The sequence below is a fragment of the Eumetopias jubatus genome, unplaced genomic scaffold, assembly GCF_037043125.1.
Source record: "Eumetopias jubatus isolate StellerSeaLion01/CBP00866 unplaced genomic scaffold, mEumJub1_p1.0 scaffold_8, whole genome shotgun sequence".
Classification (NCBI taxonomy): domain Eukaryota; kingdom Metazoa; phylum Chordata; class Mammalia; order Carnivora; family Otariidae; genus Eumetopias; species Eumetopias jubatus.
The window spans coordinates 80097097-80381408 of record NW_028274814.1 but is presented as its reverse complement, the minus strand read 5'-3'; the positions used below and the strand labels follow the sequence as shown (position 1 = coordinate 80381408).

Sequence of the window (284312 nt, the reverse complement as noted above, 5' to 3'; positions counted from 1 at the left end):
ACTCTTGACCATCAGGCTTCTCTGGGGCTCACTCCCTCCGTATCCCCTGACTTTGGCATTCTCTGTGTCTTGTGGTCTACGTTGTTTCTGCATAAAATGACTTGGGTTCTTTTTAACTACATTCTGTAGCTCAGTGTTTTCTAACTAGATACAAACTGCTTCTGTCTCCTGAAGGGCTGTACGTGTTTCTCTCCCTTCTGACCATTTTTCGGGGGAGGGCTTCTAGTAGTTTCCTCACAATTATGGGTTTTGAGAAGGGGATTCGAGGGCACCTGAGTGGCTCACTCAGCTGGGCATCTGACTCTTGATTTCAGTTCAGATTGTGGTCTCAGGGTCATGAGATAGAGCCCCCCTGTCGGGCTCCTCGCTCAGCAGGGAGTCTGCTTAAGATTCTCTCTCTCCCTCCCTCCCTACCTCCCCCCCTCTACTTCTCCCCACTTTCTAAAATAAATAAATAAATCTTTTTTTAAAAGAGGAGATTCAACTGTTAAGTTAAAAGGACAAGGAACATGGCGGTGTAAGAAATTAATAGCTATGTAAAAGGGGAAGGTGGAGAATATGTATTCAGTTTTTGTTTGTAAATGCACAAGAGACTTGGGAAATATATGTAAGAAATTGATAACACTTGGGAACAAGAAAATGTTTCAGTTATCTATTCCAAGCATTTAATCACTCAGTTAGTTGTAAGGGATGGGCCCATGCAGGTGGACAAGAAGGTAAATTTGCCTTTCAGAGAAGGAAGCAGCTTGTCCTTGGCGGGTGAAGCCTGTGATGTCATTGGGAGGGAAACTGAAGGGATGAATGAAATTGATCTTTGATAGGGCCGTTTAAAAACTTTGTAAGCCCCAGGGACCCCTAGTTTTATTATGTCAAATATATTAAAATGTGCTCACGTCCTACAATAAATACAATTTTGCCCTGGGAATTTGAGAGGAGATTTTATGATTTTGTTTTGGAAATTATTTGGCTATGAGTAATATTTAATTTGCAACTGGCGACAATTTCTCAGGAGTCACTGTCTCTACTCGGGAATCCTACTCAGGAAGTGAGAAAATCTAACCCACAAATCTTTTTCAAAGAGAATGAATATTAGAAGGTTAAATTTAGCAATTAATGAGGTTGGCATAATGTTATGTTTTACTGACGTAATTAAGTACTTATTAATTCTGTTTTACTGTTTTCTTTTTGCGTTTTGAGTCAATAATTTCATGTTACAATGATATAATGGCCCCGTTGATATGTGTCCCACACCTATCTTGCTGGAACCTCTCACTTCAGGGTGAGTGCCTGGTAGTACCTTTCTGCTTCCCTCCAATGCCCCGACGTCTCCCCAGCCTTATCCAGGCAACTGTCTTCAGAAGTACCCCACGCTCAACCCTCTCCTCCTTTATTCATTACCCTCTTTCTGCACCTCTCTGCCATCGACAAACATCCCCCATAACACCATGGCTGGAGCTCTAGGCTCTGTTAATGTGCTACAGCCATAAGTGGTTAATGACTCACAGAGCAGGCAACATGTTTACATTTTTTCAGTTATATTTTAATTGGGTCTTTTTGGAGATGCATTTGAATTCAAATGACTGTCTTTTTTATTTTTTAATTTTTTAAAGATTCTATTTATTTGACAGAGAGAGAGAGACAGCGAGAGAGGGAACACAAGCAGAGGGAGTGGGAGAGGAAGAAGCAGGCTTCCCGCGGAGCAGGGAGCCTGATGTGGGGCTCGATCCCACGACCCTGGGATCATGACCTGAGCTGAAGGCAGACGCTTAACGACTGAGCCACCCAGGCGCCCCTCAAATGACTGTCTTTTTTTAAAAGATTTTATTTATTTGTCAGAGAGAGAGAGAGAGAGAGCACAAGCAGGGGGAGCGGCAGGCAGAGGGAGAGGGAGAAGCAAGCTCCCTGCCGAGCAAGGAGTCCAATGCGGGACTCCATCCCAGGACCCCAGGATCATGACCTGAGCGGAAGGCAGACGCTTAACCGACTGAGCCACTCAGGCGCCCCTCAAGGGACTGTCTTTAATGGTGTAAATTTAGGGCTTAGTTGTAGGGGACATTTCTGGGCAGGTACAAAATCCTTTGGGAGTAAACTTCAAAAAAAAGAAAATCCTTTGCCCCTGGGAGCTCACAAATTAATCAGGGAGATAACATATAAACTACATAACCATGACGTAAGGCAGCACCTTACGTAACACCTGTCTATATAAGGTAGGCAGGTAGAGAAGTGTAAATGAAGGGCTGGCAAGAGCTCACAGGACAGAACTTGCTTCCAGCTGCAAGAACCAGGGGAGGCTTCCCAGAGGAGATGACATTTAAGTTGGACCCTGAAGGATGAGTAGAATTTGAGTAGAATTCTGGAACCTCCTTTGGCTCCACCCCTCCTGACTAGCCGCTGTTCATGAGTCACTCCAGCAGAGGGCAGGCTGAGCAAAGATGGGACAGATAGTCTGTTTGGACAAGTCTTCCTGTTGGTATCAGCGCCTCCCAACTGTCTGGACAGCTTTCTAGGCTTGCTAAAAAGAGTGAGTCCTCTCTGTGTGAGTTTTGAAGTTATTTGCCCCAGGTCTGGGCTCCAGATTTAGCCCTTTGGTTTTGCCTGGAATTGATACTGAGTTTGCATTTTCTATCAGTTTCCCAGAGTTTGGGGCAATTTGAAGCCTGGTGCCACTTCTCCTTAGGCACTGGCAATGTCCTTTCTAGAGAACCCAGACCAGGCAGGCTTGGGAGGTCCAGGCTGGGGGCGGGGAGAGGAATGCTTCTCCGGGCTGCCACGGGAACAGGTTCAGCTTTGCCTCCCCGCTCCTCACTTTGTCCCTTCTTCTGAAGCACTGTGAGCCAGGGTACAGGTTGCTCTGGTGCTTGAATTGTCTCTCTGTCTTCGGTCAGATGGGACAAAGCTTCATGTGCGGGTGGTTTACTAAGCACATATTCCCACTCCAGTATGGAGATGGGGAGAGCAGACTAGGGAAGGAGAAGCCAGTGTTTGATTCCGGGTGAGGTCCTTGCCTCAGCCTGATCCTATGGGGAGCTCCGGAGTAGAAGCTGGAGCAGAGTTTGTCCCAGCTCGGGGCAAAGGGACCATTCTTGCATATCCTGCACCAGGATCACTGCCCTGGGGATTTGAACTCAAGGGCACATGCGGGTCTTGGTGCCTTTGGGTGAAGCAACTCCAGAGCTCACCCATGTTTTAGCCTCTGAAGACAGCAGTTGACCGCAGCCTCTGGGACTGAACACTGAAGCTGGGGGATGGGCACAGAGCGGCGGAGGCGACCTGAGGGCACCCGGGGCAGTGCCAACAGTGTTCGCCACTTTCTCCAAAGGCCCTTCCTTCTCTTTATCCAGTCTCCCCCCACCAGAGGCCTTGTCCCTTCAGGCAGAGCCACCTCTAAGAAAACCTAGGAAGATTCAGAGCCCTCTCGCCTTCCTGGTATCTCGGCACCTCCTTTGTTGCTCTTGGGAGCCCAGATTTTCGTGACAGTTCTCAGCGCCATCCCCTAATCCCTCCTACCCTGGTTCCCCAGATGTGCCCCTCCTGAGTGCTCCATGCTCAGCAACTCTGACTTCAGAAATGGACATATGAAAGGCAGAGAAATGCTCCAAAATGCATTACGCTCATCCAGATACCCCCCCCTATGTCACCGAAGAGTAAGCTCTTGAAGGGCAAGGGCTTGTCTAACTCACCTTCAGGCCGCCCACCAGCCCTGTCTCTTCCTGCAGTTCCCAGATCTCCAGCGCTCATTAAATAATGACAACAGCTCGAGGGACAGGGCCAGTCCTCCGGAGAACTGGCGTGGCAGTCACCCCCACAGCCAGCTCCCTCATCTCTGTCAAGCCACACAGCACCTTCCCAAGGGGCCCCACCTTCACCCCAGCACCCCTGTCTTGGCTTGACTTTTTCTCTCTACCATAGCATCTGTTACCTTATTTATTCCTCACTGCTCACAGGGTCTCGGCCTGCTCCCACGAGAACCAGAGCTCTGTGAGGGCGAAGGGCTCTGTCTCACTGCCTGGGGTCCTCCAGGCACAGAATGCAACATGGGCACATTGCAGGGGTTCAGGACATGTTTGTTGCGTGAATGAATGAAGTATGTCTGTGCAGAGGTGTCCCTGCAGCTGAAGACAAAGATGATTCTCCTTCCAGGCTTCTTTCGTCACAGACATTGTGTTGGGATCCCCAAGACCACCACAGGGTTCAATGGTTCGCCGGAAGGATTCCCAGGACTCAGAAAAGCTTGCCTACTCCCAGCTACAGCTTAGCAAAGCCACACAATACAGATTAAAGGCAGCAAAGAGAAAACTCACATGGGGTGAAGTCCTGTAGAAATGAGGCTCAACTTCCCAGGGGTCCCCCTCCCAGTGGAGCTGCACAGGGGTGTGCTTCATTCCACTGGAAACTCCTCAAAGTGTTGTCAACCAGAGAGGCACATCCAAGCCTTGCTGTCCAGTGGCTTTACTGGGGACCCATCAGCAGGCATAAACTGAGCATGTGACCGATTTTAGCTCCTCGGTTTCTGGCTTCCGGCCCTGCTAGAGGTCAAACTGGGCTTCCAGGGCCTCACGTGCACAACAACAGGCATTCCCCATAGGTCACTTTGTTAGCATAAACTATCTGGTCACCTGATGCAATATGGCCCAAGGCCTCAAGCAGGGGAAAAATACCCTCCTATCAAGCAGGGTATTCCAAGGGCTCAAATGTTACATCCAGGAGCCGGGTCAAGGACAGTCCTGAAGATGGGCCTTTCTCGGGAGTGTGCAGGGTTGGAGCATCAGGCCTATTGAGTTGACCCTTTTCCACACAGACACCAGGAAGCAGACCCTTGACATGGACCCAGCTGAGCCTGTTCTATAATTTGTCTATTTAGCGTAGATCTGACTTCTCCTTAAATGTCGTTGTACCCAATTAGCATAGAGTTGCGGGTTAATGCTACCTCCGAGTCGGGCCACGCGTTCATTTAACAAAGCTAATGAGCATCTTCTGTGTGCTTTCCTGGGAATAGGAAAATGGACATGATAGACCTGGGTTCTGTCTTCAAGGCGTTTATGGTCCAGTCTCATTACGGAGCAGTTTGGGGACTTTGGCGTGTATAGGATTCTTCTGGGACAACAACCCATTCCACAGGGAGGCAGGGAAAAGAGAGGACCATGGAGTAAAGATAACAGAGGTGTGGGTGAGAAGCTCCTATATATAGGGTCAGCTCTGCCCTTTGAACCCGCTGCTGCAGACCCCGAGGGACCTCCTGTGGCTTGTTTGAGGCACTGGAGATTTGCTCGGAGCAAGGCTGCCTTCTGAGAGAAAGGGCAGCCAGGGAATGTCAATGCTGAGTCCGCATTTATGCATCCAACATGTATGTGGCAGCTACTGTGAGCCAGCCATGGCTTCGGGCACTTTCTAAATATTAGCTTACCACTACCCCTCAACCCAGCTTGCAGCTCCCAGCATGCCCGTGATGCCCTGCACACTGTGTGTCCTGGGGAAAGCAGCAGACTGCACTTGCTGTCCCCCCGAAGCCCCTTCTGGATCTAGATTTCTTATTCTCACATGCCCATCAGCTTGGCCCTCCGTGCCAGGCTCACGTCGTCCTTGGCTTCTCCCTAACCGGTCCCTTTGCTTCTGTCCTTAGGGAGCCCCTCTGTTTTGGGAACATACTTCCCTATATTATTGAACTTTTCTACTAATGCTTCTGGCACTTTGCCCCCACGGAAGCCGGGCTTTCCCCAGATACCCTGATTCCCAGCTCAGGTAATCAGTGAGCCAGTGACAGAATCAGTCTGAAGTCTGAGGCAGTAGTAACTCAGACAGAATCGGTCTGAAGTGTGAAGCTAGGGCAGTAATGAGGGGGGAAACAGGGATTCAGGGGCGAGTCACAAGGTCCCAGAGTCATATTTCTGTGGGTGAGAAGAGGTGAGGACCTCTAAGCCACGTGCCAAGGGATGATGGACCAAGGGGGTGACAGGCGGAATTGCAGGCACTTGGGAAACCCAGAGCCACCATCAGCCCGTAGGCTATCTGTGTGCAAATCTGAAAAAGGTGTTCTTTCTTCCGCCCAAACACAGCCGTGTTAGGGCACAGTTGTGTGTGTGAACTTGGCGAGTGGAGTTCCAGCTTGCATTCCGCCTTTCAGCTGAGCCCCTGCCAGAGCAACAGAGTGGCACTGGGAAGCCCCGGGGCAGGAGGGGCAGCCCCGTCTCTGTTCTCCTCCCCGGGAGAGACCAGCAGACCCTGCGAAGCAGGCGGGGGGGCGGGGGGGGGCGGTGCTGGCAAACTTGTCCGCTCCCAGCATCCCAGCATCCCATTCCAAGGGGTGGGGCAGACACAGCGGGTGGGATTTTGGCTGCAGTTGTTTTCAGAGTCTGGTGCCCTGGGAGGGTTCTCCCACGAAAGAAGGACCTTGGGACCACGTCCCAGGACGAGCAGGAATGAGGAAGGTATAGGGCTCCAGCCTAACGCTGGGGTCCCATGGCTGCTGGGAGCCAAGAACAAGGGAACTAGACAAATCTCGAAGCCATTACTCTCGGTCCCCCCGCCCTACTCAGCCCACCCTCCTTGGGACCCAAGTCCCACAATGCCAGCCCCTCAGATTCTCTTACTCTCCATCATTTCTGTCTCTCTCAGCTCAGCATCAGCTCCGCTTGCACCCAGTAAGTGCCTGTGGATTAAATGCACAGACCCATTCTCTCTGTGAATGGCATTGCGTGGTATTTATGTACCACAAAATAAACTATAAATACATATCATGTACTTTGTGTTGTAGCAGAGTAATTTCAAATATATTATAAAGCGATGGGGACGGAGGTGACCTTAAACTCATTGAAATGCAACATCTCTTTCCAGAGAAGGAAACTGATAACGATGTAGGGAAATGTCTTAGCCAGGGTCAGGCAGCTGGTGAGAGGTAGAGCTTGGACTGAGAGCTGGGGTGACAGCCGGACAGGGAGTGGAGTCTGGGCCTGGCATGCAGGGAGAAGGCTCACGAATGCTCCAGGCCTTGCCCTTGCCCTCTCTTGGGGGACTGAAGCACAGAAGCACAAAGGGCGACCCTGAGTATGAAATAATAGGAAATATATATTGGTTTCTGCTCCCGGTTCCTGACACAGAGCTCTTAAAATGTTTATCATTTCCTGAGTGATAGAAGCATCTGACACACATCTCCTAAATCCCTTAGAATTCCCCAGGTGATTGGAGCATGTTTTGTTTCTAATGAGGTGACTCTGGTGGGTCCTGGAAGGCTCCTGGATGGGGGGTGGTCACCAGAGAGAAGCCATGATTTGAAGCTTGGATCTTTCAGCCCCAACCCCCACCCCCATTCTCTAGAACGGGGAGTGGGCCTGGAAATGGAGTTAATAATTGATCACGGCTAAGTGATGAAGCCTCCATAAAAATCCCCAAAGTACAGGTTCATAGAGCTTCCAGGTTGTGAACACATTCACCTCCTGGGAGGGGGGCACACCTCAAATCCATGGGGACAGAAGCTCCTGTGCTCAAGGCCCTTCCAGACCTCGCCCTATGTATCTCTTCATCTGGCTGTTCATTTGTATCCTTCAAAATATCCTTCAAAATAAGTTGGCAATAGTAAGTAAACTGCTTTCCTGGGTTCTAGGAGCCACTTAAACCTGAAAGAGGGGGTCAGGGGAACCTCTGGTTTGTAGCCAAGTTGGACAGAAGTTGTGGGTAACCTGGGGTCTTATCAAACCTGAAAGAGGGGGGTCAGGGGAACCTCTGGTTTGTAGCCAAGTTGGACAGAAGTTGTGGGTAACCTGGGGACCTACTACTTGGCAAGTGGCACCTGAGGTGTGTGTTGGGGACCAGGGGGGGAGCAGTCCTGTGGGACTGAGCCCTAAACCGTGGTGTCTGTCCTAACTCCAGGTGTGTGGAAAACCCACACGTCTAGCAACAGGAGCATTGTGACTTTGACTAGAAAAATAGAAGAGTTTTCCCTACTCACCGACATGCTTCGTACTGGCACAGAAAATAGCCTCTCTTCTCCATCATGTGAACCTCAACAGAGAAGGGGAGTGTTGCTTTCCAATAAACTGGTAGGTAGGGGGGCTTTCCCTGAAACGTAAAGAAATCCCCCAGAATCTGGACACAGATTTTCCAAATTTCAAAATGTCTCTTGAACTTGCTGTTGACATGCACCTGCACTGTGCTCAAACGGCAGGTAAAACGCTGACAGCTATCAGTTTCTCCAGACTGGAGAAAAGTTGGGAGAGGTTCTGTTCAAGCCCTGGGGGCTGCTGAAGATTCTGGGCTACCCCTGCCTGTTTTGGAGGAGGTGCTCTGTCCAGTGGGGACACTGAGCCGGAGATCTCGTGGTCCTGCCCAGAGAGGCTCAACCATCTCAACTCGACCAAAACCAAGAGGTGCCAAACCATGATCCATGCAGCAAAGGGGCATGCGCCTCCCCGGCTGGGGGCTTATCTGTTGGTACACTTGGGGAAAGCACTTGGTTGTATCAAGAGTCTTGCAAATTGTTATGTTCTTTAAGCTAATAATTTCCTTTGTCAAATCTATTCTAAACAAATAATGTGACATACAGAAAAAAATTATGCACAAAGATGTTTGTCACAGTACTGATAATAGTAGGTAAAAAATTAACAACATATTGGTCCAGCAGTAGGGAATTGGTTACATAAATCATAATATAATCCGTGGTAGGGTATTATCCAGTCATTAATGATGTTTGCGGTGACTTTCTCATGACGTGATAGTGGTAAAAAACAACAACAACAACAACAACAGATTCAAATTGTACATACAGCATGATTTTAGTAGTATAAAAAGAAATATGATCAGAAAAGACTGGAAGGAGATATAACAATGTTAGCAATGGTCCCCTTCAGTGGTAGAATTATAGATTTATTGAGTTTTGTCTTTTTGCACTCTTTCGTGCTATTTGTCTTTTCATACTATTATAGTGGGTTGTAGTGAGCAGAATCATCAGATGGCCCCTGTGATTCCTGCCCCCGGTGTCCACACCTTTGTATAATCCCCTCTCCTTGAGTGTGGGTGGAAGCCATGAGACTAGGGGCAAGTGATTCTGACCAACAGACTACAGCAAAGGTGAGCGATGTCACTCTGTGATTATGTGACATTATACGGCAAAGGTTAGGAATTGCTCAGATGTAATTTAAAGTTGACTAGTCTACTTGGCTCTAAGGTAATCAGAAGGGAGGTAATCCTGGGTGGGCCTGACCTAATCAGGTGAGCCCTGAAGAGCAGCTCTAGAGGTTCAAGGTGCTCTCCTGCTGGCCGTGAAGTTGCAGTCTTGTCATGTTGTAAAGTGCCTGTGGAGATGAGTAGCCTCTGGGAGCTAAGGGCCACAGTCGACGGCACGGGACTCAATTCTCCCAACCAGTTGAATGATCTTGGCGGAGGAGGATCTTGGAAGAGGAGCTGAGCCTCAGATGAGACAGAGACCTTGGCGGACACCCCGGTTACAGCCTGTGGAGGCCCTGAGCCGAGGACCAGACGGCCATGCCCAGGAAACTGGGAGTTAAGAAGTGTGTCATTTAAAAGGTTGTAGTAACTCGTTACACAGCAATGAAACATGAGTACATTTATACTCCTATGTGACTTTATAATTTTCTGTACCTTCTAAATATTTGGTACGAGCACAGTCCAATGGAACTGCCTGCAAGGATGGAAATGCTCTCCTCTGTGTTGTCCAGTGCACTCGCTGCTAGCTGCATATGGCCACGGAGCTCCTGAAAAGCGGGCGGTGTGACTGAGGGACTCAATTTTTAAATTTTTAATTTTAATTACGTTTAAATAGCTGCACATGGCTAGTGGACAGCAGCTTTGACAATACAGTTCTGTGATTTCCTTTTATGGTAAATTTTTAAGCTCTGACCCGTGAAACAAACTGCAGGTAAATGTCCACTCTGAAAAGAGAGGGTGTAAAATGCACAAAGCTGGGCAGGAGGCAGCAAGGACAGCACTAATGGGCCCCAGGGCCCTGAATGTTCCCACCTCTAAAAAGGAAATGAGGATAATTGCTCTCAGGCAGCTTGGAGGATCAAATAAGATGCCGTCTGCAAAAAGGCTGCTGGGAAGAAGGAAGCCGGGCCGATCGGTTCCCTCCAGCGCAGGACAAGCCAGTGGAAGAAGAGCTGCTCTCTGGGGACCTCGGGCTCTTTCTGACCCAGATGGTCTAAGCAAAGGGGAAGGAAGGACAGGCTCTGCTCCTGCTGTGGGGTCCCCAGGGCCTGTGTCCTTGTGTGCGTCCACTCATTCCTGCTCAGAGACACCCGTGCTTCCCATTCTAAGGCACTGGCAGAAACCTTTCTTTCTGGATTCACTCTTCTGGCTGAGTTTAGGGGAATCAGGGCCTTTCCCCAAATGGAATCAGACCACTCCAAGGTAGCTCATGGCCCTCAGAAGCCGGGGTGAGGGTGGTAAGAATGTCTTCCTCTGAATGTCTTCCTTCTGTGAATATACACAGCCTCCCTGGGGGGCAGGCAGGGAGCAGAATGCAGAGTAGGAAAAAGCATGTTTCGTATTATGAAATAATTTCACATCTTCATATCTGAATAACAAGCGTTAGTTTAAAAGGCTTTCTTAAGCCTCTTCCGGAGGTTCTGGGAGATAAGAGTAATGAAGGAGAAAGAGGAAAGTGCTTCAGAGTCGTATCTGCTGCCTAATAGCTGGGTGATCTTGGGGAAATTACTAAGCATCTCGGAGCTTCAGTTTCTTTATCTATAAAATAGGAATAATTCCACCTACTCTACAGTGCCCCATGGAAGGTATGTCTTATTTGAAACTGCGTACAGCCCAGCAGCATCTGTCTACCTCATGCGATTCTGAGTCTGTGGTGAGGCTGAGAGCAGGAGGTAGATGGGAGAGAAGCTGGAGATGGGGGAGGGCCCTGCTGGGCATGCACCGTGAGGGCCCGTGTGAGCAGGAACCAGGTGAGCCCTGGAGCCGGGGGTTGAAGAGGACAAGGCCCCATGCTGTTCTCGGAGACACGACAGCCCTTGTTGGCATGTTTGCCCTATGCGAGGGGAGAATGAGGCTGGAGAGGTGGGGAGGCACTGTGCCAGAGGGGCAGTGGGTGGACAGGACGAGACGGGAGGCAGGTGGACGATCAGCTCCCGGCACCTGCGCAGAGAGGCAGCAGTGAGAGATTTGTCATGTCGATGGTGGCAGCCTGATCAGAGGGCTAGACGGGTCCCTCCTTCCTCTGAGGGTGTGCTGGTGCGACGAAGACTCCAGTTGCAGGGACTGATCTGCAAGGTCACAGTGTTGTCTGGGGCTGTGGCCATCACGCCAGCAACATAACGCAGGTTCTCTCTGGTTGGATTTTTCCAATAACTCATTACAGGCTGCACAAAGCAGAGTCCGTGACCTAGTGATGATATGAATGGATCTGTGTTCTCTTCTCCGGGCAGGGGATCCGAGGCCACAAACCCCAGCTTTGCACTTTCATCAATGTCAATATGGCAGATCCAGGAGACCACCGATAAACATGGGCACCAGTCTGCCCCGGGAGGGTCCCTGAATGTCTAGGTCCTGTGAGGGACTCCTTTCCCCTGGTGCCACTATCTAAAGCTTTCACTCATTGGATTCCAGACTCCAACCTGCTTAGAGCCTCCTAGATGTCTCTGGTCCTCAAACCATGATTCCCCTGCCTCAGAGCTGTCCAATTTCTGTGGCTCCTGGTTCACCACACCTAAAGCCCAGGGTTGATCCTGCTGAGCAATTCCTGCCCTGATTACGGACTCAGGGGACATCAAACTCAGAAGAGAGCTAAGAAACTATCTAAACATGAACCCGTGATTATACTGGTGAAGAACCCAGAGACCGAGAAGGAAACTAAAACTAGTCAAGAGCAGAGTCAGGACTCAAACCGCATCTCCTGACTTCCCCTTTCCCAGGCCATGTGACAACCATGAGACTGAGGTCCCTTCCAGTAGTTTTTCCAGTTGCTCATCCTGTTGGGGAGATCAGCCTCCTCCTCAGTGGCATGTGCTCACCTATGTCACCCCCTTCTGGACTGGAAGCTCCATGAGTTTGTCCACCACTGTGTCCTAAGCACAGGGGACAGTGCTCGGCACCACCAATATTTGTTGAACCAGTAAGCGAGTTGTTGTAGATATGGCCAAACCAAATTAGTTGACCCTCAGAAAAGTGGTCATTTGGGCCTAGAAGACTGGACAGGCTGAGCCAGTGTGGTCAGAACAATGCACAATGATGTGGTTTTGAGCATGAATGTGCTTTGGACTCAGAAAGACCTAGGTCTGAATCTTAGCTCTGCCATCTACGGCTATACATCATCAGGCAAATCACTTAACTTTCTTAACCTCAGTTTCCAGACCTGTTAAAAAGGAGTAACAATGCTTACCTCAAAGAACTGTTATGATAATTCATTGAATTGTACATTTAAAGCACTCGGCCCAGAGTCTGACATATGCTGAGCACTCAAGGTACGGTAGCTTTTTATGTTAGGGATGCTTCATGAGCAGAGATGCCGGCTCTACCCATACCTCCTGCGATGAGTGAGCAACCTCCCGCTCATCGCCTCTGCTGTCTGCATGACCCTGACATTGGACACCACTGGTTGGACCAAGGCAGGGAATTGGTAGTAGAGGTCAACCTGTTCCATCCTGTTCTGTGGGGGACATGGGCCCCCAGGCAATTGCCTCCTTGTAATGAGCTCTCTTCCTCTTGCACACTGGAGGGGCCAAGGCAACTAGTCAGCTTTGGGAATCCATCGGCACAGGGGAGGGTGCCTTGACGCCGGGAGAAAAGGCTCCTTAGCCCCGATCAGGATGGACGGCTCAGCATTGCTGCCTAGAGGGCCCCGGTGGGCCAAGACCACCAGCACGTGGGGTGTCGGCCCAGTGCAGCATGGATGGGCACAGCAGGTCGGCAGTGGCTGATGGGGGCAGCAGTGTGGGCAGGGTCTCGCTCGGCGGTGGCCATGGCACAGAGTGCTGGAACTGGGGCCTGGGTTGCAGAGGTTGTCACTGAGGTCACCCTGTTCACGAGCGGACAGGAGTCGGCTCTGGGGTCTTTTAAGAGAGTCCGGAGGTCCTATAATAGCAGGTGGGGGGCAAGGGACTGTCAGGAAGGTACCCTCTTATGTCATTCTGGAACCCTATTTTTTTAACCCAGACCCACGTAACCCGGGACCCACGTAACCCAGAGACGCAGCCCCGAGCAGCGGGGACTCCCAGGGCTGAGGCCCCATCCTCATGCTCGGCCTCAGGAGCAGACAACCGCAGCCCACTCATTCTCTTCCCCGCACCGTGTGCTCCGTCTCCTTGACTCAGACATCTGTTCTCCACCCACTCCTTCATCACCACCCTCCCTTCTCTCATCCCCCTCCCAGGTAACGTCGTCTGTCTGCAGCCCGCGCCCTGTCCCTGCGGCAGAGTCGTGGGCCCTGGTGTCCACCCTCCCACACCTGCAGCTCTCCCGACACATGGCCCCCCTCCACCCAGGGGGCGGCTCCCGCGCTGGGCACCCCCTCCCCCGGCTCCTGGGGCAGCGAGTTCCAGTCTGGGACACCTTTCGCTCTAAGTCCTATCACTGAGCCCAAATCGGCCTCCTTGGAAGAGAGGTTGTCCTGCTTGTGTCCTCTGAAGCTCGGTCAGACAAGTCTCTGATGACAGCTTTTCTCTCAGACATGTGACATTAGAGAGATGTTCCCTCGACCTGAGCACCCCCCGCCCCCGAGTCAGTGACTTTTGTTCCTTCAGGTCATCTCCCTGGTCTGCCCTTCGTCTGTCAGCACTGCCTTGGCCCTGGTCCGGAGCCTCCCCGCCTCGGGCCCAGAGCCCCTCCTCGCTGGCACAGGACGAAGCTCTCCACACCACAGCAAACATACAGCTCCCTCCTGGTAGTGGCTCGGAGCCTATAGGAACTCCTCGCTCCTTATCCCGGGCATTTAAGGTCTTCTTTCCTGTGTGTCCAATTTCATGTACAATTGCTTCCTTACACAAAACCCTTAACTGCAAGCAAACCAGCCAGATTCACCGTCCGCAGCACATGCCATCAGTACCCCTGCCTCTGGGACCCGGTCTGCACCCGCCTCTTTCCCCCCCTCCAACACCGTCTTGTCTTTGGAGGCCTCCCTGACTTCTGAGGCTCTGCAAGGGCCCTCCTACGTCCCACAGAATCCACGGTCCTCACCACTGTGCTTTACATATGCTGTCTGATTTTCTAGACGAGTCCAATCCTAGGTTCTCTGAGGACTCTCATTCCCACACAGCCTTCCTAGGACAATGACGAGATAAACCCAGCTGCCAGGGCTCCCCGAGCCTCTTCCCCGTTTTCTTCGAATGCCCCTCTTAAGGGCACGCCTTGGGCATCTCTGTTTTCCAGCAGCGTCTGAAAAGGGCACAGTCCTCTCCTTGGGACCGGGTACACGGGAACCACAGCCCCCCTGTGCCACACGTGGGGAGAGGGATGCAGTGAATTCCAACGAAACAATTTGATGGCCAACAGTTATTTACCCTGGTTCCCAGCAGAGAGATCAGTTTAGGTTCTTCGCATCTTCACAATGCACCCTGAAGCGCTTCTTGTGGGGAAACTCTCCCAGGATTGCCCCGGAGTGGTTGCAATTGCCCTTGGTCATCCATTTAAAAAAAAACCTTGTGTCCCTGGCCACAATTTAGGCACTCTTGCCGGAACACTAATTTCATTTTCTCAACTTCTGCCATTTACAAGCAATGTAACTGTTATGTCCTCTAATTTCCTATTTCTCGAATGCTTTTGTTTTTCGGTAAGCCTTCTTACTTTTCTTTACTCGTGGACGTGTGTGTTTTAGATGCAGAGCCCATGGACAGGAGCCTTATGCATCTGGCAGAGTGCAAACTGAGGGCACAGGGCTCAAAATCAGTGCTAGACTCATATAGCCCGAAGTTACTAGAAAGCTTACGATTTTGCCTGGAGAGTCGAGGCCTGGGCATTTTCTCTTTATCCACTGTGTCTATTAAGGAAATCAGGTGATTATAACTCATTCTGTAATTTCTGAGAGTGGGGAGAGGCATTGGGGACTATGGTAATAATAAAAGACATGGTCGTTACCCTTACGGGCTTAGGAACACCCTGGTCACTCTGCCTCTCCTCTCTGGACCTAGGGAGTATACACCCGAACAAGGACTGATAAATATCTTACACTGGGCAAGCACTCCAAAACCCCAAATGAAAGGCTCAGGTGGAAGCTGGGTTGGAGAACATGGCTTAGGCCAGGAAGCCCAAGGGAAGCCTCGTTCTTCCTAGAAGTTAATACCTATAAAGACCCCAGACAAAGGTTACAGTGCTGGGACTCCTTTATGCTTGGCTCCAGGGCCCCATTCTACCACCTAGTGCAGAGCCAAGGGTTGGAGGAGCAAGCAAAGCGAGGGCAGCTGCTGCGAGAGGGGGCACGGAGGGCACACAGGACCCGCCTCCCCATGCTTGGGAATTCATTTAGCCCTCCCCACTGGCCCTATAAGGTGGGTGGCGCTATCGCTGCCATTCTGCAGTGAAGAAACTGAGGCACAGACGAGGCAGGTTGCCCAAGGTCACACAGCTGTCGAGGCAGAGCTGGGACTTGAACCCAGACAGGCTCGTTCCTGGTTTAGCTGTTATGAACACGGCTGCTTGCGAAGAGCCTTGGTCGCACCCCCTTAGCCTCCTGTCAGCAGCTCTGCGCCTCCCTCTGTCAGTGAGCCCCGGGCCAGTGACACTGGGGAGTGTGCTTGGCTAGGGACATTTGGGGCAGTGGCTGAAGAAGGGAGCAGTGCACTAGCTTGCACTTTTTTCTCGCAAGTGTGTGCCTGTGTGTCCCTGTAATGAAACACAACCACGAGGTAAAAGGGGTGAATTTGTGGCCAGGTCTGTAACCTGGGGATCAACCTTTGGACATCACTAAGATGTCCAGACATGTCAATTACTGTGTCTCTGGGGCCCTTGCCTCCTTCTCAGAGGGACTGACAAGTCACAGCCTCTGCTGAAGGAGCACCCCTTGACTGCCATACTTTTTAACTGCTTGCATTTCACGCTCTCCTCGTTGGCCCAGACGCGGCTCCAGACCGAGAGGCCCCTGAACCATAGGCCGGTCAGGGACCTACAGTGTGGCCCGCCAAGACACCAATCACATTCTCGATCTTGGGACCCTGGTTTTGGAAATGGCGAGGCAGGGAGGGTGAACGAATGTGGAGGTGGCTAAGGCTGTGACAGGTCAGGCTTTAACGCTGCAGAAGGGCTACTGTGTGGAAGGACATTTACACGGTCAAGGCTGAGGAGGAGCTGGCCAGGAGCGAATGAGACGCCGAAGAGCAGTGTCAGACCACGGGGACGCACCGTAGCAGGGGAGGCTGAACCCTGCCTGTGTGTAAGGATGGTCCAGAGAGAAATTAACAAATATTAGTGCCCACACTTGTCGCCAGAGCCTCAGTTTAATTGGTGTAGAGTAGGGACCAGGCACCAGTAGGTTCAAAATCTCCGATGAGTCTCCGGACAAGGTGGGTGGAGAACCAGTGACCTTTGGCAAGGTTCCCGCTGCGAGCAGAATCCTAATTCTGTGCAAGTATTGGAGCTGGGCCCCACCCCCGAGAATAAAGCCTCATTGGCCCGAGCTGAACGAGGTCACCCCAGCCCTGTTTTCCCGTCCTAGAGTCAGGGAGGTGGCTCAGTTCTGACCACTGACATGGCGGCAGCCGGGGCCGGGGGGAGGGGGTCCTCTGGGAATAATCTTCCCCTTTAAAAGAGAGAAGCTGGAGAAATGCCTTTCTCTCTTCCTGCATTTGGCTGATGTGATGCCTGGAGCTTCCGGAGCCATCTTGTGACGACTAGGAGGGGAAAACCCAGGGAGCAGCAGAGACTGTGACCAGAGTCCTGATGTGATGGCTGCTGAATTTACCACCCCACCCCCAGGAACCACCTCCCTCCAGATTTCTCATTCCTTACCTGTGTGCTCACTGCACGCCAGGTGCCATTCTAAGTACTTTCCATGTACTACTTAATGGGATCCTTCAAAGCCCCGAGGCCAGTCCTCTGGACGTGAGAGTGCTCCATGCTCCCCGACATGAGAACCGGCCCGTGCCCTGCACCAGCGGCCTTCCCATCCACTACCCCAACTCAATGCCACTTAAGCATGTTTTTCTGAGACAAAGTGGAATATCGTGTATACTGTCAGGATATTTAAAAAATAGCCCAGAGATAGCAAAAGGCCTCAGAGCTAGTGAGTTCTAGGTCTACAGCCCAACTCGGCTTGGTTCCCTTGATAAAATATCCACACTGCGCTCCATGTTCGGGGTGCTTTCGGGTGATGCCTTTCTAGGAACTCCGTGAGGCTTGCTGCTGCCTCTCCGTGCCCCTGCCTCTCCCCCCTCACCGGCCTCCCCACTCTTACCCCATTGCCTCCCTCTTCCCCTTTTCTCCAAGCTTCCAACAGATGGATTTAGGAAGAAGATAAATAGGGCACCTCTCTCTCTCCCCAAAACCCAAAACACTCCTGAGTGACAGCAATTTTTAAAATCTGGATTTTTTTTAAAGGGAGGAATAACTTTTAAACAAATTTTATTTATCTTTAAGTAATCTCTACATCCAGCGTGGGGCTTGAACTCATGACCCCGAGATTAAGAGTCACACGCTCTCCCAACCAAGCCAGCCAGGTGCCCCTGAAATCTGGATTTCTAGGCAGCAGAGAGTCCTTCAATATTAGCAGTTGCTCTCAACAGTCTGGTTGTTATCTCCAAAATGGGCTGTCTTTTCCTGCTGACTTGTCCGCCCACCCAAACAGACGTCTAGGCAGTCCCTTTCTTCGCCAAGGACTGTGCAGAGTCTGCACCAGGAGGGTACACAGGCCCCTGTCAAGGCACGCCCAGCAGGCAGCCCGTCCTTTCTCCCAACTGTCTTCAGGACTCTCTTCTTCCACGCTCCGACACCGGTCCGCATCGGCCCGGCCCCTCGGTTCAGGCTCAAAAAAATACCACAGGTGTGAAGAGTTTACACAGACTTTATTTTCCCCCCATTGAGCACAGGAAGGCCTGGGCAGAGGTGCCGCGGTCGCCTGCCCTGGTTCACAGACGCAGACCGTGGGCGGGACTCGGGGGCAAGGGACAGGGTCCCGTTCCTACCACAGATTGCTACGGGATTATCACAACACGTTTGTTCTCGGCTCTATTTACACCGTGGAGTGTGGAGAGGGTACATTTCTTACACTAAAAATATAGATTCTGGAATCTCTAAAACAAAAATATCTCTATCTCTACATGAGACCTACTAGAAAGAAGAACATAGAAAACCAGGGGAAATGTACCAGCACCTCAAGCTGTCCCCTTCTGTGGGAAGGGTGTTCTGCTCTCCACCTGACGCCATTAGCTCCGGGCAGCCATATCTAACCAATCACACAGACAGACACGGATACACATGAGGGAGGCTTATCATCTTGGAGGAGTGAATATGGGAGACAGGAGTGGGGAAGATTTTGGCCTCTTTTGCAAAAGGAGTAATCGCACATTCAGTTTGGTACTTCAGTTTCCAACATTGTTGCCTGTGTGAGAACCTGCCTGCTGGAGTCATTCACGAACCCGCTAAGAGAAGCCTAAGCTCTGCTGATGTCTGAGGGGCTTGGAAGAGTGCTGGCGGGGCGGGGGGGGGGGGTGTCTCTCTCTCAGGAAATATTAATGCCATCAGCTAGAAGAAGAAGTTCTGTGTTCTCCAATGCTGAAAGTAGGTTAGGTTTAATACAAAGGCTATTCCTTTTCTTTTCAGAAGGATCAGAAACCATTCCATTCCCTTTTGAGCACAGAACCTCCTAAAGGAATTATGCCTATGGATGAATCATTCTACTTTCTGACTTTTCCTGTTGAAGAGATCCACATAACGCTCCTTTCCTCTTCTCATGCTTCAAGCAGTGATATGGTTCCTTCACACCTCTTTTGGTTATGAAAATTAGCCTCCTTTCCAGTAAAGAAGTGTTAACTGAGTCAAATGCCCATTCTCTACAATTAAGGTACGAGAACAAGGACACCAAGAATCAAAAAGAATAGGTTTGGTAGAAAAACCACTCTGGTTTGCTTTTGGGGTGTCTTTTCTTGTTTACCCTGAAATATGGCTGAGCTTGAGGGTTTGAGAATCCTTAGTCCCTCACACCAGGTAAGGAAAATAATCATAAAATCCCCTTTCCGAGGAGCCCCAGAACCATCCAACCTCCTGACCTCTGTCACCACCCCCGACTGGTGGTGGCCTTGAGGACCCCTGACCGAGAATGTCAGCCCTCCGAGGAGAACTTGAAAGACCAGGCAGAAAGGAGAAGAAAGGCTGCCAGAGAAAGTTGAGTCAGTAAAAGGGGCGGAACTTGGAGGATGCCTCATTTGGCTGGTCAGGGCCCGCAGGAAGGATTTATACGTCATGGAGGCCTGACAGCTGCAACCAAAAGAAAGTCAGGAAGGCTGAGAACATGCAGTGCAGGGCTCCTGAATGTCCTGCCAGGATGTGGCTCGGGAACCTGAGAAGTCCGAGGAAAATGCAGTGACAAACTAGAAAGACTGCTTAGAAGTCCTAGGAGGAGGTGCTAACACTCTTGCAGAAGAAATTTAGAGAGGCTGATATAGTAGCAGAGAGAACAGAGTGGATGGGACTTCTGATGCTAGTTAAAAGGAAAGCCAAGGGCCCTGGGGTCACACCTTCTCCTATGCTTCAGGAAAACACAGAGACTCAGAACATAGACAGTGAAGTTGATAGAGAAGATGCAGGGAGAACAGCTGATTTCTCCACTGAGACGGAAGTCCAGAGAGCTGAGTAAGTAGAAAATTAAGTAAAACTGGGAATTGTCTTTTCTGGATGACCAGAAAGCACAGATTCCTAAAATCAGAGACTTCTTGAAGGTCACCATTGTCATAGCCTGAGATGTCAACCCCGCCTGAGACTTAGCATTTACCAGACTTTTATCAAACATTTATGACTAGTTTAAAAGCCAGTTACATCCCAGACAAAGAGAAAGAACAGCTATTCATGCCACCTTTTGGAATAAATGGTTCACTACCTCTCTATCCCAAAGGCAAATTTATATGACTAAGGAGGTGAGGACAGGAGCTGTATGTGTAAAGACCGGATCTCCTGATGACCCCATCATCAGAAGTTGGAAATCATAAATAGTCACAAAGAGCTAGCCTGTGTTCTATGCAACCGAACAGATTTGGCAAGTTCACGGCATATTGCTGGTCTTCCCCTTCTCTCTAGACCAACCCTTCCCCTCAAAGTCATAAGCTAGGACCACTCCTCAACACCCGTTCTTACCACTAGAACCAAGATTTCACCTACCATCACTTTCTTAACCCCCTGGCCTCCCTCCCTTCCTACCTCAACACGACCAGCCCATCAGGGCACTGGCCTGCCAATACTCAAACCATTCCTGAAATCTCCCTTGTCATAAAAGAGGTGGACTGCCTCTCTGGCCCAAGCAAACTACCTGCCTTGCTTTCTACCCCTAAGTCAGTTTCTCCTTAACGTTGAGTTTAAACACCTTTCCTATAGACTAATCTGCCTGTGTTTGTCGTCAAGCTATTCTATCAGAGAACTCTGAGAAACCCTAGATAGGAGAATGATCATATTTTTTTATGTGCCCCCCCCCCCAGCTTAGGTACATAGAGCTATTTAATAGCAGCAAGGACATCTTATGGGCACACCACTTGCATTTGCCGATGAACATACATGAACACACACACATACTCACCTCCACTCCCATTTCCCTACCCCAAACACTGCCCAGCTTGCCTCTGCCACCATGGCCACCAGCCACAGACATAAGTGAGGAAGCATTCGGGTAGGACTGGGGCTGGGCGTTTGGTGGGAGTTGGGAAAAGAGAGACAATAAGAGTAGGGAATGGTTTCTACCACTGAGATGCAGCAGAAATGAGGCTGGCTATTGCTTGAGAAAGATGTAATGGCCTAAAAGGATAGGCACAGGCTTCCAAAGTAACTAATGTTCCTAAGGCACAGGAACCTGGGAGGGTCTGGCTCCGGAAGGACTGGAGATACACACATGGTCCTGTGACTGCCCTGCACACAGTTAACGAAGACAGGTTTTCTGCTCTCGAGAGGCCTAGCGTATACAAGGCATCGTGAGACATCGACCATTAGGAGAGAGGTTTTTCGGAGTGGTAGTGTCACCTAACTTGTTGTATGAAAGGCTTTCCCCCACCACATTCCTTACAGCTGTGCTGAGGCTCAGGGAACAGGAGAAGCAGTCACCAACCTGCCCCCACAGGGGTGGCAGGAAAAGACAGGAGGGGCAGGAGGGAGGGGGAAAGTGGGAGTGCTCTCAGGGAACAAGGAAGAGGAAGAAAGAGGCAAGCCCAAGGAAGCAGCCAGAGAGAGAAAGGGGCAAGTCAGCGGGAGAGCTCTTCCTATTGACAGGTTGCCTTTTGATTTTTCTCCATTAGGTAGGTAAATGGGTACAATCATTATATTTCTCCCAAAGTGATAAAAGGTGAAGCTTTGGCTCGCAGAGATTTTAATGCCCATATGGTTCAAAGATGTATGCCTGGATGCATATAAAGGGAAGCCAAGGCTGTCCCTAAAACGGCCTTGGGAGCAGAAATCCGACAAACCAGGAACAATACCCACAATTCAAAGGGATATGGTTTTGACGTTTGAAAGCAGCGTGGCGCCCAGCCCACAGGCAGTGGTATGGCCACGCATAGCTGCCTGTTTATAGCCGGCATCCGTTCTGAGTGGTTGGCGTCCATCCTGTACCAGTTGTTCAATAGTCTGAAAATCATCTGTGTATTAAAATAGGTGTGGTTCTGGGGATGGGGAAATGTTCAAGAAATGCAGGGTTCCTTCAATTTCAAAGGTCCTCAGAGTAAGACTAGACTACACGGATATATTTTAAGAGTCCAAGGAATGCGAAATTCAATAAAGTTTTGTCACCAACTCTTCACCTATAAAAGGAGAGCAACCCGTGGGAACATCCCACTGTACAAAGGTTTTCCGGGACGGAAAACGGATGTGATCCAATTCCCTGGGTACTGACACACTTGTCACATTCTGTTCACAAAAGAAGGGAAGACCTAGACACACTGGAGCCCAAATCCTTGATACTCATCACAACGGAGAAGAGAAGAGAAAAACTATAAATACAGTTTTCAACCAAATACCAAAATTGATTTCACCACTTACAGTTCATTTCCCAGTGTGGCTTTTTACATCTGAGAGCCAAAACATTTGTCAACCAAAAGAAACTCATGATGATGGAGAAACCACATGGCTGAAGGTGGTTTTGGTCCATTGAGTTGATGATGGTTCGCTACTAAGGCAGCTAAGGAGACATTACGTAAGCACTTGGATCTCTCCTGGAGTGGAATCAGAATGTATCCTCAAGAGACAGCAGCAAAACATGGATGTTTCCACAACATGGCCGATAAAAACACCTTATCTCCCTTTCTACTCACAAACAACTATTATCAAACCTTTCCCAGATGTCTAGAAAGCAGATACTATGACAAATCTTCGGGCCAGGAAGCCCTTCCTGGTGTCTAAACCAACTCCTTCTGTAGCAACTGAAGTTAATTCTCTTAGCCCATCCTCAGTGAAACCAAGAGAAGCTGCTCATCCTCACTTATCATTACTGATTTTCCCCCGAGCTTTTTCCTGTCTGAGCTACACAACTCCAGGGTCCCTCGTGGCCCTGTCATCATCCAAGGTTCTTGCCAAGTTATGCAGGCTGCTATGCTAGCGAGCGATACAGACGCGCCTGGGGCAGAGGCATCTTCTGGCCGCGGTGGTGGGCCCTGCCAATGCCCAGGTCCCTGACCTCCTAGTGGCAGACCCTCCTGACAGCCTCTGGGTCTGATCAGCCTCCCCCAGAGGAGGCATCAAACCAAGGCCTGCCTCGGCGCCTGCAGGTTCTCCGGGACTGGAGAGTCTTCCCTTTTCTCTCTGCTCTCCTCCTACTCCCCCGCCCCATCCTTTAGGAAGAGGGAGCTCACTGAAGGAATCGTCGGTGGCAGAATGGATCCATATGGCTCTGTACGCCAGCAGAGAGTTTCAGAGAAAATGTCTGGAAGATGGGAAGCTGGGTCTTCACGGGTGGCAGTTCTGAAGAGAGAGAGAAAAGAAGAAGAGAAGTACCAACACGAGGTGGTCTTCTGCTTCCACGTGCACATCTGGTGACTGGCTGCTGGTATGGGGATGGCTGGCTGCCCTCCAATGCACAGCACGGATAACTGAATGCTTCGGCATGGCTTTGACATGACCGTGGACAGGGCCAGACTTGGTCTTGCTTTTTCTCTGAGAGACTCAACATCCTCTCTGTAACCAGAACTTCCCTGAGGCACCTCACGGCCCAAATCTTCCTTCCCAGCAAAGACTTTTAGTTGAAGAGACTGAATAAAAGTGTTACAATTAGACAAAAAGGGAACACATGATTCATTCCTGCTTTTAACACAATACTTTGAAGATGTCACCACAATTTGGATCTGGCTATATTTTAAGTTCATTTACAAGTAGACTAGTTCTCGACTAAAAATAACCATGTGCGTTATACATTTCGACAGCTGCCTGGATTTTCCTCTGAAGGAAACAAGATTCTTTATTTCACTCACATTCAGCACAGACTTATTTTAACCCATTCGATGAAGAAAGAGCCTACCAATACCACCCACCGGTGGCTGCGACTTTTCAAAGAACTTAGCACTTCAGCTTCTCCTCAGAACATTCTTGTAAGTGAGGCAGATAGTCATTGTCATCCCCATTTTACTGCTGAATAAACTGAGTCCCAGAAACAACAGCCTGCCAGGTTATACACGGAGTGATGCCTAGACCAGGTCCCCTAAACCCCTAAATCCTGGCCTACTGCTTTTATTTTTTCCTTAACTAGAAAAGTTGCCTTTCATACAGACCTAAGATTTTGCCTTTAGTTAACTGACTTCTTAAATTAAAATGGTGTTTGGACTAAATTATTCAAGTGATTTGGGACATAGCCTACCTCAGTGAAGGCAAAGATGCCTCAAGTCCTTCCATTTTCTTCAGTAAGCTGATGAAAATTGATCTGTCTACTGGCAAATGATATACAGAATTTCGTTTCCCAAATAAGAAAACTGTGATAATATTTCAAAATCTTTTCTTGGCAATAATTCTCATTATGGAATGAGTTAAATGTCTGTATCAATACTATCGACACTCTCTGCACATTTTAGCCACTTTCCAGTTTGTGCAGTTACAGTAACCAGGGAGATTTTGAAATGAGAACTTTGAATGGTTATTTTTTTCTTTCTTTTCTTTTTCTTTTTTTTGAGTGAGAGAGAGCACATGCACGAGTTGGGAGAGGGGCAAAGGGAGAGGGAGAGAGAGAATCTTAAACAGGCTCTCCGCCCAGTGCAGAGCCCGACCTCATGACCCTGAGATCATGACCTGAGCTGAAACCGAGAGTCGGACACTTTAACCGACTGAGCCACCCAGGCGCCCCTGAAATGGGAACTTTTAGAAAGAGGATTAAGGTGACTAAATAAATAAAGTAAATTTACATCCCCAAATAATCCCCTCCTCACTTCGGGGCTGTGTAAATGGGCAGCTCCAAAGAGCACATCTGTTCAAATAGTGAGAAAACATGTTTCCTTTTCTTAGGCTTCTAGCAAGTCCTGTGGGGTTAGCAGCAGTCCCAGAAGTGATATTTTTTAGACAATTCAATTTTGCAACTAAGATATATTTCACTTTCAACATAATTGTTATTTTTAAAAGCCAGAAATAAATAAAAACCAACAATTATAGTTCTCTTTACCTCTTTTCCTTTGTATTTCCAGAGTTCATACTGAGAGCTTTCCAGACTGTAGTTTTAGGCATTTCGTCAGATATATTAATCTCAGAGGGGTCACATCTGAAATCAATGTTTGGGACAGTAAATGTAGGACATACAAATATAAGACATATCTCAGTCTGTCACGATTACCACGCCACCGGATGGGAGAGAGTAGATCTGACGGAGCTCAGCTGACAGCTCTCAGCAGCACCAGGAGCCAGGTGGTTGGAATGTAGAGGGGCAAGGTGGCCCACTCGGTGCCGCTGAGGACTGGGCTAGGGTGCCAAGTGGAGGGCAGCTCTGCCCCCACAATCATGCCCTCCTTCAAAGGGCCCCTCTGGGGGTGCTGAGGACAACTTCAGTAGCTACCACCTACTGAATGTTCGCTGGTGCCAGGCTCGCCAGGTGCCCGGCATGGTCCTAATAAGCATTCCTCATACGCTTTCTCTCTTACGTGGCCTAAAGTTTTCCATTTGTAGTTTACAAAGGATTCTTACAATCTATGATCTTAACTATCCGATCAGAAATTATTCACATCCTCATTTTGAAAGCACAGGAACCAAAGCTCCCGGAGCTAAGTGATCATCCAAGGTCAAACGTCAGTAAGTGGAGAGTCAAGGCCTTGAATCCAGCCCTTGGTCTCCCAGCACCCTGGAGGACTGGGAAATTTTCTACAGACTGGACAGCAGTCTCATTTTAAAAGGCCAGAAGAGGAGGCAGCATCCCAGTAGAGAGGGAACATTGCTCCTACTTTGCTGCCAGAGAATTCAAAGTCTATGGCGACTTCCTTCACAACTTGTAGAAAGCTTATTAAGGTCCAAAGATTCCGTTTCTTTGGGGTCAGTCACACACAAAAAGTCAAACTCATAGGAACAGACAGTAGAATGGTGGTTACCAGAGGCTGGGGAGTGGAGGAAAAGGGAAGATGTGGATCAAAGGGTACAAACTTGTAGTTATAAGATGATCACTGACAGAAATAAGGAATTTGGGAGACCCCAGGTTAGTTCTCCCTTGGCTCCTAGGACCCCAGATGCCATGAGTCACACCGGAGGGGCTGCCTTTGCCCCTCACCGAAGGCTGGCCAAACATGTGAATTTCACGCCCCGCCCCCCCCTCCCCCCCCCCCCCCCCCGCAAGCTGAGAACTCTCTGGAAACAAAAGCCATATCCTATTCATCTCTGGAAAATGGCAAGAGAAAGGAGAGGGAGCAGTGACCTGAAGAATACAAAGACTAGGGTTTGACTCTTAAACTTGCTGCTTAGCAGTGTTGTGACCTTGGGCAAATTACCCCAAACCCTCCAAGCCTCAGTTTCCTCATTGTACAAACATGGATAACGAGGCTTACATCAGAGAATTGTTGTAAAGATTAAAGGAGAATACGTAAGTCAAGCTTCTAGCACATTCCTAACACGGAGAAGGTGCTCAGTACATGGGCTCCCTTACCTCTGTTCTGGTGACTCCTAGCACCTGGTGTGATGCCTGGCACATAGCAGGTGCTCAGGAAACCATGAAAGGAACAGCTACTTTCCCAGGTTGGCGCTGGGAGGCTGAACTTTAGCTCTTTATACCAGCAACTGCATGTGTGACCACCCCCATCACAACGCCACGTGTTTACAGAATAACCAAAACAGTGATCTCCCTGGTGTTTGGGGAGTTTTTTTACCTGAAACTGTTGTTCTTTCCAGGACTACTTAGTAACTTCCTGCTCTCTAAGGGGAATTTGTCTCCCCCCATTTCTAACATTTTCTCAGCCTCCTGCAAGAGAAGAAGACATTATTCTATCTTAGACCAAGTAAGACCATGAGTCTACACCACCCATATTTCTCTCACCACAATTTCTACCTAATTTCTCTCACATTTATTTTGAAAGAGTATACTTATGTTCTTTCATAGATTTGGCTCATCACCAAAAAAGACACAACCAGATCTTTGTACCTATGGAATAGTATTTTTTTAAAAGAAGAAAGAAAATGAATCTGAATAAGCCTCTAGAGCCAGCTACCAAGTTATTAGAAATATAGGGGACAGAAGAACATGCTGTTAAATGACACCAAGGGACACAGTAAAATCTAAATGGTGGAAAATCCTACAGGTCACAAACCTAGTTTCTTCAACAAAAAGAAAAAAAAAAAGATACAAAGGGCCCCCTAAAGAGATTGAGGAAACATATGAACCATTGTAATATATAGGTCTTATCTGGATCCTGATTCAAATAGATTGTTAAAAAAACAATACGGCAATTGGGGAAATATGAATACTGACTGTTCTTTCTACCTTTGGGTATGTTTGAATATTCCATAACAAAATGTTTTTTTAAAAAAATAATCCCATCAATTTAAAGAAAACCATTACAGAGGAAAAAATATGTACAAAGATGTTTAAAGTAGTATGATTAGTAGTAAGTCCTAAAACAACTATAAATTTTAACAAAGGAAGAAAGTTTAAAATAATTATGAGAAAAAATTATAGAATATTATGCAGTCATTAAAATAATAAATATGATTGTTGTTTATATAGACATATAGAAACATGAAAGTGTCTTATGAAATCAAGTTGAGGGGGAAAATAAAAAAAAATTACCTTCCCCCCAAATAAACAATTATTACAGTTACATGAAAACTATGTTAAGGACTTAGGGGCGCCTGGGTGGCTCAGTGGTTAAGCATCTGCCTTCGGCTCAGATCATGGTCCCAGGGACCTGGGATCGAGCCCCGCATCGGGCTCCCTGCTCAGCGGGAAGCCTGCTTCTCCCTCTCCCACTCCCCCTTTTGTGGGGGGGAGCTGTGTTCCCTCTCTCGCTGTGTCTCTCTCTGTCAAATAAATAAAATCTTTAAAAAAAGAAAAAAGAAAAATAATAAAAAGAAAAGAAAAGAAAACTATGTTAAGAACTTACAGAGAACATAAAGTAATGAACATAAATATTGGATGCTGATATGAAATTTTGGGGTGAAGTCTTCATCATTTTTCTTTCATTTAGTTTTCAAAATGACTTTATGAAGTAAAACATGTATTAACAAATACGTGTTTACTTTAGACATTTTGGAAAATAAGGAGTATAATGTTTACTGCCCACCCCAAAATTAACATCCAAAAGAGATGCTTTGATTCTCCTCCCAAAACTGCTTAATAAACAGCACAACCACTCATCCAACTGTTCACTCCAAAAATCTAAGACTTGTCCTTGATTCTTCTCTTTCACCCATGCTCACTACACGTTAGCAAAACCTGTCAGCTCTCTCTTCAAAGGCAGTCCCCAACCCAGCTGCTTCAGCACCTCTCCCTTAGCCTCACCACCTTCACCTCTTGCCTGAGCCATTGCCACAGACTTCTAGCTAGTCTCCCGCTACCTCTCTTCCCTCCAGGCTCTTTGGTTTTCTCATGTTCTTTAACCACACCAAACTCATTCCTGCTTCAGAACCTTTGCATTTGCTGTCCCCCTGGCCTGGAATGTTCCTACTCCCAGATATTCTCACAACTTGCCCTCACTTTATTCAGATTTCAGATGAGATGTCTCCTTACAGTCATCCCTGATCACCCTAAATAAAGTAACTCCCTCACTCATGTTCTTCTTCAAACATATCACTACCTAAAATTTTATATAAATCAGTAAATAAACGTATGTATGTATGTATCTATGTATGTATGTATGTACGTAAAGGCATACCTCAGAGATATTATGGGTTTGGTTCCAGACTACTACAATAAAGCAAGTCAAATGAATTTTTTGGCTTCCCAGTGCATATAAAAGTTATGTTTATACTATACTGTAGTCTATTTGGTATCTAAAAACAACGTACATGCCTTAATTAAAACATACTTTATTGCTAGAAAATGCTAATCATCACCTGAGCCTTCAATGAATCATAAACTCTAATCACAAATCAGCATAACAAATATAATAATAATGAAAAAGCTCGAAATATTGCAAGAATTGCCAAAGGATGACACAGAGACACAAAGCAAGCAGTTGCTGCTGGGAAAGGGTGCTGACAGATTCACTTGACACAAGGGTGCCACAAATCTTCACTTTGTAAAGAACATAATATTTATGAGGTGCAATAAAGTGAAGCACAATAAAATGAGGTATGCCTCTGTCCACGCGTGTGCACGCACGTGTATATATAATTTTTAAATTTTGTTTATAGAGTTTTGGGACACTTGAAAGCTTCACATTTTATGTAGTGATTTCTATCAATCTTTTTTTTTAAGATTTTATTTATTAGAGAGAGAGAGAGCATGAGAGTGGGGAGGGTCAGAGGGAGAAGCAGACTCCCCGCCGAGCATGGAGCCCGATGTGGGACTTGATCCCGAGACTCCAGGATCATGACCCGAGCCGAAGGCGGTTGTCTAACCAGCTGAGCCACCCAGGCGCCCCTCTACCAATCTTCTATTTAAAGTTTTCCTCCATTGCTTCTGTGCTTATAATTGTTAAAATTCATTTAATAATAGAAAACAGACACATGTAATAGACTTGGGAGCCCAAAAATATGCCCAAGCATATATGGTCAACTGATATTTGACAAGAGAGCCAAGAATATTCAGTGGAGAAAGGATAGTCTCTTCAATAAATGTCGCTGGGGAAACTGGGTATTCATGAGCAAAAGAATGAAAGTGGATCTCCATCTTACACCATTCACAAAAATCACCCCAAAACGTTATTAAAGATTTAAATGTAAAACCTGAAACACTAAAACTCCTAGAAGAAAATAGAGGGAAAAAGTCCTTTGACATTGTTCTTGGCAATGATTTTGTGGATATGACACCAAAAGCACAGGCAACAAAAGCAAAAATAAACAAGTGGACCAATATCAAACTAAAAAGCTTCTGTGCAGCAAAAGAAATGAGCAACAAAATGAAAAGGGAAACCATGGAATGGGAGGAAACATCTGCAAACCACGTTTCTGGTAAGGAGTTAATATCCAAAATATACAAGGGATCCATAGAACTCAATGGCAATAATAATAATAGTAATAATAATAATAATAATAATAATAATAATCCAATTTAAAAATAGCCATTTTTCCAAAGAAGATATACAAAAGGCCGGAAAGTACATGAAAAGGTGTTCCACATCACTAATAATAAGTGAAATTAAAAAAAAACCCACAATGATATAACACCCCACACCTGTCAGAGTGGCTATTACCAAAAAGAGAAGAGGTAAGTACTGGCGAGGATGTGGAGAAAGGGGAACCCTCTTGTACTGTTGGTAGGAATGCAAGCTGGTGCAGCCACCCTGGAAAACAGCATGGAGGCTCCTCAAAAAGTTAAAAATAGAACTACTGTAAGATCCAGCATTTGCACTACTGGGTATATATCTAACGGAAATGAAATTACTACCTCAAAGAGATCTCTATATCCCCATGCTCATTGCAGCATTAATTACAACAGCCAAGACATGGAAACAACCTAAGTTGTTTAGGTTGGATCCATTAGTGGATGGATGGACAAAGAAAAGGTAATATATATTGTGTATATATATACACAATTGAATATCATTCGGCCATAAAAAAGAAAGAAATCCAAGGCGCCTGGGTGGCTCAGTCATTAAGCGTCTGCCTTCGGCTCAGGTCATGATCCCAGGGTCCGGGGATCGAGCCCCACATCGGGCTCCCTGCTCTGTGGGGAAGCCTGCTTCTCCCTCTCCCACTCCCCCTGCTTGTGTTCCCTCTCTCGCTGTGTCTCTCTGTCAGATAAATAAATAAAATCTCAAAAAAAAAAAAAAAAAGAAGGAAATCCTGCCATTTGCAGCAACATGAATGAAACTTGACGGCATTATGCTAAGTGAAATAAGTCAGACAGAGAAAGACAAATACTATATGATCTCACTTATTTGTGGAACCTGAAAAAAAAACTGAAGTCACAGAAACAGAGAACAGATGCGGTTGCTGGGGGTGGGGGAAATGGGTGAAGGTGGTCAAAGGGTACAAGCTTCCAGTTATAAGATGCATAAGTCCTGGGGATGGAATGCACAGCATGGTGACCAGAGGTAACAATGCTGTACTGTATATTTGAAAGTTGCTGAGGGAGTAATTTTAAAAGTTCTCACCACAAAAAAAAGGGACTATGTGAGGTGATGAATGTGTTAACAAACCCTATTGTGGTGATCATTTCACAATAGATACATACAGTGAATCATTATGTTGTACACAGTGTTATATGTCAATTATATCTCAGTAGAGCTGGGAAAGAAATAATACAAGATTTTAAAAATTCAAGATATTAGAGGAAAATGTCATTTAAAATGCATTTCAAAGGACACTATTTCAGGCACTAACTGTATTTGGAAACACTTTCTGGCTCATTCATTTCTTGGTCTGATATTTTCATCTGTTACACATCCATTCTTGGCATGTATAGACCATTGATTGAGGATCCATTGTGTGGACAGCAGATGCCAAGTGCTGAGGGAAATGAGGAAAGACAGAAAGTCCTATGCAAGTTATCTGTGCACGGTGCCAACCACGACACCATCTGCAATTAGGTACATAACAAATAATAGGTTTTGTATAGTTGTCAAATTAGGACTTTTGGGAGAACACGAACCATGAGATCTGATAATAAGAGCAGAATCTATGTTCATATTCTAAGTATGAACCTGGTGAGGAGACTGGAGACAAACGAAGGGGAAGAAAACTGATTATTGGGACCAAAAATAAAGGACAGATAAGGACAAGAATCCTTCATCCATTCTCGGCTAAGAACATCTTTGGCGTAATCTTCCCAGCTCCTAAATAAACCCTTGGGATTCCAGACATGCTGCCTTCTCATGTGGCCCTTCCTTTGTTCTGTAATTTGAGGCTGCCCCGAAGTGTACAGTTGGTGCAAGAGCCATGACCTCTTCCTCCTTGGCCTTCTTTTTGGCATCATCCAACTTCTTCTTTTTACTTTCAGGCATGAGATCATCTAACCAGCTCAGCTCTCGTTTAGAGAAACAGAGATCCATGACTTTCCTGACGAAGACCAATGCCAAAACCTGAAGAAAAATAAAGAAAGGGAATTAAAGGAGTTCATTTCCTTCCTGGAGTTAAACACTACGGCATTTCAAGGAAAAGCAAACTCATAGTAATCATAATAGTTGCCTATTATGGAGTGCCCTCTTTGTACCAGATACTAAGGCGAGTGTTTTCTATGTAGTATTTTATTTAACTATCATCATAACAACCCTACAACTTAGAGAGCACCCAATTTAATGTCCTCATTGAAAAGAGACACCCCTCATCCTCAGAGGGCCTGAAGAGTTGCCTTTTCCTGTGGTGGGACCTGCAGGAAGGGCTGCAGGGCAGTCCTGGGGGAGAGAGCATTTGCCAGAACACAGCTATGGCTGACGCCAGCCACGCCCAGCCCACGCATGCCTCACCATGGCAGGAAGGGACTCTGAAGGACCGTCACAATTCCCTCTGATCCTTTGCCTTGACATTTCCCCACAAAATCCTTGCTTCATGCCTGCATCATGAATCGCTAGCGTTTTGTGTCTCTGCCCTCAGGACTGGCCTGACATTCCTTTTGCAAATGAGGAAACCGAGGCCCAGGGAGAGAAAGTAACTTGCCTAAAATCCGACAGCTAATTTCCTCAACTGTCCATAGGACAGGGTGCCTCAACTGCTCCTCCACCTTTTTCCCATAAAAGGCCATTTTTGCCAAAGGGGAATTAATAATAACCCAGAATGACCGGCCTGGAGTGACTGGTGTTCACCAGCTACATCAGGTGGCTGGACAGGAATGAGGCAAATCAGGCTTCTTACGTTCAACCACGTTTCTCCCTTGTGTCCACAACTACTCTCTCAATGAAGCCAACATCAATAGTATCCCTTCCAAGGGGTTGTCAGGCATTTGCTGTTTCTTTAACCAAACAGTCAACCCCTGAATATAACATCCCAATGCAGAAACCTACATGAACTCTGACAAAATTGAGAGACCCATCAGGAGGTACATATGTAGGAGACAAGGGGAGAAGAACCCCCCCGACCCCCGTTTTCCTCACCCTTGAATATTCTCCCAGTAAGAGTTCAGAAGTCCCCAAACAAGCACCAAACATTACCCCTATTGCCTTTTCTCTCTAGAGGCCCACCCTTTGGGTCATTTTCAAACAGCCCACAGAATGCTCCGCAGCCTCATGGCCCAGGGTAAGCCAGAGAGGGGAAGGTAACAAGAGGAAACGAGACCGTGAGGACGTCAGGTGGCAAGGATTTCATCCTCACCCTAGTGGCAGGAAACGGCTTGCCGTCTGTGGTACCACACACAGTTCAGCTTCCCTAGTCCCTTTTCCAAAGCCTCTGCTTCAGTTCGAGAGGAGGTAAGGCTGTCCCAATCACTTCTCAGTGCTGGGCCAACTTCTTCCTAAATTCCAGTGGCTTAAAACAGTGCATTTCCACCACTTCAGGCACTTCTGATTGCAATGAATTCTAAACTGGAACTATGTTGCTCTGAAGTAACAGGCAAATTATCAAATTATTGCAAACATGAAGAACCCTCTCCATGTAAGAGTGATGAGAGACAGAGAAGAGAAGAGAAAGGGAGGAACGGAGGAAGACAGACTGATGGACCTGAAAGTAAAGATGGCAAGCTGCCTCACACGTGCATCCACACCTCAAGGTCCCAAAATAATGCTGCTCCTGCAAAAGCCAACCAGAAAACTCGCCACCAATAAGGGATTAATATCCAGAATAGATAGAGAACTCCTAGAACAACAACAAAAAAACAATCTGATTAAAAAATGGGCAAAGGACTTGAATAGACTTGTCTCCAAAGAAGATATACAAGTAGTCAATAAGCACATGAAAGGGTGACATGAAACGGTGCCTGGGTGGCTCAGTCGTTAAGCTGCCTTCAGCTCAGGTCATGATCCTGGAGTCCTGGAATCAAGCCCCGCATCGGGCTCCCTGCTCCGCGGGAAGCCTGCTTCTCCCTCTCCCACTCCCCCTGCTTGTGTTCCCTCTCTCGCTGTGTTTCTGTCAAATAAATAAATAAAATCTTAAAAAAAAAAAGCACATGAAAAGGGGCTCAACCTCACTAGTCATTAGGGAAATGCAAATCGAAACCACAATGAGATAGCACTTCACACACATTAGGATGGCTGATATCCAAAAAACAAAACTAAAACCCCCAAAGCAGAAAGTAAGTGTTGGCAAAGATGTGGACCAACTGGAACCCCATGTACTTATAAAATCGTGCAGCCGTTCCTCAAAAAATTAAAAATGGAATCACCATATGATCCAGGAATCCACTTTTAGGTATATACCACAAAGAACTGAAAGTGGGAACACAAACAGATATTTGTACAATTCACAATAATAGCAGCATTATTCACAATAGCGAAAAAGTGGGAGCAATCCAAGTGTCTATCAATGAATGTACAGATAACCAAAAGATGGTATATATATATATACACACACACAAATATACACACATATACACACACACACACACACAGAGGAATATTATTCAGCCTTTCACAAGGAAATTCTGACACATGTTACAACATGGAAGAACCCCTTGAAGACATTATGCTAATAAGTAAAATAAGCCAGATATAAAAACACAAATACTTTATGATTCCAGTCACATGAGGTACCTAAAGTAGTCAAGTTCATGAAGACCGAAAGTAGAATAGTGGTTGCTAGGGGTGGGGGGGGAGGGGGAATGGGGAGTCATTGTTTAATGGGTACAGAGTTTCAGTTTTGCAAGATAAAATAGTTCTGGAAATGTATGGTGGCAATAGTTGTACCACAACGTAAATGTACTTAATGCCACTGAACTGTACCCTTACAAATGGTTAAGATGATATGTTTCCTGTTGTGTATATTTCATCACGATTTTTTAAAATAAATAATAACGTTGTTAAACTCACCATCATTGGAAAGACAATGGCAGCTGGAGATGCCTTAATGACCCAGAGCAGGACCAGGCAGGTGAGCTGGATGAGGGTGAAGAGGTGCACTTTGCGCAGGGGCACGTGTCGAAGGTAGATAAAATCTGGCTGGTGCTTTGCAGGCATCCCAAAGAGCTTCAGACGGTCAAAGAACTGAAAGGAGGGAACTGGCATTTATTTTCAGGAGGTTTCTTTGAGTCAGAAGCCTTGTGAGGCCCATTCATGTCTCTTATATCACCTGCTTTGAAAGGTTACCTACCACCGGACAAAAATGGAAACTGAGTCTCAGAGAGTATAGGTAATTTGGCTGAGGGTGGGATGTGACAGAGTCAAAATTTAAATCCATCTCTTTTTTAAAGATTTTATTTATTTGAGAGAGAGAAAAACAGAGACAGAGAGAGCGAGCACAAGCAGAGGGAAGTGACAGGCAGAGGGAGAGGGAGAAGCAGGCTTCCCGCGGAGCAGGGAGCCCGATGCGGGGCTCAATCCCAGGGCTCTGGGATCACGACCTGAGCCGAAGGCAGACACTTAACCAACTGAGCCACCGAGGTGCTCCTCTTTTCTTTTCTTTTTTTTTTTTAAGTAATCTCTATACCTAGCACGGGGGTTGAATTCACAACTCTGAGACCAAGAGTCACATGCTCTATAATACTGAGCAAGCCAGGTGTCCCTAAATCCATCTTTTCTAATTCTAGGTTAAAATTTCTTTCTTCTATCCCACACTGGATCCTGACAGATCTTTCTCAGGGAGTGTTGAAAATAAAATAAGCCAGTTCCATCTTTCTGCTTATTATCAAAACCAAATGTCTTACTTGTTCTTTGAGGAGTTTGAAGGTTTTCATTGATTATTTATAATAAAAAGATAAAAAAACCTTCGTAACATTCTGGATATAGAACATATGACCATCCTTATATTATAAAAAGGAAAACAGGGGCACCTGCATGGCTCAGCCAGTGAAGCGTCTGCCTTCTGCTCAGGTCATGATCCCCGGGTCCTAGAATGGAGCCCCATGTCAGGATTCCTGCTCAGCAGGAAGTCTGCTTCTCCCTCTCCCTCTGCCTCTCCCCTACATTTGTGCTCTCTCTCTCTTTCACTCCCTCTCTCTCTCAGATAAAGAAATAAAAACCTCTATAAATAAATAAATTAATTAAATTAAAAATGAATAAAAAGGAAAACAGAGACCCAGAGGGATTCAATAACCTGCCCAAGGTCACATTAAAACTCAGTGGGTAAGAATTACCGTTGGACATTCCATAAAAACAAAGAGGAACCAGCCACCAATAGAAGAAACTAAGTTATCGAATCTTCTGGGGTGCCCACGTTATCTGTGACCAGCTCCTGACTTTCTACGTTCAAATGACTCAGAGGAATGAGCTGACAGATGGGCAAAGACAGAGCATGACAGGATGTGGTACCCGCTTACCTGGAGCAGCCCCCACTGCTACCAGTCCCGTCTCCCTCGCTCACACTGCAGCCCTGGCCCAACAACTAGCGCCATCCATGCGTGGAAGCCTAATATCTGTCTGTTAAATAGCTAACGAATGACTGGCACCATGAATGACATCAAGCCAGGCCATCCTGAAAGTCTCTGTACCCTTATGCCAGCTTGACTGTCCAAATGACTTGCCCAATGCCCAAAGAAACGTCTAAAACAGCTTTAACTGGCAAGCCTAGGAAAGGGGTTCTCAGGAACGGGTTTGTGTGTCCCTGGGAGAGCCCTCCCTCCCCAGTCAGGATGGATGAGCTCGCAGTGCGAAGCCGTTGCCCTAGCTGAACCACGCAATACCTGAATTCCTTGTAGTGAGGAAACTCCCATGTAGAGGAAAACTCCATAGAGTACTGGCATTGGGATAAACTGAAGACAAAAGGGCAAAAAGACCAGAAATTAAACTAGGTATCATAAACTTTTAAATCTCCAAGAAGGAAACAAAGTTCCCAAACCACTGCATAAACATTGCATTAGTTTCTGCTACCTTTGCATGATTTAGAAGGAGAAGCAAAATCAGAAGCTGACAATGATAAAAAAAAAAAAAAAAAAATCATTTTGTTCTGAGATGAAATGATTACACATAAGAGTAATCCAGTCCTGGTTAAATCATAGGCCTCACATTTTACCCCTACCTGGCTCTTCCACCTCCGTGGGGATGGGCAGACACACACACACACACACACACACACACACACACACACACACACACTTCCCTCTTTTACAGAACTGATAACTTTTAAAACTAATTACATAATCAATCATCTCAGGGATTTGGCATGTTTTAACATGGACTAAAAAGTTTACTTTCTGCTAACCAGAGACTTAGAGGCAGGAATAGGGAGGTATCAGAGAGGGAATGATTTGGGGAGAAATATCAACATCATTAACTGCCCTTGAATATACATACACACCTATCACATTTCATCAGTAATCTTCAGGGCAACTCGATGAGGTAGGGAAATGAGGCCTTTGGAATGAAGGCAAGGGAAGTCTTACAGCTAAAGACTAAACTTGACTTGCTTTTATTCTGAAGCTAAAGAACATTCCCAAACATAATTCCTCTCAGAACTAGAAAAATCCCCACTGGATTTTATGCTGTTTCAACTGTAGCGTGAGTAGACATCTTAGTTTGGTGTTAACCTTGCTCGTAGAACTACAGAATGGCTTCCTGAAAGAAGCCTTCTGAGCCAGTTCTAGGAAGGCCCGGTGATGCCCACAGGCCATGCCTTTGTGGTTACCTTCCTGGACGAGCAGCAACCTTTGGGCTCCTCCAAATGGCAGCTAGACCAGAGGTGGGAGTGGGGACCAGGCTGGGGACAGAGAGTAGAAGGGGGGGAGGGGGCATGAGGAGAGGTGGACTGGGTGGAAAGTAAGGGGCCAGGAAGATGGTTTCAAATCTTTTACCATTTCTCTCAACTGTCACCCTTAAATAGCACTCACAATGCAAGCTGGGGTGATTGAAGATTCACCAAAAGAAGGAGAAAGGAGGCAAGGGAGCCAAGTAATGGGGCTTGGCGATACAGCCATAGAGCTTTCCTTTTCACCCCATTTTTCCCAGATGCAAACCTTACACCTACAAAACCAAATATCTTTTTCTCACATTCAAGGTATCTTCCATCTTTCCAAAAATCCTCTTTTAACCCCACATCTCACACCAGCCACTGCCCATTTTCCGTTCCATTTCACAGAAAAATCTCTTGAAAGAGCTGTCTGCTCACGATCTCTTTTACTTCTCACCTCCTATTTGCTCTTCACTTCCCTGTAATTCAACTTCAGCCCTATCGTTCCATGGAATCTGTTCTTGTTGAGTCCCGTTAGGCCCCCATGTTGCCAAATCCAATGGCTTGGTTTAGTCTTTATCTTTCTAGACAGATTCTAACCAATCCCTCTTTCTGAAAACATTCCCCTCACGTGGCTTTCCTGATACCACACCCTCCTGGTTTCCCTCCTACCTCTCTGGCAGCTCCTTCTGGGTCTCTGTTGCTATCTCCTCCTCTACCCGACTTCTAAATATTGGAGCTCCTTAGACTCCGCTCTTGCCTCTGGGCCTACTTCTCTTTTATATCTACCCTTCTCCCTGAGTGATCTTATCTACTCCCATGGCTGTACCACTAAGTGCTGTTGACTCCCACATTTATATTTTTAATCCAGAACCTTCCTCTAGCTTCTTCACACAGTTGCCTCCTGGATATCTCACCCAAAATCTGACCATAGCCCTACCACCTCTCACAAAATCACTTCCTCCTTCAAGCAGTCTTCTCCATCTTAAATGTCAGTACTCTCCACCCAGATGGTCAAATCAGAAACCTAGCAGGCATTTTGATTTTTCCATTTTCCACACTCCATTCCACGTCCAGTCAATCAGCAAGACTTTGGGTCTGCCTCCAAGATATACAGAAGTCATGCCTTTTCTCCATCCCTTCCCTACCCAAGTCACCAGCATCTCCTACTTATAATAGCCTCACTAGCAACTCTGCCTCTATTTTTCCCAACCCTAAAAACTTATTCTCTAGACATTGGCCAGAGTGGTCTTTAAAAAAATACTAAATGGAGGGGCGCCTGGGTGGCTAGGTCGGTTGAGCGTCTGCCTTCGGCTCGGGTCATGGTCTCTAGGTCCTGGGATCGAGCCCCGCATCCGGCTTCCTGCTCAGCAGGGAGTCTGCTTCTCCCTCTCTCTCTCTCTCCCCCTCTGCCCCTCCCCACTGCTTGTTCTCTCTCTCTCTCAAATAATCTTTAAAAAAATAAGTAAAAATAAAAATATTAAATGGATCATGTCCCTTGCCTGAAAGTTAACCCTTCAAAGGTTAACTTTACCAGAGTCAACAAGGCCCTGCATGATCTGCCCCTACGTGCTCTTGCCTTGACACAATACCCTTGAGCCACATGGCCCTCATACTTCTTAGAACACATATCACTCTTTCCCATCTCAGGGCCTGACTAGATTGCTATTCTCCCTTTCCCCATGCTGGCTCCCTCCATCCGTGGCATGGCTGGCTCCATCTCATCTTAAATACCATCTCTGTAGAAGCCTTCTCTGACCACACTAACTAAAACAGCACTCTCTTAATTCTCTAAGGCACCATAGAATACTATATATTTCCTTTCATCATTTTCATATTCTATAATTATCATGTTTGTTTCTTTTTTTTTTTTTTTTTTTGCCCTTCCCTCCCTCCTCCTCTTTCTTTCTTTTTTTTTTTTTTTAAGTAGGCTCCATGCCCAGAGTGGAGCCCAACGTGGGGCCTGAATCCAAGATCCCAAGCTGAGATCAAGAGCCAAAAGCTTAACCAACTAAGCCACCTAGGCACCCCTCTTTTTCTTTTTTTAAGATTATATTTTTAAGTAATCTCTACACCTATCTCTTTGGTGTATCACTATATTCCCAGTACCTAACAGAATTCCTGACACAAATCAGGCACTAAATATTTATCTAATGTGTGAATGAATGGTTACCTTTAATATGGCTGTCATGAAGACTGAGCAGCCCATCAGCACAAAGATCATAAGGCCTGTCACTCTCTGTTCTCGGATGCCCAAGAACTTGGGTTGTTCTCCAGGAGCAGAGCACTCAGATTCTAGTTTGAGGCTGTTCACGTGTGTGATGGACAGGACAGTTGCAGCCACAAACCAGGGCAGGCCCATGACGGAGCAGACACCCAGCATGATGGCCACCATCAGCAGGTCCAGGTGGTAACCACAACCTTTCTGTGGGGAAACAGAGTATCTGTCACCACCCGTGGGCTGGCTGTAGTGGGGCATAGAACAGTGAGCTAAGAGTCTCAGTCCCAAAGCAGGAAGGGGTATATGGGTAAGGAAGAAGGGGTCCAGGGATCCCAGACGAGTCTTCCAGCCCCTCCTGGTTTGGAGGGAACAGAGAAAGAGGAAAAAAAAAAAACAAAGAAAAGAACCCTTAGCCTATCCCATACGTGCCATATCCATTTTTTATTCAAGTGCCCTCAGATCTCACCCGGAATCTCATACATTCAAAGATTCATCTTTTCTTGGCCGAGTAACCAGAGGCCAAGCCACATCTTGATCGTCCTAGTGTCTAGATGGTAGACAATACAGGAGTTGGAGATAAATGGCTTCTTACAAACACTCCCAGATCCTTGACAAAATGGATTTGCCTACTCTATATAAGGAAAGAGCAGAGATGAAGGCATGAAGCCTCTCACTAGGAAATGTGCTGGAATCAACCCAATCTCCTTAGAATCCTTGGGCCCAAGGTTCAGTCTGGAAACCCCAGTAATGGACACCAGTGGGAGAATATCGGACTCTTGGAAACAGTGGCCCAAGCCCTGAACTGAATCTCAGAAAGATAAGCCTGTGTAGGGACCACAAGGAACTGTGCCCACCCACCTTCCCCACAGGTTTGCAAGGACGGTAATGGAGTACAAGCTCCCTTCATTCACATCATTCCATCATGCTTTACTCTGGTTTCATCTCCAAACCAATCTTTGTCACTAATGGAGGGATTGGAAACCCCTGAAAACCCTTTATGAGCTCCTTCCATGACTGTTTTTAATCCAGGTTCTATCGTTCCTGGTCCAAAAGGGCTTACCTTAAAAAAAAAAAAAAAAAAAAAAAAAAAAAGTAACAGGCTGCCATTTGTCCTTCTAGGTCAGAACTTTTGTTACCTTGAGCTTGTGTTCCTTCCTGTTAATGATGACAGCTGTGATCTGCTGGTCCATGAATATTAAGATAGTGCAGAGAAGAGCTGGGATAATTGCAGCTATCACAGTCCACCAGGGATTGGGGCCAATGGGACTAATAATCCACCCTCGGTCATCCCTTGTTGGCTACAGGGGGAAAAAGCAAAGTTTTATTTTTGTATTTTAACTATAGTCATTAGGGCAAAATAGATCAAACTGAATCACAATATCCACATTATTTTTATTCTTAAATGAGAATCCTTTAAAAAAGAAAAAGTCATGCGAGGTGCCTGGGTGGCTCAGTCGGTTAAGCATCTGCCTTCAGTTCAGGTCATGGTCCCGGGGTCCTCGGATCGAGCCCCACTTTGGGCTCCCTGCTCAGCAGGGAGTCTGCTTCTCCCTCTCCCTCTGCCTGCCGCTCTCCCTGCTCGTGTTCTCTGTCTCACTTGCTTTCTCTTTCTCAAGGAAATAAAATCTTAAAAAAAAAAAAAAGTCATGAAATAGAGCAACTCCTTAAGAAATCTATGCCCTTATTCCACATTCCCTTTGAGTCGATCCTCGATTATCAACTTCCTGTGAAATATTCATTAATCCTTCACTTCCTTCCCCTACTCTCCAAACCCACATACAGAGAAAAAAATTTATCTGAACATTAGCCCAAGTAAAATAACAAAATCTGTTGTCAAAAAAGAATTTTAATACAATTATAATTAAGGCAAATATAAATAATTTTGACTAGCCTCCTCCAGATTTTGGACTGCTCCCCTCCAGAAGCCTAAAATGTATGTCTACAGCACGAATAAAAGCAGAGTAGAGCCAGTTGCTTGGAATCTCATGGGCTTAGATTGTATTAGTCCAGGGATGAAAGCATGTGAAACAGGAGCCCAGGTACTAGAGACTTGAGAGAAGAGCCCAAGACTACTGAACTTGGGGCCTTGTTAGGTCTAGGACCCTCTCCAATACCACTGTAAGACCACTACTGTTCATAAATCTTGTCTGAGTGTTAATGACATACCTAAACTCTCCTAGATCCTCAAACCCCCTCCAGGATACTCTGGGGAAGAAAAGCTCCCCTTGTTTGGCAAGTAGTAATGGAAGATAAAAGGCCAGGGATACAAAGTGGCCCAGAATTAACCCAAACTCAATGAACAAAGCAAAGACTGTTACATCCAAAGTAGTTGGGTCCATATTGGTCACAACTCTAGGATTCAAAGACTGATCAATAATGCCAACAAATCCCAAATTATGAATGGGTTAAGTTCTGAAAGTTTATAGAATCCATGTCTCCTTAGGAACAATGTTTTAAGTGATAGTTAAATTCTCAGGTCAACACAAAAATTTACTAAACTCTGACCTACATGGGGCGCCTGGGTGGCTCAGTCGATCAAGCGTCTGCCTTCAGCTCAGGTCACGGTCCCGGGGTCCTGGGATCAAGCTCCCTGCTCCCCCTCCCCTCTGACCACCACCCCCTGCTAGTGCTCTCACTCCCTCACACTCTCTCGCTCAAATGAGTAAATTTTTTTTAAATCTTAAAAAAAAAAAAAAAACCTCCAACTGACATTAACACACTAGTAATAGTACCGGCCTTCGGACTGGGTCTTAATCACCAGGGACCATGTGACATAATAGGGAAGGAAAGAAGGAAGAAAATTTCTTCTCTGCTTCCTGAAGGCGAGGCCTGCCAATGAGCAACATTTTCCTTGACATTCTCCCATTTTCCCTTATCCCCCTCCCACCTCCCAGAGGCCTTCTTCCCAGATGTCCCAGAAATTCAGTACCTTCTGACTATCTTAAGCCTACCCATCAGGGAACCTTTCCAAGGACTACTTAATGTTCTCAAATTACTTATTTTTACACAAAATCCATTCCTCCTGGAGGGTTGACCTCAGCCAGGTATTAGAGAAAAAGCTGACTGCACTCATTCAAACAAAGGTGAAAATGACATATTCTTGGAGGAATTATATTTTTAAAGAGGGTGTTTTTTAATCCACAAATTTCTAACTGATGGCATTGCAGTGCATTTAACAAAATAAAATTAAAATTTTTCAGGCAATATGGAAAAAGATATTTTTAACCAGGCCTATTTCAGGGAGGGAGAGAAAAAGAAAGGGAAGACAAAGGCGCATGGTACAGGGATGTTTATAAGTCAAGGACTGCCTTTATTCCCATCTTCCTTCTCCTCCCCAGACTCTCCTGCCTTCTCGTTGTAGGATTCTTCTCAGGGCACTGAGGACCCCCAGGCTTTCCCTCCCCTCTGCTCTTGTGGGGCCTGTGGAACCGAGCTCAGCTTCCCATCCTCTGTGTTACTCAGTGCCCCTCAAATGAAACAGATCTAGAGTCCCCCATATGATCATTTGTTTGACTTTTTTGTATATATTTTGGACAAAAATTTTTTTTAATTTTTTTATTAACATATAATGTATTATTTGTTTCAGGGGTACAGGTCTGTGATTCATCAGTCTTACACAATTCAAAGCGCTCACCACAGTACCTACCCTCCCTAATGTCCATCACCCAGCCACCCCATCCCTTCGTCTCCCCTCCACTCCAACAACCCTCAGTTTGTTTACTGAGATTAAAGAGTCTCTTATGGTTCGTCTCCCTCTCCGGTTTTGTCTTGTTTCATTTTCCCCTGCTCTCCCCTATGATCCTCTGTCTTGTTTCTCAAATTCCTCATGTTAGTGAGATCATATGATACTTGCCTTTCTCTGACTGACCTATTTCACTTAGCATAACACCGTCTAGTTCTATCCACGTCATTGCAAATGGCAAGATTTCATTTTTTGATGGCTGCATAATATTCCACTGTGTATATATACCACATCTTCTTTATCCATTCATCTGTTGATGGACATCTAGGCTCTTTCCATAGTTTGGCTATTGTGGACATCGCTGCTATAAACATTGGGGTGCATGTGCCCCTTCAGATCACTACATTTGTATCTTTGGGGTAAATGTATTTTGGGCAATATATTAACAGATTATAGAGAGTTACACAAAAACAATGAAATAGGGCTGAGGAGCTGTCCTGATTACTCTGGCAGGAACGCTACACTGTGGGTAAAGCCCCCTGGCCCACTCACCGCTTCACATGGCAAGATCCTTGAGGACAGGGGCCAAGTCCTAATCCAGCTTCTTTATCCCTTCCGGTGCCCTTAGAGAGTTGATGCTCCATGAAAGAGCTGTTAACCATACTTGTTCCAGGGACCCCACATTTCCACCAAATGTGGTATGTATTTAAGTAAACATGGGCATTCCATTGTTTTAAATTGTAACTTTTCATTCATTAAACCACTTTAGGGTTCTGTTCTCGGACTTTTCGGGCTTGAATTCAGCCAAGCCTGAAGAGTTTGCTCTTCTAAAAGGTAAGGAATGAGGAGCAAAGTGCAGATGGAGGGCACTGCAGAACACAGGATTCGGGTATGGTAAGGCCTTTGAGATTAACTTGGGGGCAGATTCTAGGAAACCACGTGAGGGCACCATGTGCCCTGAAAGTTGTTTACCTTGAACACACTGGGAACTTGAAGTTTTGGTGATGGGACTCCAATCAAAAAGTCAATGATCACCATTGTGAAGATAGTGAGGAAGACAGCAAAGTCACTCACCATGGAGCGTACCTGGCATGAGAAAGGATTGGAAAAGTGTTTTATTAGGTTAAATGCAGTAGAAAAGAATTTAGTATTATAAAAGTTTTAAAAGTCCTCAGAAGCATGCTTTCATTTTATAATTGAATTAATATAAGCATATTTCAACAACAGGAATATGTTAACATGCCCAAGTTAATACCCCAAAAGTGTGGATATGATGGGGGAGAAGGATCTATCCAACAAACTCTCATGTCACCATCCTGACTGTGAAGAGTTCTGTTTGGAGCACTCATGCCCAGGTATAGGCAAGAGTTCTGAGAACTTGGAATGAGATTTTCTGGGACCAGCCAAGGTCCATTTGTGCCAGCCAAGAACCTTGGCAGCAGCATCAACTCCTCTTCTCCCTCATGTCCAACACCTCATCTACCTGCACACGAGTCCTGTTGGCTCCACCTTCATAATCCATCCCGGATCTGAGCACCTGTCACCACCTCCACTGTTTCTATCCTGATCAAGTTCACCATCAGCTCTTGTCCTGGTAAGTACAGCAGACCCTTAACCTTGCTCTGCCCTTGGGGAGCCTGGGTGGCTCAGTCAGTTAAGTGGCTGCCTTCGGCTCAGGTCACAATCCCGGAGTCCCGGGATCGAGCCCTGCATCAGGCTCCCCACTCAATGGGGAGTCTGCTTTTTTTTTTTTTAATTTTTTTATTGTTACGTTAATCACCATACATTACATCATTAGTTCTTGATGTAGTGTTCCATGATTCATTGTTTGTGCATAACACCCAGTGCTCCACGCAGAACGCGCCCTCCTTAATACCCATCACCAGGCTAACCCATCCCCCCACCCCCCTCCCCTCTGGGAGTTTGCTTCTTATGCTCTCTCTCTCTCTCTCAAATAAATAAATTTAAAAAAAAATAAAAAAATAAAGACCTTGCTCTGACCTTCTTGAAAGTTGCCAGACTGGTCATTGAAAACAGAAGTTGGATCAGGTCACTCCTCCATGAAAACCCTGAAATGGTGCCTCATTTCACTGAGGTGAACACCCAAAAGGCCTTGGCCTCTGAGGCCCCCACACTGCAGTCATCACCTCCCTGAACCCAGCTTCTAGGGCTTCTCTGCTCACTCACTCTGCTCCAGCCACACAGACCACTGTCTTGTTTCTTACATGTGCCAAACTCACTCCCACCTCAGGGTCTCTGTGCTTGCTCAGAGACCTGGAAAGCTTTTTCTCCAGGTAACCTCTCGGGTAGTTCCCTCACCCCCTTTATGTTCACGCATGTATCACCTTCTCCTTGAGGTCATCTCTGATGACACCACCCTCCACTCCGGCACCTCCTCTACTCCTTCCCTGCTTCATTTTCTCTATAGCACTTCTCACCATTTTGTGCCCCAGAGGGCTTTATAGTTTAGTGTGGCTTTAATAAAATACAATGCCTCTAAAATGCCCAGTGCCTGCCTTAATCTGAACTTCCAACAGAGATCGAGCAAAATATATCTAAGCCAAAATATATCTTAACCTGACTTTGCTTTCCTTTGAAACCTGAGGTTTCCGGCTCCCTGAACCTGGTTTTATTAGTTTTATTCTGAATGTTACACAAATTCTCTGCACCTGTACCTGCTCCCACCACCATGAGCCATTTTGGGTTCATCTGGGGGGACCAGCCTGGGGTCCAGTGGCCCTCTCCCCTCTGAACTTCTATGGCCCTGACACCCAACTCTATACTGCCGTCTTATATGGACCTGTATGCTTCATATGTTTCCCCTTCCTAAATGATGGCAGAAACCATATTCTAAACTTCCTTTGGGGTGCCTGGATGACTCAGTCGGTTAAATGTCTGCCTTTGGCTCAGGTCATGATCCCAGGGTCCTGGGATCGAGCCCCAGGTCAGGCTGCCTGCTCAGCTGGGAGTCTGCTTCTCCCTCTGCCCCTCCCCCTGCTCCTGTGCTCGCTTTTTCTCTCAAATGAATAAATAAAATCTTTAAAAAAAAAAAAAACTTCTTTTAGGGGCGCCTGGGTGGCTCAGTTGTTAAGTGTCTGCCTTCAGCTCAGGTCATGATCCCAGGGTCCTGGGATCAAGCCCCACATTGGGCTCCCTGCTCAGCGGGAAGCCTGCTTCTCCCTCTCCCACTCCCCCTGCTTGTGTTCCCTCTCTCACTGTGTCTCTCTCTGTCAAATAAATAAATAAAATCTTTAAAAAAATAAAATAAAATAAAAATTAAAAAAAAAACTTCTTTTATATCCCCACTAGCACTTAACCTAGGCCTGGGCAAATAGCTCGTAGAGAACCACCACTTATTAACTATTTGTCCAGACCAGAAACAATGACCCAGAACTTATTTGATACGTGTTTCCCTTAACTACCATGTAGTCTCACTGAAATCTAAGAATGTGTTTTAGTCATGCGTAAATATCTAATCAACTGAGCTCCCCACCCATTCGGACTTCCTGCTCTGCAAACGCACCTGATTGAACCCTCAGTTACAGAAAAACCACCATTTCTCCTCATTTGAACCCCCTTTCAAAGCAAAAGTGGCCCCTTTTAGCCACTCTACACCCAGCCTCTAATTCTGCCCTGCTAAAACAGGGCATCTGCCATCTGCATCAGGAAAGATCGTTGAGGCTTCAAACAGTCACGCAAACCAACTCAGGCCGCTGCTGTCAATGTGACCGGTGATTTCACAAGCTGCCACAAGAGCCATCCCTGGGAAGAGACTTTGGGGTCCCCTATGCATCCAAAGTGATCATCCCAATTTACTATATCTAGGAGCCAGCTCTAGCTATTGTATGCTACAAGTCCCAGTATTCTGGAAATGAAACTTAACAGCATTCTGGAAATGAGAGTTAATAGCTTTTAGAGAACCACCTTAAACCACCTGAACTTTTTTTTTAAGTAATCTCTACCCCTAATGTGGCTAGAGTTAGTTAGGTATCTGACTCTTGATCTTAGCTCAGGTCTTGATCTCAGGGTTGTGAGTTCAAGCCCTTGGTTGCGCTCCAGTGGAACCTAGTTAAAAAAAAAAAAAAAAAGAGTCGCATGCTCTATTGAATGAGCCAGCAAGGCACCCATCACCTGGCACTTTTAAACAAAATTTTTAAGTATTAATGCCTCATCCCACACCACACATTGATGAAAGGTTGCCAGACACTGGAAGAAGAGAATGCCATAGTGTGGCTTACCGGGACATGTGGAGCTTTTGCCACCTGCCACTCCACCCAGCAGGCAGCGTGGAGGCTGAGAATCAACTCTGTTACGTTAGAAATCTAATGCAAAAGCAATGTGTGAGCATGCTACCTACTCTGGTTGGGAAGTAGCGGCTTGTCTTAAATGTCTTTAAGGTGCTCGAGAGGATGAAGGTGGTGAAGAAGAGAATGCAGGACCAAAAGAGCACGTCAGGAGTATAGGGCCCATGATGGCCACACGCAGATCCCGTGAACTCTCCATGCATCTCCTGGCATTCCTGGAGGAACAAGCATTCTGGGTGACAGGAGGCAGGCACAAGGGAATCGACAGCTCTGGCCTTTGAAGCCCACCGCTCGCTGTCACCCGGCAGTGGCCGGGGGTGCGCGGGGAGTGCAGGCCGCCAGCCGCGTCCGCCCGACCTCCATGCAGCGCGGTGCTCCCGCTTACACCGGCCCCTTCCAAGCATGGCAACGACTTCTCATCCCTAGGCACTTTTGGAAATGAAGCCAGGATGGTCCCAAGCAAGCATGCAGTTCTGGGAGGGCCCTGGCAATGTGTAGTGTTTATATGACAGAGCACTTCCCAGTCTGAATGTTCTTCAAGCCTCACTGCATCTGGGCGTGCCCCCCGCCCTGCCTGGTGTCATGCCCACATATCCCTAGCACGGGGTCGCCGGCGAGAGAAGAGGAAAGCAATCTTCTTTTCCCTTTATATACAAGACAACTTCTGAAGGGGGGCGGAAAGGGTCAGTAAGAACCGTTTAAATAAAAAAGAACTTTCTTTTTGAAAATGCCAGACCTTGCAGAAGGGCTACCGAGCTTCCCCCTGGCAGTCACAGTGCCATAACGCAGCTCCCAGACTTACACTAACGGTCAGGTTGGCCCAGTGGACTTCTGTCGTCACGATATTGTGGTCCTTCCAGTACTGTAGGGTATGATTGTTGGGGTTTTCTGGGAGAGTACACCTGCAGCTAAGGGGAAAAGGAAAAAGATTCCTGAAGAAAGCAGCCAAGTACTCCATTAATGCTTTTAGCCATGGGACGCCTGGGTGGCTCAGTCGGTTAAGCATCTGCCTTCGGCCCAGGTCACGGTCCCAGGGTCCTGAGATCCAGTCCCACATCAGGGAGCCTGCTTCTCCCTCTGCCTGCCGCTACCCCCTGCTTGTGTGCGTGCTCTCTCTCTCTTTCTGGCAAATAAGTAATAAATAAAATCTTTAAATACTTTTAGCCATGACTGGGCTAAAGGCTCTGTCAGAGCCTGCCTTGTTGCTCCTTTGCCTGCTTCAGATCCCTGAGATTGGTCCTGTTGCTTGAGGCCCATGCGTAAACCGAACCACATCCTTATTTTTCAGTCAGCCATTACTAAAGACAGACACAAATCAGCATGTGGGCCTTGAATTAAGTTGTGCCGACAACCAAGCTCGGTGCCTCATGTGCCCACAATGAGCCCTGGTGGTTTCCTGCTTAGTTTCTTTCTCTCAGGCCCGTCCCTCGAAATTCAATCTACAGAGCAAGGAGGACCTGATACCCTAGTCGGCTCTCAACAGTCTCCTCCAAGCCTGGCTATCTCCCTCTTGCTCCCTATATCCCGTCACATTCTTGCTCTAAAAATCAGAGTCTCGAGATGCTTGGGTGGCTCAGTCGGGTGAGTGTTTGCCTTCGGCTCAGATCATGATCCCTGGGTATGGGGCTCCTCACTCAGTGGGGAGCCTGCTTCTCTCCCCCTGCCTGCCACTCCCCCGGCTTGTGCTCTTTCTCTGTCAAATAAATAAACGCTTTAAAAAAATAAAAAATAAAAATCAGAGTCTCCTGGAATTGTGATGCAAGCTCTGCACTGCATTATTCCTGGTAATATCCCACCACAGTAGCCTCCTCTTTCATCTAACCAGACCAGATCAGACTTGTCCTACTGGCCACCATGTTACCTCCCAGTCCCAAAATGCTTCATGCTTGAACTGGCTTCCAGTATACACAACTACATAGCCATTCCCACCAACTTTGTATCATCTGTAAATTTAATAAGCATGCCTTCTAACCATCTAGTATCACAAAATTAAAATACAAAAAGATCTCAACAGATTGTAATAGGAGGAAACCGACAAAATGAAAAGTAATTGGGAAAGCTATAAAGTCCTATATTTAAGTATAAAAAATCAATTCCAGGTGTGCCTGGATGGCGCAGCTGGTTGAACGTCAGACTCTTGGTTTCTGCTCAGGTTGTGATCTCGGGGTCATGGATCCACACTCAGCACAGAGTCTACTTGGGACTCTCTCTCTCCCTCTCCCTTTGCTCCCCCACCCCAACCCATGCTCTCTTTCTCTCTCTCTCTCTCTCTAAAATAAATAAATAAACCTTAAAAAAAATCAATTCCAAACTTGGAAGCAAGATGTCCTTTAGTAGGTGAATGGATGAGCTACAGAATACCTAGACAATGGACTATTATTCAGCACTAAAAAGAAACAAACTATCAAGGCATTAAAAGACATAAAAGACCTTTAAGGAGATAATTCTACGTGAACAAAACCAGTCTGAAAAGCCTATATACTGCATGATTACAACTATATGACATTGGGGGAAAGGCACAACTATGTAGATGCTAAAAAAGATCAGTGGTTGCCAGGGGTTGGAGTGTTAGCAAGGGATGAGTAGGCAGAGCACAGAGGATTTTTAAGGCAGTGAAACTATTCTGTATGATACTATAATAGTGGATATGTCATTATAGATTCATCAAAACCCACAGAATGTATAATACCGAGTGAACCCTAACATAAACTATGGACTTTGGGTGATAATGATGTATCAATGTAAATTCAATGGTTGCAACAAACTTACCACTCTGGTATATGGGATGGTGACAGCAGAGGAGACTGCACATGTGTGGGAGCAGAGGGTAGATGGGAACTCTCTGCATCTTCTGCTCAATTTTGCTGTGAACCTAAACTGCTCTTAAAAAATCAGTTCCAGGGGCGCCTGGGTGGCTCAGTCAGTTAAGCGTCTGCCTTCAGCTCAGGTCATGATCCCCGGGTCTTCAGATGGAGCCCCAGGTAAGGGAGGCGTCTGCTTCTCCCTCTCCCTCTGCCCTTCCCCCAACTTGTGTTTTCTCTCTCCCTCCCACCCTCTCTCTCTCAAATAAATAAAATCTTTTTAAAAATTAAGTAATTAATTAAAAAATTTAAAAATGAGTTCAACACATACTAACATAAAATCATTTAAAGAGTTGGAGAGTTCTAGCTTCACAGCTCCAACAGTGGAATGCAACTAAGAAAAATACCATCTTGAGCTTTATTAACACAGAATTCCAGTGTCCTGATCCAAAGTCTACTCAGTCCAGGGCTGCTTACGTTTGTCTGTCTTCTCCCACTGGGATATAAGCCTCAGGAAGGTAGATCCTTCGTTTGTCATGCCTTATGTTTCAAGGGCCTAAAACAGTGCCTGGCACATAGTAGGTTCTCAACAAATATTTTTAAATGACTATATGATTTTTTTAAAAGATTTTATTTGTTTATTTGACAGAGACACAGTGAAAGAGGGAACACAAGCAGGGGCAGTGGGAGAGGGAGAAGCAGGCTTCCCGCAGAGCAGGGATCATGACCTGAGCCGAAAGCAGACGCCCAATGACTGAGCCACCCAGGCGCCCCTGAATATATTTTTAAAAAGGTCAAAGAATGAACCTTACCCCAATACCCATCGGCAATCCACAAGGCTTTAAAAATCATACCTCCTAATGGTCGTTATTTTGTAATAAAATAATTTCAAAATTCTAACAAATTTTCTATGAATTCGGACCTTCAAAAGGTTAATAAATGGATAAGCAAAATCTACAGAAGTGTGTCTGTGGCTAGGTGACAGACACCTCCATGCAGTCTGCTCTCTCTGTTCAGACAGTTTCAGGTTGAAATTGTTCGCTTCACAACCAGACCCTCCTCATCAGAAATGTACAGCCAGCAGGGAGGGAACTTGATGGATAGAGCTAAAGGTTGAGGATCTTTAGCCATAATTTGGAGAATACAATTCCAGAGAAGAAATGTTTTATAGGGCCAGACTCTCCTAGATGGTTGAAAACACAGCCAAATACTGGGTTTCATTTCCAGCTGATCCAAACTGTATTAAACGTGTGAAGAAAATGGTCTCTTGGGTTGAAATCCCTAGGTAAGTAAATAGATTATTAGATTGTTAGGAAACAAAGTAAGAGGCCCATGGAACTCTAAGGAATTACTATTATATCTCTACCTAATGATACCTAAGAGTAGCCTATACATACTTGCAGAGAATCTTCATAACATGGTCCAGGGACTCACAAATCCTTGCAAAAAGAAGTCCCTCCCAACAACTCACTTGAACTCTTCCCGCTCCCTTTGCAGCCTATTTTTGTCTCATGGCTGAACCAAAAGCCATGCTCTGGAAAGCAGTTCTCATATGCCCTGAGTTTCACTCTTAATCCATCCTCTCCATCATCACTCCTAACTGTTCTCCTCTCGGGCATCTCCCCCAGGTCTCCACATCCCCACCTGAGCCCTATTTCCCAGTGAGAGGGGCCAAGACCCTTCCTTATTCCTTAACACAAACTACAAGTACTGCCTGGTACACTGTATCCAGCCAATAAACTCAGGCCTTCTGCTCAATTAAAAAAAAAAAAAAAAAAGACAAAGCAGAAAGCATACTTACTAATACAGGCTAAGGTGGTCCAGCTGGCTGTGCATGTGGATGGGGTAGGTCTCTGCCAGGTGAATCAGCTTTTCTATGGCTTCATAGATGAAAATAATGCAAATCAGGGAGGCAAACGCTTCTTCTGTGAAGCGGGTAATGTAACAGACAAGGGAACTGGCATCAGTCGCCACAAGGACAATACACAGGAAGGCGGTCCACAGTCCAATACAAGCTCGCAGGGAGAGGTATGAAAGAGCGTAGTCTCTGAAACAAGACCAAGGTTCATCAGAAAGTATGGATGGATGAATTACAAGACAAAGGGTCAGAAATGTGGTTAGTTCATCTCATAGTACCCATTCAAGTATTGTGACCTAGTTTATCCCTAATTCTAACAGTCCTTCCCTCCTAAATGTTGCCCAGGGACAGCTGTGACAAAAGATCTGCTCCGCAGCTGGTATTTGCCACAGCAAGGACGTGGGAAGCGGAGAAGGAAGGAATTGCCCGTCACCCATTTCTGCCGTTACCGGCCAACGTGATTCGGATCTTATTCTTGCAGCAAGGAAAAAGGAGCTCGCCCTTGTTCCACATGTTCCTACTCCTAATGCAAAATGAAGAAAAGATTTTATAGGAAAAGTAGGGAAACAAGGGCACTGCCAAGTCCCTACCGTCACTAGCAACCAGAATATGAAGGGGGCATATTAGGCCAAATTAAAAATGGACTTGAAATAAAAATAGAGGAATCTGAATTGGCTAGGGAACTTTTTTTTTAAAAGATAAAAAGTCAAGACTTCAATAATGGCTGAGGGACATTAATAAAGCTCTTTAAGACTTTATTTTAGGTACGGTACTACCCGGGGGGCAGGACAACAGACCAAATGATGTTCTTCTTTCGGGTTTTACAATCCAGAGTAACATTTGCCTGCTTATACTCGCCTAGGATCCGGGCATTCAATCCTAACAACACAATAACACATCCAGTAAGAGTTTTCAGAAAACCAAATGTCTTACTTGCAGAATTTGAACAAAATCTTTTCAAATACAAGCACTGGCCCCGTACTTCCCAGGATGGTGAGAGCCTGTCCCGCAAACAAGGAATAGGCAATCCCAGTCATGGAGGCTCCAAACAAGGATTCAATTGCACTCTGAGGGGAGAAAAGAAATCATCAGAGTCCATAGCCCATCTGTAACCAGTAATGTGGGCTTCTGTACATTCCTGACTTAGGTCTCTTGTGTGCCCCGACAAGCCATTTGCTTGTATTTCATCTTAGCAAGAGTGAAGAATACACACTATCTAATACTCCTGTAAATGGATACCACTTTGATAATTCAGGTGCCCAAATCCAACCACATATGATTTCTTAACTAAGTCCTGTTCTTCAGCGATTCCATTCAGTACTGAAATATACATAGAAAGCACAATGATACCATTCACACTACGAGCCGTCAGTCAGAGTCACCTTAAATATCGAAAGACATTGATATATCATTTTCCATCTTTTGAGCACCAGGTAATCCAACTGGGCAATCAACTACTGAAATTGATATCAAGCAGAAGAGAGTCTGTTCTAAAGGGAAAACTGTTGCTGTCTGGTATGAAGTCGGAAGACCACAGTAACTCAGTAGAGAGAATCCAATCTCCTCAGTCCTAGCCCAGGGGATTTTCCCCTCAGCGGACTTGGCAGGCAGCACAATATTTTCAGTCTTGTTTGGGACCAAGAGAAGTGGTTAAAAGTCCTTACTATGCGCCCCTCAGTGGCTTCTCCGAGCAATCCCCCAAAGGTGATGACAGGTGACATGCAGGCACAGTACAGGAACAGAAAGGAGGCCAAACACTGTAAGCTGAGTGCGTCCCGGTAGTCGCTCCAGTACCAGGGGGCCTTCCGCTTGATGTCCAATATCAAGCCCCCAAAGAGCCTGTGGAAACATGGCAGACAGGCCTCTGACATTGTCCCTCTTCTGTGTAAGTATCTGAACAGCACCCATTTGAAAAGCATTTCAAATGTGTTCTGTACTGAAGACATAATTCGCCTGCAATTTGACCCCAAGTACAAGAGCTCTCTCGGGGGTCAGCACAGATTCTATTTGCAGCTAAGGGCGTGAATTTGAATGATTATCCCAAGCATGAAAAGAATGAATTTGGGTGTGCATATCACCCATTCAATAAGAAGTTCCGAAAAAATTAACGTGACATTAAGTAATAGCTTCAAACTTCAAATCCTGAGCTGTTAGGAGGAAATGTGCAAAACCAATTCAAGGTATTAAAGTTGTTAGTTTTAGTATAATATGTAATCTAGATTAAAAAAAACCCCATCACATGCACTTTCCTACTCTGAACAGCTACCCACCTTCCTGTTGAGAAATTAGCATAATAATTCATTCATGCAGTTGACAAGTAGTAGCAGATACTTGTGTCAGGCATTGTGCCAGATACTGGAGATGCAGCAGTGAGCAAGACAACACAGCTCTTCTCTCCAGGACCTGCAGTCTAGTGCAGGAGATAGGCAGTGCTGTGAGGGTGCCCCAGGCGGCATAGGACGAGGGACATTTCCGCAGGGACTCAGAGAAAGGACCAGGAGTCGGCCAGATGAGGCAGAGGGGCTAGCACGGGCGCCACCTAGAGGCGAGAGCGCATGGCTGATGGAGATACGGCTGGAAGACAGTGTGAGGAGCCAATGCCAATAGAGGAGGATGGAGAAGCTGGAGAAGCCAAGTCCCGAAGAGTCTTGTAAACTGTTTTACGGAATTAGAACTTTATGCTAATGGCATGTCATATCACTGAAGGATTGTAAACAGGAGAACAACATAAACATGCATTCTGGAAGGATCACTCTGGCAGGGGTGTAATGAATGGAATGTGGGGCGAGACTGGAGGCAGTGGGTTGGGATGAGGAGAAGTGGATGGACTCAAGGGCTTAACAAGGAAGTAGAATCAACAGGACTTGGTGGCAGGACTTCGGGGACCCTTCTCCACTTCCCAAGGATGAGACGGATCAAGAGCAAGATATCCCACACCAAGGAGGAGGAGTGTTCTCAAACGGGGTCACTTTCTCTAAGACTGGAGTCACTGCACCAGAGTGAAAGTTGGTAGGTGAGTCACAAAAAGAGTCACTCAGCATTCTACAGGACAAATGGCCTGGTCTCTTCTACAAGTCAGTGGCACAGGAAAAAAAAATGAAGGAGAGTTGTCATAGAATGGGATCATAATAACCAAATGCAATCCCTGATTGGACCCTATGTCAAACAAATGAACTCTAAAAGGATGTTGCTAAGAAAATCACAAAAAGTTGAATATGAACAGAACATTAGATAATTTAAAGAATCAGTGTTAATTGTGTTAGATTTCTTAATGGCATGATAGTTGTTTCTTAAAATGTCCTCATCAAACAGAGATACGTACTGAAGTAGTTACAGGTAAAATGACATGATACTGGTGATTTGGTTTTAAATAATCTAGAAAACATAAAAATAAAACAATTTAGTGGGGAGAAATAGATGAAACATAATTGGCAAAGTGTTGATCACTGTTGATGGGCACATGGGGGTTCATTATACCATTCTCTCTTCTCTCTTATGTGTTTGAAATGTTCTACAATAAAAAGCTGAAAACAAAAAACGAGCTTCATGAAAGGAGGCTTGGCCAGCCCTTCCTCTCTGCCTGGGAGCCCGGAGGAGAACCAGGAGGCCTGGAACCTGGGTGCCAGGGGAGAAGGCGGAGCCAGCTCACGTGCTCTCTCTCTCTCTCTCTCCATTTGAATGGCCTCTCTCCCCTAGCCAGGTGCAATGAGGGTGCAGGTGGACACAGGGCAGATACTGTTCTATCTTACCCATTTGCTCTTTTCCTCTGGTTTGGGTGGGTATAGTTGGGATTCACCGTTCTTTAATTTACAGCAGTAACATCACAATCTGGGTCTTGGCTTAGGGAAGAGAGGCAAAGCTAGCTTTGTTTTTAGTCTATCTGGCAAACCTAGCTTAGGTAAGGAGCTATGTATAGGGTCTAACCTAGAGTGTGAGAATTCCACCTCAGGGTTTGTAACCAAGGCTCCAATTTGTAATAAAGTGTCACTATGTTTTGCTTTCTCCTCTAGGTAAATAGGACCTTATAGGCAGTTGTGACTAGTCTAGGGTGCAATATGAGTGTTTCTGGGTCTTTACCAACACAGAACCTTGGTACCATGTGAATGGTACCTCTTAATCATTGATGACCTTCCTCTGGAGGGTATTATTCTGGGAAAATAATCTCCTACTGCAGTAATGAGCCTCACCCCACTAGGCAACCGGAGACACTGCCATGATAGCTCAGCCCCCTGGATGCAGGAGACACCTTCAGGGAGGAGTGTCTGTGAGTAACAGACAAAAGATTTATGTGAAATGGATTCATGGGACGCCAATAGAAAGGGAGGACATCTGTTTGTCTAGCAGTGATTAAAAGGGGAAGGAAGGGGTGCCTGGGTGGCTCAGTTGGTTAAGTGTCTGCCTTTGGCTAAGGTCATGATCCCGGGGTCCTGGGATCGGGCCCTGCGTGGGACTCCCTGCTCCGCGGGGAGCCTGCTTTTCCCTCTCCCTCTGCCCCTCCTCCCCTGCTTGTGCTCTCTCTCTCTCAAATAGATAAATAAAATCTTTTTTAAAAAAATAAATAAAAGCAGAAAGAAAAGATTTGAGGGTCTTATTGATAATGTAACTATAAATTAATAAAATAATTTCTGAATACTGTTTAGAGAGTCAGACTTAATATCTCACTCATGCATAAAATCAGATCATAATTGCACATCTACCACAAGACCAGGCATGGATGCTTCTCTTCACATTTGAGACTTCCTTTCCCTTTCAACACTATCCTTGATGTTCAAGTTTCTTGGGGGGTAGGAGGCACACAGGGATATGAATTTAAGCTTGATGCAAGACAGGACTTACCCGTGTAGAGGGTCACTAGGCTCTGGAGCACTGACTTAGGGAGCCCCTCTCTGGAGGGCTTTAGGGCCAGGACAGCCATCCTCTGTCTGGTGTGCTTTGAAAGAAACCTGTGTGAAGTGTGGGGGGGATCATCGCGATAGCAGCTCCTGATTCCTTTTTTCATTAACCCTTCCCAAAAGCGGCGTCCCCAATAAGGTACATAAATATACCTTGGAAAAACCCTTTCCAGAGTAGCCTCCCTGTGGTGAAGCTTCTGGCCTAGGAACACGCTAGTCAGATTTTCCTCTTTGTTAGGTATGGGAATGCGTCAGCATCACTGCTTGCATCAACATCCGGGAGGTCCAAGACGATGTGTTAGCCCTGGCATGGTGGGTCACGTAATACAGAACTCGGAGTACTGCTTTCCACCTGTCTCTTTCCCACCTTCTTAGAATCTACACTCCCCCATCTTCATATACCTCACCGTCCAACAAGTAGAACATCCCCTAGGTCTCCAAGTTTTGCCCCAGGCTATACAACATCATATGCATAAAGCAGGTCTTCCACCTCAAAGAAATACAGCTAATGGTGTGAAGAACTACAAAGCCCAGGCTGCTAATATATTTTTGGTCTGTGCAGTCCAGGCACGTCCAGAAATGTCTAGGATGTCCATCTGCACGGGCAGGAAAATGTTCACTCTTTGAGAGTGATCTCAATACTTTGAGATTAGGAAAGGGGCAAGAGTGGGCACAGAATCATAATGTCTGATGCAGGCAATAAGTCAGCTTGTAGTAGTCACTACAAGGCTACAATGGGAGAAAGGCCACGTGTCTTGAGGTCTTCTACTAGGGCTCTGAGGAAAACTTTAGGAGCTCAGGAAGAGGAAGTATCTCCTCACCAAGCCGACTTAGGCTCTGAGCCTAGATAACCCTTCCTGTCAGCCTTATCACCTCCATAACTTCCTGACAAGACACGAAGGGAGAGCCTCCTCACACCCTATGTGAATTTGTGAGTAAGGGTACTTTGATACTATGAGTAAGCATGTGATGATTCTGGCTGTATGAGATTCTCTTTTGGGATGTCAGGCACCATTGCTGAGAATCTATAGTTGTTGAGATACAATCTAATGATCTCCCAAACCCCCTGTGGAATTGATTATAAATGACCCCCTCAAAAGGCTTGAGATTCTAGTTTATTCTCATCTGACATCAAAGGAAACCTGAAACCTCTCTTCTGCATGGATATCATTTGGAGGAAATCCTGCTGCACTCATTTCCACTACCTCCAAATTCTAAGTCCTGGGGTGTGGACACAATTTATATTCAAAAGATAAATCCCAAGTCTGAAATACTATCAAAGGTATACCCAAGACTCTTCCCCTAAAAAAAACACGACCTCTTCCAGGACAGTCTCAATCCTAGAACCTAGTCTAAGGACAGATGGTTCCCTTGAACTGCTTCTCAATACCAGGCCTCCCACCCAATTCAGACCTCTCCCAACTTTAAAGAAAATGTTAAACTCACATTTGGAGTTTGCTCCCTCATTTCAGTGGCCTCCTTCCATCAAAGGACGGTTCCTTTCCTCCATGATCGCTCCCCAGAACCCAGTTATCTTTCCCCATCCTCAAATACCTTCCTCCAGCCAGGAAACAAACACATTCCCCCCTCTGGACACTGCTAGTTAAGTGCCTTTTCTCCTGTTTCTCAGTCTCCTTTCCTGGCTCCTCCCTGAATTTTCAAGAGTAGAAAAATAGATGACTATCTAAAATTCTAAAAAAAAACCCTGAGTTTCCACTGCGTAGAGTACTGAGGATAGAAAAGGAGAGCAACTTCAAGCAAAGAGGAAAAAAATAAGGCGAAAGCAAGGAAGTAGAAGATGTAACAGAGCTTCTCTCCATGACCACTGTCCTATCCTGAGAATCTCCACTCTTCTTCGACACCAGCACAGTTCATAGGCCAGAACGATGGTCTCAACCTTCTTCCACAATCTGGGGAGACCCTAGATGTCACTCCAACCCAAAATATCACCCTCTTTTACTACCTTCCTACCTGGCAAATAAAAGTGAGTCTAGAGACCTGCTTCCCTAACCTCCCATAGAGAACCTTCTCCTTGGGCATCTGTCCATAGAATCTTGGCCCAGAAGAGTAGACTGACTATCCTGAGATACACACACCTAAAATACTACTTATGTGCCTACCCAAAGGGTGTTTCTTAACTTCAAATAATCACTCGATATTTATCTATATTTACTCCACTCATGCTACAGAACAGGGATCATTCTAAAAGTATTCATTCACAAGTTCATCAGATATTGAGTGCCTACTCTGTGCAGGGCACGGTGCTGGGTGCTGGGAATATAATGGGCACCCCACCCATATGGAGCAAACTTTCTAGCAGGAAGACAACAAATCAAGCAATAATCATTAAGTATGAGAAGGGCTATAACCAGGGGGGTAGGAGGAGGCTGGCAGACAAGTGAGGACAGAGCTCAAAGCTGTGACACCACATAGCAGGAACACCTAACCTCATCTACAGAGTCTTACCAGGCTTTCCAAAGGAAGTGACACCTAAGCTGAGACAAAGGATAAGTGGCAGTTAGGAGATAAGGAAGGGGATGAGTGTTCAAATCAGGGAACAGTGTGTGGAAAGGACTGGAGGGGAGACAGACTGTGGTAGGTGGTTTGAGAAACTTGAATGAATGAATATGATACCTGATATATTTGCAATACTTATTATAGTCAGTGGTTCCATTTGGAAAGTCATTCCCAGCCAATATACTACAGAGAAGAAGGCTGAAAGCAAAGAGTATGACTCATTCCTTTACACACCTTCAGCCCAGTAAGGAGCATGAGCTGTGAAGCATCCCCGAACTTACCGCCCGGTGCGCTGAAGTTCTGGCCCGCTGTGGCCCCCATGTGGTTCTGGTTCTATGTGGCAAACATTTCCATTTGGAACTCCGGGCATTTTCCTTTTCTCCTTTTAACAAAGGACCCCAAAATTAGTAAAGTCAGCCATCTCTTCTGTCCTTCCTGCTAACAGGGGGGAGTGGTAATGAGATAATCCAAAAGCAGCCCCCAAATACCCAAGTGTTTGTAGTTTTCAAATGCATTTACTGATTTGGGGCAGTTTAGAAAAACAACACCACCATATAATTTCTCCCCCTCTCTACTAGTACCTGACTCCTAACTCTGCCTTTTCCAGAGACAAAAATATGGAGGCTTCAGCATCAGCTATGACCTAAGTTCCAGTTTCAAATCTCCCTCTGTGTAATCTTACTTTCCCTTAAAACTTTGAAGATAGTTTTATTTCTTTAAAAAATTAAGGATAAAAATACCTACTTGGGGATGTTGCTGGCAAGGCTGAGTTAGTATTTGTAAAGCGCCAGGCTTATTGGCTAGTGTACAAGAGCTCCTTTCCCACCTTTAACCTGGCCGAAGCATGGGCGACTCTACTCGCTCTCTCTCCGCAACTTGCTCTTTTCATTGCATGGCTTCATCCACAATCTACTCCCAAGAAATGTCCTTCCCTCCCCTCTCTGCCATTCCACATCAAACCAGCAAAAGCCACTCGAAATTTCTCTAGAGTAATCCTGACTGATCACATCACCTGAGCCTACCTATGTTACTGTATACTTATTTTTTATAACTGTTCTGTTCATTCTACATGTCCCAAAAAGGGCCATGTCTTGATTTATTTAGTATATATCCACATGGTCTTTGCTTTGTCCACGGTGGGTACTCAGTAAGTGGCACTAAGCCACCACTGGCTAATGTGCATACATTACCTGGGAAGGGACATTTTTCGGTGGTTCAATTCTAATGGAGGGGTCCCACTCCCCTGGAGGCAAAACCGTGACCTGATCCAGGAACTCATCAATCCCCGCCAGGAGATCATCTCGCTCTTTCGCCTTATATGCCACATCATGAAAAATCTACAGGGAAGAAAAAATCCTCAGGAAATTTGAAAATAACTTTACTTAAAACAATCACCAGTGAATATGGTGAAGGACAGATACAACCTCATGATTTTTATCTCTGTCATGTGGATCTGAAATGTGGAAAACTTTAGCATTTAAAAAAATGCAAAGATGAAAGGATAAAAAACATAAACCTGAAGATGAGATGGGTCAAAAAGAACTGGCCATATGTATGTTAGTACAAGAAAAGATAAGACTCTAACATTGTATCATTGCCATCGCTCCAAAGAATGGAACAAAAGGCAAAATGCATGGGAAAATTTCCAGATCACAATAGTTGGAAAAACTGGATGGAATTACTAACGAAGGTCCCTCCATGAAATAAGTTTCCCAATCAAAGAGAAATGATAAAACACAATCCCCATCTGCCTCTACCCGCTATGACACAAGCCTTAAAAACTTTACATTGTAGCTTACGTGAGCAGTGCACGCCTCACTAGGGTATGTGGTGGGGATTCAGCACCATGGTGGCCAAAATACCCAGTTGTCTTGGGACATTCACATTACAGTGCCCAAGCTCACACCCCTGACCCTTATGCAAACTGGTCTCATTTACATGGAATAAGAGTGAGGTTTCTTTATGTAAATGGCTTTTATGCAGGTAATTAACCATCCTCTCCAGAGTGTTGTCAGCCTTAGTATCTTTCTCTGTAGGTATCCTAATTGGCAATAATAACTTTCCCAGAAAAGGATTTCTCTGCATCCTTGATTACTCAAAAAGGGAGAGATGACATAGGAAGAAATACCCCCAGAAGGTTTGGTCCTCCCACAAAAGGCATTTAGAGAAGTGACCTGAACTGCTTCCCAGAAGATAATTACCCAGAATGGTAATTACTTTATCTCCAACAAATAGCACAGGACCTGGCACAGAGTAAAGACTCAATAAATATCTGTGGCATGAATGGAAAGCAGGAAGTGATACATACCTCATCAGTCATGATGGTAGCCATGGATCTGCCAATCTCATGGTACTGCTGACCTTTCCCTACTGGACCCAATAGGATAAACAAAAATCTGGCAACACATACAGAGGAAGAAATTATAAATTATGTCAGTAAACATAAGGAAGTGACACCTTATTCCTCTCCAAACAACAAAACATTTCTCTTTCCTATTAAACAGAAATCACTGTTGTAACTTCAATAAAAGGAGACAGGCTAATGATGGAGCAGTAGAAGTTGCCCTGACCTAAGAGCTCCAGTATGCATTGGAGGCTATTTGTAGGACTCCATTCAATAACGTGGTTATCATCCTTAGGGTTTCCAAAGACACAATTCCTTGCTATAGAAAAAATGCTTTTTTCAAAACATGCCATTGTAGTTCAAATTCAAAGTTTTCTGAATCTCATTCATTGCTCTAATAAGAAAATGATGGGGAAAGGCGAGGGATAAGGAAGTTGAAATGATCAAGCCCAGTAGAGGAGTCTAAATAGTGTTCTGGACATCTGAATACTCTGTAATTAATGGGGCTCTGAATCACCTGAGTCACCATCTTCAGAGCGCATGAATAGCGTTTTGAACAAATGCGGACATATTTGCAAACCTACAAATCCTGCCAGAACCGTGGAAAAAGACATCAATACCTTTGCTCAGAGACACTTTCCTGGGACACGGCTCTGTAAAACTGGGAGACTAAGACTCAGGCTTCCCATCCTAACAAGTGATTAGCCCGTGATATGCTCTTTGGATGCTCTGCAATTCTCCATTCCCAAGCCTGTAGGTACTGTATAGTACCTACTGTATAGCCTTGCAAGTCTTAGAATCCTTCTGCATGGAGGTTAATCAAATATAACCCCAGTGAGAGTACTGCTGAATTTTAAATAGCATTCTCCAATTAATCCTAAATTTTGGCATTAGCTGGTTTCTTCCACCAGAGCTCACACAAATCTGTACTTGAGACAGAATGCACTGAGTTTTCCAGTCCTTGTCTTTACCTGGTTGGGATGGGCACTTCGGTCAGGCCCGAGAGAAGAACAGCTGGAGATAGCCTCACAAAGGCAACAATGGGGCGGTCCAGAGTATCCACCTCTCCAACCAGGACATTTGAGGCCTCTGCCCCAGTGGGAATTTTTTTCATGAAATGAAGATCCACCTGAAAGTCCAAAAGAATCCTCTGACACCCTAGGAGCGTCACCTCAAACATCAATCAACACTCTCGCACCTTACATTCATCTGTCATTTTATGATTTAACAAATGTTTTCTCACACTATTTCATGTAATCCTTACAATAACTCTGTAAAGTGGATAAAACAGAGCTCATCAGCCCCACTTTTTTATTTTAAAACATGAAGCAGCTGAGACCCAGGGAGGTGAAGTTGACTGCTCAATGGAGCTTTGAAGAGAGAGAATTTAAATCCCGGTGTTCTGATTTGAATTCCATTACACCACCCTTTCTCAGAGACTGTTTTTGAAGCTCTAGGTCATATTTTTTCCATTTTAAAATACCTGAATGCTTTGTCAGAAGTTTCAGCTTTTCTAAATAAAACAGGGAGCCTTCCAGGCAGAGAAGTGCCATGACACCATGTGTGTATTCTAGCTAGAGTCAAGGATAGACCAGGGCAGCCAGAGGCTGGGGGCGGGGAGATCGGGGCTTACACCAGCAGCTGCAGGGAGGCACTGTTGCTGCAGCAGGCCTCGGACACCCAAGTCACAGTCCCGAAGAAGAGTTTCAACCGCCATGTAGTTTTAGGACACAGGAGCAAAAATATTGTTTCAGCAAAACCCTTGGAGGTAAGAAGGAGATGCTGAAGAGCAAATGCCAAAAAAAAAAAAAAAAAAAAAAGTGGAAAAATCAGGAGGTCTGTGTCAGTGAGGATTAGCAGGGGCTACTCTCAGTTCTAGCACGTTGAACCTGGTGGGCCCCATCCAGGCTGGAGTGGAAGGGAGAAGACCTGAGCAGAGGGGCCTCCTTTCCCACAGAGGGGGTTCTGGTCTTAGACAAAGGCTGCAGAAATACCAAAGCTTACCCAGCTTCCAGCAACTGGACTCCCGGTTCCACTAGGGATGCGCTTAGGCCTCTAAGCCAAGTTCCCATGTCTGTGCTCACCTTGCTTAAATCCACAGGACTGTGTTCACAATTCACTCCATTTTTTACTTCAAGACTTGTAGTGGGAACAGACTGAGGAGACACAGTTTGACCTATTCAGAGAAAACAATTCCCTGAGTCTCTGCCCTATCCCCCTTTCGACACACCCTATCCATCATTGGTTGGCTATGGCCATGTCTCCTGCAAAGCCCATATAGAGAAGAGGTTCAGATGACATGAAGCTAAGACCCACACATACATATCTCCTTACCCACTAGTTAGTGGTAAAGGGAGGACAGAAGTCTTACTACTTCTGCACCTTCTTCCTGAACATATTTGTGATCCTCTTTTCTTCCTCTATTAAGGTAGTAATTCTCAACCAGGAGTGCACATCAGAGACTCCTTTGGAAAACTTTTCAAATATGTAGATTCCCAGGCACATCCCCTGCACATTGTGATTCAGTGAATGTGGGGACAGGGAGACATGTAGATTAGGCCCTGCCTGGCCACAGAAAAGGAAACCAAACAGCAGCTGAAATTCATTGAGTGTTTACAACCCATCATGCACCTGGTTAAGGGATTTACGTGGATTACCGTACTGAAGCCTCACAATAAATTTATGGGGTAGATGCTATTATTACCCTTATTTTCCAGAGGGGAAAGTGAGACTTCAAGAGATTTAGGAGGTTGCCCAAGGTCACACACTTTGCAAGGAGTGAAGCCTGAATCTCAAACCTCGAAGTCTGACTCAAGAACCTACACTACTGTATTTTGCCTCCTTAATCTAAGATCTATCCGAGATCTATCTGAGGCATGCATCCCTAGTGCCACAAGAGATGGATGGTCATCAGTCCCAGCCCCCGCATCTTGCCTGTGACCAGAGTACTGTGTGTAAGTGAGTGCGAAGCATATTAGACAAATAACAGCCTGTACCCTCCAGTAACTTAGCATCTCCGACTAGTTCCTAAATGTCTAATTAATAAGAAGAGAAAACAGTCACTCCTAATAATCTTACCATTTTTATCCATCGAATGTGGATCAGACTGCTTCTTGCCAACCTCAGCAAAAGAGCGAACAATGGGAATGAGGTTATTTCTCTTTTTTTCATTCTGATGGTGATGCTTTTTGAGCAGGGCTTCTCGTACTTTAACCCTCATGCTGTCATTCAGGTCACTGAACAGTTCTTGCTGGTCCAGGATCAGGTCTGGAAAGCAGGCACTAACATGAATACTCCAACTGACTGTCAAAGAACTCGAAGAGGCCAGCGTCAGGTGGGGTGAGGGGCACGGAGTAAGGGGAAGCAGTTCCATTAGGTACAACTTATGCTCCCGTGCCCAAAAGAGTTATCTGTTGACAGCAACTGTGGCAAGTTACACTTGATTTGTGTGACAAATCATTATTAGAAACTATCGAGCACTTAATATGTGCCAGAACTGTACTGAGAACTTTACATAGATTATGCAATTGAATCCAAATAAAAACTCTGAGAAGTGGGTGGCACTGTAGCAATTTGTACAGATTGGGAAACTGAGGCCCAAACATTACAAAATTCCCCAAGACCTCACATCTAGTAAGTTGCAGGGACGGGATTCAAACCCAAGACCGTCTGACTCCAAAGCCCACATTAATACCCACTTTGTTCTGTCATCTGCCAAAGTTCCTCTATATTCCCTTCCTCCAAGATTTCAACATCGCTATGATTGTCAAGACAAACTATAACTGTAGAATACTCCAAATGACAATTTGAAGGAGGAACCTACATGTATGATTAAGCTAACTAAGTACCCCAGACAATTGCCACCAAGCATCAACCTTTAACCTGTCAAGCCCAGCACAGTTGAGGGGGGGAAGAATCCCAAAATACAGGCTATTGAGTATGAGTTCTAGAGCTAAAGGCCCACATTCTTTCCCACTTCTACCGCTTTCCATGCGATCTTGGGCAAGTTACATAACCTTTCCATACCTCAGTTTCCTCATCTGTAATATGGACCTAATATCATCAACCATCCTCAAAGCCTGTTAAGGAAAATTAATGAGATAATAAATACAAAGTGCTGATTCACAGGTGATACTTGATCCAGTTTACCTAACCTTATCACTAACACGAGTACATCAGGTATCTAACGGAAAGAACTGTAACAGTTATACTTCAATCCTGCATACCTATCCCCAAGCCTACCCAAAACTTCAACCTATTCTTAACCCCAACTCCATCCATTACTATCAAAGTACTAGAAGCAATAAATAAAGAAAATCTATTTTGAATATTCAAGCTGAAGATCCATGGTTTCTCTATCTTTAATCTTCATATTGATTGGTTCATTGCCCCCATATTGTGAACATGCTTCAGGATCCTACATCTTGAAAAGAAATTTAAAGTAAGAAAAAGAATGTTCACCCCAGGTCCCCCTTTATTTATAAACCTCTCTCTCTCTCTCTCTCTCTCTCTCTCTCTCTCTCCCCTATCATTTAAAGTTCTCAAAGAAATATTTCTCAGTCCCCTGCAATTTGGCTACCTCAATGAAATTATTTTTGATAAAATCATCAATAACTTTCTAGTTGCTAAATCTGATGGATGTTTACCTTACCTCTCTGCAGCATTTAACACTGATGAGTTGAAACTCTCTCTCCTCTTAGCTTTTGTAATAAGGGGTTGAATGGTACCCTCCCTAAAAGATACATCTATGTACTAATCTCCCAGAACCTGTGACTGTGATCTTATTTGTAAAAAGTGTCTTTGCATATGTAAGTAAGCTAAGGATCTCAAGATAAGATCATCTTGGATGATACTGACAAATAGCCTTACAAGAGTAGTACACAAATGAGAAGTCCGCATGAAGACAGAAGCAGAATGGAGTTAGGCATTCATGAGAAGGAACACCCAGAGCCACTAGAAGCTGAAGAAGCAGGGAATAGCTCTCCCCTAGAGCCTTCAGAGGGGACACAGGATCTCATCAGGGCTGACCCCTCCTCTGCTTCCCCAAGTGACCCCAGAGAGGCAGAATAACTTGGATACTTGAAGAAAAGTTTGAAGAAATCTCTATTTAACCAGCCAAATGGATCCGAGCTGAGGGAATAACCCTCACATGCACCCAGGTGTTTCTCAAACGCCGTTCCCAGAACATGGTAGCAACACTCAACTGCGTCAGGAAATCCCATCAGACATAGCCCTTCACACCCTGCTGAAGCCATGGGGGGACTTTGGCTCCATTTCTTACATGTCTTCCCTAGCAGCCATGTTTAAAAATCTTTCCTTCACACCTTTTTCTCTGCACAATTCACAGGTGCCCCTTTCTCTGATTATTACCAAGACATATCTCTGTGGTTGCACTTATTCCAATTGTCCCATGGCTATTTCCCCGAAGGTGAGTTTCTTGAGGGTAGGAATTGTATCTTATCTTTATTCCCCTGTGTTTAGCACATTATCAAGCATAAATAGATACAAAACAAATGTGTGCTAAATGAACAGGCAAATGGAAGACTGAATACCCTATTGTTTGAATCCTATAAGAAGGCTGTGAAATAGGTAGTTTCTTAGTTTAAAACCCATCCCCCCCAGCTGAAGACATTGAGGTTCGGAAGGTTCAGTGACTGACCTGAGGACACACAGCTACTTTATTCTTTCCTCCACACCACATTTCTTAACTTACACAAACATTCCTCTGTTTTCCCGCACCTAAACTTACCTGAAATTTCTTCTATGCTATTTGCACGCATATCCAGAAGGACTGTTCCATTAATAAGGCAGCTCCTTAGCTCAAAGAGACTGTGCAGTGACAGGGTTGCCACATAAGGCTTGCTCCAGCGTTCACCCCCATCCTCAACATCCTCTTCAAACTTCAGCCACCTGAAAGCATTACAAACAACTGGATGCCAAAGGTAGAAAATGAGGAATTTTCACAAGAGAGAGTCTTTAATGTAAGCCACAATGAAAGATACCTGAATAATCATATTGAACATTATAATTTCATCTACACTTTCAGGGTACACTGATAAGTGAAAAAAGCAGGTTATAAAACAGTGCAAAGTTGAGTACAGTTTGATCCCGTTTCTATTTAAAGAAAATTTTAAAACTGCAAACACACATGTATAAGACACCAAATGGTGTCTTCCTCGTTATCCTTGAGGTAGTAGATTTAGACATAATTTTCATCTTCTTTTTGCTTATCTTTCTTTTCTGATTTCATATAAGGAGCCCATATTACTTGTGTAATCAAAAAGATAGATCTAATTGATATCATTTGGATAGATTAACAAAATGGTAATTTTTTCTTTTTTAAAAAGTCTCTATGTGACATTTACAAGTTGGCAAAGACTAATTGCCTTTTCACTTGGTATCAGGGTGATTGGCTTGCCTAATCCTCTCCACCCATGGCAAACATTCAAGGATATAGCAAGGATCCAGGAAGAGCTGTTCCAGTGAAAGCTAGCTAGAGTCACACTTTGCTAGTTACCCACCTTGCCTTCCTCCCTGAAGCTCAGGTATGCTGGCTTTCTATCACCCATAAGGTTCACTGGTCAATTACTAGAGGAGCCCAGACATGGTCCTGGTTAATCTGAGGGCTCTTCTGGGGTTTGAGCCTCAGGCAAGCATTGTCACTCTACAGCTACCCCCAGGAAGCCTACCATCAGGCTAGCTATAATCCCACTGGTCTCCATGAGGTTGGGCTGTCCCATAGGACATCTCAAAAATTATGAAACATCGAGCGAATCAAAACCCAAATGAATCAAGACACTATGGTTCACCTTCAGAAAAGTCTTCACCTATCCTGTGTTCACCTAAGCTTGGTTGCTTGGGTCCAAACCAAGGTGGCCCCATCAGGCATCTTCTAAGCCAGACCTATAATATCAAGATAGCCCATGAGCAACTCTGGGCCCTAAATAAATGAGAGGACTCCCTAAAGTTTCTGTGTTTCTGTCACCAATCCCAGGATCAAGGTCAATTGGTATAGGTGTCACCAGAGACAACACAAAGAGGCCGAAATCAAGACTTCCCATAGAAGACTCTGGAACATCAGTCCCCATGTCAGTCATCACTTCTCCCATGAAGAAATAAAAGGCAAGCAGACCTGTCACACTTGCCGAAAGGAACACGTTTGCCTACCCAAGCAAATCGTGACCCAGGATATTTTAGGGCCTTACCTAGCTGTCTCCTTCCACTCAGCATCTTCTCCCTCTTTCATACAGATCTCATCCAGCTCTGTGAACAGCTCATGAGGCACATGCTCTTCATCCTCCTCAGTGCCAAGAATGAACTGAACACGCTGAGATGGTGTATCTAGAAAATCAACCACAGAGAAAGGTCTGCTCCCAGCCCCAACTTAGAACAGAAACAGCATTCTGCTGTACTTAGCACATCTGGGGGCCTTATAACTTTAGGGACATAGAGAAAACAATCCTGAATGTAGAGCAAAAAGATTTCTTTATTTTCCTCCCCCCCCCGCAAAAAAAATTGCTCTTCTATGGAAGCAATTAATGGGAGGAAAAAATTATGAACTAAGACCACTTGAAGCAAGCCCATAACAAACTGGAAATCAGATTAATCTGATCAAAAAGAATGGTTAATTTTCTGCCAAATGATTTCAGCCTACATGGTAATTGATTTGGGAAGCCCGAACTATGAGTTTTTCAGAAAGATACTTTTGATTCTTAGAGGCATTTCTTCTTCTTGGAAGCAAGCCCTGAGAACTCTACAAAAGGGCTAGAGAATCAAGACCACCTACTTGATGTCCATCACACACATTCCCTCAGCCTCACCAAGGTCCCAGCCATGGACCTCCGCCCTGCCTCCCAAGAATGTTACCGTGGGCCAGGGCCTCTGGGCCTTCCTCCCCCTGGCTGGCTCCTTTGCCCCGCCCTCGCCTCCGGTGCTTCTGGCCATGCGTTCGGTGATGGCGATGGCTCTGCCGGCCCAGCGGCATCCGAACCCCAACATACAGAGTTCTATGACCTGGAACGAAGCAGAAGGTCTGTGCAGAGAATGCCTTTATTTTTCATTTTATTTTATTTTAAAAGTTTTTATTGATTTTAAGTAATCTCTACATTCAATTTGGGGCTCAAATTCAGGATCCCGAGATCAAGAGTCTCATGCCATACTCTTCCGACTGAGCCAGCCAGGTACCCCAGAGAATGCCTTTAATAAAAGGAATCGAGCATATTTAAGAGAGAAAAAAATCGTAGCTCTCTGGCCGGGTCACAACTCTGTAATGGCAAAACTTCAAAGACTAAAGACATAGAGGTCTTGGAGCTGACGCACTCCTTCCCCCCTGCACGTGGCTGCAAACCTCACAGGAGTGTTAAGATCAAAAAAAAAATAATGTGCGTGAACTTGATTTGCAAACCATAAAGACCAGCAAGGATTCTAGTTGTTGTTGCGACAATTTGAGCAATTGAAAAAAAGCAATACGGTCACTGTGCCAACTGTATGTAACAAGTCCTGGCAGGGAGGCAGTTTAGAGAAGTGGCTAAATGGTCAGGTCAACCTGTCCGGGTCCGAAACTTGACCTCACCATTCACTAACCACGTGACCTTGAACAAGTTAGCTAATCTCTGTGTCTTTAAAAAATAATAGCAAAAGCTTATTATTTAAACTCAGAGGGTTTTCATGAGCAGTACATAAGGTAATGTATGTAAAATGCTTAACACAATGCCCGGAATAACTTTTAGCAGCCACTGCATTCTAGGACCAGTTTCCGCTACTTTTCCTTCTGCACTGTAGAATACGCAATCTAGAATAGTAGTGAGACACTAGTTACAAATCATAAGAAACATGAGTCTGGGGTTACAGGGAGAGATAGTAAATGTACAAAAAGAGGAAGAATGTGGGAAAATAAGTGATCCCAGAGCGTTCTGTCCAATTCCGCTTTTTCTACTCATTTGTTCCTTTTAGAAGCCTTATTTTGTGCTGCTCATGACCACCAGGCTTCTCTCTCACCTCCACCTGGCTTCCCTTGCCTTGCTGCCAGCCTGAAGCCCAGAATCAGTACCTTTGGGGCTGCTACCACCCTGATGCACAGAGCCTTAGTCTTCTCCCACTGCTGCCCAGTTCCTGCTGCTAGCGCTCTAGGTCTCAGGCTGACTCCCCACTTCTTCCACCATAGATGTGTTCCGGTCTTCAGTCACTGTCCTAAAATCCACAACCCTGAGCCACACTTCCTCCCTCTGAGCAGGTGACCTCACTTTATATTTTACTAAGAAGACTTAGGCAGTCTCATGTGACCTCCCTGCCTCTCAGCCTGGCTTGCTTTCCTCCCCCAGCTGCTCCTCTTTGCCAGGCTAATGAGTATGGCTTCCCAGACCTCTGGAGTCCTCTTCCATCAGCTAGCCTCAGTCTCTCCTTTCCATCCATCCCTTCCACACTTTCTCCTGATTACAAATCTCTCTTACCTTTTTTTTTTTTTTAAGTAAGCTCTAGGCCCAACGTGGGGCTCGAACTCATGACCCTGAGATCAAAGATTCACGTGCTCTACCAACTGAGCCAGCCAGGTGCCCCACATCTCTCTTAAGAAGAAACTTTCCGATATAGTGCTCTAAGCTTCTACCTGTCCATTCTCCTTCTCCACCAAACCACTTTCAAGAACAATCTACCCACCTAGCTTCTGTTCCTCACCATCTCCTTGTTTCATAGCCTCTGCGTGTGGCTACTTCCCACTGAAAGTGTCCTCATTAGGAACCACTTAGTAACCAAATCTCTATCATCTTATGTCCCTCAGTTCAACTCCAAAGCCTTTCCTGAGAGCCCACCAAGTGCCAGGCAGTGTCCAAATCCCTGGACTACTTCCTCCCATTGGTGGTCCAGGGTCCCTTAGCTCCTATATCCCTGCCCTCCCTTGGTCATCTACACTCCTCTGACTTGGCTTCTCCATCCCTTCCACAATCCACCAAAGGAACGCTCCCAGTGTTTTGGTCCTGGGCCCTTCTCTTTTTTTTATTGGTATCTACTCTCATGATTTGAAAGTTTACTTCTACAAATGACCCCCAAATCTTTATCTACAGTGATTCAGCACCTCCCAAAGCAAAGTCATCATCCTCCATCTCAGATCCAGTTCATACCCATTTCTGTCATGTTTCTGTTCATGACATCACCATTCTCTCAACTTTCCAGGCCTGAAAACTCAGAGTTACCTTAGATTTCCACCTCTCCCGATGCCCCTCAGTGCTACATCCTACAAATTAGGGATGTCAAGGATTTCTCTCCCCTCACTTTGACAACAGCAGGAGCCTCTTTCCTGCCTCCCACACCAGCTCAGTCCTACAAACGAATCCTCCTGAAGCACTGCTCTGATCACAGCTCACGTCTGTGCAGTCAGGACCCTTCATGCTCCAGCATGCTCAGGCCTCAGCCTCCTCTCTAGTCTTTTCTTTGCTAGGACAAATTGCACATTCAATAGGAAAATTAAGGGAAGGGCCTCTAAAAGGACTGAGCACTCAGCTCGAGCAAGACTGAAGTGGAAATCTCACACGTGCTCACACCTATTAAACATTCTGGGGGCAGAGGGAAATCTGGAGATGTACACCTTCTGTGTCCACCCCAGCAACTCTGTCTCCTCCCCACAGCCTCAGCTGCTGCACCCACCGTCATCTCACGTTCTTTCCTCTACATGAACCAACCCGCCATTCCACAAATGTGCCAGTGCCTTCCAGACACGGACTTGGCTCGCTCCCACAAGATTCACCGCAATGCACATTCCTTCTTGGTATGATCTCTGATCTCCCCAATCAGATGTGTTGCCTTCCTAGCTCTAAATCCCTAGAGCCCTTGCTAGCTTTCTCTTACGCACTTATTTTATGCCTTGCACTAGAATTAATACCTCCCACTATTCACCTGCAAGCTTCTCAAGGTCCCAGGTCATCTCTCTTGGAATTCCCTCACATAACAAAGCAGTGTTTTACATATGGTCGTTGTTCCACAAATGTTCAGAAAATGGAACATCCCCTAAGAGCCTCCCTCAGGAACATAACCCCTTCAAACCTCCTCAGGAGTCCACAATCTGACCTAAGGGAGACTGTAGCTAAGATGATTAGAGGCAACATCTGAGTGATGAGGAGAGGCCATGAGAAGAGCATTCCAGGACAAGGCAAGATCAACGCGTAGGTTTTACAGTGGGGATGTGCGTGTTCCAAAGCAAAAGGACAGCCAGAGGGCCAGAGCAAAGTAAAAGAGGAAAGAACAGGAGGGGGGGAATGTCAAAAAGACAGGCAGGGGCAGATCATGAAGAACCCACGGACAGTGAAAAGCATAATCAGATCCCACAGAACACTTCAACCAGCCCCTAAAAGAGAGACCTAGGTGTTGTAAAATCGATGCGTCTAGGTAGAGCTTAGACTTAGGTGAAGAAAAGCCTCACCGAGGGGTGACTTTCCGTCCTTCAATAGAGCCATGAGCTTCCTCTTCCCAACAAATCCTCCAGAGGGTTATTGGCCAGGCTATGGCCTCTACTTCTTCTTAAGTACATTTCATATACTTCCACTGGGCTTTTGTCGGTATATTGCTAATATTATGTAATTTTAAGTATATCCTAAATAGAAATTGAGGGGTAGTGATTAAGTATTAGAACCTGTGTTGTTAGATCTCATTTTCTTAGTTAATTTGCTCGCTGTCACCGTTAAAGTAAAACAAGGAGTTTGAACCAAATGACTTCTCACATCTAGTCCAGGTTCTATGTACAAACTTCGGAAGGGCTCAGGCAAGGTCATTCTTCGGAGAAGACAAGACGGTTGGATTGTTCCCACTCTTCTTACTTATTGCTGCAAAAAGGGACTATAGCAAGGGCTCAGTAAATATTTGTTGAGCAAATGATGTATGATTTCGCCTGGTATCTAAAATTCCCACTAGGCAAGTTTGAGGATAATGGGGAAGACATCCTTCAGGAGCCTCTGCAGGAAGTAAGGTAAAGCTTAAATCTTAGGGAAGGAAGACTCTTTTACTTTAAGAATTTTTTTGGTCCAATCAGTTCTCCCAAACACTAACCAACCACAGTGCCTGCCTTTTGAAAATGTTGAAGACAGGCAGAAATGAAAACAAGCCCCAGCAGGGGTCAGAGCTAAGAAGGACCAAAGTGGCTGTCAGCAAATTAGACCTCAGTTTCTAAGCTGAGGACTCTGAAGCAGGGACTTGGATTTTCTGAGTGAAATCAGCAGAAAAGATGACAAACAAATGGACACCAGGAAATGAATATGGCATCAATAAAATCTAGTCCATTTAACTGGACTGTGGCAGTCCGTGACTCCACTAAACTCATCCTGTGGTCACTTAGCCGCTCTCCCACCCGGAGTCTTCTTCCCCCCTCATCTACTTACCAACTCACCCGGACTCCGCCTTCTCCCCATCTAATTCCCCATTCTTTCTTTCCAGTCATTCTTTCCAGTCTATGCTTTGGGTGCTATCTGTGTGCAAATACAAGTATTCATTCAGTCAAACCCAATGGGAGAGATGTAATGTTAGTATATATTTTTAAAAATAAGTAAGTATACACATACGGAGAGCAACCATTTAGTGAACTGGGGCTGAGTTCTTGCGGAGCAGGACAGAAATCACAGCTGTGACCTACCTTGCAGATGGAGACTGGGCCTCCCAACACAGAGTGCATGTCATAAACACTGTTTACCCAGCACACGCGCAGAACTCATTAGCACATACTGAAAATTATTCCACCCCCCTGGGCTACAGGTCGAACTCAAAGTCAATAACCGGAGGGGGGAATCTAATATGCAGAGCAGATGCAAGCCTTTTTTTTATAACTTAAAAATAGGATCAAAAGGCTCTTACCTCTGTTAAAAACTTATTAGAAGGCACTAAACCTAGTCCAGGATTTTTAAGTCTAATAGTTAATCAGGAATAAGGATCTGCCAGAAAAAAATGGAAAAAAACAGTTCTGTAACTAAAACAACTGTTCCATGTCCTTCTGGGAGTGGGAGAGTCCACTGAAGCACATCATGGACTCTTGCTCTTTGTGATTTTATCTTTGGAAATCTGTTCTAATACTTGCTTTGGACTCCTCTCATACATAAAAAGAAGCAATGTCATGGTTTAATGCACCTTCTCCTACTGATGGAATTAACTTACGCAAAAAGACCCACGTTTACAAAAGTCTGTAACAATGTTCAGAGACTAAATCCCTGAAGTAGTTCTGAAAGGGGGGATGGGTTATGTTATGTGGAGCAGAGGGTATGGAATAAAGGGGAAGGAAGACCCAGAGATTTATCCACAGCCATAGAACCCTGTATCATGGCATACACTTTGAATCAGAATATAATTTACTTCTGTCTTCTATCAAAGTGGGACTGACTTTATTTCATGCCTTCAAGAAATGACACTACCCTAGGTGCAGCCTGAGTCCTAGGGCCTCCCTCACAGTGAGTCAGGGTAGAGCCCCCAGCATGACTAAGCCTACAGCAAATCCCAACTCCCTCTTCTCTTCTCCGGTGCTGCTCTAGAACCACATCAGGCCTGAGAAGTGGGCACCATTTGCCCTCCATGTGCCAAAGGTGCTTTATTTAAAAAGTGCTAACCTAAATGAGATTCTGGTTTTCAAAAAGCTCTCTGTATAAAGGACCACTTCTCAAGACACTGTCCCCTATAGATGACATCATATATAGCTTTCTTTTATAGCAAAATGGTGAGTGCATGAAGAATAGGTGATATCATCTTGAAAAGATGACTGCCAATTACTCAGCTGACCTCTGTGGATGGAACCCAGTCCTCAGGATCCGAGTTTGCCCGGGTTTATGATTCTGCTCCCAAGCAGACAAGAGCGTTCATAGGTGGTTACCTCCTTGCTGAGGGCAAAGGTCTAGTGGGCCCAGACAACTAAACTGAGCACAACAGTGCCCTCAGGGTGCAGTGAGAGAATAGAGAGGCGACAGGATTATCAGGGCAGAAGGAGGGGTAGGGCAACATGATAAATATTCCTATGATGTTTATATCATATACAAATGTTTATGTGATGGAGCCAGAAGTTGAGGTTGGGTGGTTAATGCCGAGGACTGTCCTCCCTTGCAGGCAGTGTGGTTGAATAGAAAGAGCAGAATTCCATCCCAGTCTTACCTGCTGTTAGGCTGAATGACCCTATTTCTCCCCATGTGAAATACAGATGATACCTACCGCCCAGGCTGCTAGGAAGATGAAAAAGACAACTTGTCCATTAAAAAAAAAAAAAAAAGACAACTTGTCCGATATGCCTAATCCCAATGCCTAACGCACAGAGGGCAGTCAACAAATGTTAGCCTCCCACCTCCACACCCTTTCCTTCTCCACTTTCTCCCAGTTGCCGAAACCCACACTGGCTCTTCTTGCATCTGGTCAGAATAACTTGGAAAACTTGACCTTGATATATCCAAACTCTGCTGACCTCCAGAAGCCACCCACATAAGTTCTCATGGTAACAGACCCAGAGGCTGAGTCAGCCCCTACAGCTTTCACTCTCCCCAACCAAAGGACAAGTTTTCTCTGAGGATTATACAACTTTGATGAAACCAACGTCACGGGAACAAGCAGTACAGGGAGAGCGTTGTACATGATGTCTCAGTCATTAGAAAGTTGCTGTATCATAGCGTTCAACATTGCAGGGGTTGTTGCAGAGATTTCACAAAGGTTTCTGAGCCAAACGTGGGTTCTCATTAAAGCTATACTGGACACGAGCCTTTCTCTCATAAAACTGAGCATCACCACTTATCAGGAAACCACCCTACAAAGAAAGGAAAGCCGAAGGACACCACCAATGGTCACGTGGGGACCCAGGGGTGGGACAGGGGAAAAAGAAGGTTAAGGGAACCTAGACAGAGCAGATCAATAAAAATGACTCTTCTCTCCCTTCCACTTTAGCTGGGTGGTTTTTGGGGGGGTTTTTTTGTTTTGTTTTGTTGTTGTTGTTGTTTAAAGATTTTATTTATTTGACAGAGAGAGAGACAACGAGAGAGGGAGCAGAAGCAGGGGGAGTGGGAGAGGGAGAAGCAGAGTCCCCGCAGAGCCGGGAGCCCGATGCCGGGCTCGATCCCAGGACCCTGGGATCATGACCTGAGCCGAAGGCAGACGCTTAACGACTGAGCCCCCCAGGCGCCCCTAGCTGGGTGTTTTTTAAATACAACCGTGTGCTATGAATTCTTAAAGAATATGTTACAGGGGTGTATGTTTTCTCTTGTCTTGTTTAGATGAAAACACCAGGCAGAAATGGGTATAATTAGAATGGGAAGAGCAAATACTGGAGATGGGGCAAACTGAGTAATATAACCAAACAACTGAATAATATAACCAAACTAAATTTTAAAAACTATTTGTATTTTATTTTCTTTTAAAATTGTGTAAATATTTACATTTATATTTGTAGGCAGTTGCCAAGGATTGACAAACTGATCTGAGTACTTTACATTCTCAAGGAATAGATCATTTATCAATATTTATATTGGACTTTACAGTGCTCAGCGCACTGTCTCACATGTTATTGGATCCTAATATTAAGGTATTAATGTCCCTACTTTTTAAATTGAATTGTAATTAACATCAATGCCGTGTTCAGTTCAGGTGTACAACATGATGGTTTAACAATTCTATGCATTACTCAGTGCTCGTCATGCTAAGTGTACTCACCATCTGTCACCAAACAACATTATTACAATATTATTGACTCTATTCCCTATGCCGCACTTTTCATCTCCATGACTTACTTATTTTAAAACTGCAAGTTTGTACGTCTTGATCCCCCTTGATCCCCCTATTTCACCCATGCCCCCCCTCCCTCCCCTCTGGCAACCACCAGTTTGTTCTCTGTATTAATATCCCTACTTTTATTTAACAGATGAGGACATAGAGCTTAAGGGAAATGAAGGGACTTTTTCCCCCAAGGTCTTGCAGCTAGTGAGAAAGAGTTGGAGGACTTAAACCCAGGCTTCCTATGGCAAAGCTCTCCTCCCACACCAGGCTGCCTCTCATTAATTCTCCCCGCCCCCCCAACACACACACAAAAGCACAATTCTTACCTTCCAACTCCTCTTTCTCATAGTGAATGTTGAGGATTGTACTGGTCCCACCCTGATCCACCACAGCCTCTTCATCTGGTCTCTGTTGAGACATAAAGAAGTAGCCATAGTAATATGCATACATTCATTCAAACGTTCATTTAAGTCCCATGTATATGCCCGACCCTTTTTGCAACCCTTGGGGGAGAAAGCCCGATGGTTTACATATGTTTTTCACTTGAACCTCACAATAACTTTGAGACACAAACATGACAGTCATTCTCTTTCTCATTTTATAAAAGAGCAGCCTGAGCATCAGAGAAAATGAAGTAATTATTGGTCAAGGGCACAAATGTGGTAAAAGGCAGAGGGGGTACTGAACTCAGGTCTTGTGACTGCAGACCTCATGCCTTTTCCAACTCCCCACTCCCCCTGTACAAGTGGATAATAGGCCTGCATTGTGTAAGTGGTGTCAACCCCATCGTTTCACTTATCGTAAATCGGTCTGCTTGACCTCTCCACAGTGCTTGAGCCTCTTGTCCTGGAAATTCTCCATCCTGCTTCTCTGATCAAGTCTCCTCCCTCTCAACCTAAGGCTCAGCCTCTTCCTCTAACCATAATTGCCAAGCAGGAGGCACTCTACCTTCTGTGTCCCTCCCTTGAGTCTTACAATCTCAACAGTAGCCTGGAACTGCTGGCTCAGTATTTGACAAACCATTGGGATGTCGACCACAAGATCCACATGTCTAAAACCAAACTCATCTTTCCAAACCAGCACCCTGTGCTCATTTACTTACACTCACCCATGGCACCATTGTTTCTTAGTCCACGTTTGAAATTTCAGATGTATTGACTTATCCATTCCATGTACATTGAGTGTCATAATATGTCTTCAGGGAAATCGTTTTCTCCCTTTTCTTATCAAGTGTCCTCCTTTGCAATTTTTCTTGAATCCACTCTCATGTCTCATCTACTCTAGGCCACACTCTCCAGCCCTTTAGGTCATACTGGACAAGCTTTCAGTTTTGGAACCACACTTACTTTCTTCCTTGAGTGTTTCTCCCTGCCTGAACTATAAGTTTCTCCCTGCTATCCACACCTCCACCACCAACAGCCAATACTTATTCATCATCCCGCAGATCTCAGCCTCAATGCACTTCCTTGAAAGGCTGCCCTGACTACCCCTCCTCTGAACTAAGCTAGGTCCCCCCATTAATATGCCCTCACAGCACACTGTACTTCTCCTTCGAAATGAAATGTCTCTGCTCAAGGGAGGGACCCTGTGTGTCTTCCTCACCACTGTTTCCCCAGCATCCTACACAAACTTTTCACATAGTAGGTACTCAATAATTCTTTGGTAAAATAATGACTATAATGGCACCTACCTTATGAAGACCCTGAATTATTTCCAAAAAAATCTGAACTGATTTTCCTGCCAATCTATTTCTCTTATCAAATCTGCAGCTCCAGCCAAGTTCACTGATCCCATGGGCATTGTGCACGTTCCCACTTTCACGCTTTTGCTCACATGTCCTGTCGTCTAATGTGCCCCATTCCCAACTCTCTGCCAAGTCCTGACTATCTTCTAGATCCTGCTCAAATTTCCAGCTTACTGTCCTAATTTTACTCTTTTCCTTTCCAGTTATCATCCATGTCCCCGAATAAGGCAACCCTGAACTGCATTTTCCTAATGAGAAGATTCAAGAAAAAAAAATTTTTTAAAGATTTTATTTTATTTATTTGAGAGAGAAAGAGAAAGAGAGCGAGCACAAACAGGGGGAGTGGCAGGCAGAGGGAGACGGAGAAGCAGGCTCCCCGCTGAGCAGGGAGCCCGATGACCCTGACGTCATGCGGCTCTATCCCAGGACCCCAGGATCATGACCTGAGCTGAAGGCAGACGCTCAACCGACTGAGCCACCCAGGCGCCCCTCAGAAAAGTGTTTGAGGACAACTTGAATAAATCAATTTTTAGGGAAGTAGATGAAAGTCAAATGTCTATCTATCTATCTATCAATGCTATTCTTTTTTCTATTCATTTCTGCTATTTCTTTTTTTACTCAAGTATAATTAACATATGTGTTAAATTAGTTTCAAGTGTATAATATAATGATTCAACACTTCCATACATATTCAGTGCTCATCAAGGTAAGTGTATTCTTAATCCCCTTTACCTTTCTCACCCATCCCCCTGGCAACCACCAATTTGTTCTCTGTATTTAAGAGTCCGGGGGTTTTGTGGTGCCTGGGTGGCTCAGTCAGTTAAGCAGCTGCCTTCAGCTCGGGTCATGATCCCAGGATCCCATATATATGTACATATATATGTAAAAGAAAAAGTGTTGAAACATAAGCATCTGCTTATACTTAAAAGCATACAAAGGAAGAATAAGCCATGAACCTTTTTTTTTTTTTAGTAGTTACCTAAGGAGTTAGGAGACAAGGCCAGAACACCGGAATTCTTTGAATATACCTGATTTTATAAATATCTTACATAATTTTAAAACAAAACTAAAAATTTTATTTATTTATTTATTTTAAAGATTTTATTTATTTATTTGACAGAGAGAGACACAGCGAGAGAAGGAACACAAGCAGGGGGAGTGGGAGAGGGAGAAGCAGGCTTCCCGCCGAGCAGGGGGCCCGATGCGGGACTCGATCCCAGGACCCTGAGATCATGACCTGAGCCAAAGGCCGACGCCTAACAACTGAGCCACCCAGGAGCCCCACAAAACTAAACATTTTAAAAGCAATTCCCAGAAATGAGAAACAAAATGAAAACAAAGGTCAAATTGATGGCATAACTATTCCAAGAGAAATTCTTCCACATAACTTTAAGATATAATAAATTGACTGAACATCCTCAGTGGCACATACCCTAAAGACAAAAAGAGTTTAAGATCTTAAACTGCTTTTTCATTATCTATTGGTGGTAGTGTTGGTGCTATCCCTCCGAGACTGTTGTGCATTGTGAGACAGACACGTGAGTGATTATGTAAACTTGTTCCGTCATTCTCAATGTCACTGAGAACTGGCATTCTCAGCAGGGGTAAGAGGAAATACAGTCTTAATATAGAAGTTAAGTAAAAACCATGTAGTCCTGAATTTGAATCGGATGCATCAACAAGAACATATATTTTTATCTTTTAATGTTTTTAAATTTACAAATTTACATTTCCTAGCTCTGTCCACTCAAAAGTCCTAGAAAAAAATGAACAGCCAGAAGCAATGAGTATCCTTAGGGCCTAGATTGTGGTCTCTTAAGTATCATTTTCTACTAAAAGCTACCCACAGACAACTAGGATGGTGTCAAAAGGACTCAGGAGTCAACTTAATGAGATCCCTTGCTTTTTAGGACAATTTGAGCATCAGTAAGAGTAATAACTATAACAGATTAACTACATCACATATGTTAAAATCCATGAGTTCACAATGTCACTCTAAAAATTAATTGGTTACCATTGGAGGATAATGCTAACAAACCAGCTCATTATCTTGAAAACTGTTAAAAATTTATCTTGGCTTTCCTATATAAATTGTACCATAGAGTGATATCATAGAAGAGATGAAAGAAGTTTCTTATTATAGAGAAAAATAAACGAAACAGGAATGTTAGAATTAGGACATCACCATTTTGCAATCTCTAATGGATTACATTGATTTTCAACAGCCACTAACATCACAAAGAGAGAAAACCAGACATTATATGTCTCCTAATGGGAGGCCGTACCACCACCCATTAGGTAATCTTAACAAATAAATTGTCCCTGAATCTGACCAAGCCTCCAAATCCAAATACCAGTTTACTGGACATACAGTGAAGCACAATTCCATGGAAAAACACCAGCATGAGAACACAATCAACAGAATCCAGACTGTGGGAAACTACAGAACTACAGAACAAATCCTCTCCCTCCCCCTACCCCTTTTTTAAAATAAATAATTGCAAGAAGAGAGAGGCAGAAACAGAGACAGGGAGAGAAGAAGGTGAAAGCAGTAGTTTAAAAGAGACGACAAACCAATCTCAATGTGTGGACTTTATTTGAATCCTGATTCAAACAAACCAAAATAATATTTTTAGTTATTTTTTTAAATAATTTTTTGAGACAGTTGGAAATTTGAATATTGACTAGATCTTTTATCATATTAAAGAAATTGCTGTTTTTTCTTTAGGTGATACTATGCTCATTTTCTAAAGAATTCTTATCTTTTTTTGTATGGGATTGTTGAATCACTCTCTTATACACCTGAAACTAATACAACACTGTATGTTAACTATGCTGAAATTAAAATAAAATAAAATTTCCAATTAAAAAAAGAATTCTTATCTTTTAGTGATACATACAGAAATATTTACAGATAAAACTGAAAGATTACAGATATGGAAAATAATATATTAACTTAGAAATACTACTTTTTTCACATTTTATAATTATTTAAAATTATTCAAAATCTTCAAATACACCTTTAACATCAATGTAAAGACTCACATAAAGTAAAGGAATAACTTTTAGGCAGAAAAACTTGCTTTTACTTTAGATTTGTTATTCATTTATCTAGCTCATCTTTTCGATCATGGATTTCCTGATGGCAACAGCCACAATTTGTCATCTTTATGTTCATAGAGCCCAATACAGTAGGTTACCACTGTAAGTACTTTGCACTCTTATAAGTCCCAGAAAGGGAGGTGCTGTGCCTATGTTCACCACTCTGTACCTAGCAGCTAGTATAATGTCCAGTATGTGGTAAGTATCCAAAAACTCTGATGAATAAATATTTATTAGGGTTCTGAACTCTTTATCATATGATCATTATATTTTCCCATAAAACTTCATATATATGTGAATAATTTTTCATGTTGGCTTCCCCACAGGTTTATAATATCCAAAGGACAGGGACCGATTAGTTATAATGTTTAGCACTGTCCAAAGATACCTGGCACAGCATAGAACACAGCAGGAATCTGGAGGAAGGGGGCAGGGGGGGTGGCGGGATAATTGATTTTATGATTCTAAGAACCATGAAAATACAATATGGAGAGCAAGGTCAAACATCTGAAATATTCAGGATGAAAAATCAACCTGTTTCCTTAATTTAGATTAGTTAACCACAGCCTAAGTTCACTGAATAATTGTTCATCCACTTTCTTTGTCTTGCCAAAGAAAACAGAGCCACTGTCAAACACCATTAGCCAAAGCATTTGAAATGTCAGGCTTGGATGTGAATGTGCAGACCTCGTGTGGATCCCTGTTCAAATAAACCAACTATTGAAAAAATTATAAGGCACTCACATCAACTTACACAGCTAAATGGATATTTATTAAGGAGTTATTGTTAATTTTAAAAAATAGTAATCTTGTGATTTGGTAGTTATGTCATTAAAAAAACTTCTTAATCTTTAGTGGTACATCCTGAAGTGTTTACTGATGAAATGATATGATGTCTGGGACTTGGAGAATGGGTGGGGACATAATGAAACAAAATAGATATGTGTTCATTGTTGAAGCCAGGTCATGGGTACATGACACGTCACTTTTACAAGTCTTTCTACTTTGTTCTTTTTTTTTTTTCTTTTTAAGATTTTATTTATTTATTTGACAGAGAGAGAGTTAGTGAGAGCAGGAACGCAAGCAGGGGGAGTGGGAGAGGGAGAAGCAGGCTTCCCGCTGAGCAGGGAGCCTGATGCGGGTCTCGATCCCAGGACCCTGGGATCGTGACCTGAGCCGAAGGCAGACGCTTGACGACTGAGCCACCCAGGTGCCCCTAGTCTTTCTACTTTGTTATCTGCTTGAAATGTTCCATAAATTTCAAGTATATACAAAGTTTGTTTAAAATCATAAAAAAACGAAAATAAAAGAATATCAAGTCTCGTTGGTCTGTGCTTGTTGCAGATTCCTCACCAGCTGGCTGTTATATTTCCTCTGATACCATCATTATTTCTGGCAGAGAGGATTTCTTATCCATAGATTTCTAGGGTTCCCATGAATGGGCTTCAGGATTATGTGTGAGTACACATTTTTCCTGAGAAGGTCCATAACTCAGATTCTCAGGGAAGCTTGTGACTCAGAAAAGATTGGAATCATGAGAACCACATTATATAAGTCTAGGAGAAAAAGGAAAGAAAGGAGGGAGGGAAAGAAAGGAGGGAGGGAAAGAAGAGTGAACTAGAGAAAAGGTGGTGTTTCTAAGTCTCCTCTTTTCTGTACTTCCGCCTAGCTCACAGACAATGACCCGCTATGTAAATGTGAACTGATTTGGGTGCCTACCTCAAGGACTAGAGAAGATAAAAAGAACTAAGGAGGTTAAATACACATTAAAACACTGACATTGCAAGGCACATCTTGTTATGAGTCTTGAAAAATGAATGAATTATACCTGAGTAGCAGACCAGATTCTGACTTACAGTTAATGGACAAATGAAAATGCAGGGGCAGGGCTGAGCCTTGCATAATGGCTCCAGCTCCTGGAAGCAGCCCCCAGAGGGTGCAGGGGAGGGGGAGGGCAGCAGACAGTGGAGCGCACCTTGAGCCCTCTCCCTGACTCATGCCCCCTGCGGCACCTCTCTGGACCTGTGGGGTGGTGGACCTGCCAAACTCAACTCCCCCTCCTTTCCTGCAGTTAGTCTCAGACCTTTCACCTCCAAAGACCCCTTTCATCTTTTTTCCTAAGGATCCAATGTTTTCAGAGATTGTGTATAACATCCGTCCACCCATCCACCCTCCTAACCTCACCCCCAACAAAAAAGAGTCAAGCATTTATCGAGTTCTGATACATTTAACCATTTTTAAAACAACAAATACAGAAGTGACTTCCAGAGTTTCTAATCAGCAAAGTAAGTTGATACACTGAGTTTGGGAACAAATATTTACTGAGCACTTCCTATACACCTAGTGTTGTGCCTTATGTATATTACCCCAATTAATCCTCACAGCAGCCTTAAATCAAGGCTAAGTAAGATCACACAAGAGCTAAGTAGGATAGGAGGAACTCAAACTCAAGTCTCTCTGTATTCTCATTAACACTGTATTTGTATGCTAATTTTGCCAAAAGCAAAGAACCCAGTCATTTCAGAGAGCTCAGGTCACCTAATCAGGCATTAGTGTCCATAGCTCAAGATCCACATTATTACCATCTTAAATCCTTAGTGTGCCAGAACATGGTACTTGAAACTTGTACTTTGCCCTTTTACTGACCGGACTTCCAATAGTTCTCCATCTCATTCATTTCCATCTTCCTCTTCAGCCAACAAAGTCTCTGAATTCTGGCCCCTTGTATACCCTTGTCAGTGAATCTGGCCCACAGATTCACTAATGCCCTCAATCCGACATCCTCAAGGAATTCAGCCTGCTTTAGTGAGAACAAAGGTTCCATAAGGACTTGTATAGTTGTTCCAGATCTCCTCTCAGTGGCCATGAGCTCCTCAATACCCGGGAGCTTCCTATGCTGACTCTTCAGCAGCCTGCTGGGGCCTCAGATTTCAAAGTAGTTCTGGTTTCTCAGTGATTCTTTTCTTGAACCTCACCTGGAGTCACTCCTGTTCAGTATTCAGATTACTAGTTAGCTAGCACATGGTGGTAGGCAGAATAATGCCCGCCCCCACCCAAGTAAGATTGCAGATGCAAGTAAGGTTCCTAATCAGCTGAACTTAAAATAAGGAGATTATCCTGGATTATCTGGTGGGCTCAATATAATCACAAGGATCCCTAAAAAGTGGACAAGGGGGGGCGGAAGACTAGAGCCCAAGAAAGAGATGTGATGCCAAAAGCAGGGTTGGAGACACACTATGCTTCTGGCTTTGAGTGGAGGGAGGGAACTAGGTGCCAAGGAATGCAGTTAGCCTTCAGAAGCTGCAGAAGTCAAGGAAACAGATTCTTCCTTAGAGCCTCCAGAAAGAAACCCAGCCCTGCCAACACTTTGATATAGCCCAGTGAGAGCTGCGCTGGATTTGTGAAGTACAGAACTGTAAGATAATCAATTTGTGGGGTTTTGTAAAGATTTTATTTATTTATTTGAGAGAGAGAGAGCACAGGAGAGGGGGCAGCGTCAGAGGGAGAAGCAGACCCCCCGCCGAGCAGGGAGCCCAATGCGGGACTAATTTGTGCTGTTTTAAGCCACCAAATTTGTGGTCATTTGCTATGGCAGCAACAGAAACTAATACACACATTATGGCTCCCTAACTACCAAGACCAGAGTAAACTTATTACTGCCTTGCAGGAAACAACCACCCTCTCCATTATCTAAGATTTGTTGCTGTTACCTAGCAGCAGATCTAGAATAAACATGGTTGCTTTCTGTGTCCTGACTAGTACTAGGCAGTCTTGACTGAGAGCCCTGTCTACACTGCCAAGGCAAACTTGAGCTAAGGCAGTTATCTACAGATTTTGAAGGAAGTAAATTTGCAACCTGAACTGTCTCCCAGACTACCACAATTCTCTGCTTGGCAGGACAGCCCACACCTCTCCTACTGAAGCTCCCCAGCAGAGCTGGGGAAGCCAGCGACAGAGGATGCTCACAGTTTACCCCCACTCCCACACAGAAAGAGAACACCTAGCATGTGTTGGGAGAGGGTGGAGGAATATGGATTGTATGCTACAACGTAGTGAGAGGAGAAACTGCCATGGTTGATACTTTTATTCAATAACATTCAGCAAATGTTAACCGGGTTCCAACACATGTCAGTCATTAGGCACTAGCATTCAGGTCTCCCTCAGGAAGTCTTGGCTTGGATGAGTTTTTCCAGGGCCACAGAAGATAGGGAATGTGACTCTCTTCTCATCAGTCCTTCTCATCAGCCATCCTTCCTAATTATCATCCATTTCCCAGGGCTGAATTTTCCATTCTGAGCAGGCCTGATTCACAGAAAAGCCTTGGTAATTACCCAAACTCACTTGCTCGCCTCTCTCTCACTTACACCATCCCTGAACCTGCCTGCAGTTCCCAGCACCCCTTGGCTCAATTGCTGATGGTTCTGACCACTCCAGCCTTCTCCTCCAGCACTTCTTTCTGCTCAATTCTGAGAGTGCTGATCAGGAGAACTTTGAAGATACAAGATGTCCTCAGTTCCAGTCCAAACTAGAGGCTCTCCCTAAAGTTTTCTGCTCTTCCTCCTCCCTTACTACCTAACCTCTTTAAGAGCACATTGACTCCTAAAATTTCAATAACCACCTCCAGAAATCTCATCAAAATTCAGTAATGCAGGCCTTCATTAAGCCATCCTACGTTACAAAAAAAAAAAAAGTCATCCCAAATTACAGCCTCCTAGCTGGCCTCCCTCAGTCCAATCTCTTCCTAATCCAATACATCCACTGTATACCCTGCCACATACCTTCCCAAACATTAAGTGCTCACTCCAAGTCAGGCACTGGCCTAGGTTTCAAAGACACAAGCTGCCGTAATGCAGAGTGATTTAAAGGCATGTACTTTGGAGACAGTAATAGCACTTGGTGGGCATTGTGAGCAGAGAAGACAGAATGATGAATTCTGATAGTGATATAGAGCCAGACCTTGAAAGCTAAATGGAATATTCCAGGTGAAGAGGAGAGGAAAGCAATGGGCACCTGATGCTCTGTGCTAATCCTGACAAGACCATGAGCTCCTTGAGGAGAAGTGCATCGGCTTTGGATATAGGAAAGTCATTCATTCACTCAAGCAACTAAGCACCTATTTTATACCAGGAACTGTGCTGTATGACAAGATTTTCCTCCTGGTCCTTGCCCCCAAGAAGTTTCCGTTCAAAAAGATAATGTAGAAGTCAAACAAGAACACTTCAGATGAGTTAAAAGTGCTATTAAGAACATAAAACAGGATCATATGAAAGAGAGTCACTGTGGGTGGAGGTCAGGGAAAGCCACTCTGAGGTGATAACATTTGAGTTCAGTCACAAAAATGCCTGGGTAGAATCATGTCCTAGGCAGAGAAAACGACAGGAACAAAGGTCCTAAAGCATGAAGGAGCTTGCCATATTAAAGAAATGGAAAGAAAGCCAGTACAGAGGTGCATGGTGAGAGAATGGAGGAAAGGCAGTCAGTGCTGAGCCCACTGAAGCTTGGTAAGCCATGATGAGTTTGGATCTTATTCTAAAATGCACAGGGAAGCCACTGAAGGGTCTCAAGATAGGATGGGGCATGATTTGTGTTTTTAAAAGCTCTCTCTGGCTGCCATGTGGAAAGTGGACTGTAGAAGGGCAAGAGAGAGAGAGCAGAGGGAAGTGTAGGAGGCTAGTGCAATAGTCCAAACCAGAGAAAACAGCCTAGACTTATGATATTTAGATGTGATGCTTAGAATCTCTCTTTACACCAAGTTACACAATCTCCTCGTTTTGCAAGGTCCATCCCCCCGCAACACACATACACACACACACACACACACACACACACACACACACACACACAGCCTAACTGGCACATAGGAGGCTTCATGGGTAATTTTCAATCGGTTGACTGTGTGTCCTCCAGGTCATCCCTATTTCCTTTCCTCCTTCTGCCCTCATTTTTCTTCCTCCCCCATATCTCAGGTGCCCATTTGCCCATCACCTGACTCAGCCTTCATGAGGTCGTGCTGTTTCTGCTCTATTCCTTTTCCTCTCCTCACGCCACCACTCACGAAAGTTACATGAACTAGATGTAAAGGAAATAATTATTTTCTATTCTACCCCAGAAGCACTCAGGAGTTATCAATTTCACAGAGCACTAACAGAAGCTTATGGGTTATTATGATCTTGACAATACAACTGGTACACATTCTGCATGTTAAGAACACTGTCTCCTCACACTCATTCCAGCTTATTCTATTCCCCCCACTGCAGCCAGAGAAATCTTTCAAAAGGAAAATCTGATCATGATCTCATTGGTGCTTGCTCTCTCATCTCCCCCCCCCCCCCGCCACGCACTTGTGCTCTCTCTTTCTTGCACTCTCTCTCTCTCCTTCCCCTCCCTGCTTAAACCCCTTCAGTGGCTTCCCCTTGATCCTCAAATAAATCCCAACTTTCTCAGGATGGGTCATAATGACCCTATGTGTTATGACCCCAGAGTGTATCTCACACCACTCCCCGCCCCCCCTCCCCCCCGTCGCCGTTGCTCCCTATGGCTCCAGCCACACTGGCCTTCTTTCAGGCCCTCTAACTAGATGTGCCCCCTTTCTGCTATTCTCTTTGTCTCCAAGGTCCTTTGATCTCCCTCTTCCCTCAGTTGACACTCTTTCTTTAGACCTTGAATTTTCTTCTTTAGCAAACTCTTCTCTCATCTAAGACCAAGGCTGGAACCACTCAGAGCACTGCCTATCTTTCTTTTGAAACACTTATCATAGTTCATAACAATACATTTACTTATGGGATTATTTGATTAAAAATGGTTATTTCTCCCCACCCTCCAAGACAGGAAGCTCCAGGGGGCAAGAACATTGCCTATTTTTGCTCATCACTGTCTCCCCAACATACATTGGATAAACTTAAGATATGAAAAGATTTTCCAAAATCTTAGATATGGTTCCTTTTTTGATGGAGCAAGCAAACAAGGAATTATGGATCCTCTAGTGGCAAACTCTTACAGGAGGAAGAAGAGTCAGTGTCTGATGCCCATTTTGCTACAAACTCGAACTGTTTCCCCTGCCTCCTTACAGAAAACATCACTGACATCAACATGCACTTGTTTCCAAGACCCATCATCCTTCCTAAGAAGGCCCATCATCCTCTTCACACCCCTCCACTTCAGACTTGACCTCCCATCTCTCTTTCCAGAGCAGTAACTAGACCACCTGACTGCACAGAAAGGGGGGAGTGAGAATTCAATAAGCTACCACTCACTTACTGGTTGTCACACAATAAAGCATTTCACAAATAGCACCTCATTTAGTCCTCAAAACAACCCTGTGAGGTAAGCAAAGCAGGTATTACCATCCCCAATTTACTAGACGGAGAAACTGAGGTTCAAGGAGGCAAGTGACGTATTCAAGGTCACAAAGCCAGTACAAGGCGGGTGCAGGATTTGAGCCTACAGTCTCTGACACCTAATCCAATGCTTTCCCTGACATTTGCCACCACAAGTTATCACTTACTTAAATCCGGTTTCCTCATTCCCTTAATTAAACACCTGTTCCTGACCTCTCAACACATCCCCAGCCCATTTCCCCTTGCCTTCCCAGAAGTTGCCAGCTGCCTGTCCGAGGGGATGGAGAAAGTCATAAAGCTGGCCACACTAACGGGGTCTGGTCCCAGCCTCCACTCTTTCCAGCTCTTTCTCTGAACCACTGAGGAACCAGAAGTCTCCAGAAATAAAAACACAAAGAGGAGACCTGCCCCACCAGAGCAAGGTCCTTGGCCACCCTTCCTCCCGCGTTCCAAGACGACGCCGCGAGGCCAGAAGCCAGCCTCGCTCCGAAGAGGGAGTACCCAAGGAGAACCGAGGCCACCGCCCGCCGCCGTCAGGGCTCCCCGGGCCGGCCGCGCAAGGGATGCGGCAGTGATTCGCCGGCTCCCAGGTTCGGCCCAAGGTCACCCGCTCGCGGCCCCGGCCCGGTCCCCAGCCTCCCGGAGCGCCCCCTGGTGTCTCTGGCGGGCCTCCCCTCGCCCTCAGGGAGTGGCCTGCGGAGCCCGGCCCGGGGGCAGAGGCAGGAGGGTGGGCAGAGGATGAGGAGGCTGAGCCCCGGGGAGGGGCGGGAGGCGGGGCCCTACCTGATAGCTGAGGACGCCGTCCGGCTCGTTACTGCCGGCCGGCATGGCGGAACCCAGCTAGGTCTGGCCCGAGGGCTCCAGGCCGAGCGTCAGCAGCCCGCGCGCTCCGGTCGGCTCTGAGCCGATCGCCCGAGCGGCGACCCCTACCCCGGAGCCAACGGTCAACCATCAACCGCCGCCGCCTCCATTGCCACCGGCCCGCGAGGCCTCGCCGCAGCCAATCAGCGTGCGGCCTGTGCGGCCAATCAGCGCGCGGAGCACGGGAGGACGCTGTCCGGCGGTACCCTGGGCTACCGGGAGGAGGGGGGGGAGGGAGCCTGGGGAGGCTACCGCTCCGGGCCCGGTTGCCGTGGAAACCGCCTCCCTCCCTTCAGGGGCCTCCGGGCTTAAAGGTCCTTCCAACTGCTTGCTAGAAATTGAAAATCCCGTGCTTCCATTTGCGGTTGCACCTGACCCTTGAAAACTGAGAAAGTGTCGGTTTTGTCTAATTCTGATGTTATTACTTAGGTAATGGTTTTCAAATTCTGAGGAAACGGCCCTTGGGACTGAAGAAGGAAGTACCAGAGGATGAGGGGGAAGGGCCTTCTAAAATTACTTGTTAATCTCTGAACTAGTGGCCATATTAACGTGCATTAAAGAGAAGCGGGGCGGGCAGTGATCAGACCCCCTCCACAGACTCACTCCGACTTAGGTCTTCTCCCCTGGTCTTAGGTGGGCAGAGAAGAGCACAGAGCTGAACCAAGGCTGATCGCGGAAATAATTCCACAAAAACGCTTCCAGCTTTTCCGAGAAATGATCTAAGGCAAATTATTATTTAACAACAGAACTACTGATCTAAGGCAAGGTTAGAAAATCATGAGTAATGCATTCAATTTGATTTGGGCTTGAAAGCAAAAGAGAGGCTGGCCATAATCCAACCAATCCTCTGTCCCCAAGAGGAGGCAAGGGGCCTTTTGCCTTTCAGGCACTATCACATCAGACTGTAGATGAGTCCATATTATTGGGGGGGGCAGTCCAAATGATTCTTTGCCTCAAAAGAAACTACATTTGGAGAACATAGTCGGGTATATGTTAAATATCAATCCCTGTATACCACAACTTGCATTGGCCCTGAAATTTGACACAAGGTTATGCTTCAGTGTCCCTGGGGCAGAACCATATTTCTGATCTCCTGTCTAAGGCCCCTGGTCCTGTTTCTGAGCATTCACATTCTTTGCCACAACCTCTGTTTATCACTTCACTAATCCTTGAATCCTTGAATTTGGAATTCACCGCCCCCCATTTTTGCCCATCAAAATCTTAGCCATCCTTCAAAGTCAATCTCAAAGGCTATCTCTTCCAAGAAACCTTCCTTTATCCCACTTTCTCCAACACCTCTTAAAGATATCATCTCTCCCTTCTCTGAAGCCTCACAGCACTCCATACCTTTCTTATATCAGTTACCACGCTGTGGTTATTTAAGTACTTTAATTATATATTGACTTTAACTTACTATAATATTGTAAGTTTTTTGAAGATAATTATTTTTTTATGTCCTTCTGTACTCCACAGAGCCTCAACGAATGCTGGTTATATAGAAAATAGTTAACAAATATATGTGTTTTTAATTCAATCAAAAGCATATTCAACACCTACTATGTACAGGCCCAAATGGCACTGAAGATACAAACAAATTTAAAATATAATACATATCTCCGAAGGGCTTATAGTCTAATCAGGGAAACAGAAGACATGTGAATATGATGACAGATAATAAAACATAGAATAAGAGCCATATGAGAAATGTAGACAACAAAGATTATAAAAATTCAGAAGAGAAAATGATTTTTATGACTTGGGACACTAAAGGACCATGACACAGATGACATGGGTTAAAGCTAAATCTGAAAATAATTGAGCCAAGGTAAGGAGAGCAAGCATCTCAACCACTGGGCAAAAACTTAATAATAGGAATGGGGGCGCCTGGGTGGCGCAGTTGGTTGAACGTCCAACTCTTGCCTTCAGCTCAGGTCATGATCTCATCGCCTGGGATTGAGCCTGGTGTCCAGCTCCATGCTCAGCAGGGAGTCTGCTTGAAGATTCTCTCCCTCTGCCCTTCCCCCCACTCATGTGTGTGCACGCGCGCATGCAAGTACTCTCTCTCTCTCTCTCTCTCTCTCTCTAAAATAAATAAATAAATCTTTTTAAAAATGGGCACCTGGGTGGCTCAGTTGGTTAACTGTCTGCCTTCAGCTCAGGTCGTGATCCCTGGGTCCTGGGATCGAGTCCCACATCGGGCTGCCTGCTCAGTGGGGAGTCTGCTTCTCCCTCTTCTCCCTCTCCTCCCACCTCATGCTTGCTCATGCTCTCTGTCACTATCTTTGTCTCTCTCTCTCTCTCAAATAAATAGATCATCTTTTTAAAAATAAATAAATAAAATCTTTAAATGATAATAATAGTAATGTACATGGCCCAGTCAGAGTAGTCATGATTTGAGCCAAAGCAAAAAGTTATAGAGAAGAGTGAAGTACAGTAGTGAAGTGAAGTACAGCAGTAGTGAAGTACAAATTGTGGTTTAAAAAAACAAACAGGGGCGCCTGGGTGACTCAGTACCTTAAGGTTAAGGTCCAACTCTTGATTTTGGCTCAGGTCATGATCTCAGGGTTATGAGACAGAGCCCCCCCACACACACACACACCCTGCAACCCTTCCCATTGGTTCCAAGCTGGGTGTAGAGCCTGCTTAGGGTTCTCTTTGCCCCTCTTCCTCTCCCCCTCCCTGCCCGCTCAGGTGCACACTGTTGCACTCTCTCTCTCTCTCTCTCTCTAAAAGAAACAAAAAAATAACTATGGCCAAATTATGGAGAGCCAGCTAATTAATTCAGATTTTACTTTTCTCATATAATAGAAAGTAAGGCATTGCTGAAAGTTTTGGAGAACACTTCCATGTACCAGGACCCAGGCTTTGTCGCATAAATCCATTGTGTTATGTAAAATTTATAATAACTCCATTATTTCTCCCATTTCACTGGTAAGAAAACAGGGGCTTAGGGAAGTTTAGCAGCTTTCTTAATATCAGGCAGTCATGAAGCTGAGCTTTGGTCATTTATTAATTCAAAATACATTTACTGAGAACCTATGTATTCAGGTTGCATGTTAGGGAAAGAACAATAAAACACGGTCTTGCCCTCTTGAGCCTTACAGTCTAGTGGGGAGACAGTAAACAAGTAAACAGACAATTACAGATTATGATGGCTGCTAGGAAGTCATTAGCAAGGTCATGTGATAGAAGAGAGGGTAACTGGTATGGGGGATGGGGTGACCTGGGAGAGCTCCTCTGAGGAGGTGAGTCAAGGATGAGTCTATCTAACTCTAGGGTTCTTGGCCACTATGCAATACTGCAAAGATCTGCCACTGGGGCAAGGTGGGTTAAAGGGGGAAAGCTGGGGCAGGGGGTCAGATAGAATGGCTCTAGCAACGTGGTAATTCAAGGAGGCCAAGGATGGTATTCAAAGGGAAGATGTGCCCCGAATTCCCCTCTCCCCAGAGAGATAGCTCCTAGCCATGGGAGTGGGCATGAGTGGGCATAGCAGGGAGAGGGCTAAGAAGGTAGAAAATTCCTCGGAGCTCTCGTGGGTCTATTTTCCACCCCTTCAAATGTAGACAGCGAGCCTCTGGCCCTTGACTCCAAGGTCAAGAGCCCCATCTTCTGGCCTATTGTACAAATTACAAAAGGAATTAGGCCACAGAGCAGGCCTCTGAGGCTGCCTAAGGCAGCCACTATCTGAGGTGCTGCAGAAGACAGGCTCTCCCCTCACAGCACTGTTTTGGTCTCTCCTTCCCAAAGGAGGCTGGCTCACTTGGCTCCCTGCTCCAGGCTCTAGGCTTCTAGCCTCTAATGCTCCCTACACTGCTTGGAAACTTGCAAATATGTAGCTCTCAACCTAGTCAGCAAGCAGGCTCCAGAAGAGCTGGAAGGAGGATACTCAGCTGAGGGCACTGCCTCACAATGATTATTTTTCTAAAGAAAGCAGAAAAAAAGGGGCGCCTGGGAGGCTCAGTCGGTTAAGCGTCTGCCTCCGGCTCAGGTCATGATCCCAGTGTCCTGGGATCGAGCCCCACGTTGGGCTCCCTGCTCGGTGGGGAGCCTGCTTCTCACTCTCCCTCTGCCTGCCTCTCTGTCTCTCTCTCTGTCAAATAAATAAATAAAATCTTAAAAAAAAAAGAAAGCAGAAAAAAACAGATAGTGGAATAGAATGCAGAGCCTCTTGACGCCTATACAGGATACTTGGCCCAGAAGGAGGCATAAAATGCACAGGAAAAAAGCAAAGTATGCATAGAAACAGAAACTGCACACGTCAACAGGGAGGCAAGGAGGCATGCTACATGGATGACCTCAGTCCTTGCAACAACTTCATGAGGTAGGTGCCATCATCCTATCCCAAATTAGAGATGTAATTTGCCCTTGTCATACAGTCATCTCAGTTAATAAATGAAGATGCTGGGCTCTCGGCTCAGGTGTATCGGATTCCAGAGCACACATGCTTAACCACTCACTGCCTCCCATGGGTCTGTCTGGGGCTTCCATCCTTCCCTAACTTTTATAGGCTCCATCCTATCTTCATGGCTTCCAAATGTGGCTATCCTTCCAGATTTCGTCTCCAGATCCTTCTCTAATACCAGTGGTTCTTAAACTTTGGGGGAAGAGAGTATGTATTGAACCCATGGGGGACATGATAAAATCAACGAGGCTCTCTTTTCAGATAAGTACACAAAGCCTCAGATTTTGCATTTTATTGTAAGCGAGTGTTCACAGCCTTCCCAGGGAAGCACCAGGCACCTTACATTTATTGTCTTTAAATACTGGCTAAGAAAACATTGAAATTCTTTTCTTCAGTGACAAAAAGGCGAAAATATAAGAAACTCAAAATGTCTGAGCAAATGTTCTCACATAAGTGCAACCAATCTTTTCATCAAAAGCATCTTAATTTCTCCATCATTTTGCCATATCCCTTGCTCCGTTTAAACTGTCAAAAGAGCCGCCAGAATGGAGATTCTAGTCTTTCCTTGCTATTAAGTAGCTCCCAATTCCCAGCTGTGTCGTATACCTGATTTTGTTCTCCCCCACCCTTCCTCTTAATTACACCTCTAAACCCAAGGAAAGGTTGGAGGAAAAGGCATCAGGATCCAAGGTAAGGGAAGACTTAATTAGGGCTTGTTGGTGCTGTCGTCTGGGAACATTTCCTGTGAAGGGAGGGGGAGAGCCAGGATTCTTTGTCAAGCTAACAAGGTTGTGCAGGTGCATGATTTGCCTTCAGCCCTTTGCCAAGTGACAGCATATGCAAAGAGACTACCGCATGCAGTTTCTTTGTGCACAGCATGCTGAAACACTATACATCACAGGGAAGAACAATGAAGCATCACAAAAACTGACTCTTGACTGGGAAAATCACTCCCCCTCCATTCGTTGTCACCAATATCATCCACAGAAATTCCCTAGACTGTACTCATCCACACCTTGCTCTGGACTAAGTAAGGCTGTAGTAGATGGAACCCACATAAGAGGGCAAAAACCTACACTCTGGCCTTCTCTAGAATCACGAGGAAGATATTTGGACAGAGGCAGAGGCAGGGGAAAGGACCTACAGGAGGAAGCAGACCACAAGAGAAAAGCAGCCCTTTGAGGAAAGAAGCCTTTGAGACTTCCAAATCCGGATGGGCAATCATTCAAGAATTTGGGAGAAGTGGGTGTCAACCAAAACCCATTTGCCGAGTCCTTGATATTTCATGTCCAAACACATTTGTATTAATTAAATACATCTATCTTATCCGTTTCTAGCCAAACCTAGTCCTGCTTCGAGATCAGGTGGTTTCATTCCACATCTTACTGGCTTTGGGATAAGACCTCTTGAGCTTATTATACTACATATGGAAATTCTTGCTTCACTTTTAGCCATTATGCCTAGGATATCCTTAAGGGGGCAGCACATTCAATACCTCACATTTGTATAATTCCATATACTCTTGACTTTTTTTTTATCACTTTGTCTCATTTCCCTTCAAAGGATCTGTAAATGTACACAGAAACATCTGTGAGACTAGAAAGCTGAACTGTGGCTGGAGCAGGGGCTTGCCCAGGCCAGTTAATAGCAGAGCCGGGTCAAGAACTACTAATACTTTCCACTTCATTGTGTGGCTTCCTAGAAACATAATTCCACTCAGCCACTTCCTACATAAAATTGAATTGATTTCAATTGAACGGCAAGAATGTGAATCTCCTTTAGAATTGACATGAACTCCCCATAGCAAAAGCCCAGAGTTCCTCCTCTGTTACCCTTTCCCCTCAGATGACAGTTTCATATAATTTCCACTTTGGAAAGCTTGTCAGTGATACCCATTCATTAGTTTACTGAACAAACTCTCATGAACTTCTGAAAATAACTCTTACTGCTTCTTATTTCTAGAAGCATGTTATGTGACACAGATATAAATTCAGTCCAAGCTACTCTTACTTCCAGGGAAACATCCTTTGAGGTCTTTCATTTTGCAGTTAATAAAAAAGAAACCCATTCAGACATTTGGGCTGGGGCAAAAGGGAATAGACATAGAATTTGAATGTATTTCCCTAGTTTATCTTTTTCTACCTCTAATCTTTTGCCAAATTGAAAAGGACTGCCTCCTCTTTAAAGAAGGCAGACTTTGTCTCGTCTTTTCTTATAAAATATAAGAGAGAGTATTTGCTAGATTTACCAAGAACAACCAGAGTTATGAGATGGGCAGCCAGTGAATAGCAGAGAAAGAAGTCCAACCTGAAAACAGATATAGACACAATCACCTTTGTTTGGGATAGGCAAAATGAACTAAAGTTGGGGTCCCTGGGTGGCTCAGTCGGTTAAGCATCTGCCTTTGGCTCAGGTCATGATCCCAGGGTCCTGGGATGGCGCCCCATGTCAGGCTCCCTGCTCAGCAGGGAGACTGCTTCTCCCTCTCCCTCTGCTGCTCCCCCTACTCATGCTTTCTCTCTCTCTTTCTCTCAAGTAAATAAAATCTCAAGAAATGAACTAAGGTCACCACAACTTGATTTTAACCTGTATATCAGTTTGGGTCTCTCCAGGACTTCTGGTCCCTATCCCCTAAGAATTGTCAGAAGTGACTTAAAAGACCATAGACCAGTTTTCTCTCCAGTGCAATCCTTCTTCACAGCATCCCAGAGAAGGGGCCATCCAATTTCCCTGGATATTTCCAGTGACAGGGAATTCAACACCAAATGAGGCCACCAGTCCCATTCCAGATTCAGTTGGCCTCCTTGGAACATCCATTTTTTATTCCAGGCATTCATTTCTGTAGCTCCAAAGGGAAACCTGCTTACTTTCCCACATGACAGCCCTTCAAACACTTGCAGCCAGTTTATGATATCCTCCCTTGTTCTTGTCTTCCTTAAAAGGCATGAGCAGGATGGGATTACTGTCTCCAGCAAGCTATTTGCAACCCTCTGATTCTAGACTACTAGGAGAACTTCCAGCAGTGAAACACAGAATTTAAAGAGACTTCCACCATGGATAATGTTTATATACGACAATGGTTTGTGGTTATGTAGGAGATGATTCTTAGTCTTAGAAGATGCATGCTTCAGTGTTTGGGGTAGAATATCATGGTGTCTACAGATTATTTTTAAATGATAAACGATATAAGTATAAAAGCAGATAGATACGCCTAGATAGAGAGGAATAAAGTAAATATGGCAAGATGTTAACAATTGTGAAATCTAGTGGAGGCTTTACAGATGTTCATTGTCCTTGTTTTTCACATTTTCTCTATATTGGAACATTTTCATAATTAAAAGTTGGGAAGTAATTATATAATTGTTGAATCACTATGTTGTACACCTGAAACTAATATAATATATCCACTATATTTCAATTTTTTAAATAATTAAAATCACACTGTTCTCTCTCTCTCTCTCTTTTTTAAGATGTTATTTTTAAGTCATCTCTACACCCAACCTGGGGTTGGAACTCACAACCCCTAGATCAAGAGAAGAGTTGAACGCTCCACTGACTGAGACAGCCAGGTGCCCCCAACACACTGTTATCTCTTGAAACAAAACAAAACAAAGCAAATTTTCTCCTGAAAAAAAAAAAAAGTTGAGAAATAGAGGGCCAAAAACGGTGGGGGATGAAAGTGAAATAAAGACATTTTCCGAAAACACAAATAATTAAACAAAAAAAGACTTCCGGGCGCCTGAGTGGCTCAGTTGGTTAAGCGACTGCCCTCGGCTCCGGTCATGATCCTGGAATCCCGGGATCGAGTCCTGCATCGGGCTGCCTGCTCAGCGGGGAGTCTGCTTCTCCCTTGGACCCTTCCCCCTCTCATGCTCTCTATCTCATTCTCTCTCTCAAATAAATAAATAAAATCTTAAAAAAAAAAAAAAAGACTTCCATCAGGGCGCCTGGATGGCTCTGTCAGTTAAGCATCTGAGGTCATGATCCCGGGATCCTGGGATCGAGCCCCGCGTCGGGCTCCCTGCTCAGTGGGGAGCCTGCTTCTCTCCCTCCCTCTGCTGCTCCCCCCCACTCCGCTTGTGCTCTCTCGCTCTCTCTTAAATAAATAAATAAATATACAAATATAAGAATATACAAAATATAAGAATCACACCTAAAGGAAGATGACTCAATGAGTTTTAAAGATAAAGAAAGGCAGGGGCGCCTGGGTGGCTCAGTTGGTTAAGCAACTGCCTTCGGCTCAGGTCATGATCCTGGAGTCCCAGGATCGAGTCCCGCATCGGGCTCCCTGCTCGGCGGGGAGTCTGCTTCTCCCTCTGACCCTCTTCCCTCTCGTGCTCTCTATCTCTCATTCTCTCTCTCTCTAATAAATAAATTTTAAAAATTAAAAAAAAAAAGATAAAGGAAGGCAAAAGCATGCCACATACGTGAAAGAAAGAAAGGGTGGGAGGAGGAGGAAGGAATAAAGGAAGGAAGGAAAGCATGATATTACCTTCTGGCAATACAGATTTCAAGGCAAAAATTACAGGCACTTTATAACAATAAAGATTCAAGCCCTTGAAAAGATATATTTTTTGTTTTCAAAATATAGAGTTCTAGGGGCACCTGGGTGGCTCAGTCGTTGAGTGTCTGCCTTCGGCTCAGGTCACGATCCCAAGGTCCTGGGATCGAGCCCCGCGTCGGTTGCCCTGCTCCGCGGGAAGCCTGCTTCTCCCTCTCCCACTCCCCCTGCTTGTGTTCCCTCTCTCGCTGTGTCTCTCTCTGTCAAATAAATAAATAAATAAGTCTTTAAAAAATATATAGAGAGTTCAATATATATCTGATCTAATTGATCAGTCATATCAATTGTATTACTCAAGTGTATATCCTTATTTTTTTGTTCTGTCACAAGCTGAGAGGGGTAAAAGAAACCCTTCTTATGATAATACATGTGTTGATTCTCTCCTGTATTTCCAGCAAACTTTGCTATGTTACTTGGTTGCACAGGTATTTGTTAGATCCCCAGAGTAAAGTAAATCTCTCTCTCTCTCTAAAAATGGATAAATAAAATCTTTTTTTAATTTTATTCTGTTATGTTAGTCACCATACAATACATCATTAGTTTTTGATGTAGTGTTCCACGATCCATTGTTTTCGTATAACACCCAGTGCTCCATGCAGTACGTGCCCTCCTTAATACCCATCACCAGGCTAACCCATCCCCCCTCCTCCCTCCCCTCTAAAACCCTGTTTTTTTCTCAGAGTTCATAGTCTCTCATGGTTTTTTAAAAAAAAGATTCTCTCTCTCCCTCTCCCTCTGCCTCTGCCCCCCTCTCTCCCTCTCTAAAAAAAAAAAGATACAAAAAAACCCTGAAACTGCAAAAGCCTAGAATCAAAAATATTTTATTGATTTAAATAATAACACATATAGAGGTGAAAATGAACATAAACAAATTACACATCACACTCAAGAAGTTAAAAAAAGCGGGGGGCACCTGGGTGGCTCAGTCAGTTAAGCGACTGCCTTCAGCTCAGGTCATGATCCTGGAGTCCCAGGATGGACCCCCACATCGGGCTCCCTGCTCAGCGGGGGTGGGGGGGGTCCGCTTCTCCCTCTGCTCCTCCCCCACCCCCACCCCCCACTTGTGTTCTCGTTCTCTCTCTCCAACAAATAAATAAAAATCTTTTTAAAAAAGTTAAAAAAGAGCCACAGAAAAACTAAATACTTCCTAAAAGATAAAAGTAGGAACTATTAGATGAGAAAACAGAAAAACAATAGAGCTTATAAATATATCCAAGAACTTCTGAAACTATATCACAAAGGTATAGTAATCAAAACAGTATGGTGCTGGCATAAAAACAGATACATAGACCAAAGCAACAGAATCAAGAACCCAAAAATAAACTCATTCATACTCAGTTAACTAATGTTTGATAAGAAAGCCAAGAATAAGGGCACCTGAGTGGCTCAGTTGGTTGAGCAACCAACTCTTAATTTCAGCTCAGGTCATGATCTCGGGGTTATGGGCTCAAGCCCCACATTGGGCTCCACCCTCAGTGGGTAGTCTGCTTCTCTCTCTCCCTCTCCTTCTACCCCTACCCCCGCCCCCCCATGCACGTGCTCTCTCTAATAAATAAATCAATCTTTAAAAAAAAAAGCCAAGAATACTCAGTGGGTAAAACAGTCTCTTCAATAAATGCAATTATGAAAACTGGATATTTGCATGCAAAAGAATGAGAGTGAACCTTCTACACCACTGACAAAAGTTAACTCCAAATGGATTAAAAATTTAAATGTGAGACCTAAACCTGTAAAGCTCTTAGAAGAAAACATAAGGGATAGTTCCTTGACATCGGTCTTAGCAATGAATATTTTGGATATGACACCAAAAGCACAAGCAACAAAAGCAAGAATAAACAGATGGGATTACATCAAACAAAAAACCTTCTGCACAGCAAAAGAAATTATTAACAAAATGAAAAGGCAACCAGTGGAAGAAAAATTTCCTCAAAAAATTAAAAATAGAACCTACAGGAATGGGAGAAAACATTTGCAAACCATATATCTGGTAAGGGGTTAATACCCAAAATGTACTATAAGGAACTCATACAATTTGATAGCAAAAAAAAGCAAATAATCCAATTTAAAAACGGGCAAAGGACATGAACAGATTTTTTTTTCCCAAAGAAGACATACATATGGCCAACAGGCATATGAAAAGATGCTCAACAATACTAATCATCAGGGAAATGCAAAGCAAAGCCACAGTGAGATATTACTTCACACATGTTAGAATGGCTATTATCAAAAAGACAAAAAGTAACAAGTGCTGGTGAGGATATGGAGAAAAGGGGACCCTTGTGTACCATTCGTGGGAATATAAATTGGTGTAGCCACTATGGAAAAGAGTATGGCAGTTCCTCAAAAACTTAAAAATAGAAGTACCATATAATCCAGCAATCCCATTTCTGGATATATATACCCAATAGAAATGAAATCACTATCTCCAAGAAATATCTGCATCCTGTGTTTATTGTAACGTTATTCACAATAGCCAAGACATGGAAAAACCTAAGTATCCATAGACAGATGAATGGATAAAGAAAATGTAATGTACACACACACACACACACACACACACACGCGCGCGCACGCGCAGAGGAATATTATTTAGCCATAGAAAGAGAAAGAAATCCTGCCATTTGTGACAACATGGATGGACCTTGAGGGCATCACTGAGTGAAATAAGTCAGACAGAAAAAGAAAAATACTGTACAGTATCACTTATATGTGGAATCTAAAAAAGCCAAACTCATAGAAATCGAGTAGAATGGTGGTTGCCAAGGGCTGGAGGGTGAGCATTCTACACCTTAAACTTGAACAAAATTATATGTCAATTATATCTCAATAAAGCTGGGAAAAATTACTCAAAACTAATTCTTTAGGGAAAAGAAAAGACAAACCATCAGCTAACCAAATCATAGCATGGGGAAGGGCAGGTAGAGAGAAAAGGCATAAATGCAAAAAATAGTAGATGAGAAGATTTCTTTGATGCAAAGGAAATTTGCTCACCTCTGTGTAAGTAACTGAAACACTCAATAAATGGCAAATGCTCTATAAAAAGAAAGATAATTAGAAGCAACAGAAAATCCAAACCACGGAGGACAGCGGGGAGAGGGAGGGACAGCAAGAGTTTCAAATACCCTTCACTAAAAAGATGAATGAATTCAAGCCCAGATGCAGTCATGGGTGATTCTAACCAGAACAATCAAAGCCACATTATTCTCAGCAGAAAAACACTACAAGAATTCTAAGTAGTCAGAAACTAGTTAAGAATGATCACAATCACCTCTATTACTTAATGCGTAAGACGGGATTAGTCAATGGATTTTGATAATCGAAAAAAATAAAACATACAAAACATCAGAAAGGAAGAGACTTATAAGTAAACGTGAACCTGGAAAAACCTATGAGAATCAACTAAAAACTGTTGCACATAAGACAAATCAGAAAAGTGGCTGGGCATAAGATTATTATAAAAAAGTCAATAGCTTTCCTATAACCCAAAGCTCAACTGATTGGATAGTAGAATAAGAGAAGATCCCTCTTACAGTAATAAGCAAAAAGATAAAAGGTCTTAGCAAACAAGGAACATGCAAGAACTCTATGGAAAAAAATCAACTCCTGCTCAGTGGCACAAAAGTCTTGAGTAAATCCAAAGACACACCCTGTGTTTGGTAGGGAAAAAAAACTCTATTTTATTAAAGATGTTAATTCTCCTTTTACTCATCTATAAATTTTAGGACAATAAAATTACCAACTGGGTTCATTTATTTGAAGGGCAAGCAAAAATCTCCAGGGAAACTCAGAAAACAAAAACAAAAACAAAAAAAACCCTAGTGGCTAGTTAGATACCTTCCTCACTCCTTACCTGTTCTGGAAGGAATATGCTCCAGAAGGAGCATTATACTGGGAGCCTCTTTTCTTGAAAAACAGCTGAGAAAGGGCTCCCTTGACAGGAACTCAAGTCTACCCCCTCCCTCCAGACCCACAGCACAGCAGTCTGGCTCTGGCAGCCCCAGCTCCCTGCCTAGCCCACACCTTCCTGCCGCCACAATCCTGGGCAGCCTTGGGTCTTTAAGCAGAGATGGAAACACCATGTTCCTGAGCTGCCACCCCCAAGGGGCACTTGAGAACACTGGGAGCTCCAGTCCTTACCATCTGAGAAGCTCTGCCACATGTCTGAGAGATGCTCTTAGGGGTTTAATTGTGCCCTCCACGCCCACCCCCAAATATGTTGAAGTCCTAACCCCCAGTAGCTCAGAATGGGACTTTATTTGAATAGAGTCATTGCAGGTGTAATTACTTAAGATGAGGTCATATTGCAGTAGAGCGGGTCCCTGAGCCAATATGACTGGTGTCCTTGTAAAAAGACAGCCATATGACGACACAGAGAGACACAGGGAGACAGCCATGCGAACACGGAGGATTGGACTGTCCTGTCTACAGTCCTAGGAACCACAGAGTTCGCCGGCAAGCCACCAGAAGCCAGGAAGAACCAAGGAAGTGTTCCCCTATACAGGTTTTCGAGGGAGCTTGGCCCTGAAGATTTCTCCAGGACTGTGTGACAATGCATTTCTGTTTGAGGGCACCTCGTTTGTGGTATTTTGTCATTGCAGCCCTCAGAAACTAACACAGATGTGTATGATCAGAATCTGTGCACTGCACACCGCTGGGGCAGGAAACCGAGCACCTGGGAGGAAAACAAGAGGGTTTTCAACAGAGACTTCTGACCAGTACAGCTAGGAGCGTGCTTTCCCAAGCAAGGAGCCCAGGCTTGAGACACACCCTCAGCGCCCGACACCACCCCCGTACCTTTGTCCTTTCAAATGCCTCCAGTTCACCCAGCTTCCGCCTGGTCTGGGCTCCCAGCCCCGGGCTGCAGCAAGCCTGCTCGAGCCAGCCCCGCACTGGCTCTGCAGTTACTCAACCCTCGTAACCCCAGGGGTCCTGGCGACAGGGTGGAGCCTCAGAGGACCCCAGACTGGACTTCTGGGCCTGGAGCACTACATCCTGTGGATTAGCTGGGGCATGTTATTTTTACTTCAAATTTGAGGGCCACCTAGGTCACATTTACACCCCTCACTCTCCCTGCGTCTCTCCCAGTCACCCACCTTGCAAACTTCTCCTCATTCCTCACCAACCAGGTCACGTCACCTTTTCCTCCAGCAGGTGAAGTTAACGGCTCCCTCCTTTGTGCGCCCCCGCCCCCGCCCCTGCCCCATCCCCAACCTCCAACATACGTTCCTCTGCAACCGTTGTAATTCTGTAATGTTGTAAATACTCCAGGGTAAAAGGAAAGAGGAGTAAAACTAAGAATCAAGTCTGACAAGCTCTGTTCTGCGGAATGGTGTGCACAAACAAAGGGGACCACTAAAGAACCTGGTGGGGAAGGACCACTTGGACAAATGGGGAGGAAAAGCCCCAGGATCAAGACGCTAAGGACAAGGAAGAAAAGGGTTTTTTTGTTTGTTTTTTCCTTTAAGATTTTATTTATTTATTTGACAGAGAAAGAGAGCAGAAGCGGGGGGAGCAGCAGAGGGAGAGGGAGAGGCAGGCTACCCGATGCGGGGCTCGATCCCAGGACCCCGGGATCATGACCTGAGCTGAAGGCAGACGCTTAACCGACTGAGCCACCCAGGCGCCCCAAGGAAGAAAAGGTTTTTAAGGAGAGAGAGGCCAGTGGGATTGCCGCAAAGGCCACAGCACGGCCTTGTGGTCTCTGTGGCTTGCCTCACTCTCTTTCTTGGACACTAGAAAGAAATCACAATAGAACAGAAAGAAATGGTTCAGTAGACAGGGACTTCACGGAGACGGACCGTGTCTGCCCCCTTGGCCTCCCTAGCACATAGCACTGTACTCCACACTGACAACACTCCATGCCTCCCACGGTGCTTTCAAATGTGTTAACCTCTCCAACTGCGGGTAGGAGGTTCAAACGTTCTTGCTGATTCCAGGACAAAATCTCTCTCCCGAGATCATTTTATTTGTAGCTGGTAATCTCCCTTGTTAAACGAAGGGTTCCCTGAGAGAAATGCTTGCTCTTTGCCTCTCTCTGGCCCCAACCCCATCTAACACTGAAGTTGCCCACAGAAAGGCAACCACAGCGCTGCCCCCACCACAGTTCCCACTTTCAAGGAAGCACCCTGATAACCCCATTACTTCTCTCTGGTGCTTTCTGTTCTGTGTCTCCCAGGAACCAGGCCGTCCAATTTGTTGAATACCATGTGATCGGCTGCATCCACAGCACATTTTATGGTCTTAATTTATTATAGACATTGTGACATGAGTCTGTTTTTCTGAAAAACAGGCCACCTCTTACGTTACTTATTATAGCCATCAGTCCTCTCCTAGTTGACAAGGGTGGAAACGTTTTATGTCACTTTCCTGGTAATGACTAATATTTCCTCCTGGAATAAGAATCAAAAGCCTTCAAAAACCTTTCATAGCCTTTGACCCAGCAAGTTCCACTTCTAGAAGTTTGCCCTAGGAAAATGGCCAGAGCTGTGCACGAAGGGGGTTGACAGCAGCACTACAGACATGTGACAGTGGAGACCCCAGAGGGGAATTTGGGTATAACCTTTCCAAAGCAAACACGAGGGACATGTTCGGCCACAGAACATCAACAGGCCTGGGCCCAAGGTTGTCACAAAGTAAAGAAATAGTGATGTCCCCAGCTGAGCCTAACAGGGACTGAGGTGCAACATACCCCGAGAGGCTTGGAGATAGGCCAGACCCTTGACCAGGCTCTTGCCTCTCTAGTCTTCGGGTCACCTCGTCTCCCAAGGGGAAGTCCATCAGTTCCCCTGGTTTCCCATGTCTCTTCAAGCCCTACCAGGGAGATGGCCTGGTTCAAGGGCAACTCATAAGATAAAGTCTAGAAGGACAGGTGACCCATCCCTCCCAATCCAATATGTCCTCACCTCCCCCACTATGAGTCACCACTCGGCTCCTCTTCTCTGCTCCCTAGAGATCCAAAGGCACCATTTTCTAAGTTTTTCTTGGTAGTTTCTCTCTGCTTCCTCCCTGCCAGGTCTGGTGACCCCAGACAGCCCTTTTAGCAGCTCCCCCTCACAATAAGTTAATTCAGTGCACATACTATTTATTGGTCAGATTCTTTGGGTTGCAAGGAACAAAAATACACTCAAAACATTTCAAACAAAATAAAAAGAAAAGAAGGAAAGGAAGGGAGGAAGGAAGGGAGAGGAAAGAAAAGAAAGTTGAAAAAAAAGGGAGATGTCTAGGAATTAATGACTTCAGGCACAGCAGGATCCAGGAGTCCAAAATACATCATTGGAGTTCTCTTGCCCTTTACCTTTATTCTGTTTTCTCAGTGTTGGCTTCACCCTCACGCTGACCTTCCTCATGCGATGGCCAAGATAGACATTAGCAGCTCTCAACTGACATCCCCTTCCTAGCTAACAATTCCATACTAGTCACATGGGTAGGGGATAGGAGGTGTGGGCAGGGGGAAGGGTCCTTTCCCCCCGCCCCCGTTAGTTCTAGGAAATATCTCAGAGAAGGCTCTGAGTAGTCTGGCTTGGGTACTGTGCCTAACCCTAAACTACTTGTGGCCAAAGGATGATAGGTCCACTGTTGGTGCTGGGGAGTGAGTTGGGCCTCATCTGAACTCCATGGACAAAGACTCAAAGGGAGGTTGTCCCCTGATGATCTGCTAGACAAAGAAGGTAGGCCTTTACCCTTGAGCGTCCCCATCTCTGTGTGTCCTTGCGCATAGTTAAGCTCACCAATTTCTCCTGTATTTGGTTGGGAGTCAACTTCCGGAGACTGACAATGTTAGACTCAGCCAGCAGCCCCAGGTTCCAAAGCTGTTATCAGGGTCCAGGCAGCTCCTGATGCTAGATTTGGGTCTGCTCTTAGAGAAACGGCAACAGTGGCTAAGCAGCAATAGTCCTAGCGTTCGTCCTTAAGTCAGGCTTCACCCTGAGTGAAGCCTGCCTCCCTTATCTACCGGAAGACAGAGACCACTATGGGGGGCCCTGGGCAGAAAGGGGGACTCCAAGGCCCTGCAGCCGTGGTTGGCATGCGTTGTCACGCAGCTTGAGTCCTGACATGGGTCTGCATCTGCCCAGAGGAAGGGGGCCCTTTGAACAACTCCGACAGCTTTCAAGAATTCATCAGGCTTCTGACAGGCTAACAGCAGCTTACGTGCCACACGGGGGCAGATAAGGGGCTCTTGCCCCAAGGCTGACACAGGAAGAATTTCAAGGCTTGGACTTAGACCCAAGTGACATGGCTTGGGTATCAGCATGATTGCTTTATGAGGTATCTTTGTTGTTCCTGGGTGTGATGTGGCTGGGGTATCAAGGTAGTGAACCCGCAGTCCTGTGTTGCTCTGGTCTAGCAGACACCTTGCTCCCCATGGCTCCCCATGGCCTGCCAACGCCTCCAAACCCTGCAGTGGGGCGTTTCTCTGTGAACTGACACCCAAGGTTGTGGGGAGTGCCAGTCACCCCCCTGTAGGTTCCATCCTGGACGCTGCCTTCAGCAGTTTTTGGAGTAAACCGAAATGAAAGAACTTTGAACGGTATCCAAGTGGTCATTCTTGCCCATCCTCAAACCCAGACCAAACTTCATGGGTCAGTCAAGTTCATGGAGCAGCGAGGCTCCTGCCCAAACTCTGAAAATGAGCAAATAAAACTTGCAGGTGGAATTTCAGGCACATACCAAGAAAGCTACACGTTGGCTCCACGGACCTTTCTACTCAGGCTCGAGCGCCCCCAGCACACTTAGTAGAGCTCAGTGGCTCTCCTTTGGGGTGGGAGAGGCGTGGCCTTGGGGGCCTCTGTTGTTGTTGTTGTTGTTGTTGAACACGGAGTGTCTGTCATCTCTCAGCAAGTTAGTGATTTGTATATATAACCTCATCTAAATTTCGCAGCAGACCCACATCATCTCTGAGGTTAAGCAGCTTGCCCACATTACAGAATTGCCGACCACTGAAGGACTTCATGCAATCATTCTCGGAGTCTCTCCTTTGATTGGGGGGGAGTTCTATGAGGGCCTCCCAGCCCCACATACTGAGATATGTCTCTTCCAGAACATCAAGTCATGGAGTGACCCGGGTGAAGTGACTTGGCTCCTCTAGACCATTCCCTGGTCTCCAACTCCCTGCTTCCAAGGGCAAGAAGGGCATGAGCTCCAGCTTCAGGACCTACTCCTCTGCAAGGTCTCAGAGAAGCTGCTCATGTGGGCAGAAGGCCACAGTTCCCATTCAGACGTGGCTTTCTGGGTCACTGGAGCTCTAAGGTTCTTTGACTCCCCAGTTAGGATTGTTTTCACTTTTGTATTCTGGGTTCTGTAGAAAATTCTAGTTTTTGTAGACTCAAAGCAAAATCTTAAAGCCCTTAGAGAAGGTCCGAGGCCCTTTAGGCTGGTGCCCCCCGTTTTCACCTTTGGTCCAGTCAGCCCACCGAGTTCTGTCACATTCAGAGATGCCAACGTGGGGTGGACCTCATGAGCAGTATAAGCTCCAGCTCAACAGTGTCCCCAGGTTCTGTTGTCCCTCTGCTCCATCCTGTCACTATGTGGGTTTTATTCTAAGGGAGGCTTCTGAGGAGTAGTCTTATTCTTGAATCTGTTTTTTGGGGGGTTTTTTTTGGTTTTGTTTGTTTGTTTGTTTGTTTTAAGGAATGAGATCTTCCTCAGAGGTCCCCAGCAGACACTCTTTGCCCATCCCTGGCAAGGAGAATGGGATCACCATGTTGAGCTTAGATTAATTGCCAAGGGACCAATAAATGCTAAGGGGTAAGCTACTCTGACCACTCCAGGCTTATGAGATGTTATGATTTATAAGAAATATATATTTGGTCTTCACCCATGGTTCCTGGCTCAGAGCTCCCAAAACCCTTGCCATTTCTGGAAGTACTGAGAGCTTAAAGATGTCTCTTGTGTTATGTTAATAAGGCAACTTTTGGAATGCACCTCCAAACAAGGGCTGGTTGCCAGGGGAGCCAACCATGTGATCAGGAGGGTTAGAACCTTCAGTCCTAGCTTATGACCTCCAGGGAGTGGGGGAGGGACTGGAGATTGAATCATTTCGTCAACGGTTGGTGATTTTCAATGAATCATGCCTATGTAATGAAGCCTACATAAAAACTCAAAAGGACAAGGTTCAGAGAGCTTCCAGGTTGGCAAACACATGATTTGGGAAGAGGGGCATGCCTGGAAAGGACTTGGAAGCTCCACACCTCTTCTCACATACCTTGCCCTATGCATCTCTTCCTTCTGGCTATTCCTAAATTATATCCTTTTATCACAAACCAGTAATCTGGTAAGTGAAATGTTTTTCTGTGAGCTGTTCTAGCAAATTAATCAAAACCAAAAAGGGGGTCTTGGAAGCCTCTGATTCATAACCAGTCCATCAGAAGCCTAGGTAACAACATGGGCTTGCAACTGGCATTTGAATTGGAGGCAGGGGGCAGTCTTGTAAGATTGAACCCTTAACCTGTGAATGTGATACTAGCTCTGGGCAGATAGTGTCAGAACCAAGTTGAATTATAGGACACCCAGCTGGTGTCTGAGAACTTGTTGGTGTGGGGAAGACTACACACGCACTCACACATGCACACACACACACACACACACACACACGCAAGCACATCAGAGGTGGGTCCAGGAACTTAATTTACCTTGAAATTTAGAACCTGTGGGTTCCTCAGAGTCTTGAATGCCAGGACAGGACAGTACATGACAGAGCCCATCGGGGTCCTAAAACTCCATCTCATCTCTAGCTCCCTGCAGAGGAGATGCTTCTATTCTTGAGGCATCCTTGTTTTGTTCCTGGTAAGCCTGGAATAGTTTTCCATACACCTCTGAGAACAGCCGAACTCCAGGATGTTTTAGGTCTTGATAATTCATAAGTGGAGCCAGTATCTTTTCAGAGTTTTGAGTTCACCCCTTATTGTGGCAAAAATACCTGTCACTTCGTACTGCAATCTGGCAGCATGTGCATATATCAAGGCACAACTTTGGGTCTGCTTCTCCTGGTAGTATAACATAGGAAGGAGTTCATTCATGTTCCTCTAAGGTTCTGGTAAAATCATTATGTCATGTAAATGAACTAGATAATCCACATCCCACATTGCCTTTACCATGGAGTGGTTAAAGGGATCAGGGAAGATGTTCTGGGGCATCCCTTCAAGTTGATAAAACACCATGGACCAGTAAGAATATGTTTTTTCTTTCCCTCATTAAGCATAGATTTTTCTTAGTACCACTCCTCATCAAATACCAACTCCCTGTATGGCAGTAGGTCCCACCTCTGAGAAAACCTATGCACACCCCCATTGTGTCCAAGTGTTCTACCCACTACCTGGGGAGTGGGGAGTTTATAGGGCCACACTGATAATCAGTAGTTCTTCAAAGAGTTTCTGTAAATCTCTAATTTTTTTTAAAGCTATTTTAACCTGCTCTCAGCAAACATGAGCCACACTCCTTTCATGGAGAAAGAAAAGGTTACTCCAGTTTAGGGTTTCCTTTTCAGTCTCTCCTCCCGATCTCTGTGTGGTTAGAAATCGCTGACATCAAAGCCCTCTGGATTTATCCTCAGGTCCAGGTAGAACAAACCCAGAAGAGAGCAGAGGGGTGGTGCTTGGCTCCGTGTGGCCTCTGCCCACTCTACCCACCATATCTGGAAAGGAAGGACCACTTTGTACCTACACACTGCCTTTGGAGAATGCTACATTTTGTAAAGGCTGGATTTAAAAATCAGACATCTGGTAGCTAGAAGAGCCAGGATTCAACCCAGGTCTCACTCCAAAACTGTTTTCACTTGGCCAAAATTATATGTTGTTGATATGTCTGTCTACTTAGAAAACCCAAGAGAATCAATTAAAAATCTACTAGAGCCACAAAGAGAGCTCAGTAAGCTGACTGCTTTTAAAATAACTTTAACAATTTCAGATAACATAATGAAACAATTTACTCTTTAAGGTACCTGCTAAAATCAGGGTGACTCCTTCTCTGGGCTATGTTTCTAGAAAGAATCAAAAGAAACCAGTAACAGTGGCTTCCTCTAGGGAGGAAAACTAAGTGACCAGGGATGGGAGTGGGAGGGAGACTTACACCTCACTATTCAACATTTGATTGTTGTGCCATATGTACATGTTACCTATTGAAAATCAAAATTCCGTGGGATTAATAAGCAGTGAGGCAAGAAGTTCAGAATATTGGGGCACCTGGCTGGCTCAGTCAGAGGAGCATGTGACTCTTAATCTCAGGATCCTGAGTTCGAGCCCCACATTAGGCGTTAAAGATTACTAAAGAAATAAATATAAAAAAACTTTTTAAAAAAGTTCAGGATAGGGGTGCCTGGGTGGCTCCGTCGTTAAGCGTCTGCCTTCGGCTCAGGTCATGTTCCCACGGTCCGGGGATCGAGCCCCGCGTTGGGCTGCTCGCTCTGTGGGAAGCCTGCTTCTCCCTCTCCCTCTGCCCCTGCTCGTGTTCCCTCTCTCGCTGTCTCTCTCTCTGTCAAAAAAAAAAAAAAAAAAAAGTTCAGGATATTAACAGGACATTAAGCATCAAGACATTAGAACGACTGTTGAGTTATTCTATCACCTCTCAATCATTTTCAACCTAAAATATTATTAAACAACACTCTATCGGGTAGCATTTCAACCCTCTCTAATGAAATTTACTGTTTTTTCAAATGTCTAAGAAGATAGGAACCTCCTCTCCTATTTTTTAGGGATAGATTAACAAAGGTTTTGCTGTTACGTGGGGGATAGTTTGCTCTGGGGGATAGTTTATTACTCCTGTTATTACTTCCCTCTGGGTAAAATGACTGTCAGGTTAAGATCCAATTACTTCTGTCTCAGAAGGTTCAAAGTACATCTCTCTCTTTTTTTTTTAAGAAAAGCTATTAAACTATAAGATATCATTAATTTGGGGCAGACAGAGTTCTCACAGCAAAACCTTATGAGCATTTAGATGCTTTATTCTTTCCAATTATTAAAGTTCTCTTTTGCAAAAGGTACACATAGATCCTGGGCGTCCTGAGCGCTTTTAAGGAGAAGAGTCCATAGTCACAGTTTGCCAATCCATGTGATTTTCCAAGAGAGGAAAAACTATTCATTGGAACATAGACGGAGGCTTCCGTTATATAGAAGAAAAACTGATCAAGCATCCCCTGGACTAGATAGTATTTACATCAGCAACCAAAATATAAAATACCAAGAGATCATTTTAAGAACTGTGCAGATTGGGGAGGGAAAACACCAGACAAAAATTTCTGAGCATCATAAAATAGGGACTTGAATAAATGGAGAGAATTGCAGAAAGTAATGGCAAAGAGCTCAGACCCTGGCGTCACGGGCACCTGCTCACTTGTAAAAGTGAGGGGGTTCCTAGTATCCTCTACTGCAGAGAATAACAGAGAGATGCCTACAGAGAGGGGGCACTGTTACCTGTGATGTTGTCTGTGATATGCTGGGTTCCGCAGAAGCTAAAGATGCCAGCATTTTCTGCAATAAATGGGGCAGAGGCCTAGACAAGTTGGGCCTAAACCTGTAACAGGCTGCATTTTCTAGCAGTTTCTCTGTACTTGCCCAATGTCCACAGTCTCACCTCATGCATGGCTGTCGTATTAGTCAGGTTCTCTAGAGAAACAGAACAAGATATACAGAGAGAGAGAAAGATTTATTTTAAGGAATTGGTTCATGCAACTGTGGGGGCGGGCAAGTCTGAAACTTGCAGGGCAGGCCAGCAGACTGGAAACTCAGGCAAGGGTTCTATGCTGTAGTCTTGAGGCAAAGCTGATTCTTCCCAGGGAAACCTAGGCTTTGCCCTTACAGCCTTCAGCTGATTGGATGAAAGCCACTCATATCAGAGAGGACAATCTGTTTTACTTGAAGTCAACTGACTATGGATGTTAAGGACATCCACAAATACCTTCACAGCAACATCTAGATAGTGTTTGACTAAACAATCGGGCACCATAGCTTGGTCAAGTTGACAGAAATTAGTCATCACAGCCTCCTCCCTGGGGTCTCCTGGACCCACCACTTAGACTATCACCTCCTTCCATGGAGGTGTCCAGGGACATAGCATTTCTCCTTTTAGGTCCCCCTAACACAGACAGACTGATAACATCTCACTTTCCTACAGGCTAGATGACTACCTTCTGTGGTACCTTCAGTGCCTCCCAGGGTGGTTATCACACACACACACACACACACACACACACACACACACACACACACACCTACTCTTGGAGGGAAGGAGCTACTTCAAGGGCTCAAAGGGGAATTACCCTCCAAATGCCAACCAAAGGGCCTTTATGGCTCCTCTCTCACTTGAGGAGCAACAGAGAAGGAAAAAAAACATGTACAGATTTAACCTCTAATGGAACAGCCAGCTACACATAATAGAAAAACAAAAAAGACAAACAACCTTAATGTCCCACAATAGGTGGTGGGCTAAAAGGAAAAAAGCCTTGTCTATACAACAGACCACTATGCAGTGATTAATGATCTCATGTGAGATTATTTCATTACCTTGAAAAATATTCACAGCACGGTAAGTCCAAAAATCAGGTTACAAAACAGCATATTCAGTATGATCCCAGCTTGTAGTATGTATAGAGTAATTACATACATACGTAATTCTGTACACACATATATATAATGCCATGACTATATATATAGTTATTTAACATAGATTTTTTTATAAAGATTTTAATTATTTATTTGACAGAGAGACAGAGAGAGAGCACAAGTAGGTAGAGCGGCAGGCAGAGGGAGAGGGAGAAGCAGGCTTCCGGCTGAGCAGGGAGCCCAACGCGGGGCTCGATCCCAGGACCCCGGGATCATGACCTGAGCCGAAGGCAGACGCTTAACGACTGAGCCACCCAGGCGCCCTTTAACATAGATTTGTAATACAAATCATTATTTTATATACCAGTAAATAAAAGATTGCTAATCAAATTATGACATCATCAATTTAAGATACATCCTGGTCTCGGGGCCTCTGGGTGGCTCAGTTGGTTAAGCATCTGACTCTTGATTTTGGCTTAGGTCATGATCTCAGCATCCTGAGATCAAGCCCCGCATAGGGCTCATGCTTGGCTGGGAGTCTACTTGAGATTCTTTCTCTCCCTCTCCCCCTGGCCCTCCCCGCCATCTCCCTCTCTCTCTAAAATAAATAAATAAATCTTAAAAAAAAGTACATCCTGATCTCAGAAATAATAAAAAGTGAAAAAAAATGCATCTCAGAATTGATGAAATACATATGTGCATGTGAATTATTTATACCTAGAAAAAAACAGAACATATTATACCAAAATTGTAACAGTGGTTATTTTTAGGTGTCATAATTATGAATAGCTTATTTTTTTAAAGATTAGTTATTCATTTGAGAGAGAGAGAGAGAGAGAGAGCATGAGTGGGTGGAGGGGCAGAGGGAGTGAATATCCAGCAGGCTCCACGCTGAGCTCAGAACCCCATGCGGGGCTCGATCCCACAACCCATGAGATCATGACCTGAACCGAAATCAAGAGTCAGACATTCAACTGACGGAGCCACCCAGAGACCCCAAATAGCTTATTTTTTGCCTTTGTGATTTTCTGTGCTTTCTAAATTTCGTATGTTAGACATATGATATTTGAGTAATTAGAGAAAACAATAAATGCTATATTACCCACCCCTGCAACTCTTCTAATCCTTCTGTCTCTTACGTCCTGCTCCATTGTCTTCGGGTTCTTTGTCCAGCCCCCAGTCTCTGGCCATGTTGAGCCATATGGGAGCCTGAGGGCAAAGGAAATTGGCTTTCATGCAAGCAAACTTTTCAATGATGTTTTCAAAATCGAATTCCTTGCTTATTTCACTTTCCACTGAGAGACTGTCATTTTTGACAATTTCTTTTGACCAAGTGATCATCTCAAATAAATTTTAATTAACTTCCACTTAAGTGAGATCATAGTAAATTCTCTTTTGGTATAAATTAAATATTTAAACTGAAAATAATGTTGTGAGCTTTAATACACCTACGTCTCAATTTTTCAATAGTTTTTCAATGTTTTTAATGTTTTCGAAAAAATAACACTGAAAAATACATTTTAAAATGTATATGGGGTGCATGCGCCTTTTCCTTTCGCCTCATGAACAAAGAGTCTTTCAGGATCTGGACAGTAAAAAGGAGCCTGGGCAGACACCATCTCCACAGCCGTGGGCAGCATTTTATAGCAAGATATACACAGCTCTTTGCCTTTATTTGATAAGGTTTTATACAGAAGAGAGAAGATAACATGTCTTTAAGAGCTCTTTATCAAGAATTTGGGTGGGGGAGGGAAGAAGGGGTTGTTAAAGGAAGAACTGAAATTTTCTACGATATGAAGCTGGTGCTTAATAAGAATAAAAAATTCTAACGTTTCAAAAAACAATTGTTGATATTTTGTCCAAGATAGATTTTTTGCATTAATTTGGGTGTATTAAAATATCACATTAAATATTATTGATTACAAAGGTTTTCAGTGTCCCCTTCAATTTTGCACCTAAGGCTAATACTTCACTCACCTTACCCTAGTCCTGGCTCTGCCCCAGTCATTACCCTTTTTACATGTTTTTCCTGTCCCACTAACAAAGTTTATTTTTTATAAAGCTGTTTTGTAAAATGGTTTGTGTACATTTGTACATTTATCAGCCTCCCTTCCTATACTGTAGGTGTCCTGAACACAGAGATGGGCTTATTTACCTTTGTATCTCCGTGTCCTACCCCATACGGAGGCTGGCATGCGGTAGGCTTCAACGTCGTTTTGCTAATGGTAGGACTAGAAGAAGGAAAACAGCTAATGCTAAGGGCTAACATTCTAATATTTACTGAGTGCTTATTGTGTGACAGACGTTGGCAAATAAACATTTTAAAATGTTTAAACATAAACATTTTACTTATTCAACCTAACAACTCAATAATAAAAATATTTATACCCATTTTACAGATAAGGAAATTGAGGCTGAGGTGAGTGAACTGTAATGCCTGAGGGATTATGGCAGAACTTGGGACAGCTCTGCTTGGGCTCCTAAAACATTTTTTGCCTTGAGGGTTTCTCTTTTGGGCATGAGGGAAATGAGATGAGAAGGAGGAAGGGGAAATGTGGGTGGAAAAGATAAAGAAACAGATGTAATAGAAGAACCAAATTATCACACTTTCACATCAGTTATCTATCTGCTCAAGCTTTACAACAACACTAGGCATCATTAACCTCACCTTCCAGATAAGAAATGGAGACATAAAGTTCAAGGAACTCATTCAGTTCTTTCTGCTGGTTAGCCACCTGTGGGTGGCGGAGGTGGGGTGGAGTGATAGCTGGGGGGGCAGGCCATCAAGCAGGCCAGCTGTACCCCCACCACCATCTGCCTGGCAAACTCATGGCAGCTTCCTCTGTAAACTTTGCTAAGTGGAGGCAGCACCTCCACCTAATGGGCCAGTCTCCCTCCTTCCGCCCCATCTAGAGGTGGGCGTCCCCTCTCTGGGACTACATGTGGAAGCAAGAGACTTGATAAGGGCCAAAGCTGATGTCAATAGCCTTACAGAGCTGCCCTTGTCTCCCGTGCTTCAACTGATCTGTTCCCCACTACGTTTCCTGCCTTATGGGGGAACCCCCTAAAGCACACTGATGTAAAAGGCGAGACTCAGAACACCCAGAAACAAAATCTAAAATGACCAAGAAATAAAAATAAGATGGTGAGAAAATGCTGAAATTCACAGGACTTCAGGAGAAGCGAGGAATCCAGGCATGTTCTACAGAAGAGCTTAGTGATGGGAAGAGTTTCGGTCATGAATATGCATAGATGACTTCTGGAGAGATCTTAAGGTCTAGGAGGGTGAAAATGTACCTTCCTTTTTACAGGGCTTGAAAAAATTTTTAACCACCTGCCTATATAACTTCTTCAATTCAAGAAAACTATTTTTTTAAGTGGCTTGCCACCAGTGACAGGCTGAAGTCACAGTCACCATTCTGCAGTGGCTCACCTCCAGACCTTCCTGGAGTGGAGGGCAGGGAGCCCAAACCATCCTTCCAGCTAGGAGAGACAGCTCGGTGTATGACATATCAGGGGCAAGTCACACATCCTGCAGACTACATGCACCTCCAAATTAGGCAGCTAATTATTCTAAGGACTCAATGTCATGTCTAAAATTTGAGTCAGCTGAAGTAAAATGGGATGAGTAATTTGCTTCCGGAATGTGGAGCACACAACACAGACAGATGAAGCCGGACACCACCCTCTCGGGAACTCCAGGCTAGGGTTGGTGGTCATGACTCTGCCATGACCTGGGGAAGAACTGAGGCTGTGAGTCTAGCCTAGCCCATCACCCTCAGGTCAAGTTGGGTCTTGACTAAGGCTCAAGGGCCAGGCCAGGATCGCACAACCCCAAGGGTCCCAGAGGTGAGCTGGAGGAAGGGCGGAGCAAAGACAGAAGGCTCAGACCATACAGGAGTGTCTAACCCCCAGGAAGTGCAAATAAGGAACAGTAACCCACAATCTTCCATAGGAATTGCCCTGAGTCTGAGTAAGACAGCTGTCGAATAAGGCAAGTGACAAGAATGGTAGCAGCTGACCAGTGGGAGTTATAGCGCCTGAGGGTCTGTAAAGGGGCTAAAAGGGATGATCCAGGTAAATTCTGGAAAGGTATCTCTTCAGGAGTTTACACCCCAGAGACAGTCTAGTGTGAAAGCAAGGGAGTTGGGGGGGGATTGGACTTAAGAGAGAGGTGACCCTGCCAAGAGTGCATGGACGCCTCTCTTCTCTCCTCTGGGGAGAGTCCGTCCTTCCTGGTCCCTTGACCTAGTGTAGCTGGGCAAAGTCTCTTCCAGGCTCCACTGGCCTGCCTTGTCTCTCAGGACTCCATCACCGGCAAAACTCGGGCCTCCCTCTGAATAAATAGCTCAATCCTACCTCGGGGTCCCACAGATGACTTCTTGTGGGAAAATAAGATGACCTCCCTTAGACCAAACGTGGATCCCCAAGTGGCTTCTCTGCCCTTCCCAGTTCATGTGAGAACAGTCTCCTTGCTCAGATTTACCCACCCACATGCGTGCTCCCAGGTCTTACAGACTTAGAAATACACACGCATTTAAAAACTCAAACAAGCGGCGCCTGGGTGGCTCACTCGTTAAGCGTCTGCCTTTGGCTCGGGTCATGATCCCAGGGTCTTGGGATGGAGCCCCGCATTGGGCTCCCTGCCCCGCAGGAAGCCTGCTTCTCCCTCTTCCACTCCACCTGCTTGTGTTCCCTCTCTCGCTGTGTCTCTGTCAAATAAATAAAATCTTTAAAAATAAATAAAAATTAAAAACTCAAACAAAAAGAAAACCAGAATCAGTGGTCCAAGCTTCTACCATAGAACCTTTCCAAATTACCAGCTATTTGTAGCCATCCATGTTACTTCTCTATGACTGAGATAAGGACCTAAAAGATGACAACACGGAACCGTAGGGCTGGAGAGAACCGGTGGGATGCCCGAGGCTATGGCAGGAGGATTCAGAGCCTGGGCTTCAGAACTTAATTTATTGATTCTAATTCTAGCCCTGCCACCACTTGATCAATGGTTCTGAAAGTTGAGCAAGCACCCAAATCACCTGGAGGTCTTTTAAAAATGCACATTGGTGGGCCCCATCCCCAGAGTTTCACAGTATTTAGGTCGGGGAGGGGTGGCCAACAATCTATGTTTCTAAAAAATTATCAGATGGTGCTGCTGCTGCTGGTCCGGGAACCACACGTAGAGCAAGCAACACTCTAGGCTGTGTGTTCAGCCGTCTCCCGTGTATACTCTGGCTAACAACCGGAGTATTTGCTGGGGTCGGGGTTTACTTGAGACAGGGCGGGCGAAGCCCTTAGCATTGTCCGTGGCTCACAGTTACTACCTGCTCTCGTCGCTGGATGGAGGGGAGGAGTCATTTGCCCAAGACCACCCCGCCAATGAGAAGTAAACCTGGGACGGAGCCCCGGGGCTTCTCACCGGCCGGCCGCGTTCCTCCCCTCCAGCGCCGCTGCCTCGCGGCTAGGAGCGCTCTGAGCCCACGCGCCGCACGCCGCGGTTCCCTGCACACGCTGCTCCGCGCCGCCCGCGGCTCGGTTTAAAGCCTCTCGTCTTTGGGGTGACTAGAACGCTCCGATCACTCTCGGCGCGGAGAGTCTGGCCGCCGAGACTGCAGCCCCGGGTGGGCTGAGATCTGCAGAAGCCGGAGAAGCCGGGCTCCTAGCAGCGCTGGGGCGGGGGATGCCGGGGGGGCGCGGGGCGCCCTCCGCCGGGCCGCCAGCCTGCCGGCGGCCCTAGGCGCAGCCTGGCGTTCCGTTGCCCTCAGCAGCGCTCGGAGGCGCGCCGGGTGGCCGCCCGCACCTAGCCGGGGAGGGGCGCGAAAGGCGCGCCCCAGTGGCCGTGCAGGGCCCGCCCCGGCCCCGCCCTCCAGGACGTCCCGTCGGGAAACCTGCGAGCCGCACGGCGGAGAGGCTGCGGCTCTGCCTTGGCGCGACAGGTAAGTGGCCCAAGGAGCCGGCGACCCTCGCAGGCGCCCGCGACCGAACCCCCGGGCCTAGAACGCAGAGCTCTCTTTCTTCTCGGGACTTCCCCCGAGTCGAGCTCGCGTCCGCCAGGTCCTTGCTCCCCACCTCCCTCCTCGGCCGGCCTTCTCCTCCTCCACTTCCTCCTCACCACCCCCCGTAGTGAAATGAAGGGGTTGGGCCAGACTGGTCCTAATCTGTCGCAGTGGCCTCTAGCTCCTCCCTCGGTAGGACCCCCCCACCCCCTCCACCTTTGGAAGATGAATGAAAAGCTCCGACCTCTGGGACTTGGAGGGGGGTGGGAGTGGGAGAGGGACAAGCTGTAGCAGTCCCTCCAGGGTTCTACGGCCTTTTCCCTTTACCCACACATGGCCCCGCATCCCTTCTGTTCCCCTTCCCAGATTGGGCCACCCCATGTGCCCCGCTACAGGAAATCTTTCAGAGATATATCCTCCTGCCAGTGCCACGTTGCCCCTGAGTAGAGGTGGGGTCTCAGATGTCCTCTCTCTGGTGTCTTGGGCCTTTTGGAAGTGGGAGCTGTGTGGTATTGTGGGAAGGGAGTCTCAGGGTGTTCATGACTGTGACTGTCACCAACTTCCCAATTTCCCCGTCACTTGTTCTGACAAGCCCCAGGCTAACTGAAAGGAGAAACCGTTTGTTACTTGCCTCCAGAGCTAGTCATCCCAGACCCTGATGTCTGCAGAGGGTAGAACAGGGCTCTCCTGTGTGTATGGGGGAAGGGGGGCTCAGTTTGTCAGCAAAGCTTAAAACAGACCCCCTCTATTGGCTAACACCCAGGGCAACAGCCCCAGGAAGGGTTTTAACGCTGCCCCTCCAGACCCACAAATGCAGTTTACAGGCACTGGATGAGGTTAGCAACTCTAGACACACCAAAGAGGTGTGTGGGCTTCTGCTCGTTTTACCAGAGATGTGTGTGCACTGCACAGGCCCTGTTCATCTCTCCAACACATGAGACTGGTCCCTCCCCATCAGAGGAAGGGTAAAAAGGATGAGACAGGCAAATTCATGTACAAGGTAAGGTGAGGGGTTTGAGATATACTTTGGTTCATATTATCCTGCAGAAGCCAGTATCACTGCAGATATTTCCCTAGTTCCTGTTCCTCAACATTGCCATTCATGTAGGCACACAGAGGTAGCAAGAGAAACTACTTTCAGGGGCATCAGGACAGAAAGGGCAGGACTGTCAAAGAGAAGAGGGAGTCTGGAGCCAGTAGAACCGTGAAGGATCCCAGGCTGCCTGAGATGGCCTCAGCCTTGGTCATCGCTGTCCGCAGTTGGCAGGACAGCTCACACCCAGCCACAGCGGCTGGGGAACTCACACCTGAGCAGGGGAGGTGCTGATGCGTGTTGGATGCCCTCTGAGATGAGAAACATCTTAGCCCAAGTTCAGGTGTCCTGGATAGGACATAGGACCATAGGCTTAGTCCAGGTAGCCATTGCCTAGAATGGAAGTCAGGAATAGGAGGGGCAGCTAACCCTAGGGCCAGGGGCCCCCCAATGCAGGGAGGCAGTTGGGTATCATGGATCCAGGCAGCCGACTTAGCTCTGTCTCTACATTAGCTGTCTAACCTTGGCCAAATCACATAAACATTCCCTGGGTGGGGAGCAGATGAGAAGGTGTCTATGAAAGTGCTTTGGCAAAGCTCCAAGCAAGAGCCAAATAAGAGGCAGCATGGTGTCATGGTTAAGACAGTGGGCTTTGGAGAGACCTGGGACCAAGTGCAAATTCTGCCTCTGCTACTTCCTTGCTATGTGACCTTGATCACTGTGCTGGCTTCCTCCCTGTGCTTTGATTTCTTTCCATGTAAAATGGAAAAGATAACTGTCATTTGACTTGCTGTGATGCATAGTGATATCAAAAGTTGTGGTGGTATTGCCCTAAGCCTCCTCTGGCTCACGCAGACCTCACCAGCTCTGGAAGTGAAGCTGAGGATCAGAGAGGGTGTCTGTGTGCCAGAGGGACCCAGCGAATGGCCGTGCCAAAGACTTGGGTCATACAGTCCTCTGTCCCACTCTGGGAAAGCCCAAAATGTCCGTTCTCATTCAATGAGAATGAGAGTGAGGGTTTGAATAAATGAAAGGTCAAGTGCAGGGCAGTGCCTGTCTCAGTGTTGAGCTCAATGCTGTGATTGTGCTGTGTACAAGGCTCGCACAGTGAACAAGGTTGGGTTCAGTCTGGGGAGAAAAAGGACTGTTAGAAGACTCTTTTGTGGCACCTGAGAGCCCCATGGGGGCAGGTTATTCTCCTGTACCCTGTGCAACCTGGTCCTGAGCCCTAGGTAGGTTTGAAGGAAGGAAGAAACCCAATCCCTCACCCTCAGCTCTACCTATAACAGAGAACAAAGGACAGACAGACGAAGGCAATGGAATAGCATGACCAAATTCCTCAGGGCTGTGGGATGCTGTGGAGCTGAGAAGGCTAGGTGGGTTGGTCGGGAAAAGCATTCTGGAGGCCGAAGATTGAGGACAAGGAAATTTAAGGACTGGGAAGGAGAAAGCAAACAGGATCTAGGTAACCTGAGTCTAGGCCTGTTGGTTCTCCCTCTCTCACAGATTCTAGTGGGGAAGTCCCACAAGGGGGAAGCGTGGGCAATGAAAATTAGAAACAAACACACCGGGGGTACGGGGGGGGGGGGGGCAGGATGATGCACCTTTAGTCTAAGAAGGCTTCTTGGAGGAGGGAGTCTGAGGAAGAATTTGAAAGAGAAAAGAACACAGCTTGTTTAGCAAGAATGTAAGGGAAAGGCTGTGAGGAGGAAAAGGTAAGCCAGGGAGGGTGAGTGACAACAGGAAGCCGACTGCCCAGGCGCCCGGTCGGCTACCAGCAAATGGCGCTAAAGGAATAAAAATATAGCTGCTCAGATTGTGGAAGGGAGAGGGGCCTGAGGCAAGGCAGGCAGTTTCTGCTGATCCTCCAGATGTGGGGAGATAAGGATGCAGTCTCGGATGACGGTTTTGAGAGAGAGAGAGAGAGAGAGAGAGAGGGAGAGGAGGATCCAGGAGGTAGGGAATGAATCAGCAGGACCTGGGAGAGGGGCGTGGAGTGAACCTGACATTGAGAAGGCACTGAAAACTATCGGAGGTGCCTGGGAGTGGGGCTGGGGCAGGGGCTGTTTCAAGGATTTCCGTGCTACTGGCCGCGACGGGGAAATTGGGTAGATCCGCCAACTTAGGGGCGGGGCGTAGACCGTGAGCTCAGGGTGTGGCAAGTCGAGTGTGGGTGGTCCTGGGTAGCAGCCCTACGGCCGGGAGCAACCTGTGGGGTGAGGAGAGAAGGTAAAACCACAGTTCTGCCCTCCCCCCCTCACCACCCCCTCCTCAAATCGGGGGCCCTGCCCAAGGCTTCAGAAATACCATTCGGGGTCACCCCTCCCATTCCCCGTTCCCCACTCCGACACGGAGGAACCAGCAGTCTCCGAGCCTCCCTTCGAGAACAGTTGCGCATCCCTGCCCCGCCCGACGGGCCTGGAGGTCCTCCAGTGAAAAACCCGTGAGGGGCTGAACTTTGTTTGGTCACGTATTAGTTTGATTTTCAGTGGTTTTTACACACTTGGAATAAATGAACAAACATTTATTGAGCCCCGACTACATGCCAAGCACTGTTCTAGGTATACCTTGTGAGCAAATTTGGGTTGAGTTTTTCAATGGAATATCTGTGTTTGGGTAACTTCGGCTTAAAATGTTATGCAAACATAAAATGAACCTAGATGGGGGGGGGGGGGACATGAGAGATTAGCTACAGAAATAACTTTGAGTGCATCTTTCTGGGAAAATACGCCACAGTCCTGCCTCTTGAATCTTGAGGAAAAGCTGAAATGTCTTGAAGGTGTAATTAAGGGGAAAGTGAAAACCTGCCAGCATTCTGTAATCAAAAGGGTCAGAGGGTGGGAGGAGGGGTTTGCAGGAGAGAATTTGCTACTCATGAGAACAGAGGAAGTGAAATGAGTGTTGTGTTTGATGGAGAAGTGCTGGTGACAGGAAAGAATCAAATGGCCCCAAAGGGCCTCTCAGTGCTCTCCCCCCCACCAGTTGCTTGAAATTGACCTGCCCCCTCCCCAACATGATGGCTAGCTCCACACACCTGCGCCCTCGGTGAGAGTGGTGACAGTCATCACTTTTTCGAAGAACCTGTAATTGAGCCATAGTCTGAGTAACTTGAGCAAACATCCCTGTGGTGGTGTCGACTGCTTACTTCCGGGCTGCCACGTCCGGGAGGTGAGGAGCTTAGCTGATAAACAGAAACTTTGTTACAAAGAGGCCACCTGGCCAGCAAGGGCGTGTTCTGGGGTGGCTGACTCTGGTTGTCACAAAGCTGAAACTTTGCCTGGGACTTACAATTTTGTCATTGTTAAAGCATTTGCAGTCCTAGGTAGGATTTGGGGGAGGGGTGGGGCGCGTATAAGAGTGGATTGGTGAGTGGCAGGGCGACTGGGGGGTGTGGGGGGGGAACAGCCTGTCCCCAGGCTCAAAGGAGCCTAACCCAGGCCCCAGACCACCCACCCCCACCCCCCAGGTGACCTCCAAGATGGAGGTAAGAGTATGGGAACAGAGCAGTGGCCTGGGACTTGGGAGACTGGCATCTGCTCTTGGGAGCCACAAGCTCTGTGATACTAGAGAAGTCACCTAACCACTCTGGCCTCTCCTGTAAAAGGAGGACGCTGGACTCGCAGACAGACCCAGTCAAAGTGGCCTGCTGAGATGTAACAACAGAATACCACGGAACTCAAGTGCTTGCAACTCAAATGCTTGCGGCTGTAAGTGCATTCAAAATATCGCTTACCCTTGTAGCTTGGAACAGGTCACTTTAACCCCTCGGGCTTCATCTCCTTGAATGAGAGTTTATGGAATATCTACTCCCTGAAAAACTTGGGCTAGACTTTGCAAGTGACCGAAAAGGCGAACACAACCTGCCTCTCTGGCCTGGCGTTCACAAAGGGACGAGAGAGAACAGACTCCTCTGACCTGAGGCGGGCAGTGAGGAGGCCAGCGTGGGAGCACAGACAGAAGGGACGAGAGGCTGGAGAGAGGAATTCTGGGAGACCTGAAGGGGCTTCTTGGAGGAGGCTGGGATATGAAAAGGAGCGACTGCGCTGCATCACCGGCTTTCAACCTTCTGGGACCGGGCCGGAATAAGAAAGGCATTTTACCACGAGACGTAGTGCCCACTCCTATATGAGGGGTATCCCAAAAGTCTTCGGGCACATTGACACTTTACTCACATCAGAGGTATGAATTCTCCAAACTGACAGAAAAGCATCATTTGAGAATGTGGGGATTTAAATTTCTTTCACCTTTATTGAGTTTGATGAATTTTAAACAACAGAATTTTCCTTTTCATTTTGTATCAGGATATGTTTATCATCTCTAATGGGTGGAGACAAGCATTAAAATAAAAATTTGTTATTCAGAATTCATAAAAATCAGGAAAAAGAAATTTTAATAAAAGTTTCAAATGATGTTCTTAAGTCTGTAGTGTTTACACTTCTGAAGTTATTAAAGCTTACAACTGCTAAGACCTTTGGTATGCTCTACATGTGTATATGCAGTAACTGATATGAAATTTTAACATAACTATACTTATCCATATTGCATGTGATACACTTTGGTATTTTCTTTTTTGTTCTATTCTATTCTGAGTTTTTTTTAAGATTTTATTTATTCGTTTATTTATTTGAGAGAGAGAGAGCACACACGTGCACGTGCAAGAGCTGGAAGGCAGAGGGAGAAGCAGGCTCCTCACTGAGCAGGAAGCCTGATGCGGGGCTTGATCCCAGGACCCTGAGATCATAACCTGAGCTGTAGGCAGACGCTTAACCGACTGAGCCACCCAAGCACCCCTCTATTCTGATCTTTTAAAGAATGTTTTCGGGACGCGTGGATGGCTCAGTCGGTTAAGTGTCTGCCTTCGGCTCGGGTCATGATCCCAGGGTCCTGGGATCGAGTCCTGCATTGGGCTCCTTGCTCCCCGGGGAGTCTGCTTCTCCCTCTCCCTCTCCCCTCTGCTCATATTCTCTCTCTCTCTCTCTCAAATAAATAAATAAATAAATAAATAAAACTTAAAAAAAAGAAGTCGGGTTCCTTTAAAAAAAAGAATGTTTTCATGCTGATTTGCAACACTTTAGATTTATTCCACAATGCTACAATGTGTTGTAATCAGTGGTCTGATAGACTAGGACTGGGTCAAACCTCAGTGAGAGAAAGTAAGCTTGTGTTGTGGCTAGTGAGGCCAGAGGAGCAGGTCCCATTTGTTCAATCTAGGAAAGCTTCCTGGAAGAAGAGGATTTCTGGCGTCATCTCGGTACTGAAACCAAGATGGTTCCGTGTGTGGCAACCCCAAGGGTGGCTGGGGGAAAAAGAGTTGGGAATGAATGCTCAGCAGTAGCAGGACAGGAATGAGTGGATGGAGGCTGTGGACATGTTTACCAGTGGTCCTGGAGGCCAGGTGTGGGAGCTCAAAGATGAGGGAGCTATACAAGACACTGGGGGGGAGGATCCTCTGAACTTGACCAAGTACTACATACAATAGGGACTACTTCTTGACCAGGCTGGTGGAGGGCTGACTCCCCACCCTTGCTAACCACACTTCTGGGAATCTCCCACACGAAGGCCAGGAATCCTTAATCCCAAAGTCTTCTGGCTTCCATCTGATTATGTGTCCCTTCTGCTGGGCTCTTTCCTATTGCCCACATGCTGAGCAAACAGAGACCTAGTCCCTTACCGCCCTGGCTAATCACAGGTGTCTCGTTTCATTTCAGGATGTGGTTAGTACCTTGAGGAACTGCAGACTCCAGAGAGCAAGGCTTAGACTGGCAGGCTGAATTGAGAGAGCAGATGCCTGGGAAGAACTCAATTTAACCCTAGGTCTCTTTGTCCAGGGCAAATAAAAGGAGCAAAGGTGAACCTCACTGCAAAGGACCACAAGGCAATGCCAGGACGAGAGAATTGGAGTGACCTGGGTGATTCTGAGTGAATCAATCAGGGAGGGCTTCCTGGAGGAGGTGAGTCTCGAACACTTGGCAGCAGCTGGTAACTAAGCTGTTACCAGGTCTTTGTTTCTAACTGTGCTCTCTTTCTTGCTGCAGTGGGACGGTCGACAGAAAGTATCGGGGCAGATGCAGCCTGCAGGATGGTTTAGTACTCTCATAGCAAACACTCCCCACTTTTCGGGCCCTGTTGTTTATGCTTAGCTGGGACAGTTCCAGATTTGCGGTGGTGTCTAGCTCAACTCCTTGTGCTGTCCCAGCATAGCTCAATCTCTGGGGCAAAAATCTGCCTCTCCACTGAATCCCCATTCCCTCCTTGAAGCCTTCTTCAAGCCCAAAGAGAGATCTACCTCTCTCAACTTAGCACTTACTCTCTGTGCTGTTATTAAGTTTTAATTTTATTAATTCTTGAATAGGTAATGTAGTCAGGTTTCAAAGTGCAAAAGGGTATTCAGTGAAAGCTCTTTTTCCCTGCTCCTGTCTCCTCCCTGGACAGGTGCTACCTGCACCCAGTGCTAGGAGTGCTTATTCTCCAACTAGATTTTAAAATCCCTTGAGGAAAGGAATTCCCTCATGGCTCCCTGTCCCTCTGTGTCCCAGATAGGGTGGATTCTCCCACCCCATCACCCAAGGGAGTTTTCCTAGCATTGTCCTCCCTGCTGATCCACACCACTACTATCTTGGATCAGGACCCCCGCCTTGACCACCACCAAACTTCTCTCCTTTGGCCATCCAGCTGCCAGTCGGATCCATCTCCTAGATGCCTTCCACCGGCTATCATACTGTTTTCCTGTAATGCTGGGCTCAGGCTAAGCTTTTGTTTCTCCCATACCTCAGGTCAAGGGCAAACTCCTTGGCACGATGACCCAGTTGCAGCCACCTCTCCAGGCCCATCCTCAGCTATTCCTGTCTGTCTTCACGCCCCCCCAAAATGAACTACTGGCAGTTCTCTGCCTGACCGTGCTACCTCCTGCCTCTAGGCCTTAGGCTGTGCTGTCCCCTCTGCCTGAAATGGGCTCGCCTTGCCTGGCCAGCTCCTACCTGTGGGTTAGTGCTCAGTCCAGCCTCCTCCTACTGCAGGACCTCTTCACAGACATCACCCTTCCCCACTTGCTGAGTTTCCTGCGTCCTCTCTTTCTGGGCACCAAGGGTACCTGTCTCACTGGGTGATCTCCATTTAAAATCTGACTTCCCAGGGCAACTATACTTCAATTAAAAAAAAAAAAAATCTGACTTTCCCGGTTGACTCTATGCTCCTTGAAGTCTGGACTTGCTCATCTCTGTCTCCCCCACTGTGATGAGGAAAACAACTTTTGAGAAAGACAGCTTCGTTTTTCTGAGTTGCTGCCTCGGCATTTTACCGAGTATGATTACCCTACTCACACGCAGAGTCTGGACGTTAAGATAGGACTTGAGTTTAGAATACCTGCCAAAAGTTCCCGTTTTGCTTTTAGCGGGGCACCTTTTAAAATAACCACTTAGGAGTTAAGCTCGAGAAAAGTTAGTGACCTCTGTCCCAATTGCCTTTGAGTATAGGTGCCAGCTGTCTATATCCGTCTCCTGCTTGCAGGTGGCCCCGGACCAAGGACTGCCCTTCCCCCGGCTCATTGCACCCCCTTGCTTCTGGGATCCGTAAGTAATAATAAATCTTGTGCCTCTGCTTCTTCCTTTGTGTGGGTGTGTTGAAACTGGGCCTTCAGTCAGAATGATCCCATGGGTTTCACTTCCCCAAAGTGGGACCTCAGATGCTGGGGGAGCCACCTGCTGATGCCATGGGGGTGGCTTGTGTCTCCCCGTTCAGCAGGTCATAACCTGAATATTCTTAATTCGGTACACAAGCTCCCACTTAACACACCTGTCTGGCAGAGTACCTGACATGTAGCAGGCATTCACAATGCTGGCTGAATGAATACATTTCCTCCCCCGTCTCCTAGATGACTCCTGATACAAAACACTTGCTCAAAGAGATGTGGTTTTATTTGACTTTTGATGATGCTGCTGAATCTGCTGTTATAAAAGAAAACCACCTGTCTAGCCCTTCTCCCTCTTGAAATCAGGATGGACTCATATTCCCCAGATCCAAGTGACTCCAGACATCTGGCTTCTCTCCACAGGCAGGAAGGAGCTTGTGTGTTTAAATAACAGCAGTAAGGAGTTCAACTGGCATTACTTTTAAACAAGACATGCCACAGGTAATGAATGTGGCTTTGGCCAAGGACCAGGTACTCAAGGATAATTGCTGGGAAGCTGAGCAGGGATTTATTAATTATAATAATAGAAATAACTGATAGCATTTATTGAGGGCTTAGTACGTGCCCGGCACTCTGCTGAGTAGTTTATGTACATTATCTCTGATTTCATCCTCACTGCAACCCTGTGCGTTAGGTGTTAGTTACCCCCACTTTCTAGATGAGGAGATGGAGCCTTAGAGAGATGAATTACTTTGTCCCAGGCACACACAGAGGCTAATAATGGAAACTAACACTTTTTGAGAACTTACTATGTCCAGAGACTGCTAAACTTTTTCCATGAATTATTTCATTGAGCTTTAATCCTTACAACAACCCTAGGAGGTAGGTGCTATTGTTACTAGAAGGGGCAAAACTGGGATTTGTACCCAGGTCTCCTGCCACCAACATCTAGCATTTAACCAATAAGCCTTATGCTTCCAGGGGCGCCTGGGTGGCTCAGTCGGTTTAGCATCTGCGTTCAGCTCAGGTCATGATCCCAGGTTCCCGGGGATCCAGTCCTGCATGGGGCTCCTTGCTCAGCGGGGAGCCTGCTTCTCCCTCTCCCTTTGTCACCCCCACTTGACTTGCTCACGTAAGTGCACACATGCACTCTAGCTCACACAAGTAAGTAAATAAAAGCTTTAACAACAACAACAAAAAAAGCCTTATGCTTCCAGAGTTCTCCACGGAAAATTTTACATTCATCCTTTGAGCCATGTGACTAAGTTCCTGAGGATGGAAGCTGGTGAACACATAATCCCATTTCTGCCCGGAAGATGTCATCATAGAACCTCAGGTGTTGTTGTTGTTGTTGTTGTTTTTAAAGATTTTATTTATTTATGTGAGAGAGAGAGAGAATGAGTGATAGAGAGCACGAGAGGGAAGAGGGTCAGAGGGAGAAGCAGACTCCCTGCCGAGCAGGGAGCCCAATGTGGGACTCGATCCCGGGACTCCAGGATCATGACCTGAGCCAAAGGCAGTCGCCCAACCGACTGAGCCACCCAGGCGCCCTGTTTTGTTTTTTTAATTAAATATGAGTAGATACAGAAGAATATTTATAAAATAAAAGTAAGGGTGTAGAGAATAACAGTTCCCCCAGCAGCCACCATCCACTTAAGAAAAAATACTTTCAAGTCCACTGTAGGGCTCTATTCCCATATGTTTTCCTCCCTCTCCAGAAATTTTGGTTTTATTATTCCTTCAGGGTCTTTTTCCCCTTCATTTTTCTTTTTTTTTTTTTTAAGATTTTATTTATTTATTTGACGGAGAGAGGGCACACAAGCAGGGGGAGTGGGAGAGGGAGAAGCAGGCTTCCCGCGGAGCAGGGAACCCGATGCGGGGCTCGATCCCAGGACCCTGGGATCATGACCGGAGCCGAAGCCAGATGCTGAATGACTGAGCCACCCAGGCGTCCCTCCCCTTCATTTTTCTTTCCAGCTTGACCACTCCTTCATTTTTGTGTTCATAAACAATATATTTAGTTTTCCAGGTTTTTGCCTTTTCTGTAAGTGGGTTCGTCTGCTATGTATCTTGCTGCAGCCTGCTGTCTGGCCTCAGCGATTGCCCCATGCAGCTACTTGTAGAAGTTGCTCACGCTTTGTCACTGCTCTAGAGTACTCTGTGCTGTGGGTATCTCACACTTGTTCATTCTGTGGGTGGACATGGCATTATTTCTAATTTTGGCCATTTTAGTCAGTGCTGCTAGGAACTTTCCCCTACATGCCTCCTGGCTCATAGGCACAGGAGTTTCTCTGGGATGTAAAACTGGTAGTAGAATTACAGGGTCATAGGGGGTGAACATTTTTTTCTTCTTCATAATTTTTCTAGAAGATTTATTTATTTATTATGAGAGAGAGAGAGAGAGCGGGGAGAGGGGCAGAGGGAGCAAGAAAGTGAGAATCCCAAGCAGACTCCCCACTGAGTGCAGAGCCCGACATGGGCCTTGATCCCATGACCCTGAGATCATAACCTGAGCCAAAACCAAGAGTCAGAGGCCTAACTGACCTCACCACCCAGGCACTCCCTGGGTGGGTACATTTTAAATTTTGCTTGATAATGCCATGTTGTTTCCCAAAGCAGTTATGTTGATTAAGCCTCTTCATGCAGAGTTTCAGCAGTCGGTTGGTATATCCCAGACGTATGAGTGTCACAGTCTTAGAGCAGGAGAGAAACACTGAGTCTGGTTTCCTCATCTTGTGGAGAGAGGAAATTTAGGCCCAGAAGAGTTAAGTGACTGGGCCTAGGTGTGGTCACCATTTGGCAGCAGAGCATGGACTCAAACCCCAAGCCCCCGGGCTCCCTCCACACCTCTGCCTTGGCTCATTTCTCTCTCTCATCCCTTCCCTTCTCAGGCTGAGGCCCCTGGGTGTAGCCGCTACACCCTACCGAGCTATTTCCAGTGTCGGGCCCCCCGCTCAGAGCTGACCCAGCCAGGGTCCCCGTGGGCTCCCGAGGATGCGGCTCTTCCGCAGACGCCACATGCCCCTGCGCCTGGCCATGGTGGGCGGTGCCTTCATGCTCTTCCTCTTCGTCCTGCACCGGGATGTAAGCAGCTCGGAACGGGCCACCGAGAAACCATGGCTGAAGTCATTGGTGAGCCAGAAGGATCACGTCCTGGACCTCATGCTGGGGGCTGTGAACAACCTTAGAGATTCGATGCCTAAGCTCCAGATCAGGGCTCCAGAGCCCCAGGAGACAGCTGTCTCCACAAACCAGTCCTGCTTGCCTGGGTTCTACACCCCAGCTGAGCTGAAGCCCTTCTGGGAACGGCCACCCCAGGATCCCAATGGCCCTGGGGCAGATGGGAAAGCATTTCAGAAGGACAAGTGGACCCGCCTGGAGACCCAGGAAAAGGAAGAAGGCTATAAGAAGCACTGCTTCAACGCCTTTGCCAGTGACCGGATCTCCCTGCAGAGGGCCCTGGGGCCAGACACCCGACCCCCTGAGTAAGTAGCCCCCGGAGTCCTGGGGTGAGGCCCGGGCTCGGCCAAAGGTGTGGCTGGTGTGGTCATGGCCATGGGCCAAAGGCCAGGTAAAGAGCTACTGGTGATTGTGTGATATGGTCAAGGATTTCTGCCAAGCCCTCCCTTCTTTTCCTGACCAGTGCCCTTATCCTCAGGGTTGGTATCGTGGTCAGGCCAGAGGCCCAGGGAGACCGTGACAGTAAATTGACCAGTTAGGAAATTATAGTTGTGAAGGAGGAGGAGCTCAGGGCCTGGGACCCAGAAGGAGGAGCTCAGGGCCTGGGACCAGGACCTGGCACGAGGGTAACTGGGAGGGACAGCTCCAGACTGCAGACTCGGTGACCTTGCCCTTCGCGGAGGCCTGTCCGAGAGCCTGTGGGACTCTGCCGTTGAGCTGTTGAGAAAGGGATGTTTCCGGACAGCAGCCCGGATGGTCAGGTCTATCCCCACACCTCCTGGTTTCCCTCTGTGAAGGGCCACAGGACCAGGAATTCATTCCAACCTCCATGTGAAGCTGTTTATACTCACGGTCCTGGGCAGTGAGCCAGCCCTGGTGCGTCTGAGCTGCTGTGCTCACATTGTCCTCAAGTCAAAGATTTTGTCTTTCCCAGCTCAAGAGTTAGACCCTTTCTGGCCTTTTCTCACATGGCAGTCCCCTTCCTCGAGTTCATGATTCCTTAGGGCTGTGATCCTAGGGCGCCTCAGACTTGGACCAAGTATTAAAATCCTAGAAGGTGGAGCCACTCGGAGTTATCAGGAGCTCCTCAGCAGGGAGGGGTGCAGGGCAGGAGGGTAGCCAGTGGAGGAAGTGGGGGAGTCTCTTCTGGAGGATCCACAGAAATCTCTCTGACAGCAGAGGGAGGATAAGAAAGGCTGTCAGGGGGTGCCTGGGTGGCTCAGTTGGTTAAGCGTCTGCCGTTGGCTCAGGTCATGATCCCAGGATCCTGGGATCAAGCTGCACGTCGGGCTCCCTGCTTAGCAGGGAGCCTGCTTCTCCCTCTCCCTCTGCCACTCCCCCTGCTCCTCTCTCTCTCGTAAGTAAAATAAAATCTTAAAAAAAAGAGAGAGAAAAAATAGAAAGACTGTCAGGCCACATGATTCCCTGAGGTTTAGGATTCACACTGTCCCACCCCCACCCAAGGCAGAGTGTCAAGAGTGTGGTGGCGTGGCCACGTGCCCAGTGTAGCTGGAGTCGATGAAGACAGAGAATAGGTCACAGGAAATCGTGTGTGATGGTAGTATCAGATTACAGAGAATTAATGAGGAAATGGGTTAGAGAAGCACTGTAAATTGTAAAGAAAAGAGCCTTTTTTCTCTCCTTGAGTACGGAAATTGTAGTTACTTTTCTCAGATGTCAAATTTGCCCTTTATTACTTCCCCTTGGGGACCTCTGGATTGGATTACACTTTTTACAGTACACACATTACTGAGGAAGAGAGGCAGCCCTGGGAACTCGGGGTGGGGAGCAGATGAAAAAAGTCAGAGGGAGGGCAGGGGAGCCCTCCGCATCACAGCTGGGGCACCGAGCCAGCCGTGGGGCGGATGGGGTTTGGAGTGGGTTTAGCTAGGACCTGTGCAGAGGCTGAGAGTCGGTGGAAAATCAGAGTTAGCCAGAAACAGGGAGCAGCTCCTCCCAACCACAACAGAGAGCAGAGGATGGTGATGGCAGCCTGTGGACAGGGCCCTCCCACCCCTGGAACTCCCGGGGGCCTGGAGAGCTGTATCTGGACTTCCATCCTTCTAGATGTGTCGACCAGAAGTTCCGCCGCTGCCCCCCACTGCCCAGCACCAGTGTCATCATCGTGTTTCACAACGAGGCCTGGTCCACGCTGCTACGGACCGTGTACAGTGTACTGCACACCGCCCCTGCCGTCCTGCTGAAGGAGGTCATACTGGTGGATGACGCCAGCACTGACGGTGAGGCTGGAGGGGCCCGAGCAGGGGCCCGCTGTCTCCCCTGGTCCTCCGGAAAGGAGGGCAACATCCTTAACCTCTCTGAACCTCAGTTTCCTCTTCTAAAAATGAAGACAGTTGACTCCCTCACATGCTGGGCAAGGGGTCAGAGATGGGGGATAAAGGCCATAATTCATGCACCAGCGGAGTACTTAGCATCAAGCAGAGCTCCATAAGCATTAGTTTCAGTTTATTCCTTGTATGGGAGCAATGTGCCGTGAGGGTGCGTCGCCAGGTGTTATTTCTGCGTGGTATGCCGAGGGTGGCCCACGGTGGAGGCCGGATGGAAGCAGGGCCTTGAAGCACGCACGTTTGGGGAGAGAAGAGGTGCTGAAGGGCATTCCCAGAGGAGAGAATGGCACAGGCAGAGTCCTAGAGACACAGGTGTGTTTGTGAACAATTGAGAGGTTTGATGTGGCTGAAGCTTAGGTGTGGTGTAGGAAATGACACTAAAAAGCTGTTGAATTGACGCTGTGTGCCATGCTAAAAGTATTTATTTAGGACAAAAATGAGAGTCACTGAAGGTGTTTAAGGTGGAGAATGACCTTGTCTTAGAAGGGTGGCAGCTTTGGGGGAGGGTAGGTGTCAGGAAGAGAGGCAGAGGACTCCAACTCCGGAGAGGAAGTTCTTAGAGTCACCTGAGAGTGGGAAGATGGGCCAGAATGGGGACAGGGGCGTGGGACCGATGCATGTAATTCCAGGGAATTCGTGGACCCTACGATAAACAACCCCACCTCGAGGGCTTTCGGACTCTAGAGATGCTTTCAGCAGTGTTCAGTTCTGCAGGGGAAAGGAAAAAACTCAGATCCATGGTCAGAAATCGCCTCGGTCCACAGCAGGAGAAGATTTCCCACATTTGACCATTTGATCAGATTAACTGGCTCTCATTATGCACACACAAACAGGGGCTGTGTCTCTGCAGAAACACAATGTCCACGCTCTTCTGCCCTCCCCTCCTGCCGCCCAGGAGCAAAGGTAGGACCATGAGTATATGTAGGCATTTGATACTGGCCTGGGTGGGAAGAGGCCTGGTGCCAAGCTGGGGAACTTTTTTTCTTTCCCACTTTGGAGTTCGAAGCCCAGGCATCGATTTCGTTCCTGCGTGGCCTGTTCAGCAGCCAGGTCCACTTCTGGTCTGGCACACTCTACAAGCTTCTCGAAACAGGCCCTCGAGGCCCATCAGTCCACCTTGCCCCCAACAGGGCATCCCTGTGTTGAAAGCCCTGCCCTGCCCCTCCGGGAGCCTGAAGGGGAGGAAACCTAGGCCACCCTCCTCTGGGGATTTGCTGGATGGATGGGAGGAAAGCAGACACACCTAGGCCCCAGATTGTCAGGAAGTGAACAGGACCCTCAGTGAGCAAGTTCATCAGAGAGAGAGGGGTGAGCAGGTCATGGTGGCCAGTGGGGCGGGGGGGGGGGGGGTGCTAGAGGAAGGGAGGGAGGTGAGGAGAAGGAAGGGCGGCCCTGAGGCGGGAAACACACTGTGAAACCTGGGGGAGGAGACATTTGAGGAGCACTTTGGATTAACTCAAGATTTCCCCCACTTCTATCTCCCCATGCTGCTCAGAATCGGAGTGGCAGGTCCTCTCATGGCCTCCTAAACTCCTAAGTAATGCAAGTTGGGAATTGTTCAAAGCCTCTGATTTTAGTCGAATTACAGCTTCCAGTGTGTATTTCAACAGGTAAAGTTGCTTTACCTCTGTTCCTGTTTTATAATGTAAGAAGTCCTCTTGATAGTAACTCTGGGTCCTGGATTTTCCGGGGAAGTTTCCATTTCGCTGTTTCCTTCTGTTTCTGCCCATCGAGAAATTATGTTTCTACATGTTAATTTCATCTGCCAGTCTCCTTACACCTGGAAATGGAAAGTGGCCAACAGTGAATCTTGATTTAGATTTGAAAATTCAGCCCTGTGTCCATGTGTTCTATCTGGACCAGTGAATCGTGGAACACTCCCAAAGGGTGTCATACTTGTTTATTTCTCCTTTTATCCTTCCAAATGGATTAATCGAGAAAAATTTCCCGGGCGCCTGGATGGCTCAGTTGGTTGGGCGGCTGCCTTCGGCTCAGGTCATGATCCTGGAGTCCTGGGATCGAGTCCCACATTGGGCTCCCTGCTCAGCAGGGAGTCTGCTTCTCCCTCTGACCCTCTTCCCTCTCGTGCTCTCTATATCTCATTCTCTCTCTCTCTCAAATAAATAAATAAAATCTTTTAAAAAAAAAAGAAAAAAGAAAAATTTCCCAGTTGCAGTTAGATTCAAGGCTGGATAGAACACAGATGGGCATGAAAACAGAATAAAAACAAACAAAACAGGAAAAATGAGTGAGGAAATCCTGCCTGCAAGAAAGGCTTTTCTGTTGTTCTTCTCTAGCCTTTTCAGAAGCCAAGGAAGAGTAGGACAGCCCCCAAGAGAAGAGTAAGCAAAGGCGGCGTTCACTGATTTGCTTAATAAGTATTTTTTTTTTAGTTACCTACCGGGCACCACACCCTGTGCGGGCCCATAGGGCTACAGCAGTGAACAGGCTAGGCAAGGTCTCCATCTTCTTAGAGCGAACTTTTTTAATGGGAAAGACAGAAAATAAATAATTTCAGATAATAAGTGCTCTGAAGAAATTAAATTAGAGGAAAAAAAAAAGAGTGCGGGATGATGGGCTAGTGAATAATCAGGGAGCTCTTTTAACCAAGGTAGCCAGGAAAGGCTATGCTGGCTGGTCTGCTGTAAAGGGAATGGCCAGTGGAAAGGCCCTGAGGCTAGATGTGTTACTGGAGCAGAAATAAGGCCACAGGGCTGCAGTGAGCAAAGAGACAAGAAGAACAGTGGTACAAAGTGAGTTTAAGAGATGAGCAAAACTGAATCCCAAGACTTTTGTAAGCAGTGGTCAGTGTTTAGATTTTTCCTGTGTGTGTGTGTGTGGTAAAATATGCATAACATAAAATTTACCATCTTAACCATTTTTAAGTGCACCCTTCAGTGGCATTTAATACCTTCATACTGTTGTGAAACCATCCATCACCAGAACTCCCTCATCTTCCCAAACTGAAAGTCTGTACCCATTAAACAATGACACGCTCATCCCTCCTTCCCCCAGCCCCTGTCAACCCCCATTCTACTTTTCTGTCTCTGTGAATTTGACTAAGTACCTCATATAAGTGGAATTATTCAGTATTTTTCCTTTCGTTTCTGGTTTATTCCCCTTTGCATAACGTCTTCAATGTCCTCCGACTCTTAATTTCAGCTCAGGTCATGATCATAGGGTTGTGGGATCAAGCCCCACATCGGGCTCCCTGCTCAGCAGGAAATCTGCTTGTCCCTCTTCCTCTGCTCCTCCCCCAACTCGTGCTCTCTCTCTCTCTCTTTCGCTCTCTAAAATAAGGAAATAAATAAAATCTTTAGATTCCACACATGAGTGAAATCATACAGTGTTTGTCTTTCTCTGACTGACTTATTTCACTTAGTGTTATACCCTCTAGGTCCATCTATGTTGTCACAAATGGCAAGATTTCATTATTTTTCATGGCTGAGCAATATTTCATTGTGTATATACACCACACCTTTATGCATTCATCAATCATTGGACACTTAGGTTGCTTCCATACGTTGGCTATTATAAATAATGCTGCAATATACACAGGGGTGCACATACCTTTTCAAATTAGAGTTTTTGTTTTCTTCAGGTAAATACCCAGAAATGGAATTAATGGATCGTTTGGTACTTCTGTTTTCAGTTTTCTGAGGACCCTGCATACTGTTTTCCACAGTGGGCTGCCCCAATGTACATTCCCACCAACAGTGCACAGGGTTCCCTTTTCTCCTCATCCTTACCGGCACTTATTTGTTGTCTTTTTGATACTAGGCATTCTGACAGGTGTGAGGTGATGTCTCATTGTGTTTTTGATTTGCATTTCCCTGATGATGAGTGATATTGAGCATCTTTTTTTCATGTGTCTGTTGGCCATCTGTGTGTCTTCTTTAGAAAATTGTCTATTCAGGTCCTCTGCCCACTTTTTAATCTGATTATTTGGGTTTTGGTGTTGAGTTGTATGAGTTTTTTATATATTTTTGATATTAGCCCTTTATTGGATATATCATTTGCAAATATCGTCTCCCTTTTATTGGGTTGCCTTTTCATTTTGTTGATGGTTTCCTTCTCTGTGCAAAAGCCTTGTGGTTTGTTGTAGTCCCAATTGTTTATTTTTGCTTTTGTTTCCCCTGCTTGGGGAGACGTATCCAGAAAAATATTGCTAAAGTTGATGTCCAAGAAATTACTGCCTGTTTTGTTTTTGGTTTGTTTGTTTTTTGTTTTTTTTTAAGGAATTTTATGGTTTCAGGTCTTACATTTGGGCCTTTAGCCCATTTTGATTTTGTTTTTATGTATGGTGTAAGAAAGTGGTCCAGTTTCAGGGGATCTGGGTGGCTCAGTCATTAAGCGTCTGCCTTCAGCTCAGGTCATGATCCCAGGGTCCTGGGATTGAGCCCCGCATCAGGCTCCCTGCTCAGCGGGAAGCCTGCTTCTCCCTCTCCCACTTCCCCTGCTTGTGTTCCCTCTCTCACTGTGTCTCTCTCTGTCAAATAAATAAATAAAATCTTTAAAGAAAGAAAGAGAGAGAGAGAAAGAAAGAAAGAAAGAAAGAAAGAAAGAAAGAAAGAAAGAAAGAAAGAAAGAAAAAAGGAAAGAAAAAGAAAAGAAAGAGGTCCAGTTTCATCCTTTTGCATGTAGCTGCCCAGTTTTCCCAACACCATTTATTGAAGAGACTATATTTTTTTCTGCATTGTATATTTTGCCTCCTTTGTCACAGATTGACCATATAAGCATGGATTTATTTCTGGACTGTATTCTTTTCCATTGATCTATGTGTCTGTTTTTGTGCTTTGAACACTATAACTTGCAGTTTGAAATCTGGAATTTTGATATCTCTATCTTTGTTATTCTTTCTCAAGCTTGGTTTGGCTATTTAGGATCTTTTGTGGTTCCATGCAAATTTTAGAATTATTTGTTCTAGTGCTGTGAAAAGTGCTATGGTATTTTGATAGGGACTGCACTGAATCTGTAGATTGCTTTGGGTAGTAAGGACATTTTAACAATATTAATTCTTCCAATCCAAAGCATGGTATATCTTTCCATTTAATTGTGTCATCTGTGATTTCTTTCAACAATGTCTTTTAGTTTTCAGGTCTTTCACCTCTTTGGTTAAATTTATTCCTAGATGTTTTATTCTTTTTTTTTAAAGATTTTATTTATTTATTTGTTTGAGAGACAGAGAGAGCATGAGCATCAGTACTGGCTGATGGACTGATTGTGGTGGGTGAGAAAAGGGAAGAGTCCAGCATGACCCCCAGGTTAAAGCAGCTGGAGGATGCTGGTACCACATCCTGACACGGGGAGATGAGATGGGGCAGGTTGGCAGGCAATCTGGATCCATGTTGGGCGTGTTAGGTTTGTGGTTCTGTTAGACACCCAAGTACAGATGGCAAGGCCAGGAGAAAAGACCTAGGAGCCACCTGTGTATAGATGCTATTTCAAACCATGGGACTGAATAATGCGTTTGTATTCGAGGTCACAGGAGTCTCATAGACTCCAGTCATGAGGAATGGAGCTGGGCTGGGGTGGTGGGTTGTTGAACCAGAATTAGCAGGTGAACATCTGGGGGATATAAGAAAGTATGGATGGGCTCACCTGTGTCTCCACACTCAGCTCTGCTACACACATCTCTGGAGCAGATGTCCAGTGGGTCCAGGGCTGGGGTCCGTGCTCAGAATCCCCAGGTCCAGCCTAACCACCTGAGACTGGAAAAAAGGCATTGGAGAAGGGCTTTGTAGAGCTTAGCACCCCCTGGGGTTCACAGCTCAGCGCTTCTCAGTCTCTTACCACAAAACCCACTTCCTATGATGCTTTGTCCTTGGGTTATCTCCACCACCATGTACTTCCTCTGAGCACAGTTAAGCGAGATCTCAGGGGAAACATCAGCCATGCTGAGAAGGTGAGGCTCCTGGTTGGCATTCCTCCCTCCTGTTTCCTGTTAGAGCCAGCACTTGGGGCTATAGTTGGATTATGAGTCCAGGAGCTTCTTGAGGGCAAGACCCAGACCCGGCTCGGCCCTGTCCTGGATAATGTCTGGGCAGTGTGTTAGCACGTGCTTGTGGAGTGCTGGACTGCAGCTGCCACATGAGGCCAATTTTGACTCCTAAACATCAGGGACAATACCCAGATTTCAGAACATTTTAATCTTCATAGAAAAGATTAAGTAAGAAAGTCAGCATGTAAGCACCCAGTTCAATGGTGAACACATGGCAGGTGCTCAAGTATTTGGGCATAGTGTGGAGGGGGGGAGGGAAGGAGAGAAATCAATCACACAGAAAATTAATTGATTTCAGGCCCCACAGTTGTATAACACTGCATTTGAAGCAAGGCCTAAGCACTGGGCTGATCCCACAGCCCCAGACAGAAAGCTGAAACTCTAGGCCACTCTATTCTACACAGTCGGGAACAGAACCATGGCACAGATAAACCATATAGTAGTGAATAAACCATAGTGAATAAACCATAAGTAAGATTCAGAATGTGTTTCAAGATGGATTGTTTCAGAAGAGAGCTATTTTTTTTAAAGATTTTATTTATCTGACAGAGAGAGATAGTGAGAGCAGGAACACAAGCAGGGGGAGTGGGAGAGGGAGAAGCAGGCTTCTCGCAGAGCAGGGAGCCCGATGCGGGGCTCGATTCCACGACCCTGGGATCATGACCTGAGCTGAAGGCAGACGCTTAATGACTGAGCCACCCAGGCGCCCCAGAAGAGAGCTATTTTTAAAGCCCTGAAGATTTCAGAATGAAGAGCAGGGTCATGAAGTAAGCCCCCTGCTCTGAAGGAGCTGGAGATCCCCCAACCCTCAGATTCAGGATGGTTGTGCCCACTGCAGGCTCCCCCAGCCCTGCACGACCTCTGGGGGTGGGTCACTGATCACCTACCTGCAATCGTCACTTCCCTGGGCGGCAGGCTCACCCCCTGCACCCGGCACAGGGCCGACACTTGGTACATTTTTTTTTAATTTAATTAAAACGCTGCTCAGTATCTTTTCATCTTCTTAAAAGATTTCTCCATGCAGAGGAGTTAATAAAGAGGATTAGAGTATGACTTCTTGCTGCTGACCCAGCAAGCCAGAAATCAGCATTTATGTGTGCTCTACCTGTCCGCTCACTCAGAAGACCCTGGGAGACAGGGAGCCATAGATACTGAGAAAGGACTGCCACAACCCCTGGGTGTGGAAAAGAGAGGAGGCTGGAATCACAGTTCTGAAAGATGGTGGCTGAGAAGATGCAGAGAGCCAGGGGCAGCTGAGAGCCTTTGGCAGATGTTTATACTTGATTTGAGACCAAAGAAACACAACTTTGAGGTCCTGGCTCAGAGAGGAGAGGAGGTTCCTAGGTAAACAGGCCCAGGATTGGCCCACAAAGCCAGGCTCCTGGCACGGAGGGCTTGGGGTGGCACGGGGTGCTGGCCACACCCAGAGCTTCCTGCTTCCACCTTCTCCCGACCTTTGGTGCCCATGGAATTGCCTCGTTCAGCAGGTGCTCGGGCCGGCGGGAGGCCCGAGAGCACCCAGCCTGGCGCTCACGGTGGGGGTGAGGTGTGCCACCCAGTGGTGAGCCGGCACCAAGGACACTGTCCCTTCCAGACTACTTAAAGGAGCAACTGGAGCAGTACGTGAAGAAGCTGCAGGTCGTGAGGGTGGTGCGGCAGGAGGAGCGGAAGGGCTTGATCACCGCCCGGCTGCTGGGGGCCAGCGTGGCCCAGGCGGAGGTGCTCACCTTCCTGGATGCCCACTGTGAGTACAAGGGGACCAGCGTGGCACCCAGGAGGCCCGAGGGTGATCCGAGCCCCTGCCCCGCTCTCCGGCGGAACAAAGAGCCAGGGCATCACCAAGGCCCCTGCTGCTCTGGGATTAAAGGTGGCTTGGGACCCACTTTAGCTAGCTTCTCGTGCCCTCTTCTCGTCTCAATCCCAAGGATGTGCTCTGGAGCCCCAGACTCCCTTCTGTCTTCCTTGCTTCCTCTGTACCTCATTCTGAGCTCAGCCCCTCAAAGAGGCTTCCTGTCACCACTGGGAACTAGTTTGTATGGAGCTTTCCCATAGGGCCACATGGAGCCAAAAAGGCCTCCTCTTTGCCCCAAACCCAAACACCTCCCCACCATTGTCTGGAAAGAAATTGTTCCCTGAAAGCAGTGATATGTATTAGGGAAAGCTCTAGACTCGGAGTCAGGAGACCTGGGTTTGCCTTCTGGCTCTGCCAGTAACTGAGCCTCAGTTTCCCCATTTGTAAAGTGGGAATGAGGATACCAACCTTACTTACCAACAGAATTACTACTCCAAGGGCCAAATAAAGTAATCTATACGGTTCACTGAAAATCTCAAAGGGCTAGTCTAGCGAAAGGGATTATTATTCCACAACTGGAGCTAAAGCTTGAGGTGCAGTCTCCCTGGAAAAGGGGATACCCCCTTCTGAAGTCCACACTTGGGTGGGGAGGGCTGATTCAGTGGATAGGCTAGAAACCCTGAAAGGTCACCCATCCGGGTTCTTCCCTGTGCTTTGGATCATTTGAGTTGACCATTGGAGTTACTCCCCTGAGACTTCCATTCTTCCCTTCAAAGTTACCTCCACCTTTTGGTTGGGTGAGCAGGGTGGGTAAGAGGGTCTCAGGAGATCTCTCTATGCATTCTACAACTGTGGCGCTGGTCTGTATTTCTCCAACACTAGGGAATGTGGGGAAGGGTCTCTTGTCCTCCTGAGTCTCCCTGTTGGTGTGGGGCCTGGGCTCAGCTGTGGCACGACCCTGACTGCTATCTCCTGGTCCCGGCCTGCAGGTGAGTGCTTCCATGGCTGGCTGGAGCCCCTCCTGGCTCGCATTGCTGAGGAAGAGACGGCGGTGGTGAGCCCAGACATCGTCACCATCGACCTGAACACTTTTGAGTTCTCCAAGCCCGTCCAGAGGGGCAGAGTCCACAGCCGTGGCAACTTTGACTGGAGCCTGACCTTTGGCTGGGAGACTCTCCCCGCCCATGAGAAGCAGAGGCGCAAGGATGAGACCTACCCCATCAAGTAAGGACCATAGCCTGCTGAGCCCCATGCTGGCTTCCAGGGACCCAGGCCATCTTAGGTCCACATTTATCAGGCACGCCATGAAACACATAATACAGTTTTGTTACTCTTCATCCCCTCCGAGGCGGATGCTAGGATTAGCTTGTTTTACAGGGGAGAACACAGCCTCCTAGGGATGAGCAGTTGGCCTCAGATGATGTGGCTAGCATCTGGTGGAAGAAGGATCCAAAGCTCACGCCCCTCACCGCAGCCCTGCACGCCCCCCACTATGACCGACTGCTCTTCTTCACCACTTACTGTGTGCCAGGCGCTGACTGAGGGCTTTGTGTAGTTTGTCTTTTTATTCCTCCCCACGCATGGAAGACCGTGACAGGTGTGTGCAGAGGTGCCAAGAGACGGAGGGTAGAGTCCACTGTTAAATCGCCCTTGTAATAGGGGCCCTTGCACTCCCAGGTCAGTGTCTTTGAAAGGACTGAAAATATATTGAAGCAAACTAGACATGTGTTCTGCTGTTCGCAGTTTGTTACAGGTACCCTGAACTTCTCCGGTAGAGGGCCAGACGGCAGGTCGTTTGGGTTCTGCCGGCTACATACAGTCTGCTGTATATTCTTCCTTGTTAGTTTGTTTTGTTTTAACCATCGTTTGAAAGTGTAAAAATCATTCTTTGCCCAGCACCTTATGAAGTCAGGCCAGCTTTGGGCCGTAGGCCTTAGTGGGCCCACCCCTGAGCTAAAGGGTAGATACTGGAAAGTTTACCCACTGTTTAATGCCCAGCTGGGTCAGCCCCTCGTTCACCCACCCTGTCCTTCCCTCTCCAGATTGCCCATTGGCACCGTCAGAAACCACAAGTTTATTTTATTTTATTCATTTTTTAAGTAGGCTCCGCACCCAACACGGGGTTTGAATTCATGACCCAGAGACCAAGGGTCACGTGCTCTGCTGACTGAGCCAGCCAAGCACCCCCACAAGTTTATTTTAACAGATGTCTCAGCCAACCTGAGTTGGGGAGTGACTTTTAGAGAATCATGTGGTTTTGGATGGTCTGTGCCATTGTTTTTCCATACTGGCCAGGAAACTTAACTGAATATGCATCAGGGATGGAGGCAGCAGAGGTTGGGGATCCAGTGAGCAGAGAGGTAGGAGGGAACCCTAAGAAATGCCACCCAGAGCCTCAGTAGAGTGGACCCTGTGGGTGCCACAGGGAGGAATCCCATGGATGCTGAACAGCCAGCTTGCTCTGTCTCCATTAAAAGGAGGAAAAGGAGCAACTGAAGAGGGGAAAAAGAAAAGAGAAGACAGGAGAGAGAAAAGAGACTGGAAGTCCCTGTTGACCCTCTGTTTGTTTCATAGATGTCTTTTGTTTGGTGTGCACAGCAACAAAGCCCCCCTCCCCCAAACTGGGGGCCAGGCACACAGTGGCACAGTCAGGGACAGGGCACCTGGCCCCTGCCCATCACTGCTGTCCCCTGCTCCAATGTGCGAGGACCATGCAACTAGAAGACAAAGCTCCAGTGTTTGAGGAATGGATTTGCTCCCTGGTATAAGCGCCCTGGCCATATGCATGGCTTCTCCCAGGCATTTTGCATGGTACCCCACCAGGAGGCCTGGGGGGAGTACCCTCCCATCCTCCGCTCTCAAAGCTAGCAGGTGCCTAAGAGGAGAGGTAAAGGACCCAGGAAGTACGGGGTGTTGCCTGAGGTGCCCTGGGTGTGGGTCTGCAGTGAAGTCCCCAGGTAGGGTTTATCCTCAGAGGTAATTTGTCAGCGCCTTCTTGGTCAGAGAGACCTCTCAAGGCCAAGAAATAGGCCCAGATCAGGGAGACCCTCAAGAAGAAGCAGATTAGCTCCAAAGTGCTCATCTGGAGTCCCAGGGCTCTCTGAGCCTTTCCAGGACTTATTTGGGTGGGGGGGGGGGCTTAGAATGCCTGGGAGAGGCCAGAACCAGGGACAGAAAGCCTGCCTGAGCATGAGAGTCTTCTGAGTGAAATTCCTTCCAGAAAGTGGCTCTGGGAGCCAACTACTTGAGAGCGACAAACGCAGCCACAGGGTAATGCCAGGGTCAGGCTCCTTGACCAATCAGTCCGGTGAACACTGACTGAGCCCTTGCCGTGTGTAAAGCACCTTGACAGGTTCTGGATTTACAGAGGTTTCAGTCTCTGCTTGAGTGTAGCACCCAGAGCCACCCACTGAGGGCAGCAAAGCCCTATCCAAGCCAGGCTGGCCAGGGCGCAGACGCCAACAGCTAATGATTCTGTCTAGGCTCTTGCCACTGTCTTCCTCAGGCTCCAACCCCGCCCTCAACCCTTAGCCCAGGCTCTCTTATGAGCAACGGGGTATGTGAATTCTAGGAATGAGACTTTTTTTTGCCAATTTCGCTTACAGTGGGTCTGCGCCTCCCTGCCTTTGTCTGAAAGCCAGAAGCTCCTTGGAACATCCCAATGCTACCATTAGTCCAAATTGAACTGAATTTCACCTCACTTCCTCCTCTGTTTCCAGGAGCACCCCTTCCTCAGTTTCCTCCACTCAAAGCAGCCAGCGGCTTTCCCCAAAACTAAAATTTCTCCTGCAGCAGGACTAGGCCCTCCTAACACCATGGCTCTCTAGTCCCTGACGAGGACCAGGGATTCTGAGATAGAATGGGGTCCACCCAGGTCATAATATTCATCCATTCATTCATGGTTTGAATCCCCTTTCTGAAGACGGATTCACACAGTTTCTGATAACTGAGTATCTGCAATGCTCTAGGAACTTTGCTGCCAAAAAGCAAACGACGGCGCCTCTCCCGTCGGCTGCTAGACTGAGCTCTTGGCCAACGAGAGCTTTCTCGGCTGCGTGACTAACGGGCAGCATGGGTCCTGGTGGCCCGTGTTTGACATTTCCTGCCTGGAACGAACAAACGAGTGCCTTTTCGGAGAGAGTGATGGTAATGACATCTCTCCTCGACCTGGTCCCGGAAGGCGGGAAGAACACAATAAAGCTCTGTCCATGTTTGCTGAGTGCGTAAGTTAGTGGAAGAGGGAAAGAAGAAAGGAGGCCGGGGGCAGGGGGTAACGGAGGTGGTGGGCGGTAGCCTAGCACCAAGTCCACAGCTTTCCACACCAGCTTCTGCTCGTCTTCCCCCCTCGAGAGATGCACATGCTTCTCCCTCTGTCTTTCCAGATCCCCGACGTTTGCCGGCGGCCTCTTCTCCATCTCCAAGTCCTACTTTGAGCACATCGGTACCTATGATAATCAGATGGAGATCTGGGGAGGGGAGAACGTGGAAATGTCCTTCCGGGTGAGAGTGAAGAGGGCTTCGTGGGGGGAGCCGCCGCGGCCCAGGGGACAGACTGAGCCCCTGTCTCTCAGGCCGTGGCAGCCTCGGGGATATTACAGCTGGAACTGGACTTAAAGGGTGTTGGTTTCCCGTCCTGGAGGCACCTCTCCTCTGCTCCCCCCACCCCCGTCCGTGGCAGGAGGGCTTTGAGAATCAGATTGGACAACTCGGAACAAATTTCGGGGCAGAACTCCTCAGAGGGACGGGATTATAGTGGTAAAGGAACCAGACATCTGGGGCCCGGTGACATGTTTCGTGAGGTCTGTGGGAAGAGTGTTAGGGTGAAGGCAGAGCAGGTCAGTTGGCAGTCACTGTCCTTTCTCAGGAAAAGTCGGGTTTCCCCTTGCAGGTTAGAGGACACAGGCCCTGGTGGCCTTTATAGTTTTCCTACCCTCTGCTCAGCAAGCCCTGCATCACTGAAGATGGTGGCCCAAACTCTGGTGGACCCCACAACTCTGAGGGATTCCGGCAATAAGACAAATCAGGATTACGTTAGGAAGAAAGAATTTCCTTTCCATGAAGTCCGCACAAATCCCCACGCTAAAGGGAGAGGTCATTAGCAAGTGGATGAGCTCGTGTGTGAAGTCACCTCTCACAGTGCCTAGCACATATTAAGCATGTCCATTGATGCCTCTGTTACTATGACTATGATTGCGTATTTCTGTTGCTACTCTACTAAAATGAAGAACAACATCTACTAATATAAAACCTGAAAAAGAAAGGACCCAGGTGGGAGGGATGTTTTAAACCGGCCCACTAGCACAGAGAAGGGTCACCAGGTCAGTCCCCGTAACTCCCAGGCTTCTGATTCTGGGCTCATCCATGAGCCTCTGACCTCCGTTCAGTCTCTCTCCTTGGAAGCTAATGTGCTAAAGGTTCAGGTGACTACCCCAGCCCACCTGGAAATTGACTATCCTTGCTATAACTGATGCACCAGTGCTCCAATTGGATCACAAGTGTATCTTGATTTGAGGGAGCTTGAGTTCCCAGTAACACCTGGGTGAGTTGATAAAATCACATTTCCAGGTCAACAAGCCAAGTGACTGGAGCTCGGTGTAGGTATACAGACACAAAGTTAGCCAACTGTCTTTTCTCTAAAGTGGGCCCTGACAACCCTCAGGACCCTGCAAATCTCCATTTGCATAAATCAGAGTTGAACTAACATCATAGAGCTAGGGATTGCATAGTCATGGCCTAGGAAGAATCCTGGTCCATGTCCTTTTTTCTAGGAGAGAGAGCAGCATTTCCCTGAGTTCTTAGACCTGGGACCCTAGCGCCCTGGCACTAGAACAGAGCTGCTGGGGGTGGGGGTGGGGGCGGGGATGACAGTGACCGACGACCTCCCTGAAGGCCCTATCTTGTGTCCTCTTATGGCAGGTGTGGCAATGTGGGGGCCAGCTGGAGATCATCCCCTGCTCTGTGGTAGGCCACGTGTTCCGTACCAAGAGCCCTCACACCTTCCCCAAGGGTATCAGTGTCATTGCTCGCAACCAAGTGCGCCTGGCTGAGGTCTGGATGGATGGCTACAAGGAGATTTTCTATCGGAGAAATATGCAGGCAGCGAAGATGGCCCAAGAGGTGAGAGGAAATGGCACTCGGGAGGGGTTTGGGTGAAGAGAAGGGCAGCATCCCATACCCTAGTCAAGGGCTTAATGGTAGAGGCCCACCCACCTCTGCCCCCTGGTGCCTCCCTTTACCCCCCAGACCCTGTGAGCTGGAGCCCAGGGAGGTCGAGAGTTTGAAGGCTGGTGATGAGGAGAGAAGCTTTTGCTGTCCCCGCCTGGGGAGTCCTGGCATGTTCTAGGAGGGGAGGGAGAATGGACTTGAAGAACCTCTTACAGGGCTTTGCTCTGATGAGGCTCAGAATTGAGGTCTGGGAGAAAACTGACAGGGAAATCACAGGGGATGCAGGAGGGAGGAGGCTATGGGTGGGGGTCCCAAAGCCAAAGCAGGGGTAGGAGGGTGGTTAAATGTGGGGCTAAGCCAGGAGCCCCAACAGGTTCTGAGCAGAAGACCCATTCTTGGAGAAAGTGGCCCCAGAAACTCTGGGCTACTTCAACCGTACGAACAGGTTAAGACCAGTGGGACTGACCTCTTGGGGGCTGGCTTGGTTGACAGAAATCCTTCGGGGACATTTCGGAACGACTGAAGCTGAGGGAACAACTACACTGTCACAACTTTTCCTGGTTCCTGAACAACATCTACCCAGAGATGTTTGTTCCCGACCTGAAGCCCACCTTCTATGGAGCTGTAAGTCTCACAAGCCAGCTCGCCCCCCCATCGTCACAAGAACCCCCCAGAGGAGTTCAGAACCGCTTACCCCACCCAGGGATGGCAAACAAGAGTCGATTTTTACTCTCTCCACTCCTTTATCCAAAGGAGGACTGAGAGGCCACTGTGGGGCTTCTAGAGATAACCAAAACCTTGTAAGGGGGAAACAACCCACAAGCAGTGGTTCTCATTCACCTGCATCAGAATCACCTGGAAGGCATGTTAAAACACAGATTGCTGATTCGGTCGGAATGGAACAGGGCCTGAGAATTTGCATTTCTAACAAGTCCTCAGGTGAGGCCAGCGGTCTGGGGATCACACATGGAGAATCATTGATCATGAGGAAATTCCTGTGTGCTGAGGGCTTTTCCCAGAGACCTGGCAGCCTGGGAGGTTCCCCAGCCTGCCTGTGCCCAGCCTCTGGGCTCAGCACCTCACTCTGCTGTTATGTCCAGGCGTCTGGGTTAATGAGCAGAGGAGAAATCCAGCCATGCAGATTTATCACAGTCGAGCCGCACCCCCCAAACCACACCACTCCTAACTGTGTCATCCTGCTTCCCCTCTCTGCTCACCATTCTGCAGATCCGGAACCTCGGCATCAATCAGTGTCTGGATGTGGGTGAGAACAACCATGGGGGGAAGCCCCTCATCATGTACATCTGCCACGGCCTGGGTGGCAACCAGGTACCCAGCCCCACCATACCGGTCAGGCGCCAGAGAAGCCTGCTTCTGGGACAACTCCTCTCTTCACAGCCTCTTTCTCCACTCAGTATAGACCTTTCCCAGGGCGCCTGGGCGGCTCAGTTGCTTAAGCGTCCAACTCTTGGTTTCGGCTCAGGTTGTGATCTCAGGGCCATGGAATTGAGCCCCGCATCGGGTTCTGCCGGGAGTCCGCTTGGGATTCTCTCTCTCCCTCTGCCCCTCCCCCTGCTCGCACTCTCTCTCTCTCTCTCTCTCTCTTTCTCTAAATAAATTTTTAAAATCTTTAAAAAAATGTCCTTTCCTGAGGACTAGGGTCAGGAGATCCAGAGAGAGGAAGAGATAGCACCCCTGCCCTCAGAAAGCTCCCAGTCTGAGGGAGAACACGTGGCACAGACAGACAAGGTCTGGTGTGAAGTAGGCACCTCTGGGGGGCACTGGCCATCAGTGGCAGGGGCTAGGGAGGGGGCAGGAGGAGGTTACCGTTAATCAGGAAGGCTTCCTAGAGGGGGCCAGCTGCCGAATGAGGTTTTAGAGTAACTTTGGAAACTTTTTGAGCACTTGCTCTCACCCACACCCAGCTTCACTGCCTCCCCTGCCCAGAAGCCACTGCGCTGACTCTGTCACCAGGAGTGACCCCAAAACAACCATCTACTGACATGTCACAGTTATAGTTATGCTGGGAATGTGCCCCATGCTTTACGGTGCCTCAGCTGTTCCCTGAGGACTAACTAGTGACCTCCCTGACCCCAGTCCCTAAGCCTGCCCTGAATGCCCAGCATTTGGTAAGGAAGAGGCACTTGACACAGAGCTGAAGCAAGGAAGGGAGTGGCGTGGGACACTGAACAGGCTGCCAACCTGTGCAATCAAGACAAAGGCATTATCAAGCCATGTCCTCTGCCACTGGCCCACACGATGATTTTAGGTGGTACATTGGTGAACATTTTTTGTTTTAAACAAACTAGCATATCAAGCTCATGATTTCATAGATAATGCATAGAATGAAGCTAAGTTAAATTTTGAATGATTTTCAAGAAAAAAATACTGGGGCACCTGGGTGGCTCAGTCAGTTAAGCATCTGCCTTCGGCTCAGGTCATGATCCCGGGGTCCTGGGATCGAGCTCTGTGACGGGACGGGGGGCGGCCACTGCTCAGCGGGGAGCCTGCCTCTGCCGCTCCCCCTGCTTGTGCTCTCTCTCTCTCTGTGTCAAATAAGTAAAGTCTTTAAAAAAAAATACATATTAAGTAACTATTATTCCAGTAAAACCTAGATACAGTAAGAATCCTGAAGGTAGTACATGACTTACTGAGGTCTTGGCGCCCCCTCCCTTGCTCCCCCAGAAGGTCAACTGTGGTTGGAATCTTAGGGCAGTTGGTTCTGGAAGGCAGTGGGCAAACTCTCCACCTCCTCTTGCCTTGACTTCTAGTACTTTGAGTACACAACCCAGCGGGACCTTCGCCACAACATCGCAAAGCAGCTGTGTCTACATGCCAGTGCTGGCACTCTGGGCCTGAGGAACTGTCACTTCACTGGCAAAAACAGCCAAGTCCCCAAGGATGAGGAATGGGAATTGACCCAGGTGAGTCAGCTGCCCAGAGAGCTCAGAATCCAGAACCTGCGGCCACAGCCTCCCCCCTCCTCCTCCTTTTCTGCATCTTTGGCCATGTGGCAGATGAAGACAATGTAGAAAGTACGGAGAAAGTGGGCTTGGTCCCGGGCAGGGTTCTCGGGGCGTAAGTAATGTCTGGTGAGGTCTGGCTCTGGCTGATACAAAGCTGAGGTAGGGAGTTATGGTCCACAGCCATTGCTGTCATGGCTCAAGTATTTTCAGGCTGAACCCAAGTAGATGAAGGTGAAGATTCACCCATGGTTCCTGCCTGCCCTGTTGTGTGCCAGGTGCAAATCTTGTACTCATATACATTGGGTGTGGTTAATCTTTCAGAGGCTTTTCCCAGGGAGGGAGTGCCCCCATGGGTAGAGATGAGCCAGCGAAAGTTCAGCAAGTTTGTGACTGGCCCAAGCCCCATCACTAGTAAATGGCAGACCTGGAATTCAGACCTAGATCATTCTGACTTAAAAGCCTGGGTTCTTTCTAGTATACCGCACTGCCTCAGGATATAGAATGTAACTTCTATAATACTGGACTCAAACTAGCACTACCCATGGGCCTCCACACCCTACCCTACCCCAATCTTCAAGGAAGACCTGGGCCATGAGGAAGGGAAGAGTGTAAATATGACCAAAGACAGAAAGTGGGAGTGTGCAGCAGGGGCCTTTGAGTCTGGCCATCCAGAGGAGGGGTCCCTGAAAGCATTAGCCCCATGGTCCTGCCTTCCTCTGTTCTAGCTGCTCAGCCTAAAGCCAGAAGTGGGAAATTGACAGTGGACCCACAGGTGGAAACTCAGGAATGCATCCTATCAGGATATTTGGCATCCAAAGAAAGAAATTCAGAAGTGTCCTCTTTGTGCCTTGTTGTATTGCCTTTGCTTTTTACTTCTCGTTGCCCCCTCGTGGCACCGGTAGAGATCTGAAGCCCAGGTTGACCTTTTACTGTGTCATCTTTTAGGACCGGCTAATCAGGAACTCGGGATCTGGTACCTGCCTGACATCTGAGGACGAAAAGCCAGCCATGGCCTCCTGCAATCCCAGTGATTCCCACCAGCACTGGCTCTTCAGCTAAGCCTCGGTCACCCCCATGGGAGTTCCCAAGGGGAACCAAGCCTCTCAGGAAATAGGATTTTGGGGAACTTGATATTTGAGAACCTGATTATCAGCTTCTCTATAGGCCTTAAAGATGGATTTCTAAACCCAGTGGATATCAAAGCAGGATCTTACTACTTTTGCAACACAGGGCCCATTTTCCTTCCTCCATGCTGATGAAAGAGACCGTTGGAACATATGACACTTGGCCTAGAGCTTGCCTCCTGTCCTTGAAACAGACTTCCAAGCAGAGAAGGCTGCCTGGGTAGGGCCCAAGGCAGCAATGCTGAATTCAAGAAAAGTCCTTGCGCAGCCACGTCCTGAGTCCCGGGTCGTGTGGAGCACCCACAGAACTAGTGAGGTAGTACCTTCGAACAGAGAGACTAGAGGTCTACAGGAGTCTCCTTGACAATATTGCCCCAAGTTTCTAGAGCCAATTAGTTTATAGAAAGCACCCCGACAGAAATCCTTTATCTTCTTTCGTCTGCACAGTAACCCTGTGAGAAAGGCCGGGAACCACCAGGCCCATTTTACAGATAAGAAAGCAGAGGCAGAGAGAGAGAAAGGGGCTTGTCTGTAGTCCCACAGCTAGTGGACGGCGGGAGCCAAGACAGACTTGATTTCGAATGCTGAGCCAGAGCTCCTTCCACCACACCACAAGAACACTAGACACCTCGCCATCAGCCTTCGCGTTCTCTCTTCCCTCTGTGCTGATCACTTCTGGCTGGCTGGCCTCCGTAGAGCCTAGAACAGCGGTGCCAGGTAGCCATGAGGGAGACCACAGTTGGGGATCCTGGGATGTTAGTGCTGAAAGCAAGCTCGTGCAGCCGGTGAGTCTCAGGTCTCAGTCCCAGAAGCCTTTTTCCAATGCCCCATATATAACATAGATGAAAAGCCAACTGGCAGTGGGCGAAGTTGAGGGCAGGTGAGGACAATGCCCAATGGCCCCAAAGGAACTTCTAAAGGTCTGTGAGCACCATTCGGAACTGTTCTTTCAGCCCAACCCTATCGTTTTCGTGTAACCTGAGGCCAGGTAACTAATTTGTCCAACACCACACGGCAAGGTATTGGCAACTGGAGACCAGAACCCGGATGAGACTATCAAGAGCCCTGGGGAGTCTGGAGAAGCGGGGACCGTGTGGAGAATGGAGCATGACTGCAGAGATGGCCTCATCTGCTGTACCCGCATGGAGTTCCCGCGTGGAGCGGACCCGACACGCATGTCAGCTCTTCTCCAAGCAAGTTGGACCTCACCACACCTGGCCACTTTGCCTGAAAGAGAGAGCCCAGCTTCCTAGAGGAGGAGTCACATTCCTTCCAGAAGGGCTTCTGACTTTTGGTAGCAGGCTGTCATCTCGGGCATCACCACATGAGGGCGCGCTGGGACCACAGCCGCCTCTCCCTGCACAACTCCACACTGCAGGAGGTCTCCTAAATTCCTTGAGCCCTCACGACCCTGTAGGGGAAACATTCCGAGGTAGCCCAGCCAGAGGGAGAGGAGAGAGTGGCCAGGATATGGCTAGGGGTGGGGAAAGGAAAAATTCTTTGCTGGAAAGAGAATTGGACTTGAGATCCCAATGAAAATAAAGGTCTTATGGCATTGGTAAAGGAGACTTGCCTTTGGTTCCTCCCACCTCAACACTGTCCCTTAGCTGATCCTTGGGCAAATCCGTTGATTTGGGCTGTGGAGAGCCACACGCATCTGAAGAGTTCTGTCACATCATTGTCTCTTGTCCCCAGACGTCCTCTGGCCCCCGATCTAGCCCACCTACTGTACGTCAAGCCGATGTAGACATGAGGAGATGTAAGATGAGACTCTTGCCCCATGGAACTCACTCTTGCTAGGGAAGCAGAAGGAAGCAAGTCAGGACAAGCCTGGAGGTGTTCAGAGCTGTGCTAGGTGACGTGCAAAGAACGATTCCTTCCATCTAGGGAAATCGGGGAAGGCCTCACAAAGATGGTAACATTTGATCTTTGGCCTCAAGGATGAGTCCTGAGGGGGCATCTCACACTAGCACCGATCTAGAGCGAGAAAAGTCAGAACAAAGCTACAAGGGGCTCTGCGAAGCCAAGGGGACATCGGGGCGAAGGAGCAGTGGATGCAGAAGCTGGAGGGCTGGGGCCACATTATGACTTTCATGGGACCCAGGTCCTTTTGTCTTCAGGAAAAATTTCTTAAATTATGTTTTACAACTGCATTGGTATAAAGATGAATATTGGCTGATGGTATTCATTATATTTCTTCTGATTTTTAAAGAAACTAAAACTGTGGGGCCCCAGGCACTGTGCCTGCTGTGCCCACTGGGTAAGTCAACCCTGTAGGACAGTGGGTTGGGGCCCAGCTGAGAAGGCTTTGAAGGCCATGCTAATGTGGGTAAGCCAGAGGGAGCCATAGTTCCTGACTCTAGTCCGAGCCCTGTTCTTGGGCGCACTAAACATCCAAATGTTCATCGGGTGTTGATTGTTGGCCACTTACCCCGACGTCCCCCCTCCTCTCTATGGCGTCGCTCAGCAGCTCTCCAGCCCAATCTTAGGATATATGCCCAACCAAGGTGCCACGTTGTGGTGCCAAGTTTCCCCACCCCTACACAAAAACAGCATAACGTCTCCTGGGGGCAGTCAGCTAAGAGTGACTCACAGCAGAAGAGAGAAAACCCCATACCACACCTAGAGAGTAGGTCCAGATTTGGGGGTGAAGAGAGGACTAGGGAAGGTAGGTGGTCAAGAAGAGGGAGAAGGTACTGATGGGGTGGTATAAGGCTTCATGGCCTCCCCTTAGCTGAGGCTGGTCTCACTCACCCTAACCCAATATCTACACTATTGCTTAAAATTCACCCCTCTGACCATTCTCAGAATTAACCTAAAACCTTAAAACCTTGCCTACATCTTGCTTAAAACCTTGACACTACCCCTTTGCTACTATCTCCTGGCTCCAGAAGCCTCTCACCTTGGCATTGAATGGCTGGTCCCTCCTAGGGATCTACTTCCCACCTGAAGAGGATTGGCGCCATTGCCCAAAATAGCTAATATCCCAGAAGATATTCTTATTTTTAATTACAAAAGTAATGCTGTAGAGAAGCCAAATAACACAGAACGATATGAATTTGAAAAGTGAAATCGATCCTCACAATGCCTCCATGCCTATTGATTCATTCTCTAGAAGTAATAACTTCTGTGTAGAAACGCTTCCATCCCCTTTTTCTATGAATATACAGGTAGACACATACCCAGGACCATATTATCTGCGATTTGATGTCTTCATTTAATATCTCAAGGACATCTTTTCCTCTCAGTTCATTTAAGTCTAACTCATTCTTTTTAAAAGCTGGAGAGTAGTCCATAATATGGTTAAACCCAATTTCTTTAGCCTTTCCCTGCTGATGAATACTTGGGTTTTTCCCAAATTTTGCGGCAACTTGGTGACAAACTGCATAACCCACATCCTCGTGCATTTATTTTTGTGCCTGTGTTTATTTCAAAAGGATGCATTCCTAGATTTAGAATTGCTGAGTCAGAAGAAACGCAGTGCTTCGAAATGTAAACCCAAACCACTGTCTACGTCTAACCCTAAGAGTGAGAATAGAAGAGTCAGACCAACAGGGGAGACGAGGCTGGTATTTATGCAAATACGGATTGGGCTCCTCTGAGCTAGGCCAAGGGTGCGGAGGTGGATGGGACATTGGCCCTGCCCTTAGAGGCTCACTTTGGAGTATGTGATGTGGAGGCGTAACCTTTAGGTGGCCCTAAAGCCTCCTCTTGGGCTCTTTGTCCTGGGGTGAGACCTGTCTCCTTAACTCCAGAACAGACAGGGAGTTGGGGGAGGATGACCCAAGAGGCCCTGGCTCCCCAGCCAAGCCCAGCCCTCTTCCCCATCTACTTCTGTTAGAATGCCAGGGGTGGGACCGGAAAGGGGACCCTCCAGGCGACCTGAGCACCATAATGTGTTTGCCCTGGACACCTCAGTGATGGAAAGTACAGAACTTCCAACAGCCTTTTCCAGGCTTCTCCTGCACCTGCAGGCACGAAACTTGAATCCTAGGGGCGCCTGCGTGGCTCAGTCGCTTAAACGTCTGACTCCTGATTTCAGCTTGCGTCATGATCTCAGGGTCGTAAGATCAAGTCCCATGTCAGGCTCCGAGCTCAGCGCAGAGTCTGCTTGAGATTCTCTCTCTCTCTCTCTCTCTCTTCCTCTGCCTCTCCCCCTGCTCATGTTTTCTCTCTAAAGTAAATAAATAAAATCATTTGAAGGAAGGAAGGAAGGTAGGAAGGAAGGTAGGAAGGAAGGAAGGAAGGAAGGAAGGAAGGAAGGAAGGAAGGAAGGAAGGAAGGAAGGAAGGAAGGAAGGAAGGAAGGAAAAGGAAAGGAGAAAGAAGGAAAGAAACTCGAATTCTGGAAAGCATCTAGGCCACAAAGACCCCCAGGTGAACCGGGTGACTTTCCTGCCTCCCTCCAGGCTTCTTGGTTTCTCTCTGCCTAAACACAGCTCCACTAATAATAAAGGCTCCCTCTGGAGCCTCCCAACCCAAAATCCTCTGCCCACCACAGGGCACCCTGCACCTCCTTCCTTCCTCCCCTCCTGACTTTGATGGTCAGGGCCTTTCCTCTTCTGCAGGACAGGCCTGTTGCTCACCTGCTCCCTCTGCCCTCCATGCTCACAGCCCTCAGACTATCTCCCTACCCTGGGAGCCCCCCCCTTCTAACCTGCCTCACATTCTCCTTCTCTGGGCACTCTCCATCTGAGTCTCCCCAAACCCCTTCCTTAGGACCTTCCTCCACCAGCATGCTCTCCACTGTATCTACTCTGCTTTAGCTCCTTGCATTTACACCTCTGTCTGCGTCCTGGGGGCATGTCCCACCTCCCTGCTTGGGCAAGGGGAGCTTGCTGGCTTTTCTTTTTGCTAAGCACTCTTCCCTCCTCCACACCTCCCCCTTGCCTCCACCTCTGCATGCACAGAATGGGTCTCTGCACTTTGAGGGCCACAGAGGGCAGGAAGGCAGTGACAGACCAGGAGGGGAGCCCCCTGAGGGCCAGGCCGGTCCTGATCCCCACTCTGATTTCTGAAAAAGAGCTTATTGGCTGCTTTTCAACTCAAGGCAGATGATTAATTCAGCCCTAACCCGACCTTGTTCTGTCTTTGAACAACAAATTAGTTTACTTGCAAATCAATCTTTTCATCTGTATTTCCATGTCACCTGGGCGCCGCCCCCCCCCCCCCCCCCCGCCTCCGCCTTCCATTGGCAGCCCTGCCAGCTGGTGGCAAGAAGGTCAGCAAAGCCGCTGTTAAAGGGAAGGTAAAGAGGGCTCGGTTCATGGCAAGGGGGCAGTGGTCCACTCAGCCAGCAACATGCTCCGCTTCCTGGTGTTCACCACCCCGGTCCTTTATGGTAAGTGGGTCATCTGGTCTGAGTTCTAGAAGGAGGAGGATTTGAACAGGAGGGTCAAAAGCAATCCTTAAATCCGGGCCTGTTCTGTATGCCAGGATGGGATGGAACACTCTGACTGTGAGTCTAGCAAAAACTTTACCCTCCTGGAGCCCGTGAGAGGAACAGTCAGGGCCACTCTCCATCCAGAACCCTCTGGTTGGCTGGACCTTGAACCATGAAGCAGAGATGCCCCTTTCCAGGGCCTGGGCTTTCTCACCACTCCCACTGACAGGAAGACACCCTCGGCAGGTGCCTGACTGGGATGTGCACTGCTGTGCTTGCCCCATGGAGAATCCTGCCAAAGCACTGTATGTGTGGGTAGAGGTGGGAGGTCACCTCAGGCCATGGGATGACCCCCCAGCAAGGCTGAGGCCACAGGGAGCCTCTGGAGCCCTAGCCTAGGGATGTGAGATGCGTCCTTCACAACATGCTAGAGCTCTGAGGACACCTGGGGGAAGCAGAAGCCATTCAAACTCCTCTATTTTCAAAAGGGGCTCCCATAACTCTCAGCAGGGCCCCTCATTTGCTAGGGAGGAACTGAATTCGCAGACAAAGCAAACCGCCTCCGTGCTCCCCACCCTGAGGTGACCCCATGCTTAGTCATCACTCACTCTTCTTCTGTCCCACAAAGGACACAGCACCCAGGACTTTCCAGAAAGCAATGCCCGGGTAGTTGGAGGGACTGAGGCCCGGAGGGATTCCTGGCCCTCTCAGGTGGGTGCTCCTTCACAGCCCCAGACTTCTAACAAAACAAGAGTTGCCTGCGTGCTGGTATATGGTATTGTGTGTGTTTGTGCACGTGGCTATCAACAAGAAGCTCTCTGGCTGTCTGGATTCTAGATTTTTTTTTTTTTTAAGATTTTATTTATTCATTTGACAGAGAGAGACACAGCGAGAGAGGGAACACAAGCAGGGGGAGTGGGAGAGGGAGAAGCAGGCTTCCCGCTGAGCAGGGAGCCTGATGCGGGGCTCGATCCCGGGACCCTGGGATCATGACCCGAGCCGAAGGCAGACGCTTAACAACTGAGCCACCCAGGCGCCCCTGGATTCTAGATTTAAGAGATGAATGGGACCAGGCTTAGGTGGAAAAGGCATGTAAAAGTTTTGGAGGAGGGGATTTGAACCCCAAGCCCACTCACTTTCCCAGGCTCACACCCAAACACAAAGCACATGTATGTCCCCAGAGATACTCCCCGTGCCGCACTAGCAAGACTGTCCAAGACCCGCACCTCAGACCCCTCATACACACACACACACACCCATGCACGCACATGCACACCCCACTCCACACCGTGTGCCTCTGCATTCAGGCACTCCCCCACCCCCAAGGAGAGCAGGTTGCTTATTTGGCTATTTAGAGCTTCTACTTTTCTAACAGGGCAGCCAGGCTTTGAGTTAAGCAACTCTAAATGCATAAAACTGGCAAATTAACTGGGGACTGACCACTTTCAGAGGAATCATGGCAGTTAGAATGAAATTCAGTTCACAAAAGTTTGCAGCCCAGTTTTCAGAAGTAGAGCTGCTGTGGAATAGGAGGTGCTGAAGACGACATGAGCTGATAAAAATGAGAATTCCAGCGGTCGTTCTGAGTATTCCCTAGGGGAGGGGGACAGAGTATGTCTTGGAGACCTTGGAGGGGGAGCTCTGGAGACCCGAGCCAGTGGGCTCAGGTGACGGAGAAATTCCATGGCCACATTTCCTACCAAGAGGCAATGGAAGTAACAGGACCTGGGTTCTTGGCCCTTTGCAACAACCCAGAGTAGGGATGTCAAATACACTGTCTGTGCACCTTTCCTCCCCCCATCTATGGACGGAACAAGCATCACCCATGGGCCCAGCAAGCATCACCCAACAACGGAGCCCTCTTTCCTGCTGATCCCAGGGCCATCTGCACACCCCTTCTCACCACCACTCCAGGGAGCCACCGACAACCGATCAGTAGCAATCAACAGGTCCCTTGAAGCCCCTCAGCCATCTCTAGCCCACAGAGTTGGAGAAGGTTTTGAAGGATGGCAGGAATTGAAGGAAGTGTAACAGGTAGTTTGGGGCAAAGCCTCTTGAGAAACACCAGCCTCTCCCTCTTTTCTCCCCTCCCCTTCTAGATTTCCCTCCAGTACCTGTCTGGGGGCCAATGGTATCACACCTGTGGAGGGACCCTCATCAAACAGAACTGGGTGATGACGGCTGCTCACTGCGTGGACACGTGAGAAAAACAAAACCCAGCTTTGCTGAGCCCCTGGAAGGGGAGAAATCTGGCCTTTCTCAAGGAATACGTATCTCTGAGCACTCGGGGCAAGACTTTAAGGGAGTGTTGGGGGTCCTGCAGGGAGGTAGCAGGATATATGAAAAGTAGAGATTTGGGCATCAGGCAAGCTTTGGTTCAGATCCCAGTCCACCTTCTTCTACCTTTGTGACCTTGGATGGCTTACTTAGCTTCCCTAAGCTCTCACTCTCTTATTTCTAACATGGGGGTAATAATACCTACTTCGGATTAAGTAGGTGACTATCTCAGTGCCTGGTCAATGCCTGTCTGGTAACCATTTTTTTCATATTTGTCTTGAGCCATTGTTCTCAAATCTGAGCATGAATCAGAATCACCTGGAAGGCACAGGTTGCTGGGTCCTGCCCAGCAGAGCTTCTGACTTGGTAGGTTCAGGTTGAGCCTGAAAATCTGCATTTCTAACAAGTTTCCAGGTTATGCTGCTGCTGCTGTTCCAGGGATCATGTTTTAAGAACTATTGGTGTATAACCTCCCCCAGACCCCTCTGTGGGCTGAGAGCCGTTGTATCATTTGTGTTCACCACACGCCTCCCAGGTTATGATATATCCAATCTATGATGCTTAACGTCATAAACTGGGCAATGAAGTTGATGGTAGTTTTTGTCACTCCCCCAGATTAGTAAATTAGAGAAGGAGAGAGCTTGTTACTTCCTCATCTTCCAGGGTCTTTCGTCCACCCTCTGCCTGGGTCAGATAAAATGGCTGCCTGTCCTAAATAGGACGTGGGATGGTTTCCCAGCTTTTCTCTGAGGGGAAAGAGCCCCCTGGATGCCTCAGGGTTTCCTTCTCCTCTGTCCCTCCAGACAAATGACCTTCCGTGTGGTGGTTGGAGAACACAACCTGAACCAGAATGATGGCACCGAGCAGTCTATGAGTGTGCCGAAAATCGTGCATCCATCCTGGAACAGCAATAACGTGGCTGTCGGGTAGGGGCACGGCTGGGCTGGTCTTGAGCTGGGAGGTCGAGGGCTGACTGGCCAGCAACAGGGTCTTGGCATCCCTCACATTCATTCAGAAGGACTCTGAGAATTTGGATTTTGGAAGGCTTGGGATTTTTGAAGGTCTTTGGGATTTCTTTGATCTAGGCTGGTCTGCATGATTGTATCCCCTGAAACGCCTTCTCTGCAGAGTTTAATGTTTCCATCTGTGTCGTTATTTATTATTCATTTTCTGGAATAGACGCCATCAGCAAAAGTAAATTTCTTAAAATGAATCTTACATGAAAAAACTCCTGCAAGACTGAGCTGTAAACTTTTGGAAAGGAAGTAGTTAAAATGGTGGTTGATTCTCTGGAGAATGGGGGCCGCGGGGCGGGTTCAGGAACTGGGATATTTCTGCAGAGCTTTCAGAAACACACATCATTTTTCATCTTTCTTCTTTGAGAATTCTTCTCTACTACCAAGATCTACTACCACTCTGCTCCTTTCTGATTCCCCCTGTCATGACTGAGAGATGTAAGCTCCACTCCCCTGCGCTGCAGAGGTCACAGCCAGACTACAACACCAAGACCGCACCAGCAGGTGCTGCTGTTAAACCTAGCCTACCATCCAACTGTGTCAAGTTTGAGCCCCAGCAAGTCAGTCCCCTCCTCCTTCAAAGTCGTTAGTTGCTTTTTTTTAAATAATTTTTTCTTCTTTTTTTTTCCTTTAAAGATTGACTTATTTATTTTAGAGAGAGAGAGACTGCATGCATAGAGGGAAGGAGAGGGAGAGAAAGTCTCAAGTAGACTGTCCACTGAACGCAGATTCTGATATGGGGCTCAATCCCACAACTATGAGATCATGACCTGAGCCAAAATCAAGAGTCGGGTGCTTAACCAACTGAGCCACCCAGGCGCCCCTAAAGTTGTTAGTTTCTTTTTTTTAATTAATTAATTTATTTATTTATTTATTTATTTATTTAAGAGAGAGCGCACTAGAGAAAGAGAGCAAGCACAAATGGGGGGCAGAGGAGCCTGATGCAGGACTTGATCCGATCATGACCTAAGCCAAAGGCAGACACTTAACCGACGGAGCCCCCCAGGTGCCCCTAAAGCTGTTAGTTTCTAATTCTCTGGGGACACAACGGCTTAGTGAGGGCCAGTCCCTTTGCTGACCTGACGGAAGGCCTGAGCTGGCTCCTTTCCTCCCACAGCTATGACATTGTCCTGCTGCGCCTGGCCCAGAAAGTGACCCTCAACAGCTATGTCCAGCTGGGTGTTCTGCCACAGGAGGGAACCATCCTGGCCAACAACAGCCCCTGCTACATCACAGGCTGGGGCAGGACCAAGAGTAAGTCACCTACATGGGCACCATCCGCCACATGGATCTTGAGTAGGTAGCGGGGCTTCTGGGGCACATTTTTCTGTGGTCCTAGATGTTCATAGCCAGAATCAAGGAACCAGAGATAAGATAACTGCTGCATGAAATCAAGCTAAGAACAGGCCATGTAATAGTCAGGTCACATAGACTCATAACTAAAAAAAACAAAAACAAAAAACCTCAGAGAATATTTTGTACCCGCCTCTCATTTAATTTTATTTTATTTTAAAAGATTTATTTATTTATTTGAGAGAGAGAGAGAGCATGCAAGTGAGCGTGGTGGGGAAGCACAGAGGGAGCGGGAAAGAGTCTCAAGCAGATTCCCCACTGAGCACGGAGCCCCCATGGGACTTGATCTCAGGACCCTGGGATCACAACCTGAGTGGAAATCAAGAGTCTGATGCTTAACCGACTGAGCCACCCAGGCGCCCCCACCTCTCATTTTATACATGAGGAAACTAAGGCCCAACAAAAGTAAAGACCTTGTGTAAGATCACATGACTAGTTAGTAACTAGTTAGCTGGGACCACGACCCAGGTATCCTGGCTCCCACTTTGGTGGACATCACACCATCACACTACCTCCATAGAGGTAGCTCTCGCGAAATGAAAATAAGGGTGTATGGTCCCAGTTCTGCTTCGTACGGTTTGCAGTGTAAGGTGAAACAGGAGAGTCCTCAACAAATAAGACCATTTTAGTTGCTTTAATTTTTCTTTTCTTTTCTTCGCAGGAGTAGGAGAGGGGCACCTGGGTGGCTCCGTCGTTAAGCGTCTGCCTCTGGCTCAGGTCATGATCCCGGGGTCCTGGGATGGAGCGCCGTATCCAGCTCCTTGCTCAGAAGGGAGCCTGCTTCTCCCTCTCCCACTCCCCCTGCTTGGGTTCTGCTATCTCTCTGTCAAATAAATAAATAGAATCTTTAAAAAAAAAAAAAAAAAGCAAGAGTAGGAGATTGGAGGTTGGCGGTTTGGAGCTTGGAAACAGTGACGGAGGATGACCCCTGAAGGAAGGGGCCTGTAGCCTCCATATAATGAGGGGAAGGGGAAGGATCTATGGCACACAATGTGCTTGCCCTGAGTTGGCTTTCATCAGAGCCTGGGAAGGTTGGGCAGGGTGTGGAAGAGTTCTCCCCCCGGAGAGCACCCGGGGCTGACGTCCAACTCTGTTTTTCCTGTTCACCCAACGCGCAGCTGGCGCATAGCCTGCAGCAGGCCTACCTGCCCTCTGTGGACTACGTCACCTGCTCCAGCTCCTCTTTCTGGGGCCCCACCATGAAGAGAACCATGGTGTGCGCTGGAGGAGACCGGGTTCGCTCAGGATGCCAGGTGAACACACGCAGGAAGTGTCAGAAGTCCCACACTAGGCTCCTCCCCTCTCTGCCCCCCCATCCCCCACCTTCTCCTCACTTCCTTTCCACACCAACTCCCACCCCCACGTACAGACCTGACTTGCTACTCTGGCGTCTCAGTGAGAATGAGTCTGTGCCGGGAACTCTAGACTCACAGAATCTCAAACTTGAAAGGAACCCTAAAATTCATCACGCCCAGGGCCCTGACCTCAAAAGCTGGTATGTGACCCAACATTTGTGTGTCGGTGTGTGTGTGTGGTCCTTAGAAGCTGTTAGCCAGCTAGACTTTTTTTTTTTTTTAAGATTTTATTTATTTATTTGACACAGAGAGAGTGAGAGAGAGAGAGAGAGCATAAGCAGGGGGAGTGGCAAGCCGAGGGAGAAGCAGGCTCTCTGCTGAGCAAGGAGCCCGATGCCGGACTCGATCCCAGGACCCTGGGATCATGACCTGGGCCGAAGGCAGCCGCTTAACCGACTGAGCCACCCAGGCGCCCCAGCCAGCTAGACTTTTTACAGCCCAGAGTGGTGGTTGTTAATTGTGTACGAGGAAGCTCTCTTCCCATCAACCCCCACTTTTCTTGTAACTCCTCCACCACCACCCCTTTACCTCAGTAGTATTTCCAGGAGTATAGACAGGTGAATACAGCAAGAGAAAGCACACAAAATAGTGTTATAGTCATTTATATATATATAAATAGAGTCTTCTTCTATTTAGACAGGATCAGTCATCAGTATACCATCTTACAGATATCTTAATGCAGTTCAACAAATGTTCTTGATTACGTATTAAATGCCAGGCACTGTGCTAAGTTTTAGGGATACAAAGATGACTCAAACCGAGGGTTTAGTGGAGGAAGGACGGAGCAGATGTGTGAAAGAACATTGTAATACAATGTGGGTAAGTGTTATAATAAAAATATGCAGCAGGCAATATAGGAGCCTAAAAGATAGGCACTTACCTGTGCCTGTTGGGGTCAAAAAAGACTTGCCTTCCCCAAGAAAGCGGAGTCTATAAGCAAGTCCTGATGCTTACATAGGAGAAAGCCAGGCAAAAGGGGAAAAGCTATTCAGAGAGAATGACATGAATGAGGGCATGGGCCAAGAAACCCTCTAGAACACGTAGAGAATTACAGGGTGTTCCCTACAGCTAGAGCAGAGGTCAGAGCCCACAAACTTCCAAATCCTGCCTGCTGTCTATTTCTCTATAGTCTATGAGCTAAGAATGGTTTTTACATTTTTATTTTTTTAAGTTTTTTTTTTTAAGATTTGTTTATTTATTTTGAAAGAGAAAGCATAAGCGGGAGGGGCAGAGGGAGAAGGAGAGAGAATCTCAAGCAGACTCTGCGCTCAGTGAGGAGCCTGATGTGGAGCTCAGTCTCACCACCCTGAGATCACAACCTGAGCCAAAACCAAGAGTTGGCTGCTTAACCAACTGTGCCACCCAGGCGCCCTGGTTTTTACATTTTTAAATGGTTGAGAATAAATTTTAAAAAGAATAATGTCGTGACACATGAAAAATATAAAATTCCAATGTTCATAAAAAAGCATTTAATTGGAATAAATACAGCCATACTTGTTTACTTGCATATTGTTTATGGCTACTTTCATAGAGTTGAATAGTTGTGACAGGGACTCTATAGCCTGCAAAATCTAAAATATTTACTATTTGGCCCTTTATAGAAAAAGGGTGCTGACCCCTGAGCTAGAACAGAAACTATTACCGTACAGGGAATGTCAAGAAATGATGCTAGAGGCAAGTAGGAGCCTCTTGACTTAGGGCTTCAAGTGTCATGTGCAGGGGAAGAAAATTTTTCCCTTCTTCCCTTCTAGGTTCTTTGGCTCATCTGATAATTAAATTGGTGTAAGACAGATTAACAGGAGAAAAACAGATTTAATTTGTTTTTTTATGTGGAGAAGCTCATAAAAATATGAGACTCAAAGACAAAAACCTTTTAGGCAAAGAAATAATAAATTTGTGAAGAATTGATAGGACAAAGACGTTTGGGCTTGGGGTAAATGAGTGAAGAAGCAACAGGGTGAAGTTAACAGCGTTTGTTATACAGTCCTAAATTCCCTATCTCTAATGATAAAGATGTCTCCTTACCTCCTGGTGCAGGGAGAATACCTTTCACATGGGCAATTATTTTCTGCTTTCAAAGGAACAAAGTAGGGTTAGAATGTCCTTACACTGTCTGTTCTTAAGTAACTTTTAATTCAGAATAATCAATATCCCAAAGTGGTATATCTGGGGGCAGCTGCCTGTCATGAACCTCCATCATATGCTTAGGGACATGAACTTTATCTCTTAGGCCTGGGAAACCACTGAAGAGTTATGAAGAGGAGACTAGCATGATCAGATTTGCCTTTTAGAGGCATTGTCTGATGACAAGGCAAGCATGTCTTTGAAGAGGGTAAGGTTGGCCAAAAGACAGGTTAAGAGACTATTGTAATTATCTAGGCAATAGATTTGAGGGCTTGGACTAGGGCAGCGGAGAGGAGAGAGAAAGAGGAGGACCTGGAATGACTTTTAGGCATCTGGTTTAAGTGATCTGGGAGGGGTTTGCTGCCTCCAATGAGAGAAGGTTTATAGGACTTGGGAGAGAAGGTGATGAATTTGGTTCTGAACAAGTTGAGTCTGAAATCCCAGTAGGACATTCAGGTATAGTTGACCAGTAAGTAATTAGATACAGGAAGTAGAACTTAGGGGGAGAGCCAGACTAGAGATACAGCAGGTGAGATCCACCCCCCACCCCCCACCCGCCCCCATCCCACGGGGGAGAAGTTGTAGAATGAGAAAAGAACAGTGAGTTGAGGAAAGAACTGTGATAACATGAATACTTGAGTGCTTCAGGGATAGGTGGGGGAACAGAGAACCCATAAGACTTAAAAAGGGATTCGAGATCATAAGGGTTTTCCAGAATCTCAGGAAATACCGATGTGTCTTACACAGTATACAGAACATCCCGGAGCCACAGTAGATAACCGGAAGGGCCTACTTGGGCCATTGGTGGATCACCGGTAACTGTGGCAAGAACAGTGTCAGGAGGGGAGAGAAGTTTTATTGAAGGTAAGAAATGAAGAGACAATGAGAAGCATAGTAAGGAATGGAGAATCCCCTTCCAAGAATCTTGGATGAAAGAAAGGGACCAATCTTGGCATCCAAGGCATCCAATCTTGGATAAAAACAAGTCTGATAGCTTTGAGGAGGACCACAGGTCATGGAGGGGGTGGATATAGTAGCGGACCACTGAGTGTGTTAATAGGCAGAGAAGAAAGGATCTTGTACGGTCAGAGAGAGAAAGGAGTGGATGGCACAAGATCCCAGAGGAGGAGAGGTGAAACCAAGGGCACAGGTGGAGCTGGAACAGGAGGGGAGACAGCAAAATACCAAAATGTGCATGGATCTGAAAGAGTGTGCAGGCTGGGTGGCTGGAGGATGGCAGGTGTTCTGCATTAATTTTCTATTTACTTATAAACTAGGAGTCAGTTTGAATGCTGAGAATGAAGGAACAAGGGTTGTATGGGTCTGGATTATTTAAAGTGAGTGGGACAATGATCGGCCTCCAAGATGTTCCTGATAGGGTGAGGTTGGAGACCACGCAATGACTGAGTATATGATTCACTCCGTTTGACTCGAGACCCGGTTGCAGGGAATGGGTTAATCCAGGCCTGGGTTTTCCTGCCTTGACTGGAGCCAAAGCACAAGAGTGCAGACCAACAGCAAGGTCTGCGCTGGGTGGAAGAAGAGAAGCCAGCAGGAGGCCGGGAGGCTGGCTGAAATAGTAGAATCAAATGATCAAGGACTCCTGGTGAGCACTTAGAACCACGGAAGCAAGGCGACCAACTCCTCCCAGTTTGTCCAGTTTCCTGCATCCTGGGAGCCCTACATGCAAGTAGAACCTGATACCCAAGGCAGTCTCTGCCAGGTCCCCACCCGCTAGCTTCCCCCTTTTACCCTAAGGTTTAACCTTTCTGAATTAATTCACTTTCCCTCTGCTCCCTCAGGGTCTTGAACTCTGAAAAAGCAGAGTACTTTTCTTCTGGCAGTGGCTCCAAATTGACAATTCTCTGAGGCAGTTGTGTCTCCAAAGCCTTTCCCACTGCAGTTTCCCAAGACTGTGTCTTCTGGGTGTTCGGCCTGCTGGGCCCCAACCCTTCACCTCAGACTGGATTCACTGAGCCCCTCTCACCTCAATCCACTCATTCCCACTGAGCTTTTCCCAGCTCCTCCTTCTGCCCTCAAATCCTCAGCCACACCTTCCAACTCTCCAGAGCCTGTGTTTCTTTTTAGTTCAATTAGCATAAGACAATAGTATTATATATAACTTAATTACCTTCCATTCCTCTAGTCCCGAAATATTCTCAAACCCCCACTAGAATTTGGGTGGAAGAGGGCCGCCTGGGTGGTGCAGTCAGTTGGGCAACTGGCTCTTAGTTTAGGCTCCAATAGTGATCTCGTGGTTGTGATCTCCGAGGTCACCAGATCGAGCCCCCATCTGAGTCTGCTTGAAATTCTTTCTCTCCCTCTGCTGCTTGTGCTCTCTCTCTCTCTCTCTCAAATGAGTAAGTAAATCTTTAAAGAAAAAAAAAAAACTTCCTTCTCCTTTAAAAAAAATCCCCCACCTTTTTTTTTAAGATTTTATTTATTCATATGAGAGAGAGAATGAGATAGAGAGAGCATATGAGGGGGAGAGGGAGCGGGAGCAGCAGACTCCCCGCCGAGCAGGGAGCCCGACGCAGGACTCAACCCCAGGACTCCAGGATCATGACCCAAGCCGAAGGCAGCTGCCCAACCAACTGAGCCACCCAGGCGCCCAAAAAATCCCCCACTTTTGATGAGATTCTCAGCTTAACTGAGAGGTACGATCAAAATGTAAGGCATCAGTGCTACTCTCAGCTCCTGCTCTGCAGTTCTCACAGCTTTTTGTGAAATTCTCTTGATCCTTTGTGCGGTATTCACAGGTCATGATGGTTTTTGGCTTAACCTCTGTGATATTCACAGGCCACGTGACTTCAGGCTCACAATCTTTACATTGCTCATTCTCTTCATTCCTTTTTTGGTGTTTCTGTCTTGGGGAGATCACTTGCTTGGTGGTCAGTGGCTGTGAACATGCATTTGAAGTGGTTGAGAGGATAACAACGGACCAGGGAGACTATGATGGTTACTATAAGCAGGATTAATTCCTGATGTTTGGAATGCACTTTGGGGCCATGGTCCCCAACACCCAAACAATCAAAATCAAAGAAGTCAAAGAGAGATCCCATTGTAGGAGTCACCCTTCTAACCCAGGTGGCTTGCTCAGTGTTCTTATGTGAGTTTCAACTCCTCCAGAGGTGTTAATACAGGTGCAACAGGTGGTGGTGGCCACAGCACAGACATCCCCTCGCTCAGCTAAGGATAATTAAGAACTATCCTATCATCAAGAACAGCTTTGGCCAGAGAATCTAAGGGTCTTTGTGGGGCATCTCTTGTCTTGGCAACAGATTCTACCATGTCTTCAGGAGTTAAAGAGAGGTTTCTAATCACATTCTGATGTACATTTACTCTACTCCTAGCCAGGGAAGTGTGGCCCTGCCAAAGGAAGGGAATCCTGAGTCATGAATAATCAATGATTCCTTTCTAACTCAGTTCTTCCTCTAACTCGATGATGTAAATCCAGGGGAGTTGTACAACGAGGTAGGTGTCTTAGTTCATTTGTGGCAAGTCTGCGGGCACACTTGGATAACCTAAAAGGCACTTCCTGGCTGTGTGCCAGCTATCTAGTCCTTTGTAGGCCCGAGGGTGATAACCACCACGGACAAAGACAAACTCTCTCAGGGAACAAACCACTTTTCAATCAGGTGGCGCTGTTAGGTGGATTCATTCTCAGGGATTGTTGCGTTTGCCCATTCAAGCCAGGGGACAGTTAGGTCTTCTCTTAGTCTGAAATAAAAAGTTGTTCTAAGTTCCAGAGGCTACCCCCCTTAGCCGTGGCCCAGGGGATGTGGATGATGGTGTTCTATTTCCAGGCCAGCACCAGAGTGAAGGAAAGAAAGGGAAGAAGAAAGGGCTTCCTATTTAGTTAGAGTATGAAGCCTTGATCTGGCGTCTTGGGAGGAAGCAGTCTACTGCGACGTCAGCTACTTCTCTCCCTAGTCACTTTGCCTGGGAGGTCTCCAACACTTGTGTGGGACCAGATGTCAGGTGGGGCCTTCTCCAGCTGTGAGATGCTTGTCCAAGGCTTAAGTCCCTGGAGTCTGGCTGCCCTCTGGGTGGTGAGGAGGACCTGGTGTCATCCCTTCCAAGGAGATTCAAGGGCAGTCTTTGTTCTTATTGATTCCAAAACAGAAGGGTGAGAGAAAATTGGAAGTGTTAGTTGGAAGAGTTTTTTTAGGAAACTGGAAGAATTCAGGATCCAGTCCAAATTACAGGTGTATAATAGAACCTCAAAGACAATTAACAGGATTAGAATCTAATACACATGAAAGTGTAAACATAATTTCTTCTCTCCACAATTACCTTCATTTTTTATAGTAAAACTAATTAGTTTGCTTTAAACATTGCCTGATTTACAGAAGTGCAGCAAGAATAGCAATTGACCACATAAGCTCTTTTTTAAAAATTTCTATTTTAACTTTATTTAAATCTAATTAATTAACATAGAACGTATTGTTAGTTTCAACGTAAGCTCTTTTGAAGACGGCTTTGCTGGAACCTTGTAAGCAAAGTACCAGGTCAATTTTTCCATGAGGCTTTATTGGCTCTGTAAAGTCAGCCTTAGTTCCTTGAGACTGTCTGGTCATATGTGAGCTTATACACAACTTTCTTAAATATGATATTCTAATCTGGGCTTTGGTAATATAACCAATGTTTCCAATTGTGTCTTTTTTTTTTTTTTAAAGATTTTTATTTCTTTATCTGACAGAGAGAGAGAGACAGCAAGAGAGGGAACACAAGCAGGGGGAGTGGGAGAGGGAGAAGCAGGCTTCCCAAGGAACAGGGAGCCCGATGCGGGGCTCGATCCCAGGACCCTGGGATCATGACCTGAGCCGAAGGCAGACATTTAATGACTGAGCCACCCAGGCGCCCCCCCAATTGTGTCTTATTATACAAGGAGATCAGATTCTCATTGAACCTCTGTCAATAACTAACTACAGTTCCCCTGGAAAAACATGGGTTTGAACTATGTGGGTCAACTGATATGTGGATCTTTTCCAATATAGAACAATAAGTGTATTTTCTCTTCCTTATGATTTTTAAATCACATTTTCTTTTATCTAGGTTACTTTACTGTAAGAATACTGTATAGAACACATATGACACAAAATATGTGTTAATCTTAGACTGTTTATATTATCAGTAAGGCTTTGGTCAGTAGTAGGCTAGTTACATTTTTGAGGAGTAAAAAGTTATACAGGCATTTTTGACTGTGCAGGGAGGGGCGGTCGGTGTCCCTAACCCCCATGGTGGTCAAGGGTCAACTGTATGTTGTCATGAAAAGAATACTCGAGAGTTTTCGAATTATGGAGAGATCAGGTAGGGAGAAAAAGGAAATGTTTCATCTTTGGTCACAAAGATACAGCTCACCAAATTGTTGATAGCTGAAGATAAAAGAAAGAAAAAGGTTTCCTCAAATCTGGAAAAGCAAAACATTAGAGAACCAATAATGTTTTCAATGAGAAGTCACAGAAATTATAATCATCCTCCTCAATTCATGCAGGCCCATGTAATTAACATTTGTCCTGTTTGAATCCCTTTTTTCCATCAGTTCTGGAAATTTCCAGCCAGTTCAGTTGCTTGATCTGAAAGTATCAGAGACCTGTATTCTAGAGTACTTGTCAGATTCTTTTCCATGAATTTCTCTGAAGATAAAACACATCTGCAGGAAGCTTTTGTAAAATCATCGGAGTAAACAGTAACTCTCTGTAAATGATAAAAGACTTAAAAATGCCCATTTTTAAAGATCTGATGAGAGTTCATTATAAAGGAACTGACAAGGGGACTCATGCACGGCCCTTGGAAATGGTGAGAAAGACCGTAAACTCAGTGTTCGCAAAATGCCACCCTCACCTGTTTCTTGGTGTTCCCCAGAGCTGTCAGAAGTGTCCTTTGGTCTGGCCTCTGCCACCAAATCTGTTAAGTAACAAATATTCAGCTGATTAAATTTAGAGATCAAAGTGGCTTCAATGATTCATGAATCAGATAGCATCCCATCTAGAAAATAGAAAGGAGCTTCATTAAGCTATAGAAAAGAAAAAGGTTATGAAGGCAAAGAGAAAATGGAAAAAGGAAATTATTAGCAAAGAATGCCTTGTTTTAGGCAAGGTTGCCCTCCTAAGAGGTCTATCAGCAGATTACTTCCTAGTGCTGACTGGGAATTTCCAGGTTGGCTGGTTAAAGATCACATTTCTGGGAGAGGCTGAAGCTACAGTTAGGTTAGGTATTAAGCCTCCATAGAGCTTGGCATAAGTGACTTTATTTTGGGCCTGCTGTCATTTTTTAACAGTTGGAACATTTTGGAAGAGTGCTTTGTGATCAAAAGCAGCTTATAAGTGAATTATATAAAATTATATCCTCATGGAGTCAACAGCTGCTCTTGTCCATCTCTATATTCTTCTAGAGACAGGCTTGGCACACCCAAGCGTGTACATGTTTTATTGTGGGTCCCTGGTCATGTGTTCCTCTATTTCTCTTTCTTGTCTTACACACTATTTGATGTTGCAAATTCTTCAGTAAGTTCATGAGAAAGGGAAGCAGTTGTGTTTTTTTTTTTTTTCCATTTCTTCCCCTACCCACACCGCCCCACCTCTGGCAACCACCAATCTGTCCTCTGTATCTATGAGTTTGTTTTGTTTTGTTCTGTGTTTAAATTTCACATAGAAGAGAGATCATAATGTATCTGTCTTTCTCTGTCTCACTTGTTTCACTGAGCATACTGCCCTCGAGGTCCATCCATGTCCTTGCAAATGGGCAAGATTACCTCTTTTTTCATGCCTGACCTCTCATATCCATATTATATTCTAAAATTACTTTTCATTTCCTGCAGAACTTTGTTCTTCCTGGAGTTAATAACTGTCTTTTTAATTTGAATAATATATATTCCACTTATCACTAAGTCAACCCCACACTGTCCACTAGTTTGTAAGTGACTTATTTTATCCTCTCTTGACCCCTGTGTTTTGTGTCTTGGTATAGGTCTATTTGCATTTATTGTGAAAGAGACTTGGTGGGTTTTCTCATTTTAGAAACTCCAGAACTTTGGTTCTGAAAATGTTTGTTGATGATTACCTCCCCTCCATTTTTATATTCTCTCTAGAATTTCTGTTATTCACCTACTTACCTCCTTAGATAGTCCTCTTATTTTCTTAGTCTCTCTGTATTTTGTTTGTTTGTTCTACTTTATCTTCCAGCCCTTCCAATCTTGCATTTCTATAATCATAGTCATAATTTCCAAAGGCTCTTTTTTGTTTTCTGAATGTTCTGTTTAATAGCATGCTGTTCTTGTATCATGGATGCAGTATTAACCATAGTTTTTTATTGCTTGTTTCCTTCTCCCTACAAATCTTGGTTGCCTTCATTTTTTTGTTTATTTCTTTGTCTCCTTGTTTGGAACTTTATTGTTACATTAGAGGCTTTCTTCAGATGTTTGGTACTCCTTCACCATCTGCTCTTATTTCAGAGTGAGGGTAAAAAGCTGATCAGTAGCTCTGAGCCTTCGGTGGGATTCCTCCATGGTGAACTGTCTGTTGGATGATCTAATGAGGCCACTGCGGCAGGGGACCTCCAATGGCCGTATCGTCTGGTCTTCCCTCTTATGCTGGTCAGATTTTGCAGAGAAATATCTTTCCATTTTCCGTCTGGAATTATAGAACTGGCATCCTGGGAGCTGAATAAGGAGGAGAGTGTCAAGGTCATATTCTATCAACCCAGTTTCCTCTGATTCTAAGCCTGAGCGTGTAACTGCTACCCAATACGTCACTTTCACTCCTCTTTACACCGCAGTTTTTTTCCTTACCCCCGTTTAGTTTAATGTGTTGACTACCCACCCTGTGTCTAAACGCTAAGTCTAATGAGAACCATTGGTTTAAATGCCGGGGATGAAAAAATCATTAGAACACTCTACTCCCCCTACTCTCAGGTTTGGTGTAAGTCAATAAAAGCTACTGAGCTTAAGATGTTCAAAGTTGTATGCTAGCACTGTGGAGAGGAAATGTATCAGTAAGACACAGTTCCTGTCTCAAGAAGCTCATAGATAGGCGTGGCAGGTAGAAACAAATTATGAAACCAAAATACAAGGCAGAACATGACATGAGTGCAGCAAAAGAAAGGAAAAGGTACTGCGGTTGTCCCGAAAGGAAAAAGAGATTTCATCTGCATTGTGGGGATACGCTGGAAGTGGGGGGATTTGAATTGGAGCTTTAAAACTGCACCGGATTTTACAAGCAGAAATGCGGAGGGGGTATAAGCAAAAGCAAAGGTTCAGAGATTTTAAAATGGAGTTTTAGACCCCTTCTTCTCCTCCCTGCAGGGGGATTCTGGGGGCCCTCTCCATTGCTTGGTGAGTGGCAAGTACACCGTCCACGGAGTGACCAGCTTTGTGTCCAGCCTGGGCTGTAATGTCTCCAGGAAGCCCACAGTCTTCACCCAGGTCTCTGCCTACATCTCCTGGATAAACACAGTGAGTCTTCGCAGATGACGGGTTGAAACACGGTCATCTGAACCCCTGTGTACTGGCAGGGTTGGGGAGCAGAAGTCGGCCGGGGGAAGCCACCATCTTCCTTACCACATTCGTTTACTCCTTTCCCTTGCCTCCGTGGTGCACTTTCCTGCCGTAATGCTGCCGTCCTGGGTCCCCCTCTGCATACCACTCAGGCTTCACCAAAGTGTTTACTGCTTAGGGCAAGACAGTGATAACAGCAGACCTCAACCAGGCACATATCAGTGCTGTCCTAAGTCAAAGCCAAGGGAAAAAACGACTGCAGCGAGGCCCCCATTATTTCGGGCAATGGAAGAGTCACTAACATTTTCTCCCATGAGCTCTTTCTAAGGGCATTATGAGAAGCTGCTCTCTACCCTTTGGCAAGAGGTTTTACCACCCTAGACAATGCTCGAAGGTTAGGTGAGAATTTACCTCCACACTCACCTACTGGTCGAGCTTCATCACATCCCACCTATGCCCTCCAGCCTTCAAACACACTCTGGAGTCTTGTGGTACGAACTTTGATTCACAACCGTCTCCAGGCCTGTCCTTGCCCCTAAGTGCTAGGCATATGCCTGTAACACTGAATTGTCCCAACACAGCTGAGATCTACTTCCTGCCCCCCCCCCAACTACCCCAGAAACCCGGGCAGGGCCACCCTCAACCAGGAGTCCTGGAAGAAAACAGAAGGGAGGTGGGCGGAAGGTACTGACTGTGGACATATGGGCTTTTCCTTCAGGTTATTGCCTCCAACTGAATATCTTCCTGAATCCAACAGCCTGCCCAGGATGATGCTTAGCTCCACAGTAGGACTTGAGATCGTCAAGGAAAAAACTTTCTGAGAGACCACCGAGCCAGATACAGAAAAGCAAATACAACTGAATATACATTATCACCCTGAGTCTTTTTGTTTGTGATGGAGCCCTCTAAAGGAAATGCAGTTCTAGGATCCACATCGGATGTCACCACATTTCTGTGCTGGTTCTTCCATTTACCGCCACGTCTACCAGTTCACAAACCAAGCCAAGTGGGAGTAGTTTTACATTATTCTTTTTGCATTATTTTCGGATCTACCTATCTATCAATCTGCCCGTCTGCTCTTCCTCCCATGTGCCTTTGCTATAAGCAAAAGCAAAGAGTGCTTTAAAATGTTCTTGAGTGCCGAAACGTGCCCGCACTATCCCGGGGAGACTGTGGGCTCATCCTTCTTTTGGTTTCCCCCTTCAGTGTCTAGAACAGGTGCTCACCCCAAAGTACTGAGTGATGGCAACCACTAGGATACCCTCGAGATAGGAGTATAGGATTCAGTGGTAGGTCAGATGCCAGCAGACAAAGAAAGTGACCAATTACAAAGGAGACGAGGGAGGCAAGAATAGAAACAAGGAGAAAAGAAGATACTGAACAAAGAGAGGAAAGGGTTGAGCAGAACAAAAAGGGAGAAGAGACCACAATAGAGGGCCTCCAACTAAGTGTGAGTCAGCATTTCAAGGCTGGGACTAAAATAGGCAACCGGATCTGGGGTTCTATAAACCACAGAGAACTGGGAAGCTGATAATTCTGCCCGATCCTGGCCTGGGCTCTGTCTTCTGGAGGGGTCTACAATAGAGCGAAAAGAGAACTGAAAGATGAAGAGGGTGAGAGCAGCTGTTCACAGCGATCCCCGAGGACCAGACAAGAGGGAATAGGTAGTTAACATTATAACCAGAGAAACCGGCCAAGACCGGTCCTGGCATGTGTAAGGCTGCAGTGTCAGCAGAAGCCTCTGGAACAGTGTATGCACTGTAAGAAGCTGGGTCAGGACGCCTGTATTCCCATCTCGGTTCCAACACTGAGGAACTGGGTAACCTTGGGCAAGTCACCAGCTTTTTCTGTGACTCAGTTTCCTTGTCTAGTTAACTTCTGAAGATTGTCCCTGCTCTAAAACCACATGATTTGGTGACCATCAATTTCAGTTCCTAAGAGACTGGCACAGAAGAGGGTTTTTTAGGAGGCAGTGGCTGGGTTGCATTGCTGAGGATGCTGTGGACGCCGAGAGTGACACAGGTGTTGGCCTCCTTCTGCTAGCGACAGACCTGTTATCGTGACCACCTTCTCTGTGTTCCCACAGTACTGCCATCCCCTGGGCTTCTCCCCTCTTCTTCCCATGCAACATCAAGTCCTTCCATTTTCTACACTCTTCTAGACCATCCCCACAGCTAATGTCCAGAATAAACCCTAATGACCTAGGACCTGACAATTTTGTATCCATCTCTATAAATGCATTAAGCACATCATATTATAATCATCTGATTACCAACGTCTCTCCACCTCAGACTTTAAGCATCTTGAGGTCAGAGATCTCATTTTTTTTTTTTAATTTATCCTTGGTTTCCCAACACCCAGCATGCCCGGCACACAGCTGACCCTGAGTGCACTCTGTCTGTTTGGGGGAATGGCCCGGGGAAATGACAGCAGACAAGGGCCTCCAGCTTCCCTCTCCACTCCTGATCGGGAAGTCATCTTGACCCTCTTCCCCTCTTGGAGGGATGTTACACCACTGTAAAAATCTGTGAGTAAATGATACCTCCAAACCCAGGGTCCTCATCTCCGGCTATCCGCTCAAAGGGGTCAGCTTCGGTTAGGAGACCTCGGTGGGAGCAACAGGTGTGATCTGGGCAGCCTCATCCCCACTTTCCCAGCCTGTGTCTGTCTTCACACCCCGCCTCCACCCAGGACACGCACCAGTCCGTACAGCTAGTGAAGCAGCAAGCTCCCCTCCCCAGCGCGGGCTTCCAGTCTCTCCCCTCAGTCCTTTCCTTTGCTAAGGACCCCCATTTCTACCGCTGGCTCGGTTGTTCCTCCCTTTCAAATCCCGATGTGGGGGCCTGTCCCTTCCCGCACTCTGTCCCTACCAGTTCTAGGCCTACAGCCAACCTCTCCGGCAGAGGCTTTCCATCTTTAAAAACCGCCTGGAAAAAGTCGAGTATTTAACCCGACAGTCCAGAAGACACGCGCATAGAGTGAAACAACGTTTCCCATACTCTTGCTAAGTGGAAATCGCCATCTTTCTACCCCACCGTTCCAGTTATTCCCTAGTGCTGATGGTTATGGCGAATTGGCTGCAGGCACGAATGGGTCTCGGCCCACGTTAGAAAACTGTTCCGTGGGGCTGGTGCTCCCGTCCCTCCGGGCTGCGCAGCTTCTAGGCTGATTTTGAGGGAGTACCACCTGAGGGCAGGCCCGCGTTTCCAGCCTCCTCCTCCGAACAGGTGCAGCCCCCAGCCTGAGCTGCAGAGGTCCCCCTCGGGGCCGGGGCTGAGCGGGGGGGTCGGCCGGGGGGGGGGGGCTCAGGACCACCGTGGCTGCACCGGGAGCCGACACCGCAAGGAGCCTGGGCGGCCGCGGGGGTCGCGAACGGCATGGGGCGGGGCGGCCACGGCCACGGCCGGATGCGAGGCATGCCGGGAACCGCACTTCCTCCTCGGGGGCCTCCAGAAAACCACAGGCCGCGGGGCCGGGCCGCCCGGAGCCAGCAGGATGGCGGAGGGCAAGGCGGGAGGCGCCGCCGGCCTGTTCGCCAAGCAGGTGCAGAAGAAGTTCAGCAGAGCCCAGGAGAAGGTAGGGGCCGGGCCCCACCACCAGCCGGTCCCTCGGGCTGGAGGCGGTGAGCGGGGCGTGCGGGGTGCCCCAGGGGGACGGGGCCGAACCGAAGGGCCCGCGGCCTCCCCCGCAGGTGGGCGTGGGACTGGGTTTCCCTTAAAGTAGAAAGATTTGAGAGAACGGAGGAAATCACCCGATCTTGGGCAAGGATAGGGACGCAGAGGAGACAACAGTCTCCCTCAGGAACCCTAAACAAGACTCAGGCCGACCCAGGAAAGGTGGGAGAAAGGAACCAACGTTGGCAGTTTTTGTCCTAGTCGTCCAGGGAGGATGGTATTTTACAGATGATGAAATTGAAGGTTCGAAAGGGGATGATCTCCCCCAAAGCCGTAAGGCAGCCATGACCAGCTGTGCTATCAGCGAGGACCACCTAGTCCACAAGGACTAGAGTAATTCTGCAGGATTCTCTCTGTACCCAGCCCTGCCTCGCCTCTGCGCGTTGTTGAAGCTGATGTAGGCAGTAGCCCCTGTCTGCCTTCTGTGCGGTCTCTGAGTTGGAAAGTACCCGGCCCAAGGTGTTGAAGGAGCATCTCTTTCTAGATTGTGTTCTGGGTTTCGCTCTGGGTGGTCCTACTCCAGCTCTAGCATTTAGGTAGGCCGTCCCCCTGTAACACTCCCCTACACATTTTAGTGACATTCTTGTTTCTACCTGTCCAGACTGTGTCCTTCCCTTCTAACCTGAACCTCTCTGCTCGCCACCTATCAACACTCTTGGTAGATGAATCTCCTTTTTCTGTCTTTGAGGAAGCCAGGGTCATGTGAAAGAGTGGAGGAGAAGGATTGATTTTGTGTGGCTAGACTTCTGTTACTTCTGTTACTTCTGTTACTTCACCTTACTCTTAACTTCACCTTGATCATGGTTTCAGTGTCTTGAAAGGCTGTCTAGTTACAAATCTGATAGCGATCAGAGCCTGTGGGTAGGTCCAGTTAGAAGCGCAGCGACACTATGGGTTGGAAGAACAAAGAAAACCCAGAGGGCCAAAAACTCATGGATAATAATTATTTTTAAAAGACACAGCAATTTATTTTACCTCATTCTTTCACCTTCTGTCCTCCTCCGAAACCTGTCATCAACACTATGCCCTTGGTTTGGGATTTCTTTCCTTTTCTAAGCATAGACTCCAAAGCCTTAGATAAATAATGTGCCTGCTCTGGGCTTCAGATTCTGCATCTGTAAAATGAGAGAGTTGATGTTCAGTGATTTGGAAATTCAGCGTGGTAAGGATACCAAATTGAGAGAAGGGGCAAGGGTGCCTTGTACCTCAGAGGCAAATACCACCCAGGTACACCCTGTTCTTCCTGGTCTGAACCCTGAGAAAACAGAGAGAGGAGCCACCTCACATCTGCCTCAGGGAACTTGCACGTTAAGGCAGAAAACAGGAAGATGCTCTGCGTCCAGACATAAACTTAAAGGCAGGCAGACACAGAACTTGGAGCAGTACCTCAGGGCACCCTGGGGGTCGTGGATGCTGCTTGGATAGAGTGGGAATGGCCTGGAATGTGGGGAGGAGCTCAACTCAGCCTGCCAGAGTCCTTGAGTCTTGGGAGGTTTTTGAAGGCAAGAGAGAGAGGGAGAAAGTTACTGTCAGAAGAAAGGACTCCCTGGAACACTTTATAGTTTTTTTTTTATAAGCAGTTGGCCGTAATCTTCTGAATACTATGTAGTAATTCCGGGGTCAAATAGTCAAATGGGTCGGATATCAAGCGCCTACGATTGACAAGCCACGGGAAATTAATAAAGACACCATCTCTCTCTTTATGGAGCCAACACTCGCATGATAGGGTCTCACTTCATCTTTGCAACACTTTGAGCATGTTATTAACATCCCAATTTTAGAAACGAAGAAACGAGACTCAAAAGAGATTGGCAAATGGCAGAACTATCACCGAAGGCCAGGTGTCCTGCCTTTGGATCCCCACCTCAAGCTGCTCTCTTTACAAGGCTCCTAATAAACCATCTGTGCCTGCCCACTTCCTGCCTCGCCTGCCCACTTCCTGCCGATCTCTCAGGAGCAAAACTAGGAGGAGAAACACCTTTCACCCAGGCCTCCCCCTCTGAAGAGCTAGGAGTGAAGGTCCAGTGACTGTTACACACAGGGAAGATGAAGCACTCTTGTTTTATTTTCCAGTTTCCACCCAGACTCAACATGAGACTAAATGTGTTTTTACAGCAAGATACTTCTTCACATTTCAAATGAATGCTTTCACCATCTGTTTGTGATTTCTCTGTGGCAAATCTCTCAGTTCTCTCTCCCCTGAGAAGGGGCATTGTTTACCACTTCTTTGTTGGTCTTTTCCTCTACTGACTTTTACTCAACTCGTCTCCCAGAGAGTTCTGTCAACAATACTTACAGAAAAATTCCTTTGTCCGGGATCCTGGGCTGGACCCAGGAAGGAATTTAGAGATGAGTAAGAGGCGCTATCGCCTGCCAGAAGCTTATAGGCTAAGGGGGAAAAAAAAGGGGGTTAAATGAGTCACCTGAGAGATCTGTACTCTGTGGGAATTCAGAGAAGAGAAAGACTGAGAAGAATCGAGGGAGGTTTTGTAGTAGAGGCGGAATTTGCGATGGGAACTGTGGCTGATTAGTAGTTCCTCAGGCAAGTGGTGGGGGAGCATTCCAGCTGAGGAATGCCCGCAGAAGCAAGGCCTGGAGTGTGGAAATCCTTTTAGGCAGAACAGTGAGAAATGCAGCTGAGCTGGAATAGGGAGTGGTGGCAGAAAAGGCTAGAAAGTATATTAAGACCGTGTTAAGGAAAAGCCTACTTTAGCGTGTATCCTGAAAATGAGGATTCCTCACATAAACTAGCCCCTATTCAAATTACCCCAATTGAGAGAGTTAACTAAAATATAACAAACGATTATGGGGAAGGGTCCTGGTAGAGAACTATATATCTGCAATGATTTTTTTTTTTTTAAGATCTTATTTATTTCAGAGAGAGAACGGGAGAGCATGAGCCGGGTGAGGGACAGAGGAAGAGGCAGAGGGAGAAGCGGGCTCCCTGCTCAGCAGGGAGCCCGATGCGGGACTCGATCCTGGGACTCCGGGATCATGACCTGAGCCGAAGGCAGACGCCTAACGAACTGAGCCACCCAGGCGCCCCTGCAGTGATTTTTTTTTAAGCTTTTATCCTCATATCCCAATCTACATAAACGTTAAAATAGGTCAATGAACCCTGGAATATTCACCTTTTTCACGAAGCATTAACATTTTGCCACATTCGCTTTGTCTAGTGTTCCTGTTCGTTCTCTCTAAATGCCTCTATTACCCTGGGGGCCGAATTCTTAGTGTAGAACTTTAGGGACTGACGTTGGGTGGACTTTCATGGGGAAGTGACCCAAAGGTGGAATTTATTCATTCTTTCAGACGTTTGTTGAGCACCTGTACCTTCTCTTCTGTCAGGGAGCTCTAGTTGAGGAAGAACGTCTGCAGCGTAGTTCATGTGCCCTGATCCGTGGCAACAAGTGACTTCGGGCCCAGGGCACTGGGTGATGCTTTCAAGGTGATCACACTCCTTTTTTCAGTTTCAGAATTAAAGGTGGGAGTGTTCAGCACACACACTCACGCGCCTTCGAAGCCTTTTTGCCTTGAACCTTGTGGGGGCTGGGGCGATCGGGTGTGCCGCATTAACTCTAGACTGAGCTGACCATCCTTTCAGCCCCTTCCACCTAAGAAGAACCATGCCCTGAGCAAAGGAAGGGAGGAGTAGCAGGAAGGAAGTGAGAGCAGGCGCTTACCACTTAGACAAGGTGGTTTTGCAACTTTCTGGTAGAGGACGGTGTTTTGTTGGCGGAGGAGGGAGGGTCGGGTCCGGGAAGCCGGCGGAGTTGGCATACCCAGGGCCAGGTGTTTGGTGAGGTGAAGCTAGAAACACAGACAGACATACGGCTAAACTGAGAAGGAAATAGACATGTACTCCTAGGGAAGGGAGTGGAACTGGACCTAGCAATAGTGGATTTATATTGAGCGCTCCCTGCAGGGCACCACTGGGAAAGCATTTATAGGTATAAGGTCACTTAATCCTCCCAACTCCTAGAGATGCTGTTATCTTAGTGGGGTAAGGGGAGTTCTGTAAACGGAGGCTCAAGAGACGCATAGGCTTATTTGCCCAAAGGCTTATAGCCCCAAGTGTAAAGGCCAAGGCGGGGCATATATCTGTTTGACTCCGGAGCCCTTGATCATAACCAGTCCAGAGAGAGCTCCAGAAGTGAGAGATGCTAACCCCAGGATTAAGAATGGGGACACATGGGTCTGAGGCTCTACATAGAGCCTTCCTCACTCCCAAGACCTGGGCATTTTGCATGTGATTCAGAGCCCTTCAGGGTGAGACTGCAGTCTCCCTTTCTAGCTCCCTTACCCACCACTCCCCATAACACACCCTAAACCAGCCACACTGAGCCATCTCATGGACCTGTGTGAATGTGGGTACTTTTCTGACTTTGTTCTCTTTCCACTCTCCCCCCTTATACTCCATTCCAGTCTAGCAAAATCTTTGTTTTTTAAGGTTTTATTTATTTATTTGAGAGAGAGAGAGAGAGAGAGAGCATGAGCAGGGGGAGGGGCAGAGGGAGAGGGAGAAGCAGGCTCCAGCCCAAGGCTTAATTCCCGGACCTTGGGATCATGACCTGAGCCAAAGGCAGACACTTAACCAACTGAGCCATCCAGGTGCCCTGTAGTTTAGCAAAATCTTAATTCAAGGCCCAGCCTCTTGATCCTCTCCTCTACTAGTCCCACTCGCCTTGCTGTTAGAAGTATTAAGTATCTCTTTGCTGGATACTGAGAAATCTAGATGAGCAGGGCAAGTACCCAATTCTCAAGGAGCCCGCAGTTTAGAAGGAGACATAATTAGATAAATACAAATAATAAAATAGTAATAGAAGTGTATGCAAGGGGCGCCTGGGTGGCTCAGATGGTTAAGCGTCGACCTTTGGCTCAGGTCATGATCCCAGGGTCCTGGGATCGAGTCCCGCATCAGGCTCCCTGCTCCTTGGGAGCCTGCTTCTCCCTCTCTCTCTCTCTCTCTCTCTCTCTCTCTCTCTCTGTCTCTCATGAATAATAAAAATGAAAAAAAAATCTTAAAAAAAAAGAAGTGTGTGCAGGGTGCAGAAGTTGCAAGCACTTAGGAGGGAGTGAATAACTCAATTAACAGGATAAAGTAGATGTGGTTAAGTGTCATAAAGGATGTGGAATATGAATTGGGGTTTTTAAATTTTTTTTAAGTTTACTTATTTAAGTAATCTCTGCAGCCAACCTGGGGCTCAAACTCACAACCCTGAGATCAAGAGTCACCTGCTCTTCTAACTGAGCCAGCCAGGTGCCCCTAAATTGGGTTTTTTTAGATAGTTGCCTGAGAGACAAGGAGGGGAAGGACATTCCAGAAAGAGGGCACAGCATCTGCAACAAGCTACAGTATGGCTTATTCAGGAAACTAATAAAGTGTTAGGGAGGGAGACCTGCAGGAAAGAGGAAGAGTGGGAGTTGAGGCTTACTGAGGAGTCAGATCACTGAGACCTATCGGCGTGCTAGAGTTTGAGCTATAACTGATCCATACGTATGGGCGTTTAATCCAAATCCGTTGAGCAGATGGGTGGAGAATCATTAAAAGGTTTTAAGCTGCAGCATGATGGGCCTGTGGGAGCAGGCCAGGCGAGAAACAGCAAGCGCCGAGAACCAAGCCATGACAGTGAGACTCGAAAGCATGGGATGGTTTCCAGAGATGGACACAGTGAGGGATTTGATGAAGGAGGTGAGAGAGACGTAGTTGAGGGCAACCGCTGAGATTCTTCCTTGGAAGGGGGGGTGCCTCCTTTCCAAATGGGGGCTTCAAGTATAGTAGAGGCCCAGCCTTGCTTTCTTGTTTATAGATGAGTGTCCCCTGTGAGAACAGGCACTCTATCTTTTTCATTTCCCTGTCCTTTGCTTTAGCACTGAGACCAGTCTGGTGGTTGGCTCTCAGGTCCCCAGTGGAGAGCAGACAGACACGGAGAGCATTCACTTCGAGCTGAGTGTTAAACGCGTTATATCTGCTCCTCACAGTTTTCCACAAGGGCCCTCCCAAGAAGAGAGTCTTCTGCCTGCCTCTCTAACCTCATCTATCTAGAGGACTCTGTGGCCATGGCTGGAAGACTGTCTCTCAAGTGAGAAGTCTTCAGGCCTCACGTTTTACCTTTAAAAGCAATGCACATTTTACATTCTTCTTATTACTCCCTGTTTTAATATATTACTTCCCTCCCCCCCCAAAAAAACTCCCACTGTAAATAACAATGTCATTCCCTGCATATATGTACTATTTATTCCGGGCTTTATATATACCCCGTAGCACACTGCTGCACACCCCCAGGAGTATCCCAGTTTGAAAAGAACCACAAAATGTGATTTTTTTTTCAGCGATGTGCTATATTTTTAATTCCATTGGGTTGATAGGAACACAGCCCTTCAGTTGCATCTGAGACTCTGAGAAGCCAGAGTCACACAAGGCCAAAGGATGAGAGAGACTTGACTGTAACCTTATGGACCTTTCCAACTCACATTCCCAGGTACTGCAGAAGTTGGGGAAAACTGTGGAAACCAAAGATGAACGGTTTGAACAAAGTGCCAGCAACTTTTACCATCAACAGGTAATCCGGAGGGTGGGGAAGGGAGGCTTGGAGGAAGCAAGACAAGGAGGGCTGAGTGGCAGAAGAAGAGCAGGTCCTGCAAACCAACAGGCATCTCTACTAAGCCATCCTCCCCCCAGGGGTAAGGGCCACAGGGTGATCTGCTGCTTACCCTTTCCCTGGCAACCAGAGAAACTTCCCTTTCCTGTTCCTGCTGCCCTGGGTTTTGGGGCACAGACAAGTGCTCTTCTTTTCTCTTCATGGCTCCCCCAGCTACGGTGGCATCACCAGGTCCTTGGACAAAGTTGCAGCGAACCCCCGCGCCCTCTGCTTTTGGCTTATCACTTCCCCAGAGTGCCTCTGTCCCACCCTCCGGCTCTTCTCATCAGAGTTGCACCCTGTTTTACTTGTTGCCTCTGTGTCCACTCCCTCTGCCTCACCTGAGCCCTCATTTCTAAATAATCCCTCCATCTTTCACCTGTCACTCTCCCCAACAAACCTCCTGTTCTCCCTGTGCCTTTCATCTTCGCTGGATGCTATGGGTAATTTTATGTAGAAATTTCCAGTAAGAAGTGGAGAACCGGTTTAACCTCCCAGGGGATATTTCACTTCCCGTCTCCATGTGCCAGGCACTGTGCTGGGTGCTGTACGCACAGGATCTCATTTAACTGTCATCTCAGCCCCGGAGGTTGCAGTCCCCTCTTTATCGTGGAAGGGGCTTATTAACTTACATAACTATGCAGTTGTCATGCAGTTCTACCACTTAACTCATCCGAGTTAGGTCACAGCTCACGGGTTAAGGACACAGTCGCCCACTAGACTGCTTCACTTCAGACACCAGCCATAAGCTCCGGAGCTCCCAGGCCCCCTGCCCTTCTGACCAACACTACAAATTTGGGGGTTCCTACTAGCCACTCAGTTTCCACAATCCCTGAGAACAACTCACAGAACCCAGGAAAGCGTTCTATTTACAATTACTGCTTTATTACAAACGATACAAATCAGGACCAGCCAAGTAAAGAGACACATAAGGTGAGGTCTGGGAGAGCTCCAAATGAGAAGCTTCTGGGTTCTCAAGATGTGTCACCTTCCTGGCACTTTGATAGAGGATTACCAACCAGGGAAGCTCACCCAAGCGTCAGGTGTCTAGAGTTTTTTTTATTGTGATTTCATTACATAGTGAATCCGTGGCCACATGATTGAATTTAATCTCTAGCTCCCTTTCTCTCCCCTCCACTGGAGGTCAGGCTGATATCACCTGTCTCAAAGCCCCAGCCCTCTAATCACATGATTCATCTTTCCAGCCTGCCCAGCCATCATCCTGACTCATTTGTTTAGCATAAACTGACTCTGCTGTGAGAGGCCCACCATGAATAACAAACACATTCCTATCACTCAGGAAATCCCAAGGAGTTAGAAGTTACTTCCCAGGAACTGGGGACAGAGGCCGGCCAAATTCTTGACTGGACGATATCAGTAAATTGAATTATATGGAAAATAATTCTCTAAAATTATATTAAAAGGACATTCACTATAATCTAATTCAGCAGTTGATTATATTAGAATCATTTGGGAAATGTATATATATATTTTAAAGATTTTATTTATTTATTGAGAGAGAGAATGAGCTGGAGGAGAGGCAGATAGAGAGGGAGAGGCAGACTCCCTGCTGAGCAGGGAGCCTGATTTGAGGGGGGCTCCATGCGGAGCTCTATCCTAGGACCCTGGGATCATGACCTGAGCCGAAGGCAGACACTTAACCCACTGAGCCACCCAGGCGCCCTTTGGGAAATATTTTTACACGTGAGATCTCTGGTAGTAGGGCTTGAGAATCTGTACTTTTAAACTTGTTTTAATGGAAGATATCAAATATATGCACAGATAGGAAAACTTGCATAATTAATCCACATGTACATACCCATCTCTCAGCTTTAATAATTAATCAACTCATTTCTGTCTCCACCTACTTTCCCGCATCCTCGATTACTATGAAGCAAATTCTACGTATCACATATCGTTTTATCCATAAAAATTTCATTATCAATCTCTAAAGGTAAGGATTCTTTCAAAATATAACCTCAAAGCCATTGTCACACCTAAAAATATTTTCTATGAGATATTTACTCATTACAACAAACCAGAAAGGACAAGAAAAACATAAATTAAAAAATCCTGATTTCGGGGTGCCTGGGTGGCTCAGTCAGTTAAGCATCTACCTCCGGCTTGGGTCATGATGCTGGGTTGGAGCCAAATCAGGCTCCCTTCTCAGGATGGAGCCCGTTTCTCCCTCTCCTTCTGCCCTCCCCCGACTTGTGTGTTCTCTTTCTCAAATAAATGAATAGAATCTTAAAAAAAAAGTCCTGATTTCACACCCTCCCATACTACCACCACCGTTGTCTTCTATCCTTACAATCACTCTGCTATGAATTTGTATGATCTTTAGTAAATCCACAATAAATAAATAGGTTTAAAAAGTGAGATTATTCTGTTGATACTGGTTTTATAACTTGCCCTGTTCAAAGTTAACAATATAATACAAATATCCAGCTAAAATGTAAGATTAAGTGGTATCTTCAAAAAGGAGCAATAATTTCTTAATATAAAATATCCAGGCAATATTCACACTCCCCTAATGACGTCATTTTTTGGGGGGGGTTTGTTTAAATCAGCAACTTATTGGCATGTTTAAGTCTCTTAGGTTTAAAGTTAAATCTCTTCATCTGAGGAGTTTGATCCCTCCCTTGTGCAGTTTGTTTGTTGGTGACACTAGATTGTTCTCCTGACGTTTCCTGCAGTCTAAACTTGACTGATTGAGTCCTTGTAGTACTGTTTAGCATGCCCCTCTGTCTCTGGTATTTTCTGTAAATTCATAGTTAGATTTAGAGGCTTGATGAGATTCAGATTTTTGTTTTTGTTAATTTGGGTGGCAAGAATACTTGTAATTTTTATAGGTGTGAGAGTTTTCTGTCTGGAGGCACATAATGTCTGCGTGTCTCCTTTTTGTGTGACATTAACAGCCTTGGTTGATCATTAACTAGGGAATCCACGTTTTGTATTAAGTTTCCAGGTAATGATGATGTAGTAGCTAGTCTGAGAACAGCATTTGGCAACCACTGATTTAGTCTAACTCTGGGGAGGGAAATAGGATCTGCGAAGGAGGTCATTTAATCAAGGTAAAAGACTAAGAGTTGCAGAGCTGGGATTCCAACTTAAACCCTGTGCCCTCCCCTCCGCACTTCACTAGGAGGCCTCTGGGGGCCTCTGCTCAGTGGCAGTGACTGTTCTGCTTCCAAGTGCAGCACCAAAAGAACAGGAATCAGTAAGTCGACACCCACATCCAGAGGGTTCTGCCTCTTGGCCCATTCTGTACCTCGGTCTTTCCTCTTCCTCTCTGCCTTAAAGGATGGATCTACCAATGGCAGGTGTGTGGGTAGAAAGGGTAGGAGATGAAGGAAAGACCATCAAGAAGAAGAGGATCAGATAGATGTTGACAGTCCCCTCAGAATTTCTGGATGAGCCCATCAACTGAACGTCACTTGAAGGGGGGAGAAGCTAGATTTGGAAATGAAATGGTGGTAGAATAGGAATAAGGGAAACTTCTCCTGAGAGAAGGGTTTTCCTCCAGTGACTGGTATTTGAGCATGCATGAAAAGCCCATTTCACAAGCACGTCACGGGAGCCTGCTGCACACCGGGCACCATGCTACGTTCTGGGACTTCGATGTGAATAAGACAACATGCCTGCCCTCAGGCTCTCACAGTTTAAGGGGAAAGACAGTGACAATGCAGTCCAGTCGGAGACTGGACCTGGGGTGGCTAAGATGAACAAGAGGGAAAAAAACAAGGTCAAGGAGATTGAGAGTGAAGTATTCCAGAAGGTGGACCAGTTGGTCATGTGCCCAGGGCCTTAACCACAATCAGCTTGTAGGTGAACTTTTCATTAATAAATAAATATCACTCCCAAACTTCCCAGCCTGATTCCAAGGCCTTGCCACTCGCCTGGGTTCCTAAGCAAATTTCCATAGGTAGTTTTCCTTGAGGGCTCTGCTTTGCTTCCTCTTCAAACCGTATTACATAGGAAGAATTGTTTTCCTCAAGCAGCATTTTAATTTCTGGTTTCTGGTAGTGACAGCTGCTTCCAATTAATTGCTTTTAAAATCAAACCTCGGGGCGCCTGGGTGGCTCAGTCGTTAAGCGTCTGCCTTCGGCTCAGGTCCTGATCCCGGGGTCCTGGGATCGAGCCCTGCATCGGGCTCCCTGCTCCGCGGGAAGCCTGCTTCTCCCTCTCCCACTCCCCCTGCTTGTGTTCCCTCTCTCGCTGTGTCTCTCTGTCAAATAAATAAATACAGTCTTTAAAAAAAATAAAAAATAAAATAATAAAATCAAACCTCATGGTGATGCCTAGGTGGCTCAGTTGGTTAAGCCTCTGACTCTTGATTTCAGCTCAGGTCATGGTCTCAGGGTCTTGAGATCAAGCCCCACATTGGGCTCCGTGCTCAGCGGGGAGTCTGTTGGAGATTCTCTCTCTCCCTCTGCCCCTCCCCCAGTTTGGGCATGCGTTCTCTCTCTCTCTCTCTCTCAAATAAATAAAATCAAACCAGTTTTTTTTTTTAAGATTTTATTTATTTATTTGAGAGCGAGAATGAGATAGAGAGAGAGCGTGCTTGAGAGGGGGGAGGGCCCGAGGGAGAAGCAGACTCCCCGCCGAGCAGGGAGCCCAACGCGGGACTCGATCCCGGGACCCCAGGATCATGACCGGAGCCAAAGGCAGACGCTTAACGAGCTAAGCCACCCAGACGCCCTCAAACCAGCTTCTTGTCTTCCTTGGGGACCTCCATCAAATCAAGCACTTTCAGCACTTGCTCAGGATTGGTCATGCTCCTCACTGTTTTGCTGAGTGTGTGGGTTTCTCTGAGTCCATTTCTCTCCAGCAAGCAGAGAATCCCAGGTCAAGGATCTTCCTAGCACATAGCTTTGTCTGCCCAGGTGCTTAGGACAAGCTTCCGGACGGGGTGGTCCATTAACTGAGGGCTGGGGCTGTTTGCGTAAGGGATAGGAAGGCCCAACTCAGATTCTCTATGGGGTTACCAAGAATTTGGCGTGGATTCAGAGAGCCAAAGTAATAAAATCACAAGCTACAGGGCTAGACATGGTCTTACCCGACATTTACAGAGGAGGAGAATAAAGCCAGGAAAGTGGAATAACTTGCAGGTTTTTGACTCTCGGACAAGTGGGAGCCTAAGACCGTGCAAGTTGTATCTGTCAAGAAAGAAGAAAGATGCTGGGACTCTTCAGCCTGAAGACATTTTGGGGCCCGGGGACAGGGACAGACAGGCCACAGCAAAATAAAATGACACCCAGTGGTGTCCCAGCACCCCACTTCCCGCTACCACACACACACACACACACACACACACACACACACTTCATCTCCTCAAAGGAAGAGCAAGAGCATAAGGGAAGAACTTTGACCTAGAGGTTTGATCCTAAAACACAGAAGTGGAGTTGGGCTTTTGTGAGGTGCCGTCGAAGGCAGAAGGCATTCACATTTTATGGACTCTGGAATCAGTAGAACCCCCTGGTTTTGAACAGCGTACCTACAGCCTCCATAGTCAGGCATGGTAGGTAGCCTTGATTACTGATCCGATTTTTCAGGCCATATAATATCTAATGGAGAAAAACAGTTTTGATCTCATTTGTAGAAATTATGCAAGATGGTTTAACAGCTTTTGTCACTTAGATGTATATTTTGGAGATCAGATCTTCATGGTGAAATAAAAAGTTGAGCCCATGTTCTTTTCTTTCAAAAAAAGAACTTGAAATCCTTGTTAATTTTTATAATCCTCAAAACTCTTTCAGAACTCTCTCAAACTTTGACTATCACATTTTTAAAACTCTCAAACTTATACCCACCCACCATATCCATGTTTAAAAGATTTTACGTACATTGAACATCTTAGACTACTTTTTTCCCATTAATGAAAAAGCAAAGAGGAAATGAAACATCCTTCCTGGTGAATACTGAGTGTTTCCGAATTTTGGTGACTGACTGTCTCCATCGTGCTATTGAAAGCACTTCCTCAGGGTCACCAGTGACCTCCAGTTACCAAGTCCAGTGACTGTGACTTGTTCTTCCTGCACTCTAACCTCTCTGTAGCATCTGGCCCCTCCTTGGTCATTTCTCTGACACTCTCCTGATCCTCACTTGCTGTGATACACCACACAATGTCGGCTCCTCTCCCAGTGTCTTTGACTCCCCTGAGGCTATCTGTGCGTTCGTGTCCCTTGAGTCCTGGCATTCAGCCCCAAGGACTTTTAACCTGAGGTATGGTCAGGAGTTTGGGATGGCTTAGAAGTAAGGCAGAAAATGTGGATGAAATAATTAGTCCAATTTTCTTTGACCGACTTGACCTAGATTTTCTGCTGCTAAATTTACATAATAATGATCTTTCCTACAAAGATTTCCACAGATTAAAAAAAAAAATGTAGATTTATTTATTTGAGAGCCGGGGGGGGGGGGGGGCAGAGGCAGAGGGAGAGAGAGAGAACCCCAAGCAGACTCCCTGCTGAGCGTGGAACCCAACGTGGGGCCAATCCCACAACCTATGAGATTATGACCTGAGCCGAAACCAAAAGTCGGACACTTAACCGACTGAGCCACCCAGGCACACCCCCCCAGATAAAAAAATTTTTTTTAAAGATTTTATTTATTTGAGAGAGCGAGAGAGAGAGAGAGAGCACATGAGAGGGGGGAGGGTCAGAGGGAGAAGCAGACTCCCTGCTGAGCAGGGAGCCCGATGTGGGACTCGATCCCATGATCCAGGATCATGACCTGAGCCGAAGGCAGTCGCTTAACCAACTGAGCCACCCAGGCACCCGATAAAAAAAATTTTAAAGTAAGTTGTTAGATAGAATTTTCTGATTTTTCAGTTTTTCTCCTATATATTTTTGTTGTTGTTGTTGTTGTTAAAGATTTCATTTATTTGACAGAGAGAGACACAGCAAGAGAGGGAACACAAGCATGGGGAGTGGGAGAGGGAGAAGCAGGCTTCCCGCGGAGCAGGGAGCCCGATGTGGGGCTCGATCCCAGAACTCTGGGATCATGACCTGAGCTGAAGGCAGACGCGTAACAACTGAGCCACCCAGGTGCCCCTCCCATAAATTTTTTTTATACTTTTGGTATGCTCAATAGCCTATCTAGTGCTGAAAACAAGCAAAACAAATGAACAAGTTCACAAGTGCTTTATGGTGTACGCATAATGCTTGAACACTCCTTCCCCGAAGCTGGTGTGAGGCTCACTATTCTGACCCATAGGCCCTGCCCTGTAGAATACATTAAGTAGGCTGCCCCTTTCAGTCCAGGCCCACACTCCTGAAGTCAGGCTCCAAATGTCAGTAGTCTGGCTTCAGCTCCCTTCTCATACAACTCCTAGAAACTGGAGTCCACACAGAGGAAAGAGACTAGAGTCAGAAGGGGCTTTAAGTAACAACAGAGGGAGCCTATGAAAGAGAAGACTTGGAGCAGGGTCTGGGAAAGATGCCTTCCAACATATGTGCAAGAGTTATCAGATCTATTCTGAGTACAGAAGGCCAGCCCGAGACCAGTGGGCCAGAGTTCTAGTAGAACTATTTAAAATTGAAGCACAACCTCAGCAAGAAGTCATGAGTTTCTGCTTGCAGGACGTATTCAAGAAGCGGAGGCTAAATGAACATTTGTCAGAGTTCAGACAAAAGTGGTTCATCTGTTGGGTTGAGATTTGAACTTCCAAACTTAAATGATACCTTCCTTTCCTTTTCTCCCTTCTTTTTTTTCCAGGGAGGAGACCTAACTGTGCTTGGGAGGCCCAGCCAAAAAAAAAAAAAAAAGAGTTCAGACACAGGAGCGAAGACAGGATTGGGTAGATGCATAGAGCTATGGATGAGGCCACTGGAGTTGGGGCTGAGGGAGAATCAGGGATGAGCCATTTGGAAGGGAAGTGTAAAGGCTGTGACTGATGGAAGGGAAGGGTGAAGGGAGGCGAGGCAGAGAAGGATGTCGGGGGAGAAGAGGGATGGCCTGTGTGAGGGTTCACGGGAGAAAGAAGGCTGAGCGTCTACAGAAGGTGGTGGTGGTTTACTTACCCAGAGAGGAAAGTATAAGCCAGGGGATCCCTCCCCAGAGAGGAAAGTATAAGCGTCACCTAGGACACCTAAATTTCAGCAGAGGAACTGGGGTACAGGCTTTTGTTCACCAGAAGGAAGAACAAGGGAAAGAAGGCCTGCAAGTGCCATGGGAACAATCTCCAAACAAAAACTGCCCCCAAAAAGACAACCAGCAACTTCTTGGTAAAGAGAACAAAGGCTAATTTATAACGTTTGCAAATTCCAGGATTGATTTCTGCCTTTAACCTACTCTTCTACCTTGACCTCTGAAGCATCTTTCCAAATGTATCTCTCTGGTCACCCAAAGCCCTTCTCCCTTGCAGGCAGAAGGCCAGAAGCTCTACAAGGACCTGAAGAACTTCCTTAGTGCCGTCAAAGGTGGGTAGTGTGCGGCACAGCCTGAGTGAGAGCTCTGAGGATGGGAAGAAAAACACCCAGTCTCCGGCGATTTGAGGCCTGGACCGTGTGGGCATAGGAAGAGCAATGTTTCCTGTCCCAGCCCCCACCCAGCTTCCCTCTCAGGTCACCCGAACCTTCCGGGGGTGCGCGTCCTTCTGAAGTAGACCCGCTGATCTGCCCGTCGACCCATATGGCTATAGCAGCCTCCTTTGGGGGAAGCTGTAAGGTGGGACCAACTTCTTTCCTTTCAGTGATGCATGAAAGCTCAAAGAGAGTGTCGGAAACCCTGCAGGAGATCTACAGCAGCGAGTGGGACGGTCACGAGGAGCTGAAGGCCATTGCGGGGGTAAGAGTGTCCCGGCTTCACAGCTCTTCAGCACTCACTCCTGCCTTCTCTTAGCTTCTCCGTCCAAGCAAATAGGAAAGCAAGGGAGCCAGTCCGCGTCCTTCATGTGTATAGCCTCAGCAACAAGTGTTCCCTCATCTGCGGATTCCTCTGCAGTCCATCTTCCTCTCTTTAAAACCTTATGGAAGTTCTACCTACATAAAACCCAGCTGGTTGTCTTCAAAAACTAACTTCATGCAGTTTTTTCCTCCCAAATTTCCCTGTCCTTCAAGTCGAGTCCAAGACTGACCATCTCTTCCTGTTCTTGATCCCTGAAGGTATGTCCAGTGTCTTATAGGGCAGTTCCTGGGGGCAGGGGTGTTTCTTCATCTGACTCTTCACCAGAACCCAACGTGACATTCTAAACACAGCGCTTCAGAAAGGAAGTTTGCTGCGGGAAGAATTTGGATTTTTCCCTGCTGGGCAGTTGTTGCTGAGAAGTGGGGCCCTTACCTCTGCCCTTTGCCTCTACCCCACAGAATAATGATCTCCTTTGGGAAGACTATGAAGAGAAACTAGCTGACCAGGCGTTGAGGACCATGGAAAACTACGTAGCCCAGTTCAGCGAGATTAAGGTAATCAGTTTCAGAGTCGAGGGTGGCCCCCAGAGTAAACATCCAAAGTAGAGTTCGAACCCACGGTTAGAAATGAAGCTAAGGGGGTGCCTGGGTGGCTCAGTCGTTAAGCATCTGCCTTCAGCTCAGGTCATGATCCCAGGGTCCTGCGAGCGAGCCCCACATCGAGCTCCCTGCTCAGCGGGGAGCCTGCTTCTCCCTCTCCCTCTGCCTGCCGCTCCCCCCTGCTTGTGCTCTCTCTCTCTCTCTCAGACAAATAAATTAAAAAATAAATTAAAAAAAAAACTAGCTGATATGTTTATTGTAGAGAAGAGGAAACTTGGAGGAGTCCTAATAATTATTTTCCAATACTGGGAGGTCTGTTAGGTGAAAGAGGGATGCATCCTGTTCTAAACGGTTTCAGAAAGCAGTGAGAATTCACTTACTCATCGAATTCAGATTTATGAAACACCTACTCCGTCGGGCACTGCGCTGCTTGTAGATTAATAGAGAGAAATTAGAGGGATCCTGATTTAAGTTTCTCATAGAAATATAAGTTTCTCATAGAAATTTAAATGAAATGAAATATACTGTGAAGTTGGGAGTTGAAGTTCAACTCCAAGCAGAAGTTGAACTACTTACTTTGACTATTACAGAGAGGCTCCATGCACTAAATAGGAAGTTGGACCAGATAATCACTAAGATCCTTGCAAAATCTATGATTGGACTTGTAGTTTGGATGAGATTGAGTAGACGCTCTCTCGGTGCACACAATAATTTACTATTTTATTATGCTTTAGGGTTTTCAAAGCACTTTGTAGTCAGCGTTTGATCTTTAAAATAACACTGTAGAGCAGATGAGGCTGCTGAAGTTCCAGGAGAGATGTGCCTTGCCCTCCGTCATAAGGCTAATAAGTGGCAGCAATGGGAGTAAGACCCTAAACTCCTGACTTTGAATTCAGCTGGATCCTCAAGGCCGTTTCTCCTGGAGGCTGAACCCGTTTTTAGTGGGTTCATAGGAAATATTAACATTTAGTGCAGCCTTCCATGTGCTCTGTAGAATTTCGCTTTACTCTATACCCCCTACACACACAGCCCCCATGAGAATTCCCATTCTTTCCAAATAGTGAGGGAAATCCCATAGGCACCAAGCTGTTAGAAAGTGAAATTTGGGGGCGCCTGGGTGGCTCAGCCGTTAAGTGTCTGCCTTCGGCTCGGGTCGTGATCCCAGCATCCTGGGATCGAGCCCCACATCGGGCTCCCTGCTCCGCGGGAAGCCTGCTTCTCCCTCTCCCACTCCCCCTGCTTGTGTTCCCAGTCTCGCTGTCTCTCTCTCTGTCAAATAAACAAATAAAATCTTTAAAAAAAAAAAAAAGAAAGAAAGAAAGTGAAATTTGGTAACAGGGCCCAGTAATTGTGCCTCTCTGTTTGCTACTCTGTTACCTGCGTCCTGGCCACTGGAAAGTGAGTATCAAGGCCCTCTCTCCTGACTCTGGGTTAGGAAAGAATTGCCAAGCGGGGTCGGAAACTCGTGGACTATGACAGTGCCCGGCACCACCTGGAGGCGGTGCAGAATGCCAAGAAGAAAGATGAGGCCAAGACTACCAAGGTAAAAAACAAAAAAAACCCAGGTGAAACCCTGCCTTCCTTCCCCCGATAACTGTGGCAGGTGGCTGGGCCAAGCCGGGCTTAGGAAATGACAAATTCAGCATCCAGCATCCTGAAGGAAATCCTGTTTCCCCTGGCCCCGATGCTCGAAGGAAAGTCAGAGACGCAAGGCTGGGGAGGGCATGGGTCTGGGGAAGGAGAGGCATGGTTCCAGGTAAGCCGAGTCCCTGAAAGAATGCAGGGAATAAAGGCGGCAGCCTCCGGCCCTAGATTCCGGATTGAGGGAGACTGTCCTGTCTCTTACACCCCCAGGCAGAGGAAGAGTTCAACAAAGCCCAGAGTGTGTTTGAAGACCTGAACCAGGAACTGCTAGAGGAGCTGCCTGTTCTTTATCATAGGTAATGACTGACAGGAAAGGCCTAGACTCCTGGGCCTGTGGAGGCCCAGGTTACCTGGCAACCCAAGCATGTCACCTCATGAGAAGAGCTCTGTTCCAAGAGTGGGATGTCACCTCAGCCCTGCTACTGGCTTGCTGGGTGATACTAGGCAAACTGCCCTATCGCCCCAGACCCTGGTTTCTTCATCTGCAATGAAGAGATAGCGGGGCTTGCCCTGCTGGCTTTTCCGGTTTAAAGGCAAGATGCTTCTTGGATAGGAGAGATCTTGGCAAGTAAATTACTGCCATCGTGGGAACTAGGAATGCCTCAGTGTGTATTGTTTTAAACGAGCTTGGTTCATGAACATCCAGATGGACCTAGAAGATAAACCATGGGATGATTATTTCTATCAGTGATGTCTTTGCTTCACAGAAGGTAAAAGTGTTTTAGATGTATCTGGGTAGAAATTCTATTTGTATCCTATTTTCATCGTACAAAATACGCTGCAATGCAGTTGTAGTCAGTATTTTATATTGCCACTTAATATTAGTCTGTGTATGATGGAGCCTTTTTAATAACTACATGTATTCTAAAACACTAATTATGTGACTCCTAATTTAAATAGCCTTGAAATTTAGTACAGTTTCTTTAAATGTAAACTCCCCCAATTCATTTATAGTAGAATTCCACTAATGTGCATACAGCTCCATAGCAGTCCAAGTATTGCATAATGAGAAAGAATAATTACTTATTATAATAATTATAATTGTACGGCCTTGTATTTATAGCGTACTTTAAAAATTCTTCAGAGTACTTTCATTCATATCACTTTAATACCTAAAGAGCCCGAATCAAGTGAGCTTCATGCAACTAGAAGTCTCTTATACTTTGGTGTCAGACTGGGCTGTTAAATGTCTCCTCTGACCTTCCCACACTTCCGAGAGTCAAGTGTGCTACTGGCCTGGCTCTGACGAATCCAGATCCCAGAACATCCTGAGTCTTAGGGTGCGGGGCGCTTTTCTCTGAGGAGTCTTAGTGTTGGCTTAAGCTCCTACCTTGTATTTCAAAGGTTTCCTTTACTAACCCTTACCTGTATGTGTTGTTGTGGGGTTTTTTGTTATTGTTTTGGTTTTTGTTTGTTTTTTTGCCTCCTGATAGTCGTATTGGCTGTTACGTGACCATCTTCCAAAACATTTCCAACCTGAGGGATGTCTTCTACAGGGAGATGAGCAAGGTGAGAAACCTCTGGCCAATGTAGATGCCTAGGTGGGTTCCCCTAGGAAATATGAAAGTAGCCCTAATTTACATAATCACATTAAATATTGATATTGGCACCACAGGTTTTTACTTTTCTCTTGTGATGAAAAAACAGCACTTGATTGACGGTGTTGAACTGTGTCAAAGCACAAGTATACACATCAGAGGGCCCTCCCCGTCTCCATTAACAACTGAATGATGGCATCCAGACTTGAGCTTCAGATAAATAGAGGAGGTTAGGCCTATGGAAGGAAGAGCTGAAGTGGGGAACCAAGCTGTGAATCGTTATCTTTAGCTGCTACGGAGGAAGGAGGGCAGTGTTTAAACACAGGTCTGTCTCTCGGGTAGTTGGGCATGAAGAGAGAAGGCCAGTCCTTTTCAGTGAGAGGCAGCCACAGAACACAACCTCATGGGGCCTTTTCTAGTCCTGGGATTCCAAGACTCTGTTCTGTCACGTCATTAATTAAATTCATGCACACATCCATATATTCCTCTCCACAGTTGCTTTAGCTAAATTATGGTTTGCCTCGTTAATATTACAATGGGTTTTTCTTCCCTGGATTACCTGAGAGAAGCTAGAACCTCAACTCAAACATCAAACACCAAGGACCCGGCCTTGAGAGAGCCGCCAATCTGTTGGAAGGGGCAGAACTTAAGACACAGCCAGTCAAGGAAGAAGGGGCAGGACAGAACCCTCGATGCTAGTGCAAAAGAGATGAGGGGGAATCTTATAGTGAAGGGTGCGGAGGTTTTATTCTGGGAACTGTCTGAAAGGGAGGAGGAAGGGATATATATGCCCGTCTCGGGTTCCCCACTGGCTAGCAACCCGTCTCTCTTGCTGGCTGTAGCTGAACCACAGTCTCTACGAGGTGATGAGCAAACTGGAGAAGCAGCATTCCGACAAAGTCTTTGTGGTGAAGGGAGTATCAAGGTGAGCAACTCCCGAGACTCCTTGCTCCTTCGCTTGTCCTGTGAACATACGCAAACACTCTCATTTCCATCCCTAAGCCTGGCCTTCCCTTCATGTTCACGTGCATGGTGTCGTTTATTTGCATTATGCCCCTATATAAATTCTTTTTCTTTGTATGAAATGTTTCAGCTATCACTAAAGGTATAAAGAATAATACACTAAAAAAGAGGAATACAGTAAGTAGCCATACTGCCGTCAAATTTAAGAAATCAACTATTATAAGTATTACTGAAGTGCCCAGTGTCCCCCTCCCCACTCATCCTGCCCCTCACCAAAGGTAGCCACTGTCTTAAATTGAGTATTTACTTTTCCTGTGCTTTTCTTTTTACTTCTCTTATACACACAGAAAATACCGTTTTGCATGTTTTTAAACTTCATAAAATGGAATTATACTATATATGTACTTTTGCAACTCCTTTTGCTCTCTTTGTACCCTTTGTGAGGGTCATTTATCCTGTTGCTGCATGTTGCTAGCCCTGGGCTTTCCTCTCCCTAACTGTTATGGATGCTGCTGCTTAGCTGGTCTACAGTTTATTTATCTATCCTCCTGCTAATAGACATTTGGGTTGTTCTCCAGTTTCTTGCTATCACAAATAATGTTGCAATGGACACATTTTACATTGCTCCTGTGACTATTACCAGGAGTGTCTTTAGGGTGTATACTGGGAGTGGAGTTGCTGAGTCATAGTCTGTGCATTTGGGCCTCTTCAGCCTTGCTAGGTATTGGCATTGTCAAATGGCTCTCCAAAGTGACCATTGCACTGTACAACCCACCAGCAGTAAATGAAAGCCCCCATTGCTCCCTATTCTTGCTACACGTGACATTGTCAGACTTACTAATTTTTTCAAACTAACAGGTATGAAATGGAATTTTTTGCGATTTTAATTCGTATCTCCACAATTGCTAGCTAGCATGAACATCTTTCCGTGTTATTGGCCATTAAAGTTCCTTTCAGTGACTTTCCTGTTTATCCTTGTTTTCACATTTTTCATTTAGATTGTTTACCTTTTTAAATTTTTTTTTTTAGATTTTATTTATTTGTCAGAGCACAAGCAGGGGGAGCGGCAGGCAGAGGGAGAGGGAGAAGCAGGCTCCCCGCTGAGCAGGGAGCCCGATGTGGTCCTGGGATCATGACCTGAGCCGAAGGCAGACACGTGACTGACTGAGCCACCCAGCATCCCTAGATTGTTTACCTTTTTTAAAAAATTGATTTATAGAAGGTATTTGTGTGTGTGTATTCTGGATATTAATTCTTTAATGATATGCACTGCAAATATCTTCTCAACCTGTTACGGATTACTTTTCGTGTGTGTGTGTGTGTGTGTGTGTGTGTGTGTGTGTGTTCATACATTATGCTGATAAACAAGCAATTCAGTGGTCCTTTAGAATGTGATCACTTTCTCATTCTGAAGCCTTTGCTTGGGAGGATTTAAGTTCCTTCTGTGAACAAGGTTTTATGCTGAGAGTTAGAGATCCAAAGACATAGGAGACATGTCCTTTGGGTGATTTACTAGAAGTTGGAAGGACAGACGGTGTACCTAAGGAAAGAAGGAACGATATAAGCTTGCCTATACTAAGTACCTAATGAGACCAGCAGGAATTCCAGAGAGGTGAGTACTTCCCATGGTATGGATGGTCAGAGAAGACTTTAAAAGGAGGTGGTGAAACTGATCTTGGGACTTGAAAGTAGAATCAGGCTCACATTTGTTATTTGTACTATTCATCTAGCAATTTGTTACAGACTATTAAAAATAATCACTAAAGGATCAATGTAGATTTCCTAGATGAATTCCCTTTTGCTCCAAAAATTCTGTTTCTCCGCATTGAAAGCCAGAGTTCTTTCTAATCATCCATTCGTCTGAAACCTACTATCACTTAAACCAAGATGTCCCAGAACCTTGTAGGGAAATCTGTTTTTTTCTTGCTATGTCCTGGGCCTTCTATACCTGCTGACCCCGAGAATGCTAGTGCTAGAAAGAACCTATGTCAGCCAGCTTGTCTCACGTCAGAAACTCCCACAAGGCAGGAACTAAGTTTCTCTCTTTATCTTCCTATCCCTGTCTCCCATCCTTGTGCCCACGTTAATTGGTACCTGTCGAGTAAATACTTGTGGGTTGCTTAATCAGTTTGTGGACAGTACATAGGAGGCACTTGAGGAGGTGAGTAGAAGTCAAGCCGATGTGGGCTGTAGAAGCACTCAGCAGGGTATCCAGCCTGCTTGATGAATGTTAGAGTCAATTTCATTATTCGTGGTAATTGTGTTCTATAAACTCAGCAGGGTATCCAGCCTGCTTGATGAATGTTAGAGTCAATTTCATTATTCGTGGTAATTGTGTTCTATAAAGCCACGGTGAGCACGGGATTGGTGAATACTGAACCATTGCTGCTAGGGGAAACACAGAGTTAGGTTCCTGTGAGCCCCTGCTCCCAACGTTTTCATCAGCCCGTCAATACATAACCTCGTCTCATGTGTGTTTCTGTTTAAAGACACCTTATTTAATACATACTGCTGGGGCGCCTGCGTGGCTCAGTCGGTTAAGCATCCAACTCTTGATTTCAGCTCAGATCGTGAGCTCTGGTTTGTGGGATGGAGCCCCGCATCAGGCTCTGCACTCAGCATGCAGTCTGCTCGGGATTCTCCCTCTGCCTCTGCTTCTCCCCCTGCTTGTGCTCGCTCTCTAAATAAATAAACAAATAAATAAATAATACATATTGTTGATTCCTTCATATTGAACTTCCAGCCAACAGCACCGGAACTCATGCCGGATTGACGTTTCTCTAATGTGTTTTTTTCTCTGTAAGGCACATCACACTCTTCTGGCTCTAAGCACTTTAGTGCTATATATACTTGGAGGCCATTTTAAACAGCAAAATCACCAACAAAAAGCACAACAATGTGAAAAACATGGCCAAAAGGACACATTTGCAGTATAAGAGCTGAAACAAGACAGAGGATTGCCTTCTTAGACCTCAGCTGGGAAAGTGCCCATTAGGCGCTCATTTTTCAAAGCTCACACATGTCCGTGGCTGGCCGCAAAAGCAAAATGAGTATTAATTTTGGAGTTGTAAATAAATTTTAGGGAGTAGGTGAATTTGCAAATACAGAATCCTCAAGGATCAACTGTATATCACCCATGGAATCTTTTCCACAGAGAAAATATTTTGTCAGCGTTTTGCTGTGTTTCTTTCTCGTCTTGTTTTCTATATATGTTTTTACATAATTGAGATCGTGATATGGATAAAATTTTGTAGCCTCTTTTTCACCTTAGGAAGCATTATTGCAAAGTATACAGACTTTCTCATATTTTACATTGCTTTGTTCTGTTTTATTGTTATGTGCGTGCATCATTATTTATTTGGGGGTGTTTGGGTTGCTTCCAGTTTTTAGCTCTTCTGAATCTGAATGCTCTTACTTTTTCAGCAGCAGCAGACGCTCTTTGGTCATCTCTTCCCCAGTTTGCACGTCTGCGGTCTCTAGCCCCCTGACCTCACCTACCAGTCCCTCTGCGCTTTCTTTGAAGAATGACAGGGACTCCACCTCAGCAAGTGAAGAAGAGCTGGCATCTGATCTGGCCCAGGGAGAAGAGGATTCCAAGATTAAAGAGCCCTTAAAAGACAAGGAAAGAGAGGAGGAAGAGTCTGAAGCAAGCTCCTCTGAGGAAGAAGAGCCTCTCCCAGCTTGCAATGGCCCCGCCCAGGCCCAGCCCTCTCCCGCCATTGAGGGCAGCAGGTCCCAGGAGAAAGTTCTCCCTTGCTCGCCATCTCCATCGCCAGGCAGTGCTCTTATCCCTTCAGAGCAGCCCTCTTCTCTCCCAGAAGTAGTCCTCCGAACCCGCACCTCAAGTGAAGGATCTGAACAACCAAAGAAGAGAGCCTCTATCCAGAGGACCTCAGCACCTCCGAATAGGCCTCCTCCACCCAGAGCCACTCCCAGCCCCAGGCACTCCTCAGGGAACATACCCTCCAGCCCTCTAGCCTCTGAGCAGGGTTCACCTACCAGTCCCAGGGCCTCCTTAGAGGTTTCTCCTGACCCACAGCCACCAGAGAAGCCAGTAAGAACTTCTGAGGCCAGAGAAAAGGAAAACATCAACAATCTGAACCCAGAAGAACTTTGTACTTCCCCTACCTTGATGATGTCTGAGGTGAGATTGGATCTGGTTGAGTCTTTTTTTTTTAAGATTTTATTTATTTGAGAGAGAAAGAGAGCATGAGAGGGGGAGGGTCAGAGGGAGAAGCAGACTACCCACTGAGTGGGGAGCTCGATGTGAGGCTCGATCCCAGGACTCCAGGATCATAACCTGAGCCCAAGGCAGACACTTAACCGACTGAGCCACCCAGGCGCCGCCAGGTTGATTCTTTATTCCCTTTTAAAACCTCCATGTAGATCATCTTTACTATAGTAAGCTTGCCCCAGTTGATAAGCTCTTATGTCATTAGATTACAGTTTTAAGGATATTCTTGGACACCTTTTTTGATTCTGGGGATTGTTTCACATATTCATAGCAACTAACTCAGTGACCTGTACTCTTAGGGTAGTTGACTTCTGCAAAGGACTATAATCTTATTATTATTATGAGCAGATTCTTGCTAATTTCTTTCTTTTGCTCCAAGTTCTGGGAGTTCCCAATATAAAGAATCTACAACTGGCATCCTGAGCTTTACCTTCTTTAGTGGGGGATGGGGAGGAGGGTCTCATTTCAGTTTGTCATACTTACGGCTATGGTAAGCAAAATGGCATCTGCAAATTTCCGAGATCTGTCTACTTTGATGAGAGAGCCATAGAAGAAGGAACTCACAGGGGAGAGTAAAGCAAAAGGGATAGTCTTTTGAAAGGTGAGGATATGGATGAGAAAAGGATTGTGTTAAAATAGAGACCGAGAGCCCGTGGAGAGCACCCAGTTCCCTAAAGGATCTGGAAATCAAGTCACATTCTATTCAAATTACATGGAAAGGCTTAATCATATAGGAGAGAGGTTTGACTTGTCCTATGAGATTCCTGAGGGCAGAACTATGTGTAAAGACTTTTTTTCCCCCAAGTACATTTTGGATCAATATAAGAGGAACTTGAAGCAATTAGCTCTGTTTAAAAAGATAATATGGAAACACAATTTGAAATACAGGGGAAAGGGGGCACAGGGACGTCCAAAAACAAAAATAGGGTAGGCCACCTTGAGAAATAGTCCTCTTTCCTTGCTGTTGAAAGCTAAGGATATATAATCACCTGTCAGGTGCATTGTAGAGAAGATTATGGTGAGACATCTAACTAGATGGCACCAAGATTCATTCATTCATTCATTCATTCATTCATTCATTCATTCATTCCCTACTTACTGAGCCCCTGCTATGTGCTGGGCACTTTTTTAGGAGGTGGGATATGACAGTGAACAAAACACAAAACTCTCTGCCTTCCTGCATCTTACATTCTAGTGGGTGGGGGGGGGGGGAGGAATGAGGGAGATAGGCAAGAAACAGTAAGTAAAATGACAATTTAGCGATGATAAGAGATAGAAAAATTAAGTAGGGGAAGGTACAGGGAGTGAAGGCTAAATTGCAGGGAGTTTTTTGTTTTTGTTTTCATTTTTTTTTTAAAACATTTTATTTATTTATTTGACAGAGAGCACAAGCAGGGGGAGTGGCAGACAGAGGGAGAAGGAGAAGCAGGCTCCCCACCGAGCAAGGAGCCCAATGCGGGACTTGATCCCAGGACCCTGGGATCGTGACCTGAGCCAAAGGCAGATGCTTAACCGACTGAGCCACCCAGGCACCCACTAAATTGCAGTTTTAAACAGAGTGGTTAGAGGAGACATTTGAGCAGTGAAGGAGGCCATGCAGATATCTGGGAGTCTGAGACTTCTGGTGCCCCTCCTTTCACACCACCCAATTCACACCACTGAAGCCTGACCAGGCTACATCGAGGGCCTCCTGTTCTCTGGACATGGGTCCCGTGGGTACCAGGTAGCATGGACAAAGGGTCCAGGGGTGGCATCCAGGGTGTGAAGGTGTGGAACTCTCTCCTCTGTTGTCCACTTTGATCCACAGGTCTTTTCAGAGTCTGACCCGGCAAAGAAGATCGAGGACAAGGAAGAGAATAGTAAGCTCACCTCTGCTGACTCCCCTGAGGTACTGACATCTAAGTCGTCAACATTATTATGCTCTCCGTCTTGATTCACATGAGGTGCAGAAGGTCCTAACGGAGCAAGATAGGAAACTTTTTCCCTTTGTTGGCTTCTAGGCTGAGGAAGCTCTACTGATGGAGAGAAATGTGCAGGGTGTGTAGACAGTGAATAAGCACAGGGTAAATGTGAGATTTTGAGTAGGTAAAGTGTAGCCACTTTTCACTTCCCTGCACTAAAAAGAGCAATTCAACAGCATGGAAAAATCAAAATTAATTTATATTTGACTTTGTGATATATTATATGATTTTAGTATGGGGTCAACAAAAGAGTGAATAAAACAGGTTTGCCTCTTGGGCATCATCTTATTGTAGGGGAGATGGTAGGGGCCAAGATACTGTCTATTTTTGAGAAACAGTCTAGTAACACTGTCCTCCTTGGGAAAGAGATACAGGGTACAACCTCCTACCCCCTGAAGCCACCTCCTTAAATATACATATATTGGAGATTTATAGTGTTTTCTTACTCCCAGCCTCTCCTCTGGGATTGCTTGGTCATCAGCTAAGGAGACATATTTTTCCTTCCGCATTAAGCAGCTAGAGCATCTCAGATCCTAGCCTATCAGAGTCATCAATCTCCTGAGGCCTATGTCCTGCGAGATCTGTTCACTTCCCTTACTACAGATGCACCATAAGTCATACTTTCCCTCAAGCAGAATTATGGACATATCACATATAAAAATGGGTAAATAAAAAGAAAACTGTGAGCAAATCTGTTCTTGCTCAGCATTTGAGTCACCTGAGAGAATGAAGGTTCTCTGAAAGAAAGTAACTTTCTGGGAGATGGTATTACCTTTGGGGCAGTTCATAGCCTGGAATTTGAGGAGGAAATAAGAAGGAAAATCCCTTAAAGGAGAAAGCACCTCAGAGTACCAAGGTCTTCTTCCCCTGGCTTAGCAGTTCCTAGGCAGGGCTTTCCAAACTTTGGGTACCCATCTAAGAACCCAGAACTTTTCCCAAAGAAACCGTCATGCCACTTGCCTTTCCTAACCACCATAGCTTAGGATCATCTCAGTGTGAGAGCTGCAGTGCATTCCCGAGGAGGGTTAGTCTAAAAGTGGTAGGTAGTGATTTTAAGGCCTATATTTATAGTCTCACAGACTCCCACATAGATTTATATACAGATGCATGTCACACAGATCACACGGTGTCTGATCATGGAAACAATGGGAGTCCAAAGACCTGGTTTCCTGTCCCAGCAGGTCATTTGATCCTTTGAATCTCGGTCTCTTGATCTGTGACAGAGAATGACAGTAAAGCCTTCCCTGATGCTCTCAGGCCATAGTAAAACAACATTGTATGTCTGCCCTTTGTATTGTCTATGACCCTCGTAAAGTGTAAGGCACAGAAGACCCTTCGAAGCTGAGAGACTCGGGAGGTTGAGCCACTTCTCACTGGCAGAACTCTTCTCTTTGCAGAGCCAAGATCTTCAGCTTCACGTCTCTGCAGTTCCAGAAGAGAGCAATGTCATGGCAACCGTGCCTCAAGAAGAGGTAAGGAGGCCAGATAACACAGAGAATGGGGTGAGTGGTAAGACTCACACTGGGGGTGGACAGAGGTTTGGCTACAGTCTGGAAACCTCACCATGGGCTACCAGGGGAACCCGGCAGTGAACAACATCCTCAGGGCAAAGTCAAGCAGGCGGGAGCCAGAGGAACCAAGAGTGACCTGGGACTTTGTGGTTTCTGTGCCCATTTCCCAGCACTTGGCCTTGAACCTTTTACCTCTCACCATAGCCTTATCTCCTAAATATATTTTTTTTAAGATTTTATGTATTTATTTGATAGAGAGCACAAGCAGGGAGAGTGGCAGGCAGAGGGAGAGGGAGAAGCAGTCTCCCTGCCGAGCAGGGAGCCCAATGTGGGGCTTGATCCCAGGACCATGGGACCCCCTAAATATTTTTATCTGAACTTATTTCAAAAAGTAGTTAAGTGGGGCACCTGGGTGGCTCAGTCGGTTAAGTGTCTGACTCTCGATTTCGGCTCAGGTCATGATCTCAGGTTCATGAGATCAAGCCCCACATGGGGCTTCTCACTGGGCATGGAACCTGCTTAAGAGTCTCTCTCTCTCCCTCTCCCCCAGCCCCTCCCCTCCCCCACTAACACACACACACACACACACACACACACACACACACACTCTCTCTCTCTCTCAAAAAAAAAAAAAAGTTAAGATATATAAAAGGCACACTAAAAGGTAAACACACACACACAAAATATACACAGAAGTAAATTAGTAACAGTGACCTAAAATGGAGCTAGGCAAGTACAAAAACACATTCTATAAAATAAAACTGTGGAGGATGGACCACAAAGTTGGTTCCACACTTCCTAATATCCAAGAAGAAGAGGCAAACCTGGTCAGTTCACCCAGTTCATGATGCCCATTCCTTAAGAGAGAAACAAGTCCCCCCCCCCGCCGCCAGTTGGTGGGAGGGCAGATCAGCATCTAACCCAATCCTGTTTACTTTCCAGGTATCTACAGTTCAAACTGACTACCTATGAAGGGAAACTGTCAAGACCTCCACACACACCTCCCCAGGCAAGGTCCTCAGCTAGAGGGTATATAGGTCAGAGGGACTTAAGATCTAGCATTCATTTTTAGGTTCTCCAACCACATGAACGCTGGTGGTCTCTAAAGATCTAGCATTAATGGAGGCTGAGGAGCAGACTTAGGGGAGGGAGGGCAGCAGGCTTAGGAGAAGAAACTATTAGATCCCGGGAATATTTAATTCAGGCTTTAGCATTGTTAGAATAAAAAGACTTTATATATTAAGTAAAGTGGGCCAAAAATGACTATAAAAAGCATAAGCATCTGTAGACAGAGACACGTCCACATAGAGACTCATTACCACACATATTCAGAGAACAGTGAACCGCTCATTTTGCAAGACTTAGAGGCAAAAGAACAGGTTTTCAGGTTGTTAAATAAAGTATTACTCTGACTGTGTTATGGATTGTTTTTTTGACACAAAGAGTTACAGCCCAGCACTGTGTTCTCCACTTAGGTAAGGTTATTGATTCTACCTCACGTTCAGAAAGCTTTAGTCACATCCTTGACCCCCAGCCCCAGTCGGAATGACGCCAGGGGCCCCAGGCTCCTTTCCTCAATCCAGATGCTCTATGGCATGCCCCTCACCCCCACTTTCAGCTAACAAGCAAATACCCTGGGAAAGGGGTTACATTTTAGAGCTGTAGCTAGTGTTTACAGTCTGCTACTTGGTGTAACTGAGTATCTGAGCAGGAGGGAAGGAGAAATGGAACTCCCAAGTGGAGGGAAAGGATACAAAGTACAATAATAGAATGGAAATGGTGAGGAATTTAGAGTCCGGAATCCTGTATTCGAGTCCTATCATTTACTTCAGTGAAAACATTAAAAACACACTTTGAAGTTCTGCCACCCTAATAAACACACACATGCAGATGTTCCTCCATTTTTGCTTCTGTTTCTGGGGTTATGGACAATGTCGCAATTCATGCAGTCATTCAGCAAGCATTTATTAGCACCTGCTCTGCACCAAGCACCCTACTAGGTGCTAGAGAAATAATGAGGAAAAAAAGTGAGAACTTTATGGAGACAGACTATTGAGCAGGGAGCAGAATGGGCAGGATTTAGGAATGTGTTAGAAGAGGAGACATGACCGAAGTTACAGTGAATTAACTCTGGGTTAGGCTTGAGAGACTAGGCTTTGGTGGTGCCATTCTCCTAAATGGTGGTAACAGGAGAACAGGCATCACTGCGTGTGGCTTCTCTGCTCGCAAACAACAAACTGCCCCGATGAAGCAATAAAGAATATGTTGTGAGGACATTAGGCAGCTCATAGAACTGGAAGAACAGGAGAGGACAAGAACCACCCCAGGTTGTCTGTCACAGGAATGTGTTGGACGGCCCTGTAAGCAAGACTCCGCTTCCATTACCTTCTGCCTCTGTCCTTTCCAGATCCAGATCCCCGGAGAAAGAATGAGACTGGCCCAGTTTATGGAGAGGCATGGTAGTGTCTACAGTGACAGGTAGACCAGTGGCGGTGGGAGGGGGTGCGCAAGGAAACTTATTTTATTTTATTTTTTTAAAAGATTTTATTTATTTGAGAGAGAATGAGAGAGCGAGCGAGCACATGAGAGGGGATAGGGTCAGAGGGAGAAGCAGACTCCCCGCTGAGCAGGGAGCCCGATGCGGGACTCGATCCCGGGACTCCAGGATCATGACCTGAGCTGAAGGCAGTCGCTTAACCAACTGAGCCACCCAGGCGCCCCACAAAGAAACTTTTAGAGAAATGGAAATATAATGCTGTGGCGATTGTTTAGTGAGTACATACATGTGTCAAAACTGATCACATTATATACTTTCTGTGTAGTTTATTGGTTGTCCCGTACAAACATTGGAAACAAGGAGCTTGAGAACTTCCAGGACTTTCCAGTAGATGTGTCCATTAGGGAGCTGGAAATAAATGTTTGTATTTAGGAGTCATTCTTCTAAGATCTAATCCTGCTACTTTTACTTAAAAGCCTTCAAAAGATTTCTACTGCTGAAATGGAGAAGAGGTTGCATGCCCCCCCATGAAAGCCCTACTGCCTATATTTTAATACCTTTCCCATAAGGCATCCCATTCCCTTGGCACTCAGAGTCATGGCTAGGAGTGATAGTCCAGGGGTATCGGCAGGGTGGGGGAAATGTCCAAGGCCTTCCGTGACCTGCTTGGAATCACCTCTCCCACATTCATCCAGCAAAATCCAATTCAAGCCTTTTCTTTGCAAGGCTTCCCCTCCTAGGAAAGGAGTGTGCCAGCAAGGACTTCTAGGGACTTACAGTCTGATGTGGGGAGACACGCACCCAAAGTAACTGCTATGGCAGAGGCACAACAAAAGTGGAGACCTTTACTAAATTGTGAGATTGCCACTTCATGTGCATATGGCCCTAAATAAGGTTCCAGCAAGGCAGGGGAAGGGGCCGGTATGCTGGACCTAACTAATAATTTTGCTTATTTAGGATAGATAGTCTTGGCTAGGAACCAAGTTGTTGACCCCTGATTTACAAAATGGTAAAGCTGGGGCTCCTTGGTGGCGCAGTCAGTTAAGCATCTGCCTTCGGCTCAGATCATGATCCCAAGGTCCTTGGAATCCAGCCCCACATCACATCCGCATCCGGCTCCCTGCTCAGTGGGGAATCTGCTTCTCCCTCTGCTCCTCCTCCTGATTGTGTTCTCTCTTTCTCTCTTAAGTAAATAAATAAAATCTTTTTTAAATAATGGTAAAGTTGTCCAGGGGAAAGGCTAGGATTTAGAAGACTGCCATCCTGGCAGCAGCACAGGAAGGGGCTAGAAGCCAGTAAATTGGGCAGAGATGAGTATCTCTTATTCCCTGCCCTGAGGCCCCTGCGGTCTGTTGACAAAAGGAAGGCTGCTCCAGTTTCTGAAGTTTAGCATTCAATCCTTGGAGAACACTGCTACATCACCACCAGTGAGGCCCCATTCATCATTTATCTGGATGCAGCTCTATATAAAATTAATTGCAAGAACATCACCCAATCCCTGCCTTCCAGCAATCTGAAGGACAATATTGACAGGCTAGGTGAGGTATCTAGAGAACACTGGAAACATGACACAGGCAGGATGTACAAGATACACCAAAGAACAGCATACACACACTGCTTACAGTATTGCTATTTTACGCTAGATTAGGTGCTGAGCACATGCATATTGGATCTTATTTTTCTGCATATTTACACTTTTTAAATGAATGGTATGTGCCTACAGGGATAAAATCATGTACCAGCAAATCTTTTAAGGTTACATTTTAAAGAGAAAAAAGTTACTTGTGAGTGATTAACCATGAAATTGTGAAAGTAACATGACATTTCAGTAGAGTCATTTGGGCTGCATGGCCTCTAAGAGTCTGCAATGGGGGGCGCCTGGTGGCTCAGTCCTTAAGCGTCTGCCTTCGGCTCAGGTCATGATCCCAGGGTCCTGGGATCGAGCCCCACATCGGGCTCCCTGCTCAGCAGGAAGCGTGCCTCTCCCTCTCCCACTCCCCCTGCTTGGGTTCCCTCTCTTGCTGTCAAATAAATAAAATCTTTAAAAAAAAAAAAAAAAGTCTGCGGTGGGTGGGGACAATTGTTAGTACGTAATGGAATATGCTATGGGGGAGATTAACCAGATAACAAAAAAATCTCAACCTTTCCTGGAATTCATGATCAACTTGTCAGTAAATGCAAGCAATTATCCACCTTCAGAATTTAACCCTTAGGATTTGAATTTCCTTTTCTGTTGGATATTCTTTTATCTGAGAACTAACCAGGCTGACATTTTTCTTAACTTACATACATCTTGCCTACGTGTTACTTTCTCTGCTTTTCTTGGTTGGATTGGTAGTTTTCCCACATATGGGCTTTCTTCTTCCTCATTGATAACTACTGTGCCTTTAAAAATATATTTAAATAAAATGCATTTCATCAACTTACTCTGTTTTTTCCTCTGGTTTTTACCAACCAAATAATATCTTTAGCAATGAAAGCAACCACCCTTGCTTATTTTATGTTTTCGCTTTTTTCCTCACACTATGCCTCTATTCTGAGATTTTTCTGTCAGTCTTTACTCCCCAAATGAACATGCACCAGACCTATCAGTCTATGTAAATACTGATTTCCAAAACTAGAGAACTCCTCACAGGAATAAGCAAGCAAGGAAATCTGTATCACTGGCAGAATAACCTGTCCTAACCCTAAATAGGAAGAGAGTCCTAACCGTAAATAGGAAGCCAAGATAAAAATAGCTAGCATTTACTGAGCACTTACTATGTGCCAGGTAAGGTTCTAATGCTTTAGATGTATTAACTCATTCTCTCCCCCCAGTAACTTCCTGAGACAGGTATGGCCCTAGATAGAGAAATGAAACCCAAGTCGCTTGTCTAAGATCACACAGCAGAGCGCATTCCAGAGCCTGTGTTTATAGTATTACAACCTTGGTCACTGAGTTCATTAATTTGGGAACATTCCCTGCCACAGAGAAGTGAGTCAAGATGGCTAAAGTATGGCATCGATGAACAGTTAAGTTGAGGTGCTCACCATGTGCTAAACGTGTGGCTATGGTATGGCTTCACTTCAGGGACGAGGGAACAGATTTTAGAGACGTTAAGTAATTCGCCCAGAGCGACACAGCTAACAAGCGGCGGGGCTGGGACTGTTTGAATCCAAAGTCCACGACGCTCTTAACCTCTATACTAAACGGCCTCAGAAGAACGTCAGACGAGGAGGATCCGGATGGGGCACCGGTCCCCTCCCCACCAGTGCTCCCAGCTTCCCGGCCGCGCTGCGCCTGAGTTAGCTTACACTCCAAGATTCTGGACACCGAGCTTATTTACGTAAATGATAGGCAAACGCAAGTAAATGTAACTTTCCACATCTGCTGGAAATTCAAATTACGTCGATGGGGGGCAAGCGGACAGATCCCAGTTATCCCAGTTCCGATCCCACGCCGTCTGGAGCCTCGGGCCGAAGGAGGAAGCGGCTCCGGGTGGAGAGTAAAGTGACAGTCGGACAAGGAAAAGCAGCCTTTCCTCCCGGGGGAGCAGAGGCGGCCGGGCAGGCAGAGGGAACCTGCAGAGGGCGGTTTCTCTCCTCTTTTCCTGTCCCACCCAGTCGGCCGGTCCCTCCACCCCCACTGCCGGCCGGCCTCCGCCGCTCGCTCCGCGCGTCCGTCCGCGGCTTCCTCCCGCTCTGTGTCCCTCGGCGGCTCTCCGCGAACCTCCGCCGTTCCCGCCCCCGGCGAGTTCAAAAGGACGCGCGGAGTGGCGCCCGGGCCCTCCCCCGGCCGCCCGTCCGACTGGTAGGTTGAGCACGCGGAGGAGGGCATCGGGGGAGGGCGAGGCCGGGCGAGCCCGGGGGCCGCACGTACACCGCAGTCGCCTCGGCCGCCGGAGCGACGCGAGCCCAGGGCGGCCGGAGCCTCTCCCGTCGCGGCCGCTCGGAGCGGGCTGCTCGGACGGACGGCCGCGCGCGCCGCGGGCTGCCCCGGCAGCCGTGTGCCGCCCCGGCAGCCGTGTGCCGGTAACGCGGGAGGGCCGGGGCGGGAGGCGGGGCCGAGACCGGTCGCCGGGTCGTCGCCGCGCGAGCCTCGACGTCCGCGCGGGGCGCCGAGTCCCGGGCCGGGCCAAGTGGGGTCGGCGCTACCGGCCGGCCGGTGGGGTTCGGCAGGCAGGGGAGGGCTGGGGGGGAAGCGGGCCCGCGCGGGACAGCGGCTGGTCGGGGACAGGCCTGAAGGGGACTGAGGCCCCTCACCTCCACGTTCAAGTGTCTGGCTCCCGGCCCCCAGGCCCCGGCCCTGCCCTGCCCCCACGCGGGCACCGGAGCTGTCGCGTCCTGCCCTCCCGGCCCTCTCCTGACCCCTAGTGGACGGTTGCGCGCAGACTCGCGGCTCGGGGAAGAGCGGGGTACCTGTGCCTGCAGCTTGGTGAAACTGGGTCCGCTGTTAATTTGCATAGCTTCGCCTAACTTTCTCAGGCCGGGAGAAATCCCTTAGGTAAATGTGGTGGCCAGGTGAAAGGATCTCGGGGTAGTACAGTCAAAGGCAACCCACACCAAGTACCAGAGGTCTCGGCTCTGCTCTTGGCACCTGCAGCCTGAAGAGATACTCAGGGAAACCAAAAGGGAAGGGTTTAGGACTAGCCCCATGGGGGAAGGAATCCGGGAAAACCCGGCCCTTTCAAAGGCTTTCCTGGGACTTCGGCGTCTCCAGCCCCAGTAGGGGCCCACCTCACGCCTGTCTTTGTCCCTCTTCATACAGATCTGCCTCTCCCTGGTGCCCAATCCTCTTGCTGCAATGACTAGCCTGCTAACCACGCCTTCTCCAGGAGGTAGGTGAAGGCCTTTCCCGATACGAATGGTAGAGACTTGTTAATATTCCCCCACCTCCAGCCCAGGCCTGGAATTCCCTGAGCCTCAGCCCAGATGCAGTGACCCTCCTACTTCCCTGTGCCGGCCTCACACCGGAAAAGGTCCTGGGAAGCTGCGGAGGGCAACCAAAATGCTTGCTTTGGTGCAGTTTGAATCTGAAATCACATGGACCTGGGCCAGTTCCCAGTGCTACCACTTAAAGCTTTGTGACCTTCAGTGAGTGATCCATTCTCTAAGCTCCAGTTTTCTCATTTGTAAAAGGGGGAAATGGTACCTATCTTATGAGCTTATTCATGAAGATTAATGAGATAACCCATATAAAACACCTAGCACGGTGCCTCATATCTAGTAAGCACTCAGTAACATTGGTTATTATTATTAACGGGTGCTTGTTAGAGACCCACCTTTTCCTGGAAAGGAATTCTGCCTGCTTTTTAATTCCACTCCTCTGATGATACACTCCAGCATCAAAATCCATTGGTTCCTGGAGCTATCTATGCTCAGGCAGGGATCCACCTCATCACACTGAGAAAGAATTCCCGCCTTTTGTTTAGTAACCAAGCTGAGCCAGACAAACCATCAGATAGTCACTGATGGTTTTCGTTGTGTACGGTAGGGTAAGGGAGGAACCAAACCTTGGTTGGTCTATGTACCTCTGTTTTCAGGTACACGGCCTCATTCGTCATTCATTAGGACACACATTATCTACTATACTGATGTGAAAACGAGTGACAACCCCAGGGAAGTTGAAGACACTGTCCTCTGTGACCATGAAGCACATAATTCGGAATGTCCATTATCCAGGGAGAGACAAGAGGGAGAAGTGGATCGAAGTCTAGATTGGTCAGCAAAGGCTTCATGAGTGGGGAATGGAACGGGAGGGAGCACTTAACCTTGAAGAATGGATGTGGTTTGTACAGACCAAGAAGGGTGCAGTGGCTGTTCCAGATCAAGTTAGTGCCATGCGTTGAGACCACAGATTGCATCTTTCCCAGAAGGTGTTCTGGAGGAAAAGGCAGAGGACCTCTAGAATAAACCTACCCGTAGGGAAAAGAGGTGATGCTTTGGCAGCTAAGTGAGAAGTTAGGACTTGGGCAAATTTTCCCTTTTTTTTTTTTTAATTTGTGGTAAAATATACATAATATGTTATTATTTTAACCATGTTTTGGTAGTTTGGCGGCATGAAGTATTGATTAACATTCATGCTGTTGTTCAGTCGTCATTACCGTCCATCTCCAGAACTGTATCATCTTCCCAAACTGAAACTGTATCGATTAAACAGTAGCTCCCCATTCCCCCTCCCTCCGGCTCCTAATGACCAGCATTTTACTTTCTATCTGTGTAAATTTGACTAGGTACCTCATATAAGTGGAATCATACAATATTTGTCATTTTTTTTAAAAGATTTTATTTATTTGACAGAGAGACACAGCGAGAGCAGGAACACAAGCAGGGGGAGTGGGAGAGGGAGAAGCAGGCTTCCCGCAGAGCAGGGAGCCCGATGCGGGGCTCGATCCCAGGACCCTGGGACCATGACCTGAGCCGAAGGCAGACGCTTAATGACTGAGCCACCCAGGTGCCCCCAGTACTTGTCATTTTGTATCTGGCTTTTTCACTTAGCATCTCAAGTCCGTCCATGTTGTAGCATGTGTCAGAATGTCCTTCTTTTTAAGGCTGGATAATATACATGCGTCATTATATATACATGTACTATATCATTTTGTTTATCCATTCATCCATCAAGAGATTACTTCCACCCTTTGGCTATCGTGAACAAGGCTGCTAGGGATATGGGTATACAAATTTCTTCTCGAGTACCTGCTTTCAGTTCTTTCAGGTATATACCCAGAAGTGGAATTGCTGGATCACGTGGTAATTCTGCTTAATTTTTTGAGGAACTGCCACACTGTTTTCCACAGCGGCTGCACCGTGTTGTATCCCACCAGCAGTGCGCAGGGTTCTGATTTCTCCACACCTCACCAACACTTGTTCTTTTCTTTCTTTCTTTTTTTTTTATAGTAGCATTCCTAGTGGGTGTGAAGTGCTATCTCTTTGTGGTTTTGATTTACATTTCCCTAATGATTAGTGATATTGAGCATCTTTTCATGTGCCATCTGCATATCTTTTTTTTTTTTAATATCTCCTTTAGAGAAATCTCTATTCAAGTCCTTACCCATTTTTTAATTGGCTTGTTTTGTTGTTGTTGTTTCTCATCTTGCTTATTCCTTATCCCAGCCTCGTGAGCAGGTTTTATTCTCATTTTACAGAAGCAAAAACTGAGGTTCGGGGTAATTAAGAAATTTTCAGAGGTTAAATTCTCCCAAGGTCATGTGGCTAATAAAGGCCGAGGCAGGATTTTGTGCCCAGTACTGATTTACTCCAAAGCCTGTGTCCTCTCTGTCACGGTACACCGCTCTCAGAGTCTCACTGCACCCCACTGGCCCAAGCCCAGGAAAGAGAAGGAAAGAGAAAGGAAGTAGAATTCCAGGGCGGGTTCCCATGGAAAGGAGAATTGAGGGAACCGCCCTTTGTTGGGCAGGTCTAGAGCAAATGAAGTAGGTTGGCAGACTCAGGTGGCAAAGGATGTGATGCCTCAGTGATAAGAGATTTAGCCTGAAAACAATGGCCACAAAGAAGCCAACAGGTATCTGGGTTAACAACAACCAAAAAAAGGGTACATAAGCAAAGTAGATCTTGAGGTTCATTTGCAATTGGTTAGGATTTGAGTGGAGCCTCAAATCTTGTTGTGTTCCTCTACCCCAAGCCCCCTACCTGAGAGAAAAATGGTGTTACAGTACTTCCAAGCCTGAGGAGAGGGAAGGAAGGGAGTAAAATTACCATTCCTTTGTTTGGACAGGAAGACAGGAGAGAAATGGTGTCGGAGCAGGAGATAATGGGGGGGAGAGCTGTGAGCCATTCACCCCCTTTTACACCAGGCTTCCTGAACTTAAGTTTACTTTGTTGTTGTTTATTTTTTCGTTAAAAAGCTATTACATGCCCCTCAAGGAATAGCCTTCTAGACCTTTTATGTATATGCAGACATATATATGTGTATGTGTGTGTTTATAGTTCCATTTTAATTTACTTTTTTTCAAACACGTAATCTTCTACACATTACTGCCCTAGCAATTTGCTTTTTTCATCTCACCATATATCCCTTGCCAGTAATTACAGATCCACGTCATTCCTTTTGACAACTGTATAGTGTTTCCAGACTGAATGGCCTGTAATTTACTTAATCATTCCTCTGCTGATGGACATTCAGATATGTGTCACTCTTGCAAACAGTACTATAGTGAACACCCTTTCCATTCTGCAGTAAAATTCAGGGAACCAAACCCAGTGGACACGTCAACTAAAATGGTTAGCTGAGGCAGAGCAGAGATGTTTCCAGAACGTGGAGAGTTGATAGTGCGTGGTGGAAAAATACCTTGGAATGAGGAGATAGATTTGAAGCCCAGCTCAGCCAGCAGCTCAGTGACCCTGGGCTGGTTGATGCAATTTGCTGAGCTTGTACATAATGATAATACCAACCCTGCTCACATCATGACTGTGAAGTAGAGATAAAATAATGTATGTTTCATAAACTGTAAATAACAAATACAGATTACAGCTCTGTTTTCTTTTTTTTCTTTTTAATTTTAAGTAGGCTCCACGCCCAGCATGGGGCTTGAACTCACGACTTTTAGACCCTTAGATTAAGAGTCACATACATGCTCTACCAAATGAGCCAGCCAGGCGCCCCCATAGATTACAGTTCTGGCACTTGAAACCTGAAGACCCTAGCTCCTTAGCACCTAGCTGTTTCACTTAGTCTGAAACAGCTCTTTTACGCAGAGTGGAGTTCAAAAATTTGATTTTTTTAAAATATTTTATTTATTTATTTGACAGAGAGACAGCGAGAGAGGGAACACAAGCAGGGGGAGTGGGAGAGGGAGAAGCAGGCTTCCCACGGAGCAGGGAGACCGATGTGGGACTCGATCCCAGGACTCTGGGATCATGACCTGAGCTGAAGGCAGACACACCCAATGACTGAGTCACCCAGGCGCCCTTGATTTTTTTTTTTTAAGTAAACATTTTATTTTGGAGTAATTTTAGATTTACAGAAAAGTTGCAAAAAATAATATAGAAAGTTCCCATATACCCTCCAGCCAGTTTTCCCTAATGTCAGTATCTTATATGACCATGGCATGTTGTGAAAACCAAGAAATTAACATTGGTATAATACTGATAACTAAACTACAGCCTTTGCTGAGATTTCACCTGTTCAAAAATTTGATTTTAAAGAGAATTCTGATAGAACACTTTCAATTTATAAAAATTCCAAAATTAAGGCTGAGAAAAGTCCTCAGGGTCAGCTAGTCAAACCACCCATTCTGTGCTAGAATTCTCTCTCCAGTACCCCATGAAGCATCTGGCCAGTTTTGCTCTTCCTTCTCTGGGAGAGACCTCTCTGTCCCATTAGTTTCTGCCAGTGGTCCTCTTGCACAGGTCATCCCTTGACATATTTGAAGGTAGCATTCAAGTTCTAGGCTCTCCCTAAGTTTCCTTGTTGGGCTTTCTCTTACCAGCTTTCCTTATCTGATACAGTTTCCAAGCCATTCACTTTGTTGGCTGCTCACCACACAAAACTGTCATACCCAGATTCAGCAGTCTAAGAGTGGCACAAAGTAGGGCCGCACTGTTGTCTCCATTAAAGAGCCCCATTATATTAATGGTGCCTAGAAAAACAGCAAGTTTTAGATTTTTTAAGATTATAGAAGAACAGGGCGCCTAGGTGGCTCAGTCGTTAAGTGTCTGCCTTCGGCTCAGGTTGTGATCCCAGCGTCCTGGGATCGAACCCCACATCAGGCTCCCTGCTCAGTGGGAAGCCTGCTTCTCCCTCTCCCACTCCCCCTGCTTGTGTCCCTACTCTCGCTGTGTCTATCTCTGTCAAATAAATAAATAAAATCTTTAAAAAAAAAAGATTATAAAAGAACAGTTGACCCTTGAAAACATGGGGACTGGGGGCGCTAGTCCCCCCACACAGTCAAAAATCCATGTATAACTTTTGACTCTCACAAAACTTAACTACTAATAGCCTACTGTTGACCGAAAGCCTTACCAGTAGCCGTCAGTTAACACATATTTTATATGGTATACGTACTACATACTGTATTCTTGCAATAAAGGAAGCTAGAGAAAAGAAAATGTTAAGATCATCAGAGAAAAATGCATTTACAGTACTGTGCTGTACTTATGGGGGGAAATCCACTTTGTATGTGGGTCCATGCAGTTCAAACCCATGTTGTCCAAGAGTCAACTGCATTTATCATCGTAAGAAATTTGGGAGATAAAGGAAAGCATATAGAAAAAAAGAAAAGCCATCCAAAATTCTGCAACCTAGCTGTCACTCTTGTTGCCATTTGAGGGTATTATCCTTCCAAGACCCGTGGCTTTTGGGTGATCTCACTGTAAGTCTTTTTTTATATGTGCTGCTGCCAAGCCATAGCATCTCCATTCTTTCTTCGTCAGTAGTTGAACAAGACTGAGGAATCTCAAATTCTCATCTTGTTCAGTTTGGCCCATTTCTCCAGTCACTTGAAATCTCTCTGTTTATCAACTTATTAGCTGCCCCTCTTGTTTGGAGACTTGCACAAATTTGCCACACCTCTCCTGGGCCTGCAGGAGTCTGCGTTTACGCAAAGGGCACGAAGCACTTCCACACGCAGCTTATGCAGAAGGCACAAGCGGGCCACCAAAACAAAAGATCTTGCAAAGAATTTAAGATCTTGCAAAGAATTTAATATGCAGTGTATTAGAAAAGTCAAGCAAAAAAGCCAGAGTTATTACCATCAGGGACAAATGATACTGAACTTTCTTATGCCTGTCTTGCGATGTAGTATTTTTATTTTGAATTACAGGAAGACCTCAGATTTGGTCCTGGCATGGTTTGACATAACAGTATCAGTTCAAAAAGAACTAAGGTCAAATCCCAGTGGAAGAACTTGTGGTTAGACTTGGACCACTTCATTCCTTGATGGTCAATTTCTACTCCACTTAGTCCTGATAGCCAGGCTGTATTACTCCGCAGGATATTATAAAGTCTTTTAAAACATATTTATTTATTTATTGTGGAGAGAGAGAAAGAAAGTAAGCATAAGCAGGGGGAGCAGCAGAGGGAGAGGGAGAGAAGCAGACTCCCTGCTGAGCAGGGAGCCTGATGCGAGGCTCCATTCCAGGACCCTGAGATCATGATCTCAGGCGAAACCAAGAGTCAGACGCTTAACTGACTGAGCCACCCAGGCACCCCTATTATAAACAGCCTTATCCGGGTCCTGTGATAAGACACTATTTACTCCTACGGCACCTTCGGCTCTCCCATCCTCACTCTCAATAGATGACCTTGCATTCTGTTTTCTTGAGCAAATTAATGTCCTCAGAAAGAACTGCCCAAGGCCCCCACCGCCCCCATCTCTCCACCACCTGCCTCTGTGCCCACGTGCATGTCAGTAGCATGCACTCTGCTCTGTCTGCAGCCAGCCCCTCTTTCTGGGCACTGGACCCCATCCCTCCAAGGACGCGGTTGCAGCCACTGACCTCCCTCATGCATCCCCAGCAGTTCCCTCTCTTCCGACTTACGCCTATCCTTCCTATTTGTACATAAACATGCTGTCGTTTCTCCCATCCATGAAAAAACAAACAAAAAATTTGAGCTCCCTTCCTCCTCCAGCGTCAGGAGGAACTCCCATTTCTCTGCTCACATTTACAGAAAAAAGAGTTTATCTATATTCTGCCTCCAGTTCCTCTTCTCCCTCTTTTTTTTCTTGAATCCAGTGTCAGCCAGGGCCTTACACACAGCACGTCACCAGAGCGTCTCTTGTCTGGGTCATTCATGAGCCCTGCATAGCGAAACCCAGTAGTCCTTGTACTTGATCTCTTTGGCTGCTACATCTCAGTCTTCTTTGTTCTTTCCTTTCTGAGCTCAGCCCTTGGGCCTCTTTATCGGTACTTATTCCCTTGGTGAGCTCACCTATTTTTCGGGGGCTGAAATATGCTGACATTTTAAATCTCCAGTCCAGACCTCTTCCCAAAATTCCAGTCTTAACAGCCGCCCTTGGGTATCTAATAAGCAGTCATGTCCAAAATTGAACTCGGATCTTCCCTTCCAAATCTGTTCCTCCTGCAGGCTTCCCAGCTCAGGTGACACCATGCCTTCCTTCCCTCCAGTCACTCAAGCCCAAAACCTTGGTGTCATCCTTGACTCCACCCCATACCCCATCAGTCTTGGTGTCGAATGTATCCAGAATCCTACCACTGTTTCACTGGGCTACACTGGGCTTCCTCACAACGTGGTGGGCTCAGTGTTTCAAAAGCATGGTCTTTGGAATTTCAGGCCCTACCCCAGGCCCCCTGAATCATTTTAACAAGATCCCTAGGGGATTCCTATGCACAACAGAGGTTGAGAAGCACTGCTTTGGAATATAGATCCAGTCTCTGCCCCAAAACCTCTATGAGGTTCTCATTTCAGTCACTGAAAAAGCCAAATCCCTTCCATGGCCTGCAGCACCCATAGTATACAGGCCCCTCGATTTCATCTCCTCTTGCTTCTCCCTTGCTCTGTTCAGTGACCTCTGTGCTGTGCCTTAAGCATGCCAAGCATGCAACAGCCCCAGTGCTTTTCTTTCTTTTTTTTTTTTAAGATTTTATTTATTTGACAGAGAGAGACAGCGAGAGAGGGAACACAAGCAGGGGGAGTGGGAGAGGGAGAAGCAGGCTTCCCGCGGAGCAGGGAGCTCGATGCGGGGCTCGATCTCAGGACCCTGGGATCATGACCTGAGCCAAAGGCAGATACTCAATGACTGAGCCACCCAGACGCCCCCCCCCCCCCGCCCCAGTGCTTTTCAATACTGTGGATAGCCCTATCTCGTACTTGCTGTTTCCTCTGCCCAGATCTCGGCCGGGCTGCCTTTCTTACCTTCTAGAGGTCTTTACTCAAGTCACCTCATCAGGGAGACTCCCTGACTACCGCTATCTACAATGCCAGCCCCCTACCCCACTTCCTGCTCTTTTTTTTTTTAAGATTTTATTTATTTATTTGAGAGAGAGCACAAGGAGGTGAGGGTCAGAGGGAGAAGCAGACTCCCCACTGAGCAGGAGCCCGATGCGGGGCTCCATCCCAGGACCCTGGGATCATGACCTGAGCCGAAGGCAGGTGCTTAACTGACTGAGCCACCCAGGCGCCCATCCTGCTCTTTTTTCCTACATAGCACTAATCAGTATGTAATACAGTATATCTTTTTCTTATTTTATTTATTGTCCATCTTCTCAGAATGTAAACTGTATGAAAAGTTTTTTAATTACAGTAAAATTATACATAACATAAAACTTACAATATTTAAGTATACCATTAAGTATATTCACACCCAAACTGAACTCTCTACCCATTAAACAACAACTCCTATCCCAGGGCCTCTGGCTGGCTCATTTGGTAAAACATGCAGCTCTTGATCTCCGGATTTTAAGTTCAAGCCCCACATTGGGTGGAGAGATTACTTAAAAATAAAATCTTAAAAAAAAAAAAAAAGTAGTAACAGCTACCCATCCCCTCTCCCCCCAGTTCCTGACAACCACTATTCTACTTCCTGTCCCTATGAATCTGGCTATTCTCGGTACCTCATCTAAGTGGCATCCATTCTGTAGCCTATGTCAGAACTTCCTTTGTTATATTATTCAGCCTTAAAAACAAAGGAGATTCTGACACGTGCTACAAAATGGGTGAGCCTTTGTTCCTGAGGTGTGTGCTTCCTCCTTTTAGAAGTAGATGCCAGAGAGCCTTTGCTTCCAACAGAGACCATTTTCATCAGAAGCAAAAATCTGATGTAGGGTCCGCCTTCTTCATTACTCGGTTGTCTTCGTGTAGAGGTAAATTTCTTTGTATCTCCTTCATTTTGTACTTAACTGCTTCACCAGATGGCTTCCAACCAATAACTGCATCCAAGGAAGGCACTTCTATTGGAGTGTATGTCTCTTTTTTTTTTAATCTTTTTTTTTTTCTTTACTATTTTATGTATTTATTTGAGAGAGAGAGATAGCGAGAGAGAACGGGAGCGGGAGCGGGGGTGGGGCCAGAGGGGGAGAAGCAGGCTCCTGGCCAAGCAGGAAGCCCCACGCAGGACTCGATCCCAGGAGCCTGGGATCATGACCTGGGCTGAAGGCAGACGCTTAACCCACTGAGCCACCCAGGGACCCCGAACTGTATGTTCCTGCAGGTCTTTCTACATTGCCAAAATGTGCTCTTCAGTTGTAGCGAGCTTGCCTCTCAGCACCTCAAGCGTTAAAGTTAAGAAGGAGGTTGCCTGTGAGGCAAAATGGCTTCCCCGTTACACAGACGTCACGGCCCGCTCACCGGTTGCCCCTGAGCCAGTCCGCATTAAGGACGCACTCTGTGGCACGACAGCGTGTAGCGGATTGTGGTCGGCTGGTGTTTCTCCCGCCTTTACCCCTGTTTTTTAAACCCTTGAGCTTTCTGGAAAGCTTGTTTTGCTGCCCCGTGGTAATCTTTGGGAAAAAAGAAAAGGACATAGTAGGAAGGATTAGTATAAATACCTTGCTTGGGCTTTGGAGCGTGTAGTCCTGGATTCAGATCTTGGCTCCATGCACTGTTCCATCATGTGTGACATGAGCCATGCCATTTAACTCTCCCGGGGCCTCGGGGTCCACATTAGCAAATAAAAACACCTACTTTGAAGTGATTGATGTAAGGATTAAGGAGTATGTCTATAAAGCACCCAGCACGAAGCAGGGACTTAGTAAATGGCAGCTGCTATAATTGGGATCATTTGCAGAATTTCCCAAATAGCAGTCATCTTCCATCCTCTGGGAGTCATATGTATCTGCCCTCTGAACCCTCACTAAGATTGAGCTCCATGGTCCAGTCCCTGGTTGACTTCATCACCGCCCCTTTCTCAGCATCTATGACTGTACCTCCGGCACATGGTAGGGGCAAAGTAAATTGCTGTTGATTGATTGAATTGAATCTTCTTAATCTTTATACTTAAGCTCCCGTACATAAACTATTCTTCTCAGTGCTTTGTATAGCTTACGTTTTCTAATGTTTAAGGAAGGCAAGACTAAGAGCATCTGTACAGCATTCTAGATCAATGGTGGGAAGATGAAGTGCAGCCGTGGGAGGTTTGGGGGAGGAAAGTGTGCGTGGTGAGGGGCAGCAGTCTGAGGCAGGAATCAGGAGGGTAAAGTTCAAGGCTTCTCTTTGATGGAAGTCACAGCGTAATCTCAGAAGTGACAGCCCATCACTTTTGCTGTACTCTCTTTGTGAGAAGCAAGCCCCTGGGTCCAGCCCACACACAGGGAGAGGGGCTTACACAGGGTGTAAATAAACACCAGGCAGCGGGGACCATCCCGAGCCACCTCACCAGCTGCCCACCACACCTCTGTTTTGCAGTTCAAGAAACTAAAGCTCCAAGAGGTTTAGTAACGTCCTTAAGGTCACCTAGTAGTATGTTGGGGCAAGGTTCGAACCGAGACTAGCTTTCCCTTTTAAGCACTAAGCACAGAAACAGCGTCACTACGTGATTGCTTCCTGCACTCTCATTCAGGCCTCATCGTTGCCCTGCAGGGTTGGTTAATGTCGCCCCCAGCGGCAGCAGGAGAGCAGGAGCGCGCAGGAGGGAATCAGGAGACGTAACCCTGGGGCCTGGCCTTGGGAGTGGGGGGTTGCTCTAGGCAGCCCACCCCTGCTTTCTCTGTTGCAGGACCAGGTTCATCAGGCCCCTTCTTGGCCTGTGTGAAAAGACCCCTCAACACCATTGGCCCCTTTCAGCACTGCTCCCAGGCTCCCAGTCCCCCCGCTGGTGACTACATAATCACTGGCCCTGGATGGAAACCTGAAGGCGGCAGGCATCGGAGGGGAGTCACGCTCCTGCACTGTGCTCAAGCTGCGCGGGCCCTTGTCCCTTTTACCTTGTAAACTCCTACCCCCTGCTTCAGTGGCCAGCTCACATCTCACTTCCTGGGAAGGCTGTGCCCTGCTGGAAGACTAGATCAAGGCCCTCTGTCCCGGGCTCTCCTGTGTGCCCGAGATCTCCTTTGTCTCGTGTATTGCGGTCATTAACCGTGAACCGTGGCATGGTAGAGGGTCAGCTCCATGAAGGCAGGCCATTTGCTTACCATTATATCCCCAGTGTGCCTGGCCCCCAATACCTGACGAAGGGTAGGCGGTTAATGAGTGCTGCTATTATTTATTGAATGAATATTGAATAATGTCTCCTGTGGGCGATGTCAGGGTCAGCCAGCCCCTTTTCCCCAGGATACCTCTGTCCTGCAGTAACCTTAACTCGGTGCCTTTTCAAATCCCTACACTAAAATGCTAACTAGGGACAGAAATAAAGGGCTCCCTGACGGCCCATGTAAATACTTTTTTTTAAAGATTTTATTTATTCACTTGAGACACAGAGATACAGAGAGAGAAAGAGAGCATGAGCAGGGAGAGAGGCAGAGGGAGAAGCAGGCTCCCCGCTGAGCCGGGAGCCCGATGTGGGTCCTGGGAACAAGTCCCACATCGGGCTCCCGGCTCAGCCGGAGGCCTGCTTCTCCCTCTCCCACTCCCCTGCTTGTGTTCCTGCTCTCGCTGTGTCTCTCTCTGTCAAATAAATAAATAAAATCTTTAAAAAAAAAAACCAAAAAACGAGTTTGTAAGAACATTAAAGAAATACCTCTGCCAATATAATGTAAATATATATACATGTATATACACTCATCATTTGATCTCATCTGTGTAAGAGTATGCATTCCTAATAATAGCTTATCCTTATTGAGTTACCTCCTACCTGTCACAACAACCCTAAAAAGCAGATGAAGACGCTAATGCACAGAGGGGTTAGGTAATTTTCTGAAGGTAACACAGCCAATAAAGGACAGAGCTCAGAACCTCATCAGTTAGGCTCCAAAGCCCATACTCTTTTTTTTTTTTTTAAAGATTTTGTTTATTTATTTGACAGAGGGAGTGAGAGAGCACAAGCAGGGGGAACAATTGAGGGAGAGGGAGAAGCAGGTTCCCCGCCAAGCAGGGAGCCCGATGCAGGGCTCGATCACAGGACCCTAGGACCATGACCTGAGCCGAAGGCAGACGCTTAACCATCTGAGCCACCCAGGTGCCCCTCCAAAGCCCATACTCTTAACCACTGTATGACAAAAGAATTCACCCCATTTCCTTTTTCACTTTTCTAAATTTTCTAGAAGAACTGGTGACCACCCCAATTCTTCAGGCCACTGAAGCCCTGTCCCCAGAAGCCGAGGCCAGCACAGCACTCATTGCAGGTAACAAAGGCCCTGAGCCAAATCCATTTTGAATTCAGGGGCTCTCTTGCTCCATAGACTGGCAACCCAGTGTAGTGATCGAGGATTTTCCCTATGCAGGAAAGCACCACAGATTGGAGACCAAATCCATTAATGGGCTCGTTTTGGCACGTAGGTTATCTTCTATGCACACACACAAGGCTATAAAAGACTTAGAGGCTTCACGCCCGAGACACTGCCAGTAAATGTGGGAAGCGGCCACAAATAGATGTAGGTGTGTATGGGCAGTACACTCCAGTGTGCGGGTGGGGATGGGAACATGTGTGGTTTTGTCAGATGCGTGAGGACGAGGGTGGGAGGGATCAGAGAAATCCCTGCAGGAGGCTGTGGATTTAAAAATGCCTTCCTGTTGGGATAAGCTATTTCCTGTTTCCCTCCTTCCTGTTTCTATCAGAACCATCAGGAACTGGTTGAGAGGGGGTGGTTTTGTTAGAAATCAAAAGCCATGTGTGTTTAGCTTAAGCCCCAGGATACTTCAGATTATCATGCACCGTGGAAGTGGGACTTGAGGGGGAATATGGATTTTGGAAGTGGACGCTGGTTAACTAGAACAGAAGGATCTTTATAAAAAGTGAGGGAATCGTTGAATTCGGGGGACCCCATGAATTACTGAGACATCCTCAATCCTGAACCATCTCTGCATTTTCCCTCTCCTTTCCAAGTTGTTATCACCGTGGTCTTCCTCACCCTGCTCTCAGTCGTGGTCTTGATCTTCTTTTACCTGTACAAGGACAAAGGCAGCTACGTCACCTACGAACCTGCAGAAGGCGAGCCCAGCGCCATCCTCCAAATGGAAAGTGACTCGGCCAAGGGCAGGGACAAGGAGGAATATTTCATCTAATGATTCCCGGGCCCCAAGGAGCTTCTCCAGGCTCCAGTGCTAACACACTATTTATTAGGTGAAAGTTTTATCTGAAACCAGTGAGAAGCATTGATTGATATGGGCAAACCTGAGCTCCTTCTAGGACACAGGCCCAAATGCCAACATCACTGATGCCAGGGACACAGAGAAAGCTGTTGATGACGTCTTTAGCGAGGCCTTTGTAGTCTAGCTGGTTTCGGTGGCTGCCCAACAAGGTGGAGCAACACCAGGCCACATGAGCCCGGTCATCTTCACTTTTTTCAAGGTCAAGGGGAAGGAGAGTTAGGGTCGCTGGCTACTCCTCTGTCCCCTACCTGGTCTGCTAGTGACAGCTGGAACAGAGATAGTGTCTGTAGAAGTTCTTCCCAGGTGCTGGATACCATGGTAAAAGGCCAAGAGGGGAGGGGCAGGAGATTATGGAGACCCCACCCCCTGATGAATGTGCTATATCTCCTAATCTGAGCCCTTCCTTTCCATATTCCCCAACAACCTTATACTGATGCTATTTTTATCACAATTAAAAATGTTCATTGACAGAGAAATCTGATTCTCGTGTGCAAGAAGTAACTACCTTTATATTCTGACTTATCCATACTGAAACTTTTTTGACATTTTCTTTTGCTTATTTAACTCGTTTGCATATGTTCTCTCCCAAACATAAAGAACCCTAGGGAAGTTTCAGAAGAAGTTCCCATTGGGCGCCTGGGTGGCTCAGTCCTAAGCGTCTGCCTTTTGGCTCAGGTCATGATCCCGGGATCCTGGGATCGAGTCCCGGATTGGGCTCCCTGCTCTGCGGGAGGCCTGCTTCTCCCTCTCCCACTCCCCCTGCTTGTGTTTCTGCTCTATGTCTCTGTCAAATAAATAAACAAAATCTTAAAAAAAAAAAGTTCCCACAACAATCTCAGGAGTTTGAAACAAAGATGGTCGTGGGAAGCTTGTCCCAGGGGTGTCATTAGAAACATACCCTGGGAGATGAAATGGTTTTACCTTCCATCCTGGCAAGGGCCAGAATTTCCCAGACCCATTCTTTTTTTTTTTTTAAGGTGTACTTATTTGAGAGAGCGCATGCTCGAGAGAAAGCATGAGTGAGGGGGGGAGCGGTAGAGGGAGAGAGAAGCAAGTTCCCCACTGAGCAGGGAACCCAACTCAGGACTCCATCCCAGGACCCTGGGATCATGACCTGAGCTGAAGGCAGATGCTCAACCAACCGAGCCACCCAGACACCCTTCCCAGACCCATTCTGTGTATACACAGAGGGAACCAGAAACAATCTCCCCACCACTCTTCCGACCAGTGTCCTTTGAATCAAGCCCACAGAAGCTTCTTGGATCTAACTTAGTCCCCAAATGATATGTGTTTAAAAGACCCAGTGTTTTGATAGAAATCATAGCTCCCCAAATACCGTTTACTTTGGAATTAAGCTAAATCTCCTTTGAGGTCTTAATTGTTATTGCCTCCATTGTCCAAGCTCAATTCCTCCCAAGACCCAAGAGTTGAAGAATCAATTTTGACAATCCCAGTTTTCAGTATTTTCTCCACACAGAACTTTGGAGAAACTGAAGGTCACCTTGAACTTACACAGACTGTCATACTAAAACATTTTTCTCAAGTCAAATTCTAGAGCAAGTTAGGACAGTCAGTCGTTCCCTTATTTCTAAGTTTATGTTCTGAATACCTCTGGCATAATAGGCTCTTAAGAATCTGAAAGAGCTTAGGAAGTAAAATGAAGAAAAGTAAAGCACCTAGAATGGGACTCATGAAAATGGTCAAATCTTGGCCACGTACTCCTGAATTTATTTCAAAGGCTTCATTTAAAAAACAAAACAAAACAAAAACCCAGAATGACAGTAGCACCTATCTGAATTCTGGGTGGGACATGAAAGATACATGGAAAAGAAATCTAAAAACAAGTTGAGTAAAGAATCCTTGAAGTGAGGTGTAATGCAACTTCATCACTTTATTCAAATCTTCAAAATAGTCTTTATTCTACATTTTTAGTATAAAAAATCCACAAGTTAAGTGCACCACAGTGTAGAGAGAGACATACAACGCTGAACTTCCATAACAGTCAATGGTACAGTCAAACATCACATGGACCGAACACAAAATTTAGATGAACTGAAATTATAAAATAAAATAAAATCCAATTGCAGAAAACAAAAATCAAAATATTAAGGATCCCTGAAATATTCTTAACCCTAATGAGATTTCACTGGACTCAAGTCATTTTGTAGTGAGGGATTCATAACATGACCCCATTAACCCAGCTGAGGAATTCTCAGGAGCCGTGAGGGCCTCCATCAGGTATTCTGACAATGAACGGTAACCAATTTTTGGATGGGAAAACCTCCCCTAATTGGGCTCTGACGTCATCCGGCTTTTGAAATGCATCTTCCTCCTTGCCCCCACATTTTAAACAAACCTGTTTACAGTACAGTTTGCATTGACACCCTTTGTTCAAATAGAGCTCTGTTTTTCTGGCACCGAAGCAAATTGGGGTTTGGTTCATGGATGAAGAAACAACCTATGAGGAGGGTCCAAGAGGCACCCTCCACTTTTGCCTGAGGAGATGCAAAAGCAGAAGTAACGGGGCCTGTGCTTGGGGCACAGAGGGGGTTTCAGAGGATCCTTGTGAAAGACTAGTTAAAAGATGGCAAGTGGGGACAAGTGCAAGGAGAGAAGGAAGTTAGTCTGACTGGCTTTCTGTCCTGCACCATTGATTCAATGGAGATTGGCGGGAAGGAACTGGAAGAGACTAGAGGTGAGGATGGGACATGGGGCAAAGAATGGAAAGGAGGGAAAGGCAGACAACTAATGCGTTTCATTTATAACAAGTAATAGAAATCAAAGACTTAAAGGAGATTAAAGACCAATCAGAATAATTTGGCAACTTTAATTCTTAGGAAGATCAAAGTTCCCTCCAAACCTAATTTGATGTTTTATTAACTAAGAGCAAAGACCAGTATGGTACAGTATTACTCCAGAGGAATTAAAGGAAGATCCTTAGGGCTGCTTTACCCACATTCATTTTATGAATGGATGCCTCCCCTACCTCAAAATGCTTTAAGGAGGTACCGCTACCATTACATGGTTCCTTATTAAGTTTGAAAAGTGCCTGAAAGTTTGGGCACCAGAAAGACACCCCAACAACATGTGTCTAAACTGCAACTTCAGGTTAATATGACTAAAGCAGTTACATTGTGAGAAGTGCTGAAGGTATGTGATGTCTTTCCCGGCACAGAGGTGGCCTTGGTTCTTCACCAGATGGTGTAGCCACCATCTGAGCCACCCATGAAGAAGTTTCCCTTCCGCTGAGTTACGAGGACATTGGCTCCCTGCATGACTGCAAGCTGAGCAGCGTTGGGAGGGCATCCAGGGGGTGGAGGCTGAAAGGAAAAGACAAGGTTGACTGGGCATAGGGCAGCTGAGACAAGGGAAGTGGGACACAGGTGAAACAGGATCCGTTAGGAAGATGGCAATGTGCTGACCAATCGCATCTTAAAGCTAGTCCTACCACCAGCTTGGGTTGTAAAGCACGTCTGTATTCTCTGTGAACCCAAAGATACAAACAGGAAAGAGCCTACCACTCATTCAAAGGCGTTCTCACCTCATTTCAGGCATATGGTTTTGAGTGGTAGGACCTAGCAAGGACCATCTGGGCTCTAATTCTTATGCATGGGCGAACTAAGCAGGAAACCGGACTACAACCTCTAGCATCTTTCCAAATGTTACTTAAGAGGGACTATGCTTTCTCCATTTTTAATCATCTTGTTTCCCGATGGAATGCCATGCTGATGGCAAACTTGAAGTAAATGTTTATGGAATAAATAAGGAATATTACTAGACCAGTACCAAACTGGAACTGAAAAGGCAGCAGGCAGGACTCCTAAGATAGGAAAACAAAGGAATCTGGTTAACTCAGACCGCAGGGTATGTGCCACATGCTACTAACTTTCCATAGTTCTCCTGCCCCCCTCATCTGCTTTCTGCCTGACCACTGGAAATCAGTGGTTACACTAATACCACAGCTATTATCCAGGGACGGTGAAAGGATGAATATGGAATCTCTTCAGAAATTTAAAACACACAAGAGCTGAGTTTTTCTGGTAAGGTCATACTCACAGGAATGTTGCCAGCGGTAGCCCCAGCTCCAAATCTGGCACCTGCATCATACCCTCCTTCCACCAGCACTGCTGAACCAGGTGGATAGATGGGACCAACTGGATAATAAGCCATAGGGATTGTGGAACCTAAAGGTCCAACAGCCACAGATTGGGCCATGGGAAGATACAGTGAGGCGCCAGGAAATGCAGCTGACATGGTGGGGACTGTGGCAGCCCCTGGGTGCACAAAGCTCGGACGATAGAGCTAGAAGAGGTAGAAGAGAAGGGAACGGGTTACTTTAAGACATTCCAATTTTAGATCTCTTTCATGAGTCTCTTTCATGAGTCAATTCTTAATTCTCCTTGTGCAGATTACGCTGTGAGTTACACAAACTGCCTTTCCGCTGCCACTCAGTATTCTCTTGGGTCACTTCCTGCTATAGCTAATGTTAGGCTCAAGGAACGCAAACTCATCTTCCTAACCTCAGCCTGTGCCAAAAAACAAAAAAATCAGATAATGCCTTCTCAACCCCAGCAGAAATTGCTGAAGTATACAGTTTCAGACTGTTCATGTGAGCACTCTCTACTCTTTATGGAGTTAATAGATATGTGGAGTCAGGCTTAACTGAAGACTGAAAATGTGATCCCAGAGTATTCAGTTCAAGTCTAGTAAACTGGAAGCACCTCCGAGTAGGCAGGTGGAGCATCAGTATAGGGTGGAGCCTGAGGAAGATGCAAGGTCTGAGGGTACACTGGGTTCCCAGGAGGCTGCACAGGGTAGGTTGGCTGCGTTGGATATTGACCTGGAAGACAAGACAAAAACGCACGTTGCCTACCATACAGAGCCACCAAAATGGGGCAGAGCATATTAGGTAGCTAACCTAGCGGCAGCAACCAGATTTGTAAACAGACTGCTCTGGAGGGCCTGATTTTTGAGGCCAAGAAAATAAGCATTTTCTTTGCACCCTTATCCCACTTACATACAAAGATGTTGGATTCTAACTGGCCATATAAAGGGCGCTCTTCCCATTAGCACACTGGTGTAAGGGAAAGTCTAGCTGAACTCAAGTTTCTCCATCGATGCAGGCAGGGCAGGTCTGGGCACCCGTTCCTGCCACTGTACCAACGGGAGGTACATCCTGCCTCCGCTCTGGGTGGTCTTCACAGGCCTGGTGTAACTGCCCACGACCTCGTTGAGTCACAGTGGTTATGATGATTTGCCCCATAGATTCCTACTCAAGGTCGACTTCCAAATAGATGAGTGGTGGAAGTGAACCTTCAGACTTGAGAGAAGATAAAGGAAAATGTCCTAAGAAACAGCTGAGGATCGTGTTCTGCCAGACACTAGTACAATCACAGGAACCGGGAGAACTTCGGGCCGCCATCGAAGGGAAGGGGAGAGACCCTTCTGGCCCCCTGGCCCGCCCACCAGCGCCGGCACCTCACTAGTTAAGCCCGGGCGCCAACCTCTGGTTCCGGAGCGCAGCGCCCCGCCTCCGCCGGCGCTCCATTGGCCTACCCAAATCCCTGCTCTAGCTCCCCATTTGCTCCTGCAGATGCCCATCATGACAAGCCTTTCCCCCCCCCCAACCCCTCCACCCGAGCCCGCAGCTCCAAACTGCGCCACAGAGTTTAAGGAGGAAAGGGCCGAGAAGGAGCGAGTAGCCGTAGTTCGAGGATGACGAAGGCGTCTGGAGCAGCCCCCGGGACTGCAGCTGGTCCAGGACCGAGGCGCAGCTCGCCCCAAGCCTAGCGCTTGGTGACCCTGAGCTCCGGGCCCACTCGCTCCAGGCTAGCACGAGTCCCCCCGACGACCCCAGCCGCCCCCTGTCCTTGCCTTTGCTGTTCATGGTGGCTGCTGGTCCGGTTCGGCTCGGCGTCGCGGACGGTTATTTTTTTCGTCCTCTTCCTGTTCGTAGTCACTTCCGTGTCACGTGACGATTCGTCCGCCTAGCGTCACCCGACGCCCGAGCGCCGCTACCACCGGAAACCCCGCCCCTCCGCCGGGTCTCCAGTAGCTAGAGGAAGGGCTCGCGTGGTCCCGCCTACTCGCGAGCGTTGGCACCGCCCCTTGGGTCCTGTGTTCCAACCCCCACCCGCGCCCCACGACGGGAAGAAAACCAAATACAGGTATTGTCTCAAAACAGGGCTTTTTTTTTCTCTCTTGGGCGCTCGGAGGCAGAACCATTAAACCATTCCCCGGAACCTTTTTACACCTACGCGCCTCAACTCAAGGTCACCTCACCTTGACAGCCTTTCCACAAGGGGCATGGATTTCTAATTACTTCTCTAACTGAAACATGCTCCCGAAACCTTGACCTATCGCTCAGTTTCCCTTCTACGAAGCCCGACTTAAGCCTCAGCTCCGTCCAGATTTATTTTGCCAGTCCGGCTGTCATCTGTCCTTTTCTGAGGTAGACCATGGGCGGAAACTTCGCTGCCTTGTCTGTGCCACCGACAGGTGCCAGTTATTTACTTGTGTCGCTGTCTTTCTTACCAAAAGGCAGGGCGTGCTCTGCTGTGTCCTCCACGGCAGCTATAGCACTAAAACCCGCACACTCGCGCTACCCAGGGAGTGCTTGTGGCCCTGCCCTGCCTTTGGTACCTGTTACAGGTGAGCTGTATGGTGCCTTGTGTATATTTTCTGTTTCGTCTCGCCCCTAACCTAATTGTCCTCAAGGGCAAAGATGCCATCCTTGAGGGCAGCAATTAAGGTTTTCCTTACATCCTTCATTTTAAAATATGCCTCCTGTGTGCAAGTACAGAGATGGAACTGAACAAGACATTTTTTAATTTGGTTCAGACTAATACTAGTATTGAAAAGCCTGTAATATTTACCTTTTCCTGTATTTCTGACTCTAATCTTGAAGGCAGCATAGTGTTAGACATTCACTCATTCAGCTTATTTGTGAAACACAGATGCCATGTACTGTTCTAAAACAAAACAAAGCCCTTGCTCTCTTGAAGTTCACCTTCTGGTGCCGGCGCTTGCAAACACTTTTGACCACAATCCATAATGCTATGCTTTAAATCATGACCGAGCATACACACACATTTATAACAAAAATTTTTGACCTAGTACTTACCCTGCGACGTAACAGTGCACTGTAGTATTTCCTGTTCTCGTGTTTATTTTTTTCAGATCTGGTTGTGGTTTCTCATCCCACTAACAAGTCAGGACCCACAGCTTGAAAAACATTGTGTTTTAGTAGACTTGTATCTCCAGAGCCCTGTACTTTTCTTTTTTTTTTTTTAAGATTTTATTTATTTATTTGAGAGAGAGAGAATGAGAGAGAGAGAGCACGAGAGGGAAGAGGGTCAGAGGGAGAAGCAGACTCCCCGCCGAGCAGGGAGCCCGATGCGGGACTCGATCCCGAGACTCCAGGATCATGACCTGAGCTGAAGGCAGTCGCTCAACCGACTGAGCCACCCAGGCGCCCAGCCCTGTACTTTTCTTAGCATGAAGTTTGCAATCAGTAATTGGTAATGGAGTGAGTAAATCCTTGAAGGTCAGATCAGAACAACTCTTCCCTATATCCTAACTTTTCCAAATCAGATGCTAAATTGATTCCACCCCAAAGCCTGAAACTGGGGAAGTCACTAACCTGTCCTAACCCGTACCCCGTGCTCAAGGCTTCAGAAAATAAAGGACTGAACCTAGGAAAGGTTTTTTTCTTTATTTCTCTCTGTGGCCCTTGGGGACCCTAAAATTGTGTTGACTAAAGCAGTCCGTGTCAGTGAGAGTGTAAGAGGTGGCTCCTAAATCAAGATACTAGTTATGCTTCTCACTCTGTCACCAACTGACTTTGGTCCTCATCTATTCAGCTTCCACTTATCCCAGACTATTTCTTAATCAGATGCTGCACGGGGACCTTACAGATGTAATCCATGTCCATCGCAGACTGAGGAAAGGTGCAGATCAGGAAAGTGTATTTCAGAGAAGTTAAGTAGTTGAACTAAGTTACATAGCTGCAAAGCCAGTATTCAAACTCAGGTTTGTGACTTTACAAGCATTGTTTTTAATTTGTTTACATTGTTTCATCTGTTTACATTGTTTTTAAATCTGTTGCCTCCCAAGGGTCTCAGTTTCATCTGCCAGAAAGGTCACACAATCCTTGTGTCACCTCCAACTCTAGACTCTGTTTTAGGGAAGGAAAGGAGCGAAGGGAAGTCTGAGAGGACAGAGGGGAAAGGGGCAGAGCTGATAACTGGGTTGTAAATTTTGGTCAGGCCCTACCAGGTGTTAAAAATTCAGATGCTTCTACTGGATGGTAAAGAGCCATTGCCCCCAACCATCTCCCCAGTGGTTTGGCCCTCTCTGCTCTGGCCCTCCAGTGGAACCCACCCCAACTTAGGACCTAGCTCCAGCTAAGGCAAGTTGCCCTCAGATTGGTCAGTGCCTCCTCTACAGGATGTTAGTTATTTTGCTTATCACTCTGGGACCTGGGCATAAAGCAGGCTAGGGCAGAGCCAAATGAGGTTTCCAAGAGAAATGGAAGGGTCGCAAACCACTGTTTTCTCTGGCAGATGGGATTAAGGAGCAACTGGCTACTTTCTTGGACAGGAGTCGAGAACCTTTCTGTTTTTTTCCTTCTCCTGGGTTCCCCCACCAAGATGAAATGTTCATTTAGTCATTTATCAGACATCCTTTCTTGAATTAATTTAGCAACTATTTATTGAGCACCTGTGCAGGGCCCTGTGCTAGGCACTAGGGAAACAGTAGTGAAGAAGCAGACTTAGTCACTACCCTCCCAGAACTTAGTCTACCTAAAGTAAACAGATAATCATAACGTAATGTGACTAGCGCTGACATAAGGACAGTACGGGATGTTAGGAGAACACAGATGAGGTGCCTAATCTCTTCCACTGGGCTCAGGGAGGGCTTCCTGCTGACAGTGATGTTGGATAGGAAATCTGAAGGCTGAGTGGAAGTTCAGCGAGTGAAGGGAATTCCTCCAAGAAGGAACAGCTTATGCAAACGCCTGGAAATGAGAGTGCTTATGGAAAGAGAGGACACGAAAACAGTTCAGTATAGCAGGAGCATGGAATGGGAGGTGAGGTCTAGTAAGACATGATGGTAAAGAGAGAAACAGGAGCCAGACCACGCAGGGGACCTTGGAGCTTATAGAGGATCCGATCTTAAGACACTGGATTCTAACTAAGGGCACTGGTTAGCCACTGAAGAGTTTTAAGCAGAAAAGTGACATGATCCTGTTTTTATTTTAGAAATAGCTTTCTGGCTACAAAATGTAAATAGAGTAGAAGGGGACAAGAGTGGAAATATGTCTGGGAGAGCTAGAATACCAAGTAGTAATTTTAGTGAGTGATGATATCAGACTGGCCCAGGGAAATGGCAGGGGGTAGAAAGAAGGAGGGCAGCATTCCAGAACTATTTAGGAGGCAGAAACAACTGGACTAATACTCAGGATTAATGTGTCCAGAATTAATTAAGAGAATTAATGTCAGGGATGAAAACTACATAAAGTGAAAAGACAAATGACAAATTGGAGAAAGGATAGCGGCGATTTGTATCACAAAGGTCTTCTCTCCCTGTCCCAGAGCTCATAGACATCAGTAAGTACATGACCAGCGTTTAGAAAAAGTAGCAAATGACATTTACAGACAGTTCAGAGAAAAGGAAATACAAATGGCTTTTAAACATATGAAATGATGTTCAGCTTCACTCTTAATAAGAAAAACGCAAATTAAAACCACACAAACACCATTATCAGATTGGTAAAATCCAAACATTTGCTAACTTTATTTGCAGTGCTATGAATAAACACACTAATTTATTATTTTGGGGGGGTGTTTTTTAGTTTTTGTCTTAATTCCAGTTAGTTAACATACAGTGTAATATTAGTTTCGGGTGTACATATAGTAATTCAACACTTCCATACAACATTAGGTGGTACTCACCACAACAAGTGCCCTCCTTCATCCCCATCACCTATTTCACCCATCCCCCCACACCCCTCCCCTCTGGTGACCATCAGTTCTCTGTAATTAAGTCAGCTTCTTCTTGGTTTGTGTGTTTCTCTCTTAGTTTTCTCCTTTGCTTCTTTGTTTTGTTTGTTAAATTGCACATATGAGTGAAATCATGTGGTATTTGTCTTTCTCTGACTACAATCTAATTTACTGATGGTGGGAGTATAAATTGGCACAACTCCTATTGGGTTAATTTGGCAATAACTATCACAACTACACAGTAGCAGCCCCACTTTTTTTTTTTTTTTTTTTAAGATTTTATTCATTTGTCAGAGAGAGAGAACACAAACGGGGAGTGGCAGACAGAAGGAGAGGAGGAAGCAGGCTTGAGGCGGGACTCGATCCTAGGACCCTGGGATCATGACCTGAGCCGAAGGCAGACGTTTAACCGACTGAGTCCCACTATCCCCACTTCTAGGAATGGTCCCTACAGATATATTTGCACTCATGAGAAACACTGTGTATAAGGTGTTCACTGCAGCATTGTAATAGCAAAAGATTAGAAAAAACCCGTAAGTCCAGGGCGCCTGGGTGGCTCAGTTGGTTAAGTGTCTGCCTTCGGCTCAGATCATGATACCAGGGTCCTGGGATCGAGTCCCACAGCGGCCTCCCTGTTCCGTGGGGAGTATGCTTCTCCCTCTGCCCCTCCTCCCACTCGTTCTCTCAATCTCTCTTTTCCTTTCTCTCTCTCAAATAAATAAAAATAAAATATTTTTTAAAAAGAAATAACCCATATGTTCATCCATAGGGAATTAGTAAAATCTTAGTACGTCCATACAATTAAATACTGTGTGGCTGTAACAAAGAATGAGAAAGCTCTGCGAAATATTTTTCTAAATAAAAAAGAAAGGTTCAGAACAGTGTGGTTAGCATGATGCCTTTTGTAAAAGAGCAGGAAAACCAAGAATGTTCATTAGCATTTGAGTAAAGAAATTCTGAAAGAATACACAGACACCTATAAAAGTGGTTACCGGTTGGGAGGGGGAGACAGAGGCAGAAGTGAGACTTTTCACTGTATACCTTTAAATTTTTAAAAAAATTTTTAATCATGTGAATGCTTACCAAGTCAAAAAATTAAAACAATGTTAGCACATCTATTTAAATGGCTAATATAAAAAGCCTGAATATTTCAAGTGTTAGAATGTAGAGCTACTAGAACTCTCACATACTGCTGGTAAGAGTGTAAAATGGTACGACCACTTTGAAAATAGTATGGCAGCATCTTTAAAAGTTAAACACACACATAGAACTACCCTATGATCCAGCAATTGGCACTACTACGTATTTACCCAAAGGATACAAAAATACTGATTCAAAGGGGCACATATACCCCGATGTTTATCGCAGGATTATCAACAATAGCCAAAGTATGGAAAGAGCCCAAATGTTCATCAACTGATGAATGGATAAAGAAGATGTGGTGTGTAGGTGTGTGTATGTGTGTGTGTGTATATATATATATATATACACACACACACATACATACAATGGAATATTACTCAGCCATAAGAAAGAATGAAATCTTGCCATTTGCAATGACATGGATGGAGCTAGAATGTATTTTGCTAGGCGAAATAAGTCAGAAAGACAAATGCCATATGATTTCACTTGTGTGGAATTGAAGAAACAAAACGGATGAACATAGGCAGGGCAAAAAAGAAGAGAGGCAAACCATAAAACAGTTTCCTAACTATAGAGAACAAACTGAGGGTTGCTTGAGGGGAGATGGGCAGGGGGATGGATTAGATGGGTGATGGGTATTAAGGAGTGTACTTACGATGAGCAGTGAGTATTGTATGTAGGTGATGAATCACTGGATTGTACTCCTGGAACTAATATTGTACTATATGTTGACTAACCAGAATTTATTTTTTTTAAAGATTTATTTATTTTACAGAGAGAGAGAGAGACAGCAGGGGGGAGGGGCAGAGGGAAAGGGAGAGAGTCTCAAGCAGACTCCCTGCTGAGCGTGGAGGCAGCTCCTGACCCTGAGATCAGACCTGAGCTGAAACCAAGAGTCGGATGCTTAACCAACTGAGCCACCCAGGTGCCCCACTAACTGGAATTTAAATAAAAACTTGAATTAAAAAAATAAACACCAAAATATTTTTTTAAAGGTTTATTTATTTGAGAGAGAGAATGAGAGAGTACATGAGAAGGGGGAGGGTTAGAGGGAGAAGCAGGCTCCTCACTGAGCAGGGAGCCCGATGTGGGACTCAATCCCGGGACTCCAGGATCATGACCTGAGCCGAAGGCAGTCGCTTAGCCAACTGAGCCACCCAGGCGCCCCAAAATATTTTTTTTTAAAGTTAGACGTTCACATACCATATGATCCAGCCATTCTACTCCCATTAGCCCAAGAGAAATGAAAGCATATGAGGACAAAAAGACTTACCAGGATATTTATAACAGCTTTATTTGTAACAGCCCCAAACTGGAAACAACACAATGAACGTCAGTAGGTCAATGGATAAACAAATTGTGGTATCGCCATACAATAAAAAGGAATGAATTGTGGATTCACACAACATGGATAATGTCAGTTATGCTGAGTGAAAGAAACCTAACCAAAAAAAAAGAATGTATACTGTAGGATTCCATTTATATAAAATTTTGGAAAATACAAAATCTGTAGTGACAAAAAGCCTGGGGGAGGAGGAGGGAGAGATGGACTCTGGGAAACTTTGGGGGGTGATGGATATGTTCGTTATCTTGATTATGGAAATGGTTTCATGGCAGAATACGTATGTCAAAATTTACCAAATTGTACATTTTTTAAAAAGATTTTATCTATTTATTTGACAGAGGAACACAGCAAGAGAGGGAACACAAGCAGGAGGAGTGGGAGCGGGAGAAGCAGGCTTCCTGCGGAGCACGGAGCCTGATGTGAGGATCAATCCCAGGACCCTGGGATCATGACCTGAGCCGAAGGCAGATGCCCAACAACTGAGCCACCCAGGTACCCCAAATTGTACATTTTAAATGTGTAGTTTATTGTGTCAGTTATACCTCAATAAAGGTATTTTTAAAAATAATGTTGGGGACACCTGGGTGGCTCAGTCGTTAAGCATCTGCCTTTGGCTCAGGTCATGATCCCAGGGTCCTGGGATCGAGTCCTACATCGGGCTCCCCGCTCAGCGGGGAGTCTGCTTCTCCCTCTCCCTCTGCCTGCTGCTCCCCCTGCTTGTGCTCTCTCTCTCTCTCTCTGACAAATAAATAAAATACTTAAAAAATAATAATGTTGGGATGAAGAAGAGGGAAAAGCCAAGGATGATGGCTAATGAACTACTAATGTGCCTGGCAAGACAGATGCTGGGACCAAAATTAGGACAGAACTTGGTAAGTGCTGCAGTAGAGAGGGGTAAACTGTGGTCTGAGGGCTCAAAGAATCCCTTTGCCTCCCCCTGCTCGGTCCCCACTCCCAAGTAATCAGGCTGGGTAGAGCTTTTTAATGTACCTTTCTTGAATACCTACTATGTGTTCTGCTCTTGACTCATGTAACTGGAAGAACAAAACCACCTTCCATATTCCAGCCCAAAGAGGGAGGGCAGAGGTTTGTGGAAGAATCCAATCTGGCTCTTTGAAGCAGCCTTTTCAAAGCTTTGGCTGGTTTTTTGTGTAACTAAGGGAACAAGGATTACAAGATATATGACTCAGAAATGGACCCTCCTTTCTTATTCCAGGCCAGCCTTTGTAGGAGAGGCACTAACACTGCTCTGCATAATAATGCAAAGGGCTAACTCTGCTGTGGCTGGGGCAGCCGAGTAAATCCTGGGGCAATGTCTCTTTTGGGGTTTTGATCAGTTTTTCTCAATGTGAAATCAGAAGCCACCTGCATCAGAATCATCCCATGCTCATTAAAAGTGCAAAGTAATGGGAGTAGTACAAACACACATCGACATTTGCCAGTTTGGGGGTGGAGATTGCATTTTCTTCTTCAAGGTGTGTGTTTGTGTTCAGAGGTTACTTACTTTCCAAAAGACAGAAGAATAGAGCCTCATCTGTATCTCAGTCTGGCCAAGAGACTGGGAGGGTTCTGGACTTGGGTGCCAGCCTCCTCTAGCCAGTTCTGCGGGTGGACTGTGTGCCAAAGCTCACTGGGACACCTGCTCTGTGGCGCCTTTCCCCTGGCACCACACACACACACACACACACACACACACACACACACACTTACCTCTTCCAGACTCACACACACACACCCATTCACCTCTTCCAGACTCACACACACACACCCATTCACCTCTTCCAGACTCACACACACACACACACACCCATTCACCTCTTCCAGACTCTCACACACACACACACACACACACACACACCCATTCACCTCTTCCAGACTCACACACACACACACACACACACACACACACACACCCATTCACCTCTTCGAGACTGAATTTGTCAGATTTAGGGAAATATACTGGGGGTAGCTGAGGAACAAGAGGGAGGAAGGGCCTGGGACTTCCCAGAAAGAAGTGGATGTTTGAAGGAGTTTCTAGGGAGAGAAGCAGACCCGAGGACAGGGAGCCAGGTTAGGGTCTGGGCCACCTCCATGAAAGGAACAGACTCTTTAATAAAGATTGAACTCCTCAGCTGTTTTTCACTTGGATTATAGGAAAAGTTAAAGGCAAATTTTTAAGCTTTCCCTTATTCATTGGAATTCTCTTTAGTAGTCCCCCAACCCTCTTTGTGTAAAGAACACTTTGTGTAGTCACGTTGGGGAGAATTCATAGCCCTGCCCCACTGTGAATATAGTTGCATTTCATCCAGAGGAACCACACCAGGCATGCTAGGCTGTGACCAGCAGCCAAGTGAGTGGCCCAGGACCAAATGGAACAGAAGGTCAAGCAGAAGATTTGGGAGACAGGCGTGAGACAAACCTTGCCTTGCATTACACTTCCCCAAATACACTAGAGAGAGGTGACCCTTAAAATGGAGAGAAATACAAAAAAAAAAAAAAGACGAAAATGCTGACACTTGGGTTTCATATACATTATCTCTGTCGACAAAACCTTAGAAGTGAGTGTTATTCCCATTCTACAAATGGGAAACTGCAGCTTAAAAAAGCTAACTTGCGCAAGGTTACACAGCTAGTAAGCGGCCGTGGTCACATCTGAACACAGATCTGTGGATCTGATTGGATTATAATGTCTCCTACTTGCTCCTGTGGCAATGGGGGTTTGCTGTCACACCAGTTAACTACCTGTTCATGCCCCAGGGACATCTGTTAGTCTTCATTCTATAGAACTTTGTTTTATTTGATGCCTTCAAGCCTATCTGCTTCTGTAGTTCACAGAAATAATCAAGATGTAATAAGGAAAATAATAAAATCAAAGGTTCCTGGAATACATTGTGAAATGCTTCTCTCTTGGGAGTGGTGGGCTTTATCATCCAGAGGACTTAGGAAGACAGAATATAAAGAACATGGAGTGTGAAAGAAGATGTACGCTCTACTGCTGGTCTGCTCACCAGCTGTTTGGCCTTAGACAAATCACTTAACCTCTCTGAGCCTCAGTTTTCTCATCTTGAATATTATTCCTACCTCACAGATTTGGTATGAAGGTCAAATAAGATAAATGATAAATACTTCTTGAGCTATAGAATGCAACCTGTCTCTTAGTTAATATAAGTATTAACTCTGTCAGATTTGCTGAAGCTGCTCTTTTATTGCAAGGAAGGATAGCCCCTCTGGCCACTTCCTGGGCACAATCTCTATGCAAGCAGGAATCAGGGGCCTTTAGCCAAGTTAAATGAATGGTGGTTGACTCTGCCAATTTATTTCCTACTCCAGGCTTTCTTTCCCTCTTATCTACACATCTGCATGTCAGGAATAAATTTCTTTTTCCTACAATATCATTTTTTGATGGAAACTTCCAGACTTACTCAGATGGGAGAAAGGAGGGGGGAGAACAAAAGACCACATTTCTTCAGCATTTCAATCAACAGCCTCATTTTCTTCTAACAGTTGAAGTGAACTTCTTATGAATAATGGATGATAGCCTGATGAATATGCACACAGCCTATTATGCCTGTGAGGTTTGGTAAATAATTTATGAGCTAAAATGTTCCTCACCTTGTTACTGTACAAAAATTATGAAAAAAAACCACACATATTTACCCTTTGAGCTAGTAGGGTGATCTGTCAGAGTGACAGCAGCCTAGTAATACCGTTCTACATAATTGCTAAAATTAAAGTAAATAGAATAAAATATATGCATTTCAGGGTGGGAGGTCTGTAAAAAAAATGTGGAGTTGCACAGCCATACTCTGTGTCACATACAAGTTTTCAAAAACTCTGGCTTCTCAGGGGAAAAAGAAGAAGAAAAAAAAAAACCCTCTGACTTCTCACCTTAAAATATCCCGCATTGTTGACAGTACTCAGGGACCTCCTCCTCCATCACCCATTCTCACAAGGACTTCAATATGACCAGTCAGGATGGGCAACAGTTTCCTTGTTTCATGAAAACTGGCTGACCACAAGCCATAACGTGGTAAAATTTAAGCCTCCAGAGATTTAAAAAAAAAAAATCCTAATAGCTTTCAGAGAGAACAAGCAGGTAGCACAGAGGGGAATGAACTGGCAGAGGAGCACTTAGAAATGCATCACTGTCTTCTCCCAGTTGAGAGCTTTTTCCTGCTGACCAACCTGCCTCCCTACTGTTAACCATCCTCCAACTCACTCCCACCTGCCCACGCCTCATTCCCTTAGCAACGGCAGTGATGCCTTTAATCTGGTGATTAGAGAGGGGGAGGGGCAAAATTAACTATGGACACAAGGAAGGTGTTGGGGAAAATAGGCATGGATCCTGGGGAAATTTGATTGTTCCATGACAATTTTTGAAGACCTGAAACTGGGTTAGTTCTCAAGGCAGGGAAGATAGGACACCAGGGATTATTTGCTCAGATTCCCAGGGCTTTCTAGGAATGGAGTACAGTGCCAAGGGAGACTCTTCCTGTCAACAGCCTCTTGCTGTCCCCCTGATATGCTTAGTGCTTGGAGATGAGACAAAAGAGGAAACATAAGGCCCTGCCCCACATCTGTTGGGGAAACCAATATATTCTCCAGAAAAAGAATGGCCTATAAACTACAAATTATATAATGAAGTCATTGGAACAATGATGTAATTAAAATAATATTAATTAGAACAATGTATTATTCAAGAAGGCTTTGGGAGGAGATAAACCTTGAGTGGAGTTTGAAAAGAAAGAACCTAATTAAACTGAAAGATTAAAGGTATATATGGCCAGGCCTTCCTGATGTGGGCCCTGCCTGTCTTCCCAGCCCCATTTAGTGCAACTCCCACTTGCTGTGTTCCAGCCATATTGATCCTCTTTCAGTTTCTTGAAGGCCGAGTTCTTCTTGCCTCATGGCCTCTGTGCCCTGCCTCTGCTTCTGCCTTTGCTGTTCTTCTGCCTCCTGCTTATCCTGTCGTTTACACTTTGCCTTTTCTTTGACCCCTTCAGAGGTCTGCCCTGCCCTGCCCCCCAGCGTTACTCTTTTGTACCACCTTGTTTTCTTAAACATCGGGTGTAATGATATATTTGTGTTTATTTTTTTGTTGAATGTCTGTTTCCGTAGTAGACTATAAATTCCAAGGGAGCAGTCTGTTTTGTCTTCCACTGGACACTTAGCACCCAGCCCAGTGTCTGGCACACAGTAGATAATAACTATTTGTTAGAAATGTAGGCTCAGAAGACATGGGACGTGGGAGTTCAGGAGAAAAAGAAAATGTGCAAGAGTTTTCTTTGGCATGGGAAGCAGAAGGAAGCCACTGGCAAAATTGCTCTCTACCCATCCATGAAAATATTTATATTGTTGAAGCTTTTTTCTGATTATCAAATATATACTTATTTGTATATATACAAATATATACAAAAAAGACTGTACTGCAAATATTAAAAAAAAAAACAAAACTGTATTACAAGGGTTGGAGGGGATGTGAAACAACTAGAACTCTCATATGTTACTACTGAGGACATAAATTGGTTCAAACACTGTTGAAAACCAGCAGAATCTACAAAAGTCAAATATATACTCCAAACCTAGCAATTCCACTCCTCAGGATTTACCCAGGAGAAATGAGTGCATATACTTACCAAAAGTCTTGTACAAGAATGTTCATAGCAGCTTTATCCATATAAGGGACAAAAACAGGAATAGCCGAAATGCCCATCAATAGTAGAATGGATAAATTGTGGCATAATTATGCAATGGAATACATACAGCAATAAAAAAAGAACTAACAGTACTGCTAGACACAACATGGATAAATCTCAGAAACATATGTTGAGTGACAGAAGGCAGACACAAGAGCACATACTGTCTGATTCCATTTATGTGAAGTTCAAGAACCAGCAAAACTAATCTATGGGGACAGAATTCAGAATAGTGGTAACTGGGAGTTTAGTGACTATCAAGGAGCACAGGAGAGTCTTTCTTGGGTGTTAGAAATGCCTTTTTTTTTTTTTTAAGAAGGCTGCATGCCCAGTGTGGGGTTTGAACTCACAACCCTGAAATCAACAGTCGCATCCTCTACGGACTGAACCAGCCAAGTGCCCAGAAATGCTCTATATCTTGTTGTGAGTAGTGATTTATAATTATGTAAAAATTCAAGTTGTACATTTAAGACTTATGCTGTCTTATGCACATGTTAGACCTGAATAAAAAAACATACAAAAAAGTTAATATATGCTCATCAGAAATTCAAGCAATGCAGGGTGCCTGGGTGGCTCAGTCGGTTGGGCCACTGCCTTTGGCTCAGGTCATGATCCTGGAGTCCTGGGAGGGATCGAGTACCTCGTTGGGCTCCCTGCTCAGCTGGGAGTCTGCTGCTCCCTCCCCCCTTGCTTCTCCCTCTTGCCCATGCTCTCTGTCAAATAAATAAATAAAATATTAAAAAAAAAATTATCCTTGACATTTACGTCATTCAAAGCATTTGATCTGTGTGTAGCACCAAAGCAAGTCACATAAACTAAGAGTTTCTACCTTCGTGTAACAACGTTCAATAGCAACTGTGCCCCCTTCACACAGAGTAGTAGGAAATACAAAATGATTAAGTCACAGCCTGTGCTCTCGAGGAATTTACAGTCTGAGGGGAAAGACCATTGAGACTACGGACAGACCAAACAAAACTCCCAAGAGCTGTAATACCATGACGTGTCAGAGTTTCACAAGGCCATTAAAATGGATGCAACTATGGGACACCTGGGTGGCTCAGTTGGCTAAGTGTCTGCCTTTGGCTCGGATCATGATCCCAGGGTGCTGGGATCCAGTCCCGCATCGGGCTCCAGCCTGCTTCTCCCTCTACCTGCCGCTCCCCCTGCTTGTGCTCTCTCTCTCTGATAGATAGATAGATAGATACATAGATAGATAGATAGATAGATGATAAATAAAATCTTTTAAAGGAACGGATGCAACTATCATACAGGGACTGATACCTTACAACTGTATAGAGCTTATAGTTTTCTAAGTGCTTTCACATACAGCCTCTCTATTAAACTTAACCCTATGAAGTAGTGATTATAGATAGAACTCTCATTTTGTAAGTAATGAAGAAGTTAAACTGCTTGCCTGGACTGTGAGCGGAAGAGCTGAGACTCACACCTAAATATTCTGACTCCTAATCCACTGGTTTCTTATAAATCTGCCACCAGGGGTATCTCCTCACCCTCAGGTAGAAACAGCGAGGAGCTAGAACCCGAGCCCTGCGGGCCAGGCAAATGATAATATCAGGCCTCAAGAGGAAACCTTCCGTGAGCAGGACCCCTGGGTGTGAGCAAGCTCCAGGCAACATTCTGGAAAAGTGTGTAGTAGTGATGGTGTGGAGCCACGTGATGCTCCTCCTCTCTCCTCCTCCCCTGCAGTGTCTTCCACCAGGGGGCTTAAAGAACAGTCCTGGGAGGGCTGGGGGCTCCATTCCCTTCTCCTCTATGGAACAGCGCTCTCCCCGCTCTCCGTTAACCACCAAATGGCGGGGGGGGGGGAGGGGGGACGAACAGGCGGGCAGAGAGGTGCACCCAGACTGACAGCAGGCCACCACAATCACTGAATTTACAGAACCTCCCTCCTCAATTCTTCTCCCATCGTTCCTTCTCTTCCCCTTTGGTCTTCCAACTCCTTCCCCTTCCGCTTGTCAACTACTCCAATCTGCTTTACCCTCGGCCGCAAACTCTACCTCTTCGAATCCCTTCCCGTTAGCCTACCTTCAAAGGCCTCTAGAGAAACCAAACAGTCCGCACCATCACCATCAGCGAAGCAGAACGTCGTTCTTCTCCAACCTACTGAACTGTCTCTTTTTTTTTTTTTTTTTTTTACATTTTCTTGTCCACTTGGACAAGAAGGCAGGGAAGTTGTCTTGACAGCCCACAACCAACCGCCAGTGGGGTGAGAGGGGAGGGAGCATTCAGGACCTGGGTCCCCTCCGTGACATGGAGCCAGGGCACAACCAACGGGAGGTTCGACGCTGGCTGAACGCCCCCTTAAGCCCCCCACTCCTGTCTCGAGCTGGGGTTCTGGCTCGGGGCTTGGAAATGGACCTGAACTTGACTTTCGACGATGAGGAGCACGGTTGACTAACTAGAGAAGAAAGGCGGCGGTGGCTGGGAGTCCCCGCCCCAACCCTAGGCCGAAGGGAATGTGGCATAGGGTCCCCACTTCGGACTCCCTAGCTCCTGCTCCCACTCTCGCACCTTCCAAAACGAAAGCACCTCGAGCAGCACCTCCGAAGGGGCTGCGTGACCCGCCCCCACGGACCTTCCACTCCAGTCCGGGAGGAGAGCTGGGGCCTCCCAGCGTGACCAAGGGCTGAGGGTGCCCACCCCACCCCCACCCCTCCTCGTTCCCGGGTCCCCAGATCCCCTCCCTTCCTCCACCGCCCGCCCAACCCGCCGCCCCCGGCGGCTGGCGCGCGCGGTGCAGCATGCGGCAAAGCTCTTTGCATAAATTATGCTCATGACGCAGCAGCTAAAAAAATCCAAGTAGCAGAAGGAGGGAAAAAAGGGGGGGGAGAAAAAGGGGGGGTTGTGGAAGGGGGGAAAGAAGAAAAATATATATACCTGCCCGCCCCCCCCAGCTCCCCCTTCCTGCTTCCCGGTCGCCCCCCCTCCGCCCCGCGCAGCCCGCGGAGTCCCCTTCGGCTCTGCCCAGCCCGGCCTGGGGGCCCGGGGGTGGCGGCGGGTCCCGACCGGCTCCCGGGCCGAGCCGAGCCCAGCCAAGCCGCACTGGCTTCTTTGTCTGCGGGCGGCGGCCGCCCGGCCCCGGCCCCAGCCCCCTGGCCCGAGCTGTGAGATGAATTTCTAATCGGTGGCCGCCGGGCACCCGGGGCGAAGGCGGCTCGGGCTCGGGCTCCGGTAAGTAGCGGGGTCCGGGGCGGGGAGGGGTTTGCACGGAGGGGGAGGGGGCCGGGCAGGGGAGGTTTCGGGTTTGGTTAATATGCAATGCCCGTAATTAGCATAATTTATATATTTATGATAAAGAGAAAAAATGCCGCGGGGCCGGGGTGCCGGGATGCCGGGATGCCGGGCCGGGGCGGCGGGGAGCTCTGGGAAGGAGACTGCGCGCGGCCGCCCGCCTGGGGCCAGAGACCCCGGGGGCCGCGCCCTCGCCCGCCAGCGGGCCGGCGGGGACCGGGGGAGGGGAGGGGGCGGCCGCCAGGTGGACCCCGTGGGGAGCTTGGACCCGGCCCCTCCCCTGGAGCCCAGGTGGGATACGGACCGGAGCGGACGTTACATACACAGAACCCGTGGCGACCTGGAGCGGATTCCCGCCCCACCGGAGAACCCGGACGCCTGGGTTCCCGGCAGTTAAGGTCAACTGGGTCGGCCTGGGTGACCTGTCACAATTCTCCCCAGCCACAGTACCCAGGGAGGACTGGTGGGACTCGGGATTAGGAACCCAGCCGTTCCTGGAAGCGTGGAGGAATGGTGGGAGGGTCGCCATCGAGCAGAGCATAAGCACTTCATAAATATTTAATAACAATATTATTATTAACAAATAGTCATAATAATGGGCCCGATATGTGCTTCCTGGCCATTCTCACCTGGCAAGGCCAAGGGAGCCCCAGGGAGCCTTGTAATCCCCACTCAGCCGTGATTGGAAGCCTAAAACCACAGAATAGCCTCAGCTGCAGGGCAGGGGGGAATAAAACACGGTCAGGAAGCCTTTCTGGGCAAATGAAAAGAAGTTCTTTGCAGAGATTGTAGCCTCATCTGCTCTTCCAGATTCCTTGCTCCAAAAGTAGAGGCTGGTCTTTAATTGTTTATGGACATATATCCCTCCTCCCCTTATTTTGGTTTTCTAAGGCAGCCGACAGTGACAAGCAGGGCCTTCTGAAGAATAATTCCATATATTCCATTTTGATTGAAGTCCTGGTGCTCAGGGTGATATTTCTGTGACCTGTTTTTTGTTTTGTTTTAGCATATGTGCAGTAGAACTTCGTTTCGTTCGTTGGTCACACAAAAATACCTAGTATGTGCCATGCTCTAAACAATACAGATAGAACTTACCTTGTCATGGAGTTTTCATTTCAGTTTAGGTGGCGGTGGTGGTGGTGGTTAGGGGGTCAAGGGAAGGCAGATAATAAACATGAAAGCATACAAGGTAATATCATAGAGTGATAATGTGTGTGTATGTGTGAGAGACAGAGATGAGCTATTTCTTCTCTTTTGAAGGTACTACCTAGCAACTAAGAAAAAGTGAATCCAAAGAAATTTGCTTCGCTAAGGGTTCTCTGCATTATGAAGGAACATGGGATAAGATTATATCCCTCTCCCCAAGATTACCTGGCTATAAAATCATACTAGTAATCTTTTCTATTTTTTAACACTTTACAGTTGAAAACATTTTTATATGCGTGCTTTACTTCAACTAAAAATAATAACAATTATTATTTTACTGAGCCTGGGTGGTTCAGTCAGTTTAAGCATCCAACTCTTGATCAGCTCAGGTCTTGATCTCAGGGCTGTGAGTGCAAATCCTGCATTGGGCTCCACGCTGGGCTGGGCGTGGAGCCTACTTTAAAAATAACAACAATAACAGTAGTAACAGTTACATAGTGTTTGCTGTGTGCCAGGCCCACTTCTAAGTACCTTACATAAATGTTACCAATTTAAACAACCCATGAGGTGGGTACTATCATTTAGCCTCATTTTACAGATAAGGAAACTGAGGCTCAGGGAGATTACCTGAGGGGAAGCAGTACTCAACCAGGGTCTTCTGCCTTTAAGCCCCAAGCTCTTTCTGTCTCAAAATGAGGATCAGTGAGGATCAGTGAGGCCACAGAGGGAATGGGAGGGAACCTGGATTGCCACATTAGGAAGGAGTAAGAGTGGTTAAGGTTCTCCAGAACTTATTGCCACTTCTTTGAAATAATTTTTAAGTAGTCCTAGGACTGTGAATAGGGCAAAAAAAATTGAAATAGGATCTGTGTTTTGAGGGAGGAGGTAGGAAATACGAGGAGGGCAAGTGACCTGATTTCTTGGTTTATATTTTTGGCTCATAGTCATTAACACCCCCCCCATTATGTACCAGGTATTATACTAGGCACTGGGGTATGTATTTTTTTAATATTTTTATTTATTTATTTGATAGAGACACAGCGAGAGAGGGAACACAAGCAGGGGGAGTGGGAGAGGGAGAAACAGGCTTCCCACGGAGCAGGCAGCCCGATGCAGGGCTCGATCCCAGGACCCTGGGATCATGACCCGAGCCGAAGGCAGACGCTCAACGACTGAGCCACCCAGGCGCCCCAAGCACTGGGGTATGTTAATAAGTGGACATGTCTTCTTGGAGCTTACAGTCTAGTGGGGGAATATACCTACTTTTTATTTTCCACATTTCATTTGCCCCCTCCCTTCACCCTGCCTAGGGTGAATCATGCTTCGGGACAAGGGAAAGGGCACAGGAGGAGAAACTAAATGTGTCCTTATTAAACTAGTGTTTACTGTTTGCCTATTTATGTCTAAGATTATACGTGATAGTTTGGAAAGGAGGAATTAAAGTTGTTCACTACTTTCCTGTCTTTTTTCTCCTTCCCTTGTTTCTGGCCCACGTGAATGCCTAGCTGGTCTGTCAACAGCTTACCAAGCTATTTATCTCTGCTACTGGATGGAGGTGGTGGGGGGCGGGGTCTGGAGGAGAACTGAGAGTTTTCATTTTCCAATGTGTCCTGATCCCTGGGGGCCAGAATAAGCCGCTTACAATTCCGGAGAGGAAGTTTGGTATTGTGTTAGAAGGATAGGGGTCTGGGATAGGTGGACACTGTGTTGAATTTTGAATCTGCTATTCACTTTCCTGTGCCCTTGGGCAAGTCACCTGACCTTTCTCTATCTCCACTTCCCTGTTGATAAAACTGAGGATCATAATAAAGCCCCATGCTAAGCATTCCACTTACATGATCTCTTGTCACCGTTATAACAACCCCGTAAGTTTTTCCCATTTAATCACCATTTTAAAGATGAGGAAATTAGGGGCGCCTAGGTGGCTCAGTCAGTTAAGCGTCTACCTTCAGTTTAGGTCATGATCCCAGGGTCCTGGGATCGAGCCCCGCATCGGGCTCCCTGCTCCGCGGGAAGCCTGCTTCTCCCTCTCCCACTCCCCCTGCTTGTGTTCCCTCTCTCGCTGTGTCTCTCTGTGTCAAATAAATAAATAAAATCTTAAAGAAACACACACACACACACACACACACACACACACACACACACACACAAACCCCCACATCATCATCATCATCATCATCATCATCATGAGGCTCCTTGCTCAGCGGGGAGTCTGCTTCTCCCTCTCCGTCTGATCTCCCTCTCCTTCCCTCCCCCCTTCCCCACTCATGCTCTCTCTCTGTCAAATAAATAAAATCTTTTTTTTTTAAAGATGAAGAAATTAAGCTTCAGAGAGATTAAGTCAATTGCCCAAGATCACACAGTTATTTCATGGCCAAACTGGGGTTTGAATCTGGGTTTCCCTCCAAAGCCTCAACTTTCTATCTATAAAAATGGGAGTAATAATAACTAATTGTTCTTAGTGTTTTATTCAATAATCCCGAAGTAAGCTCTCTTATTATTTATCCCTGAGAAAACAGAGAAGTAACCTGCCCCCCTGTGGAAAGTCACACAATTGGTCAAGTTTCATTGTGGATTGGCACTATGGACTGGGGGCGCTGGTGTCCCAGAATCAAATAATAGTTAATATACATTGAATCTTTATTCAATTTACTGTAACACTAGCCCCATTTCAAATATGGTAAATGAGGCATAGAGAGGTGAGGTCCTTGTCCAAGGTCTCACAGCTAAGAAATCTTAAAACTGAGAGATGAATCTAGCTTCTTTTTTTTTTTTTAAGATTTTATTTATTTATTTGAGAGAGAGAGAATGAGAGATAGAGAGCAGAAGGGCAGGGGAGGGTCAGAGGGAGAAGCAGACTCCCTGCTGAGCAGGGAGCCCGATGTGGGACTCGATCCCAGGACTCCAGGATCATGACCTGAGCCGAAGGCAGTCACTTAACCAACTGAGCCACCCAGGCACCCTGAATCTAGCTTCTTAACGGCTACACTAAATTGAAATGAGATAATGTATGTAAATTTTTATAAGAGCTACCATTTTCAGAGCCCTTACTATGTGCCAGGCATCAATCTAAACTTTTTACATGCATTAATTTATTCAATCCTCGCTATAACCCTATGAAGTTGGTGCTGTTTCTCGAATTTTTTCAGATGAAGAAACTGAGGCACAAAGGTTAAGTCATTTGTCCTGAGGCCCACAGCTGGTAAATTCCAAAGCTGAGATGATGAACCCGACACAGTCTGTCTCCAGAGTGTGCTCACTATAATACTATGTGTAAAGGTCATGGGTCCCAGTAAACTATAAATGATTATTATTCTTCAGCAGGTGTAAGCAGGGAAATCTGTGTCCTGGGACCAGAAATGGAGAAGGATGGAAGGACATGCAGAAAATCCATCAGGCAGCAATGACTTTGAGGTGGCAGCCTCTCTGGAGTCTGGCAGTTTAAGAAAAGGGCTGATAATACTTGTGTGCAGGGATGTGGTGTTCTTCACACCAGCTACGAAAGCTGTGTGGACCACCAAGGCAGTGTTAAGTGGGGGAATTCTGGGCATATTGGAAGGAAGGGCCAGTGGGATTCGGTGAAGGAGCAAATGTGAGCAATAAGAGAGAAGGCAAGGATGATGGCAGGGTTTTTGGCCTGAGCGTCTATGGAAGGATGAAACTGCCCATTGGCTGAGACGGGGAAGGCTACATGCAGGTGGAACAGGTTTGGGGGCACCTGGGCGGCCCAGTCGGTTAAGCATCCAACTCTTGGTCTCAACTCAGGTCTTGATCTCTGGGTCGTGAGTTCAAGCTCCGTGTTGGGCTCCACAATGGATGTGGAGCCTACAAAAAAAAAAAAGAAAAGAAATCAGGAGTTTGGTTTTGAACATGTTGAGTACAAGATGATATGAATAATCAGTAGGCTTTTGGATTTCTGAGGCTGAAGTTCCCAGATAAGGTCCCAGCCGGAGATTGAGATTTGGTCCTTGTGTGACTGAGTGAACCCAGCTAGGGAGGAGGTAAAGCGTTGATGGCACCATTCAGCTCAGCCCTAGTTACCCATCTATGCCAGTCTCCTGCATGCCGTCATTGTGGTCTTTTTGAATGGCAGCTCTGCAAGAGGTAAGTGCGTACACAATTTAAATACAAAAGGAGTGCAGAGCTGGAGATACTGATGCCAACAAACAACGTAGCCTGAGAGAATAAAGTCAAATTTTTGAAAGGCGATTTTCTACAATAAATGTGGCTTTCTTTCAATTAACTACAGGTAAAACTAATTTCAGCTTAGCCAGCCATTCCTTAGAGTCCACTAACTTCACGAAGAGGACCCTCTGCCTCCAAAATTGACTGTATAGTGAGAAGGTATTTTACACCTTGAAAACCTCAACCACATGAAGTGTTAAGGGAGGGATGAAAACCACAGAAATGAGTCTAAGTTAAAAGTCTGCATCCCACACGAGAATTTCCATTGTCCTCCACATGGCATAAGATTCTTCACACATAAAATTTCATGTCGGAACCCAGGAACAAGGGGAAGGGGACCAACCCCAAACTGCAGTAGGTATCCCTTCTGTGGACCCTCTTGCCCCTGTTTATCCATGATGACATTTATTTTTTTATTTTATTATTTTTTTAAGATTTTATTTATTTTTTTGACAGAGGGAGACACAGCGAGAGAGGGAACACAAGCAGGGGGAATGGGAGAGGGAGAAGCAGGCTTCCCGTGGAGCAGGGAGCCCGATGTGGGGCTCGATCCCAGGACCCTGGGATCCTGACCTGAGCCGAAGGCAGACGCTTAAGGACTGAGCCACCCGGGTGCCCAACCATCATGACATTTAAACATACTGTATTTGTAGTTCTCTCTTTGTTTCCTTGACTCCCATGTTAGACTGAAGGCTTCTCCACAAAGCTAAGGAAGGTTCTCTCCCCCGGTTGTATCCCCCATGCCCAGCACATAGTAGCCACTGAAATATTTGTTGAATAAATGAAGGATGAAACATTTCAGGATTTTTCCTAATAGAATCTCAGGCTACTCTAGGGGGTTCGGATGTGTTTCAGATTTCCTTTTTTTTTTTTTTTAAGATTTTATTTACTTATTTGACACAGAGAGAGAGAGAGCACAGCAGGGGGAGAGGCAGAGGAAGAAGCAGGCTCCCCGCTGAGCAGGGAGCCTGATACAGGACTCAATCCTAGGACCCTGGGATCATGACCTGATTCCAAGGCAGACGCTTAACCAACTGAGCCACCCAGCTGCCCCTGCTTGAGGTTTCCTAATGCTCCTCCTGGGTGCCTTGGAACGTTGCCCTAAGCAAGCCCAAAGCAGTTGCCAAAGGAGAACGATACATAGAACCAGGTCCCCTAACTCAGACCCCTCTGCTGGAACTCCTAGATGGTCCCAGACCTCCGGGTTTTCAGATTGTGGGCAAATGCCTCAGCACCCACAGTTCATTCTCTCCCCGGGGTTACCTGTGTTTTTAGATGTTAGCCCAGGAAAGGGAGGGATGAATGAACTCCCTGGGAACCAACTGAGGTGCTTTGCCCGATTAGAGTCAGGTGTTTTTCACTCATCTCACTGGACAAAGAAGACCAAGGAGGAGGCTTCGGGTGGGCTCTGGCTCCCATCCCAGCTTTACCGAGAGCAGCTCCGCTGTGCTGTGTATGGTGTGGAGTTCTACTGCCTGAGTGATCACAGGAGCCCCTTCTCTTAAAACGGACCGCGGATCGTCTCTCCTCACTGGCTGTCAGGCTGTGGGCACGGCATGGCATCGTGAGCTCAAAGGAGGCCGTGCAAATGGGCCGTTTACCCCCATCATTGGGGAACCGGTCAAAAAGCAAACTAAAGATGGCTGTCTAGTCAGTGAGGCCAAGCCACAGCCTTAGGCTTGAAAAATGTGGAAAGTTCCTGGCAAGGGGCTGGGACCAGGTGCAGGAGAAAGCCTGCACGGATACTGAGCTAGGAGACGCACAGGACAGAGCTCAGAGTCAATGCTGCGTGTCTACAGATTGGAGAGGTGTTTATGTCACATGCATATCTCTGATAGGAGCCATCTAAAGCCAAGACGAAGGGAGACGAGGAAGTCCTGGGGTCTGAGATGAGGGAGGCATTTGCCTCTGTTCTGTCTGCATTTCTGCTAGGCAGAAGCCTGGTTGGTGGGTCAGAGGGTGCCTGCGTGGCCAGAGGCTCTGAGCCAGGCCCGCCTTTTCCCTTGACACAAAGGACTAAACATTGAGGATCCGGGTCCACATAAGCTCATGGAATTTTGAGGGTAGAAGGGATGTTAGAATTACCTGAGCCTTTCTACTGCTTGAATCCCCCGAATAACACCGTCACAAAGTGAACACTTGCTTAACCACTGCCTGTGAGTGACCATGGCTGGCCCCAAGGAACCGGTGGCCACAAGACTGGGAGCAGGCTTTAAGCTCCTCTTGAGCAGATGCCCCTTTCCCCACAATGACTAGCTACTGATGCCTCCCGTCTAAAGGCCTTTGGAGCTGGAAAATTCTTGCCCTGTGAAAGGTATGTATCAAGCTATAATGGACCCAGATTTACTTTGCACACCTTTCTGCTCCATTTTGTCTCAGCCTTTTATTTGAATTTGCAGATGACTTGCTAATTGACTGCTGTATATAACCAGTATCATGGTTCATCCCAGTTCCCATCCGGCACCGGTGGTAAATTGCCAAGTCCTTGGCAAAACCCACAGAAGGCTCCCATGTACAAAATCTGGAGGAGGACATCACCCAGGAATGAGGCCAGAGTCCCAGTGAGGGTGGATGATGCCTACTAGCTCTTCCAGCTAATTCCTCTGCCCCTCCTGCCCCACCTTGTCCTAACTGAAAAGGGAAGCCTTATTTACTCTTTTTTTCAAATTGCTAGGTGTCCTGAATTTCTTGCCCTTCCTTTCATCCCTACTCTAGGTGGTTAGGGAAGGAAAGGGAGAGAAGGAACCTCGTGGTTTTCCTTGCCTCCTTGGCCAGGAAACATTCTGCCAAAGAGTGAAGACCCTAAAAAGCGATTACACTCTTAGGTATATATGCCAAAGAATTGAAAACGAGTGTTCAAACAAAAACGTGTGCAGAAAAATTCACTGAAGCCCCACTATTCACATAGCCAAAAGGTAGAAACAACCCAAACATCCATCCACCAATGAATGGATAAGCAAAATGTGGTATATCCATACAGGATTTTTTTTTTTTCAGGACATATGAGTTTAATTGCCTACTAGACCATCCAGATGGAAATATGTGGTAAATGAATGGAAACCAGAGTCACAAAATTAGGAGAGAGGCAGGCATTTTTAGACCAGCTTAGGTTTAGACATTCACCAGGCTGGACTTTTTTTTTAAAAAAACATTTAAAATAAAACTTACCACAATAAACAGAACAATATATTAAAACTGACTTCCAGAATTGTCCAAATTATTTTAATCACAAACATTTTTTTCACATTTCTTTAAATGTCACGTTTTCTTTGGCAAATTTGTTCAAAATACTAAATTTTCATATAATTTAGTTTGTCTAATAGAGTGCCCTACATTGATGGTCATCAGGATACCTTTCTCTAAGCCCTAATGGTTTGTATCTTCCCTTTAAAATGTATTAGTGGGCGCCTGGGTGGTTCGGTTGGTTAAGCGACTGCCTTCGGCTCAGGTCATGATCCTGGAGTCCCAGGATCGAGTCCCACATCGGGCTTCCTGCTCAGCGGGGAGTCTGCTTCTCCCTCTGACCCTCTTCCCTCTCGTGCTTTCTATCTCTCATTCTCTCTCTCTCTCAAATAAATAAATAAAATCTTTAAAAAAATTAAATGGAAAATCAAAATAATTAGTTTTAAAAAGATAATAAAAAAATAAAATGTATTAGTATCGGGGCGCCTGGGTGGCTCAGTCGGTTAAGCAGCTGCCTTTGGTTCAGGTCATGATCCCAGGGCCTTGGGATCGAGCCCCGCGTCCGGCTCCCTGCTCAGCGGGGAGCCTTCTTCTCCCGCTCCCTCTGCCTGCCACTCTGTCTACTTGTGCTTTCTCTCTTATCTCTCTGTCAAATAAATAAAATCTTTAAAAAAATAAATAAAATAAAATGTATTAGTATCTTTAAAAAGTGTATAAATATCTTTTAATTACGTTATCATTTTCAAAGAAATCCTAGGGGGGGAAATTATGAATTAAACACCTGTAAGTTCTTCATTTCTGCTATAGTATAGCAATCGGTCATCTAACCCATAGTGGCCTAACAACTGAGCAAGGCTGAGTCTTGTCAGTTGCAACCGATTGCCCCTCGTAAAGCAACAGCTGATTACAGCTTCTCCACTTCTTTTCGAGCAACCCCATAACTGGCCCAAGTCATTCTTTGATCTATACATTATGCTAGTTTTGGTCCCCGAAGAAGGTCTTCCTTTTCCTCAACCTGCTTCACCAGTTTTGCTTGTTCTTCATTTAATCCGTGTTTGGGAATCCTCATTCACAAAATCGTTTTGGAGACCACTGCACAACGCAGGATCAAGTGCATAGACTCACGTGCATCGATATTCTGGAAGGTATTTTATGAAATACGTACTTTCTTTACATTCACGATCTATGTGTTTAAAATGTTCTTAAAATTCCAAACGGTTTTCTTCTGGCAAAGATACTGATGTCCTCGAAAAGTTCTGATAGTCTTCATTCTTTAAGACATTTTACCATGCTGTAACAGGGATTAAATGAAGATCTTGTTTTCCTTCCTCATTGTTTAAGTGTTGCCCTTACAGGTTTTTCTCTTGAACTGCTTGTGTGGGGAGGTGCTGGATCGGCACGGGCCTGGGGAGAGCTCAGGAAAGTCGCAGCTGAGCTTGATGCACTTTCCATCTTGGAAATGAAATCTCAGTTTTGCCTCTCCCTGAGCCAGCGCAGAGAGTGTTGAAAGCCCACCCGATATTATCCATTATTCCATAGCTGTAAAAAGGATTAAAGTCTTGATACATGCTACAACGTGGATAAACCTTGAAAACATTTTGCTAAGTGAAAGAAGGCAGACATAAATGCCATTTAGTGTATGATTCCATTTTTTTTAAAAGATTTTATTTATTCATTTGAGACACAGAGATAGAGAGAGCACGAGCAGGGGGAGAGGGAGAAGCAGGCTTCCCGCTGAGCAGGGAGCGCAATATGGGGCTCGATCCCAGGACCCCGGGATCATGACCCGAGCCGAAGGCAGACACCCAACCATCTGAGCCACCCAGGTGCCCCCCATTTATTTTTTTTATTTTTATGTTATGTTAATCACCATACATTACAGCATTAGTTTTTGATGTAGTGTTCCATGATGTATGATTCCATTTAGATGAAATATGGAGAATAGACAAATCCATAGAGAAAAAAGCAGATTAATGGTTGCCAGAGGCTGGGGCTGGCAGAGGAGGGGAGTAACAGCTAATGGGGGTTTCCTTTGGGGATGACGAAAATGTTCTGGAACTAAATCGCGGTGATGGTTGCACAATATTGTAAATCTATTAAATTCCACTGAGTTTGACACTTTAAAATGGTTACAGTGGTGAATTTTACCTCAATCAATAAAATAAAATAAGGAAGACCGATCAACCACCCCAGGGTTGAAAGAGGAGGAAGGGAAAGATCTGGAATCTAGAACATGTCTCTGAGTTTAGTTTCCTCATCTGTACCGTGGTGGTAATGATGCCCCCAGCCGGCATGAGTAATTAGAACAAATAAGTGTTACATAAACACTTAGCACTGGAGGCACTCAAAGTCAATGTTAATCGCCTTATTTTCTATGTAAGTATCTAAACCTATATGTCCCTATACCTTTATTTCTTATGACCCTACTGTTTGTGGTTCCAACCAGCCAATCTGTTCTTCACAAGGGCTCCTCCCGCTTCCTCTCCCTGCCTTTGGCTGGCTGTTCCACCATCTGGGAGGTTGTCCTGCCTTGTGTTAGAGGCCTGTAGGGTTGCTAGGCCACTGCCACGGAATCATGTAAGAGCTGATTTTGTGGGACCCCCTGCTGAATCAGACTCTGGGGATGCTTGCTTCAGGGGAATCTGCTGTCTGTATTTTTAATAAGTGCTCTAGGTGATGATCATGCATATTCAAGTTGGAGACTACTGTTTTAATTTATCCCTGTCTTTACCATCTTTTCCAGGAAGTCTGCTCAGACTCCTCCCCTGAAAAGCCCTCTGATTAGCCAGAGTGCTCTTTTCCTGTGTCTGAGGTTCTCAGTGTCTAGGCCAAAGTCAGCTTGGGTTCGGCTGGGTCTGCTCACTCCCTGCAGACTGGGGGACTCCCAGGGACAGATGCTTGGTGTTCTCTTTCCTCTTGTCCCCCTGGTTCCTCCTGAGTTTAGGTTCTCCTGGGATGCCGTAGGAAGGCAAGACACTTTAGTTTTAAAGTCCTTAGAATCCTGCTTACTTCCACAGATATTTGGGAGAACTTAGATTGGCTCTCTTCCTACCATTCTCCTCCTGACTTTTTGAGATGATACAGAAATTGTATTACTGTGTCACATCAGCCTTTGCTTTTCCTGTCCCATGTCATCCCACAGATGTGCTAGGTGTGGGCCGACCCCCACCCCACCCTGACAAGTAACCATGGATCCTGGAGCCGGGCCAGAGTCATCTCTGACTGTCAATGAGCAGGTATATGCTAGGGCAGGAAGGGGCGGGGGGAGTGAGGGTCATGGACCCCGGGGTATGGTCAGGAGGAAGACTCCACAGAGCCTGTCAGTATCTGTTTCTTACCAAAATTCTTGGTCACTTCACTCATCCAGATATAGTTACCAGCTAGGATTTCTCAGGGGCTGAGTTGGGGGATTTAAGCTGTGACTTTTTTTTTTTAAGATTTATCTATTTCAGACAGAGAGGGCATGAGCTGGGGGGGAGGGGCAGAGGGAGGAAGCAGACTCCCCACTGAGCAGGGAGCCCCATGTGGGACTCCATCCCAGGACCCTGAGATCATGACCTGAGCCGAAGGTAGACGTTTAACTGGCTGAGCCACCCAGGCGCCCCTAAGCTGTGACTTTAAAAAATGAAATTAAAATATACAAATATGTATGGGGCACATGGCTGGCTTGGTTGGTAGTGCATGTGACTCTTGATTTGGAGGTCGTGAGTTTAAGCCCCACACTGAGTTTACTTTTAAAAATAAAGAAAAATTTAAAAACATATATACAAATATGTATATTTTTACATAAGGAAAGATTGGGACATCACATAATTTACTCTATTTTTTCGTATATATGTATTATCATTTTTTGTAGTGAACATATTTATTACATCATTTTTTAAAAGAAAAAAAAGACTAATATCTCTTAAAATGTAATTGGACTGAAGTCCCTCATAGGTCAAGTTTGCATCAGAAAGGGAACTGCTTTTGGAAGTTTATTTCACTCATACTTCCCTGATGGGTTACATTGTCACTTTTTCCGGCAGTCTCTGGCTGGATTCAATTTTCAGGCCTCAGGACTGTGTTGTGGGAGTGCCTTCGGGTACAGGCCAAGTGCAGGGGAGGCCTGACGGAGCTTTTGCATACACAGAGTGTCCCTGAATCTTGAATGGCCCAATTCAAAGTGCTGGAGGTAAAGAGCCCAGGAGTGCTGGCTGTTTGAGCAGAAGACCACCAAGTGTTCTAAGGAGGCCTGCGGGCTGCCTGCACCGCTGGGATGTGGAAGCCACCCTCCAGGTTGGAGCATGCCCACAGGTGGCACGACTGGGCCTGCAGGCCCACGGGGTCCAAAGCTCCAGTCCAGGATTCCTGACCCTTGTTTCAGGAAGTTAGCTCACAGGGGAATCTTGGCCTTTACCCCAGGGTTTTAGACGTAAAGGAATCATGAGCTTAAAAAGTTCCTCAACATTGTGGAGCAATCATTTTCCACCCCCTTTATCTTTGAGGGAACTTCTATAAGGTTGCGTGTGTGTGTGTGTGTGTGTGTGTGTGTGTGTGTGTGTGTGTGTGTGTTTTAAAGATTTTATTTATTTATTTGACAGAGAGAGACACAGCGAGAGAGGGAACACAAGCAGGGGGAGTGAGAGAGGGAGAAGCAGGCTTCCCGCGGAGCAGAGAGCCCCATGCAGGGCTTGATCCCAGGACCCTGGGATCATGACCCAAGCCGAAGGCAGACGCTTAACGACTGAGCCACCCAGGCGTCCCTCTATAAGGTTTCAAGAGAAGTAAAGAGGGATTTGCTTCTTGGCCCAGCTTAGGCTGTGGATACCATGTTAGGGGCCTCCATCACCACCCTCCAATATCCTAGCAGCTAACAGGACACCCTGGCAAGGCTGTGGGTTAGGCCACTTACCACTCCCTGAACTGAGTCCAAGAAGGGGGACAAATAGAAATATTCCCAAGCGCTTTGGCTCTGTGGGGCTTTTTCCAGCACATGTCAAGCCCTTCCCCTGTCACCAGGCCCCCAGTTCCTTTCCGAAGCACCTTTCCTGGAATCAGGGAGCTGCAGCCTGCCCCAGGCTGTGGAATTGCCACAGAGCAGGCAGCCCTCAGGCAGGAGGTCCAAGTCTTGAAGTGCGCTCTCCGCTCTCCCCCAGCCAACCCCAGAGCTCTGCTCCCCAGGAGCTAGACCAGCCGCTCCGCACCAGCGAAGTCCCCTGTGCTCTGTTTGCAGGTCATCGTGATGTCCGGCCACGAGACCATCCGCGTGCTGGAAGTTGGAGTGGATGCCCAGATCTCTGCCGAGGAGGAGGGCAAAGGGCTGGAGGGTGTGGCTGCCGAGGGCTCCCAGAGCAGAGACCCTGGCGAAGCTAGTGAGCCTGCTGGTGAAGCTGGGCCAGACAACCCAGACTCCGCTGCAGAGGCAACTGGTACGAGGCCATCAGTCCCATCTGGCATTGCACCACCCGAGTCCCTTTCTCTGGATCCTTGGAGAGCCAGCATGAATCCCTGGGGCCTCGGTGGCCTTAGGGTCTTGCTGTCTTCCTGTCCAATGGGCAGCCTCTGGCCACAGCTATCCTTCTGCTCAGCTGCTAGGGTTGTCCTGCCGTCCTTGTTCCTGGAACTCTATCTGGTTTCAATCACTTCCACACCTCAACTGGGATGGTCATGGTGAGCTGGGCGGAGAGAGGCAAGGCTCAGTTGAGGGGACTGAATTCACCTCAGAGAGAGAGGGCTCCAGGTCTCAGCCAGACCCTCAGGCCCAATGCAGAAAAGACTAGACCTTTGGGATCCTGACAGCCCTTCCAACTCAGTACCTTTGGTGGTGGATCTGGGAGGTCCCAGCAGCTGGGGGTGGGGGTGGGGGGGGCGTGTTACCTACCCTGGACTAAGGCTGTGGGTTAGGTAGGACCTTGTAGAATCTGAGCTCCTTACTCCCAGCTGGGCTGCTGTGAGTCAAGCCAGCTGGTCTTACTTGTGCTGTCCTCTAAAGACACTTGAGGGCAAGAGTTTGATTCTCCTGTACGGGGAATGGAGAGAGATGATCCACCCACACGGTCTCTCCTAATTACCCTGCAGTATAGCTGCGACACAACCAGGCCTGGCCTAGAGGCTGGGACTGGTGTCAGGCATGGCTCTCTGGCCGTGGGGCACCCTTTCCTGGACTTTCCTCACTGATACCTTGCAGAGTAGACATCTTTTGCTGGAAACCTGGGACCTCCCTAGCCAGTCCCCCCAGAACCCCACGACTCATCTCCCCTAGTCTACTGCTTATCTTCCCTTCCCTAGATGGGAGATCTGGGCTGAGGGAGGTGGGCCAAGAGGAGGAGCCAAGAAGAGAGCAAATGAGGACAGGCTTTAGGGAAAAAGCAACTCCTGAATAAGAAAACTGCAAGGCCTCATATCCCTTGCTCTACCCACAATCAGTGTGCAGATTCATTTGGGACCCTAGTAACCCCGGGTCATTTTTTTCTCCTTTTGAATGAAGGAATGGCAAGAGACATGACCATTCTCCGCTAGCCTGGAAACGCTCTGCTCCGTGTTGAAGCTGGGGTGGGCATCGCCTGCCCCTGTGGGGGCAGTGCCCTGGAGAGCAGGCAGCCAAGACAAGGGTGTTACATCTGGCTCCCCTTCTCCTCCCTTTCCATGGTGGGGATGAGGCCCCTCTTCAGAAAATTTGGGAGGTATCCCAGGTTTATCCTCATTTTCCCTTTTACTCATTTTTTTTTTTTAAGAGAGGGAGGTGGAGAGGAGGGAGAGAGAGAATCTTAAGCCGAATCATGCTCAGCAAGGAGCCCGATGTGGGGCTCGATCTCAGGACACTGAGATGGTGACCTGAGCCGAAATCAAGAGTCGGACGCTTAACCGACTGAGCCGCCCAGGCGCCCCATCCCTTTTTACTCTTCAATCTGTCTTCCATATCTCATTTCTTCTGGTGCCTTAATTCTGTTCCTTGTCCAAACCTGCTCTCGGAAATGGATCCTAAATCAACTATTTACACCTTAGCATGAGTGTTTATGGTAATGTACATCATCTTCCAGAGGTTTGTATATTTAAGCCTTTCACGAAAGTCCTATTCTCTGGAAAGGAAATTCTGGTTATCATCAAGAAGGTAAGGGAGGCATTGTGACGTACCTCCTAAGAAGCTGCCAACTTAGACTGTGGCCTTGCAATCTTTCTAGATACGCAATATTACGAAGAGTTTCCTCTTCAAACAAAACTAAGTAATGGGAAACTTTTTCAGGATGAAAAAGCTCGAGTGATTTATATCACTCTAAATTACACCCAGGCCTTGTCACAAGTATGTATCTTTAAAGTTGTGGCCACCAAGAGTAGACTGTAATAGGACACTTACCACCATATTATTCATAGGCCCATTTCCTTTATTGACATAGATTCATAACACCTGAGTCTGGGTGTGGCTATTGTCAAACTGTCTGGTTTTTCACTGTCATAACCGGTACTGCTTTGAGTTTCTTTGTACTGGTCCTTTGAAAATTTGTTTTTTCCTTTGAGGTATTGTCCACTTGAATTCCTTTTGAAGAGAAATCAATTGTGTACATAGGAGGAAGTCATGACATGAAAAATACAAAATCTGTCAATGAGAGGACAAGTTAATTGGCTATAAGTTACCACATGCCTGTTAAGCCAGAAAAATAAACGGTGATAAAACCTAAATTGGGTGGCACTTTGGAGAAATAGGAACATTATTGACTGTTCTGTGAATTGGTTCACTCTCTGAAAAGCAGTCTTGCAAGAAGGGACAAAAGCCCTAAATGTGTACAGACCCTTGGACCCTGGGTCCTACTTTGGAAATAAATCCTAATAAAATGAATATGTCCTTTCTTTAGATGGTAAGCTTTTCTCATTCATGTTCATCACATTCCCATTTTCCCACTTCCCTTTTTTTAAATTTCATAAAATTTTGTGAAGCAAAATCTTTTTTAAATTTTCATGGATTCAGGGGTGCCTGGGTGGCTCAGTCGTTAAGCGTCTGCCTTCGGCTCAGGTCATGATCCCAGGGTCCTGGGATCGAGCCCCACATCGGGCTCCCTCCTCAGCGGGAAGCCTGCTTCTCCCTCTCCCACTCCTCCTGCTTGTGTTCCCTCTCTTGCTGTGTCTTTTTCTGTCAAATAAATAAATAAAATCTTAAAAAAAATAAATAAATTTTCATAGATTCAGAGTATTCTTACGTTCTCTGATTTTTTTCAGTCGTTAGAACTGCATTCCCCTCCACAGTGGAGATGAACCTGCTATTTTGTTTTGTTTGAATTTTATTTTTTTTAATTATGATTTTATTTATTTATTTGACAGAGAGACAGCGAGAGAGGGAACACAAGCAGGGGGGGTGGGGGAGGGAGAAGCAGGCTTCCAGCGGAGCAGGGAGCCCGATGTGGGGCTTGATCCCAGGACCCTGGGGTCATGACCTGAGCTGAAAGCAGATGCCCAACGACTGAGCCACCCAGGTGCCCCCTGTTTGAATTTTAGAAGGCTTTAGTTGTTGCCTGTTTGTCTCTTTAATTCCTTAAACAATTGGATTGTTTGTCCTTATATACTGTGAACATTACAGTCCTGAGTTAAATTGCTGCCTTTCCAGATTAAAACAGGGGCTGGGAACGTAGGGTTGGAAGGTTATCTGATTCAGTGGTTCCCACTCTGGCTGCGTGCTGTATCACAAGCGAGCTTAAAAGAAAGAAGAGAGAGAGGAGCGGTTGCTGGCCTCCACTCCGGGGCATTCCCATTCAGGAGGCCTAGATTCGGGCCTGGAAATCTATGCGCAGCCAGTATTAAGAGGCCACCGATCTGGTCTAACCTCCATCACCCCATCCGTGGTCTCACCATGTATTAAATAATAACCCCTCTCCTCATGGTTGTGTGGCTTTGAAGAGGTTTCCTGGTAGGGTCCCCAATACCTAAGTCGGACGCTGTAACATGGGTGAAAAGCTCTGGTTCACAGGAGGTGCCTTTAGAAGCTCAGCGAAGCTTCTCTTCTGGACCTTAGCCCTTAGGCACTGGCAGAGAAACTCTGCCCAGCCTGCAGTGCCCCTTCTGGAGTCCAGTTTTCAGGGCCTGTCACTTCAAGGACTTCACCCTACAGGAATCCTCGGAGCCTTGCCCCAAGCCAGCACCTGCATCCAAAAAGAAGCCTGCGGGTGGCGTGAACAATGATTCCGCTGCGGGATGAGCCAAGGGAAGTTGCTCCCATCGATTCTAGCTCCTTCCCTTCCTGCCACACGTTCACTTCAGGCCCTTCTACTGTTGATGTGATAGGTCACCGTGTCCTGTGCAGCCGGGAAATGAGAGACTGAGAGCCAGCTGCGCACAGGCCTGCATTTTCTTCAGCTAGAGGTGGGAAGAGGGTAGCCCACCTTGCAGGTCAGGCACAGGGCTCCCCAGCCTCCTGTTCTCACGACCAGCAGCACTGGGGGAAGCAGTCTCCCTGGGGCCAGGGAAGGCCAGTGATTGGCCTTGGGTTATGCAGAAATAGAGCGTGAGGCTGAGAGTTGTCACCTCAGGCTGCAACAAGATGCTCTACTCCGGTGACCCCTCCGCGCTTACCAGGCTCACTCCTTGTCCTTTCTCTCCATGCCACGTGAAGTGAAGTCTCTGCCGGGGATCCCTCCGAGCCCTGCCCCTGCTGTTGCCACCTTCAGCCAAGCCCCCAGCCAGCCGCAGGCCTCGCAGACCCTGGCGCCACTAACTGTACAAGCTGCCCCCCAGGTAAGGGCCCCCCAGGGAGCTGAGCAGAGGGCCCTGGGCAGGAGCAAAGCATGGGACAGCCAACGTGGGGTGGCCGTGGGATCTGGGAATTTCACGGGCAGAACAGGGAAGGGGCTGTGGCTTGGAGGAGGGACTCCCCCCTACTAGGCACCCCTGGCCTCTCCCCTACCCCAGATCAGGCCCACTGGGAAAATCAGATGTGTGCTTGCCAAGTCATATCCCTGGGTCCAGCAAGGACTGTAGGTAGGGAGAACATTAACTCTTTCGTGCCACAGGTGTCTCTTTATCTCACGACTAAATGAGGGGATGCCCTTGTTAGCCCCTCCAGTGGATGCCTGGCAGAGTTAATGGATTGTTCAGAGTCCTCATTTAGAGCCAGGGGGCAGCCCCAGTGCAATGAGAAGCTGCCTCCCGGATCCCCCAGCCGTGCTGCACTCCCTGTGGCCCTTCGCTCCCGGCACAGATCTGCCAGGCATCCAGCAGGGGTATCCTCCATCACAGCTGCCCAGAGGCCTCTGTAGGCCCTCGACCACTTGGTTCCACCAGCCCCCGCCCTTGCTTCCCCTTGGCTGTGCTGTGAGCAGGGCCAGGCCCTGTCTCCAAGGGGGGCAGCTTCTCTGAAGGCAGGCTGGTCAGGTCCAGGCACCCCCTCAGGGTTGGGCCTCCAGCTAGGGCTTGTCTCTTCCCCACCCTCATGTGGGCCTTCGCCCCCCCCACCCCCAGAATGCTTTGTTTGTGCTCAACTGGGTCCGAGAGACCCGGTGTTTGCGCTGTCAATGTTGATTTTTTATTTTTTCTTTTCTTTTTGAAATCTTGTTTGCTTTTGCAGGTCTTGACTCAGGAAAACTTAGCCACAGTTCTGACAGGAGTTATGGTTCCAGCAGGGGCAGTTACTCAACCTCTTCTTATCCCCATCAGTATTGCAGGTCAAGTGGCTGGTCAGCAGGGGCTGGCCGTGTGGACAATTCCTACAGCAACCGTGGCCGCCCTCCCAGGACTGACAGCTGCTTCTCCCACGGGGGGAATTTTCAAGCCACCTTTAGCCGGTCTGCAAGGTAACGGCAACTCTCCCCAGGACAGCACCAGGCCCCCCACCACCCTATACTGCTCTCCCTGCACGCGTGCTTGCCATGTTGGACTCAGAACCCGCGGCCCGCCAGGGCCCACAGCCCTGGAGTCTGGATCCGGTGTCCCACGCACCCCGCCACAGAGCTGCTGCACCATCTCGGGACTCTAGGCCATGACACGGTGCTGGCCCAGCAGGCCTCTCCTACTCCAGCCAACTGAGACTGCCCCTCTCCCCCCACGCCAGAATTCACCCCACGACCAGCCTCCTGAGAAGGACTGCAAGAAGATTCAGCGTCTGGTTTTGAACCTCCACATCTCCAGGCCCAAGGGAGGGGGGATGAGAGATGTTGTCCTGTGCTGCCCCTGCAAGGATCAAGGGAATCACAGCTGCCTGTCCCCTCTGCCCCGCTGTCCCAACCCCCTCTTCTGCCTGTGCCAGATCCCCTGGGATTGGAGCCGCTCGGGGGGCCGCGGCTAGGCGTTTGAGCACCCCTGTCTCTGCCTTGCTCCGTAGCAGCCGCTGTGCTGAACACCGCCCTCCCGACACCCGTACAAGCTGTCCCACCGCCGGCACAGGCCTCCTCGCCCAGCCAGCCCCGGCCAGCAGCCCAGCCCCAGACGCTGTTCCAGACCCAGCCGCTGCTGCAGACCGCGCCTGCCATTGTCCCGCAGCCCACTGCTGCGGCCGCTGCTGCCCCCACGCCCAAGCCAGTGGACACCCCCCCACAGATCACCGTCCAGCCCGCGGGCTTCGCGCTGAGCCCAGGAATTGTAAGCCGCTGCCCTCACCCGGGGCTGATCAGGGATGGACTGAATCTTGGGCCAAGGGTGGAACTGGCCCTTCCCACAGGGGAGGAAGGAGGTGGAGGACCAGCCCCCCCCCGAATACGGCTCTTTTCCGACACATCAGCAGAGATGGCCCCCCTCTGAGGCCTTCTCCTTGCATCTGCCAGCCCATTCGTCCCAGACAGGAGCAGACGGCCTCCGCCAAGGGGGCTGGGCAAATTCTCCAGAACCTGAACCACTGGATCGGCCTTGGAGGGTGGGATGATGTCTGGGGATTGCACACTTGTGAGCTGTAACAAGGCGGAGTTGGAGGCTCACGGCCATATGCCAGTGTCTGTCCAGTGTGGCTCCCGGCTTGCCGGGGGTGCTGTTAGGTGCGACTAGAATCACATCGGCCCGCCCCGGTCTGGACTTTCTGTCCTCCCAGGCCTGGCCTGAGAGATTAGCCAGAGTTACCCTTCCACGGCGGCGGTCCTACCCTTCCCTGCCAGGCCCCTGCAGCCCCTGGCCCTGGATACTCTTCAGCTGGACCTGGGCCTGCAGCCCACATTCGCATCTGCCCAGCACCTGTATCTCCCCACCCCCCCGACCCCTGGCCCTCAGCATTCTCCTCTCTGCCTTGGGCTCTTTCTTGCCCCTTGGCCTCTGAGCAGGATTCTTTCTCCACCCACAGATCAGTGCCGCTTCCCTCGGGGGACAGACCCAGATCCTAGGTTCCCTCACTACCACTCCGGTCATTGCCAACGCCATTCCCAGCATGCCAGGGATCAGCAGTCAGATCCTCACCAATGCTCAGGGACAGGCAAGTGGTCAAAGGCAGGGCTGAGGGGTGGGGGCTGTGGAGAAGCTATCTGGGGGGTCAGGATGTGGGCTAATGGTCAAAGAAACTCCAACAGGGTATCGAGCTGCTGTCCCTGTCCCTTGTGTGGCAGCTCTGTGCTGATGCTGAGCCCGACAGGGGCATAGCCACCACCCCGCCCTCTAGGTGCTCCCTCTAGCCGGGGGCTTTCATTTGTGGAGCACCACCTCGTGGCCTGGCTCTGCGTTAGGTGCTTTCTTGTACATTACCTCACCTCACTTGGAGTACAGGCCTACTAGGCAGAGATTTGCATCCCCCTTTTACAGGGGAGAAGGCTGAGGTCCAGAGAAATTAAGCCACCCGATAAAATGAGGCAAGGCAGGGATTCACATCCAGGGCCGTGTGACTCACGTGCAGACCTACTCCTGCTCCACCACAGCTCTGGAGATCGCACAAAGGAAACAGCTCCTAGAGGATGAATCCTTGTCTTTACTGATGAGTAAACTGAGCTCCAGAAGGGTGAAATGATTTGTTTAAGTCCCTTCCCCTGCCAGTGTGGGGGTTTGGGTTGGGGGCAGGACTGGACACTGGCCTCACACCCGGGGTCCCTGCATTGTTTCCTCCCAGGTTATTGGAGCCCTTCCGTGGGTAGTGAACTCGGCTAGCGTGGCAGCCCCAGCACCAGCCCAGAGCCTGCAGGTCCAGGCTGTGACACCCCAGCTGTTGTTGAATGCCCAGGGCCAGGTGATTGCAACCCTGGCCAGCAGCCCCCTGCCTCCACCCGTGGCTGTCCGGAAGGCAAGCACGCCTGAGTCCCCTGCTAAGAGTGAGGTACAAGGGCTGGGTTGGGGCGAGGGCAGGGTTGTGGGGGGTGGGCGGCAGGCAGGGCTGTCTGGCATGGGCTGCCTCCCTCAAGACTGCAGGGCAGGACAAGGTTATCTTCTGAAGTCCCCGGGAAACAGCACCTCTCCAAAGTGAGGGGAAATCCCAGGGTAGAAGGCCCAAGCGAGTCCCCCCATGCTCTGTCCAGGGAAGGAGCACCCCCCCACCCCTACCCGCACACACCCAAAAATGCATCTCTGTGCCCTCAGAGGCTAGTGGCGTGCTGAGAAGGCCAGGGAGGTGGTCAGAGTAAACCGAGCCTGGATTAGCTCCAGGGTGAACAGACCACCAGAAGAACCCCAGAACTTTATTCTGCACCTCCTCCCACTTTACCCCTTCACTCTGCACTGTGGCTTTGATTATTACTTTATTTGTTCATTCCAGGAGCAGTTTTTGAGTGCCTACTCTATCCCAGGTGCTGAAGATCTAGAGATGAGTAAGATGCCTTTGCTAGCCTTAGGTAGCCCAGTGCTGGAGACATTACAAGCCAGCGTGACAAGGACTATGATAGGGACCTGCGAAGGTGCTGTGGGGAGCCAGAGAAGGGAGCTCCCAACAGACCAGGGAGTTCAGCAAGGCCTCATAGAGAAGAGTCGGTGAACTCATCTAAAGGGATGAGTTCGATGGGAGAGTGGGCCTACCTTTACGTAATTGCAGGAATGATAATGTGCCAGAGCAGGGGTTCCCAAACTTGAGTGGGTATCAGAACCACCCGGGGGGCTTGTTGGAATGCAGATTCCCCACGCACACACACACATTCCCCCCACCCCCAGAGTTCTTATTCAGCAGGGTTGGAGTAGAGCCCAGGAGTTTGCATTTCTAGCAAGTTCTCAGGTGATGTTGAGGCCGTGGCTCTCAAATGTGGTGTGCTGTTTCCAAGCTTTGTGAATAACCTCTTAGCCTCCTCTGTAACATGGAGATTATCAGAGTATCAATTCAGAAGGTTATGAATGTTAATGGATATATTATACATAAGACAGTTAACACTCTGGTACACAGGAAGCACTGGAAAAATGGAGCTTTTATTTTATCACTGTTATTATGTAGTGGGAAGTCATGGAAGGGCTTTTAGCAGGGAAGTGGCTAGATGTGTATTAAAAAGAAATTACCCCCTGGGGGGGGGGGCGGTTGGTGCCTGGGTGGCATAGTTGGTTAAGCATCTGACTCTTGGTTTCAGCTCAGGTCTTGACCTCAGGGTTGTGAGTTCAAGCCCCACGTTGGGCTCCACACTGGGCATGGAACCTACTTAAAAAAAAAAAAAATAGCTCTTATACAGGTGGAGCTAAGAACTGAACAGTGGCAAGACTTGAGTCCTTGTCACCTGTTAGGAGGCAGCCGAGAAACAGTTCTAGCAAGAAATGAGGAGCCCTGACCGAAGGCTAATAAGGTTCTGGTGATGAAGAAGGAATGGACTTGAGAGCTACCAAGAGGTAGAATCCAGGGAACAGGACCCATCCTAGAGAAATCTGCACTTTCCCGGAAGCTTTAAAAAAAAAAAAAATCATCCTGGGGCCCCCGGCTGGCTCAGTCAGTATAGCATGCGACTCTTGATCTCGGGGTCATGAGTTCTAGCCCCCTGTTGGGGGTAGAGTTTACTCAAAAAAAAAATCATACAAAAAATACTAATGTCATATATTTATAGTTTCTCTTGATGATAAATATGATACATGATTTTTATAAAAATTCCAATAGTACGTTAATGGAGAAAAGGAAAATTCCACCTCCAGAGATGACTTCTGTTGACAACTTGCTTTATATGCCTCCAGATTTTTTTCCTGGAAACTCATATGTATTTTTTTTGAAGATTTTATTTATTTATTTGACAGAGAGAGACACAGCGAGAGAGGGAACACAAGGAGGGGGAGTGGGAGAGGGAGAAGCAGGCTTCCCGCGGAGCAGGGAGCCCGATGCGGGGCTCGATCCCAGGACCCTGGGGTCATGACCTGAGCCGAAGGCAGACGCCTAATGACTGAGCCACCAGGCACCCCCATATGTATTTTTTTTCTTTTATTATGTTATGTTAATCACCATACATTACAGCATTAGTTTTTGATGTAGTGTTCCATGATTCATTGTTTGCATATAACACCCAGTGCTCCATGCAGTACATGCCCTCTTTAATACCCATCACCAGGCTAACCCATCCCCATACATATTTTTAATAGGAACTATTCTCTAAAACCTGTTTTCACTTTACCTTTTTTCCACTTAGCACTGTGACCCAGAGCTCTTTGCGTGTATTTAAGAGATTTACTGTACTCTTTTTAATAGCTGCATAGAATCTCACTGTAGAGGAGTCCCAGGAATCACTTGCCAGTTCCCTATTGATGGACATTTGGGGCCTGGGAGGCCCTAGAATCAGGTTTCGGTTTCTGCTCTGAGGGAAACGATTTGAGAGCAGTTATCTCAAGGGTGGATACTTGTTGGGGCTTTGACCAAGTGTACTGAAACTTTCTGAGCCTCTGACCTGCCTGTGTCACAGGTGCCTATGAGGCTCCAAATTGGTCATGATTGTTGGGTGGGTGCTAATAAGTAGCTTGTAAGTCTTGCTTTGTGATGGCGCATAGGTAGGAGTGTGCCAGGTGAGTGAGGATTTCATGCCCATTTTGCCCTGCCTCTGGACCTTGCAGGGACTGCAACCCCCTGAGCCAGGCAGGTGGGCAGTGGGGACTCATGGACTCTCTTCTCATAGGTACAGCCCATCCAGCCCACGCCAGCCGTGCCCCAGCCTGCGGTGGTCATCGCCAGCCCGGCCCCAGCGGCCAAGCCATCTGCCTCTGTTCCCATTCCAATCACCTGCTCTGAGACCCCTACTGTCAGCCAGTTGGTATCCAGTAAGTGGCTCCTGGAGAAGGTTGTAGGGAAGAGGAGAGGAGGCATTTATTCAAATACCCCAGCGCCTTTGGATACTGCTCTCCTTAATAAACTTTCTAGAGTCCAAAGGGGAAGGGCAAAGGCCTGATACCAGGGATTGGCTCTCTAATTCCCATTCCTGCTGAGCTGGATTCTAGGCATGATGATAGTGGAGGCTGCTTCTTTGAGAAGCCAACCCAATGGCTGTCTCTCCTTTGGTCTCTCACCCAGTATCTGAGGAATGTGGATGGCTAAGGTGTACTTGGGGCTAGGAGTGGGGAGAATGGGGGAGGGTCGGGCATTAGAGCTAGAAGAACTTGAAAACAGACCCCTACTTCCAGACAGGTTAGTCCAGGCTCCTTTCCTGCAAGTCTCGTTTGCTTTGGGAATAGGGGTGAAGAGGACAGTAAGGGGGCATGGGCCTCTTGTCAAATGTCCTCACCCCTCACTACCTTACCAGGCCAGGCCAGTAAGCTAGATAAGCAGTGACATCTTCTGTCTTACACACTCACCCCTGGTCCCTTCCTCTGGCCTAGAGCCACATACCCCAAGTCTGGATGAGGACGGAATCAACTTGGAAGAGATCCGGGAGTTTGCCAAGAACTTTAAGATCCGACGGCTGTCCCTGGGCCTCACGCAGACTCAGGTGGGTCAGGCTCTGACTGCCACGGAAGGCCCGGCCTACAGCCAGTCAGCTATCTGCAGGTGAGTAAGTCCTGCTCAGGCACCCGATGTCACTAGGCACTCACTGGGACCCAGGTGCATGGCCCCTTTCCATGTTCTCCCTTCCTCCTGCCTCCTTCTAGGCCAGGAAGGCTGTTCTAAGGATCGACGTGAACACCTACAGTAGCCAAAGACTGATGCAGTCCATCTGAGGACCCTCTGTAGTTTATCCTCCAATCCTGAGCGTTTATGTGGTCTTTTGGTGGGGGGGACCCCAAGACCCTAATCCATTCAGGAGCCCTACAGGGAAAGGAGCATAGCTTAAGAAGTTGGTCCCAAAAGCGGGACCTTCGGTACTGACTTGGCTCTCAACCACGACCCCCGCCGCACCCCGCCATGATGCCCCCATTTCCCCCTCCTCCAAGGCATGACTGTAAAGGGATGGAGCTGGCTTTTCTGTGTGCAGTGTTCGAACTGGTTCTGGTGCCAGCATCAAAGGAGGGCAGAGGGTTTCAAACAAGAATGAGCACATGGCTCAGGGAAGGCCAAAAGGTGCCTGCCAACTCCCTGGATCAGATGACGGTGACTGTTAGAGCAGGCTCCATGTTGGCAGTTCCATAGTCCCATCTGGGCTTCGGTCAGAAAGAGTTGTCTGACTTAGTGAGGCTGCTGTGGGGCTGACTGGAGAGGTGCACTCGTGACATCCATGTGCCATCTCTGAAAGCCTCTCCAGACAACTCCTCAGAGAACCTCACTCACTTGGGTGTGAACATTCTGGAAGAGTTGTTCATACAGCAGTTGCACTGCTATCCTTGCACCGCTGAACTGAGGCCATGGGAGTGGTCTCCCTGGTATGACCTGGGATGCAAGACAGTCTGAGGAGTCCGGGCTTGGCTGGGCCAGGGTGGTCTTGGTGGGGGTGGTGGGGGGAACATTTAGTCCAGTGTCACCAGCCCTGAGAGGAGCGGCCCCTTGCGGAGTGTACTCACACCCCAGTGTGAGGACTAAGACATTCTCACCGTCCCTTCCCTGGGCTCGGGTCACCCACAGGTTCGAGAAGCTGGACATCACGCCCAAGAGTGCCCAGAAGCTGAAGCCAGTGCTGGAAAAGTGGCTGAATGAAGCCGAACTCCGGAACCAGGAAGGGCAGCAGAACCTGATGGAGTTTGTGGGAGGTGAGCCCTCCAAGAAACGCAAACGCCGCACCTCCTTCACCCCCCAGGCCATAGAGGCTCTGAATGCCTACTTCGAGAAGAACCCGCTGCCCACAGGCCAGGAGATCACCGAGATTGCTAAGGAGCTCAACTATGACCGGGAGGTAGTGCGGGTCTGGTTCTGCAATCGGCGCCAGACGCTCAAGAACACCAGCAAGCTGAATGTCTTTCAGATCCCTTAGGGCTCAGCCCCCAGCCCTGCGTTCCAGCACTTTGTACTTCTCCCTTGGCACCTGGCTGCAGCCACCGCCGTGACAGCACCTGTCACAGTGTGGCACGCAGCTGTGCTTGTCCTGGGTCGCGAGACTCCACCGTGTGCATGTGTGTCCGCTGCCTCCCTCCTCTCCTCCACGTATCTCACAGCATGGGGAGGGCAGAGGGGCCCACCGAGAGCTCCAGGCTCAGGCCGGTCACGCTGAGGGATCCCTCCCTCACTTAAAGAAGCACTTTGCTAATGTGGTTTTCGAAGGGTGAATTCTGGTTGGGAACCAGACACCCCCCTCGCCCCCCGTCCTGGGGGCAGGGCTGCTGCAGCCCCCGAAGGACCCCTGGCCATTTGCTCTTGTTTTCGACGGCATTCTCTCTGGCCCTCTCTTCCCCTTTGCTCCTGTGTGTAAGTGTGGCAGGGACTGCAGCCTCACCTCCCACCCTTTGCCTGCAGGCACACTGCCCCCCCACCCCTCCCGAAAGGACCCAAGAGGCACAATTCTGGGAAAAGTGTGATGAGCTGCTCAGAAGGTCAGGCTCAGGGTCTGCCTTGCCTTCAAGGTCAGAAGGTTCCCGCAGCCCTGGGGCCAGAACACGTGATCTCCTTTCCCACTTCTTCCTGATTCCTTTTGGGGGGAAATTGCACTAAAGGGGAACCTTTTCATTTGTAATCCATGGTGGAAGGAAGCAGCTTTGAACTCTAGCTGTCCTGGAGTTGACCTGGGTGTACAGCACGTTGGGAACTTAGTAAATAAGCCCATCCTCCCAGATTTTAATCTAATCTCTGCCCATGGCTGTCTCGGCCACTAAACAGTGAGGGATAAAGAACTGGCAGCCTGGAAAATCCCATTGCCCAAGCTCGCAGCACCCTGGAGAAAAATGAGGGAAGGAATGCTGACTCTCTCTTTCTCTTGTCCTCCCACTCACCCCCAACCCAGTGCCGGGCCTTCTCAGAAGGGGCAAATGAAACCCTAAACCAGACAGCAAGGCCCCGGGGAAAAGGCCAACATCCAGAAAGGACTGATGGCAGCCCAGGAAGGTCTCTTGCGGAAGGTGACTTAACTCTTAATTTTCTTTGAGACTTTGAGCCTTGGATATTGGGAGGAGAAATCTTATTTTGTCCAAAGTCTTAGACCACGTGTTTGTGCAAACGATCCCCACCCCCACCCGCCCGTCAAGAAGACCCCTGAGGCAGGATGGGCGTCACCTGTAGAAAGGACAGCTATGGCACGTTGAGGGCTGGCATCTCATCCGAGCTGCTAAGTGAGTTTCACGGTGGCTGGACAACCCCTGGAACTCAGTATGTCACTCTGGGAGGTCAGGAGAGCACCAAGAGGTTGACTTAGATGAACCCAGGCTTGCTGTGTAGACCGTCCCTAAAGGGGCACAAGTCACAGAGCCAGGTCCGTAGCAGCCGCCCTCCTCCTCCTCCACACCTCACAAGATATACCCTGATGAAGTGGCTGTGAGGCGAGGGCACATCCCCACCCCCACTGGTCACTGTGGCAGAGCCACCTCCTAGTCTAGCTTCCTCTGGCTTGCTGTCATTTCCTGCCTACGACTGGTCCCCGGCAGGCCCTACATTGGCAGAGTGTGAGAGGACAATTGTGTGTCAAATTGCCACGCACACACCCCGCTACGTTCGGACCAACCAAACCTTCCCGAGTGTAGTGAGAACGACGAAGCAGGCAGGCACCTTGCCTGCCCCGGCCTCCCAGGAGAGAATATGTCTCCCCGGCGGGGCGGGGGGTGGGGGGGGCGTCACACTCAAGTTTAGGGTTATCCACCCTGTCTGCATGAGATGAACTGGCTTGGGAGAGGCATGCTAAGCAAGTCTTCAGTAAGAAGAGTTAAAGTCCTGGGGTTGGCAAAGGATTCAGTGACTTACCCTTCAATAAATCAGAGAGAGACAGGTTTTCACCCTCAAACACTTGCGTTCAGATATGCTTTCTTTTTTGGGAGAGACAAGTGGGTCACAGCTGGAGCCCTGGAAGTAGCATATAATCCAGGGTGTGGCCGTGGCTGTGGAGATGCAGGAGGAACCCATCTGTCCTGGTCTGCGGAAGGAAAAAGATAATGAAGTTCTGGTCTAAATTAGGCCTGGCCATGCTTTCTCAGCTCCTCCCTTTTCTAAATCTGTCTTCCCGAGGCTGGGCTAGAATGAAACCATTTTCTCCTCTCCAGGAAGGATGGGTAGGTCTTTCCGAGGGACAGAATTTTTGCGGGCTGAATTCCCCAGGCAGGGGGGTGCAGAGTATCCCTGAAATGGCCCAGGGCAGAGCTCACCGGCTTGCTGTCTCTGCTCCTGCTCTCCCACTGTCGGACCCTCGGGGAGCAGCTATCTGTACCCGAGGTGGGTTTTCTGCTTTGTTTCTGGTAGCGCCAGGCTCTGAAGGGCGTTAATGTAACTTTTGTCTTGAAAGCACCTTTCTGGACAGAAGCCAGAGCTTAGGCAGAAGAAAGGGCAGAAATGATTTCACTGTCTGCGTGTGGTGTTGTTTGTTTGTTTTTTGTTTTAAATGAAAGAAAGACCAAAACTTTCTATGGCCCGGTGAATCAGCTGGGGTCTTTGACCCTGCACTATCCACGGCATTTTATCTAGTGGGGGCCCAGGGAAGAATTTGGCCAAGCGGATTGAGGAACACACTTGAATCTGGAATGAGAGAAACCCTGACGTTTTTGTGCCCTTGGACCCACTCACCTTCCTATGCCTAGATTTCCTTTGTGTCTCGTAGGCCAGGCCCTGACACTGAGGTTCTGACTATCTCCCCACAAGGGGCAAAGCCTGCTGAGGGCTGGAGTGAGGGGTGGGGAGGGAAGAATGGGGATGAAGCACTTGATGTAGTTGTGTGGAATAAACAGTATTTTTCTTTTGTACGGGTCTGCTTGTTGATCCTTCATCTCTCAGGAGCTGATAGGGAGAAGCCAGACAAGTACCGGGGAGCTACCTCTGCCATCAGAGCTCGTAGCCTGGAAAACCCCATTGCAGGAAGGGCGAGCGTTAGTGCCCTGGCCTCTCACTTCAGAAAGCCCTGCCATGACCCTCCAGCCAGGATCCTCCCCACGGAATGCAGGGTCAAGATGTGCCCTTTCTCCTTCCAGGACCTCAGAATTCCCTGCAAAGCCCACTTGCCAACCTCTCTTCTCTGGGTTTTGACAGACTGTGCTGTTGGTGTGCACACTCCTAGGCCCAAGAGGTGGCCAAGGGGTAGCTGTTTGTCAGAGAGCTGAGTGGATGGAGCTTGGATATACAAGCTGGAGTGTTTATAAATACCCACAAAGCCCTTTGCCGTGTGAGGTGGGTGTGCCAGGGGGGAAGAGAAGACAGACTGTAGGCTGGGGACCCAGGCTGCGGAACATTCTAACACAGAACTTCAGGTTATTATGAAGGTATGCTTGTCATGATACAAGGCTAGATCATTCACAGTTAACTTAGACTTGATGCAAATTTAGCTGTGTGGTAAGTGGATCTTCATCTGTGCTCTTCCTTCGGCCTACAAATGTTAGGGGCAGACCTGGCACTTGGGCTTAGAGCAGGGAGAGCATGACTGCAATACGGGCCCCTCTCTTTACCCGTCTACCTCCTAGGAGTTGGGTTCATGCCATGCACCCCTGCACCCCCCCCTCCTCCCCCTTCCACCTACCTGGTATTGATGAGGTCTGGGCTCCATCATCTAAACTGGTGAGAGCAAGGCATCACCTCTGATTCCACCCAGTCAACATCCCTGAGCCTGGCCCTGTGCTGGATTCTAGATCATGCTCTACCACCCCACCTCTGCCCAAGGGACAAAAGGTGTCCAACATTCTGATGTAGGGCTTAGGGATGTGAGGAGCTTTATAGCACTCTGAAATAATGGGGCAGAAAAGTCAAATAGAAGCCAGCGCTTACCTCTGCGTAGATCTCACAACCCTAATATTAACTGTCCACACTAGGCTGGGACTCCTCAGTACCCAGGCCAGGGGCACACAGTAGGTGCTTGATGAACGTCAGATAGATGACTGAATGCGTTTCCTGTCCTCTCCTTCAAGGAAATAATAAAAGCTGAGTTTCTGACTTCACACTCCTGGGAGAAAGCAGGTATAGAGGATTCTGCTTAGCTATGCAGGGTTTAGACTGTGGTATGTGGGAGTGAATGGAATCTGGGCAGCAACTGGCCCTGACCTGAGAAAGGCAGCTCCCAGCAGCTCCCACCAGAAGAGTTGGTGGAAGCTGATCTCTCTGGCTCAAACCAGTTGAATGTGGTTCCTGGCATTGGTCCCAGGACAGCCTGAAATGAAGAGGGGTAGTTTTGTGGAGGACTGCAATTTCTATTCCCAGGTCTGAGATGTTCTTTTGGCTTTCTGGACTCAATTCCGCCATGTATGTGGAGGCTTCCCCACACCAATAAGCAATGCTCAGACACCAACAAGGTATCCACGAATTCAGTTCAGTTCTGACACTATCTCCCCGAAGATAGCATCAGATTCCACAGGTAAAAGGCTCAGTCCCTCAAGACCACCCTCCACTTCTGATACCATCACACGCCCAAGTTGTTACCTGTGCTTCTGATTGACCAGCTACAAATTGGAAGTTCCAACGGTCCCCTTCCAACAGGATGCCAGTTGTGAGTATAGGTTGTTACCTACACTTCTGACCCACTGGCTATACATTAGAGGTTCCCATGACCCCCTCTTTGGGTTCTAGATTAATTTACTAGAATGGCTCACAGAACTCAGGGAAACCCATTTTACTCGCCAGATTACTGCTTTATTACAAAGGTTATTAAGGGATACAAATCAACAGCCCTATGAAGAAATACATGTGGCAAGGTCCAGAACAAAGGAGCTTCTGTGTTCATGGAGCTTGGGGCCCTGGCTCAGTGGCACATGGAACGGTTCTATTTCCCAACCTGGAAGCTCTCTGAACACCTTCCGTTGGGATTTTTATAGAGGCTTCATTACATAGGCATGGTTGATTAACTCATTGGTCATTGGTGATTGATTGAAACTCTAGCCCCTCTTCCTTTCCCGGAAATCAGGGGGTGGGACTGAAAGTTCCAACCCACTATTCATGGTTGGTTTCCCTGGCAACCAGCCCCCATCCTTAAGTGTTTTCCAAAAGCCACCCTCCTTAACAAACCCAGCTGTGGTGAAAAGGAGCTTGTTATGAATAACAAGACACCCTTTTCACCCTCATGGCTCTGAAGCATTTTCAGGAACTGAGGACAGAGACCAAATATCACAAAAGATGCTCCCATAGCTCTATTGTTCAGGCAACTCCAAGGGTTTTGGAAGCTGTGAGCCAGGAACTGTGTGGGTGAAGACCAAATATATATGAGACTATATTTTGGTCATCTGGATACACACACACACACACACGTGTATACACATATATACACATATATATACACACACACATATATATACACTATATATATATATTTCTTATAAATCACAATATCGCAGATGTCCACTGTGCTGAGGACTGCTGTGAAGAGGGAACTGATCTTTTATGGGCTGGAGAAGATGTGGGCTGGATTCTGGATTACAGATAAGAGATGCAGGCAACCAGAAGTTGCTTGGAGCTGCATGGCTATGAAAGGTTTTGATTTCCTTTTCCTCTCAACTACAGAGTCCTTCAAAGAAGCCAGATTGGGGCTCACAGGCTTGTCTGGGGGGATGTAGGAAAATGTGAAGAGTTAAAATTAGGTGATCAGTCCCTCAACAAAGCCTGCCTGGTTAATGGTTTCTTCCTGTATCTAGAAGAAAATGCCCACTAATTGACTGGGGAACCCAGCAACCATGACTGACTTCAGTATTTGAGTGAGAAGGGAAGCCTAGGGGATGGATGGGTGCTGACCCAGAAGCTTGAGCCCTCAAGCCTCTGAGAGAATTGTTTTGTCTTGAGAAGTAGGCAGGACAGGTGCTAGGGTCCCCTTTATGTCAATCATAATAGCTAACCCTTACTGATCACAACTATGTTCTAGGTACTCTTCTAAGCACTTAACATGCATTATGTCAGTTAATTCTCACCATAATTCTATAAAGTAAGAACCACTATTATACCCATTTTATAGATAAGGACTTGAGGCACAGAGAAGATGAGGAATCTCCTTAGCGTTGCTTTGTTTGTGAACTGCAGAACCAGGTCTCATACCCAGGTAAGTTGCCTCTAAAGCCTGTGTGCTTAACTTTACCCCATACAGGATGGGACTTGGGAATTGCTTTTCTGTCCTGATCTTATTGGTAGAATTTCCACATGTTTTTACCACCCAGGGTCAGCTCTGCTGTGTTCTGTAGAAGAGGAAGAATTTTTCCTTTACCCTTTTAGGTTCTTTTGGTGGGTCTATTAATTACATTGACATAAAACACACTTAACAGGAGAAAAACAAATCTAATTACATATGTACAACAGCCCCATAAGAATATGAGACCCACAAGTGGTCAGGCAATTGAGGCTTATATGCCATCCTGAGCTACGGGGAAGGGGGTTGGGGCCTGAGACTTTAAAGGGGAGGAAGATAATTTACAGGAAGATGGGAAGAGCAAATGTTTGGTAAGCAAATGTTTGCCATGGCATGCAGAGACAATGGAGGCAGAAAGGAATCTGAACAGGCCCCTGAGCTTCCCATAGCTACCATACTTAGCTCATCTTCTTTGTAGTTATCTCTGATGATAGTTCTCTTCCTGGCCTAGGCCCTCTATCTAAATTATTTTAGGCAGTTAAAGGAAAGATAAAAGCTTTTCCTTAGCCTTTCAGGCCTTGATCGACTTCAGCTCAAATTAATCCACAAGCCAAAAATGCACATTTTGGGGAGGCTCATTCTGAACCCCTTCAGATCCATCTAAACAGTGTCTGGTTTTGGGACCTAATCTAGGGAAATGAACCCTTTACAGATAAGCCTTAACTCCACCCAGTGGTCCAGAATACTGAATTTGGACCTCTGTGCCACAGGTGCTCTAATTAATTAGTCATATTTACTATATCTAATAAGAACCATGATTTTTGTTGTGGGATGAATTTACCCATACAAATTTTGGTTTATTGATAGGTGGTGCTGGATTTCCAGGGGGAACACCTGGTGATCTTTTCTTGGAAGCAGAGCTCCCAGGGCTGTCCCTGAAATCCCTGTTTCCAGCCCTGGCACTCCAGTTTCACTTTTAGTTACATTGGGAAAGAGAGAGGAAGGGAAAAGTCCACTCCCCCCCAGTCACAGCATTCCAGGGGTAAACAATCTGTAAAATCTTTTCCCCACAGGGGGATCTGGGCTCACAGACATAAATCTCGAGACTGATCTGCCTTCCAGTTGCGACGGGCCAAGGCTTAGGAATTACTTCTCATCTTACCCCAGTTTATTTTAGAATTAATAAATGGTAAGGAGGATTTTTGTGGCCTTTATTTTGGTTCAGAATTTAAACTTAAGCTCAAACATTTCTGAGAAAGACAAGTCTGTCTTTTTCTAAATATTTTCCAGAGGACAGGGCTCCATAAGATTTCTGGATATGGTAATTATCTCTTCCAAACATCTAGTATAAATATTCCTTGTTTTATTTTATTTTATTTTTAATATTTTATTTATTTATTAGATAGAGAGAGACACAGCGAGAGAGGGAACACAAGCAGGGGGAGTGGGAGAGGGAGAAGCAGGCTTCCTGCTGAGCAGGGAGCCCAATGCGGGGCTCGATTCCAGGACCCTGGGATCATGACCTGAGCCGAAGGCAGATGCTTAACGACTGAGCCACCCAGGCGCTCCCCTTGTTTTATTTTAAATCCATTCACTTTGAGCTATTTTTTCTCCATATTAAAAAAGTTTCATCCAAGATGTCTTCATGTGTGCAGTTTTTGATAATTCAATATTCTCACCTCCACAAGCTTCAAGATTCACCTCTGAAAAGAATAGGTAGGGAGCAGATCTTTTTTAGGTTAAAACCATCCACGGGGACAGAGTGGCACGATGGTTAGATGTCCAGACTGTGAGATCAGTCAGGCTTCACCACTCGTAAGCTGGGTGACCCTGAACAAGCCAATTAATTTTTGTAAGTCTCAGTTTCCTTATCTATGAAATGAATCTAATCATGGTACCTTTCTTACAGGAGTGATGTGAGAATTAAATGAGCTTCTATACATAAAGCACCTAGTTAGGGCTTGCACTGAGGAAGGGCTCAGTAAATACAAGTCTCTCATTATAACATCAGAGATTTAGTTACTTGCCCAGATTATGCATGTAGTGATGGAGCTGTTAATTCAAGGAGGCATGGTTCCACCTAACAGGTGTATAAAAATACTCTGGATATAATGTTTGTTTACAAAGGATTTTGATTATGGCGTCTCTCTTTTGGTTTCTGAGCCCCGGACCAGTTGGTTTACTTATAGGCACATGTTTTGAGATAAAACTGGCTCAAGGGAAGGAGAAACGGCTTGACAAGACATTTAATGTCGCAGGAAATCAAGACTTGGATGCCAGGGCTTATTAAGGTAAGCCTAGAGCCCTCAAAGAGAATCTTGTGCCTGAAACTGGGGGCATGCTGTTAAACTTCATGTCAACCTCTTTCCTTTCTTAATTCAATAAGCATTTTTTAAATTTTTTTAAGATTTTATTTATTCATTTTGAGAGAGCGAGAATGAGAGAGAGCGAGAGAGAAAGCACACGAGAAGGGGGAGGGTCAGAGGGAGAAGCAGACTCCCTGCTGAGCAGGGAGCCCGATATGGGACTCCATCCCAGGACTCCAGGATCATGACCTGAGCCGAAGGCAGTCGCTTAACCAACTGAGCCACCCAGGCGCCCAATAAGCATTTTTTTTTTTTAAATCCCACTGAATGCAGAAACTATACTGGGAGATATGTATAACACAAACCTGAAAAAAATTTTTTTCTCTTATTTAGGAAATCGCAGTCTAATGTAAAAGGCAGATACATACGACTCAAAACAAATTGTAAAAAGTTCAACAATAGAATACAACAATGAACCAATACTTTAACATATAGGCAATATTTTATAGTAAAAAATATCAGACTTTGGAATCAGCTCTGAAGTTGGCATGGCAATTTAGCTCTGGCAAATTTCAGTCCGTAGGCTTCTTTCCCTACTGGTAAAATGAGGGTCATCATACTTAGCTTTATTACAAGATTGTCTTGAGGATTACTAATAATGTCATAAAGTTCCTGGTACATAGTTGCTGCTCGATAAACAGCGAAGGAAGGTGAAGCAGGGATGGTTATCCCTACTTTTCAAAGGAGGAATCGAAATCTCGACGAGATTAAGCGATTATTCGAAAAATCACCAAACTGGTAAGTGAAGACGCCAGCCCAAATCCTAAATTCAGACCACGACTTTTTAAAAACTCCAACTTTCACCTATCTCGTGCTTTCCTGTTCAAATGCATTCGGGAGAATGCGGAAGATGAGGATAAGCAGTCTTGACCTTCGGAGAGGTGAGTTTTAAGCAGAGAGAGTATTCCAGGAGCAAAGGAGCACCTAA

At 46.8% G+C, this 284312-nt stretch overlaps 7 protein-coding genes, 2 long non-coding RNA genes and 1 pseudogene across 21 annotated transcripts; 6 read left to right on the top strand and 4 right to left on the bottom strand.

Moving 5' to 3' along the window:
* Nucleotides 1-18599: 18599 nt before the first annotated feature.
* On the bottom strand, nucleotides 18600-78124 carry SLC4A8 (solute carrier family 4 member 8). The gene is made up of 25 exons (XM_088025720.1): nucleotides 78031-78124; nucleotides 69860-70006; nucleotides 69199-69334; nucleotides 67743-67903; nucleotides 65072-65260; nucleotides 64078-64169; nucleotides 62965-63122; nucleotides 61958-62045; nucleotides 60840-60986; nucleotides 59931-60031; nucleotides 53905-54079; nucleotides 53174-53307; nucleotides 52184-52429; nucleotides 48384-48489; nucleotides 47635-47796; nucleotides 44250-44363; nucleotides 40732-40893; nucleotides 39548-39799; nucleotides 36392-36460; nucleotides 34584-34757; nucleotides 31572-31709; nucleotides 26397-26488; nucleotides 26177-26307; nucleotides 24716-24811; nucleotides 18600-23321 (listed from the first exon to the last, which is right to left on the bottom strand). Exons 1-24 carry the CDS (start codon nucleotides 78122-78124, stop codon nucleotides 24741-24743), a joined length of 3339 nt encoding a protein of 1112 aa, XP_087881846.1. The 3' UTR covers nucleotides 18600-23321; nucleotides 24716-24740.
* Nucleotides 78125-106775: 28651 nt separating this feature from the next.
* Nucleotides 106776-120338, bottom strand: LOC114225755 (uncharacterized). Of its 2 annotated transcripts, XR_003612624.2 has the most exons (4): nucleotides 119662-120338; nucleotides 115349-115451; nucleotides 113115-113306; nucleotides 106776-112176 (listed from the first exon to the last, which is right to left on the bottom strand). It is a non-coding gene; the product is annotated as an uncharacterized LOC114225755 (long non-coding RNA). The 2 variants fall into 2 exon arrangements; XR_003612623.2 differs by lacking the exon at nucleotides 115349-115451 and having other exon boundaries at nucleotides 119662-120328.
* GALNT6 (polypeptide N-acetylgalactosaminyltransferase 6) lies at nucleotides 120072-154037 on the top strand. 5 transcript variants are annotated; one of them, XM_088026070.1, is made up of 14 exons: nucleotides 120076-120178; nucleotides 125013-125450; nucleotides 127100-127222; nucleotides 128744-128839; nucleotides 131790-132383; nucleotides 134146-134318; nucleotides 142022-142171; nucleotides 143209-143443; nucleotides 146602-146719; nucleotides 148136-148336; nucleotides 148877-149008; nucleotides 149612-149713; nucleotides 151156-151308; nucleotides 152296-154037. In XM_088026070.1, exons 5-14 carry the CDS (start codon nucleotides 131893-131895, stop codon nucleotides 152407-152409), a joined length of 1869 nt encoding a protein of 622 aa, XP_087882196.1. In that variant the 5' UTR covers nucleotides 120076-120178; nucleotides 125013-125450; nucleotides 127100-127222; nucleotides 128744-128839; nucleotides 131790-131892; the 3' UTR covers nucleotides 152410-154037. The 5 variants fall into 5 exon arrangements, with proteins under 5 accessions (XP_087882195.1, XP_027981299.2, XP_087882196.1 ...); XM_088026071.1 differs by lacking the exon at nucleotides 125013-125450 and adding an exon at nucleotides 124876-124978 and having other exon boundaries at nucleotides 120094-120178; XM_088026069.1 differs by lacking the exon at nucleotides 125013-125450 and having other exon boundaries at nucleotides 120072-120178; nucleotides 128778-128839.
* Nucleotides 154038-154128: 91 nt separating this feature from the next.
* CELA1 (chymotrypsin like elastase 1) lies at nucleotides 154129-175349 on the top strand. Of its 2 annotated transcripts, none has more exons than XR_015768855.1 (10): nucleotides 154129-154734; nucleotides 157672-157814; nucleotides 158485-158567; nucleotides 159956-160056; nucleotides 160937-161059; nucleotides 162267-162403; nucleotides 163164-163219; nucleotides 163621-163755; nucleotides 163872-163997; nucleotides 174287-174375. XR_015768855.1 is itself a non-coding variant. In XM_088026073.1 (10 exons), exons 2-10 carry the CDS (start codon nucleotides 157775-157777, stop codon nucleotides 175212-175214), a joined length of 843 nt encoding a protein of 280 aa, XP_087882199.1. In that variant the 5' UTR covers nucleotides 154129-154734; nucleotides 157672-157774; the 3' UTR covers nucleotides 175215-175349. The 2 variants fall into 2 exon arrangements, 1 of the variants encoding a protein (XP_087882199.1); XM_088026073.1 differs by lacking the exon at nucleotides 163872-163997 and adding an exon at nucleotides 175197-175349 and having other exon boundaries at nucleotides 174287-174436.
* A 2571-nt stretch (nucleotides 175350-177920) lies between these two features.
* BIN2 (bridging integrator 2) lies at nucleotides 177921-207504 on the top strand. 2 transcript variants are annotated; one of them, XM_028125614.2, is made up of 13 exons: nucleotides 177921-178054; nucleotides 184632-184712; nucleotides 193156-193210; nucleotides 193483-193577; nucleotides 194096-194191; nucleotides 195672-195779; nucleotides 196091-196176; nucleotides 197314-197389; nucleotides 198261-198343; nucleotides 201808-202525; nucleotides 204423-204503; nucleotides 205974-206048; nucleotides 207030-207504. In XM_028125614.2, the coding sequence occupies exons 1-13, from the start codon at nucleotides 177974-177976 to the stop codon at nucleotides 207057-207059; spliced, it is 1665 nt and encodes a 554-aa protein (XP_027981415.1). In that variant the 5' UTR covers nucleotides 177921-177973; the 3' UTR covers nucleotides 207060-207504. The 2 variants fall into 2 exon arrangements, with proteins under 2 accessions (XP_027981415.1, XP_027981414.1); XM_028125613.2 differs by having other exon boundaries at nucleotides 201805-202525.
* Nucleotides 207505-207599: 95 nt separating this feature from the next.
* Nucleotides 207600-227202, top strand: SMAGP (small cell adhesion glycoprotein). Of its 2 annotated transcripts, none has more exons than XM_028125625.2 (4): nucleotides 207600-212374; nucleotides 213332-213401; nucleotides 225679-225759; nucleotides 226461-227202. In XM_028125625.2, the coding sequence occupies exons 1-4, from the start codon at nucleotides 211976-211978 to the stop codon at nucleotides 226637-226639; spliced, it is 729 nt and encodes a 242-aa protein (XP_027981426.2). In that variant the 5' UTR covers nucleotides 207600-211975; the 3' UTR covers nucleotides 226640-227202. The 2 variants fall into 2 exon arrangements, with proteins under 2 accessions (XP_027981426.2, XP_087882194.1); XM_088026068.1 differs by lacking the exon at nucleotides 207600-212374 and adding an exon at nucleotides 212492-212595.
* Nucleotides 227203-228592: 1390 nt separating this feature from the next.
* On the bottom strand, nucleotides 228593-232708 carry DAZAP2 (DAZ associated protein 2). Of its 2 annotated transcripts, none has more exons than XM_028125627.1 (4): nucleotides 232601-232708; nucleotides 231448-231566; nucleotides 230860-231028; nucleotides 228593-230046 (listed from the first exon to the last, which is right to left on the bottom strand). In XM_028125627.1, exons 1-4 carry the CDS (start codon nucleotides 232611-232613, stop codon nucleotides 229724-229726), a joined length of 624 nt encoding a protein of 207 aa, XP_027981428.1. In that variant the 5' UTR covers nucleotides 232614-232708; the 3' UTR covers nucleotides 228593-229723. The 2 variants fall into 2 exon arrangements, with proteins under 2 accessions (XP_027981428.1, XP_027981427.1); XM_028125626.2 differs by having other exon boundaries at nucleotides 229799-230046; nucleotides 230783-231028.
* LOC148163751 (uncharacterized) lies at nucleotides 232356-245443 on the top strand. The gene is made up of 3 exons (XR_015768854.1): nucleotides 232356-232893; nucleotides 239557-239710; nucleotides 245231-245443. It is a non-coding gene; the product is annotated as an uncharacterized LOC148163751 (long non-coding RNA).
* A 2432-nt stretch (nucleotides 245444-247875) lies between these two features.
* POU6F1 (POU class 6 homeobox 1) lies at nucleotides 247876-277731 on the top strand. Of its 4 annotated transcripts, none has more exons than XM_028125608.2 (11): nucleotides 247876-248106; nucleotides 259823-259916; nucleotides 261896-262091; nucleotides 266261-266382; nucleotides 267212-267437; nucleotides 267968-268221; nucleotides 268910-269038; nucleotides 269663-269866; nucleotides 272610-272751; nucleotides 273307-273475; nucleotides 274484-277731. In XM_028125608.2, the coding sequence occupies exons 2-11, from the start codon at nucleotides 259869-259871 to the stop codon at nucleotides 274827-274829; spliced, it is 1836 nt and encodes a 611-aa protein (XP_027981409.1). In that variant the 5' UTR covers nucleotides 247876-248106; nucleotides 259823-259868; the 3' UTR covers nucleotides 274830-277731. The 4 variants fall into 4 exon arrangements, with proteins under 4 accessions (XP_027981409.1, XP_027981406.1, XP_027981408.1 ...); XM_028125605.2 differs by having other exon boundaries at nucleotides 267965-268221; XM_028125607.2 differs by lacking the exon at nucleotides 247876-248106 and adding an exon at nucleotides 257427-257825 and having other exon boundaries at nucleotides 267965-268221.
* On the bottom strand, nucleotides 257442-258132 carry LOC148163750 (swi5-dependent recombination DNA repair protein 1 homolog pseudogene; annotated as a pseudogene).
* Nucleotides 277732-284312: the final 6581 nt, after the last annotated feature.

Coding starts and splice junctions, on each gene's coding strand:
- SLC4A8 (XM_088025720.1), bottom strand. CDS start 78,124: ATGTCTCAACAGAGACCAGATGAAGAGGCTGTGGTGGATCAGGGTGGG. Junction 53,308..53,904: donor AAGCCACTGAGGGGCGCATA/GTAAGGACTTTT, acceptor TTCTCCCCTCAG/AGTGCAATTGAATCCTTGTT. Junction 31,710..34,583: donor CCATTGTCTTTCCAATGATG/GTGAGTTTAACA, acceptor ATTTTTCTTCAG/GTTTTGGCATTGGTCTTCGT.
- GALNT6 (XM_088026069.1), top strand. CDS start 131,893: ATGCGGCTCTTCCGCAGACGCCACATGCCCCTGCGCCTGGCCATGGTG. Junction 146,720..148,135: donor ACGTGGAAATGTCCTTCCGG/GTGAGAGTGAAG, acceptor CTCTTATGGCAG/GTGTGGCAATGTGGGGGCCA. Junction 151,309..152,295: donor AGGAATGGGAATTGACCCAG/GTGAGTCAGCTG, acceptor GTCATCTTTTAG/GACCGGCTAATCAGGAACTC.
- CELA1 (XM_088026073.1), top strand. CDS start 157,775: ATGCTCCGCTTCCTGGTGTTCACCACCCCGGTCCTTTATG. Junction 160,057..160,936: donor GCTGCTCACTGCGTGGACAC/GTGAGAAAAACA, acceptor CTGTCCCTCCAG/ACAAATGACCTTCCGTGTGG. Junction 162,404..163,163: donor AGGCTGGGGCAGGACCAAGA/GTAAGTCACCTA, acceptor TTTTCTTCGCAG/GAGTAGGAGAGGGGCACCTG.
- BIN2 (XM_028125613.2), top strand. CDS start 177,974: ATGGCGGAGGGCAAGGCGGGAGGCGCCGCCGGCCTGTTCGCCAAGCAG. Junction 184,713..193,155: donor GCAACTTTTACCATCAACAG/GTAATCCGGAGG, acceptor TCTCCCTTGCAG/GCAGAAGGCCAGAAGCTCTA. Junction 206,049..207,029: donor CAACCGTGCCTCAAGAAGAG/GTAAGGAGGCCA, acceptor TTTACTTTCCAG/GTATCTACAGTTCAAACTGA.
- SMAGP (XM_028125625.2), top strand. CDS start 211,976: ATGGGGGGCAAGCGGACAGATCCCAGTTATCCCAGTTCCGATCCCACG. Junction 212,375..213,331: donor CCCGGCCGCCCGTCCGACTG/GTAGGTTGAGCA, acceptor CTCTTCATACAG/ATCTGCCTCTCCCTGGTGCC. Junction 213,402..225,678: donor AACCACGCCTTCTCCAGGAG/GTAGGTGAAGGC, acceptor TAAATTTTCTAG/AAGAACTGGTGACCACCCCA.
- DAZAP2 (XM_028125627.1), bottom strand. Junction 231,029..231,447: donor CTCCACCTGCCTACTCGGAG/GTGCTTCCAGTT, acceptor TACCTCTTCTAG/CTCTATCGTCCGAGCTTTGT. Junction 230,047..230,859: donor TGGTCCCATCTATCCACCTG/GTTCAGCAGTGC, acceptor TTTTCCTTTCAG/CCTCCACCCCCTGGATGCCC.
- POU6F1 (XM_028125605.2), top strand. CDS start 259,869: ATGGATCCTGGAGCCGGGCCAGAGTCATCTCTGACTGTCAATGAGCAG. Junction 269,867..272,609: donor AGTCCCCTGCTAAGAGTGAG/GTACAAGGGCTG, acceptor CTCTTCTCATAG/GTACAGCCCATCCAGCCCAC. Junction 272,752..273,306: donor TGTCAGCCAGTTGGTATCCA/GTAAGTGGCTCC, acceptor CCTCTGGCCTAG/AGCCACATACCCCAAGTCTG.